Below are 288,358 nucleotides of genomic sequence, written 5' to 3' on the forward strand. Positions count from 1 at the left end.
GTTTGAGATGAAAGTGAAAGGTAGGAATTCTTTGTTAGGATTGAGGCAAGCCGTAGTGAAGATTTGAACCTTTGAACCTTTTTCTACACGTAAAATACATATAGTGGCCTCCATATAGTTCCTGTTTTTTTCTGTGACAGCTTGTCAAGGTGAGGAAACAATAGTGGTACAAGCTGATGCCTCAGAGCCTGTGGAAAAAAAAAAAAAAAAAAAAAGGAAGGTAAGAAGGAAGCTGATATTCCTGGTGCCATGCAAAAAAATCTGATACATTCATCGTCTGCTACTGTAGAATGATACCATTTTAGGACAACTAACAACATCATTATGTTGGTTATTTTTTTCTGGGAAAGAATTTCTGTTCCTTACCTGATGCATTCTGTTAACTTGGGGGTCCGTGGCTCCCAAAGTCATGAGCTACTGGACAGAAGCATATGGGATAAAGTGGCCCACAATGAATTATTGTTAGAAGGGTGTGAAACTTTCATGGTCTGGCATCACTGAATTTGTAGCTCACATTGCAAGGAGCCACACACAAGAAGAGAAAAATATAGTGGGCTGCATTTTCCTCACCAGCCAAAGAAAAGGATGTCCAAATTGCCATTAATTTATAGTGGAAATTAGTGCTAAGAAATCCTGTGTATAACTAAGCATTAAAGCTGGAGAATTGCTGAAGACACACAGAAGCATATGGGAGTCCTGTAGTTCCAAGTTTCTGCTGCCCATCTTTCACTCAGACACCCTTGAGAATCAGGCTAGAGCAGTTAGAAATAAAACCTAGAAGAAATTGATCCAGCACTGTGTTCTTCATTAGCAGTTCTTAATTAACAGTTTCGAATTACTTTGGTATCCCAGAGCAGCTCCTAGTTGCATTTTTCAGCTTGCATCTCAATGTCAGCACATCCTGTGTTCCCTTAGAGAAGCATATATTTTGAAGCAGGCATTCCAGATGCTCATACCTTTCAGTTCCTGACAATAAAGTCACCGTAAAGTTATTGCCTGGACAGAGTGGCTGAAGTTGGAAGGCATCTCTGGAAACTGTCTTGTTCAAGCCCTTCCTCAAAGCAGAGTCAGCTAGAGCAGGTTGCTCAGGTCATAGCCAGCTGGGTGTTGAGTATCTCCCAGAATGGAGGCTCTGTGACATCTCTGGGAAACATGTTCTAGCGTTTGATGATTTGATGACTCTCACCATAAAAAAGGTTTTCCTTTCATTTAGATGGAATTTCTTTTATTTCAGTTTGTCTCAGTCACCTTTTGACCTGTCACTGGGATCACTGAGAAGATTCTAGCTCTGACTTCTTTACTCACACTCATGAAGGTCTTTATACACACTGATAAGACCCACCCAAGCCTTCTCTTCTCTGGGCTGAGCAGCCCCAGCTGTTGCAGAGTAAAGCAGGCAGAGTGGGAACTCAGGACACCTGAAATCCGTTCTGGAACTGAAACCTTTGAGCAAATCAGAGTGAAATTCTGTGCTGTGTCTCTAGAGTAGGAGCGCAGAAGTCATGACCCAATAGGAAGATAGGCCAAAGTAACTTCAAGATACTTTTGTGCTCCTTTCACCTTGGATTGCCCTGGGGTCTGGTGAGAGCTCTGGTGTAATCTATTCAGCTCAAATTGTGGTTCCTCTGCAGTGTCCTAAGGGGATGTGAAATAGGATTGCATGAAATAGAAATGTCATGGCTGAAATAGCCATAATGCTGTTCCTCTTGTCCTCACTCCAAAATGTAGCATGCTTCTTACACTAGACCTTGAGAAAAGATGTTAGGAACAAGGCTTATTGCATTTTTCGTAGTGATTCTGCTGAGGAAAACTGACTTGGTGTAAGGGATTTTTAGGGCCCCTTTAGGATGGATAAGAGTAAAGAAGAGGCTTTTCTGTTTAATCCCTCTAAGTCTCAGGTATAAGATGCTTTTCTATTTACGTGTCCCTAAATTGTAAGCTTTTTAGATTGTGTTTGGATTTTATTCCAAGTGTTGGTCCCAGCAGAGATGAGTCTAGAGTTCTCTGGGGATGTCTAAGGATTCTGGAAAATAAATAATTAGGAGAAAGAATTAAAAAACAGGATACCTGACTTTCTATTAGGTCATTTTAGTTTTTAGAAGTGAGAATTTTGTGTGTGTATGTGTGCTTGTGTGTGTGCATGTGCAGAAAATGACTCGTTTTAACTACAGTGTCTTCCATACATCATCCAGAAACATCTCTACAATGACAACATAGGTCCAGACTTCTGGAAACTTTCTCTTAAGAGCTGTCTGCTCAGAGGCTGCTGTGTCAGAGTGACAATGCTTTCCTCCCCACACTTATCGTGCCAGGTTGGAATTGCATCTCACTGTCCTGGTGATTTTGATGTAGATTGTCTTGGCGGCTGCTAAGTTAAAGCCCTGTTAAGAGAGTGACATAGTTTTCTAGAATTTTTTGGCTGGAATACTTTTTGGTCTTTTTGCTAAATGATTATTCCTTTAGCTGTTTCACTTTAAATAGAACAATGCAATAACAAAGGCCTTTAAAACATGATTAAGGTAGTACACTTCAGTACCTGGAATGAGAAGTAACTAAAGATCAGTATAGAAGTAGTGAGAAAATCAGGACTTGTTCTTGGTCAGGTGATGTGTCTGTTTTCCTACATTTTTTAAGAATAATACAGCTGCTATATTAAACGTTATACTTTCACACTTACTCAATATTTGTCAATATTCCCATTGTTATTCAAATAATATGTCCTACTCTTGTATTCATGCAGCAGTTAAAATTGTGATGGCTAGATCATAGCAGTCTTTATCATCATAACTGAATTTTTTACCTTGATTTAACTCAAAAACTTTAATGCTCCATTAATGTACGGTACATTGGATATAAGACAGATGATGAGATTTGAATGAGCTCGTATCTCTTGATCTTTTCATCTCCATGCATATGCATGGGATAGAAATATGGTCCTGAGGGCAACAAAAGTTGGAAGGATAATGGAGAGTAAAAGAGTATTTGAAACTATTGATTTAAATATTGGGGAAGGAAAATACCTATAAACGATGATATCCTTGAAATCCAGTGATAATGAAAAGACAATAAACACTGACGGTAAAAGACAAATAATATGTAATACAACAATTTTGGAGTCAAGACTGTGTTCTTAAAACAAATAATTTATTTTATTTCCAGTTTAATCAGAAGAAATCACTTCAAGTCACTCTCCAGCTAGGTCTTTGTTCTCCATTTGTGAAGGAATTCTCTCTCTTCCCTGAAGATGGAGGCAGAATTCAAGAGGTAAGTTAGTGTCTGTGTGAGCTAAGATCACTTTGGATTTTTATTTATTTATTTATTTTAAAGCTAACAAATCCTTGACAGAATGAACAAATCTCTTAAATATGGGTAAAAACACTTTAGCTCTGCAAATCAGAGATGACAGGTGCTATCTTATCTTTCCATGATGATTATGAGCTACATCAGAAATGGTCAAGCTATAATTATATTACCTGTCTGAAAAATTGTCAGAATTAGTAAGCAGGAAAATAAGATTCTCTGGCATCTTTCCTTGTTTCCTTTACTAATCTGTAACACTTTGGAAGGCCAACTTTACTTTATTTTTTCTGTTTTCTCAGGTTTCATGTTTTAGCTTTTGCATCTATAATTTTTCTTTGGATAAAATCTAGTGACTCTCCCTCACTTGACCAAGTCCTGATCTCGTGGACAGTGGCTAGACAGAATTTAGTGTCTAGATTGCTTCTTTTCCAAGGTGGCGGTAAGAATACAGCAGTTAGAGAAAAAGGTTTTAAAACAAATCTTTGTCCCCATGTATTTAAGTTTCCTTTTTTAAAGGCAGACTGACCTGCTGCCTTCAACTTACCTCCAGACAATATCTGCTTAAACATATCCCTGTATTTCTAGGTGCCTTTTCCTGGAATAGAGATACTAACTTTTTATGCATTCAGAATTGCTTTGTCTTCTCAGTGTACAGAGGACAATTTGTGGGATCACTGTTAGGCTGAGACTGTCCTTCTGAGGGTAAGGAACCTCACATCGCCCAAGTGTTTACCAAGTGGTGTCTTAAATTCTCATTGATTCTCCACCTTGCTTGTTGTTCAAACACCATATTGTCTAACAAAAATCACGAGGGAGGTATATAATGTTTAATGCCTGTATTAAATGTGTATGTATTGGGCCAGTATTAACAATTATTACAGTGCCTTGGTCAATACAAGTCATTAGGGTAAACCAGATTTTTCTAAAAGACCAGGCTTATCCACCCTTGAAGTCTACTGATTTTTTACAAGACATTCCCTAAGAGTCTCTTTTAAAATTTGAGGAGTAAAGATGACTCCTTCTCATTTAGTTTGTCCTCTCCTAGTGAGCTGATGTGTAGTACACAGCTGACAGACCTCTGAGCAATTGCTTCAGTGTTCTCGCTATGATTTTTTTCAGGCTCTGCTCAGTGATATTAGGACAGTCTTGATTTCCAGTTTATTCTTTTGGGGTTTTATATTGAGCTCATGACCAAAGAAACAGAGTGACATGCAGTAGAGCACAGAGCAGCACAACGAACAGCTGGTGTGTGTTTGTTCTCTCATCCTCTCCTCAGGGGGACGAGTGTGCACAGCAGAATGTTTTCCTTTGGAATTATTTTTAATACCGTGTTAATAAGAGAGAAGTGAGGGTAAAAGCAATGTGCTTGGTGTTCAGAGCATGAGCAATGAGACTGGTTATGTCCTTATTTTCTTGCTTACCTCAAGCATTGAATAAACCTCCAGGAAATATCTGTCTGCTTCACAGACAGGCTTTCCTCCTTGTAGAGAATATGTTATGGATATTGTCTCTTGGTGCTGTAGGGAGAAAAGGCCGATCATTTATTTATTTATTTATTTAGTAGAGCAATCTGAAGGAAAGCTCCAACAAGTTGAATTTCTCTGTCTTCAGATCCATAGATGGCTATTTTTCCAAGGAAAGGGTATTTTCCTAAATACAGAGAAAAAACATTGCTATTTCAGTGAAGCCAATGACAATTATGCTTATCTATAGTACAGTCTTTGCTTCTGGAACAAGATGAAAATTGGACAGGAAGCAGCAGTGAAAATTGTACTTTTGGAAATGAACTTCGGAGCCATTACGTATTGTCCATGGCATCCTGTTTGGAGCAGTAGAAATGGACCAGAATGAGATTACTGTCATTTTATTTTCTCAGATATGTCTCTCCATCAAAGGGTATTTTTCTAAACTAAACCTTGTGGTCTTTAATCAGGCAAAATTTGATTCCATTGTCCTTATATCATATTGCTATAGCAACGCAACATGAAATGGCGTTTTGGGCTGGCTGACCCCAACTACTTCCACCTACACCCAGGTGATCAGTCTGTGCTACAGACCCTGCATCCCCCTGAGTGCAGGGTCTGGTGCCTCCTGTTGCCTCTAGCAATGCTAGTTGAGCTCTGTGAAGGGGCCTGTGGTGAGTCAGAATGGCACCATGGACATTTTCACTCGTTTATACTTGCACAGGTACTGGAGCACACCAAAGGATCTCCTAGTCTACAGTAACATCTTGCAACACAGAGAAAAAGCTCTCTGTGAGCTGTGTCCCTCCTTGTACCATCAGGACTCCTGGGACACGGGGGCCTGGGCTTTGTACTTCCTGTGTTGGGTGTAAGGAGCAGACCTTCGACTGCAGCTGAGGCTTCATAGCCCAGCACCTACCTACAGCTGTGGGCAGTACTGTCTGAGCGAAGCTGTGCAGCTGCAGGGAGGCTGCTGTCACTGTCAGTGATGGGTTGTTTATGCCTGCCTGTGCTGCAGTCATGCCTCATGTTTGACGTACACCTCAAGAATTCAGTTTTCTCAATGTTCCCATCTCAACAGAGGACATGGGTGTCTACCCGGTATGCAGCTTTGGGTCAGCACAGCCTGGCCTAGATTTTTTTTTTAATTTTTTTTTTTTTTTTCCTTTATTCATTCTGTAATGAATATGCTTATAAACCGATGTTTCTATTCTAGAAAATAATAGTGATGCTTTCTGGAGTGAAATTTTATCCATGGCAGAATAATTACAGTGAAATAATTGGGGGTACCTTTCCAAGGCAGCAGTTCCCAGGCACTGGCTTTGAAGAATGTACCTCTGCAAATGTGAGAAGGACGATTTCTGACAGTCTGCTATTGATTGCAGAAAATTGTTGAGTTCTAGTTTCAGCCTCAAACATTTGTCTCTCTGCTGCCTTGTTTTGGAAGATGAAGCTTCACAGGAACAGTGGGTCTTATTGATATCAACTCTATTTTACCTAACAGCTCATTTACCCCCTTCCTTTCTGTCTGCCTCCCTCCCTTTCCCTTCCTTGCTGCTGCTGGCAAGCTAATTAGGCTGCTCCCACAAGAAAAATTCATCCAAGGCCATAATAGCCATATCAGATGGAAGCTAGGATAAAACTCCACAGTATAGCCTTATAAGTGCCTCTCAGCTTGTCATAATGTTTCCCTGCCCGCTTTCTTTTTATTCCACACTTTGCAGGGAGAAATCTCTCATCCTGTGTTCTAAGCAAGTGTTAAGTAAATTAATTAAAATAAATTATGATATGTGTTTCCTGAAATATGCTCCTTTATTTCCTTCTATCCTTCTTTCATTTATACATTTTAGGTGCTGAATCTCAAGCTTTGTCCAACAAAAACACATTGTATATTTCTATATCTTTCCTTTTGTAAATCCTTAACCTTCTGTTAGACTAATATATTAAAATTCTTCAGACACAGAGTAGCAATGTTCATAATCTCCAGTTCATTATCTTAATTAGATCTGTCTCATATTATCCCACAGTTTATTCTCATTACTTTAAAGGTGATCAGCCTTAGAAGGGAATGTGAGCAGAATTTAGTGAATTCTATTGTGGCAACATTTCTCTGATCTGGCTTTGGATCTTTCAGGTGCAATAATGATAATGCTGCTGGTGCAGTTAATTAAAAAATGCATTTGAATGGTATGAATATTCATTTTGGAGAATGAACACAGGATTAACTCAGGGGGCTAAAATGTCTGCAATGGCCCAAGGATGTGAAGTGAACCTGGATCCGCATTAAAACACAAATGAATCATTTAAAATGATTGAAATTCAAAGTCCTCCCACCCTGCAAACTATTAGTAAAGTATTGCCCAGGTTGAGCCTGTCTCCTAATGTGACAACAGACATTAATGTTCATCCTTCAGTAACAAATCGTATGACATATACTTGACATACAGCTCTGCCCAGGAGCTAACACACCCAGTGCTAAACCTTCATTAAACAATTAAGAAAGGCTACCAGCTTTCTAAAATTCTTAGGTTACAGTGTTATATCCGTAAGATCCAGCTTACTTTTAACAGCTTTCTGTGAAAGATCAAAATTGGTTTTCCAGAAAGTGATTGTGACATCCAGGATGCTGCTGGGGAAGGTACAGACAAGAAGAACTGCTGAGACCTTTGATAATGAAGCTCTCTATACCCAAACCATCTCTCTGGCAAAACCCAGGGCTTTAATATTCTGGGCAAGGATGTTAAAAATGTATCTTTTCTTTGTCTTCTGAATAGCACCACTGAAAATATCAAAGTGGTGCCTATTTTTTCCCAAAATTTATTTGTTGTCATTTTTTCTGAACAAAGGAAACATCAAATAATGAACAGCTTTTATAAAGCTTATCTGGTACTGCAGGATGCTTAAAAAAATGAGACTACAAACTAGAGATAAAGCCTCTTTGGTGTAGGAACGTTGTGTGAAGTTTAATGGGCATTTGCCAGAGAATATTTTGCTGGCTGTTAGCTAGTTGCCAAGGGGATTCACAGGATGTATGTTCTAGAATAAAATGCTCTGTGAATAAAATGGGGTCAGTTAAGGTAATTTGCATGGTGCTTTTGACTGGAGCATCGGGGAGGTCCGGGCTTGCTGTGCAGTCAGAGATAGTGCAGTGATGTGTGTCCTCTCCTCCCTCACCCCATGTGTAAGTACTTCTTATCTGAGACACTTCTAGTCTGAGGTCTGCACTAGATGTCTGCCTGGGAAAGCCCAAATCCACTCATCACTTATACCATGCAACACAGAATCTGGCTTTTTCTGTGCAAGAGAGAAACAGTAACATTGTGTCTTAGCAGCCCAAGCTGTACCACCGAATAAAGGAAATGGGGGCTTTTCACAGGGATGACCCCTTACTCCTCAACAGTGAGGACAGATAAGAAAAGAGGGATTCTGTTGCCTCCCATGTTTTCTTGCTTACGCTGAAGGGGAGATATGGTCAGCCTTTCTGCAGGGTGGGAGTAGCAGGGACATGGATAGTCTCTTGGGGCAGGATGTTTTTATAGTGAGGTTCTCCCAACAAAGCAGCTTCTCTTTGACCAAGTAGTGGAGGAGACAGGCGTACTGACCTTGGTATTGCAGTTGTTTGTATTCAAGAGGGAATCTTTTTGTTAAGCCCCTGTGGATCCTTTGGAATTATCTATAATTTGAAAATGGCATCATAAGTATAAATAAAAGAGAGTTTAAAACCAAAAAGCTCTTATTATTTTATTTGATTTTTATTAATGCTATTTTTGTTGTTGTTTTGGTTTTTAGGCTGAAGAAAGATGTGATAACTCAGGGTCATTGTGTCTTTATACAGCATGCATGAATCAGAAACCTCTTGATTTGACTTATGAGGAATTTTTAAGGTTCCTAACCACAGGTGTCTAGTGTCATTGAAGATGCTGTGCCAGTAGACATGTGCCTGCTAGGTCTGACATGGGGACCACAGCCCCTGTAGAGCTGCAACTAGTTGGTTGACTCTGGATTGCCTTTGACACCTCAGTCCTTATACAAAGAGAATATCTGAGCGTAGGGACACTCAAGCCCTTTCAGAAATCAGATTCCTTTAACATCTTCGTACTACCAGAAAGTCACTTAAGAAAATCTCTAGCATAGCACGTTAATGCAAATGTATGCCACATGCAAACTCCACTGAACAGAGTAACATGAGGGCTTAATTTGGCCTGCTAATTAGACTTGAGAAGGAGATTGTGGTCAGACAGCAGCTGTGGGAGGAAAGAATGAACAAGCTCAGACTTTTTGTTCATCTGGTCATGCTTTTCATCCCTGTTTAACTATCTGGCAATTACTCTGTATATGTTTTTGTTGTTCTTTAAAATGTAGCCTGCAAGTGAATCTGGTTAGTGAGGAACTGCTGTTTCTTTCCTCCCCTGTGGCTTCATCCCACTGTGAAGGCCAGGCTTAAGGTGATAGGGTACCTGGCCTTGTGTTAGTGCCGACTGTTTTCCTTAGGCTTTCTTTGAAGGACTAATCACATTAATTTATTCATGGAATGTCACGGTGCTCAGTTCTGAGGAGGGGCATGCACTGCTCTTTTGTGCCTTGCTTCTGTTTTGTATATTCTCATGGAGCCCTTGTGTCTACTGCCTGATAGTTAATCCCACTGATAGTGTGATTTAATAAGAGGAAAGAATGATATGGCTGCATCCTGCCCATTATGCCCTTAGGAAGGAGATTTTTATTTGCTGTCAGATGTCACTGATGGAGCATTTGGCTTCCTTTCATCAAGTGACAATTGCAGTTTTAAGAGTACAGTATAGAGTGCCACTTTAAAGCAAAATGTCTCAATTCACAAGTGAGGGAAGGATAAAGTTGTGCAGCTGGAGGATGTTATTTCTTCTCAGCAGCTGTCATTGAAAAGGCATGGAAAGGCTCTAGATGTCAGGTGTCATAAATGCTCCATCCAGGGTTTGTCACATGTCTGGTAATATCATGTGAAGTGTTGGAAATAAGTTTCTGTATACATTGAAATTCTTCTGTAGATGAGTTTGCCCTGGAATTTGTTACACTGAAGTTTTAGGAAGTCAGAAGTTAGTAGAAGTGAGATCAGCAGCAAACTCTGTGTGTTTTATCAGAGTTACAGAGGATTTTTATGTCACTTAAATCAAAACGTGACGTTTTCATACATCAAGTCTGTCCATGACAACTCCTACACCCTTTCTCCCAACTCCCCAAGTCCTTAGATGTACCTACACAGTGTTACCTGCACCTTCTAAGGACAAAGGCATATATGCAGTAGGGGCCATGAATTCAAATGGGGAAAAACATTATTCCAGTACAAGACATGACTTTACACGAGGAAAATGTTATACTTCATGCTTTCTGTAGACTCTACTAGCAGTTCTCAAAATTTCTCTTGTATGCCCCTATTCCCTTATTTCATAATCCTCATCTCTGGGATAGGAGAAGAGGAGAACAGCTGAAGTCATGAAGAATATTCAGGTCTTTTCACTTGGTTTTCATTTCTCCATTTTCCCTCCTTTCTAGAATGCATTCAAAGCAAGCTGTGACAACTACTGCACCATCCACGTACAGAAGCACTGACTATGAGACAGTGAGGAAAAACATGAATTTAGCAATTGTTTAGGTCCAATGCCTGGTGACAGCTGGGGACAGAAAGGACAGAATTTGAATCTTATTTAGTGGTTTGCTTGGCCTTGGACTCTGGTGTTAACATACAGGATTTCTGTAATGCCCTGCTCCTTTTCTTTTGGCACTGGTTGGCTTTCTCTGCATATCAGTTGTCAGCTATTGAAATCAGAACATCTTTTCCTATTCCAGCTGGCGGTTGCCAAAGCTATGTGAAAAGAAATGGATATACAGAAGAACACTTTCATTTGTTGTTATGTCAAGTGAAGATGTAACATGAGCAACATAAGGATGTTTACTGATGTGGGGGCCACCAGGAACGGAGAGCTAGAATTTTGCTTAAAGAAAGCAAGCCAGATGGGAAGAGAAAAGAAATCCCAAGCTGCCAAGTGTCACTTTGCTACAGGTGAGTCTAAAGAATAAGTAGCATCTTCATGTCTGTTAGTGCCTCCGCACAAAGAATCATTTGATGACACATGCCTGTTCATTTAATCGATTTTTAGATGAAATTATGAAAAAGTTGCATACAGTATGCCACTCTGTACTGAGTTCACATTGTTCATATACAATTCTATGAAGTGAGGATTACTGGGCCCCACTTCACTATCTTCTTTCTGTGATTTAAAGGGTTTAGATCAAGGCCAACAAGGAGAGTGAGCTATGGAAGTATCAGTGACATTTTACTCGTTTTGCATTGTGGATGATAAGTCCATGAGTATTGTGGATAACTGGAGTAATCATCTCTATGAAAGTCTCCTAAGGAAAAATGATTTAATTTGGTGCTGTTATAGTTGCCTTGGTTTAGATCAGAAAGGAATTCAGGGCTGTAGATTTTATGATAATGATCTTTGTACTCTAGTCAGTACAGAAGGAACAGTTTGGATTATCATCAGAAAGGCTCAAGTGGTTCAATTTACCTGAAGTGATACTCATTGTTGGTTCAGAATTAGACTGATGAAAAAGAAGGTTGACTGGACAAAACCCCTTTTAAATCTGATGGCTTCAAAATCCAGTTTAACTGTATTTTACAGAAAATGGTCAAAATAAATTAGAAAAAATACTTGTAACTGCTAAAGATCTTTGCTATTTCCTGTAGTTATGAAGCAACCACAGTTATATGCTTTTTATTTATTTGTTTATTTCTTTTTTTTGCTGCTTCGGGCATCTATCTAGCTGTTGTGAAGTATTTGTTTATGTAACTTTAAAACACTTTTAAAATTTTCTACCCTTCATCTTGTTGACTGCATTTTGTTACTTAGAGAAACAGTACGTATAGTATTTATAGTGTTTTGGAACCATACAGTATGAAAAGAATTAACATGATTTCTAGTGACTGCTGCCTTTAATCTTATTCATGTGTTCCTGTTTGTAGTAGTTGGGATTTTTTTGAAGTTGCTCAATATTTTTCAAAATGTTCACCTTTGGAGGTACGGATTTCAGAACTAGGCTCTGGCTGACATTTGGGCATGAGTTATCTTTGGAATATCTGAGGAGAAAAATGACTTCTTCATTTTTAAGTTGAGTTAGGGTGGAATAACTTAGAACAATTAATTCATTGTAAAAAGAAAATCTTATGTCAGGAGCAGTATTTTTTCAGTGATAGCCAATGAAACAGGCAGATAGGTGATAGCTGTAGCCCTGTTAACTGGACAGATAGTTATACATTTCTTTTTCAGTTCTTCTATACTAAATCATAAATTAACCTGTAAGGCTTTTTTCTTACAGAATGCATTGGGTTTTGTAGATCTCCAGAATCAGTATCCATTCTCAGTGATCCATAAAAAGATTGCACATAGAAACTTACTTGGGGTATTTCCAAAAGCTATTCTATACTTAATACAACTTAATGAATGCAGTCATAATGAATGATAAATACTGCATTTAGATTTGAGCATAAGGTTTATTTCCTGTTTTGCATGAACTGTAAATAAATACTCTGACCACTTGACTATCTGTTCTTATAATTTTCTGTGATACATTTGTATTGTATGTTGAGTAGAATGTGTTTTTTAAGATGAAAGCATGGTTTGATTTTCATACAACAGTAACAATGACAGGAAGAAAGGGATACAAAAATGTCAATCTTTCACATATAATGAGAACAGGCTACATTTGCATTATTTCCTGTGCTTAAGTTTCATTACAGTAATTTTCCCAATGAATACATTGGGAATGCTATTTCCTCTTCTCATTACCATCTTTGTCGTGGACAGGAGGCTATAGAATCTTAATGATTCAGTTATTTAAACCTTTTTTGATAGTCTCTGTATTTTGAATGACCTCTCTGTTTCACCTTTTCCCTAAGGTTACTGAGCTTGAGGATAGGAATTACTTTCTAATCAAATTACTCAACAATGAAAAGGGCAGAGTAGTTTAGACTTATCATCACAATTACAGAGATTATAGCAAGGATGAGAAGAGAAAAAAATATAAAAAGAAAGCATAGTCTGAATCTTTCACTAGCTCTTCACTACAGTGCAAACTGTAGTAATTATTGTATGTGAGTCTGATACAAACCGAAATGGAAATTATACATCCCCACATAGAAGTGCTGAGATCTTTCGGGGTTTGGATAATACAGTATCAGGGGTAGTGTTGGCTTTGATGTCAAAAATCTAAACACCCACAGTCCAAAACACTGGTGATCACTGACACCGTGATCTCTAAAATTTCTGCTGTCTTGAAAAAAATGTATAAAAGTGATTAGTTGTATGCCTTTGAAATATTTCAGGAATGTTAGTTTATGTATTCAAATAGGAGGAGAAGATTGCTCTGCATTAGGATCCAAGATGCTGACCAGTGACATGGATTGAAATGGGCTGCAAACTGTTTGGGATCCACAGGTCTTGGGGGAAAATTAGTATGTGAAAAGTTCTTGGTAAAAAGCGAACATTTGTGTCAAGATGTGAAGTTACCATACAGCATGACTGGGTGGACTCTGCCAGCCAAATAACTCTCATCATTTAAAAGCATGACTGAGTAGTCTGTGATGCTTCACAGATATCTTAGATACTCAGCTGAGAATATTAAATGATAAAAGCCACTATTAAGGATTCAGTCCTTTCCACTATCATTCAGCCCCTGAATGTGTTCACTGAGCATTCTAAATGGTAAATACACTTCACAGGCGTATGCGCTGTACTTTCTATAAGGCTTGTTTTCCTGCACTGGGAGGAACATTGCATGAGAGACTCATAGGAAGTGTGCAAAGAGCAAATATAAGCAAAGGATTTATCTGCAAAGAATTTTTAGAGTACAGGGATGCTGTATTTACTCACTTTCTCCAATCTTAATTTGAATAAATAAAGTGGTGCCATGGGACATGCTGCAATACTGATAATGAGTTTTATACTCATTCACCCTGAGAAATTTCAACAGATATAGTTTGCCTATCAAATGAATTTAAAATTGTATTGTCACTGCCTTGCTTTCTGCACTGATTGCTTTTGTATTGCAGCTCCATGCCTCAATAGACACTTTGATTGTCTATATCTGCCACATTGTTCACATAAGTCTCCCTATAATCTGTAATATGAAACCCTTCGTTTTAATACTAAAACTCAACATGTGCTCCTACAATGATTATTAACTTAGAGAAATGGCAGCCAAAATGATATTTTGCTTTCTACTGCCTATTCTTTCTGTGTATGTTGCATGGTAGGCAACAATCTACTTAGTTCAACAGCTTCCTTAGCGAAGGGATCATTGCAGAAGGGATGTTGTGGGTACAGCTGCAGACATTTCCACAGTTTTGATTACCATGCTGCTCACAGCTATAAAAATAAACATTGACTACACTTGGCTTAGCTATTATTTGAAATTCATAAGATCTGAATCTGAACTTTCAGGACAAAGTATGACTGCAACTTAATAAATCTTCTAGGCATGAAGTCCATTTAAACGCATTACCTTAAGAACAAGCATTACATGTTTTAAGACTTGGTCTAATACACTGTAGTGTGAATTTTATCAGAAGTGAATCAATTTCCCTGCAATTCTGAATGGTTATTCCTTGTTTTTCTTCACCTACTATTTGAAGTTTTTAAAACCATTTTCAGCTCAGTTTCCTAAAAAAAGGAGGGTACTGCAATCATTGCTGGATTAATGTGTGTGTGGATGTATGTTTGTTCTACCATCCCCTTATAACCATTGAATTTCTTGGTCTATTCCAACCAGTCTGAGAGAAAAACAGTAATATCAAAGAAAATTTTTCACTCACTTTATAAAATATGTGGCTGGGTGGAGACAGAAAGAACTGTCTTCCTCTTTCTCCAAGGAAAGGCTGCAGTTTGAGCATGGTCCCAATAGCAGATGAGACACCAGAGAACCCAATTGTAGGACATAAATCCATAGGAAGTTGTTTCTGGAGATAACTTGCTAGGGATGAGAAGTGATAGATGCAAGGAATTAAAAGAGGAAAAGTTAAAATTGAACTAGGAGATTGAATTCACAGAATAAATTTTGAATTTTGTTTCTATTTTTTTTAAACTTAATTCTTCTCATTTAAGATTTACATAATACTTAACAAAGTTTACCATATTTTTTACCTCTTTTTTTTTTTTTTTTTTTTCCTGAATCTCAGTTCCGTGTTTGCCTCCACTCTGTCAGCATCTAAACTAAGGTACAGGGATTAAGTAGATGACTGCAGGCTCTGCCATAGTTCTCTGGTTATATCTTCAGAGCACAGTGCTCTGAGCAAGGTACTGGGGTACCAGAAGCATCACAGTCGTTCTAATTAAATGGTCTTTTAAAGAGTAAATTGTGCTTGGCACGTAACTTCAAACTGTGTTAAATATTATAGATATAGCCTCCATCAGAATGACAAAACTCTCAGATTCCAATATTTACACTTTAACTGACACCCTGGAACTTTCTTTAATCCATGAGACTACACTGGTTTATTGTGCTTTCCCTTAGACATGAGCTTTTAAATACTTACAGTGTTAGGAAACCCAACCCAACCTTAACTCTTTAAAGAAAGATGAAATCTAAAGAAAGAATCTCATAGACTGAAATGGAAACATGGAACACCCACAATTTATTTCAATTTTTAATACTTTTGAGGGTACGCTAGCTTCACAATACCCTAATACATTTTTAAAATGAATTAGAACATATTATTTATTTGTTGTTAGCAGAAGAACTATTCAAATTTCTCTTTGAGGTTACTATATCTTCTGATTTCAATATGTTTCTAAGCATCTACTGAAACACCCAAGAATTAAGAATTAATGTCAGGCGAGTTTGTTAATGTCCAGTAAAGCAAAATTGTACCCCCTAGTCCTCTTCAGGGGTCTTTCTAAAGTGTAACAGTTCCTGGCAAGACTAGAAAACAAAAAGGATATCAAAGGATCACTTAGAGGAAAGACTTGTTTTTCAAAATTAATGTAATGAAACAACATTTATCATTTCTCAGCCTTTATTTTCCACCCAAACCAAATCCAATCATCTATTTAACTCACACTTTAGGATTTGCATTTGAGCTTGATGGCAATAATAAAGTGAGATAAATTAAATTAATATTCTTGCTGATACAATTAGTTTAATAACTTTTCCATTTCCATTCCCTTTTTATCTGCTTTATCACAATTTGATAACATACTACAGTAAACCAGTGCTTCAATAAACTTCTCTCTGTGCCCAGCATGAAGAGATTAGGATTTCTTGTTTTATTGCTCAGATTGTCATATCTCGCCTTATATAGCACCTTTTATTGCAAAAGGAAGCCAGGCGTTTTGATATAAAGAAGAATGACATTTCTCAGAGTTGGTATGTGTGTACTTCTGCAGTGGAACAGAGACCTTTTCCACAGCCACCAGCAATGTCATACAACCATTAAGACAGAATACGGAGAGAAACTGGAGAGGGATGTGAGAGTTTTGCTGGGATCTTGGGTCTTCCAGGACACAGAGGACAAGTACACAGATGCAGACACATGCACACTCATTTGTACGTTTTTTTTTTTGATACTTGATACTTATACATCCATGCTAAGAGGTGCTCTGCTTTTATATTTTTGGGACTTTAGCTGGATGGAGTACAGGTGGTCTGCAGAGGTGAAATTTTCTCTTTAACCTGTGGCCACTAAACGAGACTGTGATGCTGCTGTTGTAACCACTGCCAACAAATGGCAGCCTCCATGCATTCTGCACGCTGGAGTTGCCACGTTCAAGTAAGGGCAAGTCCCACACTCCCTGAGATGATCTTCCATATTAGGTATCATGAAGAACTTTTCTGTGATATTGCTAGTATTTATCAGTGCAAACCTAACACCAAATGTATATACATGTATATACACAGACACTCCCCACCAACTAAGATGTCCTTCTGAGCAGAAAGGACAGATTTCTGTGGGAGTAGTGCAGTAGTAATTGTGTTGGGTTAGCAATCTATTAACACTGGCAGTTTAGCCACTGTGTCCATAATTGTCCTCTGTGTTTACAGGAAAGATTAATATATACACATACAAACCTTTCAAGCCCATGTGTGGGATGGTTAATAGTTTACCAAGTGTTATCAGCTAGCTTAGTCCTCCCACTTATCCATGTTACTGCTGCCAAGTGTGTCTGGAGCAATTTTTAGTAGAAGGGTTATTCATTATATGAATAGGCAGTGCTTCGGTCCTCAAGGCTGTTCCAGGTGTACTAGAAGGTGAGAAACCATTTCAGGGAAAGAATTTCAGTCCACTGCTCCATCCCAGTCTTCTACATGACCTTGGTCAAATTTTTTATACTGAGATTTCGCGTATGCTCAGGCTTGTAGGCCCAGGTCTGTGACAGCACTGACTCTGGGAGTGGAGTTGGGTGCCTAATATATGAAGAAAGGTGAGCCCCTTGGGTAGGGATCACTTTTGTTTATGCCAGCTAATTAGAAACAAATAATTACATCCGTTTCTTCTCTGAAGGTACAGAGAAAGAATAGGGAGAACAGTGCCCAACTTTAAATGGTGGTTTAGAGGTAAAAACCTTCCATTGGGCAGTAGAAGACCTTGGTAAATAGGTTTTGCATCTTGTAACTTTTTATCCTGATAATATTCAGCTGAAACTGTTTTGGTTTCATGAAGGTCTAGAAGAAGAGCCCTCCTGAGGTAGCCCTGACAGGCTATTTAACTGCAGAGCTCTGCAACTGCTGAAGCAAAACACACTCAGCCATCACAAAAGAACTTAAGCATACAAATAGTGAAAGACATGGAAAATAAAGAAGACTTGTAGATCTAAAAAGAAAAAGGAAAAGAAAAAGAAAATATGAACAATTGAAACAAATTCCACTGTTTAAAATATTTTTTTTTTAATATTTTTTAAAGGGTCATTGATACTGTGATTAAGGCTTTCAGGACTTCTGGGCTCTTTGTCAGGCCCTCTTTCCTAAACTATTTTTTTATTTTTTTACTTTTGTTTGGGGGTTGCCTATAAAATCTAGTTTTGAATAACTTCTTCTTCTGTCCTTCCTCTGTGTTGTTTCCATTCTCCATCCAGTTTTTAACTTGCTGCTTGAAGTTATTAGGAGTTAATAGCTGAAGCAGTGACTTCAATTATTTTTCTGGGGAGAAGCTGTACAAAGACCTCAGGAATTAGTTCTGACTGTCAGACATGGTCTGTTTTTTTTTTTTTTTTTTTTTTTTTTTTTTTTTTTGCATAACTTATTCTATGTTGAAAACTGCAGTCATAAACATGGTTTATAAAGTAATGGGAATTTGAAAGTCTACTGAAGTATATTCTCCAGGCCATCACGCAAGACTAAAAATTCAAATATAAAGAGTTTTGAAAACTCTCCATAAATTGATGATTGATCCCAGAATTAATCCTAGGAATTTCTATTACCAGGCTCCCTTCAAGATCAGATACCACACCTGTTTACTAAAATATGTTCTAAGAATATATCATGACTTTGCATGTATTTCAAAACTTTAAGAAATAAAAATGCATGAGCTGGAGGGAAAAAAATAAATATATATATTTATAATAGGATTACATTGGACACTGAGTCTCAGTCCTAACAGTGTGTAACTTAGCTAAGTTACACTGTTCACAAAAGGTAATAATTTAATATATGTCATCTACTTCACAATTTTTGGCCATTCAAAGTAAAACAATTTCACAAAATGAGGAATAGCTCTGTTGGTTACTCAGATATTTCCTGAAGAAGTTTCAATCCATATTCTGCTCTCATGTGACCCCTTGTGAACCTATTGATCTACATATAGTCTTCAGTGAGTCTCTGTGGACTGAGAACAACTGGATCAACATGAAGTTTATTTTGATTTGGATGACACTCTTTGCAGACTTAGCAAAATGAATTTCCTATGTATTTGACATTGCCTAGGAACATGGATATTTGGACACATAGTGTGGATCAGATAGTGCAAGGTAACAACATATATGTTGTAGAGTAGTCGTAGACCAGAGTTTTTTCATTTGGATACAATTACATGTCTCATTGACATTACCAGGCATGACTATCACTGTTTCTTAAGGTAAATGAGTGATGGTTAAGTGATAGTAGGTATGAAGTAGGGGACACAATGGGTTTGCTACTAAGGACACTGACAGCAAATCCCAGCAGCCTCAGATTTCTGGAAAGCAGACTCAGAGCCTGAGGATCAAATGAATAGAACAGAGAATCAATGGTAGTGAGAAAAACAAGCAGAAAGGACCAGAAAAGCAGGAGACAGAGAAATAACTGTGGCATGACTGAAGGAAAGCCAAAGCAAAAAGCAGCAGCTTTTGGGACAGACTGATTGTTAAAAAGACAGATTTAGGATGCTGAAAGAAAAAAAAATGACATTCTATTGCTTGTTCCTGCTTCATCAGGGATTTATGCTTGTTCCTGGTAAAGAAAATGGGTTGTACCAGAGCAATCACAGACTCTGTCATCAATTTATCCCCCTAACGAAACAATTGAGAAAACCCCAAATATCTGGTTAACTATTTGGATAAAAAGAATAAGGATATAAAAGAGAGAACAATATTTCCAGCTGTGGAATTTGCTAGATAGGCAGTGAAGTATGCTGTTCAGCTGAGTTTTGCATTGTAAGAAATACATTTATGTTGCATTTCTAATGCAAATTGCCTGTATTTTACATGGACAGAATGAGTCCTTGCTGGCTTGATCTTCAGCTTTTCAAATCAATAGAAAGACTCTAATATATTTTCAATAGACTTTGGAGCAGGCCCTTCCTCCCATACTCTCAAAACGACTTACAATCAATTTATGGCAAAAATCCACTTCAGAAAGCCTGAAAACTACAAATATGCAGTTTCATGGGGAAGCTAGCATCAGCTGTCTAAAAATAGACTCAATTTCAATATACTGATCCAGATGCCTGCCTGTGAAGAATTTACTCCCTGTGCATATGCTATCTCGCTTATAGTGGCTTGAACAAAAGAGGCAGAAGACTATGTTTAAGGAAGAGATGACAAGTGCCTCTTTTTATCGAATGTTCTCTACACCAAAATGGAAATACTCAAGGAGTTCATTTTGATGACAAGTTTTTTCTTCCCCCCTCCCCACAAGTAACTTGTCAGGCTACTGATATCAGAAGTGTTATAGGGAAATGGATCAACCACTTACTTTTGTACAGATGGGTCTGTAAAGAACCTTTTTATATAGCCTATATAGCCTGTTATAATGCAGTGGCTTTTTTTTTTTTTTTTTTTTTTTTTTTTCCTCCCCTCTGGGTATAGCCATACCTTGGCTTTTGGGAGTATTTTTCAGCTCCTGGCTGTGGAGGCACATGCCAACAGTGTTCCGGCTACTTGTTGAGCTAAAACTTGGGGAAAATACCTCTTTCTGTTTGTGTTTCAATGTCCAAACAAAAAATACGTACATACATGGGCTGGAACGTGGAGCACAATGTGCACCCACAGGTCTGCCAATCTGAACTATCAACAGGTCTGCCAATCTGAACTATCAGGGGCTGAAGAGAGTGGATGTTTTACAGAGTTCATATCTCCAGTGATAAAGATACAAACTCATAACCCTAAATCAAGAAACAGAGCATATATGTTAATCCCCCAGCAATCTTGTGGGGGTATATAAAGAGGGGTGGGCCTGAAAGACTCAGGAAGCAGAGTGGGCTGACAGGAAAATATGGCTTTGCAAATCCAAAAAAGCACAGAACATTTTGCAGTCCAAAAGTATGATAGAAAATGGTGATGAGGAAAGGAGATGATGTATTGCTCTGAGGGGCAGATGGGGGAGTAGAGGAAGAGCAATGGGCCATTCACAGTAGAAAACTACCTGGAGCAGTTTGTGAATAGAAGAGGAGAAAACGGGTGAAGATGAAGGATTGGTATTCTGTTTTAGGAGCTAATTATTTGCTGATGTGCATTTGACTCCTTGCAATGTGAAATAAGGGAGTTTGGGGAGTCCTGATTGAGGTTGGAAGGGGTCACAGAAGTCTTATGTTCCAACAGTACTTTTCTTTACTATGTCATTTAAAGTCCGTCACATTGAATCCATACTATGAACAACCTGGTGGGACAGCAGGAAAATTGCTAGAGATATTGATTAAAGAGTGCCTGGTAGATTTAACTATTTCGTATTTAGCATTACAATAACATTGCAATCAAACTCATAATACTTTACTAAGTTCCCAGGGATGAACAGACAAAAGGACAGAAGTCTTGGTGCACAACTAAGAAGCCATGTTGCTGGTCATGAGACAGAGCAATGCCAGGAATCCTAACATCCCCCAGAGCAAACAGAAAACCTCCGGCAGAGACACCCCTCTCTGTGAATGTGAGAGGGAATAATGAATTTCATTATAAAATACCTGCCACAAGGACTTGGCACCAAGGAGACTTGGCCAGATTCTCTACTATCAGTCCTCTAGGAGGCAATTCAGGCCAGTAAGGAAGATGTCCAGAATGATGATGAGAGAGCTGTGAAGGTACCATATGCTCACCAGGGTACCCAACAGTGCAGCCAGTGAGAGAGATGTACTCTGGAAGCTGATGGAGAGATTGTTTTATTTCTTATGATAGGAAAACGCTTCTTCTGCCCCCCTGCCCTTTCTCTCATATAAACCCCAGATTTCTTAAAAGTCTCCCCCCTCTGCCTGCCCCCTAAAAAAGCACGTACATACCCAGGCATTTGTATACCCCTGACAAAGCTGCCAGCGTCCTGCTGCTATAGACAGAGATTTCATTGAATCAGTGGAGAACAGAGCCAGCTCCTGGTGTGAATGCACCTGCTAGCAAGGGCTGCCTATGATGACATCCTTCCTTTTCTCTCCCTCTGACTCTGTTTTAAAACACTCCCCACCATCTCCACCAACTGTTGATGAAGAATTTTCACTGTTTACATCCTCAGCCCTCCAGACTGTGGGAGAAGTGCATGGGGAGATTGCTCCCAGCTGACAGACTGGGGGCTCCCTGGCATTTCCAGACTTCCTGCTGTACAACTGGAACCTGCAAAGGGTAGAAAATATTGCACTGAGCTGGGGTTTTAGTGGGATTACATCAAAGTGGCAGCTCAGTCTGTGAAAAGAGTAAAGACAGCTAGATTAAAAAAAAAAAATACAGGAAATAACTATGCATTTGTACAAAGTGAGGCTTGTTCTGAATATCCCTTCTTTTATCAATGTACAAGAATTGTGACAGTACTTTTTAAGTCACCAAGAACATAAATTCTATAAAAAAATATATACATGAGAATTTTATTTTTTTTTCCTCCTTATTATTTTTACTCTTATCTTCACATCCCATTTCATCCCTAAATCTGTTGCTTCTAGGCAGTGAATCCTGGCATATGCTACCCCACAAGTGCATGCTTTGATGCTGATAGTTCAGGTCTGGACTTCTCTTTTGTTCCAGACCAGATGTTCTACTTCTCCCTGGTAATGGTTAACATGGCGCTACCTCATTATACACCTCTCTCTGGAAATTATGCCAGTGCTACTTCAGAATCATCCAAGAGCCATGCTGAATCAATGAGACAGCTGGCGCCCTCCCTGGGGATGGAGTGCTTTACCTTTTGGATTCAGGCAGACACTGTGAACTGAGATCCAGGATGCTGTGAATGATTTTTCATAGACAGGTGAGAACAAAAGAGCTTTGAAAACCTAATTCAATAGAATCTGGGAACACGGGGGTCTATTGATTAAAAAAAATAATAAAAAAACACATACACAGTCCAGTTGTATTTTCATCTTAATTGATTTTTGTAGGAGATGGAAGAGTGAATTCTGTCAAACAAAAGACTCCATAGAAGTCTTTTCTTTACTTACCATTAAGTAAGTACATTTTTGCATACACAACAGCTGTGTTGTGTTTGCAAAAATCAAATAATTCCTGAATAAAGCTCACAAACTGTAAATTGATCTCTTTGATCTCGTCCATAACATATGCTAATCCTCAAATATCCAGGGAAGAAAGGGATGAGATAATGCAAACATAATAAACACCTGGTTAATATAAAACATTTGTAGACTGATGTCTGAGGCCAGGCCATAGTTAGTATATTTACTTTTGGAAAGAAAAAAAAAGAAAGTTAAGACTTTACATGGAGAATTTAAAAAGGAAGAATTTGGTTTTGTTCAGTGAAGTCTCATTAAGCTGCAAGTTGGGAAATTCTCCTGAAAATAAATGAGAATAGGCTGCACTTAATTTTCTCTCTACAGTGTGTATACCTACTTTCACAGGAGGTACTTGACAAAATCCATCATGAGTAAAGCATTCAGTTTCTGCAAACACTATGACTAAAATAGACTGGAGGATTCTCAAGATAATCCCCAGTGCTACTTATGAGACTTCCTGGCTGATTCACGTTAACAAGTTCAAACTGTCCTAAGGAGCACTCACTCTTCTGTGCATTGTACTATTTCCCTTACCTCCCACTTGGTATTTAATTTAAGATTGTAAGATTAGGGACTGGTCTCTATTGCTTGGAAAGTCTCTCAATCATGTTGCATGCTGCCAGAAGCAGTGACTAATAATAGCCATTATCCTTCCAAGACAGAAGATCCTCTAATATAACTAGATACGTTTCTGATGTCTCCCTCTGCCAGGGCTTCATGGAATAACACGTCCTGTCTTTACCATGTCTGTTGAAATCAATGTTAACACCTGATTTTAAGCACACTCCCTTGTTTCACCTCAAGGGGTTAATTTTTCTTGGATGGCAAGTCTCCAGATCTACAAAACTCAATGAAGTAGGAATGGAAGTGTAAGGAACCAATGAAATCTGGGCTTCTGCCATCCTTTTCATCAGAAAATGCACTGCCTGTGTGATTGCTGACAGAGATCTCTCTGTGTTTCCTTCTTTTCTGACTTTGGTATTCAAACCAAGCACCGTTTTTGCTGAATAGAAAGAAATACAGCTGAGTCACATGTCCTGAAAGTGGCTGTAGGAAAAGACCTGAAAATGCATTAATATGACAGCCATCCTTCACAATAGTTTTTCTGCATCCTGTAGAGATCCTGCCTGGCAGAGAGAGCTATTTCCTTTAAAGAAAAGCACTGTAGTTGGTTTTTCTTCCCTGTCTGGATTATCTTTCAGCTGCTTTTATTTTGCTTAATCAAAACCAACTCCTTCCACTCAAAAATGATGAAGGAAATTTAAATCTCAAAAAATATGGTATTTGTTAATTGCATACAAAATTTATCAATTCTTTGCAAATATGCAGGTCATCTGTATACCCATGGTGCTTTTTATCTCAATCCTCTTAAAAAAAAAGGTGGGGGGGCTTAAACTTCACAACATTCCTATGAGGCAGGTAAATCTTTTCATAAAAGGATTATTTCACCCATTACTGACATACAGGCACCTCCAGGGTGAAACACTGTGGTTGTTTAACTGCCTGTAGCTAAACAACAGAAGAAGTGAAGGGACAGGAAATGAAAACCATCCTATCCAATTTATTTTTAAGGAGCAAATAGATAGGCAGGATGTAAGGTTCACAGCTGGGATTTCACCCACAGTAGAAGGAAATAATACCTTACAGGAAAGTGGCATAGTATCTTCAGTGACTGCAAGTAGCAGACTCTTGGATTTACATGTTATCTGGAAGGCAGAATCCTCTGCAGCTCACTGCTCCTCACATCGTCCTGAGATATCAGCCTGAGAATTAGCATTGGAGGGAAAGATGCAAGCTACCAAATCACCATTTTTCCTCTCAGAGGAATCAAGATATTCCTTAGGGGTTCACTATGCAAATACTGCCCAGGCACTGCTGATGAGTTATGACAGTATTACAATGCAAGGTGGGAGGATGCAGCAGATGTTTAAAAGTGCCGTCGCAGAAATATGCCAGAGGAAAGGTTATCTTCCAAAAATGTTTATTCCTTTTCCCTAGAGTCTCACAACCCATATCTGCCTGTTTATCCATGGTTCTGTAGTGATTAGGAATGTTTAGATGTCCTGGGATCATTTGGACAACTCTCCCCATCTGGGAATGGGCTTTTGCACTCAAGGTACCAGCTAAGGGTGCAGGAATGAGAAATAGCACGTTGTAACCCCGAAGAGGCCTTAAGGTGTTAAACAAAAAGTAAACTAATGATAATGGGGACAAAAATGTATGGTTTGGTCACGTTTGATTGGAAAGGAAGAAATTGGAAGGAAGGAAGATGAGGACAAAGATTAAGCACTTGCTGCATTCATGCTGCACTTGTCTTTTGTGAGAGCTGTCGTGGAGGTGTGGCTGCAGAGCAATTACTCAGTGCTGCTACGGAGAGAAGCAGCTGTGCAAACAGCTGCCTGTGAGCAGAGCCTCTCAGACCAAGAGGGCCTGCCTGGTGGCATTGGGTGGGACACGGCAGGGGAGCAGAAACAAGGGATATTCTGCCCCAGTTACAGCCAGAGGTGTTTGGTTTCAAGAAATCAGGATTTCGGTCAAGATGCAGTTTTGTGGGGGACAAATGAAAAGGCAGGATATTTTGTTCTTATTTGCATGCTTATACACTTCTGCTGGAAGTTTGTGTGGCTTCTTTAGCTTTGAATGAAATAATTTGTCAATAAGCAGTTAAAGCAGTGCTTTGGACACATGAAAAGGATAAAATGCCTTTAAGGAAGCTCTGCTTTGTATATTTTCTTTATGGATAAGTTTGAAAGGAAAACAAGTGTCTTTTCCTGGAAATGGTTCCTCAGGTACCACGACAGCTATATTCCGAGCTTGAGCTACATCTTTTTCTGCAGACCTCTTCCATAAATCATGCATTTATTTCTGACTTCCCTGAGTAAACCCAGGCAATCTGCGTGGCTGTTTATGGGTGGCCCTCAAGACTCCCACACCAGGCTACAACTATTTGCGAGCCTCCCCAGGATGTGAGTTTCTTGGGTCAGGAAAGCTGCTGGGCTGTGGGGAGCTGTGACAAGAATGTGTATGTTGTATCACACATAACGGCTTCTGTGCATCCCCAGCAGGAAGAAATGTTTTTTAAACAGAATATTCTGCCTTGCTTTGTGTGGCTAGGGTACAAAGCTGTGAAATGTTTTGCACTTTAAAGAGAACAACAGCACTGATAACTGCGGAAATTTCAAATAGGTATTGATTTCTGAATTGCATAGAGAAGAACCAGTGTTATTTATTTCCTGAACAAAAGAAGTGGAAACTGAAATACCCATTGGGCAATAAAAATAAAGATCCCTGAGGTCCTAGGCACAAAAACATTGACTGAGGTGATCTCTATGCTGAGGAGGAACATTTAGCTTGAAGCCTTCAGCTTATGTAAAAAGTGAGAAGCAGAAGGAGATGTGCCGGGAGAAGGAGAAGAAAATGAATGGTCCTGATAATCTCCACATGGTAAGGAACAGAGATGTAGCCTTGAAGCAGAGAGCAGGATGCCATATTTAAGATGGTGGAGAGTCCAATATGTACGGTTTTCACATGACTACCTCAAGGTGAAAGCTAAAGGTGTTGAAAATGATGTGTGCTATCCATAATTCAGTTTCAATATTACATACTGGAACTTGCTAAGGATGTAATAACCATGGAAATGTCTCTAGCAACTGTCAGTGTAAAATATAATAACTTAGTCATTTTTCCTTCCATCTCATAAACGCCAAGGTCTACCACAGCATTCTCTAATTGATAAAATTCTTGTTTTCTGTCTGTGATCTGATGCTCAGAGGGGCTACTTGAAATCCAGCAGCTGAGGTGGTGAGAAACGAGCTAGTTTGCACGAGAAACCTAAAATGATTTTGATGGAGTTTTGCAGAATATACCAAGCTGGTATATATTACAGATGAGTCAAGTGGTGCCTGAATCCAATGTGAATCAAATCGTCAGTTTCTTTGACATATAGTCCCATCTCTTTCTCTTCTTCCCTACTATGTGAGCTACTTTATCTTCTTCTCTGTCTGGTACTTTGTTTGCCTTCTTTTTAGAGAGAAAAAGAGAAGAAAATGGTCTGAGGACTCATTACTTTATCCCCAAGGCAACATTGGAATGAAGACAAGGGACATCATTGTTGAAAGACAGTAAAATGATGGAAAGTAATGAGAAATACACTTAGGGAATGCCAGCTAATGCTTACAGCCCTCTCAAGATAGCTGTAGCACAGAGCATCTTGCATTTGTCACAACCAATCATCCTGAAATCATTATGATACTTAACAAACCAAGAGTTTACAGTAATGCATATTTTATTATATGTTCTATGAAGAATACAGAAAGAAGAACTGCAAAGGCAAAAGAAAATTCTAATTAAAATCAATAAAAAATCACAAAGTTAAGATAGGATTGAAGATAATCTGAAATTTCACTTTATACAGGTGTCAGTTGCAATAAATGGAACTAATCAGGTCTTTTAAAGCATAATGATCAAACATTAACTTCTTTAAGAGTTTTATCTCTCACTGAGAGATAAAAACTGGAGAAGGGGAAGAAACTTGTTGACACTTAGCTGTTCCCAGGTAATCACACACATACTCAGGAAAGCCAAATGGGTGCTGTCATCAGAAGGTGTAACGTGGAAAGATGTTACATGGTAGCTTGGACCTGAAGGGAGAAGACTCAGCAGAGGTACCCTCAGAGTCAGGCCAGAGGCTGCAGTCAGGTCTGCTGCCTTCCACCCACATCATAGCTGGAGTAGCTCTGGGGATGTACACCTCTGGGGAGAACTTTGGGTGCATGCTACACCACACGGTCCAGTGATTGACTTCCCTGCCATGCGGATGGGGTCTGGCACCGTGGGTTGGAGGGGCAGCTCTGTGGCATCCCTAGAAAAGCCCTGATGCTGTCTTCCATGAGGTTGCAGAAGCCAGGGAGGCACAATGCTTTCACTTGTGGTTCTGGTGGCCTGTAAAAGAAATGTGGACTGACCAGCTCTACTTGTCTCAGCTATGGCCAGTGATCCAGGAGGTTCCTTTCGGTACTTTCTACATAACTTCCAAACACTGAGAAACTGGTAAAGGTGTTAGATTGTATGTGGTCAGGACAGAACACCCTTCAGCCATGAAAAGATAACCAAGGGGTATTTCAGATCATTTCTGAGTTGGAATCACTATGGGAAGCTAAGTCAGAGAAGAAAAGAAAAGCACACAGGTTTCAGTCCTGTGGAGGACAGAGAGGTTCTCAGGGTGTCACCGCCCTTTCAGTACAGCACGGAAATAACTAGCTGACACTAGTAATACATTTTATATAAGGCACAAATACTAGTGACATTTCTGTGTTTTCTTCCTATTAATATTCAGAGCCACACTACCCAGCAGCTGCAGCTTCCAGAGAGTCCAGCTGAGGCTCAGCACTATGAACTAATCTCACTGTACCTTCAGGCATCGTTTTAGCTAGCATCTCTCACTCTTTTAGCTTAGCTGAGACGAAAATCTGTCTTCGAAGTCTGGCTCCTCTGTTTTATGTGGGCAGAAACATGCAGGCAAACTTAGGCTCATGAAGAGCTACATGAGTAAGTGACAGGATCTGCACACATGGAAGCACCTGCTGTTCTGGCAGCCCCTCCTGCGGGATGAAAAAGGAGAGGAGGTGGTTTCAGTTCGCCTTTGAGGCTCTGTGGTAGGGCCAGGGGGAGGCAAGAGAAGAGGGCAATCTGCAGGCTGCCCTGGGAGGTCTGTGTATCCTCTCCTGCAGTCAACATTTTGCCTGCTGACACTTCTCTCTCTTGCCACTTCCCCACTCATCTGCTCAGACAGTTATTTGATTGATCTCACCTACCAGTGCCTCACATTTTTACCAGCAAGCTTTCTAAGAGGCAAGACTGCCATTTGCACAACTCTCCAAAGACATTTAATTTTTTTTTTTTCTTACTATTTACTATTCCTTTTTGCTGTCTTACTTTCTTACACTTACTGCTTGCTACTCTTGCTCTTTTTGACTATGACTGAATTTTATTTAGGGACATGGTTTATTCTATTTAGGGAAATGGTTTAGTGGGTGATGTTGATGGTGGGGGGACAGTTGGATCAGCTGATTTTGGAGGTTTTTCCATCCTTAATGATTCTGTGATTCTTCTATGATTCTATGAAGCTGAAGTAGACACCTCAGTAGCAGCCTCTATGACAAGATATTGCACTACATCTGAACCCATGCAGGCGCTTGCACCTCCCTGAGATTTTCTTCAGCAGTTTGGCACACCTTCTTTCCATGGTTTCACATAATGACCGGCTCCAAGCCAACATCTCTCTTCACCACCAGCATCATTGGAGACATACTGCACACTCACCCACACCTTTTGCCAAGCCTCTCACGGGTTGCCCTACCGGTAACGGTGGATTGAATAACTTGTTTTCTTGGGAACAGTGAACACAGTCTTGCGCTGTGATTTCTTGCAGCTCTTTCTTCGTGGCTGCATTTGCAGTGTGCTCTGATGAACAGATAACTTTTTATAAGGGCATACAGTAGCAGACACTTTCCTATCACTCACTAGTTCTTTAAACAGTTTGGCAGCAATTCCATACGTGCTCTCGTCTTTTCATTCACTTTTAAAAACCTGTTTCTCCTTGAGTAATGTCACTTTCATACAGTCTTTTGCTAACAGCTTGACTAGCATCATCTGATACACAGGAGTACAGTATTTCCATTTTCAAGAACCCGCTGCTGTACATAATAGGAATCCTTTCATCACACAGTATTACTTTTCATCTTTGTCAGTCACTGATTGCAGTCCAACGACCTTTTCACTTCCCTTTACAATGAGCCTGTTTACAATTATAAACCATTTCTTGCTTTCATCTCACTTGCTTCTTCCATTTCCAGTCTATTCCTTTGCAAGGGCTGTGTCCCGTCACATCTCATCGCTGTTACCTCTTCATTTGGAAATGGTCTCGTATCTCATTTTTCCTTCTCTTTCACCCCTAGGCAGCAGTATGGGCAGCAGGATTATTGGGAAATTCAGAATGTTGGATCTCCTCCTCCCAGTAGAAGAAAACACAAAGTTAGAGCAAGAGAAGCTCAAAGTTATGCTACTGCTGCAGATTATTGTTACAGTGTTTGATCCAGTGAGAATCTTTCAAATTCTTTTGCAATGCCCTCTCAAAAATGCAAGTTCAATTTTATGTGAGTGCTAAATGCAGCTGTGACTTCTCACTTCTTTCAGTCATAAGCTGTACGTGACACATTCTTGGGTGGCAAAAAGGAGATTTCTGACTGAAGATCAGCTCAGCATGTTGTTCCTGTAATTAACACAGAGGAAAACTCAAATCTTGTTTCAGAAATGCTTGAATGCCTTGAAACACAGGGATGTTCTGACAGCTGGGTATCCAGTGGGAATTTTGGTTAAGAAATTAATACAAATGGAGTCATTTTTCTTCAGGCCTTTTGCTAATGAGGACAATGGATGAGTGAAGTGGGCGTAACTCCACCAAATGGTACACTGGTCTTTTATTTCTGGGTTTGCTCATAGGCAGCAGTTAAAACTGGAGGGAACATTGCCAGCAGAGCTGCACAGTGAGTATTAATCTATTAATCTATTATTCCTCTGCTGAAAGAGGCCAAATGCAACAAAAATTTGAATTAGTGCTCCACCGCTCTGCTCTTTACCATATCAAGACTGTTTTTCATGTCATCCATTCATTTTGGTGCCTACAGCTCAGTTTAAGCAAGTAATGAATGGCCAAATACAGGAATCCAGAAATCAGGGATGTCTAGGGCATGGTGCGCTGTACAGCCAAAGGAAGCATCTAGAGTAGGTGTATGGCCACAGTCCTCAGCCATGAATTTTTTGTGCTAAATAGTGAAAGGAAAATTGTTTTGCCTGGAACTAAAATGGCAAAGGTATTCCCAGTATCTTTGTGCATTGTATTATTTGTTTATTTTTAACCAGGTGGCTGAGGTGAGCCTCTTGAAGGAATAGATCCCTGCCCCAGGGAGCTTGTAAAAAGGGCTTATTTACATCAAGCAGCATGTGAACAATTCACTGCTGGAAGCACCTCAGCTATGTTTGTAAATAACTGCTGCTCTCTGACAGTAAATGCTCCTGGTTTGTTCCCTGTATACATGCAATGGTATTATGTAAATGGCTGTATCTGAGCAACATCTTTACATTATACCTTAACTTGTGACTGTTTAATATTCATACTGGAGAAAAAGCAAAAGACTTTGAAGTTTGACCTTCAAGGGTGATTTCAGTCTTGGATCCCGGGACATTTTTTTTTTTTTTTTTTAGAGAATAGCATCTGATTTTGAACATTAAGAAATTTGAACTTTAAGGTTAACATTTTAGTGAGCGTATAATGTATCTGAAAGCAACATCAGGCAAAAGGCTGCCTCGATACCATCATTTAAAATCCACAATTAATGATTCCAGCAGGTTAGAGGACACAAGAAACGGGTTTCATTCTCTCTAACTCTGGTTGCCTGAAATACAGAATTTAATCTGTGTTGGCCCCTCTTCTGCAGCCAGTGGAGAGAGATGGCATCTTCAAAGCGCAATATGGTCTCACTAAAGCAGGTGCCTAATTGGTGCCAGGAATCTAAATCAAATGTCAAAATGCTCTAAAGCTTCACGTCTGAGCTAGACAAGATGAATTGCCCTATGGAGTTTCTTGCCCTAGTCCTCTGTGAAAACTAGACAGCTAGCTAAGTGTACAGGCCAAATTTTTTGATGGTTACATGTAGATGTGATGAATCCCACATCAGAAATGATAGCTATAGAAACTGCCCAAATTAGATCCCTTTTGCATATTTGGCTCTCCATACAGTTAACAATATTTAAGAAAGAGGGATCAGCTGAACAGTGCCTTGGAGAGTAAAGGCTCCTGGTTCATGCCCAAAGAGCACAAGGGGATGTAAAGGATATGAAGCATTTTGCTTTGCATCACAAACCCAGCAAAACCTTTGGAAATTAGATCCATAGCAGCATCTATTGACAGAATGATGTACCAGGTTAGTTGCTTTCAACAAGTACAGTGCACAGCCTAACCTTGAGACTGGAGCTAGTCATAGCTTTATGTGGAATAACTAGAATTATTTTTCCCCTAAGGTTAGAATATGTTCAATCTTTTACATTTTCCAATTTACTGTTCTCTTGTATAACCAAACTGTGCTTCAGCTATTACTGTGAGAATGAATTGTTCAATAGTTGTGAATCTCTGAACATGCTGAATATTAAGATGCATTAACATCTCACACAGCTGACAGTGAAGTACTCTGAACTATATAACTGTGTATTTAAGGTCTGTTAAAATATTGCCATATAGGTATCACACACATAAATATGCCTACAGCTCTGTCAATTACAGCTGCAGCTACATCCTGAAGGCTACATTTTCAGCAAATTACTTTTGCAAATGATTCCATGTTTTCCATAAATAAGTAAATACATAAAACCCAGATGATATTATAGTTTATCTAAAATGTAGGTACAATTTTGTTCATAGCACGTTTGCCAAGTCAGTAGGGTTGTAGAAGGATTCCTAGCCTTCCTTTTGTAAGAAGACACTTGAGACAATGTAGGATAGGGAAGATTCCCTTTTGGGTTTAGAGATGCCTTTGCAGTGTAATGAAGAGATGAAAGTATTCACTGCAGAAATTACAACAGCTGGATTGAGCAAATAGTGTGAAATCAATTTTGGTTGGGAATATTATGTTTTACAGCACCTCAGGAAAACATGATGTCATTTGTCCACACGTGAACTGTTTCACAGTCTTAAACTGGGAAGACTTATGCAGCCACATGGTTTCAGTTATCAATCATATTACATAGCTCTACATGCCTATACCTGCCAGACACAGCTGAGTTTATGCCTGGAGGAATACAAACTGTGCCCCTGAAAACACTTTAAATATGTGCATAATTTAAAGAGTACTAACAGCACCATTGATACAAGGTAGTGCTGAAGTTAGCAGAGTTAAAACAGATGCTTAAAGGCTCTAGATTTAACAGAGATCTAAAAGCCTTTTATCTTCATTCATAGAAAAATGACATGTTCTGAGTGAGTCTGCAGAAACATCCCACCAGTGACTGTCCACCAGCATTGCCTGCAGGGTCCCAAGGAACCCCATATGGACAGCAAGCAACTTGCAGCTACAGATCTTCAAATCTGAAGTGCTACTACCAGCCTGTCTTCTCAGGTAGATAATCACCAATTTTAAAACAAATTTTATTATTCTCCCACTCTTAAATCAACGTACTGATGTGGTTTAGATTCTGGGGAACTGTGCTGTCTGTCATCTGTGTGCATTACTGAAGTCTAAACACTGCACTCAAAATTATAACACGATTAAACTTGGAATACAGTAGTAAAATGGTTATTAGCTTTGTTGTTGTTGTTGTTGTATTTTCATAGTGCTCTCCACTGCCCACATATTTCTTATTTTTTTCCTTTGCAACAGTGGCTTTTGGGATGAGGCCTGAATCCTGCTCTAGTGGATCTTCTCTTATACACTTTGCATTAGCAATTTCTTGCTTCACTGCTCCTCCACTATGAGACAAGCTTTAAGATTTAGTGATCGTATAGCAGAGTTGAATAACAGCACTTCCATTTCCTTTTACAAAAATTGGCACCTCTTTTGCCTTCTGAGAGTCCTACTCACTCAGATGCACCTAAACATAAATTACAATACAGAAAGGCAAAAGTAACATCAGACTTTTCAAAAACAGCACCTAGGCATCTAGGCATCTGTATTTTTAGGAATAGAAGAATAAAAAAAAAAAAGATACATTTTCAGTCAAAAGAGATTATTTTTCAATCCACAGTAGTTCAGCAAAAATTATGATTATGATTATTTTTTTTTTTTTTCTGGGTAGGCATCTGCTTTTTGCAGTTCTGTTTTACTTGGGAGGGATGAACGAGAAGATGGAACCCTTCAATCTCCCATGTTCTCTTCTGGTAATTCATTGCAGTTTTGTCTTTTCTCCTTTTACTTTAGTTTTTAAGTGTGGCTTTTTATGGCCCTTGGAGACTACTTGTTCAGCAGATCCTTTCAGAGCCAGGTAGCTGCTGTTGGAGGCTTGTCCTGCCAAGGACTGGACCCTGTGATTCAAATTGTTTCTTCTAGTCATATTTTGTGCGTCTGTGTTCCCGTGGTTTAAGGGTGGCTAGACGTATAAAAGCTCTGTTTAGACCAAAAGTCTGCCTCTGACAGGTAATATGGAAGTGTATAAGAACAAAAATTCCCAGCTTCAGGTAACCAGCAATTTAAACATTGACAGACCTAGAGAGAGCAACCGGACTATTGTTACCCTTTGATAGCATCTACTGGCTCTGTCTTCCATGAAGTTGTCTCTTTTTCCATCCTTTCAGATGTATAACCTGCACGTCCTTCAGTCACAAGCTCCAGAATTCACTTACATCTTGACCTTCACTTTCCTTTAAAAGTACTACTTTCTCAGTTCACTGGGTAGGCATTCCTGTATTGAGAGAAATAGTGAAAAATCATTGCCTGCTTACCTTCTCCAGATCATTTTCTCCCTTTGCCTTTGGTTTTGCTAGCAGATGAGCCTGGTTTGTAGAGGCTCTCCTTATGTGGGAACTGCAGCACAGTGGTGATTGCTCTTATCTTTCTCTGCAGCCTTCCTACTTCTGTTAAAGTCATTTGCAGATATAGTGATCAGGCCTATGCACAGTCAACAATGGGGACATAGTAACCATTTGTGAGTGGTGTACTCATGTTTTCTGACTTGTTTGCCCGTTATCTTCAAAAAATGTTAAAGATCAATTTGTCTGTACAATTTCCACTGACTGTCAAGCTGATAGTTTCAGAGAACTTTCCACATACCTCTTTCCTGAGTGCAAATAGCTAGTTTAGAGCACATGTTTAAATAAGCTTCTACCTTTCTGACCTCGAATTTCACATTAAATTTATTATCATTTTGCATGACAGCCATTTTGTAAATGAAATATTTCTACGCTACCGTCTTCACTTTTTTTCCTATCCTGAGTAGTTCTGTAAAATCAGTAAATTTGGGGATCCTTCCAGATCCACTGCACACCAACAATGCCTGCAAACAATGCCTGCAAACAATGCCTGCAAAGATCTCTATGAGACCCATGGCTAAATTCCCCCACTGGAAAAAAAATGAATTTGTAACAGGACTGTCAAACTTGCTCAAAGAAAGCTTACTGCTTTTAAAGACCTAACTAAGAGAGTTTGGCAAAAGTTTTTAAGAAATCCACTTATTGCTCATGATCTGCAGTATCCTTGTTTACATGTTAATCAACTCTTCAAAGAAAGGTAATGGATTTATGAAGCATGATGTCCCTCCACAAAAGTCATATGGACCCATCTCCAACATAATATATTTATTCCTGGGTCTATTAATTCTATTCTTCAATATAATTTCCACCGATTTCCCCAAGATGGAATTCAGATTTCCTAGTTTCAGGTCAACAACTCTGTAAAAAAATTGGCATCATCCTTAACATCTCCACCAGTGAGGCTGGTATCTGTAAGTTACAAAACGGAGTTGGTTGCTCAGCAGTTTCGTATATGAATTCCTTTAGGACTCCTGAGTGAACATTATTTCGTCCCGGAACCTGATTTGTTGCAACTTATTATATCATTTGTTCTGAAATTTTTTCCTCTAACATTTCAGTCTGGGACAGATTATCACATTCTTCCCCCATATAAAATACTGTGCTTCCTGAGCCTCCTTCAGATCCTCCACCATGAACACTAGTGGAAAAATTCATTAAACATTTTTAGCCTTATCTTCCATAAGCACTCCTTTTACATCTTGATCATGTATCTGCCTGACTAACTAGCTGGCAAGCTTCCTACCTCTGAGGTGTTTAAAAAGATTTTTCTATGAAACACTTTTATGCCTTCAGCAAATTGCTTCTAAAAATATTTTGGGCTTCCTTTTTTTTTTTTTTTTTTTTTTTTTTAGTTTAACTTCCCAGGTTTATGATTTTTTTTTCTCACTTGGATTAAACTTCTTGTTTGTTGCTTTTACTTTCATCAGCTTTCTTCACTCTGTTGTTTGCTACAACTGACATGTTATTTTTTTTTCCTTTAATTTTTTTTTTTTTTTGTAGTTATTGCTGGCTTAGCAAGAGCCTCTAATATGACATTTTAAAACAATTTCCACACCATACAAAAACGTTCACCCTTTTGTCTGTCACATTTATTTTCCTCTTCCCCAACTTTCTCTGTTCTAAGTAGTTCACTTTCTTGAAGTCAAATAAAATTCATGTTAATTGTTTGAACTCTTTTGCTCCTATGGGCATAGTTACTGTGCATGTAATATAAGAATATATTACAGCCTTTTTGCAGGTCTCTTTGAAGTGGGACACTTCTTAGAGCTGCTGAGTCAATACTGTCTTTTTTTCTTGTGGACTCTTTGAGCTATGATGATATGTAATCAAAAGTGGGCCATGTCTATATTTTTTTTTCTAAAGCGGTCCTGAGGATAGGACAGAGCAGGCACCTCTAACACTGTTCTGTACAACAGCTGTCCCCTGGGACCTTTGAGTACCTCTAGCAAAGTCCTAATAATGCTTATCAGCTATCTGGCCATGCTTTATCACACACATATGATTCCATCCTTCCACTCTACTGAAAGAGTCTGCTTGATTTAAGCGTCAGTATCTTGGAGCAGAAGGAGGGAATGTCAAATGAATGGAAATTTAGGATCTGAAGTCTTTCCACAGTGTATTCAGATCAATGAGGAGAGAGAAGTCATTCATTCCTTACAAATCCTTACAAATAAGGAATCCTTGTATGTTATTTCCTTAACTCCCTAACTCTGGGCTCTGGGCAAAGAATAGACCTTCCGAGTTAGTTCCTGAGAGCACCGTGTTTTCATGTCTTTTGTTTATCAAGACCCTTCCAAAGCTTCAGGTGCTCCAGCTCCCACCTTGTCTAAGGGTACTTTGAAAGTGGGCACTGAGAAGCTTGCTCTGAGCTGACAGTTCTGAGCTGTACTTCAAGTCAAGAATGGGGTACCTGCTGTCTGTGAATGGACTGGGAAATACAGCTACTCTGGGTGTTTGATTAATCTTGGCATGTCATCATGGAGATGAGGCAGCGCTGCTTCTAGGGGTTGTCACTCATAAAGTCCTTTCTTAATGAGAATTTATGAGTCCTCGGAGGGACAGAAGGAAGCGAGCTTCCCTTCAGATATCATGGCAGTAGACACCCCATGAAGGTGTCTTGACAGAGCTGTGGATTCTGTGAAGAGGAATGCCATTTGGCTTGCTTAAAAAGAAAGAGAGATATAACATTACAGAGGATTGGAAAGAGCAGGTGCTTTTTCACAAGTGTTGCCTTTCCTTGAGTTTTATTTAAAAAGTTCTGCATAATTTTCTGAATGAACCAATGACTTGGTTCTCATTTGGCTTCGCTTTCCTTCTGATGTAGATCTTGTCTGTTCCAGAGAGTTTCAGAAATTTACCCTTTTGTCTTTGCTCAACCATTCTTTCAGGTGTATCTTTTCTCTGGTTATGAGCATGGTTCAGGGGGCATTTCAGACTACAATTTAGCCCCATGCCTAAAAGGTCATGTTTTGTCTTTTCTGCTTCTCCCCTTGATATTGATATTATCATGGTCCACAGCTATCAGATCCTTTTTGGTATTGCGTAAGAAGCTGACTAGATGCCTTCAGAGGTCCATCACTGTTACATGTGGCAGACAAATCTTTGGACCATTTTCTGTGGCATCAGAAACCGGATTATTCATGTGCCTGACAATTGAATCTCTGCAGGGTATCTTCTTAACAATGTAAGCTAGATTTCTTGTCCTCAGACTGATATCTTTAGTTCAAGAGAATATATAGATATTGTCTGGTTCAGGGAACACATTTCCTGGAGATGTTCAGTGGATGCTGCCCTTACACAAAACTTGCTTTGTCTTCGGTAGCACAGGGGCTGTTTGCCCACAGCTGACACTGTGCTATGATGTTTCTGTGAGCACTCATAGTTTTCTAGCTCCCCAAGTTCCTTCTATTTGTCACATTTACCAGGGCCAGGAGCTTGGTTTCTATGAGTGCACCCCATTTGCTCAGAGGGCAGATAATTGCGCAGACGATTCTTGCACATTAAGCGAATCAAGTAGCTTCCACTCTTTTTTTTGGCCTCATTAGATAGTTTGCTTCAAGCTTCTACAAAGGAGATAGTTAATTAAGAGTAATTAATCTATCTTTGCAGTGCCCAGCACTCAAATGGGAAACAAACAGGTACCTATTTATCATTTTCTCTGACCAGCTTTATACTTGATCCAGTTAAAGATTGTTCATTAAATCTGTGGATGTAATTCAAAGTCAGAGTTTAAACTACCAAGCTCCAGGATTTACTAAATTTTAGTCAACAAGGGCTTATACTGAACAAGTTCTAAAACTGAGCTCCTTACATCTGTTTTATCTCAGTGCACTCTGCCATGCTGGCAATGTTTCAAAATTTCATTGAGCTTAAAACATAATTAACTATATAATTTCCTCTACACACACACTTAACTTGAAATGTAATTCCCCTTAAGACTAGGGACATATAAATTCTAGAATTCTGATCTCTAGAACTCAAATTTACTCTTTCTGTGTTTGAACTAATCAGCTTGGAAATGCAGATTTAATTCTAAACAGTCTGTTGTTATTGCAGAGTAATTTCAGACTGTATATCTGAATCTGGAGATATCCAAACTCAGTAAAACAGTGCATCCAAGTTCTGATGTGCACATAGATGCCAGTTTAGTTAGCATGCGTTTGTCTAGAAAGAGTTTAGTCATTCATACTGAGACTGTCCTCCACATCTGTGAGACAAAATGAGATCTACAAGTCTGGATTACCTGGGGAGCTGGAGTGATCATGGCCACCTTGCTCTAACATTGCTGTTTAAATCAGGCCTCTGTCAGCATCTGATAGTCTCCTTAAATCTATGTGTGGATATAAAACCATGGACACATCTTATATCCTCGAGAGGAAGATGAATCTTCCTAAAATGTGCTTCTTACAATTATGTTTTATGATCCTATTATCTTATGAGTGGTACAGTACATAAGCTCAGCACCTTTGAAAATGGCATAATATATACTATCGACAGATGACATGAAACAACAGATTTGTCAGCACAGATTTGTAAGGAGTGTGGGCTGAAACGTAAAAGATGGCTCTGTCAGTAGGCTAAATGGTTCATTCTCCAAAACAGGAATCACAATTTAAGAGCTGTTATATAATGGTTGACTGGCACTGGAAGATCATTTGAGACATAATTATCCAGGAATGATTTTGATCTTAGTAGTCAATTCAGCTTTAGCAACCTAGAGATTATTTTCATACAATTGCCTTCTGTGAGTTGTATGGATTTTTTGAAAACAAGCAACTGGATTCCCCTTGGTTTAATTTTTGATGTCCTCTAAATGCCTTTGCCATCGCTCCAAGTCTTGTACAGCTGAAAATGGCAGTTTCTCTAGGATGTGGGGTGAGTTAGCCTGGGAACTGTACTGTCTTACCCATGAAACACAGTTCACAGTACCAGTCTGAGTGTGAGCCAGCCGGCAGCTAATGCCAGTGTCACTGCCATTGCTGCTGTCTTGTACACCTTCCCTTCTCAAAGGTGTGCTTTTCCTGTTCAGAGAGGTTATGTCCACCTGAAATGGGCCAATTTTATTTCTGGATGATGTGTATTTCTTCACTTCCAGCTTTAAGAAGTCCACTTATCTGTTGGTGCAAAGCCCTTATCACCAAGGTACTATGCATATTTATGCAAGGTTTTGCTCTTGTAGCAATGTCTAAGGTCTCTGTTCAGGAACTGTTATCCCATTGCTCTAAGCGTGATTCAATAATGAAGCCTCAGATTGCAGCAAAGGAAGTCCTAGTAGGTTTAGGAAGTGGGAGTGATGTAGCACTGGAATAGCGGCCCACATGTGGTAAGGCCGTGTATGGTGATACACTCATGGTAAAGAACAGCGGTTTCAAAACAAAAAGCACATCCTTGGTGCTAAAGTACATGGCATAGACACAAAATAATGCTAAATCAGTTCTGACATAGTCTGTTGGAAATCCCCCCTCAGAGGCTCTCTGCAATATGCTTTAGATCACGCCCTTTGAGTAATACCCAAATGTTAGCATTGGGCATAATGGGTGCAACTCTATACCAGCAGAAGCTGGCATGTTGTTTGTAGCCAGAGAAAAATGCTGTTCAATACACAGGATGAAAAACTCTCTTCCCATTCTCAGTTTGTTATCTTAACTTATGGACTGCTACATGCGCAATTGGGTGTTTATGCTTGGCAAATGTGAAGTTTAATGTTGGATGCATTTTGCAGTCTTATGCTAAACCACAAGGTGGCACTGGAAGATTGTAATAATCCAGCGTAATTAACACCTCCCCCCCCTACGTGCCCCCCCACCATCCCTTATAAATCTTTGACAGAGACAGTATGATTTTTTACATTAAATGATGTAAACCAAAGGAATTGGTTACTTCTCTTTCATCTGATTTTTGGCTTTACTTTCCAATAATTTTTAACAAAGTTTTCTCAAGAGTAAAATGGAAATGCATGTGTGTGCAGTACAGCTATTGCATCAGCACAGAAAAGTAACTCAACAAATCAACATTCCTTTGTTTTTGAATATATATTCATTAATACCGGTGATCCTGACAGCTGTCTTTTTGCAGCCAAGTATTCATACCTCAGCAACAGCTGCATGCAAAAGCAGGAATTTCATTTCTTCTGTAATTTATTTGATAAATTGTAAATTTATTTGATAAATTGCCTGAAGCCTTCTCTCCCCTTGTAAAGCAAAGACAAAAGTCTATTTCAGCCTTTCATCAAAGGTGAAAGTTCTTCTGAGATTTGTCCATTTCTAATAAAGATTTAAGAATGTTCAGGTCTAAAATATCTCATTTTGTTTTCATAGCAGATGTAGGCTTGGCTAGGCAAAAACAATTATTGTGTTGTTATTACAAGATAAAATTTGACACATTTTCATGCAAGAGGTATCCAAACATGAACTTTCACAAAGGCTTAACTCTACCTCATTTGCAGAAAGTCTCAAAACTTTCATTTGTCTGAGGAAGAATAGACTGCTAGACCAAGTTTAAGGGTCTAAAACATGAAAGGCAGAAATTTCTGAGTTATTCCACAATATCTCTTCTTGCCTTACAAAACCAACTATACTAAGCTATGTCATTTTGAAAGGTAAACTATCACCCTCACTCACGTTCTGCCACCCAAATCATCATAGTAGGTAGATTACAAGCTACCCACAAAGAAAAAACAATCTGAAAGGGTTTAGAGCTGCACATATCTCTTTGAAAACTCACCCAGGAGCCCACTTCATCTCAGCTACAGCCACTGGCAACAGTATTTGGCATGAAGAGTCCTGCGTCTGAGCTCAGGTCTCGGGCTGTTCAAAGTGAGATAATTTGCCCCTTTATCAGCTGCCTCCATAAAAAAGAATAAGGTTTCTTTTTGACATAGCAGTTCCAGTCATTCACCACCTTTACTTCCCTTGATGTCAACAGATCTGTGAGGTTGTTTATTGCAGTGCATAGAAGCCGTAGCTCCAGTCCAGGTTCCCATGGATAAGCGAGCTTGGAGCAGAAGACCCAGCACTGCTCTGGGCCCTGCCTGTTGGCCATTCTGTAATGTTCTTGGCACAAAACTCAAGGGAGGGAGTAGTGTGAGGAAGGAGCTGCCCTCAGAGCCTTTGGAGATGTTGACAGCCTGGCATCCTGCCATTCTGCAGCAACTGCTCCATAAAGTAACAGGTAAATTCTGTCTTCAGGACGGTCAACCTGGCACTGCTTGAGCATATGCAACTGCTGCAGTGTGACTGAGAAAAAATGAGAGAGGGAAAGACACTAGGAGATCTTCCTTCAGTGGCTGTAATGCTATGTCAGGGAGTTGACTTCTGCTTAAGGCACATGTGATATAGAGCCAGGATGTCCTATCCTGCCAGGCTTCTGGGGAGAAGTTTTGCCTTTTCCTCTTTTTCTATGTGGAGCTGACTTCTGTCCTGGATGCTCAGAATTTGTACAAAGCACTTTTTGGCCAAACCTTGAAAAGTGATGTGCTTCCAGGAGCCCAAGAGCCTTTGCTTTCATGGTGCCTTCAGCTGTGATTGTCCCTGCTTCCTCTGGCCCTGCAAGAAGCCCAAAAACCCTTCAGGGTCTTCCCCACTTTATTTCTCTCAGAAAGTGGAGACAATCGGCCTCAAAGGCTGTCTTCCAGATCAATTTATACTTTAAGACAATTTAACTCCCTCATATTTTAGCTCTTTTGCACAAAGCCTTTCCAGCTAATATTATATGTGTTGGGTTACTGTGCAATTAAAAAAACACACAGAGGAGATTTTAATAAAACTTTTTTTATCAAGTTTTACGATTTCAACAAGTGTTGCTGTCAGCTAATAATCCCTAGAGTGGCCATCATGAAGTATTCCAATAATTGGATTTTAATTTAAAAAATCACTTAGTCCTACAGTATTTTTGAAATCTAATTATGTCTTTAGGAAAAAAATCACCCAAGTTGTGGTATTTTCTGGACAACATTACTCTTTGTTCAGTACAGACACCTTCCATTACTTTATTTTTTTTTTCCTTCTTTTCTTTTTTTTTTATTTTCTTTTCTTATGGGTATTATTAAAACTCTTCTATTTCCTGTGTTGTCAAGATCTAATGGATGAAATAAATGTGAATGCAAATACAAATCTCTATTATACACATTATGTTAGAAAAGAAGCTCCCTATGCAAAGAAGATTAGAAAGCTTTTTTACTTATTGCATTCATGATTCATGAGATTTTTTTTTCCCTTGGATTTAAAGGCATTATTAATGAGCCAGTCCTGTAGATAAACTTGGCTGTAAATTTTATTCATATAGGCAATAATTTATGTCTCACCTTATCTCAAGTATTTTGGAAAAAATCCTGAGTATGTGTGCGCACACAGAGTGTCACCTGGAATAAGTCCAGTGAAGCCTGTAGGCTTGCTCACATTTATATCACAGAAGCATCGAGTGATCCAGGCATTACTGTTAGTACATTACCTTTTAGTCATCTTTGATACTGAATGCCACAGCTCACTCCACCGTTGTGTGATTCCTCATGACATAATGACAGGAGAAATAATTAAAAACATCATGAATTCAAGACCCTTCCCTTGTAGTACCTGGAGTATTCCTGTATTTTTCCATATTGAATACAGAGTAACACCACTTCACGGTATGTCTTTGACTGTAAGTAGGCAGAAATCAATGCAATAAAAATAAGAGTCTCACAGAGATATTTTTATATTTAGATATATGAATAGTACATACAGTCATATTCTGACCTTGAAAGAATGAAAATAAGATGTGACAAGGGATTCTGTTTGTAGTATTTATACTAACAGTAAAAATACTCTGTTTGTACACGAAGATTTCCTTGAAACCAAACTAAATCTATTTAATATGTGAAAAGGGGAAGGAATAAAAGGAGAAGGTCTGATGAATTAGCGGTTGGCAATATGAAGAACATTTCAGTAAGATTATTTACATGAATGATATGAGGCATCTGGCCTGTACTGTATAGTACAAATATAGAAAAGCTGTGGAGGCCATAATCTGTCACTGTAGTGCATATGCAACTGCACTTGAATTCAATAGTACTTCAACATGCATATTGATGAGATGATATTTGCTCATAGCACAGGCAGATTTTTTTGTTTGAAGACAGCCATTGTTAACAATTTAATATATCCTTTAAAGAGATGGGACAAAACTTCTATTGACTTCACGAAAATTCCTGACCCAGGCATTGATTGTAGCAATGAAACACAGAGAAAAAAAAAAGTCTAGTTCAGAGCAGACTGAAAAATGGTGGTTAAGCTGCATCAGCTTTTCACCTCCTAAGTCTTGCTTCAGCCTTTAGTACCCTGGCCCACCTTTGGTTTCTCTTATTTACTTTTTTTTTTTTTTAACTTTTTTTTTTTTTCTTCTCCCAAGCAGTTTTTCCAAAATAGACACTTATACTCTATGGATTGTATTGCAGAGGATTCAGATCTATTTGCCAGTTTTATTTCATACATAACTGCCCATGTGCAGGGAGGTTAGTTACATTGCACAGTAAATTTAGCCCACTTATTTGATATTTATCATTAGAGCACTGTATCTTCTTCTAGTGCCTCAAGCAATTAAACCATGTGCCCATCTTCTTTTGGAACCCCTAGCAATTATTAATCACTTGCCATTGTCTTTGGATTTTCTGCCTGTGACCCTTTTAGTTCTGCAAGCCAGGAAGCTTTCTTCGCAATAACAGGGAAGCTACCTAAAGGTCAGAATATATTTCAAAGCTTTAAAAATAGCCCAATTGCATTTTAAAGTCTAATTGGACTTTTTAAAAGTCCATTAGTAAGCCCAGAATTTGTGATTCTTTAAAGCCCCACCAGCTCACACTACCTTGCTGGGGACCTTGTTGCTAAGATTACATACAGTATCCAAATGGTTGAAATTAAAATTAACTTTAAAAAATCTAATATTTCACTTAAGCTGCTCTGCTAATATTACAGAATCAGATAAAAGTCAAATGACTATGTTGAAAAATCCTAAATGTCAGATAAGTAGTGCATTCCCTTTGAAAATGTTCACAGCTGGAATACGTTGTAGCCTGCTTTTTTATATTTTATTTTATATATTTTTTTTCTTTGGCAAAAAAGATCAATCCAGGCTTCCATATGATCCTTTCTCCTGTCTTCTGGAGACACAATAGAGAGAAGCAGTCCAAATGGAGCATCAGTTTTCTCAGTGCCTTTGGCTGTGGAGGTCAGCCAAAGTATGAAGAAGTTTTCACTAAAGCCTTGGATCAGCCCCCACACAACTGAAAATAGGTTCCTCCCCCTTAAGACCTTTACCTCAAGAGCCTTCTGATGCCTCAGGTAGGTAGCATGCAGACCAGACTGTTCATAGATCTCGCTGAATTCACAGGAGGAGGAGATTTCAGTGGGCTGAAGTCAAGAGTAACCATTCTCGTGATACCAATGGAGTCCAACATTCCTCTGCAGTTCTCCCCTAAATGAGACACAAGGATCTGGGTCAGAAAGACTGGGAAGATGTTTGGTTTGCCCAGCTGGAGGAAGAATTCTTCTCCAAGGACTACTTCATTGTCACCTCCACTATGAAGACATTAACGATCAAACCTTGCTGAGGCTGAATCAAGTTATACAGGCCCTAGAGTGGATTGTTCCTTCTCAAACAAGCATTGTCCTCCTCAGGAACGTGACCTATGGAAATCAGTCAGACATTGCATTTGCTCTTCCTGCTCCATATCAACCCTGCAATCTCCTATCTGAGGTAAGAGCAACCATGCTGGGTCTAAATATGTATCTCAGTGGCTTCTTGCAAAGATCCATAGCCTAGGTCATCAGTAGGCTCCACTCAGCTTGTGGCAAGTTTGTTCTGTGCTAAGAAAGTAACATTTATCTTTCTATCTATAGATTGATTAATAAATGCAGACAAAGCCCCTCACTTATGGGGAATAAGAGTGGAAAAGACAGAAAGGAGGCAGCTGGCAGGAGGGATAAGTCAGCTGTGATTTTTGATTTGTTACCCGTTGGAAACAAGAGGTCCCTAGGCAGCTTCAGCCTGCATGGTATTGCAGAGGCTGTCTGGAGGGGCAGGATGACAGTATGATTCCTCGCAGGCTGCATGCTCCTGTTCAAAGCCGTGACGTGAGCGTCCCACATGTCTAACAGAGGGATGGTGCTGGGGACATATGGAGGTGTCCATCTTCCAGGTGTCTGGAGCAGCGATGGCCATGGGGGAAGCTATGGTGCCGCCCTTCCAAGGAATATTCATTACCTTCCTCCTCCTTTTCCTGCTCCCCTCTTATTACAGCATCCCAGACTCAGACCCCCGACTTAATACAGTATTTTACAGATTGGTATTGAAGCCTCAGATTGCAAATGTTAATTACAAGGACATGCTCTGAGAGCAGCAAGGATTTGGCAGGACAAGTGAAGTCCTTCCTCTCGCTCTCTCTCTCTCTCTCTCTCTCTCGTTTCCTGCTCTGTACAGCACTCTGGCTTGCTTCTTGGCTCCCCTTTGGGAGGTGATAAATCTGAGCTTTGCTGTCGAGGCCGGGGATCTGGTAAGGCAACCCTGTGCTGTTGGTATCCTCCCCTTCACCCTGTCCCAATGTCACAGTGGTAACGGTACGGTTTGGGGAGGATGGAAGAGGGCAGGAGAAGAAACCCCAGGACTTGTAAAGAAGAAGGAAAACAAGGTCGATGAGACCTTTCTCTTTGCATGACAGCTGGCGGGATTAGACACGGCACGGGGCAGGGCCAAGCTTCCCCAGTCTCCCTCCGCGGGGCCGTCCAGCTACAGGTTCCTGCCGGCGGGGAGAAGCATCCCTCCATCCCTCCTTCCCTCCCTGCCATCCCGCAGCTCGGCTCCGCAGCCCCGGCCGGCTCTGCTCCGGGCTGGCGGTGCACGGGACGCCTCCCCCGAGGGAGGCGGAAAAACTGAAATGAAAGAGAAAAAAGCGAGGCTCCGGCCGGCTCCTTCCCGGCGCTGGGCAGGGCGAGCAGCCCGGCGGGGCAGGCAGGGCGGGCGGCGCGGGGCGGCTCTCGCCGCTCGGGGAGGGCTCTGATTCATCACCCCGCTCGGAGGAGAGGATGGGACGCCGTTGAAGTCCCCTTTCTCCCTCCTCCCTTCCCCTCTCCGCCAGGCAAGCCCCCCCCTCTCCTCCCCCCTCCGCCGCTCTTTCTCTCTCCCCAAGCAGTGAGGCTCGGACGGCGCTCGGCTCCGGCGCTTTATTCCGAGATGCTCGGCCAAGGGCTTTGCAGATAGATTTTATCTGAAGTTAAAGAGCAGGCGCTCGCCGCTCCCTCGCCGATAAGGCATTTTTAATAGAGACAAATCGCCCTGGACGCCCCGGAGCGCCGCTGCCGCCACTCCTGCCCGCGCCCCCCGCCGAAGGCGAGCGGGCAGCCCGGGCAGCTCCCTCCTCCCGTAAGTGTCCTGCTCGGCTGTGTGCGGAGAAGGGGAGGCGAGGGGGGGACGGACAGCCTGCCAGCCGCCCCGCCACCGCCGGATGCCCAGCGGCCGCGGGACGGCCCGGCGCGGAGCGCGGCCAGGAGATGCGCAGGGGCGGCGGGCTGCGCCGCGCCGCTCGGCCCCTCTAGGCTCGCCCATGGAGCGCCCCGCGGAGCCCCGGCCGCCGTCGGACCCCCCACGCCGTACGTATCCCCGCCGCGGCCCCCCCGCGGCGCCGGGGCTGTCCGCGGGGCGCGGGGGCGGAGAGGGCCGGGGCCGGGGGTCGGGGGTCGGAGCCCGTCGGGGCGCCCCGCGGCGCGGCCCCGGCCCGGGACGAGCATTTTGGGTGCTTTAGGAGCGGCGGAGGGGAGGGAGGTGGGCTTGCGGGGGGTGCGGGGGGGCGAGGAGCCTGCCCGGGGGTCCCGGCTTGAAGCCGCCGGAGCCCCGGCGCCGCACCCCCGACCCCTCTCCTCCGCGCTCCGGCGCTGCGGGGCTCCGCGGCGGGCGGCTGCCGCCCGGTGCCCGGCGGGGGCGCGCAGGGAGGCGGGCGGGAGGGCGGCGGGGCTGGCGGTGGCACCCCCGGGCCGTCCCAGCCCACCCCCGGGGCTCCCCAGCCCGGCAAAAGGAGCGAGCGCCTGGTAGCGCTGCCCACAGGGCGCTCCGCAGCCAGCCTGGACCACGCGACCACTTTACTCTGCCGCCGGATTAACTCGATTTTAATCGTTTTTTGTTCCCCCCCACCCCCATCCACACACCCCATCTCCTCCTTCTCTCCCGCCCCCCCTTTCCTACGCACCTCTCTTCCCCCCTTGTCTCAAGCCTAACCTTGTCTTGTGGTCATGGGGTCTATAATTTCATTTTTGTCTAGGCTGGTGAGAGCTCCGCTCGTTCTGTAAAGTGGATGTCAGGTGGATCTATGTTCTGGAAGGAACAAAGAGGCAGCGAAGGCAGCGCGGGGGAAGTTTGAGCGGCGAGGATGCAGGCTGTCTACTGGTACGCGGTCCTTCTGCTGCAGCCCACCCTCTACTTGGTGAGTGCCCCCCGGTGCCGGGGGGAGCGCGGCGGGGAAGGGGGCAGCAGCCCGGCGGAGAACGAGCAAACTCGCGGCAACTGCCGCCGCCTCCCGGGCAGCCCGGGGCCGGTAGGATGGTACAGGGGGGGCAACCCCGCAACTTCTGCTCCCCTCGGGGACAGCGGGCTCGGGGGGCTCCCCGGTGCCACCTCCCGGACCGGGTCCCCCGGTGCCAGTGCGGGCACGGCAACGCCTCCGGGGGGGCTCCCTGGCAGGCTCCGGAGCGGAGGCAACTTCTTACGCCTGCCCTCGGCCGGGGGTGGCAGCCCCCCGGGAGCCCCCCAGCAGCCCTCCAGCACCGTGCCCATCCGGGATGCGAAGCCCGGGCGCGCAGCGCGCAGCGAGGAGCGGAGCTGCATGGGTTTTCCGCGTGCGGTCCCGTTGGTTCCGTGGCGAATCTCCCCTGAGATTAGCCGGGGGAACGCGAGCAAACAGCGGCGCTATCTCCTTTCGCTTCCACTTTCTCCCTCCTTAAAAACCTCCAGGAGCAACCCCCGGCGGGCTGCCCCTTCCCAGCCCTGCCTGATGCGACATTCATCAGCCGAGCGCTCTGCGGAGCATCCTCCCCGCGGCGGAGGGCAAGGAAGGAGCCCTTTTTCCAGGAGCCACAAGCACCCCGACACCCGCTCCGGGGATGCTCCGGCTGCGGCTGCGGGGCTGGCGGGGGCGGGGGGCGGCGCTGCCCGCTCCGCTCCTCTCCGCGACCCCCTGCGCTGCCGCGGCCGGGCCGCCTGGGGGCGCTGCGGGCCGCCGATCCCGGCCGGGGGTGGGGGGGACCGACGGGGGGCTGGGGAGGGGGGGCAGACCCGGCCGCCTGCGCGCTCCTCCCGCGGCCGCGCAGAGCCCAGCGCAGGGGGTCGCGGCCGGCCCGAACTCTCCCTCGGTATCCCCCTCCCCCCCCACCCCCAAATTCCCTTCCCTTCCAGCCCCGGCGGTTTTACAGGCGGGGGTGGGGGTATGGGGGGAGAAAAGTGCGCGGCGAATAATCTATCAAAAAGCCGGAGCGAGATCGATACATCGTGTTAAATTTTAAATGTGTTTGCTGGCAGTTAAACTGCTCCCGACTCATTACAACAACAGTGCTGGATTTATTCTAATGCGCCGCAGTCTGAACAACAAGCGCATTAATTCTCCTTTAATTGTAAACTGGGAGCATTTGAAAACCATTCAGTGTGCAAATTATGCTGATTCAATTACCGTTTAGTTACAGACTTCATTACCTGAATGCTTTTTTTTTTTTTCGTGTGTGTGTGTGTGTGTGTTCCGAGTGTTTGGCGTTAGAGAAAAGGAGACGATTTTTTTTTTTCAGTTTCCCTCGAAACAATGCGAATATGGTAAAAAAAAAAAAAAAAAAAAAAAAAAAAAAGGAATAAAAGGCAGGCTAGGGGGAGGGGATGCGCTCTTCGGCTCGGCTGCGTCTTCTGCCAAAACGCTCGAGGGGGATCCAAAGGATTTCCCTGCCCAGCCCAAGACTTCCTAAGTCGCGGCTCGCACGTTTACGCCAGCCTCCCTCTCCCTATGCTCTGCATTTAGGGAGTGAATCCGAAAGTTTGCGCGACGATAAACTGCTTGTCAGCCGGGGAGCACGAAGTTTTGGTTAGGCTTTAGGCAGCGAGGTGCAGCCCCCGGTGCCGCTCCGCCTGAGCATCACTCGGGCAGCGCCAAGCAGGAGTTGGATTTTCGGTACCCAGCCTGTTAGGAAGGGGAAATGAAATGACAACACCAACAGCTTCCCACTGAGTTTGTTAAAGGATCCTCCTTGAGGGAGGTTGATAACACAGAGGGAAAACATGTTTCCCCTCCGCCTTAGCCAGGCGCTGTGCAGAGAAAGTGAACAGCCGCAGCCAGACTGGGCTGCCTTCAAGTTCCTCATTCGCCGGCTTCTGATTCCTCTCCACCCAGCAAACCGCTGCTCTTTTTTTTTTTTTTTTTTTTTTTTTTTTTTTTTTTCCTTCCACCATTAAACCTTTTCCTAATGAAATCTTGGAGGAAAAAAAAAAAAGTGCTTCTGCTTTTCTCCCCCTTTTTAATAGAGCCATATGCCACTCAGCCTTATTGCCTGAAATTTATAGAGGTCATGGCCGATCCAAACGAGTGAGAGTTTTGCTGGGGTAGAGCTGGCTCGCCCTATTATGTTTATTGATAAGAACATTAGCTAGACATCCAAGACATGCGTGTTCTCCTTGTTTTGAGCTGTGCAGTGTATTGCAAATGCTGTATTTGACTTACACTCGAAGTGCGTTTCTTTTGGCCTAAACGAATAACTTTGTATTTATTTGGTAGAATTAGGAGCCAACCTTTACAGGCTTGCAGGTATTTTGTTTCTTCAGATTTAGAGAGCAGCAGAGATTGTTCAAAATGCCATGCTCGGTCGTATTTACCTCGAACCTCCCCTCCTTTTCTTTCAGGAACATCTTAGTCTTATTCTAACGAATAATGTTTTCTTAACTAACAGCGCTGTGTCGAGCTCAAAATTGTCATTAGGGAAGCGCGTAGATATTAAGAAAGAAAAAGCCACACAGAGATTGTAGACTTTGTATTTTATTTTTGAGGTTTCAGTTCTGTCTGTTTATAAGGACACCGGGGTTTTACACCATTCCCTTAATTGAAACCTTCCCGTTTAATTCCTGCCTAGTTGCCGGTGAATCTCCAGCCCGACACCACAGGAAATAAAACGCCAGGCACTTTCTTTTCATTTCTTTCTTCATTATTACTATTATTATTTTTTTCCCGGGTAGAAGCAACATGCTGCAGAAGCGCCTGCGAATCGCACGACAAAGCTGCTGGCAAAAGCGGCACGGACCCTGACTACTTATTTCTCGGGGAGCCAGCTCAAGATCGGGCAAAAGGCCGGGGCAGATAAGATAAGGGCAAGCAGACAAGGGGACACGCTGGGCGGGCGGGGAGCGGCGGGCTGGTGGCCGCAGCCCTGGCCCCGTTCTGCCCCCGGCAAGCTCCCGCCGGGCGGCAGCAGGATTTGTCCCCGGCGTGCCCGCGGGCTCTGCCCCCGCCTGCTCCAGGGGGAACTTCTCGCACGGTGCAAGCAAGGTGTAACTTGTTTTGCGGGGCTCACCCTGCTTTAAAGGGGCTAGAGCTCACCGTCTGAGTGAACCTAAAACCAACCCGAGTTTTGCGCTGCGTGCTGCTAGGGCAAACATCCCCCTCCCCGGCTTGCCGTGCTCTTCCAGCACAGAGTTTCTTCACCGGCGGGTTTGGAAATTAGGCTGTACACCAGCATTGACTGGCAGGGATTTTTTCCTCCGTGCAGCGTTTAAGTGGAGCAAGAGCAAATCGCGGGGGATTTCTCCCCCCACCCCGACAAGGGCTGCGAGGTAGTTCCGCGGGGGTGCAGCTCTGCGCGGCGCTTTGTCAGTCAACTGCGGGGCACTCCGGCACCTTGGCTTACAGGACAATGGCAAAGGGTCTTGGAAACAGCCTGCTGACCTCCTCCCCGAGCCGGGCTGGGGTTTTAAGGTCTGCTCCTCGCCGTTTGGAGGCCTCCTGACAGCCGAGCGAAGCGCTCCCGCAGAAATGTCCTGAATGATAGTGGTTTAAAATCGCGTGCATCAGCGGTGGCACACCTGATGCGGTGTTTGCTGAGGGGGCAAACAGGGGGTTAGTGGCTCCAGAGTTTGTGTACATTTAATTTCGCTTCGTGTTGCACTGTTTGCGGCCATTTCACCCCGGTTAATGAAAGCTATGGAGAACGTGAAGAGCTATCACGTGCCGGCGAAGATAAGTTGATTTTTTTTTTCCTTTTTAAAGATAGTTGCTGATTGTGTCCTACTTTGATGTGGGAGGAAAGAAACCTCTATAGGCAGTGAAGATAAAAGAAAACAAAAAACAAAAGAGAGGGAAGGCATTGTCCTGTCATAATCACCACCCACAGTGTTTTCTCAGAGGTATTTGGTGCTGAAAGCATTCGTGTTTTTTTTTTTTTTTTTTTTTTTTTAATCCAGATAAGCAATTTCTTGCATTATTTATTTATTTATTTATTTTTATTTTTAATTTTCACGTCCAAGGCGGGGGGGGGGGGGGGGGGGGAGAGCGCTTGACAGAGAGGGAGAGAAGTGGCAGGGCTTTTTCTGCTAGAGACTTTACGCAGTCTTGAGATGATCTGCTCCCCCTCTGTAAAGGAGTTTGAGACCGGTGGTGTAGAGGAAATTGTTACCCTTTCGGAAGATGAAGCACAGGATTAATAAAGGGACTCGAATCACTTGGAACTGGTGAAAAAAACTTATCTGTGCTCTATTTTTCTGTTAAGCGGAAGATAGCTCTTTCTTTTGTGGGCTTTCTTCCTTTGTAACTATCAAGGACCGTGCTAGGAGCTTCTGAAGGGGGTTTCCCGCATTGATACATATATATATTTTGTGGTGCTTAGTACGTACTATTTTCACTTCTTAAATCTCTGAAGAAAGCCGCTTGGAATAGATTTCACTTTTTAGGGAGGCACCTAAGCACAGTCCAATATCCCTTTCCCTTTGAATAGCCACAACTTCCATGTCGGTACCTAGAGGTATCCATTTTAAGCTCTTTAATATTTCTCTGCATCCGTAAACCGCCATTTTAATTAACAAAAAGCCAATTTCCCAGTCGTCTTGGAAAGTGCGATGAAGCAGGTTAAGAAACCAATTGCTCGGAATAGCCAGCACTTGGAGAAAATGAATGTGTGAGCCATCCTTCCCTCCTTAGGATTGGCTTCTGTTCCCCGATTGGGCTTGGTGAAGTTATGCTGTGATTTATCAGATAGTTTAACTCCCAACTCGCTCTTCTTGTAAGTCAGCATTAAACCACCTCCTGGGTGCTTTGTAAATACAGCTTTAGCATTTTTTCATGCAGCAGATTGACATGTTGACGATTCTGCTTTAAGGAATGTGACAATAAAGTGGAAAACCAAAGGCTGGCAAGCACTTCATCAAGGATAAAAAGGTTCTGCTGTAAGGATGTCACTCAATTTATTGTGAAAGTCGAATGAATTACGTTTAATGAAAGTGCTCCCCAGATGAATATTACCAGCAATTTCCTGAGTTGGCTCTGTCAGATTGATATGAGGAAATGCCAACCCATATCAAAAAAGATCTCCAATCTCAATTACTATGCAAGCTTTCGAAGAGCTCTTTTTTATTGATATGATATATATTGGCGGGTTCTCAATGCAGTGGAAACTGCTCTCTGTTCAACAGGACAGCACTTTAACTAGTTTATTGTTTAACCCCACGTTTTTCTGGCTGTTGTTTAAACCTCTGAGGGTGCCCTTCTTTTAGAGGGGAAACGGCCTCTCATCCTCTCTGCCTTTCTGTGACCTAGAGAGGCTGAAGTTGTGTGTCTGGCACAAGCAGGGGTGATGCTCATTTCAGGAAGTTTGTTCAGCCTGGATGGACAAAGCCGAAGGTCAAGGGAGATAACTCGGCTGAGACAATGGTGTTGGGTCCCCTCATTTTCAGTGTATTTCCAGGCAATAATCCAGAGCACGACAATATTTGTTATGACTAGATATCCCAATATTCCCTCCCTTTCTTCCTCATTCCTCCAGGGCTTCTTTGGGCTAATTAGAAATTCACTAAGCCCGCAAAGAGAGAGAGAGAGACTCTTATGTCGCCTCATCTACATAAGAATTGATTTTTGTGAGAGGCTTTTCTCTTCTATTTTAACTACTATGACACTGGTCGCTGCTCCGTAATACAGTTTCTTTTCCCAGAATCCGTCTTGCTGGGCTTATTTGTGATTAAAGGAGGAATTCAGTCAGCTTTCTGCTACCACTTCCCACCTCTCTTTCGATTTTTAAATTGAAGTGGAGAGAGAGAAAGGGACGGTTTTGAAGGACGATCGGGAGGTGCTCGGTACTCTGCAGGAGGCTGAGGACAAGAGCACTTTTGCACGTGGAGCTGCGCTGCCTGCACACAACATGAAAGAGGAAGCAGAAAGAGCTTGTGCTCATCCCGGTCGGGTTAGTGCGTGTTCCCATTTCTCTGTTCGTTACTGGATCCGCGTCCAAAACTTTCTTCAGAGCACGAGTAGCCCACGTGGTTGTTAGTATTTCTTTTTCTTCTCCCTTCTGTCGGAATATTTTTTGAGCCGGGGAAAGCTAGCGCAAGACCCGCGAGGAGAGCAGACCAGTGCTTACAGACGGACTGGGGCAAGGCTGACACTGCGGTGCTCCGCTCCGCGACTGCCTCGCCTCGCCCAGCCGCCCCCCGGCCCCGATCACCGGCCCGGCCCGGCCGTGCAGCGCCTCGGAGAGCTCCGGGGCGGCGGCGCCAGCACCACGGACAGCGCCCGGAGCCGCCCCTCCACATGCTCTGTCCGGCCGGGCCCTCGGCGACTGCTCTACACGGACCAAACTCCACTTCCACCGATCAAACTCCTCTTTCACCGACCAAACTCCAAACTCCTCTTTTTCACGGACACCTTGTCCCGGACTAGTCAATATTTCGGGTCAGTACCGAGTGAGTTTTTACCCAAAACTTGCTCCGGACTTGGGGTTTGGCTGCCTTCATTGGCTTTCCTGGAGGAAGAAGTAGATGGGCTGCCAAGCAGATTGATATATTAGCTGTTGCTGTGGTCTGGCTTTCTTTTAGTGGCGAAGCAGCCTCTTAGCTTTCTGTGGATATACTGGCCAGAGGGGCAATACATGAGTGCGGAGGGAAGGAGGCATGGGATCTTGGATTTAATTATCTAAGGTCCCCAGCAGGATGCCTCTGGGGATCAGGAAGGTTGCTCTGGCATGTTTGGGTTTGTCTTGTACCATCCGAGGGCCACTGTATTCTCTCCTTTCTGGGAGAGATCAGGAACATCTGAGAGCATCAGAGTCAAAATGGACTGTGGGACGCAACTAACACTGAGGCATGAGAGCAAGGAATGATTGATTAATAAATTAATAGTGACAGTTCCCATCTCCTGTGTTATAGTGGGAGAGAGTCATATGTAGTCAAATGTTGATGTCGTTCTGAGGGTGGTGGTGCTCTGGGACACCTGTGAGGGCAGACAGATCTGGCTCACTCCACTTGCTTGTGGCCTCGCAGACGGAGCTTAGGGTATCTCCCAGCTCCCTCCTTGCTTTCAAGAGGAGATAATCCTCAAGTAAGATCCTCCACCCCTGTAAATCCCCACTTGCTGTTGACAGAGCTATCCTCTAGAGGTCTGCTGCCTGAAAAGCACTTGTCGGTGAAACACCAACCATTGACACGGAAGGTATAAGTGGATGACTGATGGAGAAACCTTCAATAACAGAATGTGATGGGAATTGACTGGGCTGAGAGAAAAAACAACCTACAATCCCCACCAACCCTGCAGACAAAACCATAGGCCATTTATTCCTGATCCATATTTTCTCATAAATATCAGTAGTGATTGTGGTGCTTTTGCTAGATGTGAACATTTTCCAGTCCCTTTTGATTACAACATGTCCCCATGCATGGTGCCTGGAAACTGCATTGTCTGCTTCAGAGATATTGCTTTTATCTTCCAAATGCCATCCTCATTAATGTCAGCGTCTTGCAGTCCAGCTAGTGACAAATGTCTCAGCAACGTTCATCTGCTTTTCACACTGCATTCATCTCTCTAGGTGGCCCGTCTCTTTCTCTCCAAGGGGTAGTTTAGTAGTATTTTCTTTCTTGCCCCTTTGTCTGCTGTAAAATGATTTGTCTGCTGGTTGGTCTCTGTCCTGTCCATTCACGTGTTGGTTTTGCCAGTGTCCTCTGGGGTATCACTTCTTCTGTTAGCTGTTTTGTCACTTAGACGACAGGTTGACCAGTGCATGGGAAGATTACCTTCTCTTTCCACATCGGATGGCTTAAAGGGGAGAAATATAAGGCTTTTTTTTCTGGGTGACTACCAAATGATAACAATACCAGTGCCCTATTTTTCTTAAATCTCACAGACTCATTTATTGAAAACATATCTAAGGAATGAAGAGCCTGGCTGTTTCTTTTTACATGCATCCCAGTTGTTTGTCTTTGTGTGCTTATTTGATCACTCTGCTTTTTGCTGTACTTTTGAGAAACTTATAAGTAAAATATAATATAATTTTTCTTTGTACATTTCCTTAAATTTTGATTGCTGGGACAAGATCTATAGGATCATCAGACTTCTTTTAGCAGCAGAGCTGACAGCCAAAATAATATTAGCAAAGAAGTGATCTAGTAGCCTCCATTCTTGGAACCACCTGTAATTAAAATCTGATATTCATATGTATATATAATTTATGTCATTTATTTAGGAAGAGAAGTAAATAGATAATTAAAGTCTAAGCAATTTAGCTTCTTTGGTTGAATACCAGAAGATGTTACTTGCCTTCCTAGTTAAAATGCCTGATGCTTTGATCCAGAAATCACTGAACACAGTGGTGACTTCCAACAATTCCAGTAGTTTTAGATCTGGCCCCATGAGTATAGAGATTCTCCCACACACTGCATACCTATGTCAGAAATAACATAAGTAACATTAGAAATATTTAGTGACTGTCATGTCTTATGGGAACTCACCTCCCCACAACACAAGCCTTGTATTACATGGGAAAGAATTTTATGCTGTAACAGTATTTTCTGTATTTATCTTAGAGATGCATGGATGAGCCACAGGATAAAAATAAAGGGGGGGGGGGGGGAGGAGGAGGGAACAAACAAAAACAAAGCAACACACTAGCAACATGCTGAGAACACTTGAACACTTGAGAAACAAAGGCTACTATAGAGCTGATTGTATGGCTTTATCCTTCAGTATTATACAGGATAACATTCCTATGTAAATCAATGGTTTACTAGTGTGAGGACTACGGATTCTGTACTGTACTTTCTATGACTGAGGATTGCTTGTCATTATTTAGATGTCTCTTCAAATTTAAAGTGTCATTGGCAGCTCTTCAAAAATTCTAACTAATGGAATTTCTGTTATGGATAGTTCAGACCACCTGTACCAGAGTATTTATCAGAACACTCATTTTTATAAGCCATTCTTGACTGAACTTTTGAAAAATAATTCTTCTTGCTAAGCTGTTTTGTCAAGAAATGTTATTGTAGGCCTTCAGGTATATAAAACTACTTATGAAAAAGCAGTCCATTAATTTTATATATTTACAATCTCATCCATAGCATTTGAGACCTTTCAAAAGAAGTCATGGACTTAAAATAAGAATAATATTAAAGCCATGTCCTCACAGTTGTTGCACAGTCAATTGCAATATTGTAAAATATTGGTCTGTTTAAAATCAGGATGTTACTCTGCAATTCAACTCTAATTTAGAGTAACTTCTGTTGGCACTTACTGCAGCTACTCTGTATTGCATACACAGTGTTTTCTTAATATTTGCATTGGGAATGCTTTTGAACATTGAGAATATATATTTCTTTAAAGTAATACTGCTAGGTAAAACAGCAATAATATTGTAGCTTTATGGATGACAATTGCTCAGTGCACAGATCTTTAAAGAGTGGGGAAATAAGCAGGAGTACAAATATAGAAATGTGACATAAAAATGTGCATAATAAATAGTACATCAAAACCTGCAGTATTAAAAAAGACGAGTTCTGTTCTGCTGCCCGAATTTGTGATATATATTACCTTTACAAGATCCACACTTTTATTTTTCTACTTATTTATTTTCTCTGCTGCCACAAATAATCCCATTTTCTTCATTGGCTTGCTTGTTGTAGAGTGGTACAATCTGCAAATAGAAATGCAAGCGTAACACTACCTACCGATATCCGAATTATAAAAATCTGGGATTTTGCACAAATCTGGGGTTCTTTGCACAAAGAATAACTTTATGAAGCCACTTCACTGTGTGATTATTTGGAGTGAGTAAGGAACAACATTATCTAGCCTTTGATAAAAAAGTGCTGTGTATGAATCACCTGCTGTATTTTCAGCTTTTTTATAGTGAATCAAATGGTGGTACCCTTCTCTTGCTGTGTACCTGGTTCCTCTGTGAGCAGCTCTGCTGCCTCAACTAACACTAGTCACTGGAATAACATGCTGTTCCACAGAATTGTAAAGGTATCAGAATGTAGTTTGTGCCTGCATCTTTAATGCACATAATATTTGCTAGCTAGAAGCAGTGTGTGAGTCTTGGAAAAGTTATTGGGTGGGTTAACAGATTGTAATGATATGGTTCGGTCTTTCTGTGTAATGCAACCCAAATGAATATGGAAACGTGTGACTAAGTAGATTAGAGGAGGTACGACTGCTTCTCTTATTCTGCCCAATTTATGGAATGTTCTGAAATTGTGGGATCACACCAGACACTGTAGGGTAGATGCCAGTGGTTTGTGACTACGTTTTAGAAGCAAAACACATGCTTAACTGAAAACAGGAGAATCGCTCACACATGTTTCAGTGTTTTAATGAATGGGGAACATAAGAAAGTGAATGCAGTATGGATTTTGCATTTCTGCTTTTAGGTTATAATATTTTCTTTTGCCATGATAGAAAAGATCATGAATCAATGTCTTTGTGAATCTTACAGAGTAATAATTTTGCTGAGAACTTGCTGAATTTATGTTTAGGCTACTAAGGATCTATAACAGAACAGTGCTTACAAACAAGCATTACGCTACCTTATCCTAAACATATCCCCTTTATTATATTTTCACAATAATTATTGGATAATAAGTAATTTGATAATAACAATTATCAAATTGTTATTGAACAATATATTTTTTCTGCTTAATTCTGAAATTTGAAACCATAAGCTGTGACTGATTCTGACTGTTAATTCAACTTCTGTATAAATAGTCTGCAAAACATCGTTATCTTTGAAATGAAACCCAAAGTAGGCTTTTCAAATACATTCTTTATTTATATATATATTTTTTGGTGAATGTATTTTTGGAGTGTTCAAACACCAACACTTACTGTTTTCTAAAATTACAAAGGTATGCAAATGGTGACTATCTGAGGAAGCCATGTGTGACCTGTATGGAGTATTCTATCTGTGATCTAGATTTGAAGTCTAACTGCTATTGATGTATATATATTTTTTGCAGACCACTGCAGATTTTTTCCTTTCAGAAAAATATATGTACTTTAATGATGACCATGTAAGGCAAAAGTAATAATAATAATAAAATATATATAAATTACTTTATTTTTGTTTTATTTTTTTTTCCACAAAAATATTGCATGTTCATTGCTCACACCATTCAGACTCATGAGAACTTTGCCATTGACATCTATGGTCATAAAATGATATTAGCTTGATTTCCATTTTTATATGGTGCTTGGGAACAATATTTCATTACATTTTATCTTGCTTTGTTTTATGTGCAGTGGCTATTCATAGCTAGCACAGAAGAAAGAAAGAAATGAACATTTCTAATAGATGTAGAAGAGCATGTATGTAGAGCTAAGTATGTAAGTATTTCAGATGTGAGATATAAGTATTTCATTCGTGGTATTCATTGTCTTCGGTGTAAGCAAATTTCCTGTGAAGTCAAAAAGAGCTGAGTGGGTTCTATATTCTTTCATTTTTAACAATGTTTCTGCCACTGTGGTGTGCTTTAGTAAATTTGCCAAGAAGAATGAGGTCCTGTCTTTGGTCTGCCACGAGACCCCTCCTTTAAATCCAGGTTCTCTGTCAGAATGGCTCGGTAGATACAGTACCCCTTCACCTAGAATAATGACCATGTGATTTGTATGTAAATCTTTATGTTTTGTTTTAGCCAAGTGGCACACTATTAGTGATCTATGTCTGGAAAAAAAAAGCGGGGGGGGGGGGGGAAGTAAAAATCTGTACTGTCAGCTGTTATGGGTGGATGATTTGCTTTAGCTCAACAGGTGGAGCTGTGACTTCGCTAGCCTGTTGATTCAGGCTAAAATTCATCTAGCTGGACATGTTCCTGACTCATTTTTGCTCATATATTTTTATGTCCCCTAAATTTACACCTGCATTTCAATTGTTCTTGAAGTGTTTTAAACTTCCTAGGCTTTAAAACACTTCAGATAATATCAAGCGTATGTACTCATGTATTTGTCAGGAAAAGTTTTTTGTTGGTGGAAAAGTGATGGTCCTAAGGGTGCACTATGAAAGTTTAGTTTTGACTCCAACCCTGTACACTACTGGGGATGTTAGACTGCAACAGTACAGCCACCTAGAGCTCTTAGAGTATCGAATGATTAATTTAAGGTTAATCCATGAATTCTAGGAATTTTTAGGAATTTCAGTAAATACAGCTGTGCTCTGCCTTTTTGTCTGCATCTCAAAAGACTTTAGAAATATTTTAAATATTTATCTCTTCTGCCTGTTTAGAAAAGACTAGTTACTGTGGATTTGTGCTAATAAATTATTAAGTAAAATAACAAACTCATTGCTTGTACATCTCATAATTCTGGTTTCATAGAGATCTGCTTGCATAATCTATGGACTATGGTCCATGTTGTCCTTTTTTTAATGTTTTAACTGCAGCTAGCCATGTGGTGGTTGAAGTAAGGCATGAAGGATCCTTCTGTGTTGGAAAACATCTCAGAGAAAAACAAGAGAATAGCTTGACATTTGGAGGGATAATAGAATGAGTATTCAGCTATAGAAGTTCTTGATCTTCAGAACTGTTTAATTCTCCTATATTTTCATTCTCTACTTTTTTTTTTTTTTTTTTTTTCAATGTATATCTGTGTAAATATATATATATTTTTTCCAATGAATGCTTGTATAAGGATTGCTTCTGCATGGACTCATGCATCTCTTGGTAGGTCAGAGTTTCAAACATAATGCTAGATGTTCAGCAGTTGTATCAGAATTGTTCCTGATACTGCACTTACAGTGGCAAAGTCAAGTAGGGAACAAAGACAATGCTTTCTGAAGACTTCAAGTCATGCCATATCCTGTTTAAAATAATAAGAAAAAAATCATTTTGATTAGATGAAATAAACAGCTCCCTAACAAACTCCTGCATAAAATATGCTGAAAACATTCACTGAATACTCATGAATAAAAAAAGCAGAAATCAAAATGGGAGAGGTTATTTCATGAACAGAAATGTAGGGTCAATTAATCAAATAAATTGTGTGCTATTAATGTGGCTAGCTACAGTCAGATTCCAATAAATATGTCCAGTGGGAATGGAAAATTTTCCCAAGTGAAATTACATTGATAAATTTATTCTAATTTCCAATGTCTTTTGAATCTATATTTAGGAAACAAAAGGTGTCATAAAGACAGCCTAGCAGAAAACAACCTCAACTATCTTTTTAATTGAGATATCTCTCTTTGACAATAGAAATCATTTAGGGGTTATTTAAGGATGTTAAACGTATCACTACTTAAAAGTCCTAGTAGGAATGCCAACAAAAAAGTGACTTCCAGCAGTTAAACTCGAGGTTATGCTTTTTTTCCCCCTGTTTTCGTGACAAGTAAACATGATATGGGAGCTACTATTTCTGAAAAACATCACATGGTAAACATCACATGGTTCGATCGGTTTAAGGAATTAAAAAAATACTTAAGGAACGTTTATGATGGCAACCTCTTTTTTTTTTTTTTTTTTTTTGCTAGGGGGGAATGTGTGTCATTAGCTCTCATAAAGAGGAGCAGGGGGTTCATCTTCAATGAAAGCCTGTTGCTTCTAAAATATGAATCAGTCAACGGAGTTGCATAGAAATGAGTACAGTAATCAAATGACAATCCTAGCTCAAATTCTTGCTGAGAATTCAAAATAAAATCTTAGAGAAATCAACAGAAATTAAAGAAAGAGTCTTTCTGTCCCAATTGTTGATCTTTTACAGGTTTGGCTCCTTTGATGCCTATTTCTGTCTGTCAATTTCCTATAAACCTTGGTCTCTGTTGTATTCTTGGCTATTTAAGAATTGTTTACACAACCTCTAGAATCAATAGTGACCGAGTCAGTGTTACACACAAACCTAAGACAGACTTCAGTCATAGGCTTTGGTCAAGGCTGAATTCTTCATCTAGTTTTTGTTTTTGCTCATGCAGCATTACTGCCATTGAGCACGGTAATGAAACAATGTAAATGTTTGATTAAACTGTCCAATGAAATTACTGTGCAGAAAGCTTCTCTTACATGCATTTTTTTTTTTCATTATTGTTTTCTATCAGAGCTTCTACATTTAATTCATTAACTACTTCATATCAACAATGCACTCAAGCTTTGTTTTTTCTTGGCGCGGTGATTTCAGTTCATGACACTCTGAATATCACCTCTGGCCACTCTTCTATGTGCATGTCCTCAATGTACTGTACCTTCTCTGTAGCTGATATGTCAGGCCATGGCTATCTTTGATCATTCTGAGTTAAACTGTCAGCTTCAGTCATACATCCAAGTATCCCATTAGTCAGCTCTAAGAAGCTAACAACATGCAGCTAAACTCAGCTCCCAGGTAAATGACTGCATCTTGCATTCAGCTTATGGCAGAATTAGTATCAGCTGGGATAGTTAAGACTTCTGTGTTATTTTTGAGCTTAAATGCACATGTAGCCAAATGTGCTGTAACTTCTTTAATAATCCTGCTTTTGACTCATATAAGCACACGAAAGCAAAAAATAGTGTTGCACTGGCTATTGAGGTGGGTCTGTAGCATGCCTTAGGAAAGGCATGGGAGGGTTATGGAATGCTTCCAGTCTCGATTTCCTTTGTTCTAATCCCCTGTTTTCCTCATAAGCCTGCTAACTGAAGCTTCCACTATGGGTTTGGGAGACTCAATTTCATCCTCTGTTTTAGGAAGTGTAAATGTAACATATGTGTTTCTGAGGCAATATCTTTAACCACTGTCTAGTACAATAATATGTGAGATTTTCTTGTTTTCATTTATTCACTTTTTTTTCTGCTTCGTCAAATACACTCAGGGACTCCATTCAGGAAACAGGATCTGCTTGTAGGTGGGTTCTGAAACACTGGTGGTATTAAGTCTTTGTTTCTTGCCCTTTGCCCTTATGCATATGAGTTCATTCATACTAGAATCACTTCAGATCTTCAGAGCCCAGTGCTAGAAAACAGATTTATTTTGTTGTGAAAGAAGTGGTTGAACTAGAAAGTTGAAATTACATTGTCTTGCCTACTCTATCCATGGGCATATTAGTACCAGTAAAATAAGGTGGCTAACTCTAGGAGCAGTGTGTGCCTAGGAAATATCAGAAAGTGTTAATTCCTCACCTTCCTCTGGTGGCTCAGCTTGGCTTACATTGTAGCTTCTGTAAATCATGCTTTCAGAAAACATTGTTCAGTGTTATGTGAGTACCTAATTCCAGGTTAGGGACATGTTAGAGTTCCTGAGACAGAGAAATGTGAGCACTTCATTGTGGTGATTATAGGCACCTTCTGGATCTAACTTGAAGATTCTGTGAAAACTGCTAATACTAAGCTTAAGCAGTCATGTACTTTCCTGTTTTTTATCTGTTTGACTTCTTTTATCTTCATAACTACATCTAAGTCCAACTTTTGTTCTTAAACTTTAACAAACCTCTGTAAGTCTGTCATGGCACAGCTAATGACTCCCAGAAAGCTGTTAAATGACTTCAGGATCTCAGGTACGTGTTTTTTTTTTTTTTTTTTTTTTTTTTTTTTTTTTTTTTTTTTTTTTTTTCCCTAAAAGCAATACTCAAGGTCAGTTGTGGGTGTATATTGTTAACTTGAAACAAGCTAACAATTTGTCAGGTACTTCCATCCCTCTCTCCCTGCCCTTTTAAAACAAACAAGCAAACAAAAAACAACTTATAATTGGCTTTGTTTAATGATTTGTAGCAAAACTATGTCTATTACTTCCCATAAAAATCTATCTTCTATGTACTACATGCTCCTTCTGTCTAGCCTTCTCCTCAGTGCCTCACTGGCAGGAACCCTCAGTAAAATGACTTGAGAACAAGGCTCCAGCATCTCATTTCATTGGCACAGGGTACCAGGAATGAGGATTGCAGGGACGTTGTTGCTCTGTGTATCTAATTCTGTGGGCTTGAGAAAAAGCACTATTTTGTGGAGCTGGAACATGTATAGGCTATCCTACACAAATAGCTCTGAGCGTGGAGGCATGTAAAGAATACTAGTGATTTTAGCTCTAAAATCTGTGAAGGCTCTGAAAAATAATAGTTTGGACTTGAGATTTTTTAAAAAAAAAACAAAACCACCACCAACAAACAGACTTTGAACGGGCATTTCAGGAACTGTAAAAATTATATACCTGACAAAAAGGCCATGCACTACCACATGTCAAAAATTTTCCATGCTTTAAAAAGGCATCATTAGGACTTCTAAAAGAAGAACTGTTTCATCAAAGCAAGGTATATTTTTCCTGTAATCTTGTTCTCTAAACCGTTTTTGTAAAACTTTCCACAAAGACTTAACAAATATTGAGGCAGATACCTTGCAGTGAAAATTTTACTTCAAGTGGTTAAAGTTCAGCAAACTTATAAGCAATTGAAAAAAAAGTCTTATGGGAAGTTTCAGATAAACTTAATCATAACCATTGCCACCAGAAACACCTATAATTTATAGACACATGTACCCTCCTAGACACTCTGTGAGAAAGTATTCTCTAAAATGGTGCTATCCTATAAATACCTTTTGCTTTAAAAAACAAACAAACAAAAAAAAAAAACAAAACAACAACAAAAAAAAAAAAAACACAAAAAAAAACACACACAATATTTTACTTTGGAGAAACTTGAAGTGTTAAATGGAATGGTTGGAAAAATCCAGTTATTATTTATGATTTTTTTATAACAGTGCTGACTGTATAGTGGTTATAGACCAGACTTTTAGTAATATCTTTTTGTCATGAAGTGCTTAGAAAGAGCAAAGGTAATGCTGGGTATGGAATGGAATGGATTTTTTTTTTTTTTTTTAATTAAAAGCAGTGGCTAGACACATTTGGTAAACACAGAATGAAAAAAGCTGTTCTTTAAATACTTAAATATGCAGATTGTATCAAATTATATATAGCTTTCATTATTTTCTGAATGTACTGTTCTAGAAGTACAGACATCATAGTGCTGTTGGTTCAGAAGACTATGATTAATTTCTTTTAGAATAAGGTGTTTTCACCCTGCCACCAATGGGTAGACCTTTTTAATCTGTACAACTGAAACATGTAGCTTATTATAGCAGCTCCAAACATAATTAGTGATCAGTCTGCAGAAGCAGTTAAAGGACAAAAGAAGCAGTCTCTTATTTCTTATTTCTCTATTTTAAAATAGAGAGTTAACAAAGAATTTTTTCTCAAATGATAAATGAAAATAGATCACCAGTGCTACCAGTTTGGAGTGAAATATACTGGTAGCACAACTGAGAAAGTCTTGCTTCATTTTAGGCTATATGTGACCTTGGGAGAGCTTAGTTATTCCTTGGGACAAAAAAATTTAATGTTTCATTTTGTAGCAGTACCATCTTTCACCTTTATGTGGATTTAAAAATGTAAATAAAATTGCTTTCTGTCAATGGCATATGTGAAGGTCACAGTCATATTCACCACAAGAATTCAAACTGCCATTTGACCCATCATTGGTTCAGTAGATAACAATGTGTTCTATTCACTTCCAGTAATCTAATTTTGTAAGCATTTTATAGCTCAATATTTTATGCCTAGTTGCTAAAAAGTAAGAAGTAAACCTTTAAGCACTTTGTGGCAGATTTATTTACAGAATAACTGTGTATCAAACACAGAAGTTTTTTAGAGTGCCAGAACATCTTGTACTACAGTCTTAGTTGCAAAGTGGAGAGACGGAATACTAGAAAACAGGAGTAATGACTAGCAAAAGAGTTCAAGGGTTCTCTCTTGGCTTTAATTTTAACTTTTATGTGCTTATCTCACACATTTTTTTCACAGATCACCCTTGTAACAGATTTGGCATAAATAAGAAAACAAGCAAGAGCCACTGTGCCTGCTGCTGGGGTAGGGAATGGATAAAAACAGTTTGAATTTAAATGATACAGTGCTTTTTTTTTTTTTTTTTTTTTTTTTTTTTTTTTTTTTTTAATCATAAAACCTGGGAATATGTGTGAGGTTTGTTTACCACAAATCAGACTACCCAGGTGCATGCAGATTTCTCTCTGGGTATCTGGAATGTTTGTTGGCCAGAGCTTCAGCAGGCATTAAGTCCGTATGTTTCCCTTGATCTGGCCATATGTGACTGTCCATACCTTCTGCTGTTGTTTCCTCTATTGGCTAGCAGATCTGAAAGCAGTTCTAAAAGCGGAGTTGTCATGCTTTAAGATGGAAACAAACCATTAAATGTGAAATGCTAATATGAACTTTTCTACACACAACTGATTCTACACTTGCTCAGTGTATGGAGGATAGATATTCTTTCCATTGGAGTACGAACAATATTCTTATGCTTTTTGCTGCTGCATTATTTACAACTTCATTAGACACATTTGATATTAGCCATAGGTAGAATCAAGACACCAGATTATATGAACTGTTTTGGCTTTTTTTTTTTTTTTTTTTTTTTCTGTAATAAATGGAACACATTGAATACACATTACCATGAAATTACTTCCACCTAGTTGAAAGTAGCAGGTGATGTCTGACCACTATTAGATATTACAGATGTTTTACTATGGTGGAATTATGATCAAAACCACTTCCAACACTCATGCTTGGATACGTGTGGGTCTATAAGAAGATCTGACTTCTAGTATTAAGTGAGGACATTAAGAAGTAAATGAAAATATTTTCGTAAAAACAAAAAAATATTCTTAAGTTTTCTGTGGCAGCATTTAATATAATTTCTAATATTACAAACAGAAGGAGTTGTCACTATGCCTGGTAGTGGGGAACTCAGCATCTCATAAACTAGAAGAGATTTCTGTAAAGGGTTACTGTAGAGAACATGGTTATTACTCTTGCTTGGAGCACAACTGCATAGCCATATGTAGACAACTATATGCTTGGTTATCATATCTTTTGAGGTGGTGGGACATGAAGCATCCCTAATTCTGAGCGTATGTAGTTGAATTAGGAATGTCAATATTTGAGCTAAGAAGTCTTGTCTTCTAAATGGACAATTAGTATGATTGTAGCTGTGCAAAAATGTAAATGGTTCTAGCTTGGAGTGTGCTTATGTGCAGGCAGACATAAATTGCATTTCACCACACAGTTTTCTACTCAAAGTCAGAATAAATGAACAAGATGAATATTGTATCTGAGACACAGGAGCAGAAGGTCGATCTTCATGAAATTCTTCTTGTCAACCACTTTTGCTGATCCTTGCTTACAGAAGTATTTCTAGGTTCAATAAGAGATATGAGGGCAACGTTTATTTGTAGATTTCACAGTATGTCTCAGCTTGAAGGAAAATATGAAGCAAACCTATGAGTCTAAAAGAAACAGTTAATGTGTTTATTAACCAAGAGGAAATATATATATATATATATATATATATATATATATATATATATTTTTTTTTTTTTTTTTTCAGAATATATACATTTAAAATGAGTCTCCTGTTAAGGTCAATGAAATCTAAGAATATGTGCTGACTTGCTGACTATAACCAAGATTACTACATGGTTAGGAGAAGTAAAGATTCTTTTTATTTATTTATATATTTGTCTCTTTGTCAGCCCTTCTGAAAAAAGTACAAGAAGAGCCTCAAGGATTATAAACTGTATTCCCAATATATTATAAAATGCAAAAAAATGTGAATAGAAAAGAATAGTAGTTGTCTATGCTATTCATAGTCTGATCTAAAGCTCATCACTTGAAATAAGTGGGCATTCTCCCTGTTGCCATCAGACAAGTTTAGGAAAGTCTTTCATTCAAAGATTTTGGAGCTTTTTAAAAAATAAAAACAAAATGACCAGCAGCAACAAAACAAACAAGCAAAACCCCACAGTAAAACCCATAAACCCAGATATTAGGTAGTAAAAGGTGCTACCTGTTTTGGGTACCTCTGATTTTAGTCATTGAACTCCAAACACTTGCATTGCTTGTCTGACTTACTACAAGAGAATTGGTGGCAAAATTGGAGATAGAGAGAAGTTCTCTGCAAATCAGACTTTAACCACAGGCACTCAACATAAGCAGTAATGTTGGATGCTGAGTGGGACTTCATACTATAGCAACAATATCTCTGTGTGAGGCAGTTGTCCTATCTGTAACAGAACAAGGACATTCATATGTAAGTAGGAATATTCCACCTATTGAGAACAATTAATGGTATGATAGCTCAACACATTTAGTCTTTAATTGAAGTTGTAGACCTCATGAAAGAATAAAACAGTGAGACAGAAATAGCGGAAAGATATATTGATTTGTCAGTAATTGATTTTTTTAAAACATGAATCCTGCTCTCATTATGCCATTTCAGATTGATGTTTTGGGATATTACGTGTTTTTGCAACTAACTCATCTGTAATAAAAGCCCCAGAGCACAGAAATATGACTCAAAAGGATTTAAAAGCACCAGAGCTGAATTCCTCATGATGCCTTAGGAAGCTATTCACAGATCATCATTGTTGATAGAGACCTAGCCAAAGAATGGCAAACAGTTCATTTTCTTACTATTGGCAGAGCTGTGCAGTGGGCCTTTAGATGTCAAAAAATGTAGCAACCTGGTCTAGTGAGAGGCCCATGGCAGGGGGGTTGGAATTTCCAGCCCAAGCCATTCTATGATACTTTGATTTTTGCTGTGTCTGACCTCGCCTGAATAGCTGAGCTCTCTGCAAGTCTTTACATATTACTTACATACTTGATCCATAGTTTTGAAGGTAATAGTAGAAAAACAAAAGGGAATTTACATGTGTCTGTTGTATCATTGCAAATAAATCCAGGCTGAGGTTTTGTGTTAAATTGTTTACTACAGTGATGAAGAGGGATTATTTGATGCCTTTTGTTTCCTGAAATGGAAACCTTGTTAGTGCCAGCCCAGTGAAATGCCAAAGCATATGCTTAATTTTAAATATGCAACACAGATTGCAGTCGCTCTTCACATGTTTGTCAAGTCAAACCGTTAAACTAGCACCGCCAAATCTATCACTAAACCATGTCCCTAAGCACCACATCTACACGGCTTTTGAATACATCCAGTGACAGTGATACAACCACTTCCCTGGGCAATCTCTTACAATGCTTCCCACCCCTTTCAGTGAAGAAATTTTTCCTAATATTCAGCCTAAACTTTCCCTGGCACAACTTGATACCATTTCCTCCTGTCATATCACTTCTTGCTTGGGAGATTGACTCCCATCATCCTACAACCACCCTTGAGGTAGTTGTAGAGAGTGATAAGGTCTCCCTTGAGCCTCCTTTTCTCTAGGTGAAACCCTATTTCCTTAACTGTAAACACAAACTTAAGAAAAATTCTTGTATATTAGTCTTAAACTAAATTTCAAATTTATATCTCAAACATATGCTAATACACTTATTAATATAATACTCTCATTTTTCTCTTCTGTAACTTGAAATATAAACACCTGAACAGTACCAAAAGTCACATGACAAGCTAGTGCTCAAACTGAGTACAGCTTGAGGCAATAGTCTGAGGATTTGAACTAGAAAATAGAACTAACAAAGGTAATTGTTTATTATTTTATATCGCTTTACATCTTTGTTACTTAGCTTACTGGTGTGAATTTGATTGAGGGATAATGATAATTTTGTATGGTTCAAAAGATGAGGGTCTTTGCTCTCTAGCAAGACACATGGAGGATTTAGGTGCTATCCAAAGCAAGGCTTATGTAGGATAAGAGAATGGTTAGGCATTGTTTTTCTGACTGGTTTTAACTTACAGTGGTTACTGAGAAACAATTCAGCCCTTAGGCACTTAGGAGGAAATACTTTTCTGGTATCAGTAAAACCAACTGTAATATAGTTTTAATGCTAAGACTATGATAAATTTTAAACTACTGAAATAGCAGTGAAAATGGTGGAATGACCTTGTCCTATTTTAATGACGGTAAGAGGTCAATTTCACTTGCTGTTTGGTCACAGTTCTGTTTGGCTATTTTTTTTTCAATGTAAACTCTGTTGTGTTTTACAAAATAACCCTGCTTAGTGCTGGGGAGCACTGTTTGTCCACTGCTTGTTACGAGATTATGAGGACAGACCTTGGTTACATCTCACTGAGTCCCATCTGAGACTCTATCTGCTGCAGCTAGAGCATATCTCATTCCCACAGTAGCACAAGATGTGTCTGGGGTTCTCAGATGAGAAAGAAAACATATTTCTGCTTTGCATGGGTTTGTGTATGATGCTGGCTAAGTATTGAGGAAGATACAGTCTGTGTTTTTCTACTTTTCATACCCTTGGAGGATATCAGACAATTACAGTGGTTCTTGGTGGTCAGCATGAAACAAGTGAGTATGTATGCCATTGCTTTGTCTTTCCATGGTTACCATATTGGTCTGTGGCTGCTTCTGCTTGGTCTTGCCTTTGCTTACCTCTCGTGTCAACCATTAGGAACAGTCCTAGCTTTCGTTGTGCATGTACTGGTGTTGTCTATTGCCAGTCTGCACCCATGCTTGGGTAAAGCAAAATCAGTCACTAGCTTGGCTGCCTGTTCCTGCTGTGAGGACCACCCAGCTCTCTCCACACGGCTTCTCTCCTTCTTTCCCAGGGCTCTGAGGACTTCATCTGCTAAAAGGATCTCTCCTGCTAAAAGGATCTGACGCAGCTCTGTGTGACCTGAAAGGAACTGTCTCCTTCCCAGCCTATCTGTTGGTTAGCTGTTAACCTTAGCTAACTTCGGTTATAAGCACTCATCAGTTATATAGAGTGTTTTGACTTGGTACAGTAAAGAACACTTTTGTAGGGAGTGAATACATTCCATGTGCATGTATTTGAAAAAAAAATCCCTTATTAGTTTATCCACTTTGGCATAAAGTCATTCAGGGGACAAAATGTGAGTGGCACACCTGAAAAGACACATCTACTTGATCAAGTAGCAATGTTTTCCCTTGCTATACAGAAAGCTCACTGACAGTTTGGCTGCCACATCACTCCTTCTGTCATTACTCTGGTCTGTTACTCTTGCTCTGAATTAGCATCCGGGGCTATGCATCCAGCAATCACAGGATCACAGAATCACATAACTGTAGGGGTTGGAAGGGACCTTGAAAGATCATTGGGTCCAACCCCCCTGCCAAAGTAGGTTCCTCAGAGCAGGCTGCCCAGGTAGGCATCCAGACAGGCCTTGAATATCTCCAGAGAAGGAGACTCCACAACCTCCCTGGACAGCCTGTTCCAATGCTCTGTCACCCTCACCGTGAAGAAGTTCTTTCACATGTCAGTGGGGAACTTCCTGTGGTCTAACTTGCATCCATTGCCCTTTGTCCTATTCCCACAAACCACTGAGAAGAGGTTGGCTACACCCTTCCGTCCCCCACCCCTCAGATATTTATATACATTGAGGAGATCCCCTCTCAGTCTTTTCTTCTCCATGCTGAACAGACCCAGGTCTCTCAGCCTTTCTTCATAGGGAAGATGCTCCAGGCCCTGTATCATCTTTGTGGCACTCCGCTGGACTCTTTCCAGGAGATCCCTATCCTTCTTGTACCGGGGAGCCCAGAACTGGACACAGTACTTCAGGTGAGGCCTGACCAGGGCAGAGTAGAGGGGGAGGATCACCTTCCTTGACCTGCTGGCCATGCTCCTCTTAATGCACGCCAGGATCCCATTAGCCCTCTTGGCCACAAGGGCACAGTGCTGGCTCATGGTCAACCTGTCATTCACCAGGACCCCTAGGTCCTTCTCAGAGCTCCTCTCCAGCAGGTTGTCCCCTAGCCTGTACTGATACTTCAGGTTGTTCCTTCCCAGGTGCAGGACTCTACACTTGCTTTTATTAAATCTCATTTGGTTTCTTCCTGCCTATCTCTCCAGCCGGTCCAGGTCTTGCTGAATGGCAGCACAGCCTGCTGGTGCGTCAGCCACTCCTCCCAGCTTTGTGTCATGGGCATACTTGCTGAGGGCAGACACTATTCCCTCATCAAGGTCGTCGATGAAGATGTTGAACAAGACCGGACCCAGCACCGACCCCTGGGAAACACTGCTAGTCACAGGCCTTCAGCCAGACTCTGCTCCACCGATCACCACCCTCTGAGCTCAGCCAGTCGGCCAGTTCTCAACCCACCTTGCCTTCCAGTCATCCATCCCACACTTTCTCAGCTTTGCTAGTAGGATATCATGGGAGGCAGTATCGAAAGCCTTGCTAAAGTCAAGGTAGATGACATCCACCACTCTCCCCCCATCTACCCAGCTGGTGATGCCATCATAGAAGGCAATGAGGTTGGTCGAGCATGACTTCCCCTTGTTGAATCCATGCTGACTCCTCCTCATAACCTTCTTCTCTTCCATTTGCTTGGAAATGGACAGAACAAGCTGCTCCAATACCTTTCCAAGGACAGAGGTGAGATTGACTGGCCTGTAGTTTCCCAGATCCTCCTTCCTGCCCTTCCTGAAGACTGGAGTGACATTGGCTGTCCTCCAGTCTTCAGGCACCTCACACGTTCTCCAGGACCTTTCAAAGATGATAGAAAGCAGTTTGGTGATCACATCTGCCAGCTCCCTTAGCACACGCGGATGCATCCCATCAGGACCCATGGATTTATGTGCATTGAGCCCACTCAGATGCTCCCGAACCACTCTCACGTCCACCAGGGGGGAGCCCTCCATTTCCCAGACCCTTTGTCCTACTGTCAGGGTCAAGGAGTCCCGGGGGAGTGTCCTTGAAGCAAAGACTGAAGCAAAGAAAGCATTCAGTATCTCTGCCTTCTCAGCGTCTCCCGTGACCAGGACACCCCCCTCATTCAGCAAGGGACCCACATTATCACTAGTCTTCCTCTTGCTGTTTACATACTTGAAAAAACCCTTCTTATTATCCTTTATCTCTTTTGCAAGCCACATCTCTAGGTGGGCTTTGGCCTTCCTTGTCACGTCCCTTCAGGCCCTGACAACACATCTATGCTCCTCCCAAGCAGACAGGCCCTTTTTCCACATTTCATAGACCTTCCTCTTCCTTTTGATCTTATTGATGAACTTGCTCATCCATACGCGTTTCCTGCCCCCCTTCCCCAATTTCCTATTCTTCAAGATGCACCGATCCTGAGCATGGAAGAAGTGCTGCTTAAATGTAGCCCAGCTCTCACAAACACCCTTGACTTCTAGCAACCTATCCCATGAGATACTCCCAAGCAGGTCCCGAAAGAGGTTGAAGTTGGCTCTTCGGAAGTCCAGGGTAGCAATCCTGCTTTTAGCCTTACTTCCTTTGCATAGTTCCATCTGGAACTCCATCTCATAGTCGCTGCATCCCAAGGTGCCCCCAACCTTCACATCCCTAACAAGGCCATCTCTGTTGGTAAGAACGAGGTCCAGGAGCACCCCCTGCCTCGTTGGCTCCTCCACCACCTGTGTCAGAAAATTGTTCTCAACACATTGTAGGAACCGTTTGGACTGCTCGTGCCTGGCCGAGTTGCTTACCCAGCAGATGTCTGGGTAATTGAAGTCCCCCATGAGGACCAGCACTTGTGATCGTGAGGCTACTAGCAGCTGCTCGTAGAAGGCCTCATCGACTTCCTCCTCCTGATCTGGAGACCTGTAGTAGACCCCCACCACCATGTCTCCCATACCAAGCCACCTCTTAATTCTTACCCACAAGCTCTCCACTTGTCCTTCACCCTCCCCCAGCTGGAGCTGGGTACACTCTAATTGCTCCCTCACACAAGGGGCAACCCCACCCCCTCGCTTCCCCAGCCTGTCTTTACTAATGAGGACATAGCCCTCAATGACAGCGTTCCAGTCATGTGAGCTGTCCCACCACATCTCAGTGATTGCAACGAGATCATGGCCCCGCGACCGAACACAGATCTTGAGCTCATCCTATTTATTTCCCATGCTCCGTGCATTGGTGTACAGGCACTTTAGGGAAGCAGCAGGTGCGGTTAGCCTGGGGGGATTCAAGAAGAAGATACTGGACGGGGGATCAGGAACACTACCTTCTCTGAGGAGCCCTCAGACAATCCTATGGGAGAGCTCAGAAATTTTTCCCTGTCTTCAGCAGTGACAGTAGTGACGCCTTTCCCCCCCTTCTCTGTTACCTTTAGCTACCCCCCCCCTTCCCCCATCAAACCTAATTTAAAGCCCTGGTAATCAGCCCAGAGAGCTTGCTCCCCAACACACTTGCACCCCGCTTGCTCAGTTGGTGTCTGTTCGTAGCCCACATACCCGGCCTCTCAAAGGATGGCTCAAGATCAAAATACCCAAATCCCTGGTCTAGACACCACCCCCTCAGCCAGTCATTTACCTGTCCTGTTCTGCTCTTTCTATCTGCATCCCAGTCACCCAGTGGGAGGACAGAGGAGAACACTACTTGCAGCTCCGATCCCCTCAGCAACCTCCCCAGGGATGCAAAATCCTTTTTAATATTCTTCATTTTTCTAATAGCGGCTTCCCGGCATCCAACCTGAATGACTACGAGAGGATAGTAGTCCTCCGGTTGAATGAGTCCTGGCAGAATTTTCCTAACGTCTCTGACATGTGCCCCAGGAAGACAGCACACTTCTCTGGCTAGGTTATTTGGGCGGCAGATAGGAGCCTCAGTGCTCCTCAGCAAGGAGTCCCCAATCACCAGGACTCTCTGCTCTTTTTCTGTGGCACAGGTTACAATGCGGTGCTCCATCCAGCCCTGATCCTTGTTTTGCACTTCCCCCAATCTTGACTCCCTTCTCGGGGTTGCTTCTTGGGTTTGGACTACTGTCTGGACCCTCAGCCTCTTCCGCAACCTCCCTGAGAGCCTCAAATCTATTTCCCAGGGACACCGTGGGGGAAGGTGGCACCGTGGGTGTCAGGGGCAGATGTCTCTTTCTGCTCCGAGCCGAGACAAGGGTCCAGCCCCTTGTCTCTTGTGGACAGTCTAGCCCTCTGTTCTGCATGTGTTCAACAGGGCCAGCCTCTACCCCTTGTCGGGACATAGGAGAGGGCTGCCGAGCAACAGCAGGGGTGGGGAGACCCCTCCTATCTGTCACCCTCAGAGACTCCCTCAGGCTGCTGATTTCTCGCTGCAGCCCAGCCACCTGCTCAAGGAGTCCCTGAAGCAGGGCACACCTGCACCCGTGACAGCACTCTTTTTCCTCATGGCCCAGATGGGCCTCCAGATTCCGGAGTTCCCCACAGTCACCTGTCTGGACTGCCACCTCCTCCCTCAGGGGATCCACCTGGGTGCCCACGGGAGCCCAGAGAGGCAGCATCTCCTCTGTTTGGGTTGCTGCCTTGGACTGACTGCTGCGACGGGTGCCCACCATGGCGATATCTAGGTTCTCCTCCCTGCACCACTTGACCTGCCCCACTTGAACTGCCTGCGCTAACTGCCAAGCCAGTCCTGTTAGCGCGTCCTGTTTGCGGCGCTCCCTAGGGACTGCTTTTATAGCACCAGGGGTGGGTGGGCTGTTGTCACCTCTGGCTCCGTCCTCAGCACGTCAGCACCTGTGGTGGCACAAGCACAGCTCCTGCCTGCTCGGGGGGTGGGAGTTGGGGGCCGGGGCCACGGCTCTGTTCCGCATTATTGGGGGGTTTGGGGTTGGCTTTGTTCATCTCTCTGCCAGGAGCCCTCACTGTAGCCGATCCCTACGAGGTTCCCAATTGAATGACAAATTCGATTAAAAATCCTAAAATGTCAAAAAGGTGTAATCTGTGAAAGGCTATCATGTTGGTGATTTTTTGGTTTGGCCTCATCACTCCCTTGTCCCAGGTTCTGCTCTATCACAGTCTCCCTGCTTGGTCTTTTTGGAAACCATCTATTGCTACTCTATGTGACAATCAACTTTGCTTTGGGATTAGATTGATCATCTCTTTCATTGTTGGGTGAAGGAAGAACTCTGCCCACAAATTAAGCCATCCAAATGAACCTGTCAAGTCAGATGACTGTCCCGGGAACACATGTGAGAAAAGGACCACCTGTGAAGATGGCTCGAGTACAAGGGCCAGTCTTGAAATGGCTTTGGTGTTGAGTGTTGGAAGGACATTCTTGGCAAATCCAGAGGCCAGTAACAAAGGCAGTATATCTTAACATGTTTTCATATGCTTTATTTATCCATTTATTTATTTAAAATCCAGATTACTGGGTAAGATTGCTTGGTCAGATGATAATCATTTTTAATTTAGACGCCTGCCTGGAAGGACAGACTAGCCATCTGTGAGTAGCGCTCTGTGCCTTTTAGGATGAAAATTAAGCATAAGGACCATATATATGCATGCATATGGATATGTATAAATATATGTATAAATATGTATAAATGACAACTAATTTTGCCTGGTTTTATAAAAGTCCAGGTCAGGAGAGGATTTTCTTAATATTGCCAGCCTTTGACAGAGCTTTCAGGTTAGGACTCATACAGCTGAAGTGTCTACCCATGAAATTTCACATTTCAAAATATTACAGGGTGGGCTAAGGACAAAATCCTTTGCAATAAATGCCATCTTTGCCTTCCAGATGAGCCAAGAACACAGAAAAGCACTCAGGGTGCTCAGTCCTTGCAGCAGGGCTGTCAGAATACATTCTTTGTGAAGGGAATAAAGTGTGGAGTGAAGTGAACAAAAGTCTTGTCTAGAAAAACAATAAAGCTTTTTAGAGGAGTAAAAATGGTGAGATGTTAACATGTGATTAATTTCCTCTCTATCTGACTTGGGAAAGGACCTTAGCCTTGCTAACGTCTGTTCTCCTACTCCATCTTTGAGGGTACCAAAGAAAGTTGTGTCCAATCTTTTCTTGTATTCTCTATCCTTGGTGGCCTCTGACTCTGGATCTTATTAGTAGGAAAAAGGTATATCTCAATACATCCCGGCATGAATTGTAAAATGATGTAAATAGATAATAATGTCTGCTGAAGTGCTCTGGCATGGGTCCCTGGAAAGATAGGTGCCTGCTTGCTACTCTGCCCTCTTGTGCTACCAGCTACAAATGCCTGATGGAAATCTAATAGCCACCTCCACTGGCTGGTCTCCTTTTTTTCTGACTCTGAGTACTCAGTTGGCAAGTGGTGAGATTCAGTCAGGGCCTATTAAGTTGTGTGGTCGGTCCCATGATGAAGTTATCAAAAGCATGACAAGCTGTAGACAGAGGCTTGTAGGAGGAAAGATGAGGGGCTGGCACCCATCAGCATATATGTAGTGTGAGCTCATACAAGGTAGACAGGAATGTGCATAGATGCCTATAGGGCTGTAGTATGTGTTTCCCTCAGTAGGAGAAACTTAAAGGATTTATGCAGGCACATCTAAATTTAAAACAACACAAACAAACAAACAAACAAACACAGAAAACGGGCATCATGAGGTTCAAGGCCATGAGCTACTACTGACTTTAATGGATCTTTCACCACATCTGGGGTGTAACTACTGAATTTGGTGGCAGTTACATATAGATAATGCATTTGTATGTGATCCCATTGGCTAGAGGAGCTTAAAGCTCATTTAAAGCTCATCTCTTTATATTTCTTTTAACAGGACTTACATCAATGTTCTAACTTTTGTCTGTGATTTCTTTTCCTCTTCCCCCTCCCCCCTCCCCGCAGGATTTGGCCTTTATTTTATGGGAAGTCCTATTCTTTTAGACAATAAATGACAATTCTATTTTTAAAATAATCATAATTGCACAATAACCACAGTTTAAAGCAGAACTTGTTTCAAAATTCTACATTTTGAAAGGCTGAAAGACTCCATGTTACTCTTTTGAAAGTCAAAGAGAGATTGCCACTAAGCAATAAGTATGATAGAAAACGGATGTAACTGTAAATTATGCACCTATCTGATCTATTTTTCTCTTTTATTTAAAAAGTAAATGAACGGGGAAATCAGAAGTACAAAGAACATAACAGTCTAGGGTGAAGCTTTATCTGCCTACCAGGCTGCCATGGCTCACAATAAAGTGAAGCTTCCTTTCTTATGCAAACAACTCTAACAATCTGAAAGCCTTTGTAGGCCAAGCTTGTACAAGGAAGCAAGTATTGCCAGGCAAAAATCTTAATTTCAATCATACACAAGACCTACAGTTCATAAGGAGTTTGTGAATAGGAATCAAGAGGAAATTACGTACTTGTCAACAGTTGCAATTTCCTCCTTCTGCTAAGAGGTCTGGGGGAGAAGACTTGGTAACTTTATTATCAAAATGACATATTTTTATTTTATTTATTTTGGAGGGGCTAGTGAAGTACATATGTTATACTCTGAGTGCACGTCCTTTGTGAACATGGAACATAAAGTCTATTATACTTTTTAATATTACAGCATGTGCGGTATGCAACAGAAATAACATGCATCCTTGGCTTACTACATACAGCAGGACTGCTCAGCTGTTCCTGGTTCTGTGTAGGAGAATGAGGGACTGAAGTACAAGGTTCGTGAGGGGGACATTTGAAGGAAACCTATAACTATTCTTTATCATTATTCTACTGATAAATACTGGCCATGTCTACTGTACAGTATAAAACAGAGAGGGTTGCCCAGGATTCTCCCTATTCCCTGCATTGATCACTGAGACAGGTCAGTTGCTAGGCCAGATTTGTCTATAGTTGTCATTTCAGAAGTGTGCAACATACAGAGTAACTTATGATTTACAATAGCGTAAAGCAAAGGAGGTTTTGGCCCTTTATACTTATTTGGGATCCTATATTTTCAGGATTTTAGCACTGCTTTTTGCCAAAGCTGGTGAGTTTAGGGCACAAATGAGTCCATTCCTGATTCTGAGGTAGACGTAGCTGTTGGGTTTCTGTTCCTTGAGTCACCTGAGGTGAGACAATGGGTGTTGTTTTCCAGAAAGTGTATGTTCTAGCTTGAGGAGATGCCTGAGACACAAGTGGCTAGAAATTAGAAGGGAAATGTCACTACAGATTTATCTTGTTCTTATACTCTTCCCTAGGTACCTTTCATCAGCTGGTATTGAAATTAGACCTCTGGTCTCACCTATCTGCCTGTTCTTTTGTGCTTATGTAGGTGGTGGTGAATTTGCTTCATGTGATGTTAGTCTCCTGTGGTCAAGCAAGGAAAACTGTTTCCTGTACCACATTCTGAGACAGGGTATGGTCACTGAATTTGCTTCTTCTGATCTCTGCATCCATCCCTTGAAGCAGTAACAAGTATCTGAGTTGCTGCAAGTTAAGTATAGTCAATGCTTTGCAAAAACTCCCCTTTGTGTAGCTAGAGTATGCTCATGCAGGTGGATAATTTAATGCAATTTGACTATATTTTCTAACTTAAAGGAAGCAGGTGTCTTATCTAAGAGACATCTGCCTCTACTCCTGAGATTAAATATTCTGGTTCAGTTGATTGAAAATAAAATTGGCAAGCTCTAAAAAAAACCAAACACCCAAAACATTTTTCTGTGACAAACTCAAGCTTGAGATTGGCCACCTGAAAAATGAGAAGCTCATTGGGACTTAATTTTCATTTACCTTTTTCTTTGGCTGTTCAGTCAGTTTCTTTTCCTTAAAAATGTATATTACTCTTTATTCAGTGGCTCGCAAATTAAAGTTAGGTACTTTATTTTTGTGCTGTTTCTACTTCTGATCTGATTTGTTTTTCACCTAGAAGATCTGCATGGTATTTACTACCTCTGTGGGTTTCTAAAATCACTGTGGGAATTCTGAAATACACAAAGTTTCATAAAAAATTCATAGGACAGTAACTGTATTTCAAAGCTTGAATGGAAGCTTCAGCTGACTTTTTCTATAAAAAAGTTCCAGTCCTCATACTCATTGCTCTTTCCCCGTTTTCATGTTCAAAGAGTGGCATATCATAGGGGAAATTCAATGGAACAGGAAAATATATTATTTCAAAAAATAATTCAAACATGCTTTACATTAAGTACATTATAGATTTATTTGAAATGTATCTTTAATTACATTTAAATAGGTGCATCTGGTTTTCTACCACTTAACACTAATTTTGACTTATCCCTTTGGCCAGAACAATGATTAGAAAAACAACAGTGTGTTACACTTTGCATGAGCACAAATGACTATCTGAAGTACAAAATGATAAATGAAGGTCAGTGCTTCTCTAGCAAATAAAAGACTAAGGAACAGCTGCTCACCATGACTGAGCCTAAAATGAGATTCCTCAGTCTGTTTAAACAACTCAAGTTTTCAAAGGTGGGAATATGGTGTCTCCCATTTTCTACAATAGATACTCATGGGTGTTTGGTGCTTTTGAAATGAACATCATTTACCTAAGTACCTTTTCAAATCTAGGACTATCTAGGAAAATCTATACTCTATTTTTGTACTTTAGTAGTCCTTGAAGATAAAAGATATCCCTAGAGTCTTTTTATTTATTTTTATTTATTTATTTATTTATATTAAAAAACAAGCTTGCTTTTTCATAGTATGGAATTCAAGTTGCTTCTGTATATTGTCATTTTTGAACACAAGAGGAACAGATGAAAAATAACCAGTTTTCAGGACTGATCTTGTCATGTGGACATGGCACACCTACGTGGAATATCTATTTGTATTTCTATGCATTCAAAGATCTTTACTGGGAAAGATGTTGAAAATAAAGACAAGGAACATGTCCACTGTAAAAGTTAAGAGAATAAAATCTTTGGAGACTGTTTCTGCAGTATTCACAGTTTATGAATATCATTTGCAGCTAATTGATCCATTTTTGCCTCCTTCACTTCAGCTTATTAAATGGAACTTTAAAAGCACAAACAGTATAGCTGTAAAGTACTTAGGACTCAATCTCAGGACATGCTAAATGCTCACAGTACTCATAAGAACAAGAGTATAGAGGTTAAAATAGAACTGCATTTAGGAGTGTGGGAAATTAATGCAGTAAACTTGCTGTAGACTGAAGAATTTCTGCATTTAAAATGTTGATTCTCAATAAATGTTGCTCCCTTTTCCTTGTCCCAGGTGAAGTAACAAGTGGAAAAGATCTTCTCTCCCCATACTTTATATCTGCATGTAAACTAAATGGTATGAAAAAAATTATTGATTTTGATCACGTGTACAAATTCTATTTTCACAAATTAAAGTAAAAACACTTCATGAAAATTATTGAAGATGTGACAAACCTATTTATACACCATTAATTTAACTCTCTTGGGATGAATCACAGTTCTTAAGTAATAAAACACAGAATTAACTAAACTGTTCAATAGTGTAAGTATGTCTTTATCATCAGTGACAATAAATCACAGTCCTGATATTTTCATTGGGTTTTGGAAACATGGCTGTGAATTTTGGGGCTAAACCTAAACATTTATTTTTTTGCTCATGATGAGAAGACTGGTGCTGTTTGCAGCAGTGGGAAGGTACAGAGAGAAAGAAGGTAGTTTGGGGTGATCAGTGGGATTGTTAATTGTAAGGAAGAGCTCTGAGAGGGAAGAGCAAATGATTTTTACTTTAAACTGTGGCACACAATGGTACATTCACCTGCAGTGCATTTAGCAGACTGTGTTGAAAAGTGTATTATGTTGAGCACTGCATCATGAACCTTCCTCTTGTATATCTTTGTGCTGACTTGATTGCTGAGTGAATTGATACAAGGATGTGTCAAGGAGGATTAGAAGGCATATGCAGATAAGGACAACATTATTTGCTTATCAAGGGCAAATAGTTGGAAGCTTCTGAATCTTTATACACTGAATTGGTGTATGTCCCAATTTCCTACTCATCTAGGCTTCATCACATCTGTGGAACCTGAGTAACTCTCCAGCTTCTGGATTAGTGTGCATGACTTGACCTTTTCCCGATTTGTCTTGCACTAGTTTTACTCTTCCTCCCTGTTCCAGTGCTTTAATTTACTGAAGGGAAAGGGCCCATGAACTTTGGGGGAAATTTAATCAGCTTTGCATAGGTTCTCAGCTGGTGGTGAACAGGAACTATAGACTGCATCTTGGAGGGCATCCTTTACACATTCTATGTATCTTGCTTAAGTTGAGTGGTGGCTCTGGAATCAACAACACAACTGAAGAGAAAAGGGAAGTCTTTTATTTTTTATATTATTTTATTTTTTAATATATATATATATTAAATACTTTTATTCTCCTTTAGCTCTTAGAGGTTGCACGCTGCCTTGACTTCTTGTCATCTCCCAAGTCCATCTTGTCCATCTCCCAGGGTCCCCATAAGGTATTGTTTACTTAAAGGCCAGGATAAAAGATCATCTTTAATCCCATTCATTTCCTTCATTCAGGCTATAAGGAGGGACTTGATGTTTTCCACCTTCATGTCTAGAAAAAGGGGAACCCCTTTTTCAGTAGCTGCTGCAGGAGAAGAGTGCTGTCTTTAGGCATGCTTTGCACTGTTGGTGGGGCAAATGCCATTCAAGTACAACTAAGGATCAGGGCCATATGCTAACTGTCACACACAATTATTTTTCAGAACTATACCCGCAGAAGTGAGTCCTTTGATAATATCCCAAAGGCAAGAGCAAGAGGTTCTCTCTGGTCATATTACTGTCATGCTGGTTTTCATTTATTTTTCAACCAAGATTTTTCCTTGCTGTGGTGAAAATCCTCATAAATAAATCATGACACATTAAATGGCTCAGTATGCACTTGGTATAGGAAGTATTTGCCTCTGTTTTAGAATGTTTTTAAACCTATTTTAGACAATTCTATCCTGGTATTAGATTAAGTATTCAGTGTTCAACAGCTGTGGCATTTCTACTGGTTGCTAGTATCTGCTGAGGAGATGCCTGAAATAACACTTTCCTGGAAAATTAATTTCAGTAAAGAAGGCTGCTTACTCATGAATAGTTTATTCATGAATACGTCATGGTGCAACTCCTCAGTAGATCAAAAAAGGGAGAAATTGTATGTTAGTTAGCTGCTGTGCTGTTGACACAAAGATGAATGGCATCTAATTTGGGGTATTGCACTGAGCACCCCCATGCTTGTTAAGTTTCCACTTCAGAAACCTCTTATGGTAGATACAGAAGGAAAATACTCTTACTAGGGAAAATACAAATCAGTATTTAACGTGTTTTGTGATTGTCCCAAAGGCAGCGTCACTAGCAATTATGGATTCAAATTTGCTTGAAGTAACACTTCAAGCACACTGGTTAGTGTGCTTTCTTCATGTCAAATTTGGAAATATGGGAGAACTCCTTGTAAGAGAATAAAGATTTGTAGTCTGAGGGTAGTCATGAGTAAATAACATACCTGCACAGCTGCTAAGCAGAATCAGCTTCTTGTATCTGCATTGTGAAATGGCTGCCAGCTGACTGGAGCAAGTTCAAAATCTATATGCAGATGAAGTAGTGTATTATGGCCATCTACCTAGCTTTGTTGGAGAGAGGAACTTTGTTGGAAAACACACTGGATGAAATATTTTTCATGTAATTCAGAAGGGTGTATCACCAAGAAGGGTGCCAGAAGATGGCAAGATTCTAGGGTGGAATGCTGGGTGCTACAGCAATGTAGGCTGGATCTGGAGATGTTGTTTTTTTGTTGTTGTGCTGAACAAGAAAGGATTGGAATACTATGTCACCAGAAATGGTGCTTCCAGATGAATGTGGCATCTTCATTATAGAGGGAAACTAAAACTTTAATCTTGCAAATATTTGTATGTACCCGCACATGCAGAAGTGTTACCAAACTCAGGAGCATAACATGTAGAAGGTGTATGCTCATGATGATGATGATTATTATTTTTGTGAAATAAACCAAGTAACAAATTAGTAATACAAGTGTGTAATTAATGTAGTTCTGTATTTTTCTCCTCTTTATCTTCACCCATTTTCCTTTAAATATTTGCAATTTTTTTTCCAGTCTTTTACTGGAGTTTTCTGTTGTTGCATTAATTTCTCATTTGTTTCTTCAATGGCATTTTCTTCCTCTTAAAATTTCCCAGGATTTTCTCCTTACTTTTTTCCTTAATATTTTTATTTTTATTTTTATTTTGGCTACTATTTCTGTCTTCAAGGCTTGTTGTTCTTTTTTTACTTTCTTTCTTTTTTTTTTTTTTTTTTTTTTTTTTCCTCCTAGTGTTTCTGTTTCACATTTGTCTTAGTTTTCTGCTACAGTTTAACACTTTCCAGTCTATTTCTTGTGCTTACTTTCTAAGTTTAATATCATTTTATTGTCTGTGGCTGGTGTCCAAGGCTTCATTACAGGTGTATAAGTCCTTGGAATATTATATACCTATAATGCCTTAAGCTTTGACTTATGTGTGAAAATAATTAATAAAGCAATCAATATTATATGGCAGAAATTAAATACATTATGTTGGTAATTGGGAGTTGTTACTGGTGACAGATTCTTATATTCCAGTGAAGAGAAATAAAAATAAGCATGGTATGGAATTTACATTCTGGTTAACAAAATAACTTTTATATATCTTATAGCTGTTAGTCCATAGAAAGTGTAGTAATTGTGTACTAAAGCATCTAATAAAAATGATTAATTGATCCAATTGTTTAGGTTTATGAATTGCATCAACAAAGAAGGGAGTGAGACATTTCAAAACCTAAGAAAGAATTGCTGATGAAAGCCCTTTAATAAGGTTTGAAATGTACATTCTTCTGATTTGCTTTACTCTTGTGCATTTTTTTCAAGGCTGGTTAGGTGCGAACTACATCATTAGTCTTTAAGAGATGGTCAATTACCGGGAATTGCAAATCAGCTCTACCTGTCAGTGTCTCCAAAGGGAAAGCTTTGCTCATCTGCAATATGGGAACAAAAGGAAAACCAAATGTCATGGGAATCTCTAAATCAGCTGTGACAACAAGCAAATCTGTCTTCAAAGAAGATCAAGCCAGTAGCCCTTCCTGCCAGAATGAGAAGCTTAAAAGAAAAATGGATGAATTCAGAATCAGCACTGCAGGATGAAACTTTAATATTACTAACATGTCAAAGAAAAGGAATTGGCAAGAAACAGAGGAACTAGGTAAGCTAGGAAACCAACCTATTTCATAAATGTGAGTTGAATCACAGTCTTGATTTCTAAACTTGTTTTGTCTGCTCTTTCATTGGCCAGTCTCACAACCCCCATTCAAGGGTCCATGACCCTTGTTTTCCCAAATGGTAGCAGAACGACTCGTGTAGTAGCTCTGCTTCATGTTTGGTATGATCAGGACTCAGAGGCAGAAGGCACCACAAAAAGCCTAGTGTCTTTTTGTCATTCTGGCAACTTAAAATCACAGAATCACAGAATCACAGAATTTCTAGGTTGGAAGAGACCTCAAGATCATCGAGTCCAACCTCTGACCTAACACTAACAGTCCCCACTAAACCATATCCCTAAGCTCTACATCTAAACGTCTTTTAAAGACTTCCAGGGATGGTGACTCCACCACTTCCCTGGGCAGCCTGTTCCAATGCCTAACAACCCTTTCAGTAAAGAAGTTCTTCCTAAGATCCAACCTAAAACTCCCCTGGCTCAACTTAAGCCCATTCCCCCTCGTCCTGTCACCAGGCACGTGGGAGAACAGACCAACCCCCACCTCGCTACAGCCTCCCTTGAGGTACCTATAGAGAGTGATAAGGTCGCCCCTGAGCCTCCTCTTCTCCAGGCTGAACAAGCCCAGCTCCCTCAGCCACTCCTCGTAGGACTTGTTCTCCAGGCCCCTCACCAGCTTCGTTGCCCTTCTCTGCACCCGCTCAAGCACTTCGATGTCCTTCTTGTAGCGAGGGGCCCAAAACTGAACACAGTACTCGAGGTGCGGCCTCACCAGAGCTGAGTACAGGAGGATGATCACCTCCCTAGCCCTGCTGGTCACACTGTTCCTGATACAAGCCAGGATGCCGTTGGCCTTCTTGGCCACCTGAGCACACTGCTGGCTCATATTCAGCCGACTATCCACCATCACTCCCAGGTCCTTCTCTGCCTGGCAGCTCTCCAACCATTCCTCTCCCAGTCTGTAGCTCTGCTTGGGGTTATTGCGCCCCAGGTGCAGGACCCGGCACTTGGCCTTGTTGAACTTCATGCAGTTGACCTCAGCCCATCGGTGCAGCCTATCCAGATCCTCCTGCAGAGCTTTCCTACCCTCGAGCAGATCGACACATGCGCATAGCTTGGTGTCATCTGCGAACTTACTGAGGGTGCACTCGATGCCCTCGTCCAGATCATCAATGAAGATATTAAAGAGGACCGGCCCCAGCACCGAGCCCTGGGGGACGCCACTAGTGACTGGCCTCCAACTGGACTTGACTCCATTCACCACGACTCTTTGGGCCCGGCTATCCAGCCAGTTTCTAACCCAATGAAGTGTGCGCCAGTCCAAGCCAAGAGCAGCCAGTTTCTTGAGGAGAATGCTGTGGAATTAGTTAGAATGAATTTCCCATTCATTCTAACTCTCCCATTCTAACTCTTCCCATTCATTCTAACTCTCCCAGCAGAGTTAGAATGAATGGGAAATATCAGGTTTTTGTCCTCTAGAGTTTTGGCTAAAGCAACTAGACTAACACAAATAATTATTTGTGTTTACTTCAGTTTGGAAAGAATTTCTTGAAGTTCCACAATTAAAAAGTAAATCCTGCAGGCTAAACCTGTTAGCTGCAATGAAAACCTAGACAATGGCTCAGATGTACAGACTTACATGTAGCTACCTAAACCAATATCATCCTCATTCATGTGAACGTTTCTTATGTCATTTAATTTGGCTGTTGCTGGTATAGGAGGGATTCTTCTCCTGTTTGTTACTTGTTGGTGACTTGCTATAGGGTTTAAGTCAAAGTGAACAGCTGGGAAGGTTTTTCCTGGGTGTGAAGTTATACCAATAGAACAAGTGACACAATATTTCATGTTCACCTTGCTATTATGTCAGGCAAAATCAGATAAAGACAGTTCTTTAGCTGAAATGTACTGACCTACTGAGGTCAACTGAGCAACTTCACGTTTACTATTCTCCTGTGTCAGTTTGTCAGTAAGATTTTTTTTTTTAGCAAGTTTCATCATTATTGAAGTTCCAAGATTTTTAAGAATTGGGACCTGGAGGAGGATGTTTGGTCCTTAGCCTGGACTGAATTTGGCTTAGGAACACTGAAATTTCCTGCTGGAAGGATGCTGGGTTAATAGAAGGTTTTTTGTTCCTCCACTGAAACAAAGGCAGTTTATCATGATTGTGTCTAAGGAGATCCCATTACTTAATCTTATATTATGCAAATATTCAGGAAATATTTGTGTTACATACTTGGAAACTGTATTAAGGAGTAAAACAAAGAGTTTATGTGATTGAAAATAGGGTGTAGCTTTTGTAGGGAGAGCTGGGGAGAATGTCATTGAAGAGTCTAAACAATAATAAAATTCTGTAACTTGACATGATGCATCTATGGTGCTGTCTTTTAAATTTCTGACTAAACAAGTGCTGATAGCACACCAATGTCTTATCTGTTGCTTCACATGGCTTGCACAGAGTCAAGGCTTTCTCTCTTTCCCACTTTACCCCCTGCCATGGTGAGAAGGTTAAGAGGGTGAAAGAAGATGGAGGGGGACTCAGCTGGGACAGTGGACCCAAACTAGTCAAAGGGATATTCTGTACTACGTAATGGAAATGTTCCATACCATGTAATGCCATGCTTAGCAATAAAACATTAGGGGAACTTTTCCAAAATATATGAATCTCATAGATTGCGTGGGCCATCTGATGGTGGGAAGTAGTGAGGGATTGCCTTTGCATCACTTGCCTTTTTTCCTCTCCCCAAATTCACTTATTAAACTGTCCTTACTGTGACCCACAAGATCATCTTGCTTTTGCTTTTCTGATTCTCTTCACTGTCCCACGGGAGAGAGTGAGTTAGAACTGGTTGGGACTTCAGGTGCCAATTGGGGTCAACTGACCACAATTTCTCATCAGGTCATTACTGATCAATATTGAGTGCAGTGTGAGCACTATTACGTTTTTACTTAGGTACTGTTTTTAGGTTGTGTATGCGCAGCAGATCACTTCAACAAGTAACACCGAAGTGAGGCACAAAGAACCTCATATGCTGGAAAAACAATGATCCATTGGTTTTAATATATTCTCATTTGCCTGGGAGGTGTCCAGCAGAGCACAATTGTAGAATTGTCCAGGAAATGAACCACAACACAAGCCCAGCAGCATTCTGGAGAAAGGCTGAAGCTGTATGCAATTTTATGTGGTGAATATAATGTGTAGCTAATGATATCTTTAATGAAAACATTAATCCCCACCTTTTCCTTCACAATTTTGATCATTGGAATTTGCAGAAATCATTGCTATTATGGTAATGTTAGTAGCCACTAATTTGTAGTTGTTTCTAGAGACCTTAGTTTGACATCTCTACATGATTCAAAAGAGAAGATGTGAAAAGATGGTCTTTTTGCTAATAGCTTACAGGCTGTGGCTAGGTTTGGATGCAACTGGCAAACATAAATAATGGGGATGTGGGGGAAAACCACAAGATGAGAAAAAGAATTATATATACTCAGTAGTAGTCTATTCCATTTGGACAGGGAGGCTGAAAATCTTCCTGAACAGTTCCTCCATAGGTGAAAGAATGTTTTTATATAGAAACATTGTGAAATTGTTTCTTTATAGTAGCTTGTCATTTGAGTTGTGTCGGTCACCTTTTAGCTCATTTTATAACACTATTCTTACAAGGATCCCAAGCCTGCTAACTTGTTAAAATGGAGGGTCTAGGCACCCTCTTTGGAGCTCTTAGATTTCTGAAAAGAGAAATATGCACTTTCCTTTTCTCTCTCTCTCTCTCTCTTTCTCTCTCTCTCTCTTTTTTTTTTTTTTTTTTTTTTTTTTTTCCTCTGACACCAGTAAGTATTGAGTAGATTTGGAAAATAAGGATAGACAGCTAAATGTCATGGTCAAAGTCAAACATAAAAGTATGGCAGAACTGGGATTTAAACCTACTTCTCTCCCAGGTGTTTTAACCACAGTTCTAGTCTGCCATTCTTTGTCTTAAAGATAATTTATTTTGTAAGTCAAATTCTCAGTATATTATTCCTAAGATATAGGAAGGTAATAAAAATAATTAAGCAGATGTTCAAATTGCTAAACGAGTGTCATTTTCTGTGTGAAGGCTATCCCAACACGAACTCAGATTTTAATCTTCAGTGAAAACGTCTGATACAATGTTGGGTTTTTAACATATTACCAGAGAGAAGAATATTTAGCTACCTTCAATGTATTCAGCTATTTGATTAATTGAAGGGCTCAGCAGTCAGTGGACATCTCATTAGCCAATTCACGTAGGCATGCTGTGACTATTTTGGATCACATATCCACAATTCAAATTGACGGTAAAAGGCCAATTAAAAAGTAAATGTATTTTCATACATTGTAGCAGTGCTGTTGTCATGTGGCTTGGGTTTTTCCTTTTATTTCATTCCCAATTACTCATTTTAATGATGTGCTTCTGAATGTGAGAAACGAATGTTCTTATTTGGAGCTCTACTTAGAGAAATTGTCAAGCAACCTTTCTCATCCTGTTCTGTTCAGCTGTTGCAAAGTTTTGTACTTTGACTACATGTACAGAGGTTATTGTGCCAGATGGTCCGTTTGTTTCTGGGATGTGAAGATCCACAGAGAGACTTCTGAAATATATTCCTTATGTCATAAAACATCACTTTAACTGGCTTTTCAGAGGTGAGATGTAGGTATATTAAGAGAGCCAAATTGTATCTAACATCGAATATCAAAAGGTCAACTGATACATTTCCAAAGGCATTTAATGTATATCCAGTATTATGCTACCTTTTAGCAATGTTTCTTCACTAACATCACTCTATTGCTTTTGTCAATTTAAAAGATAGAATGGTAATTTAGTTATCAAATAATATTTTGTCTCTAAGTGATATATCTTGTTGTGCATTAAAGCAGAGATCATAAAATGTTTTTGTTAGTACTTCAAACTACATATAGTTGGAAACAAACATTTCTAATGAAGTGGTGAAAAACTACCACAAATAATTATTTTGGTCTAAATTAGGGCAGGGTCAAAGCGAAGAGTTAGGGAGCTGTGACTGCTTTCCTACCTATTTCTCCCTGTCTTCCACCATGAAGAAAACAAATCAAGCAAGTAGGTGGTTTTCTATTGGTTTAAAACAACCATGTTATATGAAATAAATGTCAGTGCTAGAACAAAGCAGTCATCAGGAAGAAAAACTGTCTTTTGAATGAATCATCAGTTAAGTTAAATGAACTTTTATGAACCTGAATCCACCCCTAAGTAAGAACATGTGAAAGAGGGTGCAAAATACAACCATGGTCAGTGAACTCTGTTAGCTGGCATAGGCTGGGCAAAGTTAGGATTCTGCAAGTCCTTTTCTGCTTACTCCAAAGGTTGCATCTGAGCTTGCACTAGCATCTGCAGGTGAGTTCTGTGTCACAGGAAAAACATATGAGTCATATGTAAGATGTTGCTTCTCCATAGATACCTGTAGTAGTCTACTACCTTGTAGTAGTCTGAAGAACTCCAAGGTAGTAGCCATGAAAACACAGTTTTATGTAGAAACCCTTAATAACCCAACAGACTGAGAACATTGACTGTAAATATTTTCTACATTTTTTCCCTCATGTACATTGTTCCCTTTTCCCAAGGGCACCTAGAACAGTACTTAACCATGTCTCTTTATTTGGCTCTGAGAATATCCATAGAACTTGAATGCCAGGGAGGTGGGCAATGAATCTCAGTGGGCTAAATCACAGCCATTAGTAGCACATACATACTTTAGATTTCAGTGAATAGCAGATAACACCTGATGCAAACTGTATTTCCCAGAAACTATTGTAGATCTTTATTTAATCTACCAGTTCAGTGTGAGAACTCTCAGCCTGTGTGTTGCACTAGGAAAAAAGAAACAGAAAAGATTTGCTGGTGACTGTAGATGTATGAATGCAAGCTTTTTCCAATCTGTTCTGGAAATTAAAGCTTTCTTCCTGCAGCAATTTCTAAGTGTGTGTAATTCAAGATCTTCACATTTAGATGTTGGCAACATGGTTTCCACTTCAATATTTTTGATGTTTCATGGTCAGCTTCTTTCATCTTCAGCACTTTTCAATTACTGACAAAAACTGCACATAAGTGCTTTCAGTAACAAGGTTCCATTTGTGAATCCCCACACAATGAGATGAACGTGGGTGCTGTGACCAAGGCTTAATGAGAAGCAGCAGACTGATACATTCATGTTGATGGAGACTTTTGAAGTTCATCATTCAATGTCTAAAACAAGCGTTTTAGTATATATTGTGCTATATAAATTAAACTAAATAGTTATAACAATTAACTTTTTTTTTTTTTTAATTTTGTCATTTCATTAGGTGAATTAAGAAAATATAATTTAAATGCTACAGAGGCTTATCTTTATTAACATCTCAAAACTTTATTTTTTCTGTGCACCTTGTTTCTCTGAGGTGTATTGAATAGCCAGTCTTTTGTGTCTACCCAGTACTTATTTAAATGTCATTTATTCATTGTGATTAGTAATCAGATTTGTGTAAGAGAGATAAAACAAATGTAAAAATATTCCTCCGTCTCTGAATTATTTCTTGCTTTTAAGGCAAAGGAAAAATAAAACAGGTCATCAAGAAATTAAATACATAAAGATCAGAGGTGAGATAATGAGCTCATTTGCATTGCATTCAGGATTTGTTTTGAACTTCAAAAACATGAGATCATAAAACAGTCAACATTTAAATACTGCTATCTATATGAAAGACTACATCAAAATGCGTTTGTTTTTCATCCTTTAACAATTATTCCCTGACTGGATGTTTTCAGTCTTTCATTTGGTGGTCTCTGAAAGTGATTTTTTTTTTTTCTTCTTAAAAAAAAGAGAAAAGAAAAGCAGAAGTAACACCAAAACTCTATGGTGTATAGCAGATAAGTAGAAGAATAGAAGTGATGCTGTTCAGGAAACAGAATTACAGGTATTGGACTGTTCAAGAAGCTGCTTTATAAATGTTTTTCCACTGGTGTAGTTCAAGGCTTGACTTAGGGCAAAGGAGACTTGTACTACATCACAGAAAAGCAGATTTGAGGTAAATGACTCCAAATACAATTTTCCTATCCCTTAGAAGATATTTTGTGGGTCTTTCATGCTACTGTTGATATCTAGTCATTTTACAGGCAATGTACTATTGAGACTTCTGAGAGGGCTTAGGAAAAAAGCCTTAGTTTTTCTAGAATCTGCCATAGAATGGTGGAAAATGCGTAGGACAGTTGTACTTGCCCTACTCCAAGAACAGACAATCTAATCCTGGGTTTAAGATGAGGGAGTGTATGTTTACAAGTCAGGATGCTGCCCATTTTTTCCATCTTTGCTCTTCTATTCCTTCCTCTTTCAATCTCTGCATAGAAGATGAGATGCTTCACAATTTATTACTGACCAGTTTATTCCTCTTGTACTTCTGGCAAGAGGTAAGGGTGGAGGTGGCTCATACATCTCTTAAATCCTTTTCTCCATTACTTGGAAGGAGCCTGTTTGCTCTTCTCACAACAGAAAAATTCATATACTGAGTAGGACTGGACAAGAACCTATGGCTGTGTCAGGACTTTCCTTTTCTGTTTCCCTGAATGGCAAACCTAGGCTGAGACAATTTTAGCCCACTGTGATAAATGATAACTCAGCCACTTCATGACTGTAGTGAAGGAGAGAGCTTAAAGATATAATAAGACAACCTTTCAAGGATGCACAGATTTGCTCAAATAAAATCAAGGAAAGGAACCACATATATATATATATATATATATATATATATATTTTTTTTTTTTCTTTTTCTTTTTCTTCACAATGTCTTGAACTAACCCACTATCTAGGTCACCAGTTCAAATTCAGTCCAAGATGTCACTTGGCACATTCTGTTGTGAATTAGACACACTTGACCAGAGGGACTGCCAGATACTCAGCAACCATAACTGGACATGCAAAATTATGTGTTTGCTTCACCAGTATTAAAAAGAAAAAAAAAAATTAAAAAATAGTATGAGTAAAAATCAGCTCAGGTGACTTTCTGCAGGAAGCCTAAAGGAGTCTATAGTCAGCCTCACTGATAAAGCTGCTATTCTTGCTTGCAATCTATTTTCCACTGAATATAATCAGCCAAACAAACACAAAATAATCTTGTTTGGTGCAGACTGCTGTGTTGGCACCTGAACAGCACCTAATGTGCCAGCTGCTGCTTTGTTTTGTTTGTTTGTTTGTTTCTTGCTATAGTAATGGATTTTACATTGCTTTCATTATCCAGTAAAAATATAATAAAGACCATTCAGGATATGTGGATGCCAAGGTGGTTTTGTTGAGAAATTTGGATGCATAGGATCTATTTTTGGAATAGGTGATCTTTGTATGTTTTCAGCTGATTACACTTGTACAAAATGTGTGGCCTTTTGCTTTAAGTGGACAGTAAGGACCCCCTGGGGGTTTTGGTAAGGGTGCCTGTGCACTGAACACCACATTGTTTTACAGCAGGCACTTTCTTGAATTGCTTCTGTTACCATAAGGAATCATTCTGTGCCCCTTCATTTTTATCCTGTGTTCCTTGTCCTAAAAAAGCCTGATCTCAGCCATGTGATTTTTTTTTAGCAAGAAGGTAAAAGAATAGAATTTTGAGTTATTTTAATTGCATCAGTATTTCAGATAAAATTTATTTGCTTTCACCTTCTAAATGGTCTGTTTCAGGTGCATCATTGCCTTCCATTCCTGGATAGTAAAAATAGTGTGAGAAAATAATACATTACATTATTTTGACCCATAAGAGACTAACTGGAAAAAAAAAAAACAACTTGTGATTCTGAAAGCCAAGATGTTTAGGGTCGTATTAAATTTAGTGGGACAGGTTTGGTTAAGAGATCCTTTGCTTTCCCAGGTGAAATTAGTGCTAATTTGATATTTCTTCAGCATGTAAGGTGAATTTTAGGATTTGTAAAAAATTTTGGATAGCTGTGGAGGGAAACACCAGACAAAATCTCATATGGTTAAACACTACTTATGGCCTTTTGTGTACAAAGTGACTATTAATCATCAAATATAAGCTTCACATATATGATAAGCATAGATATTCACATACCTTTTTACATTTACAATGTCTGTGGAAGTTTTGAGAATCATACCATAGTCATTTAGATGAAAAAAATTGATTTAACTTGATTTTGTTTATTACCCAGAGACTTTTCCTCAGCTAATAATCAATTTTGTATTTGTGATAAAAGCTTCATGAAACATTTATGTTCTTTAAAGGGTTTTAGACAAAGTGTTTATAAAAAGCTTTGGAAAAATCCCTGTTTAAAAGTGTTGAGATTACAGCTGTCCATAAAAACAATGATGGTGTTAAAATAACAATATAACATTCAGTCTATTTTTATGTCTGGTAACATAAACCATATAACTTAATCACAGCTACCTCAACCTTTTGATCTTTAACATTTTTAGTAAAATACATTTTGGAAATAAAATGTTAAACAAGTAGTTTATGGCAGGTGATTAAACAAGAGCAGTAATATAAAGTGCATAAAATTTATAAATAAAAAAATATAGATAATAGTGTGTTAACGTAGGCAAACAAATAGGCATTTGAGTGCATACATTTACTTTTTTTTTTTTTTTTTGATATATCAGGATATGGCACTTTAAAAATCATTATTACCAGTGTTTACCACTGGCTTGCTTTCCAGTCTGCATGGCTTATTGCAAATTATAATTTGAAAAGATTATCTTACTAGGGTAATGAACAATAAAAAAATTGTAATTCATCCTAATAAGCTTGAATGGTAACCCACATGCATTGGACATTTCTAGCCAGGCATAATTTATCCACATCTTTGGCTGTGAAACAGCGTGGATCTTCTTAACTGAGTCCCTGACAGATGGTTTAAGCTTTTTCAGGACTACATTTCCAATCATTTTGCCCATATTGCAAAATTGGCCTTGAAAAAGGGTAAAGAGTTGTTAAGCTGCATTAACATCTCTTCTGAATTGCTTGCTGTGAAGGACATGAAAAAAGAAAGAAATCAGAAAAGGAATATTCTAAAAAAAAAACATTTAGAATGTTACAATTGTTAGACATAAAGATAATATTAAATTATATCCCTCATCTCAATTTGAATGCAGATGTGGTCATATTATGTGTGAGAATGAAAACACAACTTTCAGTTACCTTTTTTTCGTAAATCATTCAGACAGCATTCATGGTATAAGAAGAGTTAAGAGTGCCTGTAATTAGAAAGACTTCCTATAGTCTTAAAACCTGCTGATGGATAGCACAATTGACTACAATTAGATGAACAGGGATTTCTGTGGTACATTTCAAGATTTTTGCTGCTCTGAATCAAATATCTGCCTTCATTTCTGCATGAAACATGAATTGATCACATATACTATGCCAAATTTTCATTTCTTTTGCAGCTTCAGCTGACTGGCTTCTTCATATAAAGTGCTGTTCTTTTCTTCTTTCCACCTTTTAGTTTATGATAAAAATCAATGGAAGCTGAAGCCTTCCACAGTCATCTATAAAATGCAATTACTGTATACAACACACAGTAAAACTCCTGTGGTGTATATGTTGAGACATAATTTATGCCACTTACCTCCAGAGAGGTATTGATCCTACTCTGTGAATATCTTACAAAAGGGCTGTTGAGTGCAAGCTCAAGGAAGTATGTGGTTATTGGGCCTGATCTATAATTTGATTAATAATGACCTATTTCTTGAACTCTACTCTTTACTGAACTGTTTTCTGTGACGAAGTCTTTCATCTTTGCATATTGCCCCTGCGGATTTTCAGAGGCCCAGTCCCATCTTGCTGTCCCTCAGGCTCAGTGGTCTCTTTGATCCACACAAATGAAGCTGTAGGAGAAGGTTGAAATGACCTGGCAGAATTAGTTATTATTTTTAAAATGTCTGACAGTCTTTGCTAATCCTGAAAGTGGTGGTTGCCCAGCACAGCCTGCATCCATTCTGTGACTGGATCTAGTTCTTAAAATATTTTCCCACTGCGTATAGGAAGGAAGACCAATTCTGAATAAACAGTCCACCAAGGTTTCTCTGAGATATATAGTAAAAACTACTTCACTTGGCTTAGTTTGTGGTTTTTAGAGCTGCAGTTTAGTACATAAAACACCAGGAAAATACCCTCAAGAATGATATAAAACAAAGTGAGTGGATTTTATGTAAAACCTTTCAGTGTTCAGGTGGTGGGGGAATACCTGTATAGCAAAAGCATCAGAATAACCCTCTCTGCAAGAATAAATCTCTGTTACTCAATATCTCAGCACCTTTTCTCAGGGAAAGTCCTCAAATAAAGAATAGTTGAATCATGTCTCTGACCTGACAGTTTCCATTTCAAAGTTCCTTGAACCGCAGCAAGTATTTTTAGCAATTTGCTGTACTATGTGAAAAACAAAAACAAAAAAAAACAACAAAAAACAAACCAAAACAAAACATTGTGTATTCATAGAATGAAGGTTCAAGAGAGTTTAATTTGCTTTGGGCAGAGACCTGAGTAGCAGGGTAAGCTTCTCTATTATATGATTACAGTAAATAGTTCAACCTTGTTCTGACATAAATGCCCTGTTTTGGGATTTGACAGAAGTTAATTGCCTATTGTGCTTTCACTGTAGTTGATGAATGCCATAGTGGGGCATGACAAAATAATATTTATTGAAAATGAGAAAAATAAATTGTTAAAGGAGTAATAGAAATATAATTTAGGCCCAAATTGGCCTAAACTAACTCAAAGTAGAAATATGCATAATTTCTGAGACTTTAGGGATTCTTTCTTCTCTTTCTGTTTATTGGTAGAGTTTTCAACCAGGCATAAACCTATTTCATCAGTTCTGGAAATCCAAAACTGATACTAAATAAAAGCAAAATGAAACACAATAACCTCATTGCGCATACAGGAAATCAAAAAAGAACAACTACCAAACAACAGCAACCAAAAAAAAAAAATAAGAAAATAAAACCAGAATCTGAATTTAATTTTAAAATGCCTTTTGTTATACTAATCATATTATTAGGAAAACCTAGTCTTAGTGAAGTCAACAATGTTCTAATATTGTGTTGCTCAGGGCAAGGATTAAAGCTGTAATTTCTGCAGCCACCACTGTTACCTGTTTGGATAAAGTCTTCTCATGGCTTCCTCTCTGTTTCCCCGTCTATGGAGGGAAAGCTATCATTTATAGCTTTAAAAAAAATGTTTTAAAAAAGCCTGTTCAGATGATGAAGCTTGAATGTGTATTAAATAAGAGATGAAAATCACTGCAGTATGCAGCAAATCAACTAGTCTAATTTCCTTGCTGATGTAAGATTTTATCTTAGTGTGTACTATACACTTTTTGTAGTGTGTACTATAAAGTTTTGTCCACTGTGGTAAGAAAGATACATAATATTGAGATTATGTGAATAAAAGAAAGAGAAGTGGTCCAGTCCAACTATGGAGTGAAAGCTGAATCCATGCGCTGCTTTCTGAAAAGCTGTTACAGTGTGAGTGAGCTTGATTCTTCATATGAAAAAGAGAGGAAGGGTAGTGAAGTGAATATTTTTAGAAGCAGCCACTGCATTTGGGGAATAATAACAAAAATTTATTTTATAAACTGGAGAAATCATATTTTGGAAATTGCTGAGTGAAAAGAAGCTTGGTTGAATCAAATGACCATAGATTAACCAACATCTGCGAAAATCATTTAGCTCGGAAAAAGGTCAAATGTTCCTGAGGCAGGTCAGGTGAGGTACTCTTATTGATATATGAAATGATATTACTGGCACTTTATCTGGAACCTTATGTGCAATTCTGGTCTTCTCTGTCATATTCAAGAACGAAAGGAAACACTTGTGTACAGAATAAAGGCTACTAAAATGGCAATGGGAAGGGGCAGGTAGTTTTTGGAAAGGAAACTAAAAGATAGCTTGTTAAGCCTGGCAGCAAGGGATATTTCTGCTCTATATACAACTGGGGTGAACACAAAGGGCAGTTTCTTCATCTAGAGAACAATGTTGTCTTATGAATGGCTAGCAATAGTTTGTGAGCAAATTCAGACTGTAAATCATCTAGCCATTAGAGAAGTGAACTCTGTAGCTTCTGGTCAGTTAGAAGATCTGAAATAAGTCCTTAGTTAGTATTAATGTAGGTTTTGATAAGTTTCTAAAAGACAAGATAAGATGTGATGTCTGGATTAGTTCATCAGAGTCTTTACTGTTCTTTTTTATCTATGCATTTTAACTCATACGAGCTGAAATATCTGTTTTAATTGATGAAATGCTGCCAAATTCAGTTTGATTGTATAGCCACATAAGTTTAAAAGTATTTTATCTAATATGTAAATGATCCTTTGCAGAAAGAATAAAAGATATAAAAAATCTCAAAATTATAAGCAGGACTAGTGGATTCATCTGAAATTGCTTTGCTCAATGAAGGCCTAAAAGGGCTATTTGTGATCTTTCTGAGGCCAGAAATTCATCTAGAGTAGCCTGAAGAAAAAATCTCCCAAGGGGAAATTAGACAAACCAGAGCCTGACACAATCCAGTCATGTTCCTTCCACAGTCTTTTGACTTACTATGCACACTACCCTGGGAACACTGGAGAGGGCATTGTGGAGAATATGCAACACTATTGTGTTTGAAGATTTACTATTAATGAATGAATTGTCAGGCAGCTGAGTACCTTTGCCACCTTTTGAGCTTCTGGAATCAGATCAAAATAATTGCATTTGCTCAAGTATTTTTTAGTTAGGTAAGTTAAAAAATAATGCTATATACGTGATGCTATACAGCAAATACCCTTTATTCACTGAATTATTGGCTCTACATATTTTCATTCATTTGTATCTCAAAATGACAGGTTCTGTGGTTATCAGCTGAGGCCCATGTTGCCATTACGCCAAAGCACAGTTTAGTCTACCTTGGGTGTCGCAGAAGGGATTAGACCACTCAGATGGTGTTCTCAATTTGGCTGTTATCAGACTGCGCTTGATCATTGGCACATTGTCCTGTCTATCACTGAGATTTGATGCATTTAATCTATGGGATTATGACACTGCAGGAGCGAACCTTCACTGTAACCAACGAGTGTGTGGCCAGCAAGGGCTCTTGGACAGATAATTACAGTTCCTGTCTGGGAAATCAAATGTGATAGGAAGTAATGCTCTAGTTACAGTATATTAAGATTTCCCAGAGACAGGTCAGAAAAGTGTTTGCTTTGGTCTGTCATTGTCCCTCTATTTTCCCATTCCTTGTTTCCTGACTATTATGTTGCATTCTGGCAATGGATTTGAATGGTGGACCTGGGAACTGCCACAGGAGACAGGGGCGCAGCTTCTGCCAGCTTCATATCTGTCATGATTCCCCTTGTACAGAGCAAATCTGTTGGCAAGGGAGCAGCATTCTTAGGGTGCTTTGCATGCACTTTGCAGCTTGAATGTACCCCAAAGCAGACGAACCATATATTTACATGCTAAACATCACATCTAGATGAAAAACACAAAGTCCATACTGCCTGTTTCAGTGACTGAAATTTCTACCATATTTCCCTAAGCATGTTTTGGGAGCTAGACTTTGCCTATAAGAATATGCTAAGGCTAATTCATTTGAAGTCTTTGTCTCAGGCAGGGCTTGTTTTTGTGACCAAGAAAGCACCTGACACCTGGCTTACCAAAGTATTGAACATTTATTTTATTTTTTTTTAAATTCCACTGGCTGTGTATAAGATATAGAATTTAACCCTTTACAATATTTCTTGGTCTTTCATGGTCTTTACCTTCCAAGTCCTTATTCATATTAATTTATGTCCTGTCAGTTAATCCTCCTATTTGAAATGCAAGATTTGGACTTACTTTTCTAAGGGTTTATAACAATGAGAAGTGATTTTGGTCTGCATTTATGCAATGGTTGTTTAGGTGCTAATATTACTTTGTGATTCATCCAGGCTCAAGGTACTCACACAGTCTGTTACTTACTACGCATCCATAGGTAACTTCCCAGAATCTTTATTTTATTACTTTCAGTTGTATGACTGTATACCAGAAATCAGTGGAAAATGGATCAGAAAACAAGGCAGGTATAAAAATTCCGCCTTGTTTCTGAAGTAAACACTCAATGGCACAAACACAAATCCTTTGTACATCTCTCAGCCAAGTTGTGGCAGACAAGAATTCCCAGGTGTGTTTAGAAGAGTGTTAGCTCTGTGCTTCTCTTGAGTACAAGATGCAGCCCATTGGGTTTGTTTGCAAATGTAGCGACTACTATGAAGCATATTTTCTCTTATCAAGGTTGACTCAAAGGAAAGCAGCCACCAGGATGCTAAAGGAGTCCAGAAGCAGATTGGCCCTGCACCAACCTGAGGGCTGTTGCATAGCTGGGAACAAAGCCAGGGCAGAGGCTAGAGAAAGGGCTGGTCACAGATGCAGATGCCAGTGCTCAAGAAGTATAATCTGGAATGTGACAGCTGCCAAACTAGTCCTCAGAGTGGCCAAACTAGTTGGCTTTTTGAAGGAGATGACAGGAAGTGGCCAAAGGGACCAGTAATGGCAATTCTCCAACTACAGGACTAAAACAAAGCCAAGAAAGCATTGTGATTGCACTGGTATGTTTGACAGAGAAGGCACTGTCAGCAGAATCCTAATTCAGACATTGCCTCTTGTTAAATGCAGACACCTTAGAGGGCCTGAGGTTTCATGTAAGAACCAAATGAAAGCTTCCTCCTACTCTTCCTAAGTCCATTCCAGTCCAGGGCGACGGCATAATAAAAAAACTGACACTCAACCCAGCCTCCTGCTCCGCCCCTCCCCCCCCCCCCAATAAAAACATAAAGTAATAATCTGAAGAAACACAGTCTTCAAATTAACAACTCTCTGACTAACTGATCATCCTTGACTGTTAGGCAGCTGGGCACTAGATAGATGGGTCACCTCCTTTAATGGAGTGCACTTACAATTATATAACATAAGGTAGGAGATATTTAGAAGCAAACTGTGGCAGCTCAGCACCTCCCTGAAGTTCACATTAAACACTACTAATCCTTGCTAACCTCTCTTTGGCCTGCTGCTGTGCCTGGTAGCCATGGCTGACCTGGCAGACTTTCACCCTGCAGCTGAAGACCAAGTCCTCTTGCCTGCACCATGGGCAGTCAGGGACAGAGCACTCTTTCCTCAGCCTGAACACCCCTAGCAGCATGCTCAGCTAATATAGCCCCTGAATTGCTGCTTTGCTATCCCAAGAGGAAGATGCCACCAAAACAAGCCAACCTGTCTCAGGTTTAGTCAGAGCTCTCTAAAACCCTTTGACACAGTTAAATGAAAGACATCTCACTAGGAGTGATGGCAAAAATAGAAAGAGACACAGAAAGAGTGAGAGACAGTTTGAAGTTAAAGAGCTGATGCTTCTGAAGTAAGAAAAAAGTCTGGGGAGCAGACCAAGAGAGAGATTTCATCTTTGAGAAACAAATCTAGTGTGAAAAGAGATTGATTTCTGGGGAAAAGGCAATATGAAAGCTATTACTAGAATTGACTTTTATACAATATTCATCTACTACATCTGAAGAGATCCTTTCCACTTTATACACTGCAGGACCATGTGGTAAATTATGGAATCACAAGAGAACTGAATGGATCATATTCCCATGACCAACATCATCTATCATGTGTTCTTAGGCAGTTCATCTTCTTATGATTGAGCCATCATCTTAACGTGTTAAAATTAGTGCAGAAGGGAAATGTTTCCTGCTTCTTCTCCTAAACGTAGAATACACTCCATAATAACCATGTGCTCAGGATGGACAAAATACAACCATACTTTTCTATATGCAGAAATATCACTTTAGATAAATTTATGTCAAATTGTGGGGTACAAAGTGAGACCACAGAAAGCTGGGATTCCTAATTGGTTAATCATCCACTTGCATCCACTTGCAGTCCAGGACAATGAAATAGAGCTATTTATTTATTTATTTATTTATTTATTTTTAACCTTAGCAGGCTAGGTGATTCACTGGTTAAACATATCTGCTTCTCTTTATTGATCACAAAGGGAGTCTGCTATGTCAATTTTGGTTATAGATATTTACTTTGTACTACATCTGAAGGTAGATCAGTTGAGTTGCACTCAGTGGAGTCTTTATGGTTTGATGGCTGCCTGCAGATGAGACCACAAATTACTAGCACAATCCTCTTCTGAGGGCTTGCTTATGGCTCAGTATGTGGGAGACTCATCTCAGGCTCAACTACTTAGAGACATTGTTTTCGTTGCTTGCAAAAGTGGAATGTAAATTTTCCCTGTCTGTATGTTTTACTTAGAAGGTAGCTACACCCTGGGGTTCTTTGTTATAAAACACAAGAGAGAAGCATAAGGTGTTATTATTACAACTGTTATCACAGAATCCAATAAAACATGTCTGGAACCTATTCTTAAAAAATCCAATGATATGGATTTTGCAGTCTTTCCAGACAATCTGTTACAATGCTTTGCTCTCCTCATGTTAGAAAGTTTTTCCAGTGCCTAATCTAAAGTTTCCACATTCCATTATTTCTTGCTGTAATCCCCATGGACGTGGAGAACAATTGATTCCAATTCCTCAGCAGGATACTATTGAAGTCTGTTATGATGTTTCCTCTGAGAGTTACATTCTCCAGACTGAACAGCCTTTCTTTCTTTCTTTCTTTCTTTCTTTCTTTCTTTCTTTCTTTCTTTCTTTCTTTCTTTCTTTCTTTCTTTCTTTCTTTCTTTCTTTCTTTCTTTCTTTCTTTCTTTCTTTCTTTCTTTCTTTCTTTCTTCTCTCTCTCTCTCTCTCTCTCTCTCTCTCTCTTTCTTTCTTTCTCTCTCTCTTTCTTTCTCTCTCTCTTTCTTTCTTTCTCTCTCTCTTTCTTTCTCTCTCTCTCTTTTCCTGCAGTCTTTCCTTGCAAATTGCCTTTTTCAGCTCTCTTATCCACCTTGTTTTCTCCCTTAGCTGCTGCAATAGTTTCACATCTTTCTTACAACACAGTGCCTGTAAGTGCAGATGTTACATTGTTTAGCTCTTTGATAATTCTCAAATTTATACAGACAAATGGTACTACCTATGCAACCTGGGCAATAGTTTTATTTTTTCAGAGGGAGGTGAAATTGTTGATTTCTGTTCAGACTGTGATCCCCTATAGACCACAAACTGTTTCTTACTGACTCATTTTCTATCTTCCATTTGTACAGTTGATTACTTCTACATAAACGTAGCACTTTCACTTGTCCTTACTGAATTGCATCCTATTGATTTCAGACCACGTCTTCAAACTGTCAGCTTCATTTTTAATAGAGAAAAATGAGATCTCCTACCTCAGAACTTCAGTGTATATAGTTCAGTATGGTTACAGAAGAGGCAGGAAAGAATCACAGACTCCTCCACTTCTATTCCTATGAGGTGGCAAGGCACAATTATAACATATCTACTGGCATAACTGCATTCTTTGGCATAGGAAAAAGTAATCATCTTATGCTACAGTAGAGCCTGAAGACAAGACTAGTTTATTGTACTGTTAGAAAGTGTTTTCTAATGCTTCCCATAAAGCTCCTGTATTCCTTTGCTTTTTGTCTTGGAGAGGGAGAGGGTGAAAAATTTAGTTATTCCACAGCAGGAGGATTCTTGTTTTAGGTACTGCATTCATATGAATCATATATATGAACCTTGCCCTGTGAAGTTTACAACCTAAAGAGAAGAAAATAGGAATAGATGCAAGGGTCTTAACAGGTGATGGGAAGGTGGCAAAATATATGTTCTTTTTTTTTTTTCTTTTTTTTTTCCCACTTTCTAGAGCAGAGTTATAAGGGGTTGACAAGAAAAATAGAAGGCAAAAATGTAGGGAAAAGGTACACTGAAGTGAAACACAATGAAGGAGATTGAGCATGCTAAGAGGGACAGAGAAGGAATGAAGCTAAGGGGAGGAGACTGTGTCAGAAAAAGGCAAACCAGGAAAGTCCAATCTAATCTGTAGAATGCTGCCTGTCTGTCAAGAAGTCCCCATTTTGTCTCTGTCAAGAAACACGTCTCTAACTGTGTTCACTCTAGAGCTTGTCTTTATGGCCATAAATCAGGAGAGGAGGATGCAGAGAAATGGAAAGGAGAGATACTAGTTAAATGCATTTTGTCAAGAGTCTCTGTGTGGAAATGGGTTTTTGTGTCTCATTAGTACAGTTCAGGGAAGTGCTGAGCAGGGATGGTACCATCAAAGCTGCATTCCACACTGACTGACATGTCTCACGTTGTACAGCAGGCTCCTCACAAAATAAATACATCCTGTATATTGGAAGAGGATGATGACACAACCATATTTTTCTCCTGCTCCAGAGGCACTGCCTTTGGAAATACTTGCTGTGGTGGCATTCTTATTTTTTTGCCTTTAAGGCATGCACCTTTAAAAACATCTAGCTCAATGGATAGAAAATTGCAGTCTATTTTCAGTTGCTGACTAGTATACTTAGTATTAAAATGGGGCATTCAGAAGGGTTAAATCATAACCTTTTATTATAATCCAAGTTCTATCTGTTCTTCCCTCCCCCATCCTCCTTTCTCCCCCTCCATAATTGGGGCACATTAGCTTCACAGCCTCAGTTCATTAGGTCATTTCTGAAAATCGAAAAATCACAGTTTTGTGTTTATTGATGTCTTTTTACTTGTAGGAAATAATTTGAAATGAAACTACTTCTAAATTTCCCACTGTGTAGAAGACTCCAGAGCTGCTGGCTTATAGTTCATCAGAAGAACTGCTGGATATAATAGCTCTGAGTTAGGGAATGATGTTGCCCGAGGACTATAGCTTTGATAATTGAAAATGTGAGTCTCTTACGGTGTTGAAAACCCTCAATCCTTATGGGTTGCAGAGGGCCCTTGGTTCTTTGCAACATCAGGACTTAATTGTGAAGTGATGGAGTTAAATTTCGGAATATGCATGAGGGCAAATTTGTTTCTGATGCAGTATCAAAAAACAGAGGAACAACAGATGAACAAAATCTATGGGATATTCATGGGTAGTTCCTTTTAACTGGGCTATACTGATGATGCTCTCTACAGCCTATGATGTTTATAACAACTCAGACCTGGTTCGTTTCTGTTTATATCTGACAGAAAATAAAAAGGATCTGAAATTGAAAATTTTAAAAATGACTTGTGACGAAAAGCACTTACATTTTGTCTGAGAGTTGCTTTTATTGAATCTTTGTATAGCCTTTACAGAGGAAGAAAAAAATCAGGATTATCTCTACAGGAGAAACAATCCAGTGATTTATATATTATAAGATTACTGCTATAGGAGAAATCTGGTAATGTTGTCTTTTACAGACTCTTTGCCACAGCTTCAATTCACACTTTTTTTTTCTCCTTCAGTACCCCTCAACCTTTTCCTGTCAATGATATCTGTTCTCTCATTTTTCCAAATTACAGCATCAAATGTCAGCCTTACTTGGAACAGTAAGCCATTTTAGTCTAATTTTAATTGTGTCTTTGAGTCCAGAGCAAATTTTTTTCCTTTATTTTTTTTCCTTTATTTTATTTTTATTTTTTTCCCATTTCACTATCTGTTCAAAGATATTCCCTGAGAAAACACTTGAGAGACTGTGAGATGCAATTTTGAGTAGTAATCATTAAGCTTGGTCTTGTATTGGTAGGACCTGAAGAACAATCATTGAGAGCAGCCCTATAGAAAAGAACTTGGGGGTTCTCGTGGACAAAAATCTCAACATGAGCCAGCAGTATATGCTTGCAGCCCAGAAGGCCAACTGCATCCTGGGCTGGATCAACAGAAGAGTGGTCAGCAGGTTGAGGGAGTTGACTTTCCCCTTCTACTCTGCTCTTGTGAGGACCCAGTTGGAGTGCTGCATCCAGGTCTGTGGCCCCCAGCACAAGAAGGAAAGAAGGATGTTAATCTGTTAGAGAAGGTCCAGAGTATGAAGTTGATCAGAGAACTGGAGAGCCTCTCCTATGAAGACAGGCTGAGAGAGCTGGAGAAGAGAAGGCTCTGAGGTGACCTTATTACACCTTTTCAATACATAAAGGAGGCTTATAAAAAAGACAGAGAGCAACTTTTTTTTTTTTTTTTTTTTTTTCCCTCAAGCAGACATTGACAGGACAAGGGGGAATGGTTTTAAGCCAAAAGAAGGGAGATTTAGGTTAGATATTAGGAGGAAATTATTCACTCAGAGGGTAGTGATACACTGGAATGGGGTTGCCCACAGAATTTGTGAATGCCCCATCTTTGGAGGTGTTCAAGGCCAGGTTGGATGAGACCTTGGGCAACCTGATCTAGTGGGTGGCATCTTTGCCCATAGTAGGGGAGTTGGAACGAGGTGATCTTTAAGGTCCCTTCCAGCCCAAGCCTTCCTATGATTCAATAATCTGACTTTGAATGTGAACACTTTCATTATGACTTTTTTAATGGACTTGAAAATCTTTTAATCTAGAGTTTTTCTACTGGGATGATTAGTTGCCTGTACTCTAGCCTGAGGGAAACTATCACATAGGAAAACTGTACAAAAAACAAATAGATGTAAATGGACAATTATAGCACGATCAGTAAAAATTTAGTTCCTTATATAAGATGGTTTCAAAACATTTTAATGATGCCAAATATTAAAAAAATAGTATCATTACATATCAGTCATAATACATTGGGACTTCCTAAAAAAAGATTTTTGAAGGAAAATTTTCACATTTCATTTGTTTATTGTAATTTGTTTTCTGTGGAAGATATCAATGGTCATAATGGTTTTCAGACTGGACTCTCCAAAATTGGTGAAATTGTCACTCATGCAATTACTAGGAGATGCATTAGACAGTGGAAAATTCAGTTATTTGTTTGAATCATTCACTTACTGATTAGGTGATGAATAGGGAAGTTTTGTGTGACGGGTATCAAGAGGGATGATATTCCAGTATGTCAATAAATTTATTGGAAGACCTAGGAAGTTATTCTGACCAGAGACAGAACTTGTACCTATGCAAGGGTTGGGAAGGGACATATGTATTTCAGAACTTAAAAATAAATTAACAAGAAAAATAATATGTCAGTAAGCTACTCTTTCATGAAATATATTTAAGTTTAGCAACACATGCAGGCTAGAGGAAGTATTCAAAATCTCAGATTTGTGGTGGGAGAACTGATATAATAATGAGGGACCTAAATCAACATAGAACCACAGAAGGTTTTGAAGAACAAAAAAGTATCTGCAGAAAGTGTTGCTTCATCTTTTCCACAACAGAGATAAAGTGCTGCCACAGAAACTGGCAGTGTTTAGGGAGATTATATAAAGCAGGAGCGGGAGAAGCCTGACAAGTGCTAAAGAGTATTCAGGTCAGACAAAGACATCTGCCAAAGACATCAGTCATATGAGATAAGGAAAATTACAATTGAACTGGAGGAGGAACAGGTGCTGCTCACAAAGGAATATCCTGGAAAGTTAATGGCATGTCAAAACACAAAGTGAAATAAAAATAAATAAATAAATAAAATAGTACATATACATCTTTGTGTATAGCTGAGAAGTACAAATAGGTGAACTTGGTTGCTTGGGTATTTTGGTAATGAGACTCCTGAAACATAGAGGAATGACATGTACCAATACAGTGTTAAAAAAAAATGTTCAAAATGAATAGATTAAGACATCAAATCATTGAGTAGTGTTATACCTGAATTATTCTTTAATCTTTGGGGACATATAATTTCTTAATACATAGACACGCCCACAGAAATACTAGCTTTATATCACAGATTATTATATTTATTGCATTGCCAGCACCTTAACCAAGGTATTTTGTATGAGAAAACGAGATCAATAATATATTACTTGCCTTAATACCAAAAAAAAAAAAAAAAAAAAAAAAAAAAAAAGGAAAAAAGGTGATTTGGTGTCTCTAAACTCCAAAGAATAAAGCATACTCCTTTCCTTGCAGGTGAGACTTAGTCCAATTGGAAAGAACAGATGATATGTGAGATGTGACATTGATACAATTAAGCTTGATTTATTAAGGACCATGGAGTTGGAAGCAAAGTATTAGAAGCTACTTTGGACAGCTCCCTATAAATCTTCACAATAATCAGCAGAAGAGAAATAATAGAGCATGGAAGAAATAGAAAGATCATCATTTTATTAACTCTATGCTCCTGCTGAAGCCATATACATGTAAACTAGAATAGGCCAACAAGTACACTGTCAAAATGGTTAGAAACATAAAACAATTTTAATCTGAGGAAAGAGATGAAGTACTGAATATTAGAAAAGAAAAAGGACACGATACAAGATAGCAGATATTAATAAGAATGCTAATTTAGCTTCTTAATAAGGCTTCTATTTACTTTCTAAAGATTTCATCAGAAAAGGACTTTGGTTTGAAATCAAAAGCCAACAATTAAAACCAATACAAGGAAAAACATTTAAACATAATACTTAATTAACTTGTGGCATTTGTGTAGACAATGCTAACACACATAGTGCATTAAATAGGGAACAACAAACACAAAAATAATCAGAGCCTTAAGCCCTCAGATGCCAGCATGTTTGCCAATCTGGGAAAACACCACCTCCGTGGGCAGATTATTTTAAAAATTGCCACTTATGATTTTTTTTCCTCACTTTCTCACATGTACTGGATGCTGTACACTGCTGAAGCCAGCTTAATGGTGTATCTGAGGATCATCGGTTTTAGAGAAGAGGCGAAAAATTAGATGCTCTTCCACCCCTGCAAATGTTGCAGTAAATACTTTGACTTGCCAGATGTGCTCTGAAATCTCAGATTCCAAATGCTATAGGTAGAATATTTTAAAAGCTCTTGTAAATTCATATCTGGGGAGAAATATCAGAGATATTAAAATCAGAAAAAAAGTAAAGGACAGTAAAAACAGGCATATCTGGTTCATATCTGTATCATGGTTCATATCTGTATATGAGTGAGACATGAGATGAAAAGAAAAAGTCCCTTGCATATTTTTTGATTTCTGTTGGAAATGTGCAACTGTGAAAAAGAAAGCAAGTGATGGGCCTCAACTGTCATCACTGAATGAGCATTGTTTCAGGTTTTGAGGCTGCAGCTCCTGTTAAGGATGGCTTGCTGAGATGAAATGGTTGAAGCATACCAATAAGAGGCAGGAAGGTGATGTGATTAGTATCTTATCTGTCTGTCCTTGAATTCCCTACTCCTGTGACCTTGTCTGCATTCACATAGAGTGGCTGGGGAATGTATATTGGGGGAAAGGCAGAAGAGATTACAACACTAGCCTATAAGGATGTTGACTCATTTCAAGCACAATATGAGGACTGTCTAACTACTCTCTAACTACTCTGCTTTTATGCCCCATGATTAAACTCTTGGTAATGTCTAGATGTTATCTGCTGTCTATAGTTTATTTGTGTATTACTTAATTACATTTATTGTTAAGAATGCATTTTTAATGAGTTTTTAAAAAATATATTGTTTTTCCACATCCAAAACCAGATTGCCATTTTCATATGTAAAAAGATGTATTGTTTTAACAACTGTTCTTTCAGACTGTTCTTGCTTCACACTCTACAAACTGATTTCAGAGTTCACACATAACAAGCTTTATTTATACATTAGTATAGGTCATTATACATTACATTACACATTAGTATAGGTCATCATTTGGCTATATCAGGATACTCAGAAAACCAGGGAGGTACAGGAGCCCGTGCTCACCTAACATAAAGGGGAGTGTCAAGCACCAGAGACTGCTGTGTGGGTGGCAATGATCTTGAGGTGGGGAAGCCTTAGTCCCTCCTCAGAGAGAATCAGGTAACAAAATTTAGGCAATAGATGTTTATGGGATGAAAGTGAGGAAACGAGGAAGAAATGATCTGTATTTTGTAATTCATGTAATCTCTGATGTAGAGGAGGGATTAGAAAGGAGTTTTAACTCTCAGACAGTAAAGATATACCCACAGTAAAGATATAGTACACAAAAGTTTTCCATTTTCAGGGAAAGAGAGGAAATTCCCATTTCATTCCTTAACATAATATCTTTCTTATGAATACTTTTTTTTTTTTTTTTTTTCTTTTTTTTTCAGTGCATTCTCTGGATGCCTTCAAAACCAAAAATTACTTGTCATGCTGTAAGAATCTAATAATTTGCTTTCACACAAGGTAGTTTAAGAGGGACAACAAAACAGTGAGATATGAAAGGTCAGAGAACTAAAGTTAGGGAGCTTATTCAGAGATGACATGGACACAACATGAAAACCTTTTTTTTTTTTTTCCTCCACTTTTACATACCTTTTATTACTGCACTACTGTGCTAAGGTAGCATAAAGTGTCCTAGTGTAAATGAGTTTTCCCACAAAGGGAAGTGATTAAATAAGTTTTAGATGGTACTTATTCTTGTATCAGTCCCAACAAAGTAGTTTTAAAGTGCCTGAAAGTAGTTGTCATATTGGCATTGATAGTCTGGTTGTCAAAGGGATTTGTTCTGAAGATATTTGAGTCTACTACAACAATTCATAAACAACAGTCCTCCAAGGTGGCTGATGGCTGCTTCAAAACCATAATAAACCTCATGAAGCTTCTGCTATTTTGTGGGAGACAGTAGTGAAAGCCTGCTGAGTGTGGAAATGGGACATATTTCCAAAACATCTGTTGACATTATATATGCCGAGTAATTGCATTTCAAAATTGTCATGTTTTTCAACACAGGACATCTGTGCTGGTAGGCAATATCTGTGAAGAGCAAACAAAAATGGAATTAAATATACAATAAATATGCTCAGATAAATAGTAATTTTCAGTAGAAAAGAAAACATGCAGAGTAACTCCATTATCTGCTCTCCCGTTCTTATAGAAAATGTATTTTCTCTGTTCAGCAGTCTAGCACCAGACCAATATACAAGTTAATACAAGTTAAATATCCCAGATATTCCCAGGCTGTGATATCTTTTTCACCATGTAGGACAGGTTGTTATCCAAGTCCTAGCTTCTGCACTCCTTCGTAATTTTTTTTTTTTTTTTTTTGAGACCATTTAATTCATAAAATTAAGTTCACCACACAGACAGTGAGGCAGATATTGTACTGATTCTGGAAGTCACAAAAGCTTATGTGGCAATCACTGGGGTAGTTAAGTTACTGTTAAGTTACTCGGTAGGATATGCCAAAAAGAGGGGTGTCAAAAGTTACGCTTCTGCATGAAACCAGGAATCTCAGCCTGGCACTGCTGTGTGCACTTGGGTATCTTTGTGATATAAAACAGTGAACTCTCATTTGCAGAGTGGTGTTTCATAAAAAAGTATATTTCTATGCTGTTAATGGGGACATGAGAGCTCTCACTTGTATTAGCTACATGGATTTTTGCATTCTAACTAGGGGCTTCAACACCACCTTTTTGAATAAAAGTGCCCTGTGCCTCTTCTGTTGAAGCTAGACTCCTGTTTGTGAGGCAAATGTTTCAAACATCCATATAAGAGACTTTTCCCACAACTCAAAACAGTACAAAGGAATGAAGTTTTGTAAGAGTATGGATAGAAATCTATGCTCCTCTAAGGTTTTAGATATTAGTGCATCTGAATTGTTAACAGGAGGTGACTTATCTAGGCAGTCAGCTCAGTAAAAAGAAGGATACTTCTGAGTTTCCTCAATAATACATCTATAATCACCAGAGACTTTTCCCTGAAATCTACGTGGGTTAGGTCAAGTTTTCTCTATTGCTTTCCTGATTTGAGTAACTTAGATTTCATCTATGGTGTATGGTTTCAGATTTGATAGAAGTCTGCCCATATTCCATCAAAAGTCAATGTTCTGTCTATCACAATCTGTCTCAGGAAAGACAAAAGACTTGAGCTGTGTGAAGTTCTCAGGGGCCTAAGCAAAACTGAGATTTTAGGCATCAAGATTGGAACTCTGGCTCTTCTTGTTTCTGCAGGAAGTAGAGGAACAGTGGACGAGTTAAATTGTTAAAATTCTGATTGCTATATTAAACATTTTGTGAATAAACACAATTCATGAATACAATTGAAGTCTGTTTCAGAAACATTTCAAAAATTAATTGTTTCCATTTGAGACAACAAAAAGTTTAAAATCTTGCAATAGTTCTCATAGTGGCCAATATTCCTTATATTTCTCCTGAGTTTATTGTGCAAAATTAAGTAAAAAATATTAAGTTTTGGCCTGGTGATTTAAATATTTAAGCCACTTGAAATGAAAAGATCAACATTTAGGCCTGATCTTAACAACTTGGGTGATGCCTCATAGAGAATAAATCACATTAAGTACTGAAAATTAAGTTGATATTTTGGAACTGATTCCTTCATGTGGTTTCACAAAGAGCGGGAAATGTTTTAATGTTGCATGCATTTCAGTGGTGATTTTTTAGTAATTTATTTCCTGCCCTCATTTCCTCTTCCCGTCCCCTTCCCCTTCCCCTTCCCCTTCCCCTTCCCCTTCCCCTTCCCCTTCCCCTTCCCCTTCCCCTTCCCCTTCCCCTTCCCCTTCCCTTTCTCTACTATTGTCAGTAGCTTATTGATCTTCTGTAAGTGTAACTACTGCCTGTATGCAGTGAAAAACAGCTGAAAAAATTAACAGGAGCTTATATCAGGCTGTGATTTATAACTTCTAAAGAAAAACAGGCATGGTGATTTAGATATGTTATCAATAGCTGAGATAAGTGATGTTTCTCAGCTGAACTACCTACAGAGCTACAAATGTTTTGTTAACTTGTGCTATAAAGAAACCTTGCCACCAGTAGTCATTTAAAGTTTAGGAAAAGTTATATTTAACTTGGATAGAGAGTATAAATGCCATAGAGTGTGTATAAGTTTGCTGTTGCCACTGCATTAGAGCATTTACATTCAAGATCTGTACTATTACTTGCAGTTAGGATCATTCTTGAAAATATATTTGTTAGTATAACACTGTGGTGTGCTGTAAGTCAGGTTTATTGATGCTGAAGAAAATGCTCTTGGTACAACGTTTGTTCAAATTTGTCTAGGTATCAAATTGGTTTGGAACCTCATGTTCCAGGTTTGACATAAATATATCTGCAGATATTATAGAAATGATCCTGAACTTATAGTTCCCTGGAGTTGTTTGTGATGCAGTCCATTCTACAAACAATATTTGTCTATGAAACATAATTTATTTGGTATAGGGAAAACTTCCACACATCTTTCACTGTGTTATGCTGTTCATTGATAGTGTGAAGATAGTGTGAAACATATTATTGATTGCTGCAAGGTATTCTGGTAGAGTACTCTGCAAGGACTGAAGTTTACAGATTTATGATAGTATCACACAGTACATTTGTTCTTGGCATAATATCTACTAATCATATATTACTTAGAAGACAAACATTAGTTTATGAGTGTGAAACTCATAAGATACTGCTTTAGAAGAATGCACATAAATCTTTCCATGGAAGTTACTAGCTGTTGGTATAAAAGGGATTTCTTTTCATGCATTCTAGAGAAGTGATGCATATGAAGGATTATTAAGGTTGAAAAATCATCCCTTCAGACTGGTAGGAAATATCAGACTGTATATACACTTCAGAAGACCTTCTTCTTTTATAATATGTTTCAGTAAACTGCAGTAAAACATACTTCAGTTGAGATGGTCTTCAGCTGGAGATTCCTTTAAGTTTTCTTGAGCTGGCAAAATAAGACACATCCAAAGAAAAAAATAATTATTCAAATTTAAAAATGGACTTAGTATTAAAGTACTGTTCAAATTCTGAATTTTCTGAAGTGAGCTTCGTATTCATTTCAGCAGCTATCCCTGGTCTAGAGACCTTGTCAAAATTCATGATATGCAATTTTAAAACTTTCATTGCTATCCATTTTTTTTCTTCACACCTTCTTCTTATTCTTCAATAGAGAATTGTAGTGTACTTTGTTCAGTGTAGGAAGAAAAAACATACTTTCTTAGATCTACTGGAAATCTAGTGGAAGGAATGAGCCAAATTTGAAGAATTCTGTTGAGGAGCTAAATTTGTCAGCACTCTAGACCAAAATTGTATTACACAAATTGAGTATCTTTCAATGTACATTTTTTCACCACACTGAGACTTACTTTTTTTCTTTTCTTTTCTTTTCTTTTCTTTTCTTTTCTTTTCTTTTCTTTTCTTTTCTTTTCTTTTCTTTTCTTTTCTTTTCTTTTCTTTTCTTTTCTTTTCTTTTCTTTTCTTTTCTTTTCTTTCCTTTCCTTTCCTTTCCTTTCCTTTCCTTTCCTTTCCTTTCCTTTCCTTTCCTTTCCTTTCCTTTCCTTTCCTTTCCTTTCCTTTCCTTTCCTTCCCTTCCCTTCCCTTCCCTTCCCTTCCCTTCCCTTCCCTTCCCTTCCCTTCCCTTCCCTTCCCTTCCCTTCCCTTCCCTTCCCTTCCCTTCCCTTCCCTTCCCTTCCCTTCCCTTCCCTTCCCTTCCCTTCCCTTCCCTTCCCTTCCCTTCCCTTCCCTTCCCTTCCCTTCCCTTCCCTTCCCTTCCCTTCCCTTCCCTTCCCTTCCCTTCCCTTCCCTTCCCTTCCCTTCCCTTCCCTTCCCTTCCCTTCCCTTCCCTTCCCTTCCCTTCCCTTCCCTTCCCTTCCCTTCCCTTCCCTTCCCTTCCCTTCCCTTCCCTTCCCTTCCCTTCCCTTCCCTTCCCTTCCCTTCCCTTCCCTTCCCTTCCCTTCCCTTCCCTTCCCTTCCCTTCCCTTCCCTTCCCTTCCCTTCCCTTCCCTTCCCTTCCCTTCCCTTCCCTTCCCTTCCCTTCCCTTCCTTCCCTTTTTTTTTTTTTTTTTTTTTTTCCCCATCATGAATCATATTTAATCAAAGTAAAAGAAAAGAAACGTGAAGAAATAGTGAAAAAATATTAGTGAAAATGTATTTTCAGACATAAGTAACTGAAAAAGATAATGGAGACAGGAACACCTCCTGTGCATGAGAATATGTGTATCTACTTATCTTTACTGACCACAGGAATAAACAATTTAAAGAAACAAATTAACCTTGAATGCTGGAGATCTTGTAATATAGTATAAATATTTCTAGATAATATTCCTATTATCTAGAAATAATCATTTATCAATTAAATATTAAACAAATATACATGTAAAAATGAGGAATTTCCCCATTGTGACTTCTCATAAGTTTGAAATTGACTTTTGCAACAATATGGAGACCACAGTACCCTCATGCAGATATATACCCCATATGTAGCTAAAGCAGTAAAACTTCCCATCTAGTATTTTAAGTATTTAACATAAAGTATTTCTAAGTTACAGCATACTATTACTGGCAAACTATTTTTGTCTTTGCAAGTTTTTCTTTAAAGCTTGTTAAAATTAAATCCCCTTTTCCTTCATGTCTAAAAATAAGTATAGGTAAACTCATTTTCTGAAGGTTATGACAGATGATAGAAAACCTCATAAAACAAGGTTTAGTTATAAGAAGTTTCAGATTTGATACAATTTTTGGTACAAAAAAACATTCAGGTATAGCTACCTTTCCTCTCTCTACACAAATAGTAGTGTTTATTCTTTATAAGGTGAAATTATTGTGCTTTGTCCAGTGGGCTTTGCTCTGACAATAACTATTATAAAGGCAGCCCAGCCATTTCCGTTCCCTCAGCAGGCATACAGTGTCTGAATAACAGCAAAACACATGTGGCTTTGCTGCATGTAGTGGTTAGGGAACAGTCAACAGAAAGCTCATGCAGAGATGGAAGTGAGGGTCATGTGTACTTAGAGTGGTTCTCTTAAGGTCTCTATTTATCATTGCAGAGGAAATGAAGGCTTTAGGGACTGGGAGAAAATATGGTGAATGCAGATCTACCAGTTAACCTCCTGACAGTGAGTGAACATATAGCAAACAGTTGCTATGCAGGATTTAATCATAAGCCTCCAAAAGAGTGTATCAGGCATGTTGAAAGCAGGTTGAAATTTTTGGAAGAATTCACAGTCTAACAGAGGTGGCTAGGAATGATGATAACAAGAGCAACATCTGACATGTTTACCTGGTGTCTTCAGTGAATTACTGAATCGATAGATAAAGATGTGGCCATACATGCTGTTTAACTGCATTTCTGAAAAGCATTTGGCTTTTCAAATTTGGCATTATCAGAAATAAGCTGATCTATAAAATCATAACGTATAGCTAGCATGTTTGTGTCAAAATGAATACGTTAGGCAAGTTGGAATGGGAATGTATAGAAGGCAAGAAATTTTGGCAAATCTGATTCAGGTTGCAGTAGATTCTACATGATTATAAAGACCATAAAGCATACATATATAAAACACAGAGAAATATCTGCTTTAAAAATATTTAGATATCTGGATAATCAATTTTATAGAATAAGAGTGTGCAGTAGACCAGTTATTAATGGAGTATATACAAAATGGTAATCAGGAAAAAGTTGGAAAATCTGAAGTGAATATTTTTTGGTACATGCATCTGCTGTTAATCAATGTCTTTGTTTAAGTATCAGATATTAGAGTGCGGGGGAAAACTGTGATCTTAATTAAATCAGTGACTCCAAGATTGAACCACAGACACAAAAACACTTGTCTGAGCTGGCAAACTGGGAATGAATATTTAAAACTTTTATAAGATATTAAACAATTATAATATGAAAAAAAAACTCTTCTTGATCACTCAGGAGCAAAACTAATAGGTGCCTAAAGTGCAGATGAGGTTTCTAAACACTGAAATTTTGGGTTGTTGATTTCTCCCTGTTTGAACACAAGTAAGAAAAGATGACTGGATGGTAAAAAATTGTAAGTCACAAACAATTAGGGCTTGATATCTAACATTTCCAAAAAGAAGATACCTTGAGATTCACAATAGTAGGAAGGGAAGAATCAGCAATTGATGAAGAAGAATGTTTTGAAGTCAGATATGAAAATCAGCCTCTTGGAAATTAAATTTGTCTGGAATACTGGATATGAACCATGTACTGATATAGAGCTACAGTTACCAATGATGCTACTGTTCTTTTAGTACAGATCAAAGAGTTAAGGAAAAATAGGATTAACATAGAGAAGACAGAAATTTCTTGAACATTCAGTATTTTCCAGTTAAGCAAAGTAACTGGGAAAAAAAGAGGATTGGGTAAGACACCATTTTGGAAAACTTCCTTGTGTTATTGTGCTTAATGGATTCAGCTATTGATGCATGAGAAATTCTGAAAGTTACAGGAATCCCCTAAAGCACATCACAGTGGTATTGCATCTCAAATGATTTTTTTTTTATTTTTTATTTTTTGTGGATCTGATCGATCAGGATGATTTTTTTTATCTTTTGATCAGTAGCGATGCCTTTCATCCTGCAGAATACAGTGCCAGAAAAAAATAAGTGGATTGCCTAGCCTTGTTTTTGAAACCTATACCTTTGTTTGGTGTCAGCTATTTGTGTTATCTAGAGCTCATTGAAGTCTTGGAGAAAGAAGAGCAAGGGATTGCATGTCTCATCAGAGAATCTGAAGAAACTGGTGTATAAGGTATAGCCAGAAACAAACACAGAACCTCAGGGTAAACTGATGAATAATATTTATTTATATATAACTTAACATGCATTTTAAAAATTGACATCTGTGTACAGAAGACGAATAAACATTTTCACAGTGGATTTTCTTTTTAAACATTACATTCTCTCTATTGAGCAGAAAGAGTGACTGTTTTTTATGTCCATGATACATTGTAAGTCCTGGAAGTATAAATATGTCTGGTGTTCATGATGAAAGAAAGGAATACTAAAGTGGTGAAATGTCTAAGACAACTGAAAATAAATTAAATTTAGCTCCCAGAACCGATAACCTGTACAGTAATGCAAAAAGTAAAAGAAACAAATTTCACTACATTTTGGTACTGTGAAGATTGCTAGACAGGTGCTTTTTTTAAACATAATACAAAATAGGAAAACACATTACAGCTCCTCTTGAAAAATTCTTTCCTGCTAAGGAATAAGCAGAAGTATACTAAATGGGAGAAGCAGAACAGAAGTGTTTCACTGCAGATACTTGGTTAAGTGTATGTGGACTGTTCAGATAATGCCCTAAACAGCAGAGCAAGATACTGTGCAGGAAGGAGGAGTGGTAGTAGAAGTACGTCTTTGATGTTTGAGTCTTAATCTGGCATTTGGCTTGATTTGATGCTTGGATTGGCAAAACTAACCCTATGATTTGCAGAATTGTAAAATCTATACTATTACTGGAAAGTAATAGAAAAAGAAGTCAAATTATTTTTCTCTCAAAATAGTACATCAAAATAGTTGAGTTTATGATTTGCACTCCTAATTTAAACTGGTGAGAGTAACAGGAAAACTGGGCCCTAGAAGAGGGATTTGTCATTAGGACAACATTTTTATCGTTAGTTCCAGGTAAGATATCTAAATGTATGTGTCTGTATGTGAGCTGGAAGTCTCCATTCACGGTATAATCAACAGAGCTTGATCCAGTTGTTTAAACATGGTGATCTAGTGCCATTGGAAACTCATTGTCCTGGATGCAAGCTGTAGGTCTAGAAGGGCTTGAATTTCCATCCTGAACCTCCCCGTCACAGCTTCAAGTCATTTCTTTGGGTCACCAGAGAGAAGAGATCAACTCCTGCCCCTCCACTCCCCCTTTCAAGGATGCTCTAGGCAGTGATGAGGTCTACCCTGTCTCCTCTTCTCCAGGTTGAACAATCCAACTGACTTCAGCTGCTTCTCATATATCTTCCCTTCTAGACCCTTTACCATCTTTGTTATTTTCCTTTGGACACTTTTTAACAATTTTATATCTTTCTTAAATTGTGGCACCCAAAACTGCACACAGTACTCAAGGTGAGGCTGTACCAGTGCAGAGTAGAGCAGGAGAATCCCGTCCCTCAACTGGTTAGCACTGCCACTCTTGATGCACCCCAGGATATGGTTGGCCCTGCCAAGGCACACTGCTGGTTCATGTTCAGCTTGCTGTTGATCAAACCCCCCAGTTGCCTTTCTGCGGAGCTGTTCTCCAGCATCTCATCCCCTAGCCTGTATATATAGCCTGTATATATTGCCCCATTCCAGGTGCAGAATTCTTCACTTGTTCTTGTTGAACTTCATGTTGGTGATTGCCCAGATCTCTAATTTGTCCAAATCCCTCTTCAAGGCCTCAGCACCTTTAACGGAGTCAAAAGCTCCACCCAATTTGTTATCATCTGTCAACTCGCTCAAAAAACATTCAAGTCCTTCATCCAAATCATTTATGAAAACATTGAAGAGGGCTGGTCCTAAAATGGAGCCCTGGGGAACCCCACTGGTGACAGGTAACCAGACTCATGTAACCCCAGTTAAAAGAACCATCTGGGACCCAATAGCCAGTTGTTCACTTATCTTATTATTCTTTTATCTAACTGTATTCTGGTCATTTTGTCCAGAAGGATACTGTAAGAGACAGTGTCAAAAACTTACTGAAATCCAGAAAGATTATATCGGCTGGCTTTCTTTGGTCATCTAGCTGGGTGTTCTCGTCATAGAAGGAAATTAAATCTGTTGGATATGACCTTCCCCTGGTGAACTTGTGTTGGCTCTGACCAATGACTTCATTGCCCTTTAGGTGTTTTTCAATAACTCCCGGGATAATCTTCATAATTTTACCAGGCACTGAAGTGACTCTGACAGGCCTGTAATTGCCAGGATCTTCTTTCTTGCCCTTCTTGGAAATTGGGACCCCATTTGCCAGCTTCCAGTCAACTGGAAGCTCAGTCAACTCTCCAGATTCTTAAGACCATTGAAAAATAATTGAGAGAGGTCCCACAATGATATCAGGCAGCTCTCTGAGTACTCTGGGATGAATCCCATCAGACCCCATACACTTACATACACCCAGGTGGAGAAGCAAATCCTTCACAAGTTTGGGATTACCTGGAAGGTTATCACTCTCACAGTCACAATCCTCCAACTCAGGCCAGCTAGGGTCCCATCACTGGTGTTGAAGACAGAGACAAAAAATGCATTAAATGTCTCTGCTTTGTCAATGTCCTTGCTTGTTAGGTGACCATCCTTATGAAGTATCAGACTGATGTTTGCTCTGTTCCCCCTTCTCCTATTAAAAAAATACTTTTTTTTATTGTCCCCAACACTGCTGGGCAGCTTTCTTGTTGAAATATTTAACTGACATTCATCTAGTATTAAATGAAGAAAATTAATACCATAATAAGAGTATTTTATATACATGGAGTGATTTCAATCTGTATGGAAAAGAACTCTGAGGACTATCACAATAACAGGATTCAGATCCAGAGGTCTGTAACCTCAACAGCAGAGGCTCAGCCAGTCAAGGCTAGAGATGCACTTGGATCACCAGAACCCACCTACTCGAAGGGAATCAGAGTTAGATTTTTGAGGATAATAGAATCATCTAGGTTGAAAAAGACCTTCAAGATCATCAAGCCCAATCTTCAACCTGACCTGCTGAGTCCTGTCACTAAACCATGTCCCTAAGTGCCATGCACATAAATACGTCCAGGGATGGGGACTCCACTACATCCCTAGGCAGCCCATTGTAATGCCTGACTGCCCTCTCAATGGAGAAACTCTTCATGATAATCAATCTAAACTTCCCCTGTCACAACTTGAGACCATTTCCTTGGGTCCTATCACTTGTCACCTGAGAAAGGATACCAACATCCTCCTAGCTGCAACTTCCCTTCAGTTAGACTGATGAGGTCTTCCCTCAGCCTCCTTTCCTCCAGACTAAGCAACCCCATTTCCCACAGTCGTTCCTTATAAGTCTTGGTTTACAAATGGTGGAAGCACTGAGAAAGCAGCTGTTCTTACGGGAAACAAAAATATTCTATTCTCCTGTGCTTAAATCTTGGCGAACATATGGTTTCACTTTAATGAGGTCCTAAACAGAAGGAAAATTAATTCATGTCCAAATTAATGCTTGGCTGAGGACCCTAGAGTGGGCTCAGATCTGGGAAATCAAAACTAGTCACCCTGCAATGCACTGGGATGTGGATGTATTTAAAATTCTAGTGCCGGCCAATTCCTAACTCATTTTAGAAACAATCTATGGGTGTAAGTGTATTTTATAACAATAACAGAAAACAATAGTTTTTTTTTCACATTGATATTGCTGATACTGAGGTTGTATCTTATGATTACATTATAACTGTGTTCAGTTGTCAGACTTTGGTGTTTGTACAATATAAATAGTGCACAAGTTTAAAGTTTTGTCTTAGTGCCTTAAAATGGTGTCTCATCATTATTTTTATGTGGTCAAATTTGCTGCCTTATACCAGATCATCAAATCTCCAAGACCTATGCCGAAATAAGGATTAATGTTTTGTTGTTGTTATTATTATTATTATTATTAAAATATTATTTATTAAATATTAAATATTTAGTAAATTTATTAAATATTAAATATAAATTTAATAATAATAATAATCAAAATTGGATAGTTAAAACATTGCATGTATTAAAAACCACAGTATTTGAAAAGAATTTTTCTACTAATGCCAAGATACAACATTTTAATTCTATCAATCATAAAGATTGTAAAAGGTACATCCTTTTATCTGTCATTGCTAGCAGAAATGGCACTACTCTAAGATCTCAGAAGGTGACTGTAGGATATCAAATAGGCAAATTAAAATGTGGAAGACAGGCCAAGCTGAAAGCTCTTCAGAGGTTCCTGCTGTCAGTGTGTAACTTCTGGATAAAGTTGATAGGAATTAAAACCTGTTTCCTATGGACATAAATCCAAATTTTGTCTGATGGTAAGTTTCTTTTATTAGGTGGTTTTAGCAGCTTTCAGACCTTGGTTCAAAGAGAATTGAAATTATCTGTAAATTATGCTGTAGCTATTATGGCTATTTATTTATATGATAAAATAGCAAACATTATTCTGTCAGTAGATCAGAGCATTTTGGAAGGAATGGAGAAAAGCTTAGAAAAGTGAAGGTATTTTCAGGAAGAATATTTCTTCTACTCTCCACAATAATCAATAGGTTAATTAATGGTCTATTAAAAAAATACAAAGATTCTATAATATTGATTGTTTCCATAATTAAAGCAAAGCAAATTCTAAATATCAACAATTTTAGTGCAAATGGCTTCATTAAAATGCGGCACGGAACATACGCCTACATTGTTGATACCATTTTTCTTGTTTAATCCATGGCAGCTACGCAAACTGGCAGCACTTAACATGATTATGTCAAGATCTCACACAAGTTAGCTCACAGCCAAGGGCTGACATGCAGAGTCAATACGCCAGAGCTAATTATGTTGATGTCAAAAAGTTACCTTTCTTTGTGCATGATAAATGTTTTACATAGATTAAAGCACGTTTGTGTACTGTGAATTTTACCCTAAAGATTGCACCAAAAGGTCATCAGTCTTTGATGCAATTTAATTACAATATTGTTGATTATGCATGCCTTGTAATCTGATACTCTGATCAAAGTCAAGTGTGGGATTTGGGAAAAAAAAAAAAAGTATTATGACTTCTAATCATCATTTCTGCTCAGTGATTATGTCTGGAAAACTAGTACGGTCTGCATGTTAACCTTTGAAATGAATGCTTTGACTACATCTATTGTATTTCATTTTCAGTTCTTCACAAATTGAAGGTATTAGCATATTCCTTTCTGTGAGATTTTTGTGCAGTCCATGACATGCACAGGAACAGAGCTCCCAAAGATACTCTTAAAGACTCAATGATCAAAAGTTTTACATTTCGCAATAGTAAAATATGTCCAGGACTTCTAGTTCTCCTGATTTCATAACATTCCTTTACTGCTAATGGAAGACATATTGCTTATTTTGCAGTATATAAATTCCCCTTTCTTCTTCTCCTATGTTACTTAATAATTTTCAAATAAGCATTTATTAGTTAAGTGTATGGCTTACCTCCCGTGAACATGGATAAAATCTGGAGGATAAAATCTGGAGGATAAAATCCTGCCTTCATTTGTCTGATTTGCTTTGACCTTGCTTAAAAATGCATGTCTTTTTGGCTTACCTTCCCAGAGGAACTATCTCTGGGCAAGATAATCCATAACCTTTCCATCCTCTTCTTTTACCAGGATTGTTGCTAGTTTATGCAAATTATAATGCTAAGGAGAATTGATATGAACATTAATTGAATGTTCTTTTAATGTTTTTCTGATCGTATTTTCCTTACAAGTTGGAAATACAGTTTCTGTGGGTTCGTACATTGCAAAATTGCTGATTTGTCCCCCTTTTCTTGCTGTCTGCTCCTAGTGCAGTTACGGTTCTCATTTCTTCTGGGACAACATCTGTCAAAGGTTGTTGATATGCAGGCAGGGCATATCTGGTGCTTGTATTTTTTAAATGCATTGTGGAATGGTGTGCACCTAACTGTCAGCTGGTGTATGCACCTTGAATTTATGTAAGATATGTAGTATTCTGGAAAGAGAAACTGCTTTTTAACCATTGTAAGATTATCAAAAACAATTAATGAATTATTTTTTTTCTTTCCATGACTGAGAAACCAACTTTTCATCCTGTTTGATGGATAAATGCGTTGTAGCATAGATGAATTCTTTAATCCTTCTTCCCTTCCCACTCCCCCTCAGTACATTTCTTCAGTAATGACAGTTCACAGAAAAACTCTCCAGAGGAATATAAAATCTTGGCATCTGTATTCCTTTTTGGAAGCAACTATTCTGAAGAGCTATCCTTGTTGCCTAATGAACCAAAACTCAAAACCTTGGATTTCATTATGGTTATGATTCCTTAAACCACTAGAGTCTCTCATCAAAATGTGGTCTCATTAAGAAAAAGAGACATTGTGCACCACTCCATTAAAATGTGCTAAGCTAACATGTTGTCTGACGTGAGGTGAAATGAAATATAATTATTTTAGATCTGTTCCTAGTGGACTGTAGCATTTATCATCAGCTGGAAAAATTTGTGAGACAGTTTGGTATTCTTAGTTCTGGAAGCCCAATTCTGAATACATGTATAAACTGATGAGTCCAGAGAGACATGGACTTGTTCTGATTGAGGAAATTGGATAGTCTGTGTTGTGGTCCAGATTCAGCCAGTAACTTCTGCTGTTGTTTTGAAAAACATCACTGCATCTTGCATTATGTGTAGTGTTTGCATGTGTATCCAGGAAATGAGAGAGCAAGGAACCTTTTTATTATTATTATTATTATTATTATTATTATTATTATTATTATTATTATTATTATTATTATTATTATTATTATTATTATTATTATTATTATTTTTATATACATGTCCCACTTTAAATATCTTGTGCAGGAGAACAATCTCTAATTTCTTCACATCAGGGGATCAAGGGACTCTTCCTTCTACAAAATGATTTTTGTGCTTTTGCAAATAGAAAGATCAGGAGAGCTGCAACATGCTTTGAGATAGCAAATGATATGTTTGCCCCAGAGAAGCTGTAATAAAAGTTAGAGATTGGGAAGGGTAAGAAAATTTATGCAATACAAAGGCTGAGGTACTTTGGGAATCTGTTATCCAGGGAAAATCCAATAAAGATCAGATTTACAAACAAAGTCAAGGCTTTGAGTATGCGATTAAGTACCTAATTTCAATGCAGCATTTTTTGTAACTGGGGCATGTAAACTTAACTCGCAAATAGGTGTTCAGCTAGCTATTTACATATAAACGATATGAACATATAGTGGTGGTACCTGCATATTAAAATAAAGTGTATTGCTCTATGCCCATATTTCATGAAAACAAATATGATTTTGGATCTCAGTAATGTGCTAAAGCTTAACATATTTGTCCATGATTTTTTTCCAGAGAATTTTAACAATTCTCTGAAAAGAAATCTTGCAAATTGCTTTCTGGATTTCTAGATGCACTATTGATAATGATCAAAAGGGCATAATAGAATGAGATATTTGTATTCAATCACTTTCCTGCTTCATCTGGGAAGGTGATATCTGAGCATCATACACAAATATTAACATTTTTCATTGAGGTTCTCTGTAGTTGTGCATCAGTACATGGATCATATTGTCCTGTGTTAAGTTGCACATCGTATCAGCAAAATGGGGAAGATCAAAAGATAGTGTATGAGAAAAAAATAAGAATTAATGTGGTCTGTGGTATTAAACTATCTCATTTGGACTGCTGGTTCTCAGAAGTCAGGAAAACACGCTGGGCTTCTATGTCAAGAGTGTTCATGTTGACCCAGGCATCCTATGGGTCACTGAATACTTGAATAGTTCTTGAAATTTTCAGCACATTTAATTCCTCAAATGCCACTTTAAACATTGTGCACAAGGTTAATACAGCTGCATAGTGCATTCTCTCCTTTTTTTTTTTTTTTTCTCACTCCAAGAATTAATTTGACTCTTCCTGTGCCTGAGAACAGCACTCCTGTTTCATTTAAACTCAAAGACTTGCAGGAAAAAGAGTAAACTGGAAAAAGAGTAATGATTTCTAGAATTCTGCAGGAAGTCTGAATCCCAAATCCAAATGTGACATTGCTTACAACTACATACATAATGTTCCCATGCATTTATCCCAGCTATAACCAATAGCTAATAAATTATAGAGGCCCAATGTGATTTACACACAGAGGTTTCTATACAGGACTTTATGTGAATGAAAATGACTACTATTTCTTTTTCTGTCCAAAGAAAAGAATCAATTGAATTCTTGTGGAGAATATAATTTTCTTCCATTTAGTTTTAAATAGCATTAGCACAGCAATCAGATTTTGAGGTGAAAGATAAATACTTCTGGACCTGGGTCTGAAAATGTGCAAAACATTAGGCAACAAAGAGAACAACTCCCTCGCCTTTGTATTTCAAAGGGCATTAACATTTTGCTGTATAGGCGGATAGCTTCTCAGACTGTTTTGCCTCCAGGTGACCTATTCCATTATTTTAAAGCTGTATTAAATGCCCTCTGAGTGTTTATGAAAAAAAAAGAAAAAAATTTAAGCATTAAGATTTTATCATTATTTTAAAGTCACATTTGATATCACAGTATAAAAGTCATGCTACTAACTGGTGATTGCTTCTGATGGTGCTGTACTTTCTACAGCAGAAACTTCAAAGATTATTGTAAATATGTAACAATACAGAGAAAACAGTCTAGCACTGTCAAGAGAAAAGGAAATGTAATACCATTAATCCTTAAACTGCATTTAACATTACACAAGGAGACCAGTGCCCATAATTATAAAAGGGAGCAGTAACAATGTGATAAAGCCAATCCTATGTGGTCATCTCCAGTGCTCAGAAAAATGGAACCAAATAAATAGGGGTAAGAATCCAAGTCTCAGTGGTGGAGGAAATGCCTGTGCATGTGTATGGAAGTAGGGGAGGGGGTCAGAGGGCAGGTGGGGGGAGCAATGAGGGGTGTCTGCAGATGTGTGGGTAGGGAACACGGGTTACAGAGACAGAGGATGAGGAAGTCTGAGTCAGGAGTTGGGTGCAGAGTTGCGGCTGTGGATGTGGGCTTTGAATGCTGCACTGTGGATTAGTCTAGTTTTGTGGACAGAAGAAAGATTTTCTTTATAATCGGGGGCACGCTGATGAGATAATGGCTTCTGGCTCATGATTTTTGTTTTCTAACAGAGGAGGTTATATTTTTTCTTTCTCATACTAGGTTGGGGTACATATACACCAGTCACATGCCAGGTGGCTTTAATTATCCTTTTAAAAGAGAATGATTAGAAATAAACCAAGTACAGTTAAACCTCTGGGCTACTACTCACATTTTCTTGGTCTTTCATTGGATAGATTCCTCTGAATGCAGTGAGAATTTGCCTGAGTAAAACAATGAATAAGAACCTTTACTTATAGCTTTAATTATGGAACAGAGCTACAGGAGAAATCAATGTCACATTCATTTAAATTTGGAATATTGGAGCATGTTATTGGTCTCACTAAACCAGGGCCTTGCCTTTGTTAGCAGTGCAGATCTAAGGCAATCTCATTTTTTTCTCCCTGTTTCCTTACAGGTGGATTGCTACAGTTCCAAGTAACTGCAAGACATGGCAGCAGCTACTGCTCTTACTGATAAATGTTGCAACAAGCTTGACTAGGGCATACTGAGGTACCTTTGAGGTGATGAATAAGAGCTTTTAAAGGCAAAGCCCTGGACAGAGTGATGTATGAAGTATTCAGTCTGCCTGGTTGTGAATGGTTGTGTTAGGCTGATAGCCATGCTATAATGCTTTCACAGCAATGAGCTACTGAAGACTGTGTACTTGTGAAATGTCTGAGTAAACACTGTGTAGCTGCATCCCTTCTCAAGCAGACCTTAGGGCAATATTTTACCTGTTTCCCTCCTATTTTGAGGAAAGGATGAGATTTTATTAGTTTCTCAGGGGCCAAGTGATGTGCTTGGTTTTGTCTCCCTTCCCTTCTTCTTGCTCTTTGCTTACTGTGTGACCTGGCCTTTGCTCTTCCTCCTACAAGTGATGTTAAATTTGAGGAAGGTACATTGTCATCTGTAGTGCCCTGTGTACAAGCAGAGGCTCGGTATCTGTATCATGGCATCACATTAGGATTCTTTCTCCAACTTTCAAACTGTGTTACAGGCTTTTAATACCCCTTTCCTTTTCTGTCACTTGCAAGTAGATGTTCTTTCCTGTTTTTATGGTTTTGGATCTGAGGGGAAAAAATCAATAAAACATTCAAATAAAACCACAATGAAAAACAAAGAAAGCACCACACACGGAGCCCAAGGATGTGTGCTCTTTTGGTGGTAATGTACTTGAAAGACTTTTATACTTCTGAACAAGAGAGAATGATTGCTTTTAAAGGTATATTCAAGGATACATACAAAAAAATGCTTTGTGAATATCAGTGGATGAAGACTTACATTTATAATAATCGATGACAGAAAAATAAACTTGACACAAACAACTTTTCAGCTTACATGGTTTATGAAAATGTAATGTGGTATAAAAACATACCGTCAGTATCTGATTCAGAAGATAAGCAGGGAGGAAGCAACTATCCACAATGAAAAGGCAAACATTAGGATTAAAGATTAGAAAAAAGACTGTGCCATTTTGCTAGAATGCCCATCAGGGCAGTTTGTTTGCACTCAGTAAAGCAAAACCTTTTGCTGATGATGTCACATTGTTTTTAGCTGACATTTTGAAGTATGCATCTATGATAAACATGTAGGGGAAATAACCTGCACTGAGATGACAGGAGATATGATTAGATCATGAGAAATCCAGATCCCTCAGCAGAGAGATGATATTGAGAACAGACTAAAATGCAACTAGACAGGTTGTGAAGAGATTAAGGCTTGCATGACACAAAACTGTGAGCTTGTCGCACAGCATGATATGGGCTTATAAAGCAGTCTTTCTTCCCTCCTTCGAAGAACCTTCAAATCATTCACTCTGAAGGGAAACAATTGCTGAGAATTTAGGCAGGGTATCTTGCACGCCTAGTAGGTTGCAGCTGACAAGTGGCAGAGCAAAGCACTCATCTGATGACACTCAGCAAGTGTGTGACCAGGTGGGCTAAAAGAAAGGAAGGGTACCTACAAACAATGGGCTGCCTACAAATCAGAAACACCCAGGATATTATCTTCTGCTAATAGAAATCAATATAGCTCATATACAGATTTACAGAGAGTTTATCTCAGAGGCATGAGAAAATGTGCTTGATCTTCCCCTCTTGCACACAGAACATAAATGTTCTGCCAAGTTGCCGGGACTGTGGCATTCACTATAATCCATGACACAACATACCAAAATATTTGTGGTCATTATTTCTCTATCATCCTGAATTTAAACATAATTTAATAGTTCCCTAATTCATTTCTTACAACCACACTACAGGGGTTGTTTACATAAGAGTTTAAAAATAGTAAGCCATATTCCTTCTCTGCAGAAAAAAATAAAAATAAAAAGAGTTCTACAATCTATATTTTGTACCTCATCTTTACTTGACTAAAATTTCAATTGATATAAAATTTCTGCAGGAGCAGTTTAATGGAGACCTGGATTTTTTTTAATTTTCCTCAAGTGGTAGATATGCTTACATCCCCCTCAAATCCTGAGTTTCCATAAATATTTAAATCTTATTACTTAAATACAAAACTTATGTAAGAATGAAGATATTTCATTTAGTTGAATTAAACATACATCAGATAGAAAAAAAAAAAAAGTAGATTATTGGACTATACATTTATAATCATAATATTCTGTCTCCCCTGTAATTATTAGGTCAAACTGCAGTTTAAATTTAAGGTCCTTTGTAATATTTTCATTGCTGTGACTCTTCACTGCCATCTCCAGATGTCTCAATAATTGGAAATAGGGTAGCGATTTCACATCATTCCTACAGGGGACACAGATGAAAGGATTGAGACTGAAGGGATAACACATGAAAAGAAGCAGAAGGAATTATTATTGCCAAGTCCAACAAGCATTCAGAACAAGGTGTCAGAATGGATTGATTTCAATAGAAAAATTGCCCTAGTAACAACAAAGTTAAATGTATGAGAAAGGACCTCAGGAATTGGACTATTGTTTGATATTTCCACAATCACTTTGCATGTCAGTCAGCATTAGTGACTGTCTGGGAAGCTGACACTGCCTGTAATAGTTTGGTTGTTAAGTATTGGCAATGGTCTGATTAGCCTTGTTTTGAATGAGCATTTATAGTGTAGATAATTGTCTTTATCCTTGTCTTGTTGACTGGTATGTTCTATTATTTCTTACACTTGTAATCCATTTGAAGCCTGCTTTCAACACAAATACTTTGTGGTGGTGCTTCCTTCCCTAACAGCTTTTTAACACCCTCAGTCATAACTTAATGTTGAATGAAAAACATCAGTAGTACTGGATGTAGCCTGTGCATGTATTTTTGTAGGTCTAACTGCATTCAGGCTTCTACTGTAACTGACAGAGTCTGAAATTATTGAAAAGTCTCTCTTGAGTATTATGATATTCTTAACCCAATTTAATTCTTTATGAGCTGCACACTGTGAGCAGGCAAGTCAGTAGGTGGCATGCAAATTTTGCTTTTCATTAGTGCGAGTGTATAACTATAGGGTCTCTTTTCTAGCGCAGTTGTGTTCTGAGAAGTGACTATGTAAAAATATAACTTTCATGAACATGATCTCATTCTGCATGAACTACAGATTTATTTATTATAATGACATTAAAAGAAGGAAGTCTTTCCTAATGGCAAAAGAGAGGATTTGGAGTAGGACAAGTAATATGTAATTCCCCAGTGTTGGAGTTTCCCTAATCTTGAATCCAGTTTGTTAATGTGTTGGTAGCTGACTAGTTTACTGAAGCTTGGTGCAGGATTTCAATGCCTTTCTCTGACCAGTCCTGCAATTCCCTCTCCATACATAGAAGCCATGTAGGACCTTGGCTTTCCTACCTACTCTGGGTCAAGATTTTGTCCCAGGGTGCTGTGAGGTAACAGTGTCCTCCCATTAGCTACCTTTGCAGCAGTGTTCTTTTGACCTCTTCTGCCTTACACATGGCTGTTCTGTGGAGCCAACATCCACCTTGCCTTGATCATTAGCCTTAAAAAATTGAGCAATCTCTCTGGTCTATTGGAGTTCATGTGCCATCTTTCTGGCAAAGAGCCATGCCTGGAGAGAAGGGCTGTGAAAGAAGTGCTGCTGTGCCCAGCTAGGGTGCTTGAGGTTGGGAGTGGAGTGCTATGATAGGACCAGACCTCTTAATTTCATGCTCCCAGATCAAAGAACTGCAATGGGAATTTAGCTTCACTTTTGTTGTCACATCACATTTTTTTTTCAAGGAATTCACCTTGATGGAGCACTGAAGATGCTGCTATGAAACAGAGAAGTGTGAGTAAATCCCAAATAAGTGCATTAGCTGTGGAAATGAGAGCTCTTCTGCCAAAGATCATTGCTGTTGAACTTTGAAGAAGCAACAGGAAATATAGTGCCCAGCCACCTAGTAATTTAACTCTGATTCATAGTACATCTGTCAGCAGTAGATTCCTATTGCTGGCAGGAACTGGAAAAAAGAAATACTGCCTGTCATCAAAGCAGTTCAGCAGACCTTCCTGTGAATCCAGCAGTAAGCATCATTCGCTCCCTCATAGCAAATTTATATGGGACAAAATGAACAGTTTGATAATAAGACCGATCATAAAATGAAGTGTTTTGTGTACCTTTCTGTTCTTATTCTCATGCCAGGTAGGTCAGTTTACAGATGGGAAATGTCTTCAGAAGTTAGTTAGAATGTTTCCTTTCCTTTTCTGGACATCACCAATCACATTCTTATATTATTGATATTTGAACTATTGGCAAATGCTAATTAAGGCAATAGCTTCTTGGTAGTTTGTGTCTTTAGCATTTTTTCTGCTTGTCTAGCATGTTAACAAAACCAGCCTGGACTCTGGCATGAGAAAAACACCCTTTCTTTGTCTTTGAAATCTCAGGCAAAATCTGAAGTGAGTATCCTGAGGAAAGCAATATTAAGAAGAATATTAAGAAGAATCTTAAGAAGGGTATTAAGAAGAACATTAATAAGCAAATGGGTTAGACTGTTTTTCTAATGTTTCTGGCCTTTCACAGTACCTTAGAATGATTGGGCGTGGACCTAGGTTTCCTAGGCTCACTTTATGGAGGTACTTTAGCAAACAAATTACACTAAAGCACCCAGCTTTTGGTATCTTATATCCCCCTTCCCTGTTAAGTCTGCTACAGTTATGAAAGTCAGACACCTACTTTTAAAATATTATTCTGGTACAACATATTTTCTCACAGCATATGAACCTTTTCATGTTTGCAACTTGCCAAATGTAGCTTAGAGATTTTTAAATGGAATCAGAAATGAATACGTTTTCATTGATATTTATGGTGCAGGTTTGGAGGGAAGGTGGGAAAAACAGTGAAAAATAAATATGCCTTTTAACAGTCATTCTTCTTTTTTTTTTTTTTTTGTACATGATGTGTTTAGTAAATAGTATATGTGAAGATGTGACTTTATTTTTTTTAAATCTAAAACATGGATAATTTTCTAGAACTGCAGTAGTGGCTGAGAAAAATGTATTTTGGAGCAGCACCAAGTGAGCTGGCATATTTACAGAACAGAGTTGTGCTGAGAACACTTTGCTGCACAGTGAGCTTTACATATACGTATCACTGAAAATCACCATTAAGAACTGTGATTGCTGGTTAAGTATGATGGAATAACAAAATGGATTAATAAATAAATAAATAAAATAGAAAGAGAATGTGATTGTGTGAAAGCAATGTTCCTGGCTAAAGGCTCGCAGTTCCTGAGGAAAAGGGAGTACAAGAGCTCCCTTCCCCAAGAGCCCTGCAAACTGGGGCTGGAAAGCAAGGCAGGGCAAAACCCAGGTGCCAGGTTAGTCCTTCTCTCTGCCTGAGCAAGCAGCCCTGAAGAAAGAAGGGTGGTGGTGAAGCAGTCCTACGAGGAGCGGCTGAGGGAGCTGGGCTTGTTCAGCCTGGAGAAGAGGAGGCTCAGGGGTGACCTTATCGCTCTTTTTAGGTACCTCAAGGGAGGCTGTAGCGAGGTGGGGGTTGGCCTGTTCTCCCACGTGCCTGGTGACAGGACGAGGGGGAATGGGCTTAAGTTGAGCCAGGGGAGTTTTAGGTTAGATGTTAGGAAGAACTTCTTCACTGAAAGGGTTGTGAGGCACTGGAACAGGCTGCCCAGGGAAGTGGTGGAGTCACCATCCCTGGAAGTCTTCAAAAGACGTTTAGATGTAGAGCTTAGGGATATGGTTTAGTGGAGGGCTGTTAGCGTTAGGTTGGAGGTTGGACTCGATGACCTTGAGGTCTCTTCCAACCTAGAAAATTCTGTGATTCTGTGATTCTGTGATCTGCTGGTGAGCGCCCCAGGATGCTGGAGCCTGACCACTTCTATGTGTCTCCTGGGCTGGCCACCCTCTGTAAGAAACCTTGTTGAAATGAAGTTACTCTCGGCCATCCAAAGCTCCTTTTCCACGTGTTCTAGTTCTACCTGAGTATTTAACTTAGTTATTTTAGCTGCATCTCCAGCAGAGAGGGAGGATACACTCTCACTGCTTGAACACTGGAGGTAAGAAAGGGGCTGCGAAACTCACCCTTCCATAATTCTCTGGGCAGTTTACTTAACCCCACAATGCCTGTGTTACTTCACCAACCCATTTGCTACAGACCTATTTGTTAGTGGGGAGAAACATCTCTCTCTTGATCTGCAAAAGCATTCACTGCCGCTCTGATAAACAGATTGCATTTCAAATGAACTTGAAACATAAGAAGATGACAGTTTAGGAAATGTAAAATTGAAATATGAATGGGTTATACTCTACTGTATATGTGGGGGAGGGAAACATGATAACTGAGCAGTTTAAATAGCAGGGTTCCCCTCTGTTTCTTTTCTTCCTAGTGCTTGTGGTAAATTACGGGCTTAGTACTCAGACTCCAGTGCATATTTTACCACCTTGTTTCATAAGTCTGAATACAGCATTTAGTGGGAGGACAGCCTGTAATTATGTTGTAAGTTATCAAACAAACTGCAGATGTATAAATGTGAGGGTAGGCTTAACTATTTTGTTTTGAAAAGGAACTTTAATATTAAACAAATGTGTACTTATTGGAAATGGCAGTGTTGAAAGCCTGCATTGTGAGTCTGACTTAATAAACCTAATCTTTCCCTAAAGCTCTGTATATTATGGAGAAGTAATAAGATATCTCAACTAACTTAAATATTTCCTTTCATCTTAGAAAGAGAACCCCACTTCTAAAAGTAATTAATCATCTGTTTTAAAGCATGCCTTGTACATGACCAGATTTTTGATATCACCTGTACAGATGCAACCGCTTGCACAATAATCAGACACATTTATTCACAGTAGCTAGTTAGAACAAATACATAAAATGTTTGTGTGTATTTGGAGAAAAGTAATATTTTATAGCATTCATTTTTTTGGAAATCCTGCCTGTAAAATCAGATTTTGACAAACAGAGCTAGATATGAACCAGCCTCCACCACAAACTGCAACTGAACCTAGGGCAAATATTTAATATTTCTCATGAGCTGTGGTTTGTATTACTTTAGTTTTTACTGCCTTCTGTTTTCCTTTTTTCACCTAGGACAGAGGAAATGCTACCTGAAGTCTGCTATTTTTTAAATACTTCTAACGCATCTTAAAGGATGAACTGTCCTGAACATTTTTTAGTCCATTTTTACAGGCACAGTAGATTTGCATCATTCAAACATATACTACATGAGCATGTGGATAATGGGCACTCCTCTAAGCTGACATCAACTACTCTCAATCCTTTTTGAAGTCTTCCTGCTAAATATGAATGAGAAACTGGTATAGGTACTGTACAGGAAACATGCTAAAAAGATAAAGGTTGTCAGTTGCCTTGCTAAGTAGTTTACATGGTTATGAATGTCTGGGTAGACAAATATGACCTCTTCTGATTAACCAAATAATGATAGTGAAAAAAAACACAAATATTTAAAATTTATTTGGTGTGCAGAAATATGCAGTTATTGTCAGAAAGGACAAACAGAAATCAGCATGATTTATATGGAGTTTGGTTTTCTGCTTTGAACCAACAGTTTGGGTGGATTTGCTTATCATCATCTATGCTTATTTAAGGAGCAAGGAATCAGAAGAAACCAGCAAAGAAGCAGAGTATAGTTTATAGTACTGGGAAAGAGAACAAAGAAATAAGAGAGGAGGAGGGAAGCAGGGAAATAAAAGTCATTTAATTCACATGGCTCTCAGTGGGGAGACTATCTAGAGACCAGGGGTGGTGGCAGATGGAAGCAAGGAGTTCATTCACAACTCACACTTGAGGTATTTTTGGTATTTGCTTTCTACTTTAGTTTGACCTTTCATCTGAATGTGCCAGCTCACCTGCTGAGGAACCAGCATCCAGAGCTTGCATGGTCCATAAGGCTATGGATATTTCATGTTGAATCACATACTTTATACATTGTCTAATGCGTAAGGAATGTAAATCATTATTACAGACATCTGTATTTTTTTTTTTTTTCCTGAGGTGTCCTGGTTTCAGTTAGCACAGAATTAATTTTCTTCCTAGTAGCTGGTGGAATGCTGTGTTTTGGCTTAGAATGAGAAGAGTGCTGATAACACCCCGATGCTTTAATTGTTGCAGAGCAGTGCTTATACTAAGCCAAGGACATCTCAGCCTTTGCTCTGTCCTGCCAACGGGCAGGCTGGGGGGTGCAGTAAGAGCTGGGAGGGGACAGACCCAGGACAGGTGACCCAAACTAGCCAAAGGGGTATTCCATACCATCTGACGTCATGCTAAACAATATATAGGGGTGGCTAGCCGGGGGGAGGGGGCCGGACTGCTCGGGGTTAGGCTGGGCATCGGTCAGCGGGTGGTGAGCAATTGCATTGTGCATCACTTGTTTGTACATACTATTATTACTTTCGTATTATCCCCATTGTATCATCATTATTATTATTGTTATTATTATTTTTGTTATTTTTTTTTCCTGTCTTATTAAACTGTCTTTATCTCAACTCACGGGCTTCACTTTCCATTTCTCTCCCCCGTCCCAGAGAGGGAGGGGGGAGGGTGAGCGAACGGCTGCGTGGTGTTTAGCTGCCGGTCGGGTTAAACCACGACAGTCTTTTTGGCGCCCAACGTGGGGCCCGAAAGGTTGAGATAACGGCAGATCTGATCAGAGTGTGTTAAACTAAAATTGGTGTAAGGATTAGACCTGCTTAATAGTCACTTGTCATGATGCTGATTGCTTTAATCACAACTCTGCTGCGCCTGTTTTCCAAATTGAGTATTATAGTACATTATTTTCCGTATTTGCTCTCTGTAGTGTTGTTTCTCCTCTCCGGGCCCTGGTTTCAGACCATTATGGTACTAAGTGTTATAGCAATGGCTTATGAGACGATAAGATATCTGGTCATGACTCTAACTTGGTATTTATACTCAGTAACATCGTGGACTCTGTACTTTGGAAACAGCATCTTGGGAACTATTAGCAATTATACCTATTGTTTTTCTCCATTAGAGAGTCAATCTGTGGAGGGGAAAGGGGAGGATATTTTTCCTTACTTGCTTACTCTCCCTTTCTCCTTCACCACCCCTGTATCCTCCTGGGTCACTCTGCCTTCCTCCTTCACCACCCTCTTATCCCCTGAGCTTGTCACAATAGCTCTCCAAGATATTGAATATTTCTGGAATACTCAGAATACCATAGTCTTGTTGTTCTGCCTCATGAATGCACTTCAGATTCTGCTTAAAGTTAAACAACTACTTATGAAGCTCATCCGGAGATCTGCCCGGAGGCAGTATAGTTGTGGGTGGCAGGGAGTATGGGTGGATATGGGCAGGCATCTAGAGCAGTTGGCACCCCCAGTGTGTTGGAAATTCACCCCTGAACAATGGCAAAATCCTCAAAAACTGGCAGAATGCTTGAAAAAAAGGTGTAATGATTCTGGCAGTTCCAAAGTAACACAAATCATTGTAACGTGCTGGGGCCTGGCTCATGCCTATCGAGCTGCCATTGATACTGCTGTCAACTTAGTGACAGACCCTGCGGCCACTCCAAACCCTGTGACAGATCCAACGGCCACTGTGACCCCTACGGTGGATTCTGCAGCCGCTCCAGTCCCAGCTCCTGCAGCCGCTCCAGTCCCAGCTCCTGCAGCCGCTCCAGTCCCAGCTCCTGCAGCTGCTCCAGTCCCAGTTCCTGCAGTCGCTCCAGTTCCAGCTCCGGCCGCTACTCCAGTCCCAGTTCCTGCAACTGCTCCAGTCCCAGCTTCTGAAGCCGCTCCAGCTCCAGCTCCTGAAGCCGCTCCAGCTCCAGCTCCTACTGCTGCTCCAGTCCCAGCTCCTGCAACTGCTCCAGCTCCAGCTCCAGCTCCTGTAGCCGCTACAGCTCCGGTTCCTGCAACTGCTCCAGCTCCTGTAGCCGCTCCAGCTCCTGTGGCCGTGTCAGAGAAACGAGCTGTAGCAGTGCAAGTTGACCCTGCAGAGGGCATTCCAACCCCTGTGGCAGACCCTGTAACAAAGTCAGAGAAACGAGCAGTAGCAGTGCAAGCTGCCCCTGTAGAGAAGGTGAAAATATGGTACAGAAATTCAAGTCGTTTAGAACGCAGAGAGTCTTCTGCCAATCCAGGTAAGGCTTCTGCCAAAACTAAGTATAGAGATGACGAAGATGATGACGACGCTGGGCCGTCAAGGATTCAGGAGGAGGAAGATGAGGATGCCGAAAGAGCAACAGTAACTACCCGAAGCCTAAACGAGCGCGAGCTACGAGATGTGCGAAAGTCTAATGGCGAGTGGAGACTAACAGTGGACTATCGCGGCTTGAACGAAGTCACGCCACCACTGAGTGCTGCAGTGCCGGACATGCTGGAACTTCAGTATGAACTTGAATCGAAGGCAGCCAAGTGGTACGCCACAATTGATATCGCTAATGCATTTTTCTCCATCCCTCTAGCAGCAGAGTGCAGGCCACAATTTGCCTTCACTTGGAGGGGAGTCCAATATACTTGGAATAGGCTGCCCCAGGGGTGGAAACACAGCCCTACCATTTGCCATGGGCTGATCCAGTCTGCACTAGAGCAGGGGGAAGCTCCTGAACACCTGCAGTACATCGATGACATTATTGTGTGGGGTGACACAGCAGAGGAAGTTTTCGAGAAAGGGAAGAAAATAGTCCAAATCCTTCTGAAAGCCGGTTTTGCCATAAAACAAAATAAAGTCAAAGGACCTGCACGGGAGATCCAGTTTTTAGGAATAAAATGGCAAGATGGACGTCGTCAAATCCCAATGGATGTGATCAACAAAATAACAGCTATGTCTCCACCAACTAACAAAAAAGAAACACAGACTTTCCTAGGTGTTGTGGGGTTTTGGAGAATGCACATCCCAAATTACAGTCTGATTGTAAACCCACTCTACCAAGTAACTCGCAAGAAGAATGAGTTTGAATGGGGCCCTGAACAACGACAAGCCTTTGAACAAATCAAGCAGGAAATAGTCCATGCAGTAGCCCTTGGGCCAGTTCGAACAGGACCAGATGTAAAGAATGTGCTCTACACTGCAGCCGGGGAGAACGGCCCCACCTGGAGCCTCTGGCAGAAAGAACCTGGGGAAACTCGAGGTCGGCCTCTGGGGTTTTGGAGTCGGGGATACAGAGGATCTGAGGCCCGCTATACTCCAACTGAAAAGGAGATATTGGCAGCATATGAAGGAGTTCGATCTGCTTCGGAGGTGGTCGGTACTGAAGCGCAGCTCCTCCTAGCACCCCGATTACCGGTACTAGGCTGGATGTTCAAGGGAAGGGTCCCCTCTACGCATCATGCAACTGATGCTACATGGAGCAAGTGGGTTGCACTGATTACTCAGCGGGCTCGAATAGGAAACCCCAGTCGCCCAGGAATATTGGAAGTGATCATGGACTGGCCAGAAGGCAAATACTTTGGGATATCATCAGAGGAGGAGGTGGGTCGTGCTGAAGAAGCCCCACTGTACAACCAGTTGCCAGAGAATGAAAAGAAATATGCCCTGTTCACTGATGGGTCCTGTCGTATTGTGGGGAAGCATCGGAGATGGAAGGCTGCTGTATGGAGTCCTACGCGACGAGTTGCAGAAGCTGCTGAGGGAGAAGGTGAATCGAGTCAGTTTGCAGAAGTGAAAGCCATTCAGCTGGCTTTAGACATTGCTGAACGAGAAAAATGGCCAGTTCTCTATCTCTACACCGATTCATGGATGGTAGCAAATGCCCTGTGGGGATGGTTACAGCAATGGAAGCAAAACAACTGGCAGCGTAGGGGCAAACCTATCTGGGCTGCTGCATTGTGGCAAGATATTGCTGCTCGGGTAGAGAACCTGGCTGTGAAAGTACGCCACGTAGATGCTCATGTGCCCAAGAATCGGGCTACTGAAGAACATCAAAACAACCAGCAGGTGGATCAGGCTGCTAAGATTGAAGTAGCTCAGGTGGACCTGGATTGGCAGCATAAAGGTGAATTATTTATAGCCCGATGGGCCCATGACACCTCAGGCCATCAAGGTAGAGATGCAACATACAGATGGGCTCGTGATCGAGGGGTGGACTTGACCATGGACGCTATAGCACAGGTTATTCATGACTGTGAAACATGTGCTGCAATCAAGCAAGCCAAACGGTCAAAGCCTCTTTGGTATGGAGGACGATGGCTGAAATATAAATATGGAGAGGCCTGGCAGATTGATTACATCACACTCCCTCAAACTCGCAATGGCAAGCGCCACGTACTTACAATGGTGGAAGCAACCACCGGATGGCTGGAAACATATCCTGTGCCTCATGCTACCGCCCGGAACACCATCCTGGGCCTTGAAAAGCAAGTCCTATGGCGACATGGCACCCCAGAAAGAATAGAATCAGATAATGGGACTCACTTCCGAAACAACCTTATAGACACTTGGGCCAAAGAACATGGTATTGAATGGGTGTATCACATCCCCTATCATGCACCAGCCTCCGGGAAAGTTGAACGATACAATGGCCTGTTAAAGACTACCTTGAAAGCAATGGGCGCTGGGACGTTCAAAAACTGGGATACGCATTTGGCAAAGGCCACCTGGTTAGTCAATACTAGGGGATCTACCAACCGAGCTGGACCTGCCCAATCAAACCTGTTACGTACTGTAGATGGGGATAAAGTTCCTGTAGTGCATGTAAAAAATATGCTGGGTAAAACAGTCTGGGCTACTCCTGCCTCAGGAAAAGGCAAACCTATTCGTGGAATTGTCTTCGCTCAGGGACCTGGATATACTTGGTGGGTGATGCAAAAGAACGGAGAGGTCCGGTGTGTACCTCAAGGAGATTTAATACTGGGTGAGAATAGCCCATGAACTGAATTGCACCATGTTAAATAGTATATTATACTGTATGTTATCACTGCCATGATTACTATAGGTGACTAATTAGAATGTATGGAAAAGAGTGTAACCTGAGCATGACATAAATGGTATGGAATAAGGGGTGGATAGATGTCCTGGTTTCAGTTAGCACAGAATTAATTTTCTTCCTAGTAGCTGGTGGAATGCTGTGTTTTGGCTTAGAATGAGAAGAGTGCTGATAACACCCCGATGCTTTAATTGTTGCAGAGCAGTGCTTATACTAAGCCAAGGACATCTCAGCCTTTGCTCTGTCCTGCCAACGGGCAGGCTGGGGGGTGCAGTAAGAGCTGGGAGGGGACAGACCCAGGACAGGTGACCCAAACTAGCCAAAGGGGTATTCCATACCATCTGACGTCATGCTAAACAATATATAGGGGTGGCTAGCCGGGGGGAGGGGGCCGGACTGCTCGGGGTTAGGCTGGGCATCGGTCAGCGGGTGGTGAGCAATTGCATTGTGCATCACTTGTTTGTACATACTATTATTACTTTCGTATTATCCCCATTGTATCATCATTATTATTATTGTTATTATTATTTTTGTTATTTTTTTTTCCTGTCTTATTAAACTGTCTTTATCTCAACTCACGGGCTTCACTTTCCATTTCTCTCCCCCGTCCCAGAGAGGGAGGGGGGAGGGTGAGCGAACGGCTGCGTGGTGTTTAGCTGCCGGTCGGGTTAAACCACGACACTGAGGTTAGAGCCTTTAAAAGGATTTTCCTTTTTTGATGAATCCATCCTACAGCAATTAATGGGACTCTAAATTTCTTGCTGGAATATTTCGCAAACTGTTACAGGACTGAGATAAAGCAGGATCAAATGCCCTCATATTTTCTTCTCTTTATATTAGATAAAAGAGATTTACAAAGAGACCTGTTAAGTAGAACATTAGTGCATGACTTCATTCATTGTTTACAAAAGCAAAGAGTTGAAGTCTAGCCACAGCAACAAGTTATAGAAAGGAACAGTTGTGGTGCCTGACACTTGGACTGAAAAGTAGCCCTTCCTCAAGAGACCAATCCACTACACTCAAGAGATCAGGCGACTGCTTTATTCAAGCTGATTTCAGCAAAAGTATATTTTAACAGACCCATCTGACTGCTCTTCTAGTTAGATCAAGTTTCACCTTCAGTGCCTGCAGCTATGTGACACATAAAGATTGTGTCAAAAGATCTAAAGATCTAAACACATTAGATTTGCCAGCAATATCAGGAGAACTTTTCTATAATGATTTCACAGCCTTCTCAAAAGCCTTTCAAAATTCTTCCTTCCAGTGTTTGAGAGTGATATTTCAAACATACTTGGAGGCACAGTATAATCTGTGCAGCAAGGAAAGGTGTAGCACGAATCTGACTGGTGAAATTTTTGAGCCAGTCCTTTGGGCCCCAGTCTGAAGGTTTAGGAGGCAATAACCTTAACATTTGTGTTGATAAGTGCAGCCAGCAGGCTTTTCATATAACAAGAGAACAAGATGGCAGAAAGATTTTCATTGAAAAAACTGTCATGTTCATTTCCTACTTAATTATGCTTATTCTCTTAGGTTCTATCTAAGTTAATAAAGCTCTGACAATTGTCCGGAGGCTTTGTACTGAGTCCTGGGGACCCAGTCCTGATCCTATGTGCTGTAGTGATCAGAAGTAATTGAAATCATCTGATCAATAGGCACAGCTGATGTGTGTTCTTAATCTACGTCAATTGCAAGATAATGGGATTTACAGTAAAACTCAGAGGAAAGTCTAAGCTAAGTATTGCTATGTTGGATTTAAAGTAGAGTGTTTACATAGAGTGTTATGATGATTCAGGTGAGAGCTGCTAAATTTATATTTTTTTGTGGCTTTTTTTTTTTTACTCTTATCATAATGAAAAAGAAAGGTTGATGTAAATATCAACTGTATCCTTTAGAGAGTGAGAGGAAGGGAAAAAAAAAGAGAGAAGGTTAAAATGAGTGAAAAGTTTTAGAGAACTATTTGTCTCTTAGTACTGTAGTATTATCATTGTGTGGCACAAAGTCTGCAGGAAGCAGGGAAGAAATCTGTAGGAGTGAATCCAGTGGGGTCTGTGTTTTGCAGCATCCAACACCCTATTGTTCTGGAAGAAGTAGGGGAAACCAATACGGCAGAAATAATAATTGGAGGTTCTATCTCTACGGGCCAGGAGAAGGTCTAATTCCACTCTGAGGTCTGTAGTGCACAGTAACCAGTGTATTGAAAACTGCTAGTGATGCACCAAATAAGCATTTTTTAAAGCCAAAAGTATATGGGGAAAAGAAAAATATGTCAGTCACTGTGATGACTCGGCAGATGCCCAACTACCGGCAACTAGAAATGTGTGGATCAGCATTTGAAAGAAGCTTATGAAATGAAGTTTTATTGGCTCCTCAGAAAAATTCATCTTGCCAAAATAGATTTCTTGTTTACTTTACTTGAGAAAGTCAGTACTTCATCTGTATCAGATTAAATAAATAAATAAATAAAAAATGAACCCCCAATCTTCCACAGCTGAGTAGTAAAGGCCTTGAAAATAATGTCCATCAGATATAGTCCTGCTCCTGTTATGACTGGTTTATAGAAGCAGCTTTTTACAGTGTATGGCTTGCTTCCCCAAACATACAGTAACCTTCCAGAGGGGAGATTATGTAGTCTATAGTCTTCATTTTGAATTAATTCCATGTAAAATCCTATTGGAATAGATAGGAAATTTGGTTGTGATTCTATCCCTCTGAAGTCCCTGAAAGCTTTGCTATACTTTTAGTTCCTTCAGGTGCCAGAGATCATCAGATTCTAGTTCAAAGCAATTATACCATCTGTATGTACAGAACCTGAAAGGAGCTTCTGGCAGTTTTATGAAAATCCACATGAAGATAACTAAAATTACCCTGAATTTTGGGGATTATACAGTATGAATTTGTAAATTACTTAGATCATCTGCTTCAAAGGAATTTAGGCAAAGATCTGGGCAAGAAACTGTCAGAAACTGCAAATATTGGAAGATAGACTAACCTACTGCTTTCTGTGTACAATATATGTTCTTCCTTTTGCAGTAAGATCTAAAGTTTGTAAACAGTTCTCAATTAGTAATCATTTGAACTCAGAGAAAACATCTTTTTCTATTTATGAAACATCAGATAGAACACTGTCCCATGCTTATCTTTCCCTGATATCCTAGAATAATTCATTAAAACATAGTCTTCTGAAAAATGCTGTTTGTTACGGGCTGTGAACTTACTGCATTTGACTGGTTAGACAATTGTAATTGATTTGGTAGTAAGCATTTTGCACACATTTTTGCCTGTACACCTTTGGTCCATGATGACTTACAGAAGGAAAGCACAAAAACTAGAAACAAAATGATTTAAAAATTCCACAGTAAATGAATAACATTGTGTATATTTGAGTGCATCTGTACAAATGGTTCTGCGAGTTTTGGGGCAAATTCATTTCCATCTTTTCAAAAGGCTGAATAGGATCTTCAAAATACTGGGGAAAATTATGTATTGTACTATTACTCGGCCTGCTTGTATCTTGAGTTTTGAATTTTCTGTGGGTATAGGAAGACCACAGCATTTACAATACTTGATCAAATACTAATCTCCTATCTGTTTTTAGTTTTTCTCTGTGACCATTTAGATGATCTGTAGGATTTTCAGTGAGATTTGCTCTTCTGACTCCTTTAGGTCTTCAAAATTCCACCTTGTTCATAACATTTTACATACATGTTATAAATCCAGTTCTGCAGTTTTTTCAAACCATATAAAACCCATATCATCTGCAACACCAATTCTCAAATCATCATCACCTTGTCACATCAGGCCTTTGTGGTCTGACAGGCAAGTTGTGTTTTAAAAGAAACGCGACTCATAAAACCAAACACAGTTGATCATTTTTCAAATATTTTTAGTTTGTGCCAATCTTCTATAGCCCTGGGCAACATAGACAAAATGCCAGCCTTGGCAATCTTTTCAGACACTCTAATATGCCAAGTTCTGGGAGAAGCACATTTTTTATCAGAATTGTTTTCCAGCCTCGGTAAATTGCTTTGAATTCTGGTGTGCCTGTTATGGATATGACATCTGTAGACACCACAATGATTGCAATCAAAAAGTAGTGGAGAAAACAGAAAGAGTCAGTGTCAGTTCTGATTCTCACTAGCCCCTTCATCATGACAATAAATTAATACAGCTCGGCTTCTGCTCTGGTAAGCCTTTCCCATAAGAACAAGGTATTAGAATTCCAGTGCTTTACATCCATGGTGAAATATTCTAGAGTGTTACAAATGTAGTGGAAGTGTAGTATGAAATGCAAAAAAGTATGTCTGGGCAATGTCATGAAAAGAATGTACATGCATAAAGGAGTCAAGAATTTAAAATGATAATTCCACAGGAATTTTAACTTAGTCCCCTTTTATCTTGCAGAGATTTTTCTAACACTTCCTTTGGCAGCTATTTGCAAGCCTACATGCAGTGTGGATGTTACATTTGCTAAGGATGCAAATTTTAATTGCTTGACGTTTTGGTGAGTGTGAATTTCTTAACATCACAAAAGTATTCTTTCAAAGAGAATACTTTCCTTCCTTTAAACTGACTACACCTCTGTTTGTCATAATCTGTACTGGTAAGGTTTGATCACAGGGGCTGAAAAGACAGGGAAATTGTCTTGATTATGTTATGCATAATGCTTTCCTAGGATGCATTAGGTATTTAGCACCTAATGGAATATTCTGAGACCTCTTGTTGACTGCACAGGACTTGATAAGTACCTGAAGCCTTGACTTTTTATTACCTTAAGCATACTTATAATCCTATTGTCCTCAGGCATTAAATTGGTGTTTTTATAAATCTTATGTTCCATATAGACCTAGCCACAAAGCCAGATGTGGCCCACAGTGACATTATCAAACATTTGTTTTTTATGTATTAGTGAATTCATCTCTTATCCACTACTTTTAAAGTCAGTCAAGTGTGAAATATTCCCCTTTGACCATAAATATACAGCATTTTAAGCTTGCAAAATAACTCTTTTTGGATTAAGCAGTATGCAAAAAATGACAAGGACATTTTCTTTAAAGCACAAAAGGCAGTTTTTCATGAAAAGCAGCCATGTTTTACTTTATTCATAAAAAAAGGTGGTAAGTTTTGGACTGAGAACAAAAATGAAGAAAAAAATCAGATAATATTTTTGCTTTAAAAAAAAAAAGCAACAAAAATGCACTCAAAATAGGATTTGGCACAAAATTGCCCCTATGTTTATATTTGCTCTTCAGTTTGCTATAAAAATATGACCTTTCCAATGTTTACTCCTTAGGAGGAGGCTCTTATCTCCCGTCTCCTTTCCAGAAGAGATTAGACCAATAGTACTAATGCATCCTGAAAGAAGCCAATAGCAGGACCAGTCATGATTTGTTCCTTCACTGATCAATATGGTGGTACCATGCTACCAGCTGGACAGAGGGAGAAACAAGTATGTTCTCTGCTCCCCAGTGCAGGAGTCTCAGTGAGGAAATGGAAGGAAATGTAGGCTGCAGAGCACACACTAATAAATTGCAAGGTACAAGTATTGCCTTCTCAAGTGAAGTTTAGCCATCAAATTTTTGGGAAGTTTCTCTACAAATGATGTTCTCTACTCTTAGTTCCCAGTATCAGTTGGTATCAGATGCTCTTGTTTGTCAAGGAACCCCCACCACAATAGGAATGCGTAATCCAATTCTGCTTTAATGATCTGGCTTCTCCTTCTCTGAAGGAGGACACCTTGATTCTATAGAATTCATGTAAAATGGAAGAATGGTACAGCTGGAGTAATAGAATAGCAGGGCAACAACATGCAGAATTTTTCTTTCCCCAAAATGAAGTTAAAAAGAGATAATGAAATATTAATGCATTGTGCTATACCTTCCCTAAAGCTGTTGAATATCACAAGTAGGCAAGGCAGGTTCTCGCATGCTGTGCTGAGGGAGGGATAGTGATTTTTTTTTTTATAATTATTATTATTTTTTTGCTTGTAATGTTTCATACATTCTCAGATGTTGCTTACTGGTAGGTACTGGTAGATGACCTTATTTATGATAACACAAGACTTCTGGCAATGCAGTTGAAACTGTTAGGCTCATTGTATACGCTGTGTCTATACTGGAAAATTAATACCTGAGTAAACTATTTAAAACAAACGAGATGTTCTGTGTGAAGATGTTTTCTCCTGGCTTTTCAGCTAGAACTGAAATAATTTGGCATTTCTCAACTCTGTTTTTAAGGTGCAGTTGTGACTCATAATCCCTAGTCAGATATATCAACTTCAAAAATTCTGTTTGACCTTAAAGACAGAATTAGGGCTTGATTAATATTCTGAGTATGCTTTTATTTTCACATTTACAACATTAGAAAGGTAGGAAAATCTTTCAATAGGGTTGTCATAGCAAAACCTTGAAATAAATAAAAACAGACCATAAAAGAAACATTCTTTGACTGTAAGAAACTTCTCATTTATAAAATACATTTGAAGATAACTAATGGTGAACAGAAATAAAAATAACTTTCCGCTATCTCAATGCAAAACATAATGAAGCAGGCTTTATGGACAAATTTTCTGTGGTACTTCAGAGTGGAGACATGGGAGCGTGAAAGAGCCTTCCCCTTACAGAGCGGAAAGCATTAGCACAGTTTCTGCATAGCTCCCATTTTATCTTTGGCCTGTACCAGTCTTTGAGCCTGAACTCTCCAATGTATGGGTTTTGCAAGTTGCCTCACAAATCTGCAACAGAAAGACAAATCATTATGTAGTCTTTATAATTAAATGTATTCCATTTCTGAAAATAAAGAATTTTTAGTTGCTAATATGCTATAAGTGTGATGAGACCAAAGTGAGGTAAGCTGAGAAAAAATTCCTAGAAATCCCTCATCTTGCAGTGACGTCACACTTTAGTGAAAAAAATAAGATTAACTCTTGATGTGACATTTGGGATAGGCTTTAGATATTTAACCTGTCTATTTCTACCGATAGTTGCTGGCACAGGTTGGCTGCTCTTGGTATTTTTGCTATTATTTTTTTTTCTACTACTGAAACAGCTCTGTTTGTGATCTTCCAGTTATGGTGCAGTGAAGATTGCTGCAAAGAACAGTGTGAATTATTAGATTTAACACAAAATGACACAAGCTGGACATCTTAAAGTACACCTGTATCTGTAATGTTTGCCCATGTAGACAGTGACCAAAAGCAGATGAGTAGGAAAATAGCATACAGGAATGCCTCCTCAGAACACATCTTCAGTCTCTAACAGTTCAGAGTTCATGAACTACCTCTGACAAAGGATTACAAAATGCAGGTTTATGATACCGGGACAGAGCTAGAACCCATGAGGTGAATGAATCCTCTACATGGGTGGTGGAAATGATGAGCAATTAGCCAAAACGTCTGACTTCAAATAATTTCTGCAACATGGGATTTGGGATGATGAAAATTCTAACTTATTGCACATTGTCACCATTGTTAAATAGCCTAACAATAAAGTCTAAGATGTCCTATCTTAAGCATGTTTTTAAAACAAAGCAACCAGTTTGGGGGGCAAGGAGGAGCAACAATTTTATATTTAGCTGAAGACCAATTTGAATAGATGAAAAACTTCTAAGTCAATAGTTTATGTTTCTTTCCATTGGTTGTATCTTTAGCATATGAAGCAGACACTTTAGTATCCCGTGTTGACCATAGCATTCTATTCTGTTGACCATAGCATTCTACTCATCCTATATTGACAGTTTTTTAGACTGTCATTCTATGAACACAATGAACAATTAGGAGAAATGTGGAATGTGGAAATTTCAACTGCTGGCTTGGCTAAAAACGAAGCCTCATCTCTGGTAAGTCCCAGTGTAGCAGACTGTTTTGTAGACTAAAATTGACAACTTTATTGTGTAATACTCCATTTAAATATTAATTAAGGTCCATCTCTACCAAATTTCTAATCTGAGGTGATATAGCCAAGTGTTAAAATGCATTCCTATAAAGTTTCTGGAAAATGAGATTTTGAAAATCTTGGCACTTAAAAGGATCTCTGAAGGATCTCTGTTGAGGAGTATGTTTCAAGGATTACTTTACATAGCCGGGGGGTGGGGAGCCAAATGATTAAGAAGCAGGGAAATATTTCACAGAATCACAGAATCACAGAATTTCTAGGTTGGAAGAGACCTCAAGGTCATCGAGTCCAACCTCCAACCTAACGCTAACAGCCCTCCACTAAACCATATCCCTAAGCTCTACATCTAAACGTCTTTTGAAGACTTCCAGGGATGGTGACTCCACCACTTCCCTGGGCAGCCTGTTCCAATGTCTAACAACCCTTTCAGTGAAGAAATTCTTCCTAACATCTAACCTAAAACTCCCCTGGCTCAACTTAAGCCCATTCCCCCTCGTCCTGTCACCAGGCACGTGGGAGAACAGGCCAACCCCCACCTCGCTACAGCCTCCCTTGAGGTACCTAAAAAGAGCGATAAGGTCACCCCTGAGCCTCCTCTTCTCCAGGCTGAACAAGCCCAGCTCCCTCAGCCGCTCCTCGTAGGACTTGTTCTCCAGGCCCCTCACCAGCTTCGTCGCCCTTCTCTGCACCCGCTCAAGCACCTCGATGTCCTTCTTGTAGCGAGGGGCCCAAAACTGAACACAGTACTCGAGGTGCGGCCTCACCAGAGCTGAGTACAGGGGGACGATCACCTCCCTCGCCCTGCTGGTCACGCTGTTCCTGATACAAGCCAGGATGCCGTTGGCCTTCTTGGCCACCTGAGCACACTGCTGGCTCATATTCAGCTGACTATCCACCATCACTCCCAGGTCCTTCTCTGCCTGGCAGCTCTCCAACCATTCCTCTCCCAGTCTGTAGCTCTGCTTGGGGTTATTGCGCCCCAGGTGCAGGACCCGGAACAGAGAAAGCACAAAATGTTCTCTTGTTAATTTCAATATTTAACTTTTTAATTGCTAAGATAATTAAAGGAAGTCAAACTATTTTTTTTTTTTTTTTTTTTTTTTGCAAGAGGAGTTTGTTTTGGAAGATACTGATGTTTTGCATAAACAAGATAACTGCTGCACTGAAAGCATTCTTGACACTGGCTTGAGACTGATTGGTTGGGGATGCCCAAATGTTCACTCATTTTGGATATTTTATTTCCATTACTCCTCGACTAGCTCCAGAAGTAGCTTCCATATTAAAGCATTGGAATTTTGACATTTGCAATGAAACATGCAAAAGTCTTATTGCTTGCCATAGCTGTACTCTTCATTTTCCTTCAAACTCTGCAACTTTACCTGAAAAATTTGAGTTCATAACTGTGCAAGGAGGTTAAATGGCTTTCAGTTAGCAAAGATACTTGTCCTCCCGTTGCAAATGTGGTATGAGGCACAGAGTGACCCAATAGCTTCCCCTGACTTGAGTTCAAGTCTCTAGCTTACACACTGTTCCTCTTTGCTCTGGATGGTGTTACTGCAGGTTGTCTAAGTTCTTCTAAGAGATGACTGACCCTGACTGCTGAAACATCAACAAGGCTCTACATTCAAATTATTTACAATTTGCCAAAACTATTCAAAGAAGGAAAATTGCTGACATTCCACAGTTTGTAGGAGCATGCAATTTCTGCCCATTACTGGGTCCTCATTTCTGGAAAGAAGAACTCTTCTGGTATGATGGAAGCATCCTTATTTGAAGCTTTCTGAACCTGGGAGAACCTCTTGTGTTCCCATGCATATGAACTGCTGCTAAACCCCCCAGATCACAGTTCCGTAAGGTTAGGGAATGACAAAATTCTAATAATTGGCTGTTGTTGTGAATATTGACTCTGTCCTAGAGAATCTGAGCTTCTGCCAGAAAATGTCCCCTGGCTAGTGTAAACACTTGCAGCTACCAATTAACAGTGCCTTCTAATTTCCCTGCTCTGCCGAGAACTGAGCTGCTTCTAAATAACAGTGCTTCTTCTAAGGCAGTAGTGCTGTGTTCAGCTTATGCTAGTCTAAGACTAGTACAAAGAAAATGTGGACTTGCCCTTCCCTCCATCCTTTCCGCTTGTTGTGTTGGCACTAGTGAGTGTGTGGCTCTGAAGACTTACACTGAAAAACAGGCCTTCAAAAAGTAGTTTTCCTTTGGACCAGTAGACTGATGTGATTCTTTGCATGGCTGTATCAGCTCAGTGTTACAGCTGATGAAAAGGATGGAACAACAATCTGTGTCCATGGGAAAAGGGATCATTCTTTTTAAAAGCAGCGCAGTCCTGGATTGGTTTAAGCCATATTAAATGACTCCTTCGTACCTTGTGACACCTCTCTGAATCATTTCTTGTCTCTCAAAGGATACAGGACTTGCAGTTTTAGAGCAGAGTTGAAGGAGTGGATGTGACAGGATTAAAAGGAACAATGCAAGAGTGGCTCAGAAGACATGGGTGGTTCACTGTCTCACTAAGAATAGCTTGTAGAATTAGTGATAACCTGAGACTGACTTGTGCAAACTTACTTCAGCAGCCTCTTAAATTAGGCTGGTGGATAAATGGCATATTCCTTACCCTTTGTACTCAGTTCTAGTGAAGCTGTGGCTCCTGTGCTTCATTATATTCCTCTTTAATCAAATAATGACTTTTTAAAGTAATTACTGCAAGGCCTGTTGCTAGTACAAAATAGTTATTAGTCTGTTTATGGCAAGTTTGAGTGTTCAGGCCAGTTTGGCAGAGCAGACTGAGCCATTTTAATGACAGAAGATATTTATTTATTTATTTATAGATTTATTTATTTTTAGATTTATTTTTATTTCTATAAGGTGTTTATTAGAAAGTGTTAAAGTGCCTTACCTTTTGCATTCTTATACAGTGTCTGACTTTGTATAGAACATCGGTCATATGTTCAGTCTTTATTGCCATTCATACTGAAATCAATGATTGCTGTTTCAAAATCTTCATCAGATTGCGTAGATATTTATTCTGAACATCTGCCAGTTTACCCTCAGAGGACTATGAGGACTATCAGAATGGTTTAATTTATCTAGTGTAACACAATGGCATGTGTCAATCTATTAGACACATTTCCTTTCTTAATATCTTACTCCCATTCTCTTAATTTGGCTTTAGAGAAGGCTACATCATAACGAGCAATAACTACCATACCTCCTGATTGTATGGATTAAGTGACTGATTTATTGAGTCTCTTAGGGACTCAGGATCTTTCACAATTAAGAAGCATATTTATCTTTATTATTATTATTTTTATTTTTAATAACTCTGCATTTACTAATAAAGTAGGGATAATTTTTGCAACAGTTACTGTAGGTGTTTCTGGTTTCATGTCACTGCTCATGGCCATTGAATTAATGCTAATAAGGTTTTCACATTTTTACCTGTTTTCACATAGTCCTACTGTATGGCAGATTTTTTGGATTGTTTTATGGGTTTTTGCTTTACTTCTAATGAATAGGCATCACAGTGATTATTTGACAGAAGCTTTGATTTTGTTTCAAGAAGTTATAGTGAAATCAGCATCTCTCTCTCTTTCTTTCCTTCTTTCTTTCTTTTTCTTTCTTTCTTCCTTTCTTTCTTTTTTAATGTTGGTAAAAATGATTTTGGTGTGAAATGAGGAAATATGTATTTCTGTATAAAGTCAGAATCATAGAATCATTAAGGTAGGAAAAGACCTCAAGATCATCTGGTCCAAGTGTCCCTCAGCCACCAATGTCACCCATTAAACTATTTTCCATAGCACCATGTCTAACCTTTCCTTAAATGCTCCCAGGGTGGTGACTCCACCATATCTCTGAACTACACATTCCAATGCCTGACTACTCTTTCTGAGAAGAAATGTCACTAGTTATCTGTGAGAAGAGGTCGACCCCCAGCTCCTCACAACTTCCTTTCAGGTAGTTGTAGAGAGCAATATGGTCTTCCCTGAGCCTCCTCTTTTCCAGACTAAACAACCACAGTTCCCTCAGCTGCTCCTCACAGGACTTGGTCCTTGGTCCCGCTAGCTACACTATTCCTGATACAAGCCAGGATGCTGTTGGCCTTCTTGGCCATCTGGGCACACTGTTGGCTCATGTTCAGGTGAGCATCAACCAATACCCTCAGATGCTTTTCCTCTGCACATCTTTCCAGCCACTCTGCCTCAAGCCCATGGCGTTGCATGGAGTTATTGTGACCAAAGTGCAGGACCTGGCACTTAGCCACATTGAACTCATCCCATTGGCTTCTGACCACTGATCCAACCTGTCCAGGTCCCTCTGCAGGTCCTTACTACCCTCAAACAGATTGACGTTTTCCCCCAGCTTGGTGTCTGCAAACTTACTGAGGGTGCACTCAATTCCCTCATCCAAATCATCAGTAAAGATATTAAAGAGGATGGGCCCCAACACCGAACCCTGGGGAACACCACTGGTGACTGGTCACCAGCTGGATTTCACTCCATTCACCACCACTCTCTGGGCCTGGCCATCCAGACAGTTTTTAACCCAGCAAAGAGTGTACCTGTCCAAGCCATGGGCTGCCAGCTTCTCCAGGAAAATACTGTGGGAGACCGTGTCAAAGACTTTGCTGAAGTCTAGGTAGGTTACGTCAACAGCCTTTCCCTCATCCACCAGGCAGGTTACCTGGTCATAAAAGGAGATGAGGTTGGTCAGGCAGGACTTGCCTTTCATGAACTCATGCTGGCTGGGCCTGATCCCCTGGTTGTCTTTCACATGTTGTGTGGTTGCACTCAAATGAGGGTATGGATGCTGGTCAGGCTCAGTTAACAGGAGTTAATTTGGTCTTCAGAAAGTCTGGGTCTGTATTAGGGGATTAGTCTTTTGGTTAGTAACCAGCTGAGATAATTGGAATAACACAAAACTGAATTTTGCTTATGAAAACATTGAGTATGGGCTTCTTAGAATAGCCATATAAATAACTTAAATAACTCCCCCATATCCCCGATATCCATTCTCCAGATGGACTTCTCTAGTTGCTCCCTGTTTTCTCCTTTGTAGCTTCTATCATATTTCCCCTCTGCCTAACATTCCCTCTGTACTTAGAGCCTAGTGTTCTTCCACCTGAGATAAAGGCTTTAGGTTATTCCTGTATGAATTGGGGGAAATAGCAAACCATAAATCATCTTCAAAATCTAATGAAACTATTAGAACTTTTTTGTCTAATCCTAGTACTCTGCATTTTGACTCCACAGATGGCTGAATAGTCTGGATTTATAATTTTCTATAATTTGGTCCAATTTTGTATCCTTAGAAACCACAGCAGATTGCCCATTGCCCATTTATGTAGCCGTTTCTCCAATCTTTGTACTCCTATGCTCCAGTGGAGATCTCAGTGAAGGTTCTCATTCCAGCTGTGCTTCTATCAGTGAAGATGGCCTGAAGCATTATTTTGCTTGGCAACATTTTGAGTTGCCAATGGCTTTGCATTTGAATATGAAGAAACTGTGTGCAGAATGTTGGAATTTATTTTTACCCTATCTTATAAAAGCAACTACAAAAATCCTGAGTGACACAACCTTGACAAACATTACATTAAAATGCTCTTAGTTTAACAGTGACCTCTAATTCTTCATCCTCAATTTTGATTCAAGAAATATCTGTAGGTGGAATTTTTCATCTGCAAATAGTTGCAGCTACATTTTAGAGCACTTAGCCTGATTACAGTTCCTACAGAGCTATGGTAAAGTGCAAGATATATGTTGTCCTGCTTCCATTACAGCGTCTGAGTTTATCCTTATTTTTATTTTTTTTTTTCTTCTGCTCCAGCTAATTCCAAAGAATTACACTACTCAGGCATATTTTGTTAAAGTGGTTCTTAAAAACATCCCAGTTTACTGAAGCCAATTTTTTTTTTCCCCTCCTACAGTAGTAGAAGTTCTGATTATAAACTGTAAGATAGAGATAGATGGAGGAAGAGTTTTTACTCACATCTACTATCTCATGGTATGTTAATTAATGTGGTGAGAGTATGAAAAGAAACCAAAAGTGAGTCTTCACCATATTTGTGGCTGAGCATGTTACTCCTTGGGATATCAGCTCTTCTGAATGTTGATTGATCACTCATTTTCTCTTATATTCTCTGTCCCCAATGGGACACATTATAGAGTCATGTGTTCCATAAATGATGCACTGAAGGAACCGTGCTACCCTCTCCCATCTTCTAGACTTTTCATCTATTTTTTGAAATGAAAAATTCATCTAATGAAGACACCAATGAAATGTGTGAACATAGTGGCAAGCTGAGAAGAAATTGGGAAAAAAATCAAGAGAAAAAAATTGAAGAATTGAAGTGGTTCCATAAGTTTTAATGCATCCATTTCCTGATGTCCAGTCTATGTAATTTAAGAACTCAGGCTTGTAAAGATGATTTGAGAGTCATCTAGTGCCTTGAATTAAGCAAACTGAATTAGATCTACAGAAATGGATTTCTGTTGTTGTAAACCTTCTTCCTCTACAGGCAGTCAATATACTGCCTCCAAACAGGTCTCCAGACATACGGACAGCATTTGCATTTCAAGGTACGTTTGCTCTGTAGATGAAAACTGTAGCATAATGTAAGCTTTGCTTATGAAAGAACAATTCTAAATATTTAATAGTCCTTACTGGAATACTGTATTATTATTATTTTAACAGCTCTAGCAACAAGAGGTTCTTCATGGGGTTATGCATTCTAAAGTACTACCTTTTTATTTTAATATAAGACTAACAATACTGATTAGCAGAGTACAGAACTGGAAGCCATTTTTCAGAAAAAGTCTGGTTGTGTTTTGTGCCCTGCAGACTGTGGAATTATGTATGTTTTCCTCAGTTTTTTTATTGTTGTAGCTGATACTTTTTTTTTTTTTTTCTTTTTTTTATGTGCCTGTTCATGTCTCACCTGACTTCTCAGAAATGAATAAGAACTTTTGATATTAAAAGTTATGTAAGAACCTCCTTCACACTTTTTTTTTCTTTTCTTTCTTTAATCAAATTCATTACAGTGGCACAATAATTAAGTGGTTAAGATGGCTTACAGTGGTTAAGATGGCTTCATTGGCTGAAGGCAATAGATTAAGACATTATCTTCCATTCATCCTGTGTTTACAGATTGGAGAATGAAAGGATGATGTCACATATTTTCCAAAATAATAACCTCTGAAATTAAATGTAATGCAGATGATACATTCCAGGCAGAAAGTGGCCAGGAATGGACTATTATAAATGTTCCCAAAGATCTTTTAATCCTAATAAAAGTCTCCCTCTCTTGTCTCCCTTTCTTGTAAATCTAACCCAGACAAGAAATACTCATAAGTTCTTTGGTGCTTTGTTTTTTATATCTCATAGAGTTCATTTCCACTGATTGGATTTCCTCTTGAATTTTTTTTAGTGCAGTGCTTTTTTTTGACTTATTATTTTTTTCAAAATAATGGTTGTATACCGTCTTTGAAGTAGTCAGCATCAAAACCTCACATTTACAAGGAAATACCATGTGAATTTTACAAAATAATCCTAATCATCTGTGACGTGGCAAGTCATAATGCATACATGAGTATTTTGTTGAGAATGATCTCTTGCATGACATATACAATAGGAATGTACATATTGTTATGGAAGATAAAGCCTAATCCATCAGTCTTGTGACTGATGAACTCTCTAGACTGGACATGAGAAGGAGATACTGGTATCAGAATATTTTTGTGTTTTTATCTTCAATGAAACTTGAGTCTTCCAAAGACTTGAGAGTTTTATGGTTTGAGGTCTAGGCGGTCATACCTAGCATTCAGATACTGGGACAGAACTGATATCTTGTATATGAGGGCAAATACTGATATTTTATAAGGATAGCTCTGTGAATAGTCTATTAACTGTTCCGTAGTATGTTATGCTTGTACTCTACCTTACCTTTTAGCTAGGATGCTTTACAGTGTATTAAGTTATGTTGATTGTAAGGTAAAAAAAAATCTGTTAGAATCTCTTTGATTCTACCAGATCTTAACATGTGCTTGACACAGTTGCACTAACTTCATAAATCCATAGCTTACAATGGTGAATACCGACTCAGCTCCCAGTTCTACATTCACTTGTGACTGGGTGTCAGCACTTGAACTCCATTTATTCTGTCTGATCTTTTCCCTTGTTGATTGCTGGCTCTATTAACACTATTTTGTGGAACTTCTTAGGATGTGTAAAAACAAAAGAGTTATACAAATGTGTACAAGTGTGACACTTTATGTGTCGATTTTGGCACAACAGCATGCCAGTTTGGGAAAGGCAAAGGCTAATATTCAACAGATGGCAAAGTCTTAAACCCTACAATAATGGCTGTGGTTATTTTCATTACTGTCATTTGATGACACATACAATAGTTGGAAAACACTTGAACTGGGTAATCACAGCAAATATACTCCAAAGGACCAGATGCATTTCAAACTATCACAGTAGTGATGGATGTTTAGGCTGAGTGCCACTTCTGTCTGTATTCCAGGTATATTTACTGCAGAGGACTAGCAGCCACAGTGCTTGCTGTCATACACATTTTGCCTTTCTGCAATTACCAGAAAGATCAACAACAACAAAAATAGAAATTGACATATATTGTATGTAGGGAAATTAATTTATATTGCTGAGGTGGCTATGTACTATCACCATATGTACAAATCTGGTGTGCAATTTTTTCAACATGAAGATCAAAATATTTAAAAAACCTGAAGAATTAAAAAAAAATAAATCAGAAACTTTACTGTGTGGTCCTGATATATATCATTATCATGTAGTGAAAGAAAAGCATCAGAATATTATATCTCAAATTTTTCCAAGGCTGAAGGTATTTTTGTCTGTATAGTTTAAGAAACCTATGAACTGTTTGTTATTATCCTTTGAAGGGACTTCTATTTCATCATTGGAAGCTTTATGAATGATTTTGATTTTTATGATTTTCTTTTTCAAATTTGAAAGATAAAATTACAGCAATCTGTGATGACATTTTTTGGGGGTAATTTTAATAGATCATATTTGAATATTCATATTGCTCCTTATCTGTGTAAAAATTCTTCTTGTTAATTGCCTCGAGATTTAGAAGTGACATCTTATGACCCAATTTTAAACCAACCAACCAACCAAAAGCACAAAGCAGACCTTTTTCTAAGGTAGTCATTATAGCACCTACCCTCATAATATGTTCATGGGCTTTGGCTTAGTTCGTATTAACAGGGACATGCAGTAATCCCTTCCTTTTTTTTTTTTTTTAAATAAAAAAAATAAAATCATATTGCTTTATTTAACAATTCTGTACCAAACCTTCAAACATTACAACAACTCTGGAATATTTCACATCTGCCATCAGTGTTCTAACACTTTATATTAAGACAGCTCCTACTGTGACATAACTGTTTCTTTTGTATGATGAGCTAACAACATAATAACGATCAGGAAAACTGTTCTGAACATGGCATTGCTAAAATCTGCAAAAAAAAAAAAAAATAAATCTAGGTTAAACCTTCTTTCTGACCTTATATTCTGTAACTGGTGCAAAGCAGATGGAGAGAACCTAGAGAAAAAAATCTGAGTAAATCAAACTGCTGTTTTGTCAGCTGATGTGGAGCTACTTACATGAGGTCCTTGGTGCAAATCCATATGTATTCATGGCTTCCATAAAGTGGGGCACTAAAAGAGCCATAAACAAGAGGCGAATTCCATAGATCTGCCTGAATGGGAATTTGAAATTGCAACAAGACTTCTACAAATATCCTAAATTTTATTTTCTTTCAAGTTAACATATAACCCTAAAAACGTATATGGAACACATGCATCTGGAAAGAATTTTTGTATTTTTGCAAACAGGTTATTTGTGCACACTTGCTCTGAAATATCAAGGCCACTGAGGTCTGTAGAAAATCACTCCCCACTGTTTTCAATGCATCTTAAATCAGGCTGCTTAAATTCTGCAGAGGCCTTAAATAAATTCAGCTGGACGTTATCTAAGAGTGTCTTTCAATGCTGAATTGGAGTCAATCAGAAAAGATGATCTCACAAGCAAATCATTGGGACTCAGGAATTTAGAATTTGTTTCTCTGATGTCCCATGTACACTGTAGAAAGTAATTTAACTCTAAATTTAAATTTTTAAGTACCTGCAGCAATTGAGGAGTAGCTCTGAGATGCTGTGCTTCAGAGGTAGGGAACAGCCTTTCACAGTCCCTGTCCTGGAGCAACATTCTGCTTGCTCCAAAGGTGGAGAGGGAATTGTTTTTGCTGATGGGAAAATTAGGATACCTATTGTAAAACAAATGTACAAAGACCCAAATAGCCCAAGTCTGAGAGGACCTTAGTGGGTGGGTTTTATCTGCTCACTTGAAATAGTTTACGCAAGATTTTGGAGAATATTCTTTCTTCTTTTAAAACACTAAGAACGGTTCAGTCTTGACAAATCTGGACTCAGTCCTGCCACCTTTGCTCAGTCTGGGAGGTTCCACTCATGATGGTTTGTGATTCTGCAATCAATTACAGAAGCTAAATTATAAGTCATTACTGAACTTAAATTAGTATCAAGTATTGTGTGTCTCCATCCTTTAGCTATACAATAGGATAAATGACACCATCTTAATTTTAAAATATTCTGGAGTTAAACAAACAATTACAAATTGCTTGAGTGGTCTATGTTAAATACACAGCCAGCCAGCCAACCTGAAACAAAATAGTGTAATCACAAAAACACCAGCCAGTTATTTAAACAATCCCTCCTCCCAACTTACCTGAATAAGCCTGAACTTCAGAAGTGTTTTGGGTTAAGGCTATGTCCAGATTTCATCTGATCTCTTTTTTTCCCCTGGACTTAATGAGTACCTTTGAGTATTGCAGTCAAGAAAACATTCCACCTGGTGATGGTTTTTGTACAAATGAAGAAAAAAAGGTATTTTAAGCAAGCTTCATGCTGAAATGGTAGGGATTATTTTTTTTTTTTTTCATACTCTGCTAGTCTTGCATCATTTTGGAAGAACAGTTTTATATTATATAGGTCCAATAGCAATTAGAAGTGGTCACTAAGCCATTAAGACTATATCTATTACTATCTGTTGTTGTCTCTGTTAAACTGAATGATTTTGTACTACTTGGGAGGATGCATAAAAATTCTAAATCTTTTTGAACTTTAAATCTTTTTAAACTTTAATACTATTGTCATGGAAAACACGCTGACCTTTGGTCCTAGTTTTTAATAGGTTGACATAATTGCAGACTCCCTGTAATAGTAGGCACAAAACTAAAAGCACAAGTAATTGCCATGCAGGTACAGGAACACACGTGGCTAAAAGAACAATCCTGTCTATCTTTTGAATTTGTATTTCTGAATAGGATGAATATTAGATTTGCGTGCGAACTATGCTAAACTGATTCAGAGGTATTGGTTTGGATTCTCAAAGGTATACTCTTAGGAGCTCCAAGACTTGTTTTAGTGATTGCGCACTCACTGCAATCAACAGGAGTTCAGGAGATTGGAGCACTGTAGTGGAACTGATTAATTCGAGGTTAATACAGGTGCATGTCTATGGGACCCAATGACATGCATCCATTGGTTCTGAGGGAACTGACTGATGTAATTGCTAAACAACTGTCCATCATATTTGAAAAGTCATGGAAGTCAGGTGAAGTCCTGACTTCAGGACTTGATTGCCTGGGGCAATCCCAGACATGAGTGCAGACTGAGAGAAGAACTCATTGAGGTCAGCACTGTGGAGAAGGACTTGGGGTTTCTGGCAAACAAAAAGCTCAACATGAGCCAGCAGTGTGTGCTTGAAGCCCACAAGTTGAACTGTGTCCTGGACTGCATCAAGAGAAGCAAGACCAGCAGGTCAATGGAGGTGATCGTCCCACTCATGAGGCCCCACTTACAATACTTCATCCAGGTCTGGGGCCCCCAGCACAAGAAGGATGTGGATCTGTTAGAGCAGATCCAGAGGAGCGCCACAAAGAGGGCTGGAGCAACTCTCCTATGAGGAAAAAGAGAGCTGGAGTTGTTCAGACTGAAGAAGAGAAGGCTCTGGGTAGACCTTATTGTGGCTTTTCAATACTTAAAGGGGGCTAATAAAATGGATGGGGAGTGACATTTAACACGGACAGATAGTGACAGAACAAAGGGAAATGGTTTTAAACTAAAAGAGGAGAGATTTAGATTAGGTGTTAGGGTTAGATAGCACCATTATGAGGGTGGTGAGGCATTGAAATAGGTTGCCCCAAGAAGCTGTGGATTCCTGAAGGTGTTCAAAGTCAGGTTGGATGGGGCTTTGAGGATCTAGTGGGTGGCGTACCTGCCCATGGCAGGGGGGTTGGAACTAGATGGCCTTTAAGATCCCTTCCAACCCAAACCATTCAATGATTCTATTTGACTCTGAGCTTCAACAATCTGAAACCAAAACTATGCATAAGATCAAAACCTGTAATTTCCCTAAAGCAAGATAAGAATGTAGAAGTCTCAGTCTTTAGACATCTTGTGTAGCCAAAGCAAGTGTTGCACGAGCAGTGTTTGGAACTAGGTGATCTTTAAGGTCCCTTCCAATCCAAGCCATTCTGTGATTCAGTATTACAGCCCTTCTCTGGTGGCGCTTGAACTTTTTGACCAAGAATAATTCCCTCCCACATTTCCAGTATCCATATTCCTGGACATTGGAGGACCTCCACTGACTTTTATCTCCATTCTCCATGCCTATTTTCTTTCTTTTCCTATTGCCTTTTCTTTTTCCCTTAAATCTTCTTCACATGGACTTCAGTGGTGACAAAACACTGTAATTGATCCAGATACTTAGTCCAATGACTGGATGGAGTTTCAGCACTTTTATCGGCTTTATCTCCATATAAATATGGGAGGTGAATGAGTCCCTCAGGTTTGTGTTTATGTAACCCCTGTCTGGAGGTATTGTGAGCTGCTTTGATGGAGCTACTATTTCTGTACATTTTGAGTTTTCGATGTTCGCAAGAGCTTCACATGAAATTGAGGTCACAACATACTGGAAAGTATGTACAAAAAGAGCAACAGAAAGTACCTGCCACACACAGCTTGCAGTCTGGACTACCTATGGCCAGAATGGGAAAGAAAGTAATACCATGAAATGATGAAGATCACACAACTCAGAGTAGCCAAATTGTGCTTAGTTTCATATTCCATGAGATTCAGTCCACTACTACACACTGCCCTGCTCACTAAGAGCAGTTTTATATGGGATCAATGGATAAGGTGTTGGGAACATTGGTTATTTATTCAAGGACTGAAACAGTTAGTGAAATCTTATATCTTATAACCTGACCTGTGATTACTGGCCATGTGTTCATGATTAGACTACAGCATATGCCAAGCAAAGAGAGTTTTGCAGTCCTCTGTCATTAGAATAATATCCATTATGGTCCCTGAGAAGAATGATATCTGTGGAACAGGATAAATAAATAACAAAGTAAACTTTCCAATACTTTTATCTTCTGCAGACTGGCTTGGTTTACCAGCAGGACTGATATAGAGGTGTCTACAAAAGACTGATAATATCTTAAAATTCAAACTAGAATTGCCATCAGCCTTTGTTACACCAATGCTTTTTACCCTAAACTTTAAACTTGAATTTTACCTTAAACTTTTAATCTAAATGAATTTTTTAATTATGAGAATCAATCAAAGTTTCATTCCAGTTACCAAAGGTATACCAGCAGGTTAATATCAGAATAATATCTATTTTAAATTGCTGCATATAGACAGAATAGATTTTTAAGCCTCCACAAGACAAATCGGTAATGAAATAATTTATTTATAGCATTTACTTTTCAATCATATTGCAAGAGATTATTTTTGTAGAACTGAAACTTGAGATCAGCTTCTATGTTTTTATATTGGGGTATCCCATATTTGGCATAGGTTAAAAATGTGTAGTCAAAAGGTAAATGTTTCTTGCTGTTTGGCTAGTCTATTATTTCTAGTAGAATGCAGAATTTCTACTTTTTATCCATCTGTCTGTGATGAATAGTGCTGAAGTTCATGGGAATATTTCCAGTGCTTAAGAGTAAACCCTTTCAAACTAGCTGAAGTAAACAGTGTTGAGGTAGGCAAACCTCTTTTGTAGAGTGCCAAACTTCCGGATCTTTCTGGCGAGTGGTCTGTGAGGTCTCATTTAACTCTATATCTCACTTTAGCTTCTGAAAATGATCCAGCTGAAATGAGGAACTACTCCTAAAAGTGTGTCTGTCTACCAGAAGTGTGTTAGGCTATATGGTATAGCCTATATGGTATAGCACTGAAAAACAGATTGGATAGAAATGGATTGTATAGAATTACTGAACTATAATCACAAAGTTCAGAAAGAGAAAAAAATTACTGTGAATATATCACTGACAAATTCATTGGTTGGATAGTCATATAGTCATAGTAGTTCAGCTCTTTTATTAATGACTTACGAGTGGAATGTAGACTCTGTATGTATGTAATTTCTTTAGAAATAGAAATTCTCTCTCTGCATCTTTGTGTTGTACAGAATTTGAATCTGCTCAATACTTGGTTCAGACAATTTAGAGACTTTAGAGTTGTCCCACAAGGAAGCAAACAATTTGCATAAAAAGATGGGAAAGAAATAAGAAGAAATTATTTCTCCAAACAGATAGATAGATTATAAATCCATTTTTTTGAAAAGGTCTTTTATCATCAGCAGAGTGATGGATTAGTTCTTTAAAGGAAAATGGCAGTAATTAGTTATAATACCTGAGAGAACTCAATAAATATTTACTAAATTAAGATTTTTTATTATTTGTATTCTAGAAGTGCCTAGAAGCCTCCTCTGAGATCAGAGCCCCATTGTTTAGTAAGTATGTAAGAACAGCTGCTATCCTAAATAGCATACAACCCAAAATAGATGCCAGGGAAGACAGTAATGGAAAGAGAAGCACAAAGAAATAAAATGAATTGCCTGGGGGCATGAAGTTAGCTGCAAATCTAGGACTGTGATCAAGTGTCTTCAAAGCCACCCTGGAGCTTTACCTATGGGAGCAGGTACCTTCCCATTTCATCCTGACTCTTTGACTCCTAACTAATCTCTCAGTGCAGTGATACCCACCATCAAGGCCTTAGTCAGTGTCTTAACTTGTATACTTCAACCAAAGTGTATTATTAAACATTTTTTTTTTTTTTTAAGTGTGGATAATCTTTATCTCCTCTGCAGTGTTTCCTTTATCCACACTCACAACTCGTGCATCAATTTAGATGGGACAGCATTTGCTTTACATTTCTTGATATTTCTTGATATTTCTCACTTCCTTTGATTACTTTTCATACCTTCCCTCTCCTTCCCTCTTCTGCCAAGTTTGCTACTGTATCTTGCTGGTACCCTATTCTCCTGTAGATTGTTATCACTGTCCATCTACCTGCTGTTCTTAAATTGAACCTGTATAAGTGAAAGATGAATTGTGAGCCAGGTGAGAGTTTATTCTTTGCTGCTGTTTTTTGACAACATACAGCAGACCTCCTATTAAAACAGTGAACTACATTGGTGTGTCCCTTTTTGTGTCATTCTTTACTTCCCGAGCTGAAAAGGACATGGAATAGCCAGAATGTTCATATAACCAAGAATGAGGCGAATCCACTTGGACACCCACATCTTGGATAGTGTCCTCCACACTCTGTTCATGATGTATGCCCTGAATTTAAAAGAAATTTCACAAATGGCTGCTTCAGACAGCTGAACTAATTAAGTGGTTTTGGGCAGAAACAGATGGATGAAGGACTGCATGGGGATCACAAGTGAGCCTACTAAGTAAAGAACAGTGTTCTGCATAGAGTCGCTTCATCTTGTGTAAATGTTTCTTAGAGGACAGTAAAACAGGGTTGGGGGAGAAGATTTTTGGAGACAGTGGCCCTGCCATAACATGTACCTTCTGCATTTTCTGTTTCATAGAATCATAGAATATCCCAAGTTGGAAGGGACCCGTAAGGATCATCAAGTCCAACTCCTGGAACCGCACCGGTCTACCCAAAAGTTTAGACCCTGTGACTAACTGCACAGTCCAATCGCTTCTTAAATTCAGACAGGCTTGGTGAAGTGACTACTTCACTGTGGATCCTGTTCCACTGTGCAACCACCCTCTCGGTGAAGAACCTCTTCCTGCCTCTCCGTTGCCCCTTGCGAGGAAGTTGTAGACTGTGATGAGATCCCCTCCTCAGCCTCCTCTTCTCCAGGCTGAACAGGCCTAGTGACCTCAGCCACTCCTCATACGTCTTCCCCTCTAGGCCCTTCACCATCTTTGTCACCCTCCTCTGGACACTCTCTAACTGTTTAATATCCTTTTTGTACTGTGGTGCCCAGAACTGCACACAGTACTCGAGGTGAGGCTGCACCAGCACCGAGTAGAACGGGACGATCATGTCCCTTGACCGATTAGCAATGCCGTGCTTGGTGCACCCCAGGATATGGTTGGCCCTCCTGGCTGCCAGGGCACACTGCTGGCTCATATTCAACTTGCTGTCAACCACAACCCCCAGATCCCTCTCTGTGGGGCTGCTCTCCAGCATCGTGTCACCCAGTCTGTATGTAAAGTCAGGGTTGCTCCGTCCCAGGTGCAGGACCCAGCACTTGCTTTTGTTAAACTTCATGCGGTGGGTGATTGCCCAGCTCTCCAATCTGTTTCCTATTATTTTACATACCAATGTGGAGTTTATATGTAATTCAATTATTGCTATGATGATTGGCCTTCCCTTCTACATAGGCTGCAACTCTAAATCCTGAGGTCATTTGGTTCAGGTGCCTCCTTGGTTCAGTAAAGGTCTCCAGACACCTAACACAGACTGTGCTAATGGGGGATTCTCCTAGGAGCACCCATTGACACATACTTTTTATCATCTAATTAGCTATTGAAACACCTTTTTGCCCTGTTTCATAGAAAAACATTATTTTCCTTCCTGCCTTTGATAATAGGTCTATAGGGGGTGGTTACTTTAAGCTATGCACTGATTGAGTTATGCAGCTGATACCTTCAAGTAAGACTTTTCTGTGCATCTTCTGTGAGTTAAAGTTAAGTGACAGTAGCACTGATCCCAAGATTTGAGGGTTTTGTTTATGTTACAGAGTGGTGCAGTCTCTGCAGGAAATCAAACATTAGTACTGACATTCCTAGAGGCTGAAATAATTAAAAATGGTTTCTGTTATGAATATTCCTTACAACTGGGCTGTTGGGCAGTCTGGCTAAGAATGGCATTCAGCATAAATTTCTAGGGTTTACTCCAGTTTCATCTTAGCACTGTGGTTCTTTTTTGGCTGTAATATGTTCCTCTATAGAGTTTGATCTTGAATCTAGAGAAGAGCTTTAGTGAGCTCATAAGATAGATACATTGCCAGATGTATGCTCAGACTTTTGTTAGCAGGTCAACCCACTATACTTATTTATTTATTTTTATCTATTATTTTTTATTTATTTATTTATTTATTTATTTTGCTTTCAGTGTATGAAACTGTTTCTACCAGGTAAAATGTGTAGTGACAAGTCAAAATGTATACTGCTGCCAGAAACTGATAGTAACATATTTACAATTGATTTACTATTGATGCAACATCCAGAATATAATAAAATTAATTTCTGCAGCTGAAATAATGACAAAATATCATTGAATGAATTTTCAATATAATTTTGCCCTTTTTTGAGGGAGGGGGGGAGGAGTAGAAGGGGGCAGAAAAACAGTGTCATTAGAACTATTGATTTCTTAATTGTTAAATCTAAAAGCCCTTAAATCTGTTCCTCACACAAAAAAATTTATAACCCTGAGAAGACCAAGTCTGTGACTGAGTGACTGTGGAGAGATGTAATTAAGCTGCTGTACATGTCCATAAGAATGGAAATACAGTCTGTCATAGTTGCAAAATCAGGACCCAAATTAGGATAAAAACATTTGAAAAGAAAAGAATTACAAGAATCAGGGCAGAAAGTCTTATCAGTTCATAGTTATTTTTGATTATTTTGGAAATATCTGTAGTTTAGATGAAAGTCACAGCCTAGCTAGCTAGTTAGCTTAGGTATATCAACAGATAGAAGGCAGAAAAGTATAAGGTAAATGGAGCTTGTTGTCCAGGTAGTCACACTGAGAAATATTAAAGTGCCTAAATTTAACTACAATTACATAGTGACATTGTTTTGCCACTTTAGGGTATCTGGTAACTTGAATAACTTAGTGTGTTTAAAATAGCACAAGATGCCTATGTTTAAACACATAACGAGTCTGCTTGACACTTTCACAGTGTCTCAAGAATATATGGGGACTCTGTTAGCTCCACATTCCTAGTTACACAATTCTAGTGTGAGCCTGTGTTTGCAGACTATGCATTTGCAAACTCTATGAAGGAAAAGCATCTCAAGAAAAGGACACTATCCAAATATCCATAAAATTACATCTTCTACCTCTTGTTTAATGAGGATTTCTTTCCATGAAGTATTGAAAACATGATTTTGAAATAGAAGACAGGTTTTTTATGTGGTTAAAGATATGGTTAAGTACAATGGAATTCTCAGAGATGTGTAGGTATTCATATATATATATATATTTTTACTTTCTGAAGACACACCTTCTTCACATCTTAGTGTACAGAGGCTTTTGAAATTTTTAAAAATTCTGGAAAGCCAGAATCTACTTCTTTAGATGTCTCAATAGCTTGACAAGCTTTGTCCATCATTCCCAAGTGAAAAATGCAAGTTAAGAGCACTTTGTATATCTTGGAGGTGTTGTGAAGTGAAATCTGCTAAAGATTTTGTGATCTTTGCAAAGTGAAGGATGGACAGCAATATTAGAACACCAGGGTGTGGTTCTGTATAATTATCTGTATGACCATATCAATATTATATTTGTCATGCAACAACTTTAACCTCTGTATCAGATTTAGACATAGAAAAGAGCTGTGCCCTGACAGAATACTGGATATTGAAGTGGTGTATTTTATATAGCTAACTTAATCTGCTGGAATATTTTAATTTCCAGGATTTGAAAATGCATTATAAATGATTCAGAATTGTACCTTTAGAATTGAATCTTTTCTCTTTTTTTGTGATTCGTGCATGAATTTCCCTTGTGTAACAGCTTTGAAATCCTAAGCTGAATCTCACTGTGCAAGCCCCAAAGCACTTCAGTGTAAAAACCTAACTGAAACCTGTGGAACCCAATCATATGTGAGTTTTCTATCATTTTAGTGAAATTCTAGTAGGATCAGATTGTAAGTAGTGACTGTAACATGGAACATAGAAATGATCTGTTTTGTTTCACTCCAGTCCTATACAGCAGCCATAGCCAGAAATTACAGCATGTGCTCAGAGAGTCCAAGCACTGCTCCCTTTACTTGCTAAATCAGCCCAAGAAGGCTAGGACATTTAAACACTCAGTAATGATCTGCAAAGGTGGCTGACCTCATAGAGGAACAGTGTGCTGTGCCATCCTTTTTTTTTTTTTTTTTCAGTGAGAGGAGTCTTGCAAAAAAGTTTGGACTGGAAAGAAAGTTTCATTGGAAGTTCAGCTGACATTCTGATGACAAGCTAAAACAAGTGTAATGATTGGAGCTTGTCCAAAGTTAGTGAGCCTTTACAAGGTGCTGTGTCCCTATGTTCTCTGGCATGTGGTAAGAAAATTTCTACTGTGTCATTTCCTAGGAGGCATGATCCAGAATATCTTCTTATACCTGGCTCACTCCATGATTAGTGTGAGAGCGGGGGTGAATTGTGTTCCTAACTCACCTCTGTTGCCTACTTGTTATTTATTTCAAAGTCTGACACTAAACAACTTCTGTATCTCTGTAAATATAGGGACTATTATGTATAGACAAACAAATAATATTATTTTTTCTTGGGAGTATATATATTTTTTGACATCAGGTATAATACTGCTTCTGAAACAATATTGTTTGTACATTATTCTTATTTTATTTGGTTTGCATATACATATGTGGGTGTACGTTTAAGTATATTGAGATATCCTGTGTTTCTGTCTCTCTGGGGAAGTTATACCTTCAGGTGATATGATCTTATGATGTGGAGATATGAGCACAATCTAATTATAAAGAAGGAATGAAAAATCAACAAAGAGGCACTCATGATCTAAATATGAAGTATATGGGTGAAACTCAAAAATTATACTCTAACAAACAAGTAGTTACTCCTCATAGCTCAGCTGCAATTGTCCTTAGCTATAACTAGAGTTACTACCCAACCATAAATATCCAACACTATAATGAAAATACATAGTGGTAACAAAGACAAATGGAAAGTGGTGCCGTAGAGATACATGTAAGGATAGAAAAAGCTGTAGAATCAGTCTTGTGTTTTTTTTTTTTTTTTTTTTTTTTTTAATTCAAGTAAAAAAAAAAAAGTGAAAGCTATCAAGTCTTTCCTAAAAATCAAGATAGAGTAATAATGTAGTGATAATATTTATTTAGGTTAAGCAAACAACACATTTACATAATTTGTATTATGTTTGTTTATACATGCATGTTTGAAATGTTTGAATTATACCTTTGAACTTCTAATCTTTGGGTAAAGGGAGAGAGTTCTACTCCTCAAATCATCAAAAAAAAAAAAATCATATCAAAACAAATAAATCCCTGAATGATCATAGGGACTTTTGTTTAAAGCATTGAATTCCTTCCATCTTTGCATCTTTCACTGTACTCTGGCAGTTTGAACAAGTATCCTGTAAGCCACACTTTTTTTTTTTTTTTTTTTTTTTTTTTTTGGCACATCTGGGCAACGTTTAAACAGTTTCCTGTTTCCACTGAGCTGATTCTCATGAGATACATTTAAACATTCATAAACCATTCATTTGCAGGCGCAGTTGACTCTGTCTATGTAAAATAAATCTGTGTGTTTTATGTTAAATACACATCACATGTAGATGTGTATTTAAAACATTATTTCTTAAAATGTATCCTTTGTAATAAGAGATTTAATCAATCAATTCCTGATCTAAATACTGAAGGACTAGAAAAATCTTTTTAGTGCACAATTAGGTTCTGTAATTTTTTTTATTTTTTATTTTTTTTCTTTTGGCCCAAGAAAGACTACAACTGTTGACTGTTACAGTATTCTGTAAGTTGATCTGTACAGTCAATAATTGTTTTGGGAAGGGACTAGAGAGATGAGTTTTATTCTGCTGCACCTAACGGCCTCTCAATTCTTTACTTAGCTGTAATATTCAGTTATAGTTTTCATAATGCAGTAGCCAGACATTAAGACAGGCAGAAATTAGCAAATAAATAAAATAGCCAGCAGAGAGTTATTTCAGTGAAGACCCTGTTAAGGAAACATTTGTAAAGATTATATAGCCTTAGATAGATGACACTATGTTCAACTAATTTTTCTTGATTAAAAAGCTATTGATGATCTCTGACAGGAGAGCAGGGGCAGATTTCACATTGCAGAACTTCTCATAATAATAAAATGTTACAAGATAACTCTGATTTCTACATATGAGTGTTTTCCAGGGCCAATAACCTATTTACCTTTCTTTTGGCTTAGACTGCAATTTGCAGCTTTCTTCAACTTAAAAACTTATTTATTAAAAATGAATAAGTAATTGTTTATATCTAGGGATATGCTAATCTCCAGTAAGAGATCTGGTGCCTCATCTGCTGATTTTGAAATAACAATATGATTTGTCAAATCAAAACTGATAACAAAAAAACTCAATCTAACTGGATCTAAAGTTTGCCTAGAGCAATAATTATTAAATAAGCAAGAGGGACATGAAACGGTCATTGAAAGCAAAAGGGAAGACAAAAAATATTCAGGTAGGTAACTTTAATTAAATCAAAACAGAATAAACACATAGTACAGTTGAATCATTCACATAAATATTAAAATTGTCCATCAGCAAAATTTTAATGTAATGAAGTACAATATCAAGTCTGACAATAATTCAGAAACATACCTCAAACAAGGTATGACTCCAAGGGCAGGCCATAAATAACAACCATAACAAGCTCTAGCTCAATGAATAAACACAACTTAATACTGAGTTTATACTCTGCCTGACTCGCTGCTGAAATTATACTCATGAAACTATAAATTTCAGTGAAGGCCAACAGTTATAAAACTTGAATATCACTGTGATGAATCAAGCTCAGATTTTTGCTTCTCCTCTTTCATCACCTTGACATTAAAGATACCTAGTGGTGCTTGCCATAGTTTTCTGCCTCCTCCTATGTCAGCATTCTGAATACTTATACAATCACAGTTTAAGCATGGTTTTCCAAAAGATTTGTGACTGTTATGTCTTCCCAGAATTCTGACTGTCTTCTTTGCTGCTGAACATGCCTAAGACTCATTTATTTATTTAATCCTAGGTTCTTCATAAACTTCCTGTAGGCTCTTACCAGACTTTTTCTACACTTAGTATTGTCTTTTTTAATCCCATACTGCTGGCAAATTGCATAGATATTTCCCATGCCACAGTTTAATTTTCAATCATATCACAAAGAATTGTACCACCCTAATAATTTTATTAAGCAGTTCTTTCACTTCAGTACAAAAATCAGGTTGGAAAAATGCTACCACACAGTTCTTGAAATCTATTTAGATATGTATGCTGGTCAAACTAAAATCTTTGTCATTGAAGCATTAAAAATATCTGATACATGGAGATGAGATTTATGAAATATTATATATGCCTGGAAACACTGGCATTTTCCTATTGCTTGTTGTCTGTAAGGGCAAAATCTATATAAAAGTATTAAAGCTAGAATTCTATGAATCATAATGAATAGGGAAAGCAGACTGTCTCTTTACATTTTGTCTTCTTGTTTGAAATTAGAAATATGTCTGCTTTCTTCTTCTATTTTTTTCTTTTTTTTTGGCATTTTCACCAACCTCTCTATAAAAAAAAATAAAATTGGATGAGATATCTAAGATTATAGTTTCTGCTTTTTTAACATTTCAGCAGCAACACTGTTGACACCTGGTGCTTGTTATTCCTTAGAGTTCTGATTGCCTCTTGAATCTCTTCTTCAAAAATTTGGCTCAGCTGTCTGGAAAATGTCCATTTGTTGTTAGACTTTTCATTCTGTTTATGGAGCTTGTCTAAGTATTCATACCATATTTCTGTAGTTTCATTCCTTGTAATAAAATCATTTCCATTTTTATCTTTTATCAGACTTTCTCATTATTGATATTCTTTCCTTCATGCACTGATACCCTTGTAAAATTCTTGCACAGTCTCAGCCTCTCTAAACTCAACTATCAGAAGAAATTTCTCTGCAAATTATAATGCTCTGAATCGGTCTAGACTTGTCTGAAGAACAAATGTACAATTTGCCAATGCTGTCCATCATACCATAGTAAATGTGTCCTCCAAAGGAACCATAAAAAGCACTTGATCTTGTATCTGAATTTCCCAGAATAGAATATATTTTACCTAGCATACCAAATTCCCTCATAGAAATGAATGGTAAAGAACAACAAACCTGTACTCAAATTAACTCCAACCAAAAAAAAAAAAAAAAAAAAAAAAAGGGGTATAAACACTTATTTTCCAATGGGGGAAATGGGGGAATACTTCTCAAAGCATAATTCTTCCCTCTCTGACATTCAAAATAAATTTTTTTGGAAGAAAAATTGTAATTGGATACTAAAAAGCCAGGACTTAAAGACGCAGATTTTATGAAACATTAACAATAACAGATAACAATTACCTGTCTCTCACTTTATCACCTAAACTCTTACTAAAACTAATGTCAATTATTTTTTTTTGTGTGTCAGATTTTACTGCTGATTGTTAATGTATCTAATTGTTTTCAATCTGTGTTTAAATTTGTATTCCTATTTCTGATGTGAAGGAGGTCTTGAATAACCACAGTTTGTTCTTTCATTTTTAACTTACCCTAACCTCTTTTTCAAAGCAAGGATTATTTTGATGTTAATCAGGTTGATCAGGGCGATGTTCAGTCCCATATTGTAAACTGAGATGTTACAGTCTTTCTGACTGCAGAGACTGTAGTCTGTGCTTGACTACTCATATGGTGAGAAATTTTATTCTAATCTTTGACAGGAATTTCTCTGTGATTGTTGTTTCTTGTCCTTGAATAACATTTTTGAGGAAAATGTTGTTCCTCTCTATATTTCCTTTTTAAGCAATAGAAATCTGGGAATTAGATCCTTCTTTTGACTCATGTCCATACAGAACTCAAATCTTTCAGACTCATACATCTTCCCCTTAGCCATCTTCAGAGCAATACACCAGATTCCCTCATTCCCTCATCCATCTCTCCTGTACCAAAGGGTCCAAAAGTAGACGTGGGATTCCAGATGTAGTTCATTATGTACTAAAGCCATGAAGGCTATCCAAGTTTTTTAACAAATTCATTTCAGTTCATTCTCTCACTGAAGTTTTGTATTGTCTTTGTAGACTTGCAGCTTCTCGTTGAGCCTTGACATATTCTGCAATATCACACTGATTATAGTAGCACAAAGCCCACATTGAGTAATAGTTTTAAGTTATTCATTTACAGTCTTCAGGATGGAGATGTACTTCTGGAAGTTGTGTTTTTGTACTGTCCTTCATTTTTTCGTATGTCTTTCTTTTTGGTATCAACACATTTATGATTTATATAGTGGACTCCAGAAAAAAAAAAAAAAAGAAAAAAAAGTCTGAATTAATACCTCACGTCTGTGTCCACAAATTGGATTATCTAAGACAGTGTCTTTTATATGCACTCATCATTCACATTTTCTCTACTGAGTCATTTTTTTCCTTACAAGACAGTATGAGACATTTCCAAGAGACATTTCTCTTATATGTATGACTTACATTTGCCTCCCTCCAGGTTTTTGATGTCAAGAGACAAAGACTTGATTGGCCTAGTAAGCGTACGACAGGTCTAGCTGATAGTAACCCAAATCTGTGCTGTAGATGTTTTGGAATAGGCTGAGGAGAAAACAGGGCTATGTAAAGGTCCTTTACAAAGTCCATTCAAGTTAACAGAGTTAAACTGTCACCCAAAAATATATATTATTCCTATTTCTTTCTTACATGTTTATTTCCCATGCTAAGACTGTAAAAATTTTAAGACATCATACAGATGTTGAAAATACTCAGAGCGCTGATCATCTATTAATCTTTATTTTTCTTCCTTTAAGGTAGATGTAGTGCTGAAGTCACTGCTGAGCTATCTTCTTTTAATCTTAGTTGTGTATACTAATGGCTTTAACGCTATTTCTGTTGGTAACATATTTAACTATTCCCATGTCATGTCTTGTAGTCTTTCTTCCATTGTGAATGTATGTCCTTCTGTTTTTCACTATATACTATGTCTGAGAAGACTATGAAGTGTGCGCAACTCCAATGTAGTTGCTCTACAGCAGTCTGGGGATTTTTGGCCTAAATAAGATCAAAAGTTCCATGTTTCTAATCCCTAGTCTTCTAGTCTTTTCTGAATAATATGAATATTATTTATATTATTTGCATTTTTTGTCTGTTTTTTTTTTTTTTTTTTTTTTTTTTTTCAGATGTGTGCTTAAAATTGTGTTTTAGTGTAGATCAAAGAAGCCATTTAAAATGTTGTTGATTCCTGTATACATCCTTTTAAGCTGTAGATCAAATCATTCTTAATCTTCTGTAAAAATATTGAGCTCCTGAGGTATTTAGCTATGAACAGATCTGTTCTGTTAAGCATGCTCAAGGCTCTTCTGTGAACCGATTACATTGTATCAGCAGTCCTCTTAAAATGTAGACAGCAGTTCGGAATGGAGTGTTTTGGCAATATTTAGGCCATTGTCAAATATACAAAGATAGTATTATTACACTTTTCCTTGAAATTTCCTTTTACTTGAAAATTACTGAGGATGCCACTGTCATGTTATCTGTCAGCTGGTTCACTCTTCTCTCTACCCAGTGGTTTCAAGCACATGGTGTGATGGAAGATTCTGCCAATTCTTTGTTCATAAAATTAATATTTTCATTTAGTTTTTAGACTAAAAATATTTTCATTTAGATTTTAGACTTTTAGAGGAGTCTCCATTGCAGCAAATCTAAGAATAAAACCTTCAAATGTAACGAGCATTTATTTTAAGTTAAAGCTACGTCAGGCAGGCTGTCATTTTACACCTATTTTACTTTTACTTTTCTAAATGAGCACTGGTAATGCATATATTTTGTGAACTAGAACAGGTCATGTCCCTTTCTGTCACAGTCCACCTTGTTTTGTGATTGTGCACCCTTGGATGCATAATGGAGATATGGCCACTTGTGCATAAAGAAACATAGCTTAAATGAACTGTAAAGCTTTGTGCTTTATTGGACAGCACTTTTTTTTTTTTTTTTTTTCTTTTTTTTTTTTTTTCTCTACCCTGAGTGAATTATTCAAAAGAACTTCGTAAATGGTGCATAACTTTAAATCTGGTCCATAGACTGTAGATCATATAATTGTTTCCCCTCCTTAACTTCATCTGTTATATGATCCATAGTAAAGATTTTCCTTTTTGAGTATTTTTTTTTTAATATTGGTATTATTATGCAAATAATATGAACCAGTGTTTAATATCTTAATATATTGTTACCTTATATTTCTTCTGCTCACTTAAATTACCCTTCATGCTGTTTTGCAAGGTCATTTCTTGCTGAATCAGAACACAATTGCAGGTGAAGATGTCTATTTGAATTTAGGAACAGATTGAAATTGATATCGATATAAGAGACATTGAAAGTGATATTAGGAAAATGATCAAAACTCACTGAGGAAAATCAGAAAAAGCAAAAAAAGGGGAAATTCTGGAAGATTATGTTTCTTGTTTATGTTTTGTTTGTTTGTTTTTTTTTTTTTTCCTTCATCTTTTCTTTTCTTTCCTTTTTTTTTTTTTTTTTTTTTTTTTTTACTCTTTTTTCTTTTTCCTTTTGTTTTATTTTATTTTGTTTCATTTTGTTTCCCAAGAGCATCTGAGTTTCTTCTTAAAGTGGCTCAGATTTTAAGGTGGAACAGTTCACTTTGTGTAGCTTTCTTATTCTATGCAGACTAAGACAAAAAGTTTGCAAGAAGTGTTTGAAAATGAAGGCCTTCAACTTGTCAAAGCTGAGCTGTGTTTGTAACATGCAAACTTTTTTGTGTACATTGTTTGGAGTGAAAATCCATTCTTTTGTAACATACATTCATCAGAGTTGCATAGCTCTGGTTCTGCTTAGCACTTGAGCTGAAGTTTCAGGTTTGCAACCCGCTGAATTGCTATGAAATTAATGTGCTACTAAATCTCTATGACTGCTTAAATTCACATAATTAAACCATTTTCTGATGCCTCAGATTGACTAAAATGACAGAACTCTTCCTTCATGAACATAACTAATATAAATTATCAGCTTTTATTGCTAGTGATTTTTGTTTAAAAAAAAAAAATGGATGAAAAAACATCCTATGGATTTGAGAACTCCTGTCTCACCTAAGCAACATGAAGTCAGACTTCTTGTGTCTTTGTCTATATGTCAAAACAGGCATCAAAACTGATTATTTACATGCAAAAATGAGTAATTGCTCTATCATTTATTGATGTCTGTGGTTATTTTATAGGCGTATAAATGTTTACATTTTTCTCATAGGTAAAAAAATGCTTTGTCTTTGAACACTCTGTATCTCTTGTTAGAAGAACACTACAGTTTTTCTGCAGGTGATAGACAATTATCAGCTGAACAACATTAATGAGTTTTATGTCTGTTTAAAGTATACAGCTCTGTATACTGCCAACAATAATAATGTGGCAGACCAGAAAAATAACTATCCTGCTTGTGAACATGTGTTATTCCTTGAGCATGAGTGTTAGATGAAGTCTGGTAAAAAGGAAAGAAGGAGACAAAGTGTAAAAGAGAAAATGTAGTGGTTAAGAGCAATTCATATTGGTAGAGGACTTAAAAACTAAACTGGGAATGTCAGCCCTTGCCGTCACTCTGAGGCCCATTCAGAAGAATGGTTCCTTTTAATGCAGGTGCAGATCAGCTTTGGGTGTGTTTATTTCAGAAGATTAAAAAAAACTTAAATACCTGAGCATTGAAATAATGATGAGCTCTGAAATGGTGGGCTGTGAAATGTGTGATGAAATAAATAATTTGCCTTTTATTCTGTTCTCCATCATCAGTGAAAAGTAAATGGGTCTTTTCCTTCCCAAAGGAAAACATTTGCCTTTCCAACAGAAGAGATAGAGCAAGTGTGTAACTTCATGAGCATCAGGACTCGGAATGTACCCAGCAGCCAGTGGTGTTCAGGGAAGGAAGCAAGGAAACAAGGATAATTCAAAGAAAAGATATCATCCTTTCCATAAAGAGAATCCTATCTGTTCTGTTCTAAGTGGCAGAAACAGGGTGGAGAGAAAATAGGGTTGAAATTCTCTGTCGTCTATGGAAAAAAAAAGAAAAAAAAAAAGATGTTGAAACATGAGCTTTTTCCTCTAACCCACAGTTCTCCTTTTCAAAGATTTTTTTTTTTTTTCTGGGTCCTTCACTTGTGTGTTCCCTTGCAAAAAGGGAGAGAGGACTTTGAGATTATATTATATTACTTTATGTAATTACTTGCTAGAAACTAACACAAAAAGGAAGTGTGAATGTGTTTTCAGGAGCTAACAATGTATAATGAGAAGGAAAAACCTTTTCTTCTGATTATTATTTATATTATCAGTACCAAAGTCATAAACTAGGACCTCATGGGGAGGCTGTGATTCAAATATAAGAAAAAACACATGGATCCAGACAGCCAAAGGAGCAGAAGGACAATGAAGCAACATTGGTCAGTATGAGAGAAAGTGTTTCAATTCATTATTAGCTTAAACATTCTCTCATGTTTTTGCATCACAGCAAGAGGGTTTTAATGAGGGATTTGAAGGAAGATAATGAGGTTGTGTGGCAGATGCTTGGAAAAAAATCACAGAGGAGCTTGTTTAAAAATATCTGTCAATTCCATGGGTAAAGAAAGCCAACATTATGGTCTAACTGGAGACAGAATACGCTGGAGATGATAAGTAGGACAAAAATGAGAAGGAATTTGAAGATTAAGACAAACAGTTCATATCTGATTATTTAGAAAATTATAAGCAGAGATTGGTCAAAGAAGCTGATTCTTTTGTTGCATTTGATTCTGTGTGAGGGGATCATAGTTCAGCAGAGGAATGAATGTTAAAATAGTGGAGATTTGAGGTGGATTGTGGATAAAACTGGATAAGACCTTTGGTTATAGGGGTGAATAGTAATGGACATTCTTTAAAAATGTTACGTGGAAACATCTATGAAATTTACACTGAACTGTCAGAGAAATTATTTAACATTACTTACAACACTGACATTTATAAAGGAGACTATGTGATATCAGTTTCTAGAAGTATGTGAAATAGTTTTATACAGGTAAAATACAGACACTATCTGGTGTTGAGAGGAAGTTGTGTAAGGGATGCAGTCTACCCCTCTTTTATAATGTGGAAAACTACACCATTTGTATGAATTAAGGCAATGAAGGAAGTTTAAGGAGTTAAATCATACATGTTTATACAAATGCATGCACTTCCATACAAAAATACAGTGTGAACAATGGTGGTAGTGACAGAAACTAATTTCTGTCCATTTTTATTGGCCAGATACTTATGCTATCCTGGGATTTTTATTTTATTTTATTTTATTTTATTTTATTTTATTTTATTTTATTTTATTTTATTTTATTTTATTTTATTTTATTTTATTTTATTTTATTTTATTTTATTTTATTTTATTTTTCCCCCCAAAGGTTTAGCTGATTAATTTGAATTTTACATAGTCCTTTCCATTAGTATTTCTGTTGCAAGACCAGTTATACTACCTAAATGCTTGCAAAAAAAGATAGGTTTCCTGAAAATCAGGGAAATACAGGTGATGGAGGCCAACTTGCTGTAGTTGAGACCAGGTAGCTAATGGAATATTTGGGAAAAAATATATTACATACAATAGGTTTCTTTTTGTAGCTTTTCCTGAAGAAAGTGTCATATATGTGACTTTTGTGTGAAGTCTAAGCCTATAGAAAGAGTCAACATTAGATATGACGTACTGAGTTCTTTTGTGAAGTCATTTTAAAGTACTTTGCATGCAGTCTATAAAGGTAGTAGAAATAAGAACTTAGTATAAATAATAGACAGAACTTCCAGACATTAAATTAATGATTTGCCTTAACATTCAAAAGAAGGTGACAGATGTTGAATATTGATGTAAATTTTGTAGGAGAAGAAGAATACTGAAGGAAATCAAGGCCATACCTGAACAGATGATGAGGATATTAAAATGTCTAAAGATTAACAAAGCTCTAGGACCAGAATGAGTCTATCCTGGATATCCAAAACAAAAGAACCTGAGCAGGTATAGTCAAACCCATCTTTTAACAGAGGGAGGATGTTGGCAGACTTAAAAGTGGTGACTAGAAGCTGCAACAGTAAATTATTGATATTTAAACATCAGTTCTGCTCTTGAGGATAGTGAGAGATGAACATTCACTTTCAGAAAGGTATTATTTGATTACAGTCATAACTAAATCATGAAAGAAAGATATTTAATTATTTCAAACAGTTGTCTTGTTACCTCAGCTAGATTAAAAGTTAACTAAGGGAGGAAGACAAGAGACATGGCAGGGAGGCTAGAATTCGATGATCTTTAAGCTCCCTTACAATCCAAACCATCCTATGATTCTATGCTTCTTTGACATAAATGCAATTGATTCTAAGAAGTGTTGGTTACAGAATGATCTAAAATAGAGATGAGATTTTTAAAAGGTTTTCTGGCCAGAAAATATCTTTGTGCATATAAAAATCCCAGCGGCCTCCTTTTCAGTCTGTGATTCCTTGAAATATGTTCTCAGGGTTCAGTGGTGCTACAAAGGTTCTGCACCCATCAGAACCATGATATGATTGGTGCCAGTTTGGAATAAATATACCAGTGTCAACTGCAGCAGCCGCTGAAATGTTCAGCTTATTTGGATAAGGGAACATGATTAACTTCAGGAGATGAAAGAGCTTTGGAGTTAGCAGATAATGGCAAACATAAATGAAAGCAAATGACTTCAGCCATTTTGCAAGGATCAGCATAATGGTAATTTTCGTTTACAAGAGCAATACAAAGAAGGAGAAGCATAGGTGAGTAAAATGATGAGAATTGGTAATGATTTGCAGCTGTGAAGAATCTGGAATTATAATGGAAGTAAGCAAACTAATTCATGCTTGCCTGGGATAACTCAGGAACATAGTTCAGTGAACTGACATGTACATACCAGCTAGAATAATGTAAGAGAATTGTAGGGGAAAGAAGTAAAATAACATGTAAAAATAGTTAATTCACCATAGTCACAAACAAATCAACATTAATCAAGAGGAAGATCAAGATGAAGGAATGGTAGAAATTTTTTCTACGTTATGTGTAATAAGAACAAGCAAAGAAACAAGCATACATAAATATAATGGAATAAAAATTATTTTAGTATACTATTAAAAAATCACTAAATCTGAGAATATGAAATATGGAGATATGAAAATATCTCCACTGTTTTGGTGCATTGAGAAGATAAGTATAAACAATAATTCTAATAATTCTAATTATTCTAATTCTAATAATCCTGCAAAGGAAAACATACATACCTCTGTTTATTGTAACCACAGCATTTATTTCTAAATATGTGTTTATCATTGCTCAGGAACACAACCAGTCAAAAAAAACAACTTGTTGACCAAACAAATGGCATTTGTTCCATACTTAATTTATCATTGATCTGCTTTATTTAAATATAAAACTTATTATTATAGTCTAACAAGTGTCATATGCTTGTGAGTATATCTCCTGAGTTGTTCTCTTTTAACAGAAATGTCAAGGTTGTATTTTCTGCCTCTGTTTTTCCAGTACAGAACCTCCCTACAAGACCCTACAAATTCTTAACAGAGCTGATTAATGACCTAAGCCCAAAGTCTATCAAAGTTAATGGAAAGACTTCATTGTCTTTTTGATCAGTCCATCTGTCTTCTGGCATTTTGGACTTGTGGCTTTTCCATCAGTAAGAACTGACTTCAATTGTTTCCTCTTTACAGAACAAGGGAGATTTACTTTTCATCAGATTTTTAATCAGACCAGGGAAGGATTTGTTTCTCAGAAGACACAAACCCAGTTTTCAGTGTCAAAGAAAATTTTGAGAAGTCTGGGGGAGGAAGAGGAAAGACCTTGCTAAATGCCTCAGAGAATGTGTGAGAGAGAGCAAGCTGAAAGATCCTGCTTTATTGTCTATTTCATAGTATTTGAATTGGAAGAAATAAACTGGTATGCCATAGATTTTCCTAGGGAGGACTGATCATATCAGAATACCTGAAAACAACAGACTCAGTGGAAACCATTGACAAGACTACTTCGTACCATTTCTCAGTGATGAATAACCATCTGGAAATGCTGGGGTGGGGTGATGGTGAGAGTGCAAAAAGCCTTTCCAGACAAAAAGCAAGTAAAAGTCTGCTACCCTTTAATATTTTTGGCATAAACATTTCTCCTGCTGCCATTAAATAATTGCAGTACCTTCCTAGAAGTAGATACTTTTTTGCCATCCCATATTCATTGCAAACATCACCTGATCACTGATGCATATCTGTACCCTTTAAATCTTTCAAGTCAGACCTGCTTAGTTTGCTAACAAAAAGAGATTTCCTCGTTCAGGACTGTGAAGCCAATAAAAATATAGCTGTGGCAGACCAAAGTGCACTTTTTTCTCCCTGATGTACCATAATAGTCAAATTGTAAGCTAAGATACAATTCCAGAAATAATGTTGCACATAACAGTTGATGTATGAAGCACAGAGAACACAGTTAATTTGCAGATGTGAATTTGAGCTTTCATGCCCATCAGACAGGAAAATCTGGGTTTGACTTGAAACTAAGAAATTTTCAAATAGAAGCCACTGCTGGAAACACATACGGAATGCAAAAAATCGTATGGTCTGTTTTCTGTCCAGATGAACCTTCTTTCTGTCATCTCCACTGGGACTTTATATTCATTTCCTTGCTGCTTTTCCTTGTACATTCCTTTCAGTACAGTTTTTCTCATGGTTTCCTGTTTTTATATACATATTCTACTTCTTGCTGTTCAAGAAATGACACATCTTAATGACTTAATGCAGGGGTTACCATCAAAAAGATTAAATTTGTAAAACTTTCATTGAAATATTACCTTTTTAATTCTGTTTTCTGTACAGCATATGAGAAGTGTAGGGCATTATTAAATTTTGCAGTCTCTCCTCATAGAAACAGCTATTCAGGACAACATTTAAACACTAAATCTAGACTCTGACTTAAAGACATCTTCAGGAACTGTACCTTAAGCTGCATCCCTGCTGACTGATTAGCATTATTTTAGGACGTAGGATACTTATTGCAGTGGAAGCTAATGTGTAATCTTGAATATTCTGCAATAACAACCCATGCTCTTGCTTTTTCCCTGTGATAATTCTTTGTTGTTCTTTATGCATAAATGTCTTTGACATATGTTGAATTTATTATGTGCTAAGGACAAGCGTATAAAGTTCTTACCCTGGACAAGCTGGCATACAAGTGGTCTGAATCCTTTTCGACCACTTGTTTAAGTACCAGTGTGAGCACAGGAGATACACAGCTCGGAGTGCACCTTGCATGAAGGCCACACTACATTGCAATTTAAATATTTACACCAAGACATGCCATAATATCTCCAGCTGATCTCTGAAATGATGGGACTAACTGTTTTTGCTACTCTGATAGCAGCTTCCTTCAAATCTTGCCAAAAAGGCTATTCTTATGAGTTAAAGAAGATATTTTTAAAGGTGGTTAAAGGTAATTATCCATCAGCAATAGATTTCAGAATGGAACAGGCTGGGAGTTTCTTGATAAAGCTCTTTGTCAAGGCTGAGGGTATGCACAGAAAGTGGCTTGGTAAGTTTCAGTTTAAAGTCTTCTTTAGCACATTTGTTTGGCTCAGAAGAAGATTCTTTACCACAAACAAATGAAAGAGGAAAGCCTTTGGTGATGGTTGTATGCCTGTCTCCATTTACACGGTTGGTTATTTTCTGTTCTTCCAGGACAAACCTACTTAAATGTTGGCAATAAACCTTGGCTGCATTTTAATATTGGCTGTGTGCTTGTGATCTTTTTCTACTGATGTTTAAAAAGGGCATTGACTCTTCCTTTTATTTGATTTCTGTCTGCGGTTATAAAATTAATCTCCCAGCCTCATGCTGCAGTGAACTGTCTCAGTTGATGAGAAATCAGTCCTTCCTTCCTTCCTTCCTTCCTTCCTTCCTTCCTTCCTTCCTTCCTTCCTTCCTTCCTTCCTTCCTTCCTTCCTTCCTTCCTTCCTTCCTTCCTTCCTTCCTTCCTTCCTTCCCTCCTTCCCTCCTTCCTTCCTTCCTTCCTTCCTTCCTTCCTTCCTTCCTTCCTTCCTTCCTTCCTTCCTTCCTTCCTTCCTTCCTTCCTTCCTTCCTTCCTTCCTTCCTTCCTTCCTTCCTTCCTTCCTTCCTCCCTCCTTCCTTCCTTCCTTCCTTCCTTCCCTCCTTCCTTCCCTCCTTCCTTCCTTTCCTTCTTCCTTCCTTCCTTTTTCCTTAAAACTTCTACAAAACTTACAAGGAGTTTAGCATATTTACTTTCTCCTTTCAGTTATAACAAAGCCCTTGTCTTTTTTTTATGCATTTCTGTTTTATCCATGTCATTTTTGTTCTTTTGTTTTATACTTCACATTTTTTCCACACTCTTTTCTTCCCTTCAGGACTGGTTTATGGTCTCTGACAGGATTCTTTCTATGCTATCTGCCAAAACATCTGTTTCTTTTCTGAATAAAAAGCTTCCTTCTCCAGAAGGTGTCACATGGGCCCAAAGCAACTATACACCTTCCTTTCTCTCTATGACTTTTCCAATGACGGACCAGCACTGAGCAGCTTTGTCCTCTTGTCTGTCTTGTCTCATTTTTCTTTATACTGAATTCAGGTAGATTATTGGAAAACAAAACAAAACAAAACAACAACAACAATAAAAAAAAAACACACAAAACCCACAAACAATAACTTTGCATCATTTAAATTTCATTGTTCACATTTCCTTTCAAAATATGCTATTAGTTATTTGTACTTTCAATAATTCAAAATTTTAACCTTTCAATTATTTCCTGAATCTCTGATCAAAGCAGATATTTATTAGCTTAAAATTGATTCCAGCTACAGAGATTCTACTGTCCGTGCTTTTCAGCTAAGATCACATTTGCATTAATATCCTCACCAAATATTCAACTTAATTGGCCTTGCTTATTCTTAGGTTGATTTTTGTTGATACCATTTTGCAGTCAAAGTGACATTTAGAGTAGCTTTGGATTCCCTTGAGCAAGTTGTGTAACTTTAAGTACTTTCATTTTAACATTTATAATTTTTAACGATTATAATAATTCTTATGTAGTAGGCAGACTTGATTCTACTGTAAAATACTTTGACATCTTCAAGGAAAAGTGCTGTATTAATAATACAGCTTATTATTAATTATAAATTAATAAGCATGATATTATTTGTATGTTTTGTTCCCACAGTACTATAAACTTCATCTCACAATATATTTTTTATGTCACATTTTATAAATGGTCAATAGTAACAATTAATTACTTAAATATTTCCCCCAAATACTGAAAGAAATATTTGTTGTTTTCTGACTGGGAAAAAATGTAGCAAAGTAAAGGAAAAAAAGTATTCATATGTGTTTGTATGTGGTATAATTTCCTGTTGATACATTGCTGAAATCTTTGTCTTTTGAATATACTGATAAGTAAGAAGAAGAGGGTTTTCTGGTGAATGGTTTTATTTTCCTGAAAACACCTGAGCCTCATTGTGGTAAATAATATGAGAGTAATGGATAGAAATTTTCCCCTGGAATAACTATAGATGTTTCACTTTTTCAGTCCCCTGAAGTTTTCATTGATTTTCACAGAAAATTAATAAGGAATTGTAATACTTTTTTAAATCTGCCAGAAGTGTCCTCATCGTATTTGCTGGAAACCTGCATTTCCATTGCAAGGTCTGTAGTTGTTACTTAGGGGTTTCCAGTGTCGTTCTTGTATGGGGAGAGAAGAATGCACATTCTGATCCTTTGTTCCCTCTCTCTGTTAGATACAATGAGAGTTCCTCCAGGTGGCAGAGATTTGATAAATGCTGTGAAGCCATGTAAAGAGAATTGCTAAGGAAATTGAATTCAGCTCCTCTCCATGGCTTGACCCTCCTTAGAACAGGTGGCCTGGCTTGCTGGTCACAAGTTCCTGTTGACTGAGTCTATCCAATATCTTAGTTCCCTTTTACGGGGGATTTTTTTTTGTGGAAACTTGCAAGCTGCCTTCCTGGATGAGCTGTGGCAACAGGAGGAGAGCTGGGAATGGTTAAAAAGTCTTTAGTCTTTTTCATGGCTCTTGTTATGTTTTGTTTGTCCTTTGAAGGGTCTGAGAGAGATGGGTGTGTAATTCGTAAGAAAGTGTGAAAGTTTGAAAAATCCTAGTTGAGGAAATATTTCCAATACACCACAAAACACATTTTCCCAGTCAGCTTTCCATTTTAGGAACTCACTTTTGTTTCTTGCTGAGACCTTAGGGCAGGAATTAAGAGAAAGTTTTTTTTTTTTTTTTTTCCTGACTTAAATTGCTCAAAATATTAATTTAAAAACATTTTTTGTTATATATGTAGACCTGCCACAGTATTACCAAGATATCAGAAAAGGGAAAATATTATCAGTCTTGACAATTCATTACCCTAAAAAATTCATTACCCATTTCAGTAAGCTGATATTCACTGGACTATTCAGTAACTATATGAAGCTGATTAGAACTTTGGTGATGTTGGTGTAGTTCCAGAATAACTCCACTGAAATATAGTCAGCTCATAATACAAAACACTTTTATTTGCACATTGGAAAACAAGTGTTCTCTTTTTGTCTCTTGAAGTACAACCTGAGTGGTTGGTAGCCCATTAAACTAGGAAGTATTTTTTAATGTGTCCCTCTGTGTGAACTACCTAGTATCTGCTGAAGTCCTTACCCAACTCCAAATGGATTTGCAAAACACTGGCCTGAACTCTGTTCATACAGAAAATGATTCACTCCAGTTAAGACATACAAATATTGTGATGTGTAGTTAGCTTGGAAAATATATATACATATACATGTATATATACATATACATATACATATACATATACATATACATATACATATACATATACATATACATGTATATATTTAGTGGATCGCAGTGTAGGAAATGAAGGCTCTGTCAGTACTGTACAACAAATACAGTGTGGACCACGTTCTTCCAGTTTAAAGCTTTGAAAGAAGACCTACATGCTCTACTACTAAAATACCTGTTGTTTGGGTGCTGAGTGCAAGGTAGGCCATACTACAGAATCACAGAATTGTCTAGGTTGGAAGAGACCTCAGGATCATCGAGTCCAACCTCTGACCTAACACTAACAAGTCCTCCACTAAACCATATTGCTAAATTCAACATCTAAATGTCTTTTAAAGACCTCCAGGGATGGTGACTCCACCACTTCCCTGGACAGCCCATTCCAATGCCTCACAATCCACTCAGTAAAGAAATTCTTCCTAATATCCAACCTAAAACACCCCTGGCGCAACTTAAGCCTGTTCCCCCTCGTCCTGTCACCAGTCACAAGGGAGAATAGACCACCCCCCACCTCTCTACAGCCTCCTTTAATGTACTTATAAAGAACAATAAGGTTGCCCCTGAGACTCCTTTTCTCCAGGCTGAACAAACCCAGCTCCCTCAGCCGCTCCTCACAGGACTTGTTCTCCAGACCCCTCACCAGCTTCGCTGCCCTTCTCTGGACTCACTCGAGCACCTCGATGTCGTTCTTGTAGCAAGGGGCCCAAAACTGAACACAGTACTCGAGGTGCGGCCTCACCAGAGCTGAGTACAGGGGGACAATCTCTTCCCTAGCCCTGCTGGTCACACTGTTCCTGATACAAGCCAGGATGCCGTTGGCCTTCTTGGCCACCTGAGCACACTGATGGCTCATATTCAGCCGACTACCCACCAATACTCCCAGGTCCTTCTCCGCCTGGCAGCTTTCCAACCACTCATCTCCCAGCCTGTAGCTCTGCTTGGGGTTATTGCACCCCAGGTGCAGGACCCGGCACTTGGTCTTGTTGAACTTCATGCAGTTGACCTCAGCCCATTGGTGCAGCCTATCCAGACCCTCCTGCAGAGCCTTCCTACCCTCGAGCAGATCGACACACGCACCTAACTTGGTGTCATCTGCGAACTTACTGAGGGTGCACTTGATCCCCTCATCCAGAGGGGATCTGGATTGTCCCCGTATTTCCCTCAGTAATCATTTATCTGAAACATAATTGAATGTAAATTTAAAATAACCAAGGAAAAAGATTAGATCTGAAGATAAGGAATTTAGAATAAGCTAATCATATTCAGAAAACAAAACAAAACAAAACAAAACAAAACCAACAAAACAAAACAAAAAAACAACCTCTAGGAAATTCTCTTGTTGTAGTTTGAAATTAGAGGAAGGAAAAACCTTTGTTCATCTCTTTGCTGTATGATCCTTTCCTACAATGAAATTCAACACAAAGTGAATCTCAGCTGGTTTGGAATTGTATTACCATCTGGGGGAAGATCTTGAAAGAAGCCCAAACTAACAGATTTCCACCCAGCCCCTTAAGAATACTAATCGCCAGGAGCTGGGCATTTATTTGGAGCAAACTGATAGTGCAGTTGCATGAGTCTGCAAAATATAAATCTTATTGGCTGTAAAATCTTCTTGCTGGAACTACTTTTTGATTCATGTAGAATCACCTAGAGCCCAGCATACTTTTTTTTTTTTTAACATTTCTAGTTAGACAGTTTTGTCTATACTTCAGCTGAAAACTATGGCCAATCTGTAATTAGCCTTGGCAAGTCTAAGCATATTCTTGATGATGCTGTTGGTTAAAACCAACTTGAAGAGAAGGGGTCAAGCTGCATGCCTCAGGGGCTCTATGGTGTGCTTCAGAGTCCCTCAGTAGGGATTAGCAATCAAAATACTAGTTCAAATCCAGTAAAGGTTAAGAGTGATTAACACTGTATTCTATTGGTTAGTGTGAAACAGATGTAAAATGAAGTTATGATCAAAATCCAATTCCTAGTAGATATTTTACATCATAAACACCAAATACCTAATGATTCCTTGCTGGCAGCCTGATTAGAATGAGCAGTACTTGAACAGGCACAGAGACTGCCACTCAACCCTTACTGCATAACAAAAAAATATCGTCTTTTTCAGACTGAAGGGCATGATGGAAAATTGCTGTCTCTGCCTGAGCCTTTTATATTCTGTTGGTGTATCTGGAAATCTTTTATCCTGAGTGAAGTTAAATAATATTTTGGACCACAAATATAGTTGTGTATTATTTTAAGTGATGTGAATGTAGAAGGACCTGCAACTTAATGACATATTTTTGATAATTTTAAATATGTGTGATCAGATCCTCAGCTGGATTAATCTGGCATGAATCTGCTGAAAAATTATTTAAGTGGTAGACAATGTTGGCAAAGGATCTGTTTCCGTATTACTCAAAGTACATGATGATACTTGAAAATGTATGAGTAATTGTAGACAAAGTGTATCATAATAAAATTATACGTATGTGTGTGTGTTCACTCCAGGACCTCACAGCCTGTGCTCTTCTTTTACCTCCTGTGCACCAAACAGGTTAGATTTAGGTGTAAGTGAGGGTTTCAATGTTAGAAGTTTAGAATGAAGGGTTTATGGCTTTGGTTTGGGGCTTAGGCGTCTGGTATTTGGTTAGGGTTACTACCATGATATAGATACTATGAATTAAAAAGCCTGGCTTTCTCATATTATCCTGCAAATAAAAAAGACAGAATGTCTTTATTTATTTATTTGTTTGTTTGTTTGTAAACAAGTTATCTTTAGACCAAATACATATATATACTGTGTTCCATAGAAAAAAACTATTCTGAAATTACTAGGATATCTGTTTTATTAATTCATCTAGGGTATTAATGGATTTCAATATTTTATAAACTTATGTTATCAACAATATCCCTAAGATAAGTGCACAAAAAATTTTCAGTGTACAAGTACTGTAACAAGTATAAGTTGTACTTTTCTTGCTGTCCAACTTTGTTAACTGCATGTCTTTGTTAACTGTACAGCAAAATAGGAAAGAAGACACCTTAAAAAGCTAATTGGTTGAACAAGGTGAATAAGATGTTCCTGGTTTTCAGTAAATTTATGGGAAAAATATCATTAGAATTAAGTGCATTTAAAAAAAATAAAATTGAAAATATTCTTCTCATTCACTAGGTAGCTTATGAACTATTGATAAGTGCTGTTGACTGACTGCTGAAGGATGAAAGGGGAATTGAGGGATTCACATCTTGGAGGACAGATTCTATATATATGATCACTTTTATTCCAATTCTTACTACAACAAGTCAAACATGTCTCATTGCTGAGGGCAGGTGTCCCTGCTCCTGGAAAAAAAATAGGACTTCTTAATGCACTATGAGTGGGTTTCAGGCTTCTTAATGACATGGACCTAATGAATTGGACCCAATACCCTCTGAAATGACTTTATTTCCCAGAACTTTTATCCTGTTTAAAACATCTAGTGGCATTTTATATTTCTACCACTTACTGAAATCAACATTTTTGGGGGGACATCCTGGATATGATACTTGAAAAAAAGTGCAGAGATTTGTATTAGCTCTTACCTCTGCAATTGATAAGACATCATCAATATTTCTTCTTTTAGCCTTGCTTTTGCAAATTCTGTTTCAGTGAGAAAGCTGTTTAGGGCAGGGACTATCTATTTTTACAGTTTCTAGTACATCCCAGCTCTAACCACAGGGCGGTCCATGAGCATTGCAGTAATAGGGGTAATATATAACACTAACGGTGGATTTTGAAAGAATGTCTTTTCTGCAAATGCATTTCAAAGAAACAAGCAGAAGTGTCATTTACTCTCTGAAAAATGGAACTGCAAAGCATTTATATTTAAATTAAATGCTTTTATGAGTTCATTGAATGTTATTTAGCAAGTATATTATAGCAAAGGCATGTTACCCATTGCCTTAGAATGAGGATTTTATTGCTTTTTCATAGTTATCTTTTGTATCGGCATTTGGCAGGTAACAAATGAAATTTGCTTGCTAAGGTTAAACTGTTTTGTGATGTTGTGCAGCTGCACAGATATAAAAAATGTGACAATGGAAGAAAGTTATTTGCTTTTTTTTTTTTTTTTTTTTTTTGGGGGGTGGGCAGGAGAGGGGGAGACAGACATAGGAGTATATTAATATACTGTAATCTTGACCTGCCTTTGAAGAAATGTTTATTCTCTGAAAGGCAAAGAACTTAATTATTTTCTGAGTCACTCCATTGAGATCCTATTCATGCAAGAGTCTATACAAATGGAGCTGCAGGCAGAACTGGTCTGAGGAATTCAGATTTGAACCAAGTTGTGGTCAAGGTGGTGAAGCCCAAACAGCCTAATTTTTGGACTCATTTTTTTTTTTTTTACTTATTTCTCAAAAAGTTTCTGAATGCCACACGTGTTGCAGGGCTCCCTTTATTTTAAGTCCATTTGATAGGCCAGTTTAATTTTTTTACATACCTGAGAAGTCCTTGTGGTACAAGGTTAGAATAATAAATTTTATACTTTTATTCTTTACGTATGAAAAGTAATATAATACCATCATTACTTTATTACTCTGCAATCTTTTTGTTACTACTTGACTTAAAATATTTCAGCCATCAGCATTTAGAGAAAATTCATAGATGTTGGACACACCATAATTATTTGCCTTAAAAGACTAGATTTCTTCTAGTCACCCTGCCTAGAAATGCAGTTATGGATCAAGACACTGGAGGTAGCTGAGGTGAGTTGAGGGGATGTTAAGCTGAGAATGCAGAGTATTTGTACTAGGACAACCAGTGCTCTAGAGCTCCCATATTTCTGTTTGGAAATTGAGTGTATATTTCCTGTTAATTGGAAATATTTGGTCCTTTTCTAAAGACTGTGAAAGAATCTCTGAAGGGTCTATGAAACTTGCACTCAAGTTTTGATTAAAAATGTATCTGTGTTATTTGAAGGTGCTTGGCAGAAATCAGCAAGTATAAAATAATCCCAGAGATATCAGCCTAGTAGACCTTGAACTATCTGCATTGAACATCTTAATGTGAATTTAAAGCAAAGTATCAGAACCACACTATATTAAAGGAGAGGACTCATGCTCCTCCACAGACAAACTCACAGCACTGCTCATTATCCTAGGAATTGATGTGCTAAAGCACTGTTCACATATTTTCTTCCTAAGTTGTCATTTCAGTATGAAAAACTTAGCAATGAATAACCTCCTTCAATTTATATGTCAATCCTCATAGGACTCTTAACTCATCTCAATTTAAATTAATGACCTTAGTGATGATACTAGCAATTGGACCAAGCCTCACATGAGGCAGATATTTGCATATAGAATTTGATTAATCCTGATGGATATTAGTTTTCACTTTTAATTAGGTATGATACTATTGTAGGAAGAAAATAAAAGACAGCTAGTAGGCATAGGCAATGTTGATTTTCTGTTGGGTATTTATCTTTTTTTTGGCTGTGCTAGGCTCCCTCACAATGTCTGTTTAGATCAACTCAAAAAGATACCATAGACCTAAAAACAGGTCTCCAAAAGTTCAGAGATAATCACTGCAAAGAAATACTTAACAAAATATTGCTAGTTTGTAGAAAGTAGAAAAATTGGTATATAGTATCTCCTAGTGGTCTGTGACTTTATTCCTCTTAATGGAATAACATGAGCTGCATGTTACCTGTGTCCAGAGTAACAGAAAAGACAGCAATGAATGCAAAAAGAAGTAGCACTTTTTTCTGAGGCTACTTGGTTTCCTTGCATCCCAACTGAGCAAATGATGGAGGAGTCATCAGATTTGGATCTAGAACAATTTTTTGCCAATTTCCATATTTCTTCTACACCTCTGCATTTTGGGAACATTGCAACATGTTTGCATAGGTCATAGCCAGGAAAGAAATGTGACTTTTCTTGTCCAGTAGGGACATTAACCACATGCTGCTTCTTGCTGAGCAAATTTCTGTAAGAGTGATTTGTAAAGTGAATGTAAAGAGAATGTAAATTGAGATATGTACATCTCAATAAAAATAATTGAGTACCCTTGCAATAGAATAGCTGTTTAGTCTTTCCCTTCCTTATCAGAAAATCATCAAAGGAACTCACCTCTCTTCTTGGAGATGGATTTTAAAAGATTTTCATATCCACTGACAGAATGAATGAATGATCAATGCTTATTAAACAAAACACAGTTAGAAAGGGAATATATTGCTATTTCTGGCTGAAATTCAAAGAGAAGACAACGTTGTCTTTGTGATTACAGAGGACTTCTGAAAAGATATTATGCATCTCTGGTAAGGATTTAAGCTGAAGACGAAGGCATGAATGTTAGCAGGGATATGCCAAACTCTTGTTGGACTGTGGAACAGCTCCTGTACTTTTATAAATACCCTTACCAAAGTACAGAGCTTTTTAAAAAATGGACAAAAAAAAGGCAATTTTTATGACTGGAAACTATAGTTTTGCAGTAGGATTTCACATATTTCTGCAATCCTTTTTTTGTATTTCACAAGAATCTTGTACAAATTCACTGATGTTGGCAGAGTGTGTACTTCCACTCAGAGGAATCTTGTGAGGCATCTGAGGTATCTTTGTTCAAATGTGGGTTTCCAGAATGCACACACAAATATCTATGTGGCTCAATTATATCATAATTCTAGCACTTTTATTTGAATAATATGATACACATATATGAGCTATTTATATAATATATGATATGAATAATATGATACACAAATATGAGCTATTTGTGTAATATTAATATGGAGGAATTTTAATTTTATTAAACATTTATATAATGCAATAAACGATTGGAAACTGTATGTAGAAAATGAATAATATTAATAGAGCATCTTAATAGTGCAAAGTGGCTTTGCCCATTTTGTTATGGGTTAATGCCAGCAGGCAGTTCAGCACCACACAGGTAGAACTCTACCCAGGTAGAATGGGGGAGAGAATTGGAAAGTTGATAGTGTGAGAACTCATGGGTTTGAACAAGGACAGTTTACTATGTAAAGGAAAAGCTGCACATGCAAAAAAAAACAAAACAAGGAATTTGTTCATTACTTCACCTTGGCAGGCAGATATTCAGCCACTTCCAGGAAAGCAGGGTACATCATGTGTAACGATTACTTGGGAAGACAAATGCCTTTACTCTGAATGTCCCTCCCTTTCTCCTTCTTCCTCAGCCTTTATTGCTGAGTGTAATGCCATATGTTGTGGGACATCCCTTTGGACAGTTTGGGTAAGCTGTCTTGGCTGTGTCCCCTCCCAGCTCCTTATGCACCCCCAACCTACTTGCTGGCAGAGAAGCATGAGAAGCTGAAAATTTCTTGGTTCAGTGCAAACACTGCTCTGCAACTAAAAGCATTGGTGTGCAATCGCAGCTCTTTTCGTCAAAAATCCAAGCCTCAGCATTGTGTGAGCCTCTATGAAGAAAATTAACTCCATCCCAGCCAAAATCTTGACAATATGATACTGTTGTCACGATCCTCCATTTGACGTGAAGAACACATTACAGTCTTTTTCACTCTCTTCAGAAGATATGTGTAACAATATGGAAATGAACGTTTTCTTCAGTGTGTTATATGTAAAGAAAAATACAGTGCAAATTTTGATTAAAATGTTGCTCTGTAGCCTTTCATATTAAATCTAATTCTATTTAATATTACTTTCTACATGTATGCAGAAAATGGCAAACCAACATTAATAAAAGAAGGCTTATAGGAATGTGGAATGAGAGAAATAGATCCTTGACAAAATTTATTTACCTAGCGAGACTTTCATTTCAAAGTTAGCAGCACTCTGTGATATTGGTATAATACAGGGGTCTTAGAACTCTGTTAGACATGTTCAACCCACTTTAATTTATTCCATGGAAGTTTAATCCCCTGCTGAACAGAGCTGGGATGAATTTTCAAAAGTCATAATCCACTGAAGTAAAAAATCTTTAATGACAACATAGGCAGCAGGCTTCAAGAGTTTAGTTTAAATTCTTTCTAAAAATGTAAAACGTAGGGCAAGAGTTAATAGGATATTTCATACAGTTATATTTCAATCATTTTCCAAATCTTTATAAACTCACTTGCATCTCCACCATTAGAAATATTTGGGCTGAAATCTTGCAATTCTAAGGCAAAAAGCAGTAAGCTGTAAAATGGTAATGTGAAGATTTTCACAGTGTATTGTAACTCAGTTGGTCCTTCAGTTTACAGAGTCTTATATGGGATAATTTAATGTTTTCTAATTTGAAAGAGAAACGATGTTTTACATGCTAAACAGCATCCAATCTGCCTTAATTATATGACTAGGCAAGAAAATTAAAGCAAACTACATTATATCTTGCTATATTCATCCTTTTGTTCTTCCCGTAAAACTCCTGTTTTAGAGTTGACTATAGTGGTGGTCAGGATTTGACTGATAAAGAGAGAGAGAGTTCATACATTTTCAATGTGTTTAAGTAACACAGTTACAACATGTTTTTATACTCTCTGTTGACTATCACCTTTGGAGCTTCCTAGTTCTGGAAGTGCCTCTAACTCAGACAACACTTCATTTTCTTTACCTGGAAGCTCCCCTAGTGCCATCCATAAACTTCTACAGCTCTCCCTGTCCTGAGCATACAAGAGAAGGTTCCTCAGACAAATGGAATTTGAGGTGTGGAACTGCTGCTCACAGATCATTTCAGATGTTTAGAATTTCAGAGAGAGACAGGCCAGTTCCTATAAGTAATATTTGTTGAAGGTTATTGAATTCATAACCACCATTCCAACTTCAGAAGTCTGTGATCTTCAAGTATTTTAAGACTGAGAAGATTTTCTGATAGAATTAACATATTTTCCTCTTTGTTTTCTTAGCCAACAAAATCACCTTTTGACCAGTGTTGGATACATGGTATCCAAGATGGACGTTTGGTTTGACTCTGGTGTTCTCAAGCTCTTAAATTAGTATGACAATCACATATTTATTTTTATTTATTTATTTATTTATTTTATTTTTCCTCTATTTTTCCTTTCCTGCTACATCTTTAAAGACAAAGAGTGAGATTTCATCTCTGAAAGACAAGAGTGACAGCAGTGCCTGTAATCACCTCTGCTTTCCAGAAAAAGGGAAGAACATTTCTTAGGGCTGGTATCTAATGGCTTCCTGTTGTGACTCTGTGCTTTTGGTTCCTGGTTCAAAGTGTCCAGGTTTCTCCATGCACTTAGAGAATCCTTAATGTTTAATTTCAAGTTTGATTTCCACTCTGGAATTTTGTGAAAGGAAATAGAAAGTCATTACAAAGTGTATACCATGAGCTGTGCTGCCACAGCTGAGAGGACAGCACTGCCAAAGCAAAGCAGAGAGAAAGGAGAAAGAGAAAAATGTGTTAGGGCACTGCTGTTAGAAGAAATGATTTCATAATCACAGTCTGTCTGATGGATTTCAAGTGCCTATCTGTGTCTTTAGATCACCAAACACTTTTAAAAATCCTGTGTATAAAACATTTGTTCTAGTCACTAGTTTACAAAAAAGACACAAGGAGAGTTATTTTTCAGATTTAAATAACAGTAAAAATTATTTGTATTGTCAAACAAAACCCTAAAGACAACAGAATAATACAGAGCTATACTACCTCCAAAATGGAACCTCTGTATAGGAAATTTCCTGTATCTAAAAGGAGGAACAATACTAGCAAACATTCAAGTGGAATACAGAAAGTGTTTAAGGCCAAGTTGGATGGGGCTTTGGGCAGCCTGATCTAGTGCGTGGCATCACTGCCTATGACAGGGGGCTCAGAACTGGATGATCTTTAAAGTCCCTTCTAACCCAAACCATTCTATGATTCTGATTTTATGATTCTACCTGAAAGGAAGTTGTGGGGAGCTGGGCGTTGGCCTCTTCTTGCAGATAACTATCAATAGAACAAGAGGGAGTGACCTCAAGTTGTACCAGGGGAGGTTCAGGTTGGAAATTTGGAGAAATTTATTCTCAGAAAAAGTAGTTAAACACTGAAATGGTTTGCACAGGAAAGTGGTGGAGTCACTGTCTCTGGGCATGTTTAAGGAAAGGTTGGAATGTGGTACTTAGGGATATGCTTTAGTGGGTAATATTGATAGTAGGGGGATAGTTGTACCAGATGATCCCTGAGATCTTTTCCAACCTTAATGATTCTATGATTCTAAGCATGCACACCATGCTGTACAAGTAGCATAGCACTAGCCTCCCTCCTTTATGGTATAGGGAGCAGTGGACTTGGACATGACTAGAGCATTTCATAAAGGGCAATCATTGACCTTCCAGCCTGTAGCCTTTGTGTTCTCTCCATGGCAAACCCATAAGTAATATGAACTGTAGGTCAGTGTTTTCTTGCATACCCTGAGACATGCAAGATGATGGACATTTATTCAATCTTTGAGGGTCCATCAATAGCTAATTGAGATAGATGATGTAGTTCATTCTGTTTCACTCTTCTGTAGCCCAGAAGAATACCTTGTACCTACCACCTAAATTCCATACAAGCGAGGTGGTAAGTGAGGTTATTCCCACTCTAGATCATGAACTAGGCTAATACAAAATATGTTCTGAGACTTTTGTAAACTGTAGTGGCAGTCTGCCACTTCTTTTCTTCAGTCTGTTTCTCAACATTCACAGAGCTTGTGGCAGTGACTACAGTCAACATGAATGCGAATGAGAGGAAATGAGACTAAAACAAAATCACAGTTCTGAGGTATTCTTATTGGAAACCAACCACTGAAGGTGTTCTGTCACCTTTACATTTCTTGAAAATTATTTGAAAATTATTAGTTTTCAGACTTATTTATAACAGATAACTTACATTGTGTAGAAGAGCACTGTAAAACTGTAATTTAAGTATTTTTCTTTTGCAGAACAACCCATTGCAATATCTTAATGAATAACATATTTTAAGAATTATAATATCCCTAAATAAAGAAGTGTCTCCACTGGTTTATTAGTGCCCTCATCTTTCTGTGGGTATGAATTTTCTAACTACCCTTTGATTATTTGTATGTCAGATCCAAATCAGACATCAACTGATACAGTTACTCAAATTTAATGGTATTAAATTTCACTGAATTTATATCAGCTATCATCAGGTGAATTTATATCAGCTTCTGGTCCTGCATAACCTCTGTTGTGTGAAAGAGCTGTGGTCAGATAAACATGTTTTCCTTCTAGCAAGAGCCATTTGAAAAAAACAAACACGATATATCAAAAGTAAAACAAGAAATATGCAGAATTGAAATAGCATAAAGAAAGCTTTTCTGAAAACTCGTGTAAATCTACTCAAAATTACAATGAAAGTGCAGAAAAGAACTACTGAAAGTTACTGAAAAAAAAACACAAAACAACAAACAGAGAAATAATATATAGCTGAGGAAACTAAAAATATCAGGGAGCTATAAAAATATTAGGTAGCTGGGGAGAATCTAAGGGACTATGATATGTTTGCCTTGTTCTTGCTCTTCTTGAGGATTCTCATAGCTGATTTTGGAGGCAGGACAATTCTAAATGACTTTTTGGTCTGATCCTGCATAGTCATTTCTGTGTTCTCTTTTGACACAGTAAATTAAGACATACTGTCCCATTTGTCAGATTCATTTCATAAAATCACAGAATCATAGAATATCCTGAGTTGGAAGGGACCCTTAAGGATCATCAAGTCCAACTCTTGACACCGCACAGGTCTACCCAAAAGTTCAGACCATGTGACTAAGTGCACAGTCCACTCTTCTTAAATTCAGACAGACTCGGTGCAGTGACCACTTCCCTGGGGAGCCTGTTCCAGTGTGCAACCACCCTCTCTGTGAAGAACCCCCTCCTGATGTCAAGCCTAAATTTCCCCTGCCTCAGCTTAACCCCGTTCCCATGGGTCCTGTCACTGGTGTTAATGGAGAAAAGGTCTCCTGCCTCTCGACACCCCCTTACGAGGAAGTTGTAGACTGTGATGAGGTCTCCCCTCAGCCTCTTCTTCTCCAGGCTGAACAGGCCTAGTGACCTCAGCCACTCCTCATACGTCTTCCCCTCTAGGCCCTTCACCATCTTTGTCACCCTCCTCTGGACACTCTCTAACTGTTTAATATCCTTTTTGTACTGTGGTGCCCAGAACTGCACACAGTACTCGAGGTGAGGCTGCACCAGCACCGAGTAGAACGGGACGATCATGTCCCTTGACCGATTAGCAATGCCGTGCTTGGTGCACCCCAGGATATGGTTGGCCCTCCTGGCTGCCAGGGCACACTGCTGGCTCATATTCAACTTGCTGTCTACCACGACCCCCAGATCCCTCTCTGTGGGGCTGCTCTCCAGCGTCTCATCACCCAGTCTGTACGTGCAGCCAGGGTTTCCCCATCCCAGGTGCAGGACCCGGCACTTGCTCTTATTGAACTTCATGAGGTTGGTGATCGCCCAGCTCTCCAACCTATCCAGATCCCTCTGCAAGGCCTTTACACCCTCATTCGACTCCACAACTCCTCCAAGTTTGGTGTCATCAGCAAACTTGCTCAAAATACCTTCTATTCCTACATCCAGATCGTTTATAAAAATATTGAAAAGTACCGGCCCTAAAATGGAGCCTTGAGGGACCCCACTGGTGACCGCCCGCCAGCCTGACGCAGCCCCATTTACCATAACCCTTTGGGCCCTGCCCGTTAGCCAATTGCTCACCCATCGTATGATGTTTTTATTTAGCTGTATGGTGGACATTTTGTCCAGTAGGATCCTATGGGAAACCGTGTCAAAAGCCTTGCTGAAGTTCAAAAAAATCACATCAGCTGGTTTCCCTTGGTCCACCATACGGGTGATCTTATCATAAAAGGAAATCAGGTTAGTTAGGCAGGACCTACCCTTCACAAACCCATGCTGGCTGGGACCAATGACTGCTTTGTCCCCCAGGTGCGCCTCAATAAGTTCGAGAACCATCTTCTCCATGATTTTACCAGGCACTGACGTGAGACTGACATTTGAGTTTGACATTTGAGAGACAAACATTTGAGTTTGCACATTTTGATCAACCAATCCACATGCTTATTCTCTGCCAGTCATATAGCAAAAAGAATTGAAAGTTAGAAACAGAGAGTTCTGTTTATATGAAGTAGTACTGTGTGTGGTATTCAGCTTTTGTCCTCCATTTCTCACATATCATTTCTGTAATCATTTGTAACAGCTGCAAGTCCATCACTGTGTTTTATTTCCCTCAGTTATAATCATTTCTCTATCAAAATTAATTCTCAATTTCTATGTGAATGGTTAAATATCTGTAGAATATAGGCTTTGACTTATCTGGAAATTATTCATTAGATCAAACGGGTCCATGCCAGTAGTGACTTTGTATGGTGTGTACACAAGTATAGGAATAAAAATTGTTTAAAGCAGTGTCAAAGATTGGTCAAAGCAATCTAGGTCCAGATTTTCCTCTACCTAACAGGAAGAAACAGGATAAAACAGGATAAAACTTAGGAAAACTAGGTTCAGCAAAAAATTTCTGAGTGCCATCCTGCCTTGATAATAGTCCAGTTTACAGCTATGTACATCAGTATTGTTCTATCAATGCTGAGATAACTGACAGAGGAAAGAAAATTCGAAATTCTTGTATACAGAGAACATACAAACACAGTGCTGCCAAATTCTTACAGTGCTATGCCAGCAAAAAATGATCTTGGTTTTGATTAGTTGTTTACCTGAAGAGAGAGATTTTCTACCTTGAGTATTAGATTGTTTGTTTACATTTTCATTTGCCCTCAAGTAGTCATACATTCAGAGGAATAAATACATAATTTCTAAGCCAATACTGTAATTATAGGTAATGAACTGTAATAGAGTTAGAATAAAAAGAAAAGAGTGAGAAATCAAGAGGCATTCTGTACATCTTTGAATTATTATTATTTTTTAATCTCAGATTTATCAGTCTTAAATTAATCTTAATACAGCTATGATTTATTTTAACCTCAGATGGGAAGAGGGACTAAATCACTACTTGAGACCTTGATGGTTTCCTAATATGACTTTCCATATTTGTTTTCTCTGTTTCAAGTATTTAAATTCGACCTGCCTAAGCATTCAGAGTTGAGTCTTGAAAGAGAACACTAAGCTTTTTGAGACAACTACCTATCCTTTAGGAACTCCTAAATGAGCTACACATATTCATTAAAACACATCTGATGAAGCTAAAGTTCATCATTAAAATTTCTTCAGCCTCAAAAAGGAGGATACAGAATGAATAGAATATTCTATTTTAATGAAACAAAAAATAAATTATGGATCAATTCTTGTGTATTTATTTATTTTTAAATGACGCTTTGGCATATTGTGCCCAGTGTCTTTGCCTTTGCTTAGAAACACAAGAAGAATGGGATAGCAATTTGTCATTCATTGTAGTGGAAATTTGTATTTTCCATTAAAAATACAAGACTAGAACAGAAGGTCAGTCTCCTAGTCTTAGTGAGTGCTTTTCCAGTGACATTTGTAGTATTGGCTAAGCATTCCCATATTTTTTTGTCCTTATTCTTGTTCTATATGTACACTGCTGACATCATAATCACTCACTTCTAGGTATGCTGGCACAGGAAATACCCCTCCTCAGCCCTTTTGCAACATTGATATATTGCACTGTACTGGGCTAGAGTTTTCAATGTTCATGTGTATTTCATCATTGTTACTTCCTTAGAATAAAGCTTAAAGCTACCAATGAAGACTGGGAGACTACCATATAAAGTTCTGTATACATTGTAAAAGTCTGTACCCTGAACACTTAAACCAACAGAAACTGAAATAGTACTTATTTTTGTACAGTGAAATGTATTACTTGCCAACTCTATAAATTTATAGAACCTAAATATCTAGAAAAATACCCATACTCATCCCAATCCTACATAGACTTGAACAGTTCCAGTGAACTGTTATTGTAAAGAAGGTAAATAATCGATGGCAAGGCATTTCAGTTTGGGAGTGACAGTTGGCTTTGGAAGAGAAGAAACTCTTGTTACAGTGAATTAGTTGGTAAGGGAGCATTTACATGTTTCTGAATTATATACATGTATACTCAAGGAAGATCGCAAAAGCCACCATAGAATTTTGGGTGCTCAGTATTTTAACTCTATCAGTCATTTTCAATCAGCACTTTTTTCAAGCCTTGCTAAAATGGGTCTAAGCTGTTTTTCACATGAGTAAGTGCAAAATCTCATGGATCTGTAATATCTTTCTTGTATTATTGCCAACTTATGGTTGGAAAGAAGAGAGAGAGAAGAAAATTGTAAATTAATTCATGTGAAAATAACTGCTGCATTTGCAGAAATTCTATTACGCAGCAATGCTCTGTATTATTGGGTATGCAAGTCTCTGAGGATACATATAGCTACTTTCTACAGTACATAGTACGCTAACAGTATATGAAAAAGCAGTTGGCTGGAAAATGTTAGTGAAGAGCAATGAATTCTAGAGCTTTTTTATTAACCCTCATGTTTTTTTTTTTTTTGTTTTTTTTTTTCCAGTGCTTACTTACATAGACACTTGACTAGGGAGGGCAAGTTCAGGCCTTTAATCATGGAAGCAGACTGTTACCCACACTGAAAATCGCAAACAGAGGTCTCAGAGCTAACTGCATGACCAGAAGCCTTTTAGGTATTACAAAATCAATGACAGTAACAATCAATTGTATTTGTTAGGTCAGGTATGAAGCAGTACAGCATGCATGGGATCTGAATCATCCATTTCCATCAAATATACTGCCTTTCAAGAGCACAAATATATTGGATCAGTCAGCAACTCTTTCAGAAAATACTTATTTTCCTCAGCATTTAGTTTTACACAGCTGAAAAAAGCAGACCTTCTTCTTAAGTAGTTTTTATACTGTTACATCTTGCTATATGGAACTTGTAGTATAATCCTATGAAATGCAAATCATTGGATGCAGAAAGCAAAACAAAGGAAAAGCAAGCTCTAAGGAAAGAACTATACAGTGGCCAGCAATCTGTGTCCTACCTACAGATTGAAGGTATACTAGCTCTGCTAGCTAACTGCTAGACTTGTATCAGGTTGACAGATTCTTACTAGACAGGCACATTTTTCCTTTTAACCACATTTCTCCTCTCATTTTGCACTCCTTCCCCATATGCCACTGCAAAATTTTATTCTGAGTCTTTTTCTCTCTCCCTGTGACATCTTCATTGCTGCTTCATTAACCATCACACCATCAGTGCATTTCATTACAGTTTCTCTCCTGGCTCCCTGTGTTGATGCTAAAATGCATCTACAAACTGCCTATCAAAATTCTAGAGTATGTTTATCCTTCCTTCAGTACAAAGGAGGAGAAAGTCATCCCTTTGGCAAGATCTTATAGAAAACCCATATTTTATCTATTATTGTTACTGTCCCCTCAACCTGAAGTGCACTGAGGAGGTATAGTAAGGGATGTGACAGAATTGTTTACCTATTTGTTTACTGTAAAAGTTTGGGGGCATACTTGCTGATCTGATTAAGGTGTTAAGAAAGCTTAAACTGATTTTATGTATATGCCTTCAACTGACCTTGAAAGAGTGTTGAAGCTAATGAAAATATTCTTCAGTTCCATGATTGTTAAGAAATGAAAAGGCCATGTAATAAATAACCTTTGTGACATATACTTGCAGTTGTACCAGTAAGAAAGGGCCATGGTTTAAATAATTTAAATACTAGCTGTGTTTCTTGGATTGGGAATACACCCAATTCATTTTTAAGTGAAGAGAAAGATATAACTGAAGATATGAAAGAAGCATGTAACTCAGCACCGGAACACAGAGTCATAAAGCAGACATTTTCAGAATGTGCTATGTAGCCATGAAAAGGGAAATAAGAAACTCAGTGGCTTCTTCAGACCAGTTCAAATATTAAAAAATGAGGCAGCATGTCTTGTGTGAGTTTTTAAGGGAAAAGTTTGTAGGTTCCTCCCTGTCAACCTGCTGTCCCCAGCCAATTCTAGCCATCCCTTCCACCTTCCACCTTCCATCAGAGCTCTCCATTAGTGCTGCGTCAGACAGGTGTAAAGCTGCATATGTTCTCTGTTTTCCACACAAACAGGGCGAATAGAAAATAAATAAGGTAAAATTGCCCTGACACTGAATTCTGTGAAAAACAATCTCTGAGGTTTATGATTTATAAGAACTCGGTGCAGGGTTTTCCCTCTCTCTCTCAAAATAAAAACATGATTTGTAAGATTTCTTTTTATTACTACTTTCAGTTAGGTAGCCATATTTTTCTTGAAAATATGCAAATGGATCTCTGTCTTGCAGAGACCACTGGTTTTGGGATGAAGGTGTGAAGAAAGAAGTTGAGTGAGGAAGGAGAAATACATGTCGTACTAGATACAGACAAGGCAAATCAGTAGTTAATCTGTAAAGGAGCATGTGTGACTCCTCTTGCATTAATTGAGGTAAAGCTTACAGTATGTTTATTGCTGTCAAAGAAACTCATTAAAACTTTAATCCCATTATTTATTCTTTATTGAAGGTCCCAGTCAAGACTACAGACCAATGTGTTCTTATAAAAGGAGTAGGAAAATTATATTGCTATTACTTGTTTTATAATGACATAGACTCTGAGCATGGTCAAGGTGGCACCAGCAAGACAGGACCTTGGCAGTGAGCTCCAGGGGCAGCTAAGAAAAATGGATGTGCCTCTGATGGTGGAAAATGCGTACACTGTTCAGAGAGAACATTCAAGCAAGAATATTTCCCTCTGAGATAAGAAGTGGCCAGTGAAAGCCACATACACACTGGAAGATGACATGGCTGTGTACCTTAGTTTGTGCAGTATTTTTTTACTTACTCATCACTTAAAGGCATCATAACAGAGGTGACTTACAGGCTGAAGAATTAAATGAAAGATCAGAATTAATTCTGAAGGCCAGTGTAAAAGATTGCCAAAAAAGCGTTAAATAATGACTACTTTAAAAGAAGTTTATGTTCTTCCAAAAGAAATTAAGACATTTATGTTTTGTTTTACCTGAGTACAGAGAATATAATTATTTCTCCCAAAAAATTCTTATGATTTTGAAATTTGCTCATTGTTTCACGAGGAAATGATGGATTTTACATATGGATATTACATATCTCACCATATCCTTTCTTTCTTTTTCTCTTCATTATTTTTCAGGTTACCTGTGCAAATTTAACAAATGGAGGAAAAACAGAACTTCTAAAATCAGGAAGCTCCAAATCCACATTAAAGCACATATGGACAGAAAGTAACAAAGACTTGTCCATCAGCCGACTGCTGTCACAGACTTTTCGTGGAAAGGAAAATGATACAGATTTGGACCTGCGATATGATGCCCCAGAAACTTATTCTGAGCAAGATCTCTGGGACTGGCTGAGGAACTCCACAGACCTGCAAGAGCCTCGACCCAGAGCAAAGAGACGGCCCATTGTCAAGACTGGGAAATTTAAGAAAATGTTTGGCTGGGGCGATTTTCATTCCAACATCAAGACTGTGAAGCTAAATCTGTTAATAACAGGGAAAATTGTTGACCATGGCAATGGGACGTTTAGTGTTTACTTCAGGCATAACTCCACTGGTCAAGGGAATGTATCTGTGAGCCTAGTGCCCCCTACAAAAATAGTGGAATTTGACTTGGCACAACAGACAGTGATTGATGCCAAAGATTCCAAGTCCTTTAACTGTCGAATTGAGTACGAAAAGGTTGACAAGGCTACCAAGAACACACTTTGCAACTATGACCCTTCAAAAACCTGTTATCAGGAGCAGACCCAGAGCCATGTGTCATGGCTCTGCTCCAAGCCCTTTAAAGTAATCTGTATTTACATTTCCTTTTATAGTACAGATTATAAACTAGTACAGAAGGTGTGTCCTGATTACAACTACCACAGTGACACACCCTACTTCCCTTCAGGGTGAGGATGAACACGTGTCTGAGACTGAAGCCTGGGGAATAAAAGAGGTCATATGACAGGGCTCTAACCTCAAGGAGGAAGGCCACATCTATTGCCTGGAATGTGTCTACCTGCTGCTGCTGATGTCAAATGGCTGCAAATATGTTAGTGGAAAACAATCTAATGTAATTTTTACCCAGTCAGCTCCATGTATCAATCTAGTTGTAAATCACTATGGATTTAAAATAAAACCATACACATACACAGAAACACACACTCTGTTCAGCTCACATCTATTGAGATTTCTTTTAAGGGAGATTTCATTGTCTGATATCTAAGGTTTCTGGATAACCTATCATCAAGCAAAATGGATCAACTAGACAGAGAATGGTTTCTCTAACAGACTGTTATGGAAATCTCTTTGAAAGTCCCTTGAATACATGCCAATCAATAATCCCCACTCATGCATTCTACTGCTTGGAGTAGCTGTACTGGTAAATAATACTGTAGGAGTAAATACTTGTTAAAATGGGAGAAACATGTGTCTAGCGTTCAGTATTCCTTATTATATGAACACAGCAAAACATCGTGACTTTTTTCCAGCATACAGTAGGCACATTCGAGGTGGCGTTAGGTGGCACTTTTTCCATGGAACGAGCCTGTTACTAGTAAAGATGGGCAAACATTTGGAATTTACATGTGGGCAGACATTCTGGTTTCATGTTTCTCTGATTCTTAATGCTCTGATTCTTTAAACCTGGTTGAGTTTAGGCAAGCTAAGCTATTTAAAAACCCTTCAACTGATCTTTACAAAGGAAGATGCCTGGCGAAGAACATGTAAGTTATAAGTGGCTGTCTTATCTTTATTACAAAATATTGTAACAAATTCAATATCCTAGTCTTCATTTGTATGAATGGTTTGTATTGTACATAATTTAACCAGTGTTATTTGAGCTGCATATTAATATTAACTTGTATTTGTCTCTCTGCTTGTTATTGGTTAAAAGCAATCAAGGAAATGAGGAATCCATTTTATCAATGTAGCTGTAAACTCCATTAAAAGACAGAACTATGTACAAAGCATTTATTCAGCTAAAGTATTGTTGAAAGCTATACATATACAACATTACAGTCTGTCTGTATTTAGATATTTTATTTCCAGACAAAAAAAAAAAAAAAAAGAAAAAAAGAACTGTACATAAAAATAAAATATCTTAAAGTTGAGTTTCAATATGTATTGTGTAGATAGTATAAATGGTTCTGAAAAGTGGGTAATACCCACTGACCATCTGACATGGTTTTCAGTCTGTCTCTTTGCATATGTACATATATATATTTATAACTCTGTGTGAGGGCATGTTTGTGTGGGTACATATACACGTGCGTGCGTGTGTGTGTGAATACATGTAGTCATATATTAAGAAGATATAAAAACTTCTCAGGCCCTTTTCCTATCAAGCAGACTACTGTGAAGGGTCTAGATAACCTGAGTTGTAGACCCCACTCAGATGAGAAATTACTGGAGCAGGATATTTTTTTAAATGATTCATTATTGCTTAGAAGTGGGGAAACTTTGCCTTAATTTTAACCTCCTCTGAGGCACTGCTCTCTCTTTATGGAATGAAGAGATCCCTTTTTATGGAATGAAGTGATCCCTTTTTATGGAATGAGGGACTTTTCTTCCTATGAACAAAAAGCTCATGTCTATTATATTTTTGGTATGTATGGTTGCATACTTTAACCTCACTTTCCAGATAACCAGCAACAAGTCCATCCCTAAAGAAGGCTGCCCAAAGAACTCAGCATTTCAGAATTATCCTTCCTGGCAATGCTTCCTTCCCCCACCCACCCTTATACCCTGGTTCTGAAAGCTGTGAAAGCAGATATAGGTTGGCTTCCAAATATGCACAATATCATGAGCAACTTCTCCAAAGTCCCAATAAACACTCTAACAATATTTCAAGAAGTGAGAAGTTGAAAGAACGTCCAGTTATGGACCTCTGTTGCTGAAACACGCAGAACTTAAATGAGAATGAAATATAGCAAATGGATAACTTTACTGATAAGTATATATTTTCCAGTGATGTACAGGTAGGAGAGGAGACTTACATATTATTAATGCTTTGGCTCCTTCAAACCAATATGCTTCTGGGAATTATTTCTTCTTTATATGTGACTTTTCCCAAAACAACCTTGTGATGCTGGATCTTATGTAGATCTGGGGAAAGAAATGGTCCAAGCCATACAGTCCAGATTCTGATCTCATTCAGGAAGATGCTGAGCTACAGTTTTTTTGTTGTTGTTGTTGTTGTTGTTTTTTTGTTTGTTTGTTTGTTTTTTTTCTTTGACAGGATCTATGATAATACAAGTAATGTTTCCTCATTTGTGTTGTATGGAAAGTAATTATTCTGAACATGAAACGCAAAAGTAATTTGTGCTATGACTAAGAGGAAAATCTTGGCTCCATTGAAATCACTGGGATTTTATTATTTAGTAGGGTTCTAATTTTCATTTAATAGGATAAGAATTCCAGTGTTAAATATGATCAGCAATCTATATTATGACTGAGCATTACATGTGTGATTTCTCATTTATATTTCTGAAAAGTGAATGTGAATGACTACTACTGGTACAGCTTTGTTATTATTATTATTATTATTTAAAAAAAACACACATAAATATATGAAGTATTTATATTGTGATCATATATATAAATAAATATGTATATATATATAAAATTATATATATGTATACCAACATTTCCAGAAGCATCAATACACATTGGAATTATTCATCATGTAATGGTTCCGATTCTTCCGATTGTGGTAGCTGGTACTTTATCTATGTGCCTCTGAGACAGCCAGTCATGATTTTTGTTAGTCTTAAGCCTTAGAATAACTTTCTGTTCCTCCTAAGTCCTCTTGAGCTTGAACTTGGAAGAGTTGTTGGTTATCTTTTTGTGAAACAGTGATCTAATATCATAACATATATTGTGTTATTAGCTGTTAGTTCATTACAGTTCTTTCAGCCTCTTTGGGAAATATTTTCTGTTTGAAAGAAATTTTCTGTTCAGTGTTCTTCACTGTTGAAGAACACTTGTTTTTTCTACGTGAAAAAGGAATTCAGTAAGCATAAATGTATTTAATTCAGTTAAACAATGTACATATGGGTATCTGGGTCTTGTACAACATTATCTTAATAATGCCCTAGGTCAGGCAAATGTTGCCTCACTATATCTCACCAATTCTAGACATAATAAATCTAGACATAATAAAAATGTATAGCTCTAAAGGTATATTTTTAGGATTAAAGAAGGTTGAGGTAGTAATTTTAAGAGATGAAAGAGTGCTTTTTTTTTTTTCTTTTTCTTTTTTTTTTCATTTATAGCATGCTTTGTGTCTTATTTTCACTAGATAGAGAGGTCACAAATGTGGATATTTTAATGAAATCAATTATTCATGTTGCAAAAGTACATGGATCAGTCATCTGAGTAAATGATCAATTTCTTAAACTTGCCTTGAGTGGATCAGTAAAAGAACTTATGTATTTGTGTTTTGAGACAAGGAATCTGGGATACAAGAAACAGGTGGTTTTACACTGCAATTATCCCAGATCAAAGTTCTAAACAGTGCTAAAAAGCTGAAAGACGTTAACTTGTTAATTATATGAAAATACTTCAGCACAGGATAGAAAATACTTCCCTCTGTATGAAGTCACTCATAATAATATTTATCCCTTTCTCCCTTTTTCCCCAAGTTTGCATGGATAGTAAGCAAAATAGTAAGTTTATATTTAAAAAAGTTCTTATCTTTCAAAGTTTCTCTTACATAAAAAGTATGATGCCAGAAACTACTGAAATTCGCTATACCTTTGAACTAAGTAATATTCAGACTCCATCTATAGGAGATCAGAAGGGAAGTCTTGTAGTGTTCTGGTATAAATTGGCCTAGAGCTTTACGTAATGCTACATTAAGGTGTTAGAGTGAAGTGTTACTGTGATTAAATCATTGCATCTTCATACATTCTCTGACTTCTATGCTGTAACATAGAATCCTATAGCAATTTCACAGACTGCACTGAAAACTATGTGTTCCAAGACTGTGGATGAAAACAAGGATTACAGCTGCTTTACTTGGACAACAAGACCTGCCCAAAGCTTAGGCATTTTGTCTAAAGAATTACTCTTCACCACCTGAACCATATGTAACTATGTGTCTACCAGTCCAAAGACCTTAAATGGCTGCATCAAAGAACTTTGTTATAATACAGAAATATGTAGCTACTTTACATACTCAGAAATAGTTTTGATGCAAAGAACTCCCAATTTTCAAAACAGTGTAATGCAGATTTCTTGTAAACCATATGTGTATAAATTTGAGGTATAAAATTTATGAAATCAGTTTTTTAAAAAATATAAACAGTTCCCCAAAAAAGTACTATTTTTCAATGTTTCTATATATGTCAATGAAATATAGGCATTCTTGACCCTTTTCAAAACTTCTGATCCCAATGTACCTGTCTGAAATTCATGAGAAGTGAAGTAATTGATTCACTTTGTACAAATATCCAAAAGCTGAAACCTTGATTATAATGCATAATAAAGTCCTTTGGTGATTTTCCCTGTTACTGCTTTAATGTATAAGTATTCTGACACTGGAAGCACTGACTACTGCTTAAAAATCTTTTTTTTTTTTTTTTTTTTTTTTTTTTTTCTATTAATAAGGAATTGGCAGTCTTACTGAACCTATGCTAAAATTCACATATGAATTATTTTTCTAAATACATTTGAGAAAGTCAGTATCTATGGATAAGTTTAACACTTATTGCTGATTGTGAAAGGAGCACTCATTAAGATTAAAATCACTTTAAATAGTGCAATAAATTGCAGGACTTTGGAAATTATGTTCACTTGGGTAGTAAACACATGATAATCTAGCCTAATACACGTAGCATGATCTCTCAAAAAGTGTTGGTGAACCATCTTTACTTTTTTTTTTTTTTTTTTTTTTTTAGTTTATAAATTCCCTATTAATTGGCTGAAATTCTGTAATTACCCAAACTAAGAGGGAGATCACTTTGTTTTGTAAAGTTTGTTTTCTCATTTGAATGTTAATATTTCTGTGATTTTAATTTTATTTAATTTATTTTTTATATATATTTTATATATATTTATATGTTTTATATATATTTTAAAGGCCATATGTCTCTACTTCATCTTAGACTTACGTACACTGCATGGTACATATTTTAAACCATTTGTTTGTTTGTTTCTTAAGGTGCACTTTAGATCAGGAGCAAAATAATGACTCACATGAAATTTATTTCTGAGAGCTTCAGTCTCATTGTCAAAGATAAGATTTGAGAAAGTGGAGCCTGTGTGAGGTGTATTCTTTGTTCAAAGTGTACCTCAGCCCTGTAGCAAGTTTGCAATATTGCTATGAGGAAGGCTTTAGTGATCAGTGAAATGAATTTCTGTCTGTTGGTAATGGGCAGTAGAGGGACCAAAAAGGTTCATAAAGGTGAAATACACTGGTGAAGTTGTGAAAATTAGCCATTCCAAAAAGATACTTTTTTTTTTTTTTTTTTTTCCAGTATTTTATGGAGGAACTACTGCATTCCTGGAGAAAGACCAGTGTACTTACAAATCTGTTCATCTTATCTTAACTTAAGTTAACTTAGGTTAAGTTAACTTAGGTTAAGTTAAGTTAAGTTAAGTTAAGTTAAGTTAAGTTAAGTTAAGTTAAGTTAAGCTAAGCTAGAATTGGCAAATGCATAAATAGCATGAGACTTTCATGAGACATTAAATTCCTAATTTAGGTCACTGCAAATTTAAAATAAGATGCAAAAGACTATAAGAAACAGACAACCTAAATGAGGTAAGATACGGAAAGTGAATAAAAAGTCATATTAATTCTTACAATGTCCAATAGCGTGGTGCCATATTTATGAAGCATGTTTGAATTTCTTGGGTGGAAGTAAGTAGTTTGTTTAGTCATAGAGCAGGGATGTCCTGGAAATAAAGACAGAAATTTTTGCAAAGAATTTCCAACAATTGCAACATACTCCTTCCAAATGTTCTGGACTGATTGGTTGGCAAATTTTGCTAAACATTGTATTTAACTTTGTGTAGGGAGGTGCATGGAGATCAGTGAAGATAACATTACTGCTTTGTTATTAGGTACTCACGAATGGCCTCAGCCTTCCAACCGTGTTCTCCTTAAGAAGATCTGAACCTTGCCAAGACTGAGGTTATAACACATGGAGACAATTTGGTGCCAGTGAACCTTCAGATGCAACTTAACAATCTGTCAGTTCTGTCAATACTTTAAACACTGCTGAAGAAAACAAAAACAAAACTAAAAACAAACAAACAAAAACAGCTATTTTATACCACAGGGACATAATTGTGTTTTGTTCAGTAGTGAGAAATTGTTTAGGGTAAGTGATTTATAACACCTAGTACTAAATTATTATTAATAAAGCTATGATATTAAAATGCAAACGTTCAAAAATCAAGTTATAAAGTTTACCTCAAATATACAGAGTCATTATTTTGCTCAAGTTTGCTCAATACAAAACATTATTTTGCTTAGTTTCTCTGCTCCACTATTATGTGTGGGGATATTCTGTTTAGATATATGATAAGTCCCCATCTAGTTTTGAGAGATATATTTTCAATAATTATAGTGAGAAAAATGTCTAATAACACCACTTTTGAGCAGAAATCTATATAGGAGTTTCAAGACATATAATATTCCTGATGAAAGTGGGTTTTCTGTAATCTAAGTTATAATATTCAGACTAAGTTCCTTTTTACCACCTACACTTAGATTACAGAACAATTATTGCTGATGGTGAACAAAACAGAAATAATAGTTTGACTCATAGAGACTGTGGTGATCTTGAAGTCATGATAGTTTCTTCTCCTTCTCCTTCTCCTTCTCCTTCTCCTTCTCCTTCTCCTTCTCCTTCTCCTTCTCCTTCTCCTTCTCCTTCTCCTTCTCCTTCTCCTTCTCCTTCTCCTTCTCCTTCTCCTTCTCCTTCTCCTTCTCCTTCTCCTTCTCCTTCTCCTTCTCCTTCTCCTTCTCCTTCTCCTTCTCCTTCTCCTTCTCCTTCTCCTTCTCCTTCTCCTTCTCCTTCTCCTTCTCCTTCTCCTTCTCCTTCTCCTTCTCCTTCTCCTTCTCCTTCTCCTCCTTCTCCTTCTCCTTCTCCTTCTCCTTCTCCTTCTCCTTCTCCTTCTCCTTCTCCTTCTCCTTCTCCTTCTCCTTCTCCTTCTCCTTCTCCTTCTCCTTCTCCTTCTCCTTCTCCTTCTCCTTCTCCTTCTCCTTCTCCTTCTCCTTCTTTCTTCTTCCTTTTCATAAAAATAATTATAATAATAACCTTATTGGTCCCTTCCAACTTGGGATATTCTATTATTCTATGAAATAATAATAATAATAAATTCATTTTTAATGCAAAGCTCTGGGAAAGGCATTTACCTACCAGTTTTGCATTTTAACCCTTCAAATGTTCATTCATAACTGCTTGAAAGGGACTGGTATATAGGTATCTGACATTAAATGCACTTGTCTTTATTTTCTTAATGTCATGTAAGTTATTCTTGGTTAAAAATGCAGGCAGTCAGTAGCCACAACCTGTGTGTCAACCAGACTTTAACAAGGAAATTCCTAAATGGGTCTTCCATGACTTGAAAGCAATTAATGGAAACGTTTAATTGATGAAATTTACTGTTAGTTCTAGTAGTATTTATATCTAGTAGGAGATTATTTTTATAGCATTCTTTTACATCTTCAAAAGCTGTTAGCAGACTTAGCTATCAGTCTTAGAGTTTCTAAACAGTCCCAGTTCTTTTAACCTCCCCTTATAGGTCATACTTCCTCAGTCTTGTAGAGTATTTGAATGTATTCCTACAAGCACTCCAAAACTTGCCTACCTTTTCAAGCTTAGAACCCTAAAGAAACCAGTCTATTCTGGCTGAAGTCTTATCAACAGTAAGCAAAACACAATATGAAAAATTCTCTTCTATTTCTATCTATTTACTAGCAGTAGTGTTGTGTGTAATACCAAAACCACAGTTATTTTTCATCATTTGTCACTGACTGCTTGCTGTGTTTTCTACACTGACTATAATATAACTTTCTTATGCAGTAATGTGGTCTAACCTGTAAATCCACATTTTCTATTTATGCATTTGACTTTTCTGCCTAAGGGATTATTTACATGGGCAAACCACAGTAGAATGGGGTACAAATTTACATCACACTGGCTTCTCTCTGCCAGATTCCCCTGTGGATACTTGTAGCCTGTACTAATGCCAGCTCTATGCAACACGTGGAGTAAACAGCATCACACAGTGCTGTACTTAGTGCTTAGCAAGTGTCAGCACGAAAAGTTAGTATGTAGCAGCAAGTGTACTGCAAGTTCATGCTTTAACTTGCTGTACTAACCTGCTTGTGTAGAAAAGCCACAAGTGTAGTACTTTACACTTATCTCTACTGAATTTCCTGATGTTCATTTCAGACCATTCTTCCCATTTATCAACATGATTTTGGTTTTGGTTTTCAATAATGCATCCCTCTTTTTTTTTTTTTTTTTTTTTTTTTTTTTTTTTTTTCTTCAATGATGTTACAACATCAGCTCTTCATAGTCTTTAATGCTACTGTAAATCATTACAAGATGGTACAGGTGGGGTCTTAACATTGCCAGAATAACCAAGCTGGCAATTTTACAGGTACAGTTTTTAGACTACAATAATACAAGTTCAAATAAATGATTATTTGGGCACTAAACAGGAAGCTCACCAGATTATTCACCAGAAGAGATGACTTCCATGTGTTAAGGGAATGAGATGCTTCTATCATTTATCTTCTTTTGGGAGGAAAGTAGGTCAGTAGGTCTCTTGGACCTACCTACACTTAATTCTCCAAAGGAGGGTATCTGTAGTCTTTTGGGGATTTATGCTGACAGTTCCTAATGAATTAGAAATAGTCCTTATTTCTGGCATGTTAGTATGTATATATTACAAATACAAGCATTGCCTGGATCAGAATTTCCAGTCTAGGGAAATGGCTTTTACATCATTCTTAGACAAGCTCCTACATTTTAGTGTGCACCATACATTAACAGAAGCTACGCAAGTTTGCATTGTAAGTTAACCTTTAAATCAAAACAAGGATTTGAACCTTTACAAATGTTGTTTAATTTTGATCATTAAATGTAGGTCATTTAGCTTGAGTTTGATCTTCATCTATGAAACCTTAAAATGCAAATACTTGAAAGACAAAACTCACCTAAAGCTACTGTTTACACTATTTTACTGTTAATTGTTAGTTCTCTGTTTACCTCTGGTTCCAAAGTGGCTATCATAACATATGGAGTAGGTTCATCTGGAAACAAATGGGCAGGTCTTTTTGTTTCATTGCCTGCAGAGACAAACTTTACCAGTGCTCTCACCGTAACAGATATCAGGATGAATCAGTGTCATGTCATTAACACACTCTCTTGTGCTAATAAGAGTTTGTTTGCAGTGCTGCTCACTATTAGAACTGAAATACCAATTATTCTCTGTTGCTTCACAGTCTGACCCAAAGAAATTGGCTCATTTCCTGCAGACATACTGTCAGAGGTGGGTCCTTCCACAGTTTTATTTATATATCTGTTATTATTAGTCTTGTTAATCACCATCCTAAGTAGGGTATAGAATGGAACCTCACCTTTCCATGGGCTATGATACTGGAAGGAGACAGTGAACTCCATATAGCTCCTTTGTGTGGCACTGAATCAACTCTTGCAGCCATACAATTTCTTCTCATCCATGTTGCTTCCTGCTGAAGAGTAGATAGATGTCTAATTTTCCTACTGGTAGCTGTTTTTGCATGCCCTGCATGAAGATTCTTACACTTCCTACCATCCCTTTCACCACTACTCTAAAGAATTATATAAAGGCTTTTGTTGCAGATATTCCTCTTGAAGAAATGCCCTTCTGCTGAGAAATCACAACATTTCTTCATGTACAATTATGGGTCATTGTTTTGAAGTTTCTCAAAAGAGCTACAGAAGAACATCATTATTGCCAATCTTTTCTTTCTAAGTTTGAACTATCAAATGCACTTGTATTGAAAGAAATCATGTGTGGACAGTCTGAATCACAGAGCAGTTTGGAAGTTCTGTGGACTGAAAATAAATTGCTGGTTATAAGAGATTTGGCTGTAAACTCTGTCTGTCTGCCAATCATTTGAAGCAACTTAACTGGACATCATCCACAGTGCAGTCTGCTTGATTTAAGATTGATATTTTCTGTTGTGTGCATTTTCAACTCCGGAATAAGAAGTCATGCTCTAGCATTTCACTGTCCAGGAACATTATATTGCATCATTTCTGCAAAGGTCATAGTTACAAAGTCACTTTAATGTATTGTCATTTTTGGGTCTCTATTTCCTGCCATTCATTGCTTAAATAAAACTACTGACATGACTTGAAGTACTCGGTTTTGGCGCAGTCTTAAATGTCTCACTATTCATGTGATACCTAACTTCCACATCAATTTTCTGTACCCCTTCATCTGACAAGTCTTCCTGTTCTGTCAGTTGGCCTCATCTCACCCTTACTGGAAGGTGAGCTTACTTTTATTGCACTAAGGGATCCTAAAAAGCTCTACTACTTGTATTACAGATTCAGCCTGATTCTCTCAATCATAGTATATGGCCGTCTTCTGAGATTCCTTTCTGAGAAGTTTAGTGATATCTCTGTACCTTGCTAACATGGTGCTTCTTATCATCTAAGACCATATCAGGCTGCCTCAAGGGTAGATACGTGCTCTGTTGAACACAACAGTATGTGAGACTTGTCTTCATGGTCAGAGGCTGTCACTTGGACATAAACTTGCTGGTGCTCTAAGCTAGTCATACCGGCTCATACTAATACGTTTGTATAAGAAGCTAGAATTGTCAGCAGGGACACAGTCCTGTCTAAATGACTTGGGAATTTCAGCTAGCTTCATCTCCTCTGGCTTGGAGCACGCATGGAGCTGGTGCATAACAGCCACCACTTGCTGATGGACACTGGCCATAAATCTCGTTAGAAAGTTGGTCCTAAAGATTTATGCGGTTGAAGAACAGAACTTGAAACAGTCTTCTAGAGCAGGTTCTGCCACTTCCCAGCAATGTGTTATTGCCCAGATGCGATATTCAATTGTTCCATTGCCTTAAATTCCATGGAGTTGCATTTAGCCAATAAGGAGTGAAAAATACTCCACTCCATTAAAGGAATTATGAAACTTTTCATCAGATCAGATATCTGTCACCAGACCTGCTCTTTTTGTTTATTAAGATAGATGAATTCTGCAGGAATTGATAAGAAACTTCTGCATCTATGAACTGCTGGATATAGTGGTTCACTGACTACTTGAGTTATATTTGGTTAGTTTAACACATATCATGTAGAAAATATAGAAAACTGCTCAATCATGGTTTTTCATCTTCCCTTCCCTTCCCTTCCCTTCCCTTCCCTTCCCTTCCCTTCCCTTCCCTTCCCTTCCCTTCCCTTCCCTTCCCTTCCCTTCCCTTCCCTTCCCTTCCCTTCCCTTCCCTTCCCTTCCCTTCCCTTCCCTTCCCTTCCCTTCCCCAGAGAAGTGTTATTTCTTTTCAAAATTAATTTTACTTACACTAAACTTGCTATTATTATACATCTCAGTCCTTGTGGTTATCTGAATTTTTAGTACTTGTGTGTGTGTGTGTGTGCATGCGTGTGTATGGCAGAAACCATTACAAAGCCTGAAGACATTTCTGTCATTTATGTATACCCAGACAACTTCAAGTGATTTCCATCTAATGTAAGTTTTCTTTTTCATAGCCCTAAAGAATGCTTGATGAGCTTTAGACAACATACTAATGTTAATGTGTAGAAGAAGACCTGCTGTGAGTAAGCACGCTGTCAGTTTTGTAAAAACATTCACCACAGCCAACATTTGGATCTGTACTTTTGATACATAGAGTCTAAATACTCCATTTCCATTGAAAATCATCTTTAGAAAATATATTTCAGTTCATTTCACACTGTGTTAATTGTGTAACACACTGTAACTATTACCTTTTACCAGCCATGGTTGCTCATCTAATGGGAAATGATGACTTTAACAAGGAATTATTAGATCTGTTTGATCTGAGAATGCACATGTGGACAACGGGGGCTGCAGCCTGGAACATACACCATTTTCTCCCCATATGACTACATAATTAAATTACAAATCTGATTTTAGGAAGAAAAAAAGTGCCAGTAAGCCTTATGTTTTGCAGCTAGCCCCGCTGGGTGGCAAATTTTATTTAAAACTACTAAATAAATATGGGGCATTTAGTATTACTTCAAGACTAATTTAAACCATGTCAGATTTTCTAAATGGGGAACATGTAAGCAAAATTAGCTTTTACTGTAATTTAGAAATATATATATATATATTTTTTTTTTTCTGAAGTACTGTTACAACTTTAAAATCTTATATTGGGTGGTAGCATCTCCTGATTTTCCTACAAGCAGGAAGAACACATGCAAGTATCAGAAGGTAATTCCACAATATCTAATAAGATTGGAACCATTTTGAAAAACTCTTATTATTTATTTATTTATTTATTTATTTATTTATTTATTTTTCTGGATTTGTTGCTTGGGGAAGCGAGAGACCTGAAGTCTTGTTGTCTCACAGGAATATAAGTTAGTGAAAGCACTAACTCAGACAGTGCCATGTATTCCTTACCGGTCAAATAATTATTATTTTTGTTCTAGAAATTGAGAATGATGAGTTAGAATCCACTATGAAATGACTTGGGAACCTAATGTTCAATTTTCATAAGTTCCTGAGAGACACAGGGGTTTTGAACAGCTGTGAGCAAAAAATACCTCTTTCCTATTAGAAGCAGCTATACCAGTCTCAGTGGGGTTCTTAGTTCAAGTAAACATCACTTTCTGAGAGGGAAGATACACTTACTAGTGTGGACGTGAACCCAAGTGAGTACCTCAGGACCTGGCATAGTATCTCTATGAAACATTCTATCACAAGTAATGTTTGTGTAGCTGTAGCCTTCAGTCTCCTTGAGCCATTTTCCTAGGGCCTTCAAAATAATTCAGACTCCCTGAACAACAGATTGTTGCTTAGATTTGTTGTATGGGCACTGCTGCTGCTTTCTCAGCTATAACTACAGGCTAATCTCCCAGGTGTCTAATTCAGTTATGTGTATGGTCCCTTGCAACTGGCTTCATCAAAGCAACCAAAGTACTGCTGCAACTTTTCCTGCTGGGCTGCTCAGAGCACTGGCTCCAGCCTTAAAGCTCTGAAGATGGACTACTGTAGAAGCTGGGAATATCTAGTTTGTGAATGAAATATAATTGCATAAAGTGCCTAATGATTGCCATCCTGTAAACTCTGTAGCTGGAGGGCCCGACTAAAGTTTCCAAAACCTGAACATCTACACAAACAACAAAATGGCACCATCTTTTTCTTTAAGAGATATTGAACATGGGAAGAGAGATTGAGAAGACTGACTTCGTCTGGGATCCACAGTGGCACAAGCTCTCTGGGTGCTACCAGATTCAGGTTCTTAGTCCTTCCAATCGCTGCTCCTGGTCTTCCCATAACCTCTATGTGATGAACCAAGAAGGCCTGCATAGCAGCTTATTCAAATTTGTGCATTTCACAAGGCACTATTCTACCTAGGACCAGTGGAAGTATGTCTGATCAATTAAAATATGTCCAAAATCCTTTTAAAACTGTGCCCAAATATGATCTTAGGTGGGACTTCATATTTCTTTTGGCGTAAGTGTGAAGTTGCCTGTAGCCTGTGGCACCAATTGGCTTTCAAATCATTGCAGCTCACAGAAGCTGTTCTCAATGAACACAGACCTCGTAACTTTATGAGGTTCCAAGAGGCCAACTTACACCCGTCGGCTGGAATGTAACAGAACTCAAGCACTGCAGACCCACTGAAGTATGATGCTACTGTGAGTAACAGTATTCAGCACAAGAGGGACATAGAACTACTGGAGCAAGTTCAGAGGAGGGCTACTAAGGTGATTAGAGGACTGGAGCACCTGTTGTACGAGGACAGGCTGAGAGAACTGGGCCAGTTTAGCCTGGAAAAGAGAAGACTGAGGTGTGACCTCATCAATGTGTATAAATATCTGAGGGGAGGGTGTTGAGAGGATGGAGCTGGTCTCTTTTCAGTTGTGCCCAGTGACAGGATGAGAAGCAATGGACACAAACTGAAGCACAGGAGGTTCTGGCTGAATATGAGAGGGCACTTTTTTACTGTGAGAGTGACAAAGCACTGGCACAAGTTGCCCAGAGAGGCTGTGGAGTCTCTTTCTCTGGAGATATTTAAAACCTGCGTGGATGCCATCCTGTGTAATGTGCCCTAGGTGATACTACTCATCAGGGGTTTTGGACTATATGATCTTCAGAGGTCCCTTCCAAAGTTGTCCATTCTGTGATTCTGTGAATCCAGTTCCTTGTGACTCCCATTATGCCATTCTTTCCACTTCCTTGGTTTCACAAGTCCCATATTTGCCAAAATTGGTCTTGAAAGTCATTATATGTTTCAGTTACTTTCTGAAATAGATGTGAGATACCTGAGTCACAGACTTAGAATCACAGAACGATTGAGGTTGGAAGAGAATTCTAGAGGTCATCTTGCCTAACCCCTCTGTTGAAGAAGGGCCACCTACAGTAGGTTACATAGGACCAGGTCCAGGCAAATTCTGAATATCTCTATGAATACAGAGTTCACAACTTCTCTGGGAAACCTCTGCCAGTTCTTGGTCACCCTCAATGTAAAAATATTTTTTTCCTTATGTTCAGAGAGAACATCTTGTGTTTCAGTTTGTGTCCATTGCTTCTTGTCCTGTCACTGGGCAGCACTGAAAAAAACCTCATTCCACCTTCTTCACAGCCTCCCCACAGGTATTTATATGCACTGATGAACTCACCCTGAGCCTTCTCTTCTCCAGTCTGAATAGTCCCAACAGCCCCTCCACAGGGATGCCTTAGTGCCCTTAATCATCTCTGTGGACTTTCAGTAGACCCCTGGAACTCCATTTCACTTTTGTACTGGGGAGCTTTGAACTGGATACAGCACTCCAGCTATGGCTTCACCAGTGTTTAGTAGAGGGGAAGGATCAGGTCAATCGGCCTGCTGGCAATACTGGCAGGACATCAATAGGCTCCTTTATTGCAAGGGCAAAGTCACTTACTCTCTTACAAAAATGTAGCCAAAGGCACAGAAAATGCTGTTATTTCACTCCCTGCCCAGTCATCCAATCCCAAATCAAAACCAAATAATTAACTATTTATTTATTTATTTTTAAGTTCACATGGGCTGAACTAGGTCTTACATTCAGTGAAAGTCTCAAGGTAGACATCTAAAATTATACATTAGATAAGACACCTGACTTTCAGTAAGGTGAGGGTCTTATCCACATTGAGACCAGTGCTGGGAGTTATTGATGTTGACCATTCATGAAGTGCTATACAAAAGGCGAGTACCTGACATTTCCATGTTCAGTGAAGGGTGCAGTTAGTGAAGTCTAGCTACTTTATTGTTCTGCTCTTTCAGGGATGTCATTCTATCTTTTGAATATAAAGACAACATAAAATCATTCTGAATCTAACAGGCTATTGTATATTCCTCTGTCTGAAACTGGTATTATTTTGATTCCTTTCTCATTCTCTGCTTTGGCATTGGGACTCACTGCCTCAGAATATACAGAATATACTCTCAGAAATGTCATTGTATTTCTGGAAAACTTAATGGAAATCGTTTTTTGTAGCTTTGATTTTTCTTCATTGCACTGTTATTTATTCAGTTTATATGATTGAACACTGATAAATTGGACTTTGCTTATATTCCATATCACATTGGCTTGAATTACAGTGCTTAAACCTCTCAGTAAGTGAAAGAACTGGAGAGATTACATCTTTGATAAGATTACAAACCCCTATGTAAGTAATATTAAAATGGACTCTCTGAATATAATCAAGAATTTGTCTGGTTATCTTTAATTGATCTCCCTAGAAAGATAGTACAAACTGCAAATGAAATTGCAGTACATAACAAATCAAAGCAATAATATAAAATTCATAGAGTAAAACAAAATGGCAATTTGTGCTTATCTTGCAACTTAAAAGTTATAAATTGTCTCTAAATGACAACAGACATCACCTTTTGTTTATGGAAACAGTAAGTAAATTGAGACATCTAGGACAACATAAAATGACATATTCAATTTTTATAGGTGTTGAAAAATGTTTTCCTTCTTTGTGTAATTGATTAATCTTAATAGACCTGTGAAGAAAAGCTGGATCAAAAATGTTTCCACAAATGCATCCTTGGGCATTACCAGTTACAGTGGAATCAAGACATTTATATTTCATCATTGCCTTTATTTGAAATCATTACATTTCATTAAGTTTAGTCACCTGCTACCTTTTCATCTGGGCTAGATTTCCAAGATCAATCCATTTAAAATTTTTAAAATCTCTTACACTGGTGACTTCTAGGTAAGTGTTTGGAAAGTCCCTTAATGGTTCCCTTCTTTTATGAGGTATGTGCACAGTTCTATAGTCTTTTCAGTCATCAAATTCCTGAATATGTTTGAAGATACACAATCTGTTGATGATGCCAGTGTGTGCTGCTGGTCTTGTAGATTTGGCCAGTCCTTGGTGTTCTTGGTTTCTAAGTTTGTACACATTCAACAGGACCTCTGGTAACCAAAGCATACCAGTTCTTGAGAGACTGTCATGTTACCTCTCCATACACCCTTTTAAGCTCTTCAGCCTGTTGGTTTCCAGTTATAGTTTCTCCAGTGACTAGATACTTATAGATACCTATAGAAATTGTTCACACATGCTCACACACAAGGGGTGACACCTCTTTCTTCACTAAAACATGGATACTTGGATAAGTGAATATAAAGAAGAGGGTAAAAAGGTTTTACTCTGCACCCTGCTAAGAGGTGATAAGCAGGTTTATCACAGGAAATAACTTTCAACAGTACTGACACTTTCTGCAGATAATTATTCTAAATCTCTCTAGTGCAACCATTGAAAGGTTGAAATTTATATTTATGAGTAGTTCTAACTGTATGTTTATGTTAAAATCCCTGTGGCTGCATCCTGACAAGTCACTATTTTATAGGTTATGAGATGGTTGCTTTAATTGTTTTCTGTATGCCATATGCTGTGTGTTGGTGCCTGTGTAGAGCACAAGGAAATATGTGTAAACACACAGTGAAATTCTCTTTGATTAGTAGTACATTTACAATGATTAAATGTTCTATATTATTTTCAATAAACCAAAATATTTAAATACCTTGGTAAAGTATGCTTAATATCACTATTTATGACCTGTGCTACTTGAGCACTTAAACTCCCTGATCCCTGGCCCTCTGCTATATTATACAAGCTATTCAGTCAGCAGAATAAGAATTTCATTGGTTCACACATACTGTCAGTGATGTTTCTCTATGGGTGAAAAGAGGAATATGTGTTCAATGTATCTACATGGAATTACAAGTGCAATACAACCACATGAATAGTTCAGTATCTTTTTCCTTGCTTGTGTTACTCATAGGATTATAGGATCATTGGAAAATTTGTGATGGAAAGAGTCTTGCTCTTTGTTAGCTATGAAATTAGTCTAGGATAGTTAGGACATTATCCAGTCAGGTGATGAAATTTCCAAAGGCAGAGACTGACCAACCTCTCTGGGCAAACTATTCAGTTACTTAGCTTTCCTCATGGTAAAAAACTTTTTCATCAAAGCTGAACTTCTTTTGCTTCAAACTGTAGAAACAACAAGCCCTCCTTGTAGGTTCTGGTATTCAGGTTACCCCTGAAGCCATCTCTTCTCCAGGCTGAACAAACCCAGTTCCTTTAATGAAAATAAACTGAATTTTCATGAATTGTCATGACATTTTTTTAGAGAAACCTATTAAAACATTTAATATTATCCGACTAAAAAAATCATTTGTTATTTTAGAGTCTAAGCATTCCTGATTGCTAAGAGATGCATAATTACATTGGACGTACTGTGCTGAAAGATGAAAAGTCAAATAATACTAAAATATTTCATTTGATTATTTATTTATTTATTTTCAGTGAAAAGAGAGTTGTGGGAGAAGTTTAGATTGGTTATAAAAGAGAATTATTTGTTTTATTGCTACTTAAGGTCATGAAAACCATGAAACTACAAAGAGTAGCATAACTGACAGCTATGATTGCCGTAGAAAAACAACAAAGAGATGATTATAATATTATTCTGAGTCATTGTAAAGAGGTGAAATACATACCTGAAGAGATGACAACCATTGCAGGTCTGTAAAGACCTACAGTCTCCATGTCGGAAACCTTTTAGATGCAAGAGGCAACATTCACCACAGTTCCTTTATGAGACTTCTCTAGGAGCATTGCAAGACAAATTGCAAACTACTTGAGTATGTCAGATTCCTTGTCAAATCTTTTCAGATTTTAATCCAAAATGATAATTCAGCAAATGTAGCTATTCCTTTCTGACCCACTAAGAGACAAGCTAATGCTGATTATCCAAATCAATTCATAGTTCTTTCAAGTATTATTTGAAACAAATTATTTGATGTCCAAAAAAAAATTCACTTTGTAGACAATACACAGAGAAAACACAGCCTCTGCCTTGAAGAGGTCAGGATAACTCTGAGATGGATCGTAATGAATGCAATAAGCAACAAGTCAGGGAGCATAAAAACTGAAGGATAAAGGTGAAAAAGTTCAACAGATTTATGGCTTGCCACACACACATGGTTTGTTAGTTACAAATAATTTGGAAGTTTTGGCTTTTTTTTTGTGTGTGTGTGTGTGTGTCTGTCTGTCTAGACAGTTCATTTCATTTCAGTATGTAAACAAGCAAACACATGTAAAAATGCTCTGTGTCAATCCAGAGGTGCCAGGTTTAGGCAGTGAGAAAGGTGTTTCCTCAAAAGCACTGGGCAGTTACAGTTCTTTTGCACTTATTAGGTTAATAAAACACCTGACTAAATGAATTCCTGTAAGGCTGCTGTGTATTAACATCCAGTACAAGTTATAACATTTACCTAATGCTATAAAAGTGTGCTTGCATTTATGTCTGTTTCCATCTGCATTATTTTACCTTTGTGTTACATGGGGCAACTTTGTTTTTGACATCACCAGTATCATATTGCACAAACTCATTGTTTAATGCAGTTCTTGTGCTGGTCACTCTTTTCACATTTGAAATTTGCTGAGGATGATTCTTCAAATTGTAGAAGGTGTGAGGCTTTACCATTCAAAGAATATTAAGTTATCGTTGCTTCTTTGGTCTGTGAATACCCTTTAAAAATATTCCACTTGTGCCTAGAAATCTAGAATTTCAATGAACTTGTGGTCAAAGAAACTTTCAAAGTGAATTATGACTTTTAATCAGACGGTTGGGTGTATGTTCAGATAGTGAAGATAAAAGTACCTACAAAGAATAGTCCAAATTAGGCTAAAGGTAGAGCCTTCAATGGCAACATTAGGAAAGGTTAACTTTCCAGTTATAGAGTAGAGAATAAATGCTGATAATGGTAGTAGGACCCACATACTTTTGTATGTGATATGACAGATTTCTTAACCAATTAATAATAAAACCAATAAAGTGGCATGTTATTTATTTTTGGTAAATAATGAAGATGTTTTAGGAGAGCTATTCAAAGAAGATGATTCAATAATAACAGAATGATAAACAAAAATGCTTTTATGATTTATAATTTTAAAGGAGCACACTCTTTTCTGGAAACAATCTGGACAAAAGTCTCAGAGGAGCATGACATTCAAAGTAGTCTCCATCTGCAAAAACTGTCTTGTATACATAGCTCAAATAAGGGGAAAAACACAGGAAATGGCTGAATCCAGCTCTGTGTTGCTGAGAGATGGAGAAAGTGTGTTTTGTACAACAATACAAGAAAATTTTCAGTTCCAAGCATAAAATAAATCCACAAAAATTGTCTGGACAATTGAAAATATATTTCCACGCATAGTACCATAGTTATAAAAAAAAATACTGACTTGTTGATACAGTCTTGATAGTATGCTTTATAAAAGATTTTCAGATTATTTAAAAAAATAAAGAAAAAAAAGAATAAAGAATAATAATTATAAAGACTATTATATAGTCATATATAGAATAATAATAAAGAAGAATAATAAAGAATAATAAAAGAATAAAGACAAAGGAAAACAGAAAACAGGAAAAGATTGAAATGAACTTTATTGAAGTTTGTGAATATAGAGGAAGACTGGATAAAATTCAGAAGTTTTGACTTGCATAGGTTGAACTTTGAGCAGTTAAGAATATTAGTGAAGTTACTTAATGCAGAAAACCTCATAGAAGAATCAGAATCTCTAATCAAAGAATACCATTTATATTCTGCATTTTTGTGAAAGATTACATCATACTGGAAAATGTACAGAGAAGACAGGATGAGCAAACATATCAAAAGTTTACCTTACAGTAGATTAACAGATGTAGGCTAATTTGGTCTCAAAGACTAAAGAGGCACATAGGTTTCTTCTGTATTTATTTTGAAGGACTGAAAACCAGACAGGGATTAAACATGATTTAAGGAAAAAGAGGAAAAAGAGAACTTAAGACAAAATCCTTTCTCATATGGTTTCATTATAACAGGTGTTTAACAACACCATAAGAGTTGTATGGTTTCTATACAATGTTAGCCTGTTGTGTGTCTGTTGTGTGTGTGTGTTGTGTGTGTTGTGTAATCAGGACAGGCAATATATTTCACTACGTATATAGAGAATTTGAATAATAAAAAGTTATGCAAAAGAAACGAGATTAGAAGAACTGATTTCAGATTTGACTTGAATAAATGGATAAAAGTGAGATGGAGCATTTTTATTGTCTTCCTTGAAAAGATCTGCTGGGCAGTAGGTCGTCTTCTTAGTCTTTGGAAAGAATTTGAAAGAATAAAGACTCTTTGCTGTTTAATTGTGTTAGTTCACTTGAGTTTAGTCATTCTAGATCCAGCTAACACATTTGAAGTTGTGTTAATTGACCATGTCATCCTGTCCCTACCCCTGATGTTTTCTCCTGAGGCTGAGTCTGAAATGCAGTAGCCTGTTTTGTCAAAGGCTTTTTAATTGGGTTAAAGTCTCCTGAGCAAGCACCATTGAGAGTTTCACTTTTATCATGAACACAGGGCATAAATAGCAAATGCATAACTTTTGCAAACCCTTTTGGTATTGGATGAATTTTCCCTTAAAAAATCCCTTTCTCAGCTAAAAAAAAACCAACACAAAACAAACAAACAAACTAACAAAAAAAAAAAACAACATAAAAATGAGTCTTCTGCTGATTAATTTTATTTTAGAAGAGCTAGTAAGTTGTAAATTGGTTTCAAATATTAGGCTTCATGGGGAAACTTTGATTAAATCCCAAGAAACAATAAATCGTTTATAAAAATAATAAAAATAAGCAAAGTAATTTTTTGTTTTGTTTTGTTTTCCCTTATGGCTGCTCTCTTGTGCAGGAACTAACACATAAAACTGGCAGAAGACAGAGAAATAACATTTACAAAATTGCAACAGTACTTTAAAAATAAAAAATATTAAAATAAATATTAAAATAAATTCATTGTTCTTTACGCACTGAAAATAACAACATAAAGAAAAAACTATTCCTTTAATTAAAAGCAACACTGTCTTTAACAGCAGTCATGCAATGATTTTTTCTTATTTTTAAATAGACAAAACACAGTAAACGGCTGATAATATCGATGATGGAAGGTATTGTAAAGTGATATTTTCATTTTCTGTGAAAGAGGAAATGCACTCTTGGATGATATCTAACACTTAGAAGTCATTTTCAGTTACATCTAAATTAAATCATGTATCTTCACTAATTTTCCTGTTAGCCATTTAAAATCAAGCCTACATTTTCTGCAAGAACACCAAAATCTAGAATCACATGCATATACATAAAGCCATTCACATATATTTTGTGAAAATAAGAATAGCCTTCTGTTCTGATGACAAAGCCAACAACTGTGGGCAAACTAATTTACAAAAGGTAAATGGTGTATTGTATTTTGTTTCATTAAAATTAGCTTTTATTTATCATTATTTTTAATCAATATATTTATTTATCATTTTGATTTGGATACTAATTTTTCTTTACCTGCCCTGTAAATATACAAAATGTTTACTGGTTTTCTGAAATAAAGCATTGTGTTTTTTTGATTTGTTTCATTTCATTTAATTTCATTTCATTTCATTTCATTTCATTTCATTTCATTTCATTATTTAATTTAATTATAATATTTTATTTATTTTATTTTATTTTTTTATTTTTCCCCACTTGTGAGGGTCTCACACAAGATCTCTCACAAGGCAAGTCTCTCACAATGTCTATTTGTAAAATAATTGATAGAGTCTGTGAAAAATCCTGCCAATCCCATAAGAATCATTTCTATACTGGATTGATTTGAGACATCGAAAGGACATGAAACTTTCTATCAAATAACAAAATCAAGATAAATCTAAATAGACATATTCAGCCTTTTCTTTTTTTTTTTTTTTTTTTTAAATTCTCAGTTTTTGAGACATATTTTCTTTCCTAAAGGAAGTTTCTTGTCTAAACTTGGTTAAAGATTTGTTATTTAAGTAAAATAACAATTTTTATATATTTATTTATTTTTTATCTAAGTCATCTGGAATTTTCCCTGTCATCTCTGTGCCAAAGGCATTTGTGTTACCTATAGCTTGCTTCGTCATGTCAGCTGAACATAGTAAAGCACTCTAAAATGTGATCTCACCAAAACTGACAGGCTCAGTGAAATACATTTACATAAGTGGAGTTGAGGGAAAAATTTCATCCAGTAAGAACTGGAGAACAAAGATCTAGAGTGGACTGGAAACAAGTACAGAGTAGTGATAGAAGAATGAGATCATTAGGTCAAGTCCTTCAATCAGCTAGTCTATTTTTCAGACCCAGGCTAACTCACTGACAAAAGTACATTATTACTCTTCAATCACACCTCAAGTCTGCAAGCCTCTTGATGTCTAGAAACTTTGAATTGTTTTGCATGATTTATGCAGTCACATTTCAACTTAAGAACTTTTAGTCTGCTCAGCACCTGTTAGCTTACAGAGGAAGTTGTTAGGCTTAAAGCAAGACTGATGTCATCCTATTTTTCACATAGATTTTATTTTAATTTCTGGTCTAATCTCTTTGTAAAAGAGGTAATATTAAAACGCTATGTGGAAAAATTATGTAGACAGAACCAAATCTGCATAACCAAATTGAATTAATTAGAAAAAGCCTTTATACCCTACACAAGGATTTAATATGACTTTGAGGATATGTAATCTCTGAGAGATAATGGTTTTGAAAATAGGAGGATTATTTCCTAGTTTGAATGTATAAAATTGTTATAAATAACTTCTGCCACCCCCACAAAATGGCAGTAAACTAAATGGTGATATATACACACATGTGTGTGGTAGAATGAGACAAAATGGTGCATCTGCAGATCATTGTCCGTTCCCATTAGTCATCTCATTTGGCAAACTCAACATGAATCATTTGTGTCTGGCAGCTCTTATGCAGAAAAGATCACAGCAATATCATAAGATGTTAAAATGCTAGAAAGTCATCCTCCCAGGAGGCTTTTGCCAATTAGGAGAGGACCGAGATGCCTGAATTGCAAGAGGTATCTGATTATAGTTCAGGATCAGAAATGGGATATAAAGGTGGGAGGAGGAAAATGAGAGAAAAGAAGCAAAAATGTAGAAGAGGAATTTGAGACCAAAACAATCTGAAAAGTTTCAACACTGGTATAGTCAGTTGTGTGAAAAAGAAATATTGAAACTGGTTCAAAAGACCTTGATCACTGGGTGGTTATGCTGTGCAGTGTGGGGATTGGACAGAAGTAAATGAAAAGTTAGGAGTTATGGCAGTGAAAAGAGGAACCCATATAGTAATATAGTGTTGAGTCTACATTGAACACTTTTTCATAGACTAGTAATGTTTGTATTATTACTATTACTATTACTATTACTATTACTATTACTATTACTATTACTATTACTATTACTATTACTATTACTATTATTTATTTATTATTATTTATTATTATTATTTATTATTTTCCAGAAAAAGAGAGTTGAGGGAGAAGCTTAGAATGTTTAGAATGGACAGTTAATTGTTTTATTTCTTTGACTTTTTATCCAAGTGTTTCAGTCCCACATGGATTATTTGTAAAATAAAGTTGTGAGATAGGGAGAAAACACCCCTCAGAAAAGACCAACACAGATAAAGAAACGCTATTTGGTGTGTCTAAGGATGTAAAGATGTAAAGACAGTGGCAGATTAAGGGATTGACTCCAAAGTCTTCTGCTTGCTTCGTTCTCCAAACACAAATTATTCTCTTTTTCTTGATTTCTGTCTTGTTCTTGTGACGGTTGATGCACATGATTCAGAAGTTTGTATTTCTGTTTACTTTAAAATGATAGATGATAAGTCTTTCCAGACAATATCATCATAGAATTTTGGATAGATATGCAATAAATATTTTTATTTTATGAAGGCATTTCAGTATCAAAGGAAAAAAATCACATAAATGAAACTGAATAAGGATTTAATAGGATCCTATTAAGGATCTAACAGAGTAGATTCACATAATTAGCCCTATGAACACACTGTTTAGGTTATAGCCTTGGCTGTGCATTGTGGCATTGTGTTACCTAAGCCTATTGACATTCCTGCTGTAAACTGCTCTCCTTTTCTAGTGGTAAAAGATGCAGTCTTTCTGTGGTGCTTAGACAGTGTGCTAAGGAGACAGAGGATTATCTGGGAATGTCAGACCCCAGGTTTCATTCCAGTGCTGCAACGTAGGGAGCTTCCATGTGACCTACACAGAGCTGCAGTTTCCTTCTTCTTGCACACACAAGCACAACAGGTATTGTTTCTTGGATGATGAAAGCTCACCTCTTTATATGATGTAACAAGAAGGTATATGTCAACCAAAGTGATGTGAGAAGTCAAAAACTTGTTTTCCTATTGAATGACCAGACTGGGATTACAGTTACATCCAATGGTGAGTTTTAGCCTTTGTATTGACTTTGGATCTCTGTGCTTCTGTTAGACATTTCAACCCTGTGATCCACCATGGCCTCCTTGAGCAAGTTATATGCATTATCCATGTAGTCTAGAGGCTTCTTTGCACAGCTCTTCTACAGACATGATGCGCACAGAGCAGATGAATTCCTGTTTTCATAGTTTGAAGTAAATTTGCTCCATTATTTTTTAATAGTTTAAATTAAAAAATAAATAGCTAAACATTTCATATATTTGGTCAAGATAGTATTCTGTGAACTAAAAACTCTCCTAGTAGATGAGTTCCAGTGGCTTTTGGGGGGCTACCAGAGGATCAGCTGTGGACTGTGGACTTCCAGTTCCCCAAGGATACTTTGCAACAACTTATTGTTGTAGTCTCCAAATAAGCTAGAAACTTGTTATTTCTTATAACCCAGATGAACTGAGATGCATTGTCAAACTTAATCAACGTTACATTTATTTTTATTGCATAACTTAACTGATATAACAAGAAACAAATAGCATATAGGCCTGATTTTTCTGTCTGAAAATGCAGGCTGTTGCATAATCTTGCAGAATTAGATTTTAGGAAAAAACTCTGCTTATCTCAAAGGAAATTAAAAAGAATATCTGTAGCAAAATACTCAAGATGAGATTGAATTATGATGAAAAAGTAATTTGCACAGAATTTAGATGACTCAAAATTGGATATTTAAATCAGAATTAAACACTTGAGACTCTTTGTAGGCACTATAAACAAAAATAGATACTCCAGATTAATCTGATCCATCTATGCCCATTTTGGGGAGCTAAATTATTGTCTAGAGGTGGCTTTTTTCTCTCAACTGGCTATATCAGGATATTGGGGTGACTAGCTAAGCCTCAGACACTAAGCTTTGGCTATCTTAGCGGGGTGCATGAGCCCTTCCTACTTATCATGGATGAGCCTTGCATGCTGAATAAAGAACAGATTCATAGCCCTCTCCAGGCTCACTTGCTCTTGCTGAATAGTAGAACTGAACTCAAGTGACACTGATTTGGTTAACTTCATAATGGTGAAGCATTATATTAAATTCATGGGAAAGGAGTAAAAAAGTGACACATAAGATTTGTTGTGACTTCATTTTTTACCCTTTTTTGCAAAAACTAAAGGATTACTTTAAAAATAAAGTTATAGCAAAGTAACTTTTCCATATCTAATTAACTTCAAAAAGCAGGGGCTTCTTCTGGAGTGGAATTTCTGATGTCTAACACCTCTTTTACCAGAAAATATCAAATGACCAAACTGTGCAGCATGGTGGCAACTATGAAGTTCTATTTTGTTATGACTTTTTTTCCCCCCCTTAATCCTGATTTCAACCTTTCACAGTAGAAATGCAGGAGAATAATCTCCAGCATCTCTGCTTTCAATTAGGCAGTAAAAGAAAAATGAAAATATGCTTAAATAAATATGAATACATGTATTTAATAAATAAATATGAAATTAATATTTCATATTAATAAATAAATATGAAAGATAAATCTTTCATATTTATCATTCTGTCATAAATTATCTTACATTTCCAATAAAATATGTTAATTTCTAATGAATTATTTGGTGATTTCTGAATCCATAGCTGAACTTTTATTTTTGAGCAAAACTTAAAATACAACAGCTTTTGTCATTCTCCGGGAACTTACAAGATAGTTGGCAAGATCCTGACATTGGTATTTGCTTTATTGTTGTTTAGGTGCCAGTTATGGTCAATCCATTGTGTTTAGATTGTTGGCCATCACTGTTTCCCTCTTTTTCAATTGACAGCACACAGCAGGAGAGATTTTCAAAATGTCTGGCAAATTCATTACTCCTCATAACTACTGCTGTGCTCAGATAATGGGAGTTGTGGCAGCATGAACCTTAAATGTCTGACAGCATACTAAACATCATATTCATTAGCTTTCTTTTTATTTATTTATTTTTTATCTATTTATTTATTTTTCTGGTTAAAATTCTCTTAGAAGAAACTTTCAGTCACTGGAATGAAAAGCAAATAAAAAGTTATTTTAAAAAGAAAATTAGGGTTACGGAATTTTGTTATATGAGAATTTCTCTACATAATTTGTTACATACTGTAGAAATACATTCTTACACTGGCAATTTATTTCTTCCAAAATGCTGCACATAACATAAGATTAACAAAACCATCTGTGCCTCTGATTTGGGGAGAACAGTAATGAGGTTCTGTCTCTGTGCATTGTGACTGCTTTATGAAACAATATAAAACTCAAGTAGATAAGTCCCAAGATCCTGGATGTATTAGGATATCCCTGTTCATATAACACAATTTATCCCTATTCAGATGCTTGCTTTGTTTGTTTATTTGTTTTGTTTATTGTTTGTTTGTTTGTTTTCAGAGAGGGCTGATTATATGAAGGACACAAAGGAGAACATGTTGGGAGTGCACTTTGGAGGCAACGTATAGGATACAGGTGGTCTTGATCATCATCAGAACTGACAATGTGATCATGGAAATTGAAAGTGGACCAGTGGGACTGAGAGGAATTTTCTGTCAGAACTGGCTCTTGAAGACACTTGTCAGGGAGCACTCTGAAAACAAGCCCTTCAGTTAGCAATGGAGAGGTCTGGATGGACCTCTGATGCTGATAAATATGCCTTTATCTTAATCATGCTTCCTAAAAGAGATTTTAAGAATTTTTTATTGCCAGCCGCATGTCTCAAGTTTTTCACTTTTGATGATTTTATGTGAAATTTTGTATGTCTGAATTTTCTTTTTTCCTCCCCAAGATATTTTTCTTCTCCCAGCACAGAAGGAACACTCAGAGGAGAGGGTATCTCTTGTTTCTCTCTCACTGAAGGCCCAAAATTATGTAGTGCAGGGGATAACACTGTGTTTGAGTAAAGACAGAAGTGAAACATTTATTATTATATATAATGTAAGAGAACTTAAATAAGTTACTCTTGCTGACTAAGCATCTGCTTGGTAGATTAGCTTAGCTTGAAGAGCTCTCCCTCTGCTCTCAGCAGGAGGAGTAAGAAAATATTTCTGAAACACTTTTTCCTTTTTTTTTTTTTTTTTTTTTTTTTTTTCCTTCCCATATTTAATTAGACTTTCTATGAGTTTGTATATTGATCCTTAGGTAACTCTTTGGCATTTTGAAAATCATTGGATGTTACAATTAAAAATGTTTATGTTCAAATATGTTGATGGACAAATTTCATGAAGTTTCTTACAAGTGAAGATAACTACATGTAGGTATATACGATATAATACATTCATATATATATTATATTATATATATATTATTCTTATATTTATATAGTTTTTATATAATTGAATATTGTTGTGAGTGCTTAACCTACTGAAAAAAACAGACCTTTTCTGGGCTTTAAAATGAAATTTACTGAAATCGAGTATACCTACTCCTTCTCCCCCTTCCACCCTCCCCCCGACAAATTACAAGTTATTATGACTGCATTTACATAACTGTTGGTCGTTAACAATTTTTTCATAAACAGCTGAGTATCCTTCTTGGATATATCACATGTATTTACAGTCTTTTGTGCTTCCCTTTTTCTTTAAATTTCTTGTTACCTGGATACCTCATACATCAGGGGCAACATCTTTGCCCCTTTGGTGCCACATTGTTCCCATGCTCAAGTGAAATGCATATACAGAGTGTCTGCCTATTACATTGCAGTTTTAAATCTGCTGTTTTGTCTGCAAATTGTATGAAAGGGTTTTCTTCATTTACCAACAAGTTCAAAATGAATCAGATTTCTTCTAACACTTTCTGTTTATGGTGAATATGACCCTTTGTAACCTCCTTCATCTGATATCACTGCCTCAGTTTTCATTACCAGCAAGAAGGTACTGCTTGATTTAGCATGTTGGTGTGAAACCAATATAGGAAGTAAGTCTTAACAGAGATACAAAAACACTTATTAATAAAATAATTCCAATATATTTGGGGAAAAATATGTTATTAAGCTCTTGCTTGTGTAGTTACTGACTTGAAGAGACACTCAGTTTTACATATATACTTGAAGAATATAAATATCATGATATAAAAATATCGTTCAGTCTTTGCTCAATTTATTGAGATAAACAGCTTGAAAAGGGGAATGCTGAAAGATTTATACTTTGTCACCTATGTAAAAACAAAACGCCCAGGAAGATAGTACTCTGTTGTTCACAAAAGTTTTACTAAACTTGCCCATATTTCTACAGATGTGAAACACTTGTATTATAACTCCTTTCCTGATTTAATTTTATAAATCATACAAGTTTTTTTCAGGAAAAATTTCATAAAATATTATTTATTTTTTAAACACATATATTGAATAAAATACTAAAAATATCTAGTAACCAGCTCTGATAAACTGGCATATAGTGTCAAAGTATTGGCAGCAGGAGACCTCTGTGGTAGGAAGCCAGGGTCTGTCCTGTGATGGATACAGCCAGTTCCAGCCAGCTGCAGTGGACTCACTTGGGAAACAGCTGAACCCACCAATCAAGGTGGTGTTGCCTCATGGAAAATGTATTTAAAAAAAAGGCATAAACACCAAGCAGGCAGAGGAGGCAGGCAGAGGAGAGTGAAAAACATAAGTGAGAAATATCAGAGCAAAAACTAGTCAGAGGAAAAGAGGCACTCCAGGCAACAGAGCAAAGACTTACCTGCAGCCCATGGAAGAGCCCACAGTGGAGTATATATTTCCCTGCAGCACATGGAGAGAATCATGTTGAAGCAGAAAACCACATTGCTGCACATGGAGGACCTCATACTGAAGCATTTGGATATTTCCTGAAGGAACTGTAGCCTGTGCTACAGCAGGCTCATCCTGAAAGGCTGCAGCCCATGTAGATGACCATGCTGGAGCAGGGAAAAAGTAAGGAACAAGGAATGGCAGAAATAAATTGTTATGGACTGTCTGTAAACCTCATTCACCATTTGCTTGCATCCCTTGAGGTAGGAAGCAGAGGAGTCAGGAATGAAGGAGTGAAGTTGAGCATGAGAAAAACGGGGTGTAGGAGGATGGTGTTGCTTTACTTGCCTGTTTTTCTCACCATCCAGATCTGTTTCAATTGACAATATATTAATATTCCACAAGTCAAGTCTGTTTTGCCTATGACAGAAACTTTCAAGTGATCTCTCTGTCATTATGTTGACCTATGAACTATTTTCATGTTATTTTCTCTCCCTGTTTAGTTGAGGAGGGGAAGTGAGAGAGCAGCTCAGTGGCTGTCTGACAAAGGTAAAACCATGGTAGTCAGCAATAACAGGTTATAAATCTATTTACAAACTTTGTGAAAAGATAAGTAAATCATAAGTTTATATAAAAGAAAAGAATTCATCTATTAAGACAATACTTGGTCTCACAGATAAGTATAACATTACCCACACAACAAACTGAAAATGACTCAACAGACAAGTTATGAAAAACTCCTTTACTTCCAATAATTCAAAAATAATAATTAGAAGAAGTATTATTTTGTGGTACTAAATGCAAATCTGCTACTAGGTTTTTTCTTTCTTACTTTTATCTTTCTCTGATGATAAAACCTCATGTTAGAAGTCCATACAATTCTTATTTTAAAGAATTTTTCTAAGAACACTAAAGGATTTAAATTTTAGACAACACTGATTATTGGGATATGCTTTACAGAAACTTATATTTTTAAAATTATTTGTGTTCTTTCTCTGATACAAATCTTAATTGTTTTTAAAATATTAAAGATAACAAGTCTCTTTTAAAATTTGTGGTTAAAAATACCATGTGTCTAAATGTACACCACTGTGTAACAACTTCCTGATTCCCCTGTTATGTGAATAGTAAAAAGAAAAAACAAATGTAAATATGACAAATTCATTTGATGCTATGACTGGATAACAAATTAAATAGACATTTAAATCACAGAATCACAGAATTTTCTAGGTTGGAAAAAAAAAACAGAAAGAAAAAAAAAACAAACACAAAACAACAAAGCCAAAACAAGCAAAACCAAAACCCCAAACAAAAGAGGGAAAAAAAAGAATGACTGCTCAATTGTTCATTTAAGAAGGTCCCTTAAGAGTAATTATATTTTACCACTATTTGGAGAACAGAGAAATAAAGGTGTTTGGACTTAGCTGAAACAGAATTTCAACCCCTAATGGGCCCTAGGGAAAATAAAAGGAAACATCAGAAAATAGACTAAATAAATGTACAAGACCTCTAACTTTAAAAAGATTGTCAGAACTTCCTGCCAGATAAACAAACGCAAAATGATTGTGATTGTGAAATAAAGCTGTAACCTTACTACATATGCTGTATTAGAACACCTATTTATGAGTTTAAATTATTAACAAGACAACATAAAAAAGTGTTAAATAAATGTGTAAATGAACTACTGTTAATTATGAATGCTTCCAACCAAATCTATGAAAGAGACCTTCTTGGCTTCTGTCCTGAAATTATGGAGAGAAAGGGATATGAAATTCCCCAAATTGAACACAGAACACAATGTGGTTCAATCTTTAGCTTCACAATGCTCATAACAACTACTTTTTTGCTGCTAAGTCTGACTCACAAACGACTGAAAATGAATTTATAACAAACCATCATTAAATGCCATGAGAAGCTGGGATAAAAATGACTGTAGTTATATGGTATTGGTACATGTACCAATAGATATAGACCTAAAACTTCAACATAAATTGGTAAAACTAATTTCTAAGACAAGGTCAGAGAATTAGGTTGAAATGTACTTGACATTTTTCATACAACAAACTCCACAGTAAATACTGTAAGTGAAATAAACTTTGTTTATTGTCATTCTAATCATATTTCATTTTCTACCCTTTCTTTAGCATAGACTTGTTAAACTGAAAATGTGTAAGTGCAGCTGGTGTAAATGAAACTGCTTGTATAGCTATTCTGATGCTCTGAGTTGTACTGCTTTGATACACTATGTCAGCAACTACATTTTGGTTGTTGGTCACAGCCCAGATTTGAATGTGATCATTGGTCATAATCAAGACCAGTCATTGTCTTTAACATGGCATCCTCAACACTCAGTAAGAAACTCCTTTGTGACAAAAAGAACAAGAGTTTATAAAGGCCACGAAAAAATGAAATATAATTTATTGTTTCTTTAGACTTCAACTTGTTTTCCCAGAAAAGAGCTTGGCACTTAGCAAATTGGAAGCCTGCTAAGGAAACATTGAGTGTCCTTATCTGATTCTATTTTATTTGGTCCGAGTGCTCATCAAAACTAAATCCTTGGGTTTTCAAAAGTAGGGGTGCTCTTTTTGAAGTATCTCTCTAAATGACTAGATTAGATACTGAGAGAAAATGTATAGTCTTTAAACTGAAACTAAAATCCAAAATCCTGTATGAGGATCTGAGAAGGTGGTCACACGAATGAGGATCATGGTCACAGAATGAGGATCACACGAAGGTGGTCAGACATTTTAAGATGAGATCTAGGACTCTTGGCTTCCTTAGCAACTGAGAAATAGTCAGAGGAAATACAGGATTCAGGGTACCTTTGTAACTCTTCTGGGATGTTAAAGACCAGGGTTGCTAAGAACTAGAGCCTGTACTGATTTGACGTACAGATCCTATAGCCCTCTAGTAAAGGTAGGTGCTTATATCTTACTCTTTTGTTTCCACACCTGTTGTTATAACTTCACCTTCTTCTTCCTTCCCCAGCCATTTTAGGGAGCTCTAGTTCTCAATACAAAGATGCGCATAAAATCTGTATTTGGATATATAAATTGTCAGATGTCCTTCTCAGGTGCTTCCATCTCTATTTGAACATGGAATCTTATGGTGCTAATGTTCCTTAGTAAGAGACAAATGAAATCCAGAATCCAGAATTCTAAGAAAAACTGCGAAATCCAGATTTCAACTTGGTGCCTGAGTCTTGTGGTTCTGGAGTATACTCATCCATTCTGGCATCTTCTAGAACTGAAACAAACCCATTCTGTTTAGAATGCCAGGTAAATCTTCTCCAGTAACTAATTTTCTTTTCAGGGCTTGTTGCAGAAGAGGAAGGAAGCTTATGTTTGACATTTTTTCTCTGTGCAAACTCCAGATTTTATCACTCCTTCTGTATAAAAACGGGGGCCTGATATTGTCCCTGCCTCATGCTTTGTTTTCCTGAGTAATTTCACTGCAGCTAGGTAATTCACAATCACCAGAGTAATGCATAGGTGACTGGAGTCTCAAAAGTTAAATCAAAGCTCTATAGATGATTATATTTTGAAAGATTATAAAACAGATGTAGTACTGAAAGCATGCTCTCTGGAATTATATTACAAATTAAGAACATCATACCACACCTTCTAAAGACCAAATATAATGTTCTTAGCTGATGGAGCTATTCATATCTTCAAGATATATCAGTATTACTATTCTGGTTCACATTAGCTGAGAATACAGCTGCTGTTTTCTCATGATCACATACAATTTTGTTATCTGAAAAACACTTGTCTAAGTCCTATTTAAAAACAAATGTACATTAGAGATTAACTGAGACTGGATTGTACTTCAGGCATCTGGATTTGTCTGTTCTTGTTACTAAAAATTCTATTTAGCCATTGACACTGCAAACAATGTGGATCTGTCATGTTTTTTCACCTTACTGCCACAGGTTCCATCACAAAAGTTGATATTGCAGTAGCAGATGTCACTGTAGTATGCTCATCCGTAAAAAGACATTTTTTTGATTTCTTTTCCATAAATACTTTTTATAGGACAATACTTAGGAATTATGTACTTCAGGTTGTTAGCAGCTAGTCATCCTAAGGTTGATTTAGTATTTCAATGACAATTTCTCTTCCACAAAATTCTGGTAAACTCAGTCACAGTGTACCTCAATGTATGAAAACAGTATCTCTTGCTTACGTTATTGTTTTATCACTGCTTTTCATAGAAGCAGGGTTGGACTTTTGATCTAGTCATTCTTTTTCAAAGGAAATCTGACTCCCTTGTTTGACAGAGACACAAAGAGTCCTCAAAGCTGATTGCAAGGGAAAGAGACCTGTTGTTGTATTTTTACTTGATAATTTTGATCTTCAAGTTCCAGATTTCATACAGCAGTATAGAAGCAGAAGTGTTCAGCAGTGGTATACATGCCAAATATATCTTAAATTCATGTAGACATAAATATTACTTTGAAAAAGTATCAGTTTCTACTTTCCCTGTTTCTCCAAGGCCCATTTGTAAATGTGTGCTATAAGGTATACCTTATATTAGCAATTATTTCCTTGGCTAATCCTCATAAAGGGTAGACAATTACTTAAAAATTAGTGACCTTAAATTTGCCCCTCCAATTGCATTCTCTATGACATTTTAGTCTAGTACTATATTTATAGACCTTTTTTGATTTTTTTTTTTCTATATAGTATTTTAAGTTTAATCAAAAGTCAACTTAAAAAGGCCATTCTGCCTAAGGGACATTTTTCCATTAAGTATTTGACATATTGGTGGCCTTGAGGGATTATTGGTTTTTGAAGAAATATTAGCAGCTGGAAATTTGCATTTTAATACAGTTCTCCTCAACTACTCAAGCAATTTTAGTTTTAAGACCTGTGACAGGCTTCAAAGCCTTAGTTCTAAAGCAATCTTGCCAAGTAGTAGCTAACATAATTTTACTACAAATGATTAAGTTTCCTAATAGGTTTTCCTTTTTAAACTCTTGTTTGAGGTGTCTGTGAAATCAATAACAAAACTTTGTGATTTGTACTAGAACTCACATTGCTAATTTGGCTGAACCAGAGGAAAAAAGAACCCTTCCAAAAATCTCAAACCCAATGAAAATCAGAAGTGAGAACTAAAAATACACACCACAGTCATATGATATAAATACGATTTTTAAAAGCTAAAGAGCATGAGAACATCTGTAAATTGGTATCCTTGATGAGTTTGTTAAAAATATGACTATACAAATAAGCTATCATAGATGTTTCTATTGTTTACTGATAACTGAGGCATTTAGATGAATCAGCTGAAGAGACATTTACAGTAAAATTGGAACAGTCTGAACACTATGGAAGTATTGATACCATCATTATGCATGCAGTGTTCTAGCTACCATTCAAGTGAAAATGCCCATTGACTTCATGCACTTTGTGTCAACCCAACAGAGAACTTCCAAATCAGTGACAGCTTTGAAAGTGGGTTGGACTAGGCTAAACTTTCCTGGCATACAACCATTGCCGGTTGAAACTGAACAGATCCAGTCTGATCAAATCATCATACATTTTAGTGGACCAATAAATAAAATTTATTTTGAAAATGAAATTATTGGGAAAAATTTGGATGATATAGTACTTTAGAGAATCTTCACATTTTAACAGATAGTTGAATCTTTAAATTTTAGCATATAGTTAAACTGTCTGCAGATATGCACTGGAAAAGGAAAGCATTAGCTGGAAAAAAATAATAAATCTGTGCCAAAGTTTTTAATACATCATCAAACCTGGTATAACTGTTATCTTCAATGAGCACATTTCAGGGAAAAATATGATGCAATTTCTCTTTAAAAACAAACAAAAAAACCCACACACAACAAACAAACTTATAAGTCTCATCAAAAGCAGATGTTATATTTGGTTCCGTCTCAACAATTTACTAAATGTCTTAGGAGGTCCCTGCTGACTGGAAACTAACCAATGTTATGCCTATCTACAAGAAGGGCACAAGAGAAGGCCCAGGAAACTGTATACATGTCAGTCTAATCTCAGTAACCTGGAAAAGTTACAGAGAAGATTATCTTGGGTGCTATCAAAAGACATTTAAAGAAAAAAGCTGTTAACAGGGGTAGTCAATATGAGCTCATGAGGGCAGTGGTATAATCTTTCTGGACTTCAGTAAGGCCTTTGATACTTTCCCTCACAACATCCTTCTAAACAAATTCTCCAACTGTGAGATGAACAGGCTCGTGATATGCTGGGTGATGAACTGGCTGCAATGTAGAGCTCAAAGTGTTGTAGTGAATGGGGCTACATCTGGCTGGTAGCTGGTCCTAATGGTGTTTCTTAGGGTGGAATTCTAAGGCCACTCCTATTCAACATTTTCATCAATGATCTTACATGAAGGTATTGAATGCACCTTCCACAAGTTTGCTGGTGACAGTAAACTGTGAGGTACTGTTGACACCCTGGAAGGATGTGAAGCTGGATAAATGCTGGGTTCTGCACCTGAGATGGAGTAATAATAATGGACTCAGGCACAGGCTGTGAGATGCATGGCTGGAGAGCAGCTCTGTGGAAAGTGATCTGGGGGAGCTGGTCTACAGTAGGCCAAACATGAGCCAGTAGTGTGCCCTGGCAGCCAAGTGTGCAAATTGCATTTTGGGGTGCATTAAATGCAGCATAGCTAGATGATCATAAAGATGATTCTCCCACTATATTTAGCATTTGTGCAACCTTACCTTGAATATTGGGTACAGATCTGGGCTCCAGAATGTAGAAAGTAGGTTATGGTACTTATCAGTGTCCAAAGGAGGGTAACAAACCTTTAAAAGGCTGAAAGTCATGCCACATGAGGAGAGGCTAAGAACACTTCACTTGTCTAGTTTGGAGAAAAGTAGACTGAGAGATAAGGCTAAGAGGTGACCTCATCGTTCTCTAGAACTTCCAGGGGTGTGAGTGGGAGGGAACTTGACAGAGAGGTGCCAGTCTCTTTTCCCTGGTAAACTGTAAAACATGAAGGATCATCACAATATTGCAGCAGGGAAGGTTCATACTAGATATTAGGAAAAAAAACTTGACTGTGAGGGTAGTCAAATACCGGAACAAGATTTTTAGTAAGGTGGTTGATGACAAATGTCTGACAGTGTTTAAGAGGTATTTGAATAATGCACTTAATAATATGATTTTGGTTAGCTCTGAAGAGGTCAGGCAGTGGATTTGATGATCTTTGTAGGTCCTTCCCAGCTGAACTGAACCAAGCTAAACTATTTGATTTGATTGATTCATTTAGATTCTAATTGATTCTAACCCACTCTAGCTGGTAGCTTTTCCATTTACCTTAGCAGATCTCAGATAAGGTCTGAAATTTATTATTTGATCAACAAATATTTTAAACTGAGAAAAATGTTCTGAAAACTATGAGAAATTTTAGGAAATTTGGCAAAACATCACCAAGATGTGGAAAAGTAAAATCTAATTTAAATAAGTGGAGATGACTCCATTTGATGAACTACTGTGATGAAAACTTGATACTGTGATGACTATGTGATAAAAACCTATGAAACATTATTTAGAAAGAAATATGAATTTCTGCAGTCTTCTGTGTACAGTAAAATATAGTTTATCTTTATAACTGGAGTTTACATGTGGGGACAGCAATCGTACTTAGAAAGTTTTGTAAGTTTCTCTTTGGTTTATTTCCTAAAAATGGATTTTTCAAGGTGTCAGTAACTGAATACATCCCAATCCTCCAAACCTTCTTTTTACACTGGTAATTTTGTGTAACAAAATACGGATTTTGTCAGACTTGATAAGACTAGTATGTTGATTCAAACACCTCAGGCAAATAATATATACACATAGGAATATGATTACAGCTAGAGGCTGTAACTTTTTTAACTTAATTAACATAATGATAACTGGGGAGAAGCAAAACAGCTATTTCACCCAATATCATTACCTAATGAGAGTGCTCTAGAGTGCTTTAACCCTGGATATATCAATCCAGTTAATGACAAAATACGAAACTTCATTTACATTTGTCAGCAGCTAACAACTAAAACCTTTCTTGTTTTCTTTGAGTGTCAGAAATCAAGGTGAAGGATGTCTCATTCCATGCTTAAAACTTTTTATTTCACAGAGGCAGGTCTTCCACTAACTTAGAAAGTACTTGAAACTGTCTGATTTTTTTTCCTTGAATCACCTTAGCCCTTGTCTTAAATTTCAGATTTGTAAAAATTGCATGAAAAATGTCACAAAACAGCTGCTGCTATAAGCCCCGCTGAGCCTGCTAAGTTTCTTAGGTGTGTGAAACATGAAAAATTTACATTTCAGAAAATATGTTTTTAGATACAGAAGAGGACAAACAAAATTCAGTAAAACATTATCACAAAACACATGAAGCAAGCAACACCTATTTCTATAACCTAGAAATACAGAAAGAACAAGAGATGATACAGTTTTGCTTAGGAAAAGCTAAAAGTTAATATTCATGTTGAGTCCATGTAATGGACTAGTTTGAAGATGTAGGAAAATTGGAGTTATGACTGATATTACTTTGCTCTAATAAGCTATAGGTGAAGTATCTTCTATTGCTAGCTCTAGACTTTATTTGTGTTAAGGATTCTTATTAAAAAGGAACTTTATAACATACTATGATGGCCTTTATTGGCCCTAAAATCCAGAAACTAAGTAACACAGTGTATAAAAATTATACTAGAAAAGGAGATATATTTATTTATTTATTTATTAAGAAAATGCAAAATGCTTATACACTGAAAGGGAATTTTCCACATGAATATATATGTTTTGCTGTTGTTGTTGCTTCTTTGTTTTGTTTCTTTTTTTTTTTTTTTTTTTTTTTTTTTTTTTTCCAACGTGGAAGAGTTTTCTTCAGTGTTTAACTTCCGTCAAAACTAGAAAAAAAGTAAATCTGTCACTGCCAGCAGATAGCCATGTACTGGCAGTATGAAAAAGCAGATTTCAAATCTTTGGTCTTATTTATTTCATGAGAAGGACTTGAACTTGCAACTGTATTGTTCTGGAGAGTAATACTTAGCTACTTCAGGTTCTTCTGAAGAGATGTTATTTTCTGCACATAAGCCCTTGAGAAATCTCAGTTTTGTCTTGATGCAGAGTGACCACAGGCTAAGATTGCAATTTCCTTCTCAATTCTTCAGTGCTCGGGCCTCTGAGTGATATTTACCAGAACTTTTCCTTTAAAAATAGCTAACATTTACAAATTTCTTTCACAGAAAGACTGAACTCCCAGGGTCAGTTGAAGTTTTCTTGGATTTAGAAACCAATACCACAAGCCTAAGAAGTTAAGCAAGTCTGGAAGACATAGATCAGGATTTCTTTCTCCATACATAGATGACTTTTCTTTATTTATTTTCCTCTAGGAGAGAAGCCAACCTGTGACAATGCTTTATATTTACATCTTCTTCATTCACATTCACTGAAGCCATGTTATCACCAAACTTATTTGTGGTGGGACTGATGATCTTGATGAAGAATCTAAACAAAGTCAATTGAGAAGATCAAACCAGCAGGGGAAAAAATCTGAATGCTTTAGTTTTAATGATTATCTCCTCCCTTTAAATAAAAAGATTTACAAAGAAGTTTTATATTGGAATCCTCTAAGCATCCTATAGGTTTAAATTTTCTCCAAGGTTTGCTGAACAAGTTTAAGATCTTTTTTCCCTCTGAAATTGGAATTCCCAAAGCTATCTCCTTTGTCATCTACTGTCTTGCTCTGTGTTAAATATCATTTACTGGACTTAATCTATGACTGAAAAAATTAATTTGTTTTAGTCAAGTTTTTGGTTTTATCCAGTCTTTTATGCCCTGTCATGAGCTTGAGAATAATATGAGTTAGGGAGTATGAGGTGAAAAGAACATCTTTTCCATAACCGATAAATCTTTTGATCATTTAAGTAAGGTGGTTTCTTACTATAAGTCTTTACCATCTTTATCACAGTTTTTAGAGTGTCAGTCTGGATACTCAGTCTCTTAGACTTCATTGCCCACATGCATCAAAAATACCATTGTGTTCAGTCTTCTGTGAAGCTACAGTTTCATCAGATGCATCTGATTGTCTGCCATACCTTTGGAACCAGTTTAAATTGATTCCATGTGAACATGACAATATTATACTGTAAAAAAATGCATTTTATAAACTATAGGATAAGAAGATTTCCAGAAAATTTAGTAGAGGCCTACAATGTCATTAAACTAGTTCTGATAGTTTTGGATCAGTTTTGGATGTTCCACTCTATAACCAATATGAAAAACAAGAAATCGATTCAGAATTGTCTTTGAAGAAGTTGCTTTTTGGATGTAAGAAACAAAGACACAGGGAGTTCCATAGAATTAATCTCTGGGAAAGGACATAATGAAAACCAAAAAGAAAATTTACTCCAGTTTTCCACACACCATAGTGCAGGTTTTAAAAATAAACAAGTAGTTTAAAAGTAAAAGTTCTGAAAACTAACCTTCATTCTCCTCAGGCTCAATAATAGGGTAAGTTCTTTTTAATATCTTCATCAATGATCTGGATGAGGGGATCGAGAGCACCCTCAATAAGTTTGCAGATGACACCAAGTTAGGTGCGTGTGTCGATCTGCTGGAGGGTAGGAAGGGTGATCTGCAGGGTGATCTGGATAGGCTGGACTGATGGGCTGAGGTCAACTGTATGAAGTTCAACAAGACCAAGTGCCAGGTCCTGCACCTAGGGCGCAATAACCCCAAGCAGAGCTACAGGCTGGGAGATGAGTGGTTGGAAAGCTGCCAGGCGGAGAAGGACCTGGGAGTATTGGTGGGTAGTCGGCTGAATATGAGCCATCAGTGTGCTCAGGTGGCCAAGAAGGCCAACGGCATCCTGGCTTGTATCAGGAACAGCGTGACCAGCAGGGCTAGGGAAGAGATTGTCCCCCTGTACTCAGCTCTGGTGAGGCCGCACCTCGAGTACTGTGTTCAGTTTTGGGCCCCTCGCTACAAGAAGGACATCGAGGTGCTCGAGTGAGTCCAGAGAAGGGCAGCGAAGCTGGTGAAGGGTCTGGAGAACAAGTCCTGTGAGGAGCGACTGAGGGAGCTGGGTTTGTTCAGCCTGGAGAAAAGGAGTCTCAGGGGTGACCTTATTGCTCTCTACAGTTACCTTAACAGTAGAGAGGTAGGGGTTGGCCTATTCTCCCATGTTCCTGGTGACAGGACGAGGGGGAATGGGCTAAAGTTGCGCCAGGGGTGTTTTAGGTTGGATATTAGGAAGAACTTCTTTACTGAGTGGGTTGTGAGGCATTGGAATAGGCTGCCAAGGAAATGGTTGAGTCACCATGCCTGGAGGTCTTTAAAAGACGTTTAGATGTAGAGTTTAGTGATATGGTTTGGTGGAGGGCTTGTTAGTGTTAAGTCAGAGGTTGGACTTAGTTATCTTAGAGGTCTCTTCCAACCTAGATGATTATGTGATTCTGTGATTCTGTACAATTTCCCTTACACTCTTGATGAGGATGAAGAAGGAATAGACATTCTGTGACATTCACCTTGTCCATAAACAGTTATTAGACATTATCAGTTGTTATGTATGACAAGAAGCTGGCTACTTTATAGAGTGTGCTTATAAAGATATCATCCATACTGTAGAAGTTAGTTTATAGAGAAAAGTGTACTATTTTTTCTTATGAACACATTACTACTCTATATTAAAGATATGCAACACTACAGGAAAAAAAAAAAAAAACAAAAAACAACACAGGTGGAAAAAGGTATGTTCAGTAGATATTTGTAAGACATTCGAAGACATTCTGTGAATAAAAGAAGATGCATAATTTACTGCAGCCTCAGGGTAGCTATAAATTATTTTCAGACAAATCACTATTTGTTCTGATATTGTAGTGAAAAAAATCTCTTAGCAACTACCATGTCTTACTGTATCTTTTATTTAATATACAGAACATGCTTTCCTAAAAGAAAATACAAACACAAATGGATGGCAAAGATATTTATATTTTTTGGCAAAGCCCATAAGCTAAAATCATTAATTTTCAGTTGAAAGGAAAAAAACAACCAAAAAAAAACACAAAACAGACACACACAAAAAAAAAACAACAAACCAAAACAAACCAAAAAAACAACAGCAACAAAAAACACAACTTTTAGCTGCACACACCCTACATTATTTGGAAGTTATAGAGGAAAAGAAAGGGTTAATATGTATTAAAAAAAAAAAGTGCTAAAACAGCAATAGAGGAAGAAACAGAAGAGAATGTATAATTAGGTGAGAGTTAAATATATATATATTATAATAAATGCTGAAAAAATATTTTAATTATTATTTAGAAAATATAAATATAAATTATTATTATTATTATTATTATTAATTTATATTAATAATTTATATTAATAATTTATATTAATAATTTTTATTATTATTATTATTATTATTATTAATAATAATAATAATAAAAGAACAGTACCATTTATTGTTACTGGATGCCTTGGAAAAAATAAATGTGTAAAATGAAAAAATGATCATGTGATCATGTGCATTTGTTATAGATCATTGGACTTGAAATGGAAAATTCCTACATCAACTCTGAAGTGTTAAAAAGCGGAAGATACTATAAATTCATGAGGGACTTAACAATAACCATTTTGAAGCCCATTAGATAATGAAGACAGTAAAACATGAAAGTAGTTCTTTGAATACAGAGAAGACAGCTTTATGCTCCAGAAAGTAGAAAATCCACCTAGGAAAAACTGTCCTGGATCTACTTCTTCAGTAGGGAAGAACTAATTGAAAACATGAGTATAATAAAGAATTGCTTGTTTGCTCACCATATGTACCTGATTGTAAGAAAGAAAATTGCTGTTAGTTGCCCCCATGTCATCTCTTCTCCAGGATGAACAAGCCCATCTCTTTCAGCCTCTCCTCACATGGTACGTGCTCAAGACCTGACATTCCTGGTGGGTCTCCTCTAAACTTGCTCTAGTTGATTGATACTATATATCAGGGTCCCAAACTGGACATAGAATTCAGATGTGTTATAATGAATGCTGATTCATTCATTACATATAATCACTCACCTCAAGACCTCAAGATACTGTCTATGCTCTTGTCCATGTGATGCAGGATTTTGTTGGTCTGCTTTTCTGCAAGGACTCACTGTAGGCTTATGTGCAGCCCACTCTCTGCTAAACCCCTGGCCCTTCAAGAAAGCCCTTCCCTAGCCTGTATCATCGTAAGGCAGTCTCCCTTCCCATGACTGGAACTCAGCATTTACCCTTACTGGATTTCATCAGATCCCTGTGGCCCATTTGTCTACATTGAATAGGTCCCTCTGAATAGCAGCTCTGGTTTTGAGCCTGTTTGCTGTCTCCCCCAGTTTGGTGTCATCTGCAAACTTGGCGTTACATTTTTCTTCTTTCAGTATGCTTTGTTTTGACTGAACTCATTCAGGGAAAGGGCTGTCTCCTGCATGGAATTGTTTGAGGTGTCTGGCTGAAGGATCTTAGAGGGCCAACCTGTCAAAAGCCTTAGGGCTTTCCTGTTATATCAACAACCACAATATATTTGATGCAGCACCTATGTCTACTTATAATATTCCCAACTGAAAACTCTGTGGATGGATCATAAGAGAGTCATGCTGTATTTTAGTTCTTAGCCCAAGCATTGATGCCAAACAGAGTGAAAACTGGACTGTGGAAAATTTGAATAGTCAGAGGAACCAGATACAGTGATATACTAAGAAGAGATATTTCCTCCAACTTTGCAATGGAAAACTTTTGCAGACTCCATCACAGTTTCCTTAAAAAGAAAACAAACAACAAGAAAAAAATATCTTGAATAATTTACTGGGTATTAAGGCTTCTTGTTAAATAATTTATTTTTTATTACCCCTAACCCACGATGTTTCAACCTTGTCAAAATTTGACCTCATTATTCAGCTGGTTTGACTAGCTAATTTGGAAAAGCAAATCTGGCAGAAAATAAAGTGAAAAAAAATCATCCATTTTTCACTTTTTGCCTCAAGCATGTAACTATGAATGATTCATAGCACTTCTTGCTCTGTGACAGATTCATTATTAAAAGTTTATTTAATTATCAATACAGTGCTCTACTCTATTAAGGAAATCATATTTTATATTGACTATTACTTGTGAATGAAGTTATCAGTGTCATTCAATCTACTTGAAATCCTGAACATCTGTTTCATTAAGTTGATAGAGTTTGTTATCGACATGTTTAATACAATATATTTTCCAAGGGCATATTGGCAGTTTCTCTATGTATTAAGAGAATTCGTAGGTATAAGATAGTATTTATAATACGGTGTCCTATTTGTTGTATAGATGTGTGGTGTATTTTTTGGATCAAAACCACTGAGAGACTGTACTGTAGTGTCCAATTCAGGAGTGTTATATTAATTTATTTCATTGTTATTTTCACTGAAAATGCATGACAAGGAACACAATGATCACAGCATGTAAATTATATCTGGAAATACAAAATAAAGGGATTTATTATCTGCTGTTAATGTCAGTTGTTTCCAGCTTGCCTAAATACATTAAAAACATATTATGATATTATGCAAACACTAACATTAATATATTTTAATGCATGATCCTATTTTTTCTTCATTCCATTTCAGATTAAAATCCATTACTAGTATCAATGTTTTATCTCTTTTGTCCTAGAAATTGAATTCTGCATTAGAGAATGTGGATAATGTTTAATAGGAAAATTAGAAATATTCCAAATAGAAAAGTTTTATTATTTTTTCTATATTTAAGATAGTTGTCATGTTCAAATTAAATTTTCTTATTGACAATAGTTTTTATGTTTGAAAATAGCTGAGCGAATAATTGCCTTTTTCTAAACAGGTTCCAAATGTAATCCAGAAGCTTTCATTAAAAGCATGAGGTACAGTTACAAAGTAAAGCATTAATTTATTTATTTAAAATACACAAAGCACAGGGACATTGATGTTTTGTTGTTGTTGCTGTTGTTGCTGTTGTTGCTGTTGTTGCCGTTGTTGTTATTCACTTTAATGGGCAAGTTTTATACTGTTTTCAGTTGCCAAAATATTTGATATCATGAAGAATCATTATTTTGTGAGGCGATTGGCTCCGGGGCAGATGCGTTCTGCAGCGGAGCGGGGGATCGGACAGGCAGAGCTAATTTTTCGAGCACCAAGGCACCAAGCCTACTCGAGGGAGCCGCCAGGACCCGGCAGCCCTCGCGAGGGAGGTGAACGAGGCAAGAAGGAAGCATAGGTGGAGCCAGCAGCGCCCCCTCCTTGGCCGTTCAAAAGCTGCCCCTAGGGAGCGTGAGTGACCAGGAGCGCGGCGACCAGGACGGGCAAACAGGACGTGGGGCGTCAGAAGGGAGTGGTGTGGAAGTTAGCACAGCAGGCAGGGCAGAGTGTTCCCCCCTGCCCATACGAACACCTCCTCTAACAATGGTCTACTGCTAGCTCAGCTACACTGGTGTACACCAGGCACGGTGTGCTCTCCAGGAAGTCTGTATACACCCAGAACGGCTGCTCGCTCAAAACTGTGGCAGTTCAGGTCTCTGGGTGCAGGGATTGCCTGAGCCTGTTGCTACCACCTGCGGGGGGCAAAGAGACTGTGTGCGTGAGGTGCGAGCAGGTGGATGACCTGGTCCGCCTTATAGCAGAAGTCAAGGAGGAGGTTGAGAGGTTGAGGGATATCAGAGAGTGTGAGTGCGAGATAGATTTGTGGAGCGACTCCCTGCATGGTCTGAAGGACAGGCCCAAGGGTGAGACACCCCAAAGGGGGGTGGACCCCCAGCCCTGTTGCTGTCAGGCAAAGGCAGGGGACCTAGGAATTGAGGAGGAATGGAAACAGGTCCCTGTTTGACATCGCAGGCAATGCCCTCCCCCACCAGCCCCACCTTCCCAGGTGCCCTTACACAACAAGTTTAAGGCCCTGGAGCTTGGGAGACCAGTAGCTGAGGAAGAGGTAGAAAGTCTACCCAGGAGGATGGGCGAGGAAGTTAACTCCATGCCTTAGGACTGCCTCCACCAGGACAGAAAGAAGGGTGATTGCTGTGGGCGACTCCCTTCTCAGGGGAACAGAGGGACCTGTTTGTCAGCCTGACCCTACCGGTAGGGAAGTCTGCTGCCTCCCTGGGGCCAGGGTCAGGAACATTTCCAGAAAGATTCCCAACCTGGTTTGCCCCTCTGACTATTATCCCCTTTTAATAGTCCAGGCTGGCAGTGATGACATTGAAGAGAGAAGCCTGAAGACCATCAAACGAGACTTGAGGGGACTGGGGCAGTTAGTGGATGGAGCGGGAGTACAGGTGGTGTTTTTGTCCATCCCTACGGTGGCAGGGAGGGGTACAGAGAGGACATGGAAAGCCCACCTGATAAACACATGGCTCAGAGGATGGTGCCAACACAGAAATTTTGGCTTTTATAACCATGGGGCGCTTTACTCGACACCCAGCCTGATGGCTGCAGATGGGTCCCTGTCTCTAAGGGGAAAACGGATCCTGGGCCAGGAGCTGGCGGGGCTCATTGAGAGGGCTTTAAACTAGGTGAGAAGGGGGACAGGGTTGAAACAAGGCTTGTTAGAGCTGTGCCAGGGGGAACAATGGCAAGGCTGGGAGAGAAGGCAATGGCCCAACTGAAGTGCATCTACACTAATGCACGCAGCATGGGTAACAATCAGGAGAAGCTGGAAGCCATTGTGTGGCAGGCAGGCTACAACTTGGTTGCCATCACAGAAACATGTTGGGACCACTCTCACGACTGGAGTGCTGCAATGTCTGGCTATAGGCTCTTGGGAAGGGACAGGCAGCATGGAAGGGGTGGTGCTGTGGCTCTCTATATCAGAGAAAGTTTTAATGTCATGGAACTTGAGGCTGGGAATGATAAAGTTGAGTCCCTATGGGTTAGGATCAGTGGGAAGGCCAACAAGGCAAGCATCCTGGTGGGGATCTGTTATAGACCACCGAACCAGGATGAGGAGACGGATGAGGAGTTCTACAGGCAGCTGACAAAAGTTGTGAAATCGTCAGCGCTCGTTCTTGTGGAGGACTTCAACTTCCCAGATATATCCTGGAAGCACAACACAGCCCAGAGAAAGCAGTCTAGGAGGTTTCTGGAGGGTGTGGAAGATAGCTTCCTGACACAGCTGGTTAGTGAGCCTACCAGGGAAGGTGCCCCGCTAGACCTCCTCTTCACAAACAGAGAAGGACTGGTGGGAGATGTGGAGGTTGGAAACTGTCTTGGGCAGAGTGACCACGAAATGGTAGAGTTCTCTATTCTTGGCAAAGCCAGGAAGGGGACCAATAAAACCGCTGTATTGGACTTCCAGAGGGCTGACTTTGAACTGTTCAGGACACTGTTTGGTAGAGTCTCTTGGGAGGCAGTTCTGAAGGGCAGAGGAGTCCAGAAAGGCTGGGTGCTCTTCAAGAAGGAAATCTTAATGGCGCAGGAGTGGTCTGTCCCTACTTGCCCAAAGATGAGCCGGCGGGGAAGAAGACTGGCCTGGCTGAACAGGAAAAGAGGATGGGCTACTTGGGAGGACTATAAGGATGTTGCGAGGCAGTGCAAGGACAAAATTAGAAAGGCCAAAGCTCATCTGGAGCTCAATCTGGCTACTGCCATCAAATCCAACAAAAAAGGTTTTTACAAATACATTAATGCAAAATGGAGGACTAAGGAGAATCTTCAGCCTTTACTGGATGCAGGGAGGAACTTACTTATGAAATATGAGAAAAAGGCGGAGGCGCTTAATGCCTTCTTTGCCTCAGTCTTTAGTGGCAAAACCAGTTGCTCTCTGGATACCCAGTACCCTGAGCTGGTGGAAGGGGATGGGGAGCAGGATGTGGCCCCTACTATCCATGAAGAAATGGTCGGCAACCTGCTACTGCACTTGGATGTACACAAGGTGATGGGGCCAGATGGGATCCACCCGAGGATACTGAGAGAACTGGCAGAGGAGCTGGCCAAGCCGCTTTCCATCATTTATCAACAGTCCTGGCTATCGGGGAAGGTCCCAGTCAACTGGTGGCTAGCAAACACGATGCCCATCTACAAGAAGGGCCGGAGGGCAGACCCGGGAAACTATAGGCCTGTCAGTTTGACCTCAGTGCCAGGGAAACTCATGAAGCAGATTGTCTTGAGTGTCATCACGCGGCACTTGCAGGGCAAGCAGACGATCAGGCCCAGTCAGCATGGGTTTATGAAAGGCAGGTCCTGCTTGACAAACCTGATATCCTTCTATGACAAAGTGACATGCTTAGTGGATGAGGGAAAGGCTGTGGATGTGGTCTACCTTGACTTCAGCAAGGCTTTTGACACTGTTTCCCACAACATTCTCCTCAAGAAACTGTCTGCTTGTGGCTCGGACTGGTGTACGATTCATTGGGTTAAAAACTGGCTGGATACCCGGGCCCAAAGAGTCATGGTGAATGGAGTCAAATCCAGTTGGAGGCCGGTCACTATTGGCGTTCCCCAGGGCTCGTACTGGGGCTGGTCCTCTTTAATATCTTTATCGATGATCTGGATGAAGGGATCGAGTGCACCCTCAATAAGTTTACAGATGACACCAAGTTAGGTGCGTGTGTCGATCTGCTGGAGGGTAGGAAGGGTGATCTGCAGGGTGATCTGGATAGGCTGGACTGATGGGCTGAGGTCAGCTGTATGAAGTTCAACAAGACCAAGTGCCAGGTCCTGCACCTAGGGCGCAATAACCCCAAGCAGAGCTACAGGCTGGGAGATGAGTGGTTGGAAAGCTGCCAGGCGGAGAAGGTCCTGGGAGTATTGGTGGATAGTCGGCTGAATATGAGCCATCAGTGTGCTCAGGTGGCCAAGAAGGCCAACGGCATCCTGGCTTCCATAAGAAGCAGTGTGGCCAGCAGGTCTAGGTGATTTTCCCCCTGTGCTTGGCTCTCGTGAGGCCGCACCTCAAGTACTATGTTCAGTTTTGGGCCCCTTGCTACAAGAACGACATCGAGGCACTCGAGCGAGTCCAGAGAAGGGCGATGAAGTTGGTCAGGGGTCTGGAGAACAAGTCCTGTGAGGAGCAGCTGAGGGAGCTGGGTTTGTTCAGCCTGGAGAAAAGGAGTCTCAGGGGCGATCTTACCGCTTTCTACAGTTACCTTAAAGGAGGCTGTAGAGAGGTGGGGGTTGGCCTATTCTCCCACATGCCTGGTGACAGGACGAGGGGGAATGGGCTAAAGTTGCGCCAGGGGTGTTTTAGGTTGGATATTAGGAAGAACTTCTTTACTGAGTGGGTTGTGAAGCATTGGAATGGGATGCCCAGGGAAGTGGTGGAGTCACCATGCCTGGAGGTCTTTAAAAGACATTTAGATGTAGAGCTTAGTGATATGGTTTAGTGGAGGACTTGTTAGTGTTAGGTCAGAGGTTGGACATGATGATCTTGAGGTCTCTTCCAACCTAGACAATTCTGTGATTCTGTGGTATTCGATGTTATCCATATCAAGTCAATTTTGTTCCTTGCTATTAAACACTTTTCTCTCTCAAAGTTTGCACATATAACTATGGCTTAAGATGTGCTGTTATAAATTAGATGCCTTTTTAGAGATAGGAAAAGGTAGAAAAGAAAGTATATGTTTTGGAATGTTTATATGTTACAAGTATTCTGTGTCTTGCCTCTTTTTTTTTTTTTTTTTTTTTTTTTTAAGCTTATCTTTATCATATCAGCTTTGAAAATATATAGAATACTTTATTATAAAAGCTATTGCAGTACATATAATATTAAAGATGGGGAAAAACAATTCTTGATTTTTTATATATATATATTTATTGAATGCCTGCAAAAGATTAGTCTAGTAACTGCTGGAAACCTAAGACTTTATTTTTCATGCATGAATAAGTCTCATTATCAACCAAGTGGCAGCCTTTAAAGTATGAAACAGTAAGTTTGCAAATAGTGATAAATTAATATGCAGTAAGAAACATATGCAACTACAGCCTTGCTCAGGAAAACTAAAGCAACATTTATAAGAACTGATAATATGATTGACTGTTCCCTGAATCTTCATCTTTCTCCCTCTGAACCTACAAATGAAGGCATGTATCAGTGGAAGACAGGTGTTTTTTTTTGTGTGGTTTTTTTTTTTTTTTTTTTTTTTTTTTTTTTTTTTTGGTTTTCATTAGAGTCTTCAGAAATCTCTATTTTAAGATACCCACCAATCCTCAGGAGATTAGACAACTCTTCCCCCCAAATGTCCCTGACCAGAGATGGCTAGAAAAATTTCCATCAGACAGGAACTGTTTTGCAGGGCTGTGAAAGTATAGGGTGTCTTTTGAAAAATGAACAGAAAGATTGTTTGGCTCTAAATATGATATTCAATCAAAATTAATGATATTTTAGCCAATAAAACTAATTGGATATAAAAATGGAAAAACAAAAGAGTTGGGAACTTGATTTTAATTCTTCTACAAGCTAAATTAATATTACAATTTATGTCTACGCAGGTAGTCCTTGTTCCAGCTTCAGGACAGCAACACTTTATAGTCTAGCATCTCCCAAATGAAACTGTCAATGAATCCTCACTCACTGTTATTTAAAAAGAATGTTTTCACCTTTGTGTCTCCTTCTAGACAGACTTCTGTGAACATTTGTGTTTGTGTGCATGTTGTAAAAAAGATATCAAATTACCATGAATTTTCAAAAGTGGTCAAGCAATTAAGGACATCATCATAAAACATAAAGCAATACACTAGCTGGCAAACTCAATGTATGTATTTTCCTGTTTCTCTCTTGTACCTTAATTTATGTACAAATTTAAAACAGAAAATAAGACAAAAAAGAAAACAAACAGAAGACTAACAGAAGACGAACAAATTCCAAACACCACAAACTATACAGTTCTAACTTTCACATATTACCACATAAAAAAAAAAAATCTATACAAAAACTATTAAATTATAACAATTGATACTAGAAGGCAGTATGTTTAAATTCGTTCTTCCACTTATTACCACCCCCCACCCAAAAAAATAAAAAAAGAAAAAAATCTTTGGTTCTTTTTATGTCACCTTGGCCTTGAAAAGCTCATCAGAATAGTCAAATATCCAGCAAGCTGACGTCATATGGAACCAAACCTTATAATAATAACAGCTGTCAAACCTGTCCATTGAAGGCAGTAGAGTTAATGCCTTTCTCTTTCTCGAAGGTAACATCAAAATTCATGAATCAAATGTATGCTTTCTTGCAATGGAACTTCAGTCACTGTGCCCATAACCACACTGAAGCTATGAAGATGAAGCAAAGCAATCACCATGTGTCAAAATAGGTTCACTTGGACTAAAGCTCAGTGGAAGAATATTTTTAACAAATCGGCCATTCCCTGATCTATTAGTTCTGATGCTCTACAGAGTATTACAAAATACTTGCAAAGATGAGTCTTTGAGTGAAAACTGTAAATCTGAAATCTGCTGCAATTTGTGGATGCAGATGTTGCCACTACAAAATGCAAAATCCCTACTCCAGCAGTTCAAAGTCTATGGGAAGCTGTGAGATGTGAATATTCCCTGTGTTACCAGGCACCAGTCCCACGTATACCAAGCAAATGATGGGATGGATCCATGGAACAGATGGGATTGAAAGTGGGAGATCACCAAGGATTCATTTGAGGATTAGCTATTCTCTAACCTGGTTGCAATGCATTATTTCGGGATGAAGGATGTCTAAAAGTTACAATTTTTAATTTGGAAATTTATAAAGTGTATAAACTATATTCCTTTCTCCCACAGCACAGACTGTATGCACAGCTCCTTGGTTCCTTAATTTTTCCTAGACAATTTTTCCTAGACAGAACAGTAATGCTTCAGACCTATTATTTATGATACATATTTTGTGTCTTTGCAAATACCTTCATAACCTTAGAGCTTACATTTGTTCAACTGCAGGTTTTTGTTTGTTTGATTTTGTTTGTTTGTTTCTTTGCTTGTTTTCTGTTTTAGGAAAAGCTTCAGGTAATTTCAGGGTATGGTTTTTCTGTCTGCAATGGATTTACAGTAAAATTGTGCTTAAATTTTACCAAAAGAAAACCAAAACCAAAAACCAATGCTCAATTAATGAACTATGTCTTGAAGTAAAACATTCCAAACTGACATAACTTATAAAGATTGATTTTTTTTCTCTTCCCTCTATGAGCTTTTTGTTCTTTTGCATAGACTTTGCACAGTGAAACTCAAATGCAGACCACTGAGAGAATTAATTGTGTTTCAAAATAACTAGATGGTTTAGAGATGTTCTCTAAAATCATCCTGGGGGGGGGGGGGGGGGGAGGGAGAGAGTGAGGAAGGGAACAAACAAACAAACAAACAAAAACTATGAAAAGTGTACATCAGTATAAAAGAAACAAATATGGCCAAATATTTTATGTCTGACAAAACATAATACTTAAATGTTTCTCATCCTTTTCTTTTGGCAATATTTAACTAGAACCTGCTTTCACTCAGATTGCAAAGAAAAATACAAAATATTTTCCTGAAACAATCTGAATTCAGCACTCAGGCAATTTATTTTCCACAAATACCCATGTATTATTTTTCATTTCTTTTAGCATAAACAAGTTAGTTATTTTTATCTGTTAACCAGTGAATCAATAATCTCTCTCTCTCTCTCTTCTTTGGTAATAAAGTTTTCTTTATATAGGAAATAAATGAATTGTTGACACCACAGGAACAGATGTCTCCAATTACTTTATGATACAGATATGCTTTACTAGAACTACCTATACAATAGTTTGCTGATTCAGCAGGGCATGTAGGGTTAACTAAATGTTTTGCTTCAGTACATTTATACTTATTAAGCCTCCACTTATTGCACTGAAACATTTTTGATTAATGTTGCTATTTCTGTTTGATAGCTTTGCCACAAGGTTCTCACTATTTTATGAAACATATAGCTGCCTAAGTTTGTTTGATTGCTCAGCTCCCAAATCAGATAGCTATGACAATTTACAATTAACTTTTATTTAGGGCTTTTAAATATAGTTGATATGTTCTTTACAATAGGTGTTTAATCTGTGAATTTATTGCCACTTATTTTGTAACATATAGATTTGCTCATGTTATTTTGGCAGAAATTGGGAATACAATATGGTACCAGCAATATTATACAGTGGGCAATCAGTTTAATTTTGGAAAACTTAATTAAAGTTTGTGCTGTGCTTTGTATGAAGTACTACATATTGCACTTGCAAATTATTATGATGAATTAATTATTCTTTTTGATGAACTAGTGAAACGTGAATTGAAATACATATTTCTGGGGAAAGCAAATAACAGATGTAATCCAGCAAACAGCAGAGAAATGATATACTAATTTTACTTAAAGTGGAAAGTTGATTCAAAATTTCCAAATGACAGCAAGACCTGATGTCAAGAGTTTATAGCTGCTACTCAGAGTTCTGCCAGCCCACATCAGTTGTGAAGTTAGCCTAGTAAAACATTATGTGTAACATAGCTGTGAATCTGGTAATTTCAGGAGAGCTCATCAATAAATTAGCAGAAGTAACTAAATCACTTTCATTCTTTTGAGATTGCCTAACTATATCATAAGCAACAGAAATAGTACAAAGCCTTCTTGCTGAGATGTTCAGTAATATCCATACTGCTGATTGACAACCTTCCAATTTAATTTAAAAAATCACAGAGCAAATATATCGGTTGCATACAAATACAGCTGGTAACTATAATCTATCACAAGCATCTTAAAAATGACGTATTAACAGACTGATCATGGTAATCAGTGCCATTAAAGAAAAATCAAAGATTAAATAAATCAATACTTCATTCTTCTCCTTCTTCCTTCCAAAACTAAAATCTTAGCCATTGTTCCTATTGTCATTTGCTTCTTTCGATAATAATTATATTAACCAAATGAGATGATATGAAATTAAACTTTTGATAATCATAGAATCATAGAATGTTTTGAGTTGGAAGGGACTTTAAAGATAACCTAGTTCACACACCCCTGTCATGGGCAGGGATAGCTACCACAAGACTGGGTTGCTCAAAGTCTCATCCAGCCTGGCTTTGAACACTTCCAGGGATGGGGCATACACAGCTTCTGTGAGCAATCTGTTCCAGTGCCCCACCACCCTCATAGTAAGGAGCTTTTTTCCTTCCATCTAATCTAAATCTACCCTCTTTAATTAAAAATCATTATTCTTTGTCCTATCAGTAAACTCCCTGGCAAAGAGTCCCTCTTTTGTTTTCCTGTAGGTCCTGTCATTCTTGTGTTGGGGGCCTGAGAGCTGAATGCTAGGGAAGGGAAGGGAAGGGAAGGGAAGGGAAGGGAAGGGAAGGGAAGGGAAGGGAAGGGAAGGGAAGGGAAGGAAGGGAAGGGAAGGGAAGGGAAGGGAAGGGAAGGGAAGGGAAGGGAAGGGAAGGGAAGGGAAGGGAAGGGAAGGGAAGGGAAGGGACACACAATGTAACTGCTTACCTCCAACTAACAGATGCCCAGCTCCTCCATCCCAGCCAACACCCCTGGTTTCATTGCTTAGCATGATATAGTATGTAATATCTCTTTGGTCACTTTGGGTCATCAGTCCTGGTTGTGTCACCTCCCAGCTTCTTCAGCACCCTCAGAGAGGAACTGGCAGGGCAGCATAAAAACCTCAAAAGTCCTTGACTTAGTTTAAGCTCTACTCAGCAACAACTAAAACATTAGTCTGTTATCAACATTATTTTCATCCTAAATCCAAAACAGAGAACCATACCAGTAATGAGGGAGAAAATTGTCGCAGGTGAAGCCAGGAGAAGAACATTGTCCTGACTTTATTCTCAACCCTCTTAATGGCTGCTTTAATAGTGTACTGCTTGCAGTCAGTCAAGCAAATGTCAACTAATATATCAAGTGAGAAATGCTGATAGTCCGGCATAACCATTTTTTCCCTTTCAATTCAGTGAATGTTTGCTAGTGCTAGGCAAAGGCAATATATACAACATTGGCACAGTTCTTTTCTCTTGAGGTGATATGATGAATCAATGTAAGTCTATGCTACATTCTGTGGTGCTAATGCTCCTAAAGGGAAAGATGCTTTTGGCTGCTAAGTCTATTAGCAGACTAATGAGCACATTTATACTAATAGCATGTATTGCCAAGGGTTGAATAATCTATTGATTTCCCTTAGTTGAACTACTTATTTTTCTACTTATATCAGTTATCAGGTCTGTATCCTAGTTTGTTACACTGTTGCCCATGCCGACTTGCACCTTACTCAGAAAGTCCTTCCTTAGAATGACAATGAGGTAAAGGCACAGGGTTACTGAGATTAGGAAACTGGGTTGCAGTGAAATCCCATGGGAATTTTCCGTCTCAATTTCTGCTTATCAAGTCACTTTAAGCACTGTACACCTCATTTCTAAGTGTTTCCTGCAGTGTGGGAAGGGAAACGTTTTCAAGGGAGCAGCAGTTTCCTCCTACCACACAAGGAGGGGAGACAAAACAGCATGAGAAATTACCTTGAATTGTTCCTTGCTTCTTTGTTATGGGAAATGTTGCCTGGGTCTATGCTGAAGGACACAGGTCCTTTGAGGTAGGTGCTGAGTTCCTGATGTGAAGAGACAGAATAAATTCCTCAGTCTCATTTTGCTTTGTAAGGAAAGTAAGATATATGTGCAGAAAGGAAAGAAGGATGCTTTATGGAAATCCCCATAGAAGGAATGAACAGTGTTGGGAAAGCATGTGTTGGGAAAGCATGTGCCTGGTAAAAAAGCCAAAATCAAAGTGTGCTCCATTTGCCATGGGGAATTATTCTTCCTAGAGATTTCTGTGAGACCAGTATTTTGTAAAAAAACTACATATATATTGAATAATATGCAAGTGTTTCTGCATTGGTTTATCTACAGCTTTAACACCCAAAGAAACCAATGTAACAAATTTTAAAATATTGTTCTGAATCAGACATGATTGCTTATAAGTAGAGAACCTGTAGCCAGAGTATTGGAGAATTTAGTAGCATTCCTATTAGAAGACCTTACTGACGTCTTTCAGAAACAGCATGTAAATATCTTCATGTTCACTACTCTTTAGGAAGCACAAGTAAATAGGCAGTTGCATAAAATGGTACAATATAAGCCAGATATTTTAAATATATTCTGTTATGAATTTTTGTATATAAAGAATACATATGAGTTACTGAGATTAAGAAAGTGATCAATACTCCATTGTAAATTACTTGTCTAAGTTTACAACTTAGTGGGGGAGATTTAGTATTTTGAAATAAATCTGACAGCTCAGCTAGCTGAAGGTTGCTGTGTGGCAGATGCATTGATATTTTTTTTTGTCAATGAGGAACAGTTGTATTCTGCTGATCACTCAGCAGCTAAGACATTACAATGTCCTTAATCTTTTTTTTTTTTTTTTTTTTTTTTTTAATTTTTAAGATTTAATAATAAAATCTTAATTTCCAATATAAAGCAAATGAAGAACATTCCTGAGTTTAGATAAGATGTTAACACAGCAAGATACAGTTTAGAAAACAGCAATTTTGTTCTTGTTGCTCTTATTTCTTGGGATGGTTGACAGAATAACACGTGACAATCAGTTTGAATGATTTTTTGAGGGGGCAGGCTATTATTTTTCTTATGGCATCATGAAGTGTAAGTGATTTCTCTTGTAACTGCAGGGCAGGTTTTGTGGAGATACATGACCCAAGCTATAATAAGGCTCAGTGAAGGGCATCAGTGTAGGGGGGCCTTTATTTTCCAAGCTGTGCTCTTTTACAGATAACTGCATTAGATTTATTTATTTATTTATTTATTTATTTATTTATTTATTTATTTATTTATTTATTTATTTTTAATGCAATACTTACATTTTGTGTGTTTTTCTTGTATGGGGTGAAGAAATAGATTTATTTATTTATTTATTTTATTTTTTTGCCATGAGACACTAAAGTGATGACATCAGTCTCAATAGCTGTGAAATGTTTCATGCTCTTAAGGAAAATGCAAGGTAATGTCTACTATTCCTGTATTTGCATCAAGAAAGAATCAAGACTGAAGAACTGCAGCAGATGAGAGTAAAGTACTTTTACTATTAACATGCTTCATTAATTTCTTTCTCTATATAATGATGTTATTATTAAATAAGCTTTCTTAAAAGTATACCTTTAAGATCTAGCAACCTGTCATTGTTTTTAGAATGTTTGAAGATCCTCAGATTAAATTCCAAATACACAAGATGTTATTATTGCTTATTAATCCTACCTTTCAAGATATTGTTTAACTTGTTAGTTTTATTTTCAGATTATCTGATCTGAAAAACACAGAATTGAAGCTGTAATAGGGAAGGGAAGGGAAGGGAAGGGAAGGGAAGGGAAGGGAAGGAAGGGAAGGGAAGGGAAGGGAAGGGAAGGGAAGGGAAGGGAAGGGAAGGGAAGGGAAGGGAAGGGAAGGGAAGGGAAGGGAAGGAGAAGGGAAGAGGAGAAGGGAAGAGAAGAGAAGAGAAGAGAAGAGAAGAGAAGAGAAGAGAAGAGAAGAGAAGAGAAGAGAAGAGAAGAGAAGAGAAGAGAAGAGAAGAGAAGAGAGAGAAGAGAAGAGAAGAGAAGAGAAGAGAAGAGAAGAGAAAAGGAAAGGAAAGGAAAGGAAAGGAAAGGAAAGGAAAGGAAAGGAAAGGAAAGGAAAGAAAGAAAAGAAAAGAAAAGAAAAGAAAAGAAAAGAAAAGAAAAGAAAAGAAAAGAAAAAGAAAAGAAAAGAAAAGAAAAGAAAAGAAAAGAAAAGAAAAGAAAAGAAAAGAAAAGAAAAAGAAAAGAAAAGAAAAGAAAAGGAGAAAAAGAACTCAGATGGAAACAATATGATAATTCGTGTAATGAAAATAAATCATGCCTTGGGATAAAACATAATTTGAACAATTAGGTAGGACAATAGAAATGCTCCATAATTAGGTACAATACAATACAAGTGTAACCATCCTTAATATCAGTGGTATGCAAGCCTTTCAGACTTCATTAAAGAGTTCCATTGGAACATGTGAATAATAGGATTAATATAGCCACAGGCACTGCTGGGTCAGCTGGCAATAGATCAATCCAAAATGTAGAGCATATTAAAAGGATTATAGATTAGCAATTAGATGGCTTTTTCATGAGGAAGAAATACTTCCTCAAGCTTTGCCAAAGGTTAACAGAGATAGGATGTCGATTTTTCCAGTTTATAATCCAGTAACAGCCTTAAGGTGAGGGAAGTTATGGCATTTTCAGGATGATAAAAATGATATGAACAAAATATAACAAACCTTTAAGGATCAATGATTTGGCTTCAGCTGGAAACTGTTCAAAATGTACAAAATGTAAGATATAAATATGTAATGTTAATAACTACATCACTAAGAAAGATTCTAAGTGTATTATCTGAGAGATCGGAGGCAGTTTTTCAGACCTTGTCTATAGCATGCAATTGTAAAACATTTATTGCATTTCAGAGAATATATAAATAAGTTCTCTAATTCAAACTTTACAAATCAATGCTGAGCATTTCTAATGCTATACACTACTGGTATTATAGTTTGACAATTACTTTTAGTTTGTTAATAACGTGGATACTTAAAAAAATAAATAAATTATAACTTCCTGATGAAATACTGAATGCCAATATTGGTATGTTTTCAACTGAGTAAAGAGAATGTAGTATATGGAATCAATATATATTTTGATTATACTGGACACTGAGTTTCAACATTTCTAAAAATTAGATCACTTATTTGGATACCTAAGTGTGCTTTTATGTCATACATCTCACCCTGGAAATATTTTTTTCTATAATAGGAAACAATAAATTTATGGGAAAAGATGAACAGAAATTCCACTTGGAAACAAATCAGGCATACCTGGAAATAAAAGAATAATTAACAGTGAATATTTTTTCAACAAATTTAGACATTTATGTCTGCTCATTAATGTGTTTAATCAGATTAGGACATTTTGCTGTTGAACTCCTTTGCTATCTTCTGCAGGAATTTTGGGAAGGAGGTCTGTCTTTATATTTTGATGATTGTATTTGTTACTTTGTTAGAAATGTGTTTCTGAGTCTGTTGGGACTAGACATAAGCAAACAAACCACAATAAGCAATTGTCTGAATAATGTCTTTGATAAGGGATAATTTCAAATTCTAAGAAACATCATTTAAGAAGTAGAAAAAATTGCAAAATATGTGCACAAAAAATTTATAAGAATTTCTTATGAAACATATTATTTTGAAGGATTGAATCTCATGGTTGTGCAGGTTACATGACATTTAGACTAATTAAAAATACCTCTTACTGAAAGAATGAGGCCAATTGCAGTTGCACACCTATTCAGAAATTTTGTGACATTTCATGAAACAGCACTGCCATCCCTATACCAACAGCTCCCGTGGAGATCTGTTGATTGCTTGGAAGGTTAATATTATAAATTAATATAATAATATTAACATTATTCTGCCCAAACCAATTAATTGGAGGTGGTGGGGCTACTCTTGCATCATGCAGTTTTCTGTGTCATTCATTGCTTTTTAATGACAATATATTTTTTTTTTTTCTGTCTCACTGGGGACCTGCAAAACTATGAAGTAAACTCAAGCTCTGATTCTGAATGCCTCTTTAATGCATCCAGTGACTAGTTCTCATGGTTCTCATACCTCAGCTTTAAACACAAATAGGGCTTAAGATAGAGAATTGTACATAATAAATCCATTACTACTATTGTTATTGTTATTATTATTTTAATACACAGTATTAGTTTTTAATACTGGAGGTATAGAGCAATATTTTAAACTCTACATTTTTTTTCTCTGTGTGTGTCTTCATTGCATAATTCATTGTAGTAAGTATAGACGCTGGTATAAGAAGCAGCCATCAATGAACATAGAAACGATCCAGTCAGTTCTCTGTTTTTATCAAATATTTTTTAGCAGTCACTGCTCCTGTGTGGCCAGAAGAATAGTGTTATATGCCTATATATATTCTTTTTAATACAACAAAGTAAACGAAAACAAGAAAAAGATATCTACATGGTCTTTCCATTTTAAGACTCTTTAGGACATGAGATTAGGTTGCAATCCTTTCCAGAGCTGAGGCATTTAAATACTTTGTTAAAATCAAAAAGTTTTAGGTGGAATTTTCTTAAGCTCAAAAACAGTATAGAAACAGAAATCCTGCTGATTTTTTCATGCAGTGTGTGCTTCTAAATTCACTTTGGCTAAGACTTTTTAGAATGTTAAAATACCTTGAGAGATTTATTTTCACATTTTATGCTTTTCAGCTTAGATTTTATTATTTTAATCCACCATTAAATTGGATGCTTTTATAAACCTCACTATGATTTTTATATTCCTTATTTACCCGCATGCCCATATAAATATGGCCCCTAAAGAAAATCCTACCTGAAATATGTTTAGGTCTTGCCAAAGGGATTTAAAAATTGAAAAGAAGCCTATCTTTCCTAGTCCAATGCTACTGTTTTGATGGTAACTGATAATTCCCTTCAGAGTCTGAGGAAGTGATATTGTCCGACCTTTACAACATTTTTTGCCAGTATGTACTATATACTAGGAACAGAACAAGGTTTAAAATGTTCTGGAAATGTAAAACTGGGATATTAGCTTTTCTACATTTCTGTTTTATTTAGAATTGAATTTACAGAAAGTTTTTATCTTGGGGAAAATGGTGTTAGGAAGGGGAGACAAGAGAAATTTCTGAATCTGATACAAAGATAGAGAGTTAGCTGTCACCTTGGCTCAGTAATAAGTGGATTCTCTTGAAGACTGCTCTGATAGGACTTCTTTCCTTATACATAATTTGAGAGAACTTTTCCTTATATATAATTTGAGAGAACTTGCCAAGCCTGCCTGAACTTCCCATAGCATACAAATACCCTTCATGGTTAGCCACAGGTTTTGCAAATTTACTGTAATTCTGACACTATGAAAGGTGTGCCTGCCAGGAATTTGTTTATCATGAACGAATACCTTTTTTTTTTTTTTTTTTATGATTTCTGTAAAAATCTGAGAATGCAATAACTCCTTATTGCTAATCTATCGGTTCATTATATCACAAGACCTTTTCATAGTTTCATTATTTTCTTCTTGCCAGCTTACACAAATGTCTTTTTAATCTGTCACCTTCTCTTTCAACCATATTGCATAAAGACTTCAGACCCATGGAAGTGAACATGGAAAAATGTCTTCTCACCCCTTTCTATCAGCTGACTTGAATCTGCCTTTTCCCTATATCTTTTCAAAGTACAATTCTGTCCCTTTGAAACACAGTAGACTAACATTGGACAAAGATTAGAGCCTTGCATTCCAATATCTTAATCCATGCTGAAGGAGCTGGTCAATAAGCCAATATTTGCAGTTATTTTTTTGTGGGCATACACAATCAGAAGTGCTGCTCCCTAGTAATAAGCGTATTTCACTGTGAAGATAAAACCTTCTCCCACAAGCTATGTTCCTCCTTCAACTGTTAGCTCTACCTAATGGCAATTACAACATATGGCCAGTCTGTCCTCCACAAAATATTTTTCCACTAATGCTTTCATGTGAAAAGGCTCTCCTTTGCATCAATGTCCTGAAAAAGCCTGGACACTATCTGGAGACATTCACCTCCACACTTTTGACACTGTAAATTCACTACAGCTAGCACCATAATAGATAATAATTTACTTGTGGTCATGTTTCCAAAATTCATAATCATGTTAATATTCTGGTGAGGCTGCACCTCAAATATTCTGTTCAGTTTTGGGCCTGTCACTACAAGAAAGACATTGAGGTGCTGAAGCATGTTCAAAGAAGGGAAATTAAGGGGGTGAAAGGTCTAGAGAACAAATCTTATGAAGAGTGGCTGAGGGAACTGTGGTTATTTAGCCTAGAGAAAAGAAGGCTCAAGGGAAACCTTATTGCTCTCTACAACTACCTGAAAGGAAGTTGTAAAGGTCAGTTTCTTCTCCCAAGCAAGAACAAGAGGAAATGGTCTCAAGTTCTGCCAGAGGAAGTTTAGATTGAATATTAGGAAAAAAATCTTCACTGAAAAGGTTGTGAAGCATTAGAACAGGATGCCTAGGGAAGTGGTTGTGTCACTATTACTGGAGGTATTCAAAAGAAGTGTAGATGTGGTGCTTAGATACATGGTTAAATGCTAGGTTAACAGTTGTACTTGATGATCTCAGGCATTTTTTCCAACCTAAGTGAAATGATTCTATGATTCTAATGATTCTATCATTTTAATAAAGAGCAGTGATATCTTCTGAAAACTTGCTCTGTAAATTGGAATAATCAAATTGCATTACTTTTGGTTTTATCTTTTGCAGTTGGATTTTGTGATGCTTAATAAGGTAAAAATATGAGTTGTAGCCTTCCTGAAGCTGCGAAGGAACTACTCTCAGCTGAACAAGACCCCTATGTTCAGCAACAGCAGAAATGGGAAGCAGCTCTTATCCTTCATTCACTGATCACCAGTGCTGTCTTTCTTTTCTGTCAAACATCTTGGAGACTCTTAACTTCTGTTAAATGTTTCTACTCTTGCTGTTTATATTAGAGAAAACATAAAATTCAATACTAAGTCCATAATATTCTGAATATTTTAACTAGTATTTATTCTTCTGAATTGTACACTCTTATTTCTTCACTTATAGAGAGAGTGATATCCATCTATCTAGCCACAGATGACTGTGTCTTTTAGTAGCTATGGAGGTATAAGCATGTACTGGATCTGGCTGGAATGTTAACTTTCCATGCAGCAGCCCATACAGTGCTGTACTCTGCACTTGTAGTTGGAACAGCAGTGTTATCACACCAGTGTTGTGTCTGCTGCTGAGCAGTGCTGGCACAGCATCGGGCCTCTCTCTAACCCTCCTAGAGGGTGGGCAAAAAGTGAGAAGAGAAACATCACCAGGGCAGCTGACCTAAACCAACCAAAGGGATATTCCATACCATGTGATGTCACACTCAGCAATAAAAGGTGGAAACAGGAAGAAGAGGGGAGGGGTGGGCTCTCATTGTGAAAACATCGGTCCTCCTCCCGAACACCGGCTACGTGCGTTGAGGCCCTGCTTCAAGGACGTGGTCAATCATCACTCATTTGTGGGAAGTAGAGAGTAATTTCTTTCCTCTGCTCTTCCACATAGCCTTCATTTCTTTTATTTGTTTGTTTTCCTCCTTTTTTTTTTTTCCTTTTCCCCTTTCCCTTTTTTATTTCCCTTTAGTTAAATTGTTTAGTTCATAATAATCTTTTTTTAATTATTGTTATTATTTCCCTTTAATTAAATTATCCTTATCTCAACCCGTGAGTTGTTCTTTGCTTTACTTCTCCCCCTCCTCATCTAAAAAGAGGGGGAATGAGAGAGCGGTTGTGGTGTTTAGCTGCCCAACACGGTAAAACCACCACAAAGCAGAATACTGTATGTCTATAGACAAATCTACATATTATCTGAAATAACCATTTTAGTTAACAATAGTTTCTCAGAGTAACTGTACCAGACTGTACCATGTTATTTTTGTTTTGCTCAATGTCTTCTACTTTAAACTACAATAGAAAAATGAAGGTAGGTTTGCTGAGAATCTCTGAGCCTTATCTTGGTTTTGAATATATAGTATTTACGTGTAACATGTTGTGGGATTTTGGTATTCAGGCAAAAAATGGTACTTAATTTCTTAAATGGTATCTTCTTCACAGGCTAAATAAATTTTATTTATTTATTTATTATTATTATTATCTACAGCGGACCATTTCATGGCCTATTTAGTTAATCAAAGAGTAATATTAAGATTTCTGATGATACTGAGAATTTACTACTCTTCAGCCATCCTGGCCAGTCCTGTTAAAAAAATAAGGTATAAGACTTACAGGTCACAAACCTCTTGGTAGATCCTGCTGTGGAATAGTCAGATAATTGATTGCACTTGTTCACCTCCCTTTTGTATCTTCTTTAGGGATTGTTTCAGTTTACTCATAACCTGCAAAAAAACTATGCCTCTCTAAAGAAACAAACAACAACAAAAACAAACAAACAAACAAACAAAACATGACAGAAAGCTGCTAAAATATTACTGGAGGAAGTCTAATAGTGAATGTCCACTCCAAAGACTGACTAAATGTTTCTGCTCTTTGCATTTTTAGGCTAACTGCAATGTTATGTCCGTATGAAGCCCTTCTCCATTTTGTTAGCAATTTTTGTTCATGTACTTATATGATACAGAGTATAAACTCCACTAGCAAGAGTAACAATGGAAAGTAAAGATCTGGATTGGGAACATGCCAAGGAAATAACAAACTGAAGGAAGGCTCTGCAGTGAAAGAAGGATCTGAAAAAGGAGAGTGGGCATTACTGTTAGCTAAAAAAAAATGTTTATGGTGGTGGTAGGCAGGTAAGTAGGTAGTTTCTACTTGCTACTGTAATATACAGGATTATAAGGTGTGTGTGTGGAGAGGGGGAGGGGAGGGAGGAGGGAGGATGTAAGGATTGTGTGAGCGTTGAGATTGTGCCTGGAAGAGGAGAGAAGTTGCATGAGGAAATTCTCCTTGGTGGTTAGAGAGACATGGACTGATGGATGGCATATTGCTGTGAGATATACAGCTTGCTTGAGCAGCTATGCAGCTCCAGCACTGGTGGCAGAGGCTGGAAGTGCCGAGCAGAGCAGGGCTGTAGGCATGTGTTCATCATTTTCTGTTGTCATTACAAAAATTGTGCTTTTCATCTCTCAGTCTTAATTGCTTTGCTTCCTGCCTGCTTGCTGTTCTTATTAACAACCAATCATATTTTATTCACTTAACCTTTGTTTGCCTGACCCCTGCCTCATGCTTCTTTATATCACAGTAGACAACACTACTTCAACTGTTTGTTGATTAACAAATGTACACTGTACTGCAGCCATTTTAACTTATTCACTGAGCATTGTGCTGTAGCCACCTTAACTGCTTCTTTACACATCGATTGATGACTGCTTGCATTTTGACTGCTACAGACAATGCTCCTCACTTACCATTATCGCCCTTGTTTCCTTTTCTCTCATCACCATTCTTGTGAACAGTGATGTTCATCCAGTTTCTCCTGCCCTTATATTCCTTTGCCATCTGCATCTCTATTTCACTCTCATACTTGTAAATTAACCACGTGCAATCATAACCCCAACCTTCTTTTTTTTGCTGTTATCTCTAAGAAACATATCTCCTAATCAACAGTATACCCAGTCTCAAGAGTTCAGCATTCAGAAATGATGAGCCAGACTCCCTTTTCTTTCAGATCAGAATACTGATCTTATACTGATTTTATTTTTATTTTTCATTAGTTTCTGAGACAAATAAATATAGGCATCTATCTTAAATTGTGGAGGAAATTTAGGGAATGACATGAAGGTATTCGTTAACAACTGTAAGGAAAATAATGTTGTCTTAATAAAAATAAAAACAGCAGTTATCACTAAATAGCAAGAGTCTGGGATCTGAGACTTAGCATCAGCTAAAGGAAACACAGGATACAACACAGAGTAATGCAAACACTGCCCGATGGGGCAGGAGATAATATTGAATATCCCAGTGCTATAAATAAATAAATAAATGTATATAATTGGAATGTATGCAATCCCAGGAGTGGGGAAAAATGGTTTTAGGGATAAAAAGAGAACATAGAACAAATATCCGACATATCTCTGGCACCCCAAATGTAATAATCTTGCATGTAGTATGGAGTTGAAGATCACTGGAAAAAGGGCACAATATGAAGACATAGTAGAAGCTGTAGAGTCACAGCCATTCTCAGGTGGACCTGATAATAAGGAGAAAGAAACAATCATGTTCTTCCTGACAAAGGTCTTGCAGGAGTTCCTCACTTCAGGGGAACAAATGTGCTTGCCAAGTCAAGCAAGTCAGTGAAGTGATGGGAAACAGGATCTGAAAGTGGGGATTGCTGAAGGCAAGTGAGTTAGGGCCTGCTAGTGATGAGGAGTGTCAAAGTAAATCCCACATAACACAGCTGCACCTAGGAGATTATGGCAATGCTAAGGGACAGAAAGGCACGATTTCATGCTACATTTAACAACAACAACAACAAAAAAAGATAAACAAAAAGCACCAAACAAAGACTTCTTTTCTGTGAAAATTATTTTGAAATTTTTACATATAAGTAATTTCCATTTATATGTCTTTCCCATACTCTTTAAGATCATTACAGAATGAAAACAATAAATAAACTTAATAAATAATATCCTTAATAAACTTAATAAGAAGAATAAGAAGAATAAGAATAAACTTAAACAAATTTAATTATAATTATATAACAACTATATAATAATATATATATAATATACATAACTATATAATTATATAACAACTTTTTCTTTATGGTACACGCTAAACTACTTAATGTATATAGGCATTTTTTTTTTCATTGAAATTAAAGAAGTTAACATGGTCCTATAAAAACTGAGCATTTAAACTTTTATTTCTGAAAATCCTCTCCTGTGACAAAATGTTGTAAAATAGAGCTGAAAATTTTAACTCAAACATAGACTATATCCAATAAGGTAAGTGAGGAAAAATACCTATTCTTTTATTTTAAATAGCCTGACCTCAGAAAGACTAAATGGGCTTTTTTGAACATTTCAAACAACACTTTTCTATGAAATGTTGCATTTCATGTTTCTAGCTCAGGTTGTTTGTTTAATCTCACCTTGAACACTTTAATCCTATTTCAGAGTCTTTATCCACTTAGACACTTCAAGTTTCTTCCCATTTCAGGCTTTTTGTTGACTCTGAATGACTATGAACTCACCCTGCTGACAATTCATTTTTGTGAATATTTCACATTCAATGGTATTAAATTTTCTTACTTAATTTCATTTTGCTTAGACCTAAGTGCTTCTCAGAGACTAACTGTGATTTTGATAAATGTTCTTTCTAGACTAGTTAATTTCTTAGGCTGATAAAAACAATTAAAAAAAAAACAAAAAAGCAGCTTCCTGCTAGAGCCTAGATCTCAAAAGCTAGGCAAAAGCTAGGCAAACCTATTTTTTATTTATCTTTTCTTCTGAATCACTTTAATTACTTTATTACTTTAGCTTTTTTTTTTTTTTTTTTTTTTTTTCTCTCTAGACTGATTAAGAAAGATTGACAAATTAAACTTCAGATTTACTTTCACCAGACTGATACAAAAAGCAGGTAATGAAATCAACTCATTGTTAGTCACAATGAAGTTTCTTTGAAATGAATCTTGTCAGACATACATACTTGTCTCTAAACAAAAAGAAAAGCAAAAGGAAGATACTTAGTCTTACTGTTTCTCCCATAGCTGTTAAAGAAACTGATATGTACCCTCATGGTTTCTCAGAGCTGCTGCTACTTGTAATTTTGTATTTTTAAAATTACATTTCTTAATAGCAATTTGAAAACAGTACACTTTTTTTTTTTTTTTTCTTTTTTTAAAGATACTATTTTGTGGTGTGGTACTTTCTGTAGCAATGCTGGACTTTTCATCTCTTTCCTCCAAATTAAGTTAAACAATCAACTTTCATTTTTTCCTGATGATTTTTTTTCTATGTATGAAGTGTTAGGAATAGCAAAGACACAAAATAATAGGCTTTGCTAATCCCAAGTACTCAAACAAAAGAGCCAACTCACTTTTCCTGTGAGCAAAGTCTGAACATGTTAATAGAATATGCTCGTTTACAAAAGAAATTTGCATCTTTAGCACTGGTCTGACAGATTCAAAAGAAGCCATCTCAGATTTACCCAAGTTGTAGAACTGAATCATATTGTGTGATATTCTGAAGTTCATCAAAACCCATCAGCCTCAGTATGGGAGGAAAACAAGTGAGTAAGAATACTGTCCATAAAACAAAAAGCAAATCAAGAGATGCTGGAGAGGGAAGAGCTAGTGGCCTAGTGATAGTCACCTTGCTTATGGATGGTTACAAAATTTTAAGGGAAGATCTCCTCAAAGGTGTCTGATGCTACATAACATTCAGCGCTCTAGGAAGACCAGAAACTAACAGAGAGAAAGGGAAATGATTATACACATTTCTCCACTATGCATCATGATGGATTGAACCTGCCTTCTCCATCTCCTCCTCACCCTTTCTCATGCATGAAAGTTCACAGCTAGAAGGAAAATTCCAAAGAATGTTGAAGCTTCTCCTCTCTACAAGGACAATCGTTTTCCATTTTCCCATAAAATATCTAATTTTACTAAATTTCCTGGGTTTGCTCTACCAAAAAATATATTTTTTCCATTCACCAAGAATTTCTTTTTCACCTAAATGAAATTTCTCTTCCTTTCTCTCTCTCCCTTAAAATAATGTCTGCCTCTTTCATGTTTTCTTTCCCCATAGCACTCTTGTGTTTTTCAGCAGAGGAAACCACATCTCTATATGAGATGTGAAACGCCCACCAAAAGTCAGAGAAAATGACTCCTTATTTCCATGGGTAGTAAGAATCAGAGAATTAACTGCAATGTGTCTGAGGAGATCCCAGAAGACTGGCAAAGCTGCCTTACTAGATGCACAATTTAAATACCACTCTGACATAGATTAGATTTTAGTAGATGACAAAAACGTACCAATGATGAAGAATTTGGGGAACAAAGTTCTGATGATATAGAATGTTATTTTTTCTTGTTGTTGTTGTTTTTCTTTTGAGGATGAGAGTTTGCCATTCAGTAATTATCTTTACTCTAGTGAATGAATGAGTTTATCTTATTCTAGTCCTATTTCTGTTTTCTTGATATAAGATCATTATACTGAATGAGTGACACTGCCCATAATGTCAAAATCCAGATCTGCTTTTCTCCTACTGGGACACTCGAATGTATTTCCAATGGCAGTTACACAGCTTCTTATTGTCCTTTCTTCCACTGCAAAACCATAACAAGACAGCATGAGAGAAAACCTGAGTCAACATCATGAAAAATATCCCCTCTGCCCCCCCCCTTTAAAAATATATATATATATATATAAATAGTGTGTTTTTATTTCCATCTTAGTCTGAAACAGTGTCTGTTTCCCAGCAGGACCAGCTGATTTCTCCTTCCTGCAGTCCCTGTAACTTATCTCAAACTAAACAGAACAGAACAAAACAAAACAAGTAAAGCCAACATGGGGCAAAAATCCACCAGCTGCTCCTATATAGATAGGCAAACTGAATATTTGCAGACCCTTCCTGCAAATTTTGTGTTCAAGATTTGCCAGCAATTGGCTCAGCATGCTATTCCTTCAGGAAAGTACACCTAAAATGATACGGTGCTAAAGGCAATTATATGATGTTTAGAATTGCTATGAGCAGCATAATCTAAATGTGCCAATTAACCACGTTGTATTGTGATGTGTTTATCAAGACATTAATTTTCAGAAAAGTGTGACTGTTTCCTCCCTCCCTCCCTCCCTCCCTCCCTCCCTCCCTCCCTTCCTTCCTTCCTTCCTTCCTTCCTTCCTTCCTTCCTTCCTTCCTTCCTTCCTTCCTTCCTTCCTTCCTTCCTTCCTTTTTCTTGAAAATATACTCACAATGTTAGATTTTTGTTACTGTTCTGTGGTAAATGGGTTCTGAGAAGCTTTCCCACTATTTTGAAAGAGAGGGAGATTTCATCAGTCTTTCCACTGGCAGCAACCTGGATTCCCACTGGTTTGCCATGGTGCATGTGGCATTTGCAGACAATGATATGAGTAAATAACACTCAGTAAATAACTGCTAATAGATAATGGCAGTGGTGAAGGAGGGAAGGAAGTCTTAGTTTACTTTTGTGTAACTGATGAACGGGGGAAAGGTTCAACACGGAAAAGTCAAAGGGGAAGGGTCATTTGACACATCTCCCAGATCCTAACCAAGTCACCTAATCACTGAACTAATTTTCAGAAGAATGAAATTGGTGAAACTGAAGTGCATGTTATTACCTGAAGAAGAGTGCAGTGGAGCCACTGGATGTCGTCTATCCAGAGCTGCTGAGCTGGCTGTAGGCACAGACTGGGGAAGGAATTGCTGAGGTCAGCTGAGAACTAGGAGCAATCAAATGCCTGTGTGCCTGTGCTACCTCCTTTGCCAGTGTTTGAGCCCTGGAGAGCCACATCATTTTCTGCAATACTGACAATAAGGGGTTTGGGTATATGAGTTAAAGTAGCACTTGCTTTTTATAGATGTGTAGCCCTAATCCTCATGTTGCATGTTCCCTGCCATTAAAAGGAAGAGTAAGCCTATCTCTTTGGGTGTTTTTCCTCCAACGTATACAGATTCACAACTTCTCTATCCACTAACACTTTTGCAAGGTTCCATCTGCTTAGAACAAGAAGCAGACTGGCCCCAGCAGACCCCTTAGTCTTGCAGCAACAAAATTGAGTTTGTTGACACTGCTGAGAAAAGACTACTGGGGTCTCTGTCCTGATGTATTGTAATTCTCGTGTTTCTTTGTCTTGGTTTATCTGTTACGATTGAAAATGTTCTTACTGCCATCTCAAAAATGTCTATGTAGTACTGCTATATAAATAAGTTTACACTAAATTAGAGCATTTGTTTTACAATAACTTAGGTATATTTTGACTACTTCCAACTATAAAAAGTAACTTAAATAAAGAGCTGCTGTAGATTAAAAAAAAAATACAAAAAAAAAAAAAAAAAGAAACCAAATACGCTTTTTATCACACAGATTTTGGAATAGAAAACAAGTTGAAACCGAACCTCTCTATATTTATTTTCTGATGAATCAGTATTTTTACTGAAAATAACATTTCCCAGATAATTTCCTAAAGGGCTATTGTCTTGGTTGGATGGTAGATGTAATAAAATACTTGTTCCTCAGTATTGCACTGCCTTTTAGCTTCAGCTTACATAAGTATTATCCAGATTTAGTTGTAAACTTAGTGGTTTAGAAGATATTTTGATGGGAACTTCCATTTATTTTTTGAATATGGCCTAATTTTAACTCTCAGATTGTGGGACTTCTTTCCCTTAAAAATAAAACAGTCACTACCCAGGGCTTACATGTGTGAGTCAGCCAGAAGGGTTTAGAGTGACAGTGGGATGACACAGGTTGGCATGTGTTGTTGTTTAATGCTGGTAGCTAATCCAGAACACAGAGACATTCAAACTACCATCAAGAAAATTAACTATATCCCAGCTGAAAACAACACTTCATGGCAGACAGTGATCTCTACACTGCAGGAACCTAATAGTTGTGAAGCTTTCCCAATCATTTCAGTAAAACAGATGTTTAAGAGCAGAAAATTGCAACATGCCCTAATCACCAGGCTCAGAAGTAGAGAAAACATTACTAGGAAAGTATTCAAGAATGGATCAGGAGTCTGGGGTTGAATTTGCAGTCTGCTTTGTAAGGTGTAGTCAGTAGGACACAAGGGAGATTATTTATATATTTAGATACTATGGAAAGGGGGAATCAGTGGTGGGCTCTAAGAAAGAGGCGGCCTAGGGAATTTATATTTGCATAGCATGGTGAATAGATTGCAGGGGGAACTGCGTTGCTATGATTACAGAGATAGTTGTGGCAATATACCCTGTTACTAGACCTCAGAATATTCATGGAGAAAATATCTAAGGTTCAAATTAATAGAAGAATTTTCTGTAGACACATTATAATGACATCTATAACTGAAGTTGATTTAGTAATTAATAATAACCCTGTTATTTACTGTTTTTAATGTCTGTACAGTTGCTCTCTATATCTGAAGTTCTCTTCTATCCAATTTTTATATACAGTATTTTCAATTTTTGCTCTTTCTAACATGAAAAATTACATTATGTAAGGTAACAAATCTACAGATATTATTCTGTAGAGATAGATTCTTTTTTATTCAACTTGGTGACCAACTGTGATTATATATTTAAAACAACAATAGAAGAATTTAAATACTATTACAAAAAATCAACTTGTACACTTTTAACACTGGAGTGTTAATAATCATACAAAACTCGCTTGCTGTGTCTCCCCTTTGTGCTGGAGGCCTGATAGGATGCCATGATGAGCCTGCTCTCTTTAAGCCTAAGGGCTTAGCATTAGCAGCATATGACAGTGTTCTTATCAGTCTGCTTTGCAAAGCACACAGGGAGGAGGAAGTGGACAGGATGCTGTCATGTATGGAATAGTGTGGTAATTAAGTAACACTGTTCAAGCATGGAGAGAGCAAAAAACAAGGGTTTCACTGTTAGGCTTCTTACATGATTGGAAAACACAACAGTGCAAAGCATTTTTGCCTTGCAATAAGGGATTTTTTATTTTTGAAAAAAAAAAAAAAAAAAAAAAAAAGAAAAAGAGCAGTTATTAAACTCAGCATGGAGACAATCTGAAACAGGATCTTCATCAATCAGATTAACTACTTTCCAAGATGAAAGTAGACGAGGCACAGTGTGAGCCTGAGAAGATATTTATCAAAACCCATATTAATAACCACTTTCAGCCTTCTCCTGACAGTTTCATCTTAGCTTCCATGTTTAACATTTGAGTATCATATGTTTTTGTCAGGATGAGGCTGCTAAGAGCATCAATTAATTAATTCCTCTGAAGTATGGTTTGGAAAGGTAATAAAGTAACATTCCCTAAGGCCAGGACCAGTAATGGTAAGCAACATTCTGGTGCTGTGCCATTTGTTACTTCAGAAAGAAATTAAAAGCACAGAATCATTTCCACTTTTAAAACAGAATATATTCAACTTTGTTTTAATAAAATTGCTAAGAGGGATTAATTAAAAAAAAAAAAAAAAAGTACTTCCAAAGTAGATAAAAAATGTTGTTGTCTTTTGCTTGTTTTATTTTAATAGGGAAAAAGTAGAATGCCTATGGCAAAATGAAAGTAAAATAAAAGGCAAAAAGATGACTGGGATATGTCTCCATATTTTTATTTATTTGTTATCATTATTATGATTTGTCTTGTTATTTGGGTCTTACTACCCTATCCTGGAATTTTCACTGTGGGGTGAAGGAAGCCTGTTGATGGCACAGGGAAATTAACCCTCTCCTTCTTTCTACTGCTATGACCTTTACATAAGGAATTTTTAATGTGCAAGAATTTCCCCATATTCTCCCACGTTTAAAAACAGTGTAATTATCTTTTTATTTTACTCTGTAAGAAAGGAGGATTTTACCCTTTAAGTGATGGAAGAAACTCAAGGCTAAAGTGATGTTTAGTTACAAAGGAAAATATCAAGTCTTCCTTTCTGCATTTTGGTATTTTTAAAATCATAAACAGTGTTTGAATCTAAATAGCTTACTTTAATATTGCACAATATATACACTCTTTGAATTCCACATACTTCCACAAACAAAGTAACAGATCTACACAAAAAGACTTCTTATATGTATGCAAATTTTTGATGATGGCAGCTCCTTTCTCTTTGCCTGTAGGGAATGTCAGCCTATGTAATTAGTGTGCCTAATGTCTGCATGAGTCAGATCAAAATACTCTGCTCACCAGTCACTGAATAAATGCTTTCATACATTTTCTATTAACATATTGCGGTCCTGTCTTGTAATGGGGAAGAAATCCAGATGAATGTACTCTGAAGATGATCTTCTCCCTCTCTGACAGGTGGAGCCCATCAGGACCCAGCACACCTGGTTTCTCAAAGCAAGTCCCATAGTCTAAGGTCTTGAACCCCTGTCTGCAGCACCAATCCTGTAACCATCAGTTGATTTGCTATATTCGACTCCTTCAATCCCCTTTCCTTTGACCAGAAGGACTGGTGAAAAAAATACCTGAGACTACCTGCACTCTTGTGTCCTTTCCTACTGCTCTCAGGTCTCTGTAATCCCTCTTGATACTCCTCATACTGCTCCTGGCTGCATCACTGGTGCCCACATGAAAAAACAACAGCAGATAATAGTCTGTAGGCTGTACAAATCTTGGCAGTCTCTTAATAACATGCCTGATATGAGTCCCCTGGTAAGCAGAAGATTTCCCTCAAAAGGGGATTGGTTTGGCAGATGGGCACCTCTGTACTTCTCAGAAGAGAATCTTCTACTGTTATCAGTAGTTACCTTTTCTTAGTTGGACTAATTGTTATGTGGGGAGCAGATCAGACTGTCATACTGCTACTTACTTCCCACGGGAGAACGTGTTATCATTTCCTAAATCAAATTGTTTCAAAGGTATATAATTTTTATTTTTTTGGTAAAAAATATATGGTGTTCAACTATCAGTTCAAAAAGTGTTGGTTTATGTGGTAAAGGTATAATTTTGGCCTCTCTGACTTCTAACTTTTAAAAAATGTCATATTTTCTTTTTCCAGTCTTCCAGAGAGGAATATTTATATGATTCACTGTTTGCACTTGAAGTGAATGGGACTTTGATTTCCTGTCATGTCCTTCCTCATGTAGAAAAACAAATTCTCTGCTTTTGTAGTAGCTGGGGAAAAAAATATTAAAAAATCTGTTTTTAGTTTCTGGAGATCCATGGAGATCCATTATGCAGGTAACTTAGAAAGCTATTAGGATAAACTCAAAACAAGTTGCATGGTGTCCAGACAACTTATATTTGCTGTGTCTAATCATCTGAGCAAAGCATTCAGCATTTGCAACAGGAACCTCAGCCTGGAGGTTCACCTCTGGTTATCAGAGTTTTGTGATGACTCCCCTGACCATGGTCAATCTCATAATATGATACAGGTGTTGCTTGGTGTTCTGAGAAGGATTCTTAAATGGCCCGTGGGGTCTTCAGGCTGCTGAGGGTCGTTAGCTTTTTTTTTTTTTTCTTTCTTCTTCTTCGTCTTCTTCTTCTTCTTCTTCCCCCCTTCTTCTTCTTCTTCCTCTCCTCTCTCTTCTGACCTGGGCTAACACTCATGAGTATCAAAAAAACAGGAGAAAAGAGACAGGAAGCAGGGTTAGTAGAATGCAGTTTTCATACAGAGAAAGTTTGGCCTCTTATGTAGACATCTTTGTCAGTGACATGGATGGTGGGTTTGAGTGCACCCTCAGAAAGTTTGCTGATGACACCAAGTTGTGTGGTGCAATCGACATGTTGAAGGGAAAGGATGCCATCCAGAGTGACATTGATAGGCTGGAGAAGTGAGCCCATGTAAACCTCATGAAGTTCAACAAAGCCAAATCCAAGGTCCTGCATCTGGGCCAGGGAATCCCATGCACAAATACAGCCTGGATGGAGAATAGATTGAGAGCAGCCATGAGAAGAAGTACCTGGGGGTGTTGGTTGATGAGAGCTAAATGTGAGCCCTCCATGTATGCTTGCAGCCTAGAAAGCTAACTGCATCCTGGTCTGCGTAAAAAGAAGAATGGCCAGCAGGACAAGGGAGGTGATTCTTCCCCTCTACTAGGGTGATTCTTTCACTCTACTAGGTGATTCTTCCCCTCTACTGTGTTCTTGTGAAACCACCCCTGCAGTATTGTGTTCAGCTCTGTGTTCTTCTCATCCACAGAAGTTGTGGATGTCCCATCCCTGGAGATACTTAAGGTCAGGTTGGACAGAACTTTGAGCAATCGGATTTGGTGGGACATATCCCTGCCCATGGCAGGGAGGTTGGAACAAGATGATCTTTAAGGTTCTTTCCAACCCAAACCATTCTGTGATTCTATGATTCTATGAAATTCCATTAACATTTTCTGAACTGCCAGATGTTTCTACTTGTGTCTTTCTCAGTGTTAGGTGATATTGCTGAGAATTTATGTTTGGTGAAAATGAAACAAATGTAAAATTTTTGAGGTGAAAAAGATATAGCCTTCAAATTTACAGCTAGACTGCATTCAAGGTCATGAGTGAGGGACAGACGAAGATGCTCTCTGACCTATTACATGAACCGGAATGAATCAGATCTAAATTATTTTGCAGCTTTTCTTGGCTTGGATCCAGGCTCTTCTCCAAGTATGAAAAATGTTATAGAGGTATTCAAACCTAAACAACATTGCAGAAAAATACACATCAGAAAAAATATGCACCAAATCCTATTTGCACCATATTCTAGTCTTAAGTTTATGGTAGCTGTAGGTGAACTAAAGAGAATTTTCTGTGTAATGCAAAAGGATTTTAATGGGAGTATGAGAATGGGAGTATGATAGTTCAGCAGTCAGCCAGAACCATCAGTTGAGGTTTCTTGATTTTCATTCAAAGGTTACAGAGCAAACGAAAGGAGGGGATTATGAAATTGAAAGGAACAGGTAGGCTGTGTTTATAAGTGCTGTGAAGAAAATTGAAAAATCTTAGGAATCTGGGAACTGAAAGAGTCTTATGTTCTAGTTCAGCTTCAGAAAAATATGGGTTTCTCTCTTTGCTAAATCTCAGTGATTGAAGCTGAATTGTGTGAGCATCAGCAGATCTTCTGCTACGGTCTTGCCTACTATGGTGATTGTTACTGTCAGATAACGAAGGATTATAAGGAAGATAAAGCAGAAGGATTGCTGTGATTTAATACCACTGTTCTAGTGTGCAATTCTGTAAAAAGAATTGAGTGTTTACAACTGTTAAAAGTTAATATTTAGAAATGCACTGTTCTTCTTGCTAATATAGTTATTATTAAAGGAACAACAAAAGAATAAATGTATGCCCACAATCTAAACAATCCCAAATCTGAGTGACTGTGCTGAAAACTAAATTTTGCTAGGTGGGATATGTGAGACACTGAAAAGAGTATACTGCTTAACACCAGTGCAAAGTGCAGGCAAGAATAGACTCTATGTATTGAGTATGATTAACACCCTAAAGTGGCTTATTGGAAAAAAATAATAGGAAAAAGAAAAACACAAACAACAACAACAACAAACAACAACCCACCTACAACTTCTGCTGGAGCATCCTGGGAATCAAAGACCTTTTTAAGCAAATATTTCCTTTCAAGAAGTTTTCTGCTGTGCTCCACAGGGTCACTGGGACAGGTCAAAAACATGATCACAAATATCTTCTCTGTTCCTCCTGCTTTGAAAACATTTCCCTGCTGTTTGCTATCAGTTCTGGTTACTTTATGTTATTCCTAGAGTCGGAGGAATGAAGCTGAAGATCAGCACAGTGCTGTTAAACACACAAAAACAGGCAACTATAAAAAAAGAGAAAACAAAGCATTTTTTCAAGTCTCTCCTAATACTGCCAAGATACTGAGGTTATATGCATATTGTATGAATATGTATGTGGGTAGCAGCACATTATTATCTAGAGCAGCCACAGTACTGAAGACACTGATATGTTTCTAGGAAGTAAAAGATAATGGTCAGATTGTGCTTGTTGATAACCATATGCTCAGAATGACATGAATCAAGTTTTCAAAACAAAATAGTTGTCAATCTGTATATATGTTTCTTATATCTATCTGTAAAACTACTAATAATCCCCTTGCTGCTATCTCACACATGAACTGAAGACTGTCCTATAAACCTGGAGAAACAATCTCCTGTTGCTTACCAGTAATGTCTCTCCAGAGATCAAAAGAATATTTTAAAATAATGTACTTAGATAAATGCTGTCAGTAATGAAATCAAATTAATTTTCTTGAAATACCCAATCTAGAACATCCACAACACCTTTCATTTTCTAGAAAAACAACAATAAAAAAAGAAAAACCAACAACGTCACTGACTATTCTTTGTTACTGATTCTGATGGGAAGCACAAAATGTAGCATCCCAGCTGGTTCTTAGAAATTGTATTCCTATCAGTTAAAGTTTTGGAATTAAAATGAGCTGTATAACTGTAGTTTTAGACAAAATATTAGTATCAGTTAAGCAAACTTGAAAAATAACAGGACACCACTATTGACTTGTCTCATCTGAAAACATTTTACCTGAAGGAATTAGTCTATGCTCCTTGGACCCACAATTATAATGCCATCTGGCTGGTATGGTTTCAGCATTAAGTTCTTAATGAGATAAGGTTGAATCAAATATGGACTCAGGGTAAAACAGAGTATTAATCTCTAAGTTTGAATGTTGAAGTTTGAATCTTTTATTCATCACAGTGAACATTTACATATACTTTATGAGAACAGTTGTCACAAGGAACTTTTCATCTTCTAGCATGGTTTACAATATTGGGTTATATAGATCTTTCCGAAACATCCACAGTGGAGTTTATTTACTTATTTATTTCTAAATTTAGATTTTTGTACTCATCTACTGGTATTCAAATTTATGCTAAAATGTCACATTGATGTCACATGTAAAAGTCACTTTATGTCACATGCAACAACACATTTTAGGATCTAAAGAAAGTAATAGTCAAATACTGAGATCCAACTTTCTCCTTTCCGATCAATTGGAAGTAAGGTAGTGACAAATGTCATTGGTGTAAAATTTTTTACTCTGAAGTCTAGGCTTTTATTGTGTTGGTGAATTACTTGAATAATCATTCAAGTAAGGGAACAGTTTGGTTGCCAGGGGTATATAAATATTCATATTCTCACATGAAAGTTAATAATCTGCTCAAACATAGATGGCCTGCCAGTTTAGTAATGCTAAGATACAGCAGTTCTTTTTTGCCATATCACTCAAGGAACAATATGATTAACAACATGTCTTACTGCTCTCAACTTCTTAGGCATGATGAAAGCTGAGGGAAGTTTTCAGTTCAATTTCATGTGAAACAAAACAAAGGGTTTTAAACAAAAAGCTCTTGTGCAGGCATATCATGCGCATAATCTGCTGTAGGTGTAGGTATTCTTATTATCCACAATAATGGAAAAATTCTGGTTAGGATTCATATTGTCTTTGTTATAAGTAATGCATCTGTCCATGTTTGAATTAATTGCCTAAGTCCCATTATAGTCAATAGAGACCTAGGCACAGGTCAATGGCATTTGAAGAACAGTTCATTTTGTCCCTAATTTGGTCAGATGAATTGCTCTTTAAATTCCATTAACTGAATTTATTAGCTCCCCAGGACTATGGTGGAATCCAGACAGCAAGTCTGATGTCAACAGCGGACTAGACTGTAGACATCTAAAGTAACAATTTAATGTCATCAGCTGTTCCTCACTGCTATGAAATCTGGTTGAAATGGCAGTACCTCTGGTATCTCAAAGTCAAGTTATATACAAGAATAATATTCAGGTTACAAAAAAATTCATAGAGGACTATTACTTTCAATGTTGTCACAGCTCTGGCTGCTTAAATAGCAAACAGGGTTGGAAAAAAAGAACTAATTTCTGCTTGCTCCTTTAGATATGTGGAGAGGCACACAAGGTCTTTTCAGTCACATGGTGGTTCAGCCTAGTATATGCAACCTCCAACTTGCAGGAATTTTGTCCATTGTCTGAACGTTGTCTCTGTGTCTTGTTCAGACCAAATAGTATAGCATTGCAATGAGCTCAGTAGGTCACTCACACAAAACTGGAAATAAATACTTCATTGTCTTTTTCTGCTAACTTGCCTCTTTGTAGTTTTGTGCCTTCATAAATTCTGAGTTTAAAAAGACAGAATTAGGTGACTACTGTAATCACCTAATCATCCCTCCTGACAGGCTTGGCCATGAGATTTCCTTGAACAATGTCTCCGTGGACCTAGAACACATTTTGATTTTAAAAAAACAACCACTGGTGACAAATCCATCATTGTCTTCAATAAATGGTTCTAGATAAAACTTTATCCCTTATTTCCCATATGAAAATTTCCAGCCTTTATAACGATTAAACTAGTGTGCTCGAACAGAAAACTTTCTACTATCACTTTTTCCTTCTTTGGCATATAGTTATAGTCTTAACAAGATGAGCAAGGTGTTTCCCGTGAAATAAATGTGTGCAGTAGCTGTCAGAATGTAGTTTCTTTTTCCAAGCTCTCTTATTGGAGCTGTTTCACATCCGGTAACCGATTAAATATTTACCACAGTGGAGCTCGTGTCACTGTTTCTTGTTTCTTGAGGGAATACAGTGAACAATGGGTCAACATTTAAGTAGCTGGCTCGACTTTTAAGTAGCTGGCCGAATGGATTATTTGCACAGAACATCACACTGATAACAAAAGGATATGATAGATCCTCCTTGCATACCCAGAACACTCTGCTGGGATGTAAAACGTCTTTGTCTGAAATGGACAAAGGAGGACCTTAAGCTAAAGACTCTTGTATGCACATAACTGCACAACTGAGCTATGATTATGTCAGCTGAGGTCTCTATTTATTTATTTTTTTTGTTATGATAAAAAATCTAGTGTGTACCTAAAGATTCTTTCCAATACACATTTAATTCCTGGAGCTTTATTTAAAAACTTTTTATTTAGGAGAAGTAGAATATTCTCCCAGAAGAATGGCTATTGACAATTTTTCAGTCTGGTAATTTTAATCTATTGCTGATGATAACGATCTCCTCTTTACATAGCAAAAAAAAATCAGTTGTCCCGTTATCTCCCTGGTCTTGTTTCTCCTTAGATTTTGTACAAGAAGACAGATCAGGACACTGTATTTTGTTTGCTATTTTCCAGTTACTTTTCTCAGGAATGTATTTTCTTCCTTCTAAATCAATTATTTCTTGTCTCTGAAAATTTTGATTTCCAATGTCAAAAAAAAAAAAATCCATTATTTCTTTAAATTGATTTCAAGAGAATCACTTCTCAGCAGAATATAGGACAAGAATGAAAAGTTTGTGATTAAAATCATGTCAACTTACATGATCTTCAGATAAGGATTTCCTGACCCAAATTTTCAATGAAATAAAATTACATATTCCTGTTTTAGGGATAGCTTAATATTAAAAATTCTTATTATTTTTCCTTGGAAATTTAAATGTTTAGATGCCAAACCTGGTACATTTTCCTTGGAAACGTATTCATGCTTAAATGCCTAAATTGGTACAAGAACAGAACAAACATATGGAACCACTCTTTTCCTCAAAGTTCTTCTAATATAGGCAGATAAGAGAAACATAAACCTACAGGGACAGCTGTATGCAAAAGTATGTGTAATTATTTGCAAATATATGTCATACTTATATGCCATATTTTACTTTGTATAAGTACACATAACAGCTTTAGTTCCAAGCTTTACTTTGCATTGCCTTTAAAAAAAAATCAGTAGTTCTAGTGATACAGAATTAGGCATCATGTTGTAATTTGAGGGAATATATGGTAGTAGCTTTTTAGATTTATTTTATAGAAGATACCTTGAAAAAGCGTAGCTATACTTTATCTCCCTGCTGACCCTTGCCTGTTGCTACCTAGCCAAAGTAAACCTGCCACGCGGGTACCTAGGATGGAAAGGCCAGTGCACCATGTGGTGACAACCTCCCTCCTACTGCATGGCCATGCTTCTAACCATGGGAAGAAGTGCAAATGGAGGTGCAGCAGCAGCAGGTAGGCAGTGACCTCTTGCAAACAGGGCTTGGAGCTTATATGGTCATCATGCTTGAGGGAATGTTGCTGAGCAGATTAGACTGAACACAGATTTGCAACTGCTGTACTGAAACCTGGAAGACTTTTGTCTTTCTGTCACTCTCTCTTTCTCTTACCATCCCCTAGCAATCTGCTTGTCCTCAGCACATGCATTTACCTGCAGCTAATTCTGTCATATGGTCAAGATAGGTTTTATCAGTATGGGACCTGATAATAACTTATTTAACCATTAAAATTCCTTATTATATGAAGTGTTGTGATTCTTTGACATTTTCTATCCCATGGAAACAAATCCTTACTTTGCAGATTCTATTGATATGGAAAGAACAGCATTTAACATCTTAATTTATTATAAGTTCTGTTAGTGAGGCTTTCAGCAAGGACATTTGATATGTTCTTGCTGCTGATGTTGATGATCCTAACGTTACATTGCTACAACTTTCCATGCTGTCATCCTCTTTGCTCTCCATCCTTCCAAGATATCGCTAGTACTTAGGTTCTCCGCTGTAACATAGTCCTGAGTAGATCTGGTTTCATAAGCAAAGCTTAAGGACATTCTCAAAATACTTTTAGAGAAGGGTAGACATTACACCACTCATCATCAGTGCTGGAGAAGTAAATCACAAAAATAATTTCCAGACAGACTGCAGGTAAGTTTCATCTGCTACTGAATTTTGAATTTCTATAATTCAACATTTATAGCCAAAGATAGCTTGTGTTTTTCAAGTTAGTCTCTGTTGGCACATGGAATAAATAAATAAATAAATAAATAAATAAATAAATAAATATCTTTTTTTTTTTTTTACTGTTTATTTTAGCCATATTTTTGCACTGTTGAACATGGTGACAGACCCCTCTGGAGCAGATAACAACACAGCTGAATCTCTAACATGATATTCTGCTTGTAATGAGGTGTTGGGGCAGCCTGGACCAGCTGGGACCAGACAGCTTTCCTCAGTTACCTGACTTTGGAGACAATATATGATTGATGCTGGAACACTGGTAAGAAGGATACACAAAGGGCTCAGCTCACCAGTGGTGGTGGTAAGATTTAGGGCACAAAGATTCATGAAGTCTAATGGCAATAAATAAATAAATAAATAAATCATAGAATGAAAAACTTCTAGTCCCTTTCAACCCATATTGATCATGAGAATAGCTTTTGTGCTGTGTTATCTTCTAATATTTAGAAAGTCAGACTTTCACTTTAACATTAGTTATACCTAATTTAACATTAGTTTTACCTAATGAGTCCCTTGAAAGTGGTAAAGCTAATAAACATATTTTTGTTATTTAAATAAGAAATATTTTTTTTTCTTTTCATTTTTATCTATGCCCTGCTAGAACTTCAGACAAATGTGCAGGCCCTAACCATTGTCTAAGGGAGATAATATTTTTAATAAGTAATTATCACACACAAATAAAAAAAAATAAAAAAATAAAAACAAGCACGATGTTTGTCATGTGTCCAAATGTAGACTTTTGAACATGTTAAATTTCAAAACCTTTATTTAACATTTTCATAGAAAAAGAATCTATAACTTTACATCTCTTTAGATTTTGACATGACATTACCGTAGTCATACAGAAGAGCAATAACAGCAGAATTCCAGCATAATCCAGTACGGTCACAGGTAGCATTACTGTGTTATTGCAATGCCTAGGTGTGGCTAGCTGGCTTTCAGTTCTCCATCCATTGAAGCAGACATAGCACATTCAAGTAGGATTACACAACAGAAGGCCTAGGTAATATTTACAAGGGATCAGACTTGTTTTCTATAGCAACTGTAACTGAGAGGATTACTAAAACACTGAGTTGGTGTCAGAAGACTAGGATTTATTCCTAACTACCCGTATCACTTTGGGAAATTCACTTAAGCTCCCATTGCTTCAATTCCCTGCTCAGAAATAGGGACAATAATGTTTCTTACATACAGTTATTTCAGGAGGATACATCAATTGGGCTCCAGTCTTCCAGACACAAGAAATGCATACAATAAAGAGCTCAACTGTCTAGGCCTTAACCTCCTTCTAGCTCTTAGCTTGTTATTGTCATGTAGCCCCAGCAGGCAGGCAGCTCAGCACCATATAGACACTCACTCACTCTCCCCAGGTGGGATGGGGGAGAGAATCAAAAAGGTAAGTGTAAGAACTCATGGATTGAGATAAAGACAGTTTACTAGGTAAAACAAAAGCTGTGCGTGCCAACAAAGCAAAACAAGGAATCACAAGGAATCAATTCATTGCTCCTCATCAGAGGCAGGTGCTAAGCCACTCCCAGGAGAGCAGAACTCATCATGCGTAATGGTTACTTGTGAAGACAGATGCCATCAATCCGAATATTGTCATCTCTCTCTCCGTCCCCCCCCCCCCCTCCCCCCCCTTTCCTTCTTTAACCCAGCTTTTATTGTGGAGAATGACTCCATAAGGTATGGGACATCCCTTTGGCCAGTTTGGGTCAGCTGTCCTGGCTGTGTCCTCTTCCAGCTTCTTGGAACCCCCAGCTTCTTCACTGTCTGTATAAAAAGCTGAAATGTCCTTGTCTTTGTGTAAGCACTGCTCTGTAACAATTAAGAACATTGATATATTATCACTACTATATTCACCAAAAATCCAAAACACCACATTACATGAAGAAAGTTAACTCTATCCTAGTCAAAACTATGACAAACGGTCACAAAGCAAACAGGTCAAGTAAAATTTAAGTTACATTTAAAAGGTCTAGCTAATTTTCATCCTTTTTTGTCGTTTTACATATACACATGCTCACACACCACTGCCTCATGTTGCACTATGCAGTAACACTGGTTAGAAGACAGAGCACTGCTGCTAGCTGACTCAGGTCACTTAATGTGATTTTTGTATTAAATGTGAAGTGATACACTCAGTTTTGGAGTTGGAAATATGGAGAATTGCTAGCTATCTCCTCTAGGTCTTGCAACTTTGAGTTGAAAGATGAGTTGCCATGCTTTGGGATGCCTGTTGAGCATAAGAAGCCTAATAACAGCAGAGAAGGTAATTACAACCTTGGTGATGCTTTTTTTTAAAAAAAATATTATTATTATTATTATTTATATATTTTTTTTAATTTTTATTTTTTTTCTGGAACGTGATGTCATGGTAGGAGACTATATTGAGTTACAATGTTTTGCTTTCTCTGTGAATCCATAGGGCAACATAGAAGATGGAAAGAAGCAACTGAGGAGCAGAACAGAAGGTAAAACCAAGCAAGAAAGGATCATACTCTGAAACCTGAGAAATCAGGAATACTGAGAGTGAATGAGCCAGGAAGTAAGGACCTGTAAGGTGTTGTCTGGTGGAAAGACAAGGCCGAATAACTTCTTACAGTTCCTCTGAAGTTGAATTTCCAGAGATCCTCAGCTGCTATTTTAATAATGGAAGATGTAACAGATACCTGCTGAATCTGTTGTGCTTTCTGTTGTTGAAGCATACATATAGAGACCTAGAATCCTCTGCAGGTCACAGTCTAACACATAACAGGATGATACATTGCCAATTTTGAGTATCTCCAAAGACAGGAATTTTACAGCCACTCTGGGCTCCCTATTTAGTGTTTTACTATTTCTGTTATAAGATTTAAAAAAAAAAAAAATCCTTATGTCACAATACTTGGGAAGCCAAACCGATGGACATTAGCAGACTTGCTTTGTACAGTCTGGATTTTGAGGGTTTGCTGACACAAGTGATTTCAGGTTTACTCAGAGGATAACTTTACTGTAAGTATTCTCGGTGTTGAAGTACAATGAAGATCATAAATATAACATAAAAAGAAAACAACCTGGCTGAAAATTGTGTGAAAACCTCTCATCTTTGATGATACGATGATGTTTTATGAGGAGTTTCCTACCACATTACAGAGAAACTGTAGGAACAATCCTTTCTCATGGAAGTATGTCAGTTTATGAGAACTGTACATCTTTGCCTAAGCGTAATGTAAGTCTGCAGCTTTCCTCATGCAAAAACAATTTTGATCACATTTCTAAGCAAACATAAAAATTAATAATT

General features: G+C 38.1%; 1 protein-coding gene across 1 annotated transcript; it reads left to right on the forward strand.

The window, feature by feature from the left end:
• Positions 1-47,654: 47,654 nt before the first annotated feature.
• NXPH1 (neurexophilin 1) lies at positions 47,655-203,316 on the forward strand (the record flags this gene model as incomplete). The annotated part of the gene is made up of 2 exons (XM_084306981.1): positions 47,655-47,708; positions 202,555-203,316. The coding sequence occupies 2 exons, from the start codon at positions 47,655-47,657 to the stop codon at positions 203,314-203,316; spliced, it is 816 nt and encodes a 271-aa protein (XP_084163107.1).
• Positions 203,317-288,358: the final 85,042 nt, after the last annotated feature.

The sequence above is a fragment of the Netta rufina genome (genome assembly GCF_964035555.1).
Source record: "Netta rufina genome assembly, chromosome: 2".
Classification (NCBI taxonomy): Eukaryota; Metazoa; Chordata; class Aves; order Anseriformes; family Anatidae; genus Netta; species Netta rufina.